Source organism: Equus caballus, chromosome 7 (genome assembly GCF_041296265.1).
Source record: "Equus caballus isolate H_3958 breed thoroughbred chromosome 7, TB-T2T, whole genome shotgun sequence".
Classification (NCBI taxonomy): domain Eukaryota; kingdom Metazoa; phylum Chordata; class Mammalia; order Perissodactyla; family Equidae; genus Equus; species Equus caballus.
In genome coordinates this window covers 47,477,654-47,740,075 of record NC_091690.1, presented here as the reverse complement: position 1 = coordinate 47,740,075, position 262,422 = coordinate 47,477,654, and the positions used below count along the sequence as shown (strand labels likewise).

General features: G+C 56.5%; 27 protein-coding genes, 1 long non-coding RNA gene and 3 other non-coding genes across 78 annotated transcripts; 15 read left to right on the top strand and 16 right to left on the bottom strand.

The window, feature by feature from the left end:
• Positions 1-9,700: 9,700 nt before the first annotated feature.
• LOC100064422 (zinc finger protein 791-like) lies at positions 9,701-27,531 on the top strand. 2 transcript variants are annotated; one of them, XR_011440938.1, is made up of 4 exons: positions 9,701-10,139; positions 26,343-26,523; positions 26,728-26,788; positions 27,408-27,531. XR_011440938.1 is itself a non-coding variant. In XM_070274008.1 (4 exons), exons 1-4 carry the CDS (start codon positions 10,137-10,139, stop codon positions 27,478-27,480), a joined length of 264 nt encoding a protein of 87 aa, XP_070130109.1. In that variant the 5' UTR covers positions 9,712-10,136; the 3' UTR covers positions 27,481-27,531. The 2 variants fall into 2 exon arrangements, 1 of the variants encoding a protein (XP_070130109.1); XM_070274008.1 differs by having other exon boundaries at positions 9,712-10,139; positions 26,397-26,523.
• Positions 27,532-27,621: 90 nt separating this feature from the next.
• On the top strand, positions 27,622-28,548 carry LOC138925238 (zinc finger protein 791-like). Its single transcript, XM_070274997.1, has 2 exons — positions 27,622-27,642; positions 27,678-28,548. The coding sequence occupies exons 1-2, from the start codon at positions 27,622-27,624 to the stop codon at positions 28,407-28,409; spliced, it is 753 nt and encodes a 250-aa protein (XP_070131098.1). The 3' UTR covers positions 28,410-28,548.
• Positions 28,549-45,918: 17,370 nt separating this feature from the next.
• Positions 45,919-59,315, bottom strand: MAN2B1 (mannosidase alpha class 2B member 1). 2 transcript variants are annotated; one of them, XM_023645325.2, is made up of 24 exons: positions 59,112-59,315; positions 58,285-58,387; positions 57,938-58,111; positions 57,425-57,618; positions 56,672-56,804; positions 56,240-56,385; positions 55,798-55,914; positions 53,887-53,972; positions 53,683-53,803; positions 53,528-53,606; positions 53,242-53,351; positions 52,924-53,031; positions 52,247-52,363; positions 51,478-51,651; positions 50,324-50,421; positions 50,101-50,218; positions 48,771-48,889; positions 48,581-48,682; positions 48,333-48,420; positions 48,089-48,169; positions 47,430-47,657; positions 46,834-46,989; positions 46,632-46,734; positions 45,919-46,143 (listed from the first exon to the last, which is right to left on the bottom strand). In XM_023645325.2, the coding sequence occupies exons 1-24, from the start codon at positions 59,271-59,273 to the stop codon at positions 46,022-46,024; spliced, it is 3,039 nt and encodes a 1,012-aa protein (XP_023501093.1). In that variant the 5' UTR covers positions 59,274-59,315; the 3' UTR covers positions 45,919-46,021. The 2 variants fall into 2 exon arrangements, with proteins under 2 accessions (XP_023501093.1, XP_023501094.1); XM_023645326.2 differs by having other exon boundaries at positions 53,887-53,969.
• Positions 59,316-60,161: 846 nt separating this feature from the next.
• On the bottom strand, positions 60,162-61,598 carry WDR83OS (WD repeat domain 83 opposite strand). The gene is made up of 4 exons (XM_023645323.2): positions 61,460-61,598; positions 61,240-61,345; positions 60,651-60,748; positions 60,162-60,557 (listed from the first exon to the last, which is right to left on the bottom strand). The coding sequence occupies exons 1-4, from the start codon at positions 61,507-61,509 to the stop codon at positions 60,491-60,493; spliced, it is 321 nt and encodes a 106-aa protein (XP_023501091.1). The 5' UTR covers positions 61,510-61,598; the 3' UTR covers positions 60,162-60,490.
• Positions 61,599-61,800: 202 nt separating this feature from the next.
• On the top strand, positions 61,801-65,639 carry WDR83 (WD repeat domain 83). Of its 2 annotated transcripts, XM_023645321.2 has the most exons (9): positions 61,801-61,988; positions 62,068-62,188; positions 62,266-62,371; positions 62,627-62,675; positions 62,760-62,886; positions 63,774-63,841; positions 63,938-64,046; positions 64,134-64,248; positions 65,340-65,639. In XM_023645321.2, exons 1-9 carry the CDS (start codon positions 61,886-61,888, stop codon positions 65,487-65,489), a joined length of 948 nt encoding a protein of 315 aa, XP_023501089.1. In that variant the 5' UTR covers positions 61,801-61,885; the 3' UTR covers positions 65,490-65,639. The 2 variants fall into 2 exon arrangements, with proteins under 2 accessions (XP_023501089.1, XP_023501088.1); XM_023645320.2 differs by having other exon boundaries at positions 61,848-61,988; positions 62,627-62,886.
• DHPS (deoxyhypusine synthase) lies at positions 65,536-69,160 on the bottom strand. 4 transcript variants are annotated; one of them, XM_001504890.5, is made up of 9 exons: positions 68,734-69,160; positions 68,049-68,213; positions 67,690-67,811; positions 67,512-67,608; positions 67,344-67,430; positions 66,959-67,064; positions 66,776-66,879; positions 65,821-65,946; positions 65,536-65,739 (listed from the first exon to the last, which is right to left on the bottom strand). In XM_001504890.5, exons 1-9 carry the CDS (start codon positions 68,938-68,940, stop codon positions 65,644-65,646), a joined length of 1,110 nt encoding a protein of 369 aa, XP_001504940.1. In that variant the 5' UTR covers positions 68,941-69,160; the 3' UTR covers positions 65,536-65,643. The 4 variants fall into 4 exon arrangements, with proteins under 4 accessions (XP_001504940.1, XP_023501087.1, XP_070130101.1 ...); XM_023645319.2 differs by having other exon boundaries at positions 65,821-66,045; positions 68,734-68,940; XM_070274000.1 differs by having other exon boundaries at positions 65,821-65,882; positions 68,734-68,940.
• Positions 69,161-69,377: 217 nt separating this feature from the next.
• On the top strand, positions 69,378-73,689 carry GNG14 (G protein subunit gamma 14). 2 transcript variants are annotated; one of them, XM_001504889.4, is made up of 3 exons: positions 69,378-69,511; positions 73,340-73,432; positions 73,513-73,689. In XM_001504889.4, the coding sequence occupies exons 1-3, from the start codon at positions 69,434-69,436 to the stop codon at positions 73,636-73,638; spliced, it is 297 nt and encodes a 98-aa protein (XP_001504939.2). In that variant the 5' UTR covers positions 69,378-69,433; the 3' UTR covers positions 73,639-73,689. The 2 variants fall into 2 exon arrangements, with proteins under 2 accessions (XP_001504939.2, XP_070130103.1); XM_070274002.1 differs by having other exon boundaries at positions 69,463-69,584.
• FBXW9 (F-box and WD repeat domain containing 9) lies at positions 71,619-79,477 on the bottom strand. Of its 2 annotated transcripts, none has more exons than XM_023645317.2 (10): positions 78,976-79,455; positions 77,677-77,816; positions 77,471-77,599; positions 76,485-76,597; positions 76,311-76,402; positions 75,317-75,465; positions 75,123-75,236; positions 74,905-74,994; positions 74,754-74,819; positions 71,619-71,857 (listed from the first exon to the last, which is right to left on the bottom strand). In XM_023645317.2, exons 1-10 carry the CDS (start codon positions 79,382-79,384, stop codon positions 71,753-71,755), a joined length of 1,407 nt encoding a protein of 468 aa, XP_023501085.1. In that variant the 5' UTR covers positions 79,385-79,455; the 3' UTR covers positions 71,619-71,752. The 2 variants fall into 2 exon arrangements, with proteins under 2 accessions (XP_023501085.1, XP_023501086.1); XM_023645318.2 differs by lacking the exon at positions 71,619-71,857 and adding an exon at positions 74,294-74,680 and having other exon boundaries at positions 78,976-79,477.
• Positions 79,478-79,714: 237 nt separating this feature from the next.
• Positions 79,715-80,996, top strand: LOC106783384 (uncharacterized). Its single transcript, XR_001381153.3, has 2 exons — positions 79,715-79,849; positions 80,519-80,996. It is a non-coding gene; the product is annotated as an uncharacterized lncRNA (long non-coding RNA).
• Positions 80,705-97,808, bottom strand: TNPO2 (transportin 2). Of its 11 annotated transcripts, none has more exons than XM_001504888.7 (26): positions 97,652-97,808; positions 95,195-96,008; positions 93,638-93,749; positions 92,881-92,956; positions 92,649-92,798; positions 90,825-90,931; positions 90,603-90,736; positions 90,447-90,528; positions 90,250-90,372; positions 90,034-90,152; positions 89,112-89,172; positions 88,855-89,020; positions 88,499-88,651; positions 86,814-87,039; positions 86,456-86,627; positions 85,910-85,996; positions 85,713-85,820; positions 85,460-85,618; positions 84,896-84,983; positions 84,615-84,713; positions 83,984-84,079; positions 83,584-83,689; positions 83,243-83,342; positions 83,092-83,166; positions 82,893-83,020; positions 80,705-82,802 (listed from the first exon to the last, which is right to left on the bottom strand). In XM_001504888.7, the coding sequence occupies exons 3-25, from the start codon at positions 93,734-93,736 to the stop codon at positions 82,913-82,915; spliced, it is 2,694 nt and encodes an 897-aa protein (XP_001504938.3). In that variant the 5' UTR covers positions 93,737-93,749; positions 95,195-96,008; positions 97,652-97,808; the 3' UTR covers positions 80,705-82,802; positions 82,893-82,912. The 11 variants fall into 11 exon arrangements, 8 of the variants coding, with proteins under 8 accessions (XP_001504938.3, XP_070130096.1, XP_070130098.1 ...); XM_070273995.1 differs by having other exon boundaries at positions 83,584-83,659; XM_070273997.1 differs by having other exon boundaries at positions 83,584-83,659; positions 95,931-96,008; positions 97,652-97,774.
• LOC138925303 (small nucleolar RNA ZL2) lies at positions 84,780-84,854 on the bottom strand. The gene has a single exon (XR_011441237.1). It is a non-coding gene; the product is annotated as a small nucleolar RNA ZL2 (small nucleolar RNA).
• LOC111774475 (small nucleolar RNA SNORD41) lies at positions 86,700-86,769 on the bottom strand. Its single transcript, XR_002809479.1, has one exon. It is a non-coding gene; the product is annotated as a small nucleolar RNA SNORD41 (small nucleolar RNA).
• A 1,967-nt stretch (positions 97,809-99,775) lies between the features above and the next one.
• TRIR (telomerase RNA component interacting RNase) lies at positions 99,776-102,948 on the bottom strand. 2 transcript variants are annotated; one of them, XR_011440937.1, is made up of 3 exons: positions 102,515-102,948; positions 100,509-100,722; positions 99,776-100,210 (listed from the first exon to the last, which is right to left on the bottom strand). XR_011440937.1 is itself a non-coding variant. In XM_023645322.1 (3 exons), the coding sequence occupies exons 1-3, from the start codon at positions 102,857-102,859 to the stop codon at positions 100,103-100,105; spliced, it is 531 nt and encodes a 176-aa protein (XP_023501090.1). In that variant the 5' UTR covers positions 102,860-102,932; the 3' UTR covers positions 99,776-100,102. The 2 variants fall into 2 exon arrangements, 1 of the variants encoding a protein (XP_023501090.1); XM_023645322.1 differs by having other exon boundaries at positions 100,509-100,586; positions 102,515-102,932.
• A 31-nt stretch (positions 102,949-102,979) lies between these two features.
• GET3 (guided entry of tail-anchored proteins factor 3, ATPase) lies at positions 102,980-110,266 on the top strand. The gene is made up of 7 exons (XM_001504887.6): positions 102,980-104,530; positions 105,365-105,512; positions 108,114-108,262; positions 108,347-108,497; positions 109,140-109,247; positions 109,346-109,543; positions 109,922-110,266. Exons 1-7 carry the CDS (start codon positions 104,370-104,372, stop codon positions 110,051-110,053), a joined length of 1,047 nt encoding a protein of 348 aa, XP_001504937.1. The 5' UTR covers positions 102,980-104,369; the 3' UTR covers positions 110,054-110,266.
• Positions 110,267-113,856: 3,590 nt separating this feature from the next.
• Positions 113,857-118,058, top strand: BEST2 (bestrophin 2). The gene is made up of 9 exons (XM_023645310.2): positions 113,857-114,139; positions 114,308-114,402; positions 115,137-115,370; positions 115,451-115,605; positions 115,885-115,962; positions 116,142-116,294; positions 116,376-116,456; positions 116,610-116,764; positions 117,231-118,058. The coding sequence occupies exons 1-9, from the start codon at positions 113,988-113,990 to the stop codon at positions 117,640-117,642; spliced, it is 1,515 nt and encodes a 504-aa protein (XP_023501078.1). The 5' UTR covers positions 113,857-113,987; the 3' UTR covers positions 117,643-118,058.
• A 1,290-nt stretch (positions 118,059-119,348) lies between these two features.
• HOOK2 (hook microtubule tethering protein 2) lies at positions 119,349-129,378 on the bottom strand. 9 transcript variants are annotated; one of them, XM_001504886.5, is made up of 22 exons: positions 129,184-129,378; positions 128,583-128,668; positions 128,441-128,513; positions 127,456-127,506; positions 127,237-127,369; positions 127,067-127,134; positions 126,652-126,714; positions 126,263-126,343; positions 126,006-126,166; positions 125,779-125,919; positions 124,585-124,786; positions 124,160-124,270; positions 123,963-124,050; positions 123,573-123,642; positions 122,854-122,991; positions 122,682-122,769; positions 122,451-122,485; positions 120,671-120,753; positions 120,484-120,587; positions 120,137-120,247; positions 119,998-120,069; positions 119,349-119,918 (listed from the first exon to the last, which is right to left on the bottom strand). In XM_001504886.5, the coding sequence occupies exons 1-22, from the start codon at positions 129,226-129,228 to the stop codon at positions 119,769-119,771; spliced, it is 2,154 nt and encodes a 717-aa protein (XP_001504936.1). In that variant the 5' UTR covers positions 129,229-129,378; the 3' UTR covers positions 119,349-119,768. The 9 variants fall into 9 exon arrangements, 7 of the variants coding, with proteins under 7 accessions (XP_001504936.1, XP_023501076.1, XP_070130090.1 ...); XM_023645308.2 differs by having other exon boundaries at positions 120,484-120,584; XM_070273989.1 differs by having other exon boundaries at positions 128,434-128,513; positions 129,184-129,349.
• Positions 124,205-124,349, top strand: MIR8999 (microRNA mir-8999). Its single transcript, NR_128008.1, has one exon. It is a non-coding gene; the product is annotated as a microRNA mir-8999 (primary transcript).
• Positions 129,379-139,553: 10,175 nt separating the features above from the next.
• JUNB (JunB proto-oncogene, AP-1 transcription factor subunit) lies at positions 139,554-142,078 on the top strand. The gene has a single exon (XM_014741462.3). The coding sequence runs from the start codon at positions 140,526-140,528 to the stop codon at positions 141,567-141,569; it is 1,044 nt and encodes a 347-aa protein (XP_014596948.1). The 5' UTR covers positions 139,554-140,525; the 3' UTR covers positions 141,570-142,078.
• A 2,054-nt stretch (positions 142,079-144,132) lies between these two features.
• On the bottom strand, positions 144,133-147,007 carry PRDX2 (peroxiredoxin 2). 2 transcript variants are annotated; one of them, XM_023645316.2, is made up of 6 exons: positions 146,752-147,007; positions 146,166-146,277; positions 145,927-146,080; positions 145,266-145,388; positions 145,021-145,151; positions 144,133-144,437 (listed from the first exon to the last, which is right to left on the bottom strand). In XM_023645316.2, the coding sequence occupies exons 2-6, from the start codon at positions 146,266-146,268 to the stop codon at positions 144,352-144,354; spliced, it is 597 nt and encodes a 198-aa protein (XP_023501084.1). In that variant the 5' UTR covers positions 146,269-146,277; positions 146,752-147,007; the 3' UTR covers positions 144,133-144,351. The 2 variants fall into 2 exon arrangements, with proteins under 2 accessions (XP_023501084.1, XP_023501083.2); XM_023645315.2 differs by having other exon boundaries at positions 144,133-144,526; positions 146,752-146,889.
• On the top strand, positions 146,939-153,539 carry RNASEH2A (ribonuclease H2 subunit A). Of its 5 annotated transcripts, XR_011440931.1 has the most exons (11): positions 146,939-147,233; positions 147,937-148,066; positions 148,287-148,539; positions 149,333-149,725; positions 149,933-150,004; positions 150,117-150,243; positions 150,345-150,432; positions 151,800-151,937; positions 152,038-152,125; positions 153,102-153,225; positions 153,340-153,539. XR_011440931.1 is itself a non-coding variant. In XM_070273988.1 (9 exons), the coding sequence occupies exons 3-9, from the start codon at positions 149,938-149,940 to the stop codon at positions 153,473-153,475; spliced, it is 768 nt and encodes a 255-aa protein (XP_070130089.1). In that variant the 5' UTR covers positions 148,287-148,539; positions 149,333-149,664; positions 149,933-149,937; the 3' UTR covers positions 153,476-153,539. The 5 variants fall into 5 exon arrangements, 3 of the variants coding, with proteins under 3 accessions (XP_070130089.1, XP_070130088.1, XP_001495257.2); XR_011440930.1 differs by lacking the exons at positions 146,939-147,233; positions 147,937-148,066 and having other exon boundaries at positions 152,934-153,225; XM_070273988.1 differs by lacking the exons at positions 146,939-147,233; positions 147,937-148,066 and having other exon boundaries at positions 149,333-149,664.
• Positions 153,540-158,656: 5,117 nt separating this feature from the next.
• Positions 158,657-169,490, bottom strand: RTBDN (retbindin). Its single transcript, XM_070273065.1, has 9 exons — positions 169,369-169,490; positions 167,649-167,785; positions 167,065-167,187; positions 161,925-163,673; positions 161,153-161,407; positions 160,542-160,701; positions 160,314-160,424; positions 159,670-159,766; positions 158,657-159,117 (listed from the first exon to the last, which is right to left on the bottom strand). Exons 5-9 carry the CDS (start codon positions 161,301-161,303, stop codon positions 158,890-158,892), a joined length of 747 nt encoding a protein of 248 aa, XP_070129166.1. The 5' UTR covers positions 161,304-161,407; positions 161,925-163,673; positions 167,065-167,187; positions 167,649-167,785; positions 169,369-169,490; the 3' UTR covers positions 158,657-158,889.
• MAST1 (microtubule associated serine/threonine kinase 1) lies at positions 164,822-191,853 on the top strand. Of its 4 annotated transcripts, none has more exons than XM_023645305.2 (27): positions 164,822-165,006; positions 169,111-169,142; positions 171,092-171,180; positions 171,675-171,750; positions 173,645-173,723; positions 175,725-175,885; positions 175,992-176,067; positions 176,189-176,398; positions 178,462-178,563; positions 178,644-178,776; positions 178,854-178,921; positions 181,529-181,614; positions 181,704-181,912; positions 184,777-184,915; positions 185,022-185,154; positions 185,289-185,454; positions 185,557-185,658; positions 185,821-185,943; positions 186,414-186,523; positions 187,155-187,333; positions 187,411-187,658; positions 187,994-188,200; positions 188,415-188,644; positions 188,950-189,072; positions 189,180-189,316; positions 190,172-190,359; positions 190,512-191,853. In XM_023645305.2, the coding sequence occupies exons 1-27, from the start codon at positions 164,968-164,970 to the stop codon at positions 191,768-191,770; spliced, it is 4,704 nt and encodes a 1,567-aa protein (XP_023501073.1). In that variant the 5' UTR covers positions 164,822-164,967; the 3' UTR covers positions 191,771-191,853. The 4 variants fall into 4 exon arrangements, with proteins under 4 accessions (XP_023501073.1, XP_023501071.1, XP_023501072.1 ...); XM_023645303.2 differs by having other exon boundaries at positions 164,852-165,006; positions 185,259-185,454; XM_023645304.2 differs by lacking the exons at positions 164,822-165,006; positions 169,111-169,142 and adding an exon at positions 169,344-169,478.
• A 224-nt stretch (positions 191,854-192,077) lies between these two features.
• DNASE2 (deoxyribonuclease 2, lysosomal) lies at positions 192,078-194,618 on the bottom strand. Its single transcript, XM_005611850.4, has 6 exons — positions 194,202-194,618; positions 193,932-194,082; positions 193,763-193,841; positions 193,297-193,461; positions 193,010-193,207; positions 192,078-192,615 (listed from the first exon to the last, which is right to left on the bottom strand). Exons 1-6 carry the CDS (start codon positions 194,294-194,296, stop codon positions 192,275-192,277), a joined length of 1,029 nt encoding a protein of 342 aa, XP_005611907.2. The 5' UTR covers positions 194,297-194,618; the 3' UTR covers positions 192,078-192,274.
• Positions 194,619-195,058: 440 nt separating this feature from the next.
• On the bottom strand, positions 195,059-199,318 carry KLF1 (KLF transcription factor 1). The gene is made up of 3 exons (XM_023645301.2): positions 199,117-199,318; positions 197,662-198,481; positions 195,059-196,335 (listed from the first exon to the last, which is right to left on the bottom strand). Exons 1-3 carry the CDS (start codon positions 199,201-199,203, stop codon positions 196,160-196,162), a joined length of 1,083 nt encoding a protein of 360 aa, XP_023501069.1. The 5' UTR covers positions 199,204-199,318; the 3' UTR covers positions 195,059-196,159.
• Positions 199,319-203,431: 4,113 nt separating this feature from the next.
• On the top strand, positions 203,432-210,096 carry GCDH (glutaryl-CoA dehydrogenase). 6 transcript variants are annotated; one of them, XM_023645295.2, is made up of 13 exons: positions 203,432-203,970; positions 204,069-204,198; positions 204,284-204,319; positions 204,622-204,765; positions 204,903-204,965; positions 205,240-205,410; positions 206,083-206,212; positions 206,292-206,508; positions 207,009-207,112; positions 207,386-207,511; positions 207,827-207,987; positions 209,578-209,647; positions 209,789-210,096. In XM_023645295.2, exons 2-13 carry the CDS (start codon positions 204,108-204,110, stop codon positions 209,892-209,894), a joined length of 1,419 nt encoding a protein of 472 aa, XP_023501063.1. In that variant the 5' UTR covers positions 203,432-203,970; positions 204,069-204,107; the 3' UTR covers positions 209,895-210,096. The 6 variants fall into 6 exon arrangements, with proteins under 6 accessions (XP_023501063.1, XP_014596943.1, XP_070129162.1 ...); XM_014741457.3 differs by having other exon boundaries at positions 203,781-203,994; XM_070273061.1 differs by having other exon boundaries at positions 203,940-203,994; positions 204,284-204,380.
• On the bottom strand, positions 209,224-218,944 carry SYCE2 (synaptonemal complex central element protein 2). 6 transcript variants are annotated; one of them, XM_023645299.2, is made up of 5 exons: positions 218,861-218,944; positions 218,235-218,347; positions 211,643-211,853; positions 210,557-210,745; positions 209,224-209,516 (listed from the first exon to the last, which is right to left on the bottom strand). In XM_023645299.2, the coding sequence occupies exons 1-5, from the start codon at positions 218,873-218,875 to the stop codon at positions 209,469-209,471; spliced, it is 576 nt and encodes a 191-aa protein (XP_023501067.1). In that variant the 5' UTR covers positions 218,876-218,944; the 3' UTR covers positions 209,224-209,468. The 6 variants fall into 6 exon arrangements, with proteins under 6 accessions (XP_023501067.1, XP_070129164.1, XP_023501068.1 ...); XM_070273063.1 differs by having other exon boundaries at positions 211,643-211,850; XM_023645300.2 differs by having other exon boundaries at positions 211,643-211,817.
• A 2,791-nt stretch (positions 218,945-221,735) lies between these two features.
• Positions 221,736-228,883, bottom strand: FARSA (phenylalanyl-tRNA synthetase subunit alpha). 2 transcript variants are annotated; one of them, XM_005611847.4, is made up of 14 exons: positions 228,694-228,879; positions 226,747-226,884; positions 226,563-226,661; positions 226,357-226,475; positions 225,449-225,541; positions 225,233-225,361; positions 225,044-225,159; positions 223,617-223,701; positions 223,431-223,530; positions 223,176-223,344; positions 223,025-223,102; positions 222,787-222,901; positions 222,347-222,408; positions 221,736-222,131 (listed from the first exon to the last, which is right to left on the bottom strand). In XM_005611847.4, exons 1-13 carry the CDS (start codon positions 228,838-228,840, stop codon positions 222,378-222,380), a joined length of 1,419 nt encoding a protein of 472 aa, XP_005611904.1. In that variant the 5' UTR covers positions 228,841-228,879; the 3' UTR covers positions 221,736-222,131; positions 222,347-222,377. The 2 variants fall into 2 exon arrangements, with proteins under 2 accessions (XP_005611904.1, XP_005611903.1); XM_005611846.4 differs by lacking the exon at positions 222,347-222,408 and having other exon boundaries at positions 228,694-228,883.
• Positions 228,884-231,897: 3,014 nt separating this feature from the next.
• Positions 231,898-236,314, top strand: CALR (calreticulin). The gene is made up of 9 exons (XM_001504882.5): positions 231,898-232,662; positions 233,016-233,117; positions 233,307-233,510; positions 233,953-234,047; positions 234,137-234,346; positions 234,429-234,542; positions 234,637-234,780; positions 235,375-235,467; positions 235,553-236,314. The coding sequence occupies exons 1-9, from the start codon at positions 232,572-232,574 to the stop codon at positions 235,736-235,738; spliced, it is 1,239 nt and encodes a 412-aa protein (XP_001504932.1). The 5' UTR covers positions 231,898-232,571; the 3' UTR covers positions 235,739-236,314.
• A 1,457-nt stretch (positions 236,315-237,771) lies between these two features.
• On the top strand, positions 237,772-243,795 carry RAD23A (RAD23 homolog A, nucleotide excision repair protein). Of its 2 annotated transcripts, none has more exons than XM_023645293.2 (9): positions 237,772-238,111; positions 239,500-239,661; positions 239,828-240,009; positions 240,148-240,203; positions 240,336-240,463; positions 240,725-240,803; positions 240,968-241,098; positions 242,795-242,959; positions 243,033-243,795. In XM_023645293.2, exons 1-9 carry the CDS (start codon positions 238,040-238,042, stop codon positions 243,144-243,146), a joined length of 1,089 nt encoding a protein of 362 aa, XP_023501061.1. In that variant the 5' UTR covers positions 237,772-238,039; the 3' UTR covers positions 243,147-243,795. The 2 variants fall into 2 exon arrangements, with proteins under 2 accessions (XP_023501061.1, XP_023501060.1); XM_023645292.2 differs by having other exon boundaries at positions 237,774-238,111; positions 240,965-241,098.
• A 485-nt stretch (positions 243,796-244,280) lies between these two features.
• On the bottom strand, positions 244,281-246,081 carry GADD45GIP1 (GADD45G interacting protein 1). Its single transcript, XM_023645294.2, has 2 exons — positions 245,702-246,081; positions 244,281-244,640 (listed from the first exon to the last, which is right to left on the bottom strand). Exons 1-2 carry the CDS (start codon positions 246,049-246,051, stop codon positions 244,322-244,324), a joined length of 669 nt encoding a protein of 222 aa, XP_023501062.1. The 5' UTR covers positions 246,052-246,081; the 3' UTR covers positions 244,281-244,321.
• Positions 246,082-254,780: 8,699 nt separating this feature from the next.
• DAND5 (DAN domain BMP antagonist family member 5) lies at positions 254,781-257,805 on the top strand. Its single transcript, XM_001914929.3, has 2 exons — positions 254,781-255,092; positions 257,560-257,805. The coding sequence occupies exons 1-2, from the start codon at positions 254,781-254,783 to the stop codon at positions 257,803-257,805; spliced, it is 558 nt and encodes a 185-aa protein (XP_001914964.2).
• Positions 257,806-262,422: the final 4,617 nt, after the last annotated feature.

The window sequence follows — 262,422 nt, the reverse complement described above, 5'->3', positions numbered from 1 at the left end:
AATCAGAAATATTAGACATGAAAGACACAATGAAAGAGATAAAACAAAATACAGATTCCCTGAATGCTCGTGTGAACACCATAGAGGAGCGAATCAGCATAATCGAAGATAGACATGTTGAATTGCTCCACACAGAGGAGGAGATAGAACTGAGACCCAAAAGAAATGAAGAAAATCTCCAAGAAATATCCAACTCAATGAGGAAATGCGACATAAGAATTATAGGTATTTAAGAGGGAGAATGGAGCAGAAAGCATGTTCAAAGAAATAATAGCAGAGTACTTCCCAAATCTAGGGAATGAAAGGGAAATGTGTGTGGAGGAAGCTTCCAGATTGACTAGATTTGTCAATGTAAAAAGACCTACTGCAAGGCATACAGTAGTAAAACTGGCAAAAATGAATGACAAAGAATACTCAGGGCAGCAAGGCAGAAGAAAATAACCTACAAAGGAAGCCCATCAGACTCCCAGCAGATTGCTCTGCAGAAACCTTACAGGCTAGGAGAGAATGGAATGACATATTCAAAACTTTAAAAGATAAAAATCTTCAGCCAAGAATACTCTATCCAGCAAAAATATCCTTCAGATATGAGGGAGAAATTAAATTTTTCCCAAACAGACAAAAGCTAAGGGACTTTGTCGCCATGAGACCCCCCACTACAAGAAATCCTCAAGAAGGCCCTCATGCCTGAAAAAAAGGAAAAAAGGGAGAAAGGGGTCACAAAACACAGAGGAAGGAGACAAATAGGTAGACAGAATCAGAATAAGATAGCAAATATTCAATGATAGCATTAGGCTAAAGGGAAGGAAAACACCAAAAACAAAGACAATCTTGTCACTTTAACCACAAACTCACAACACAAGTTGGAATAAGATATGAAAAAATAACTTAGGAGGGGAAAAGGAAAGGGACTGAATCAGTTTAGACTAAGGAAATAAGAGGCCATCAGAAAATGGACTATGTTATGCACGAGATTCTCAATAGAGACTTCAAGGTAGCCACTAAACTGAAAAGCAGGACAGAGACACAAAAAATAAATAAGGAAAAAACAAAGAAACACATCATTAAAAAACTACATAATTCAATGGGTAGAACAAAACACACAGGATGAGAAACAAAGGAAATGCAGGAAAACCAGAAAATGAGTGATATAATGACAGCATTAAGCCCTCATACATCAATAATCACCCTCAATGTAAAGGAATTGAATTCTTCAATTAAAAGACACAGAGTGGCAAGATGGATTAAAGAACAAGATCCAACAATTTGTTGCCTCCAGGAAACACATCTCAGCTCCAATGACAAACACAGGTTCAGAGTGAAGGGGTGGAAGACAATACTCCAAGCTAATGGCAAACAAAAGAAAGCAGATGTTGCAATACTTATATCAGACAAAGTAGATTTCAAGATAAGGAAGGTAAAGAGAGACAAAGAGGGGCAATATATAATGACCAAAGGGACACTCCATCAAGAAGAAATAATGCTTATAAATATCTATGCACCCAACACAGGAGCACCAAAGTTCATAAAGCAACTATTAACAAACCTAAAAGAAGACACTAAAAATAACACAATAATAGTAGGGGACCTCAACACCCCACTCACATCATTGGACAGATCATCCAGACAGAAAATCAACAAGGAAACAGTGGAATTAAACGAAAAGCTAAACCAGTTGGACTTAATGGACATATACAGAACATTCCATCCAAAAACAGCAGAATACACTTACTTCTCCAGCGCACATGGAACATTCTCAAGGATAGAGGATATGCTGGGAAACAAGGGAAGCCTCTACAAGTTTAAAAAATTGAAATAATAACAAGCATCTTCTCCGATCGTAATGCTATAAAGCTAGAAATTAACTGCAAGAAAAAAGCTGAGAAAGGCACAAGGATGTGGAGACTAAACAATATGCTATTGAACAAGCAATGGATCATTGAAGAAATTAAAGGAAAAATCAAAAAATATCTGGAGACAAATGAAAATGATAACACGCCATACCAACTCATATGGGATGCATCAAAAGCTGTATTAAGAGGAAAATTCATCGTAATACAGGCACACCTTAACAAACAAGAAAAATCCCAAATAAGCAATCTCAAATTACACCTAACTGAATTAGAGAAAGAAGAACAAACAAAGCCCAAAGTCAGCAGAAGGAGAGATGATAAAAATAAGAGCAGAAATAAATGCTATTGAAACCAAAAAGGCAGTAGAAAGGATCAATGAAACAAAGAGCTGGTCCTTTGAGAAGATAAATAAAATTGACAAACCCCTAGCCAGACTTACAAAGAAAAAAGAGAGAAAGCTCAAATAAAATCAGAAATGAAAGAGAAGAAATAACAACAGACTCCACAGAAATACAACAGATTATAAGAGAATACTATGAAAAACTATATGCCAACAAAATGGATAACCAAGAGGAAATGGATAAATTCTTGGACTCTTACAATCTCCCAAAGCTGAGTCAAGAAGAAACAGACAATCTGAACAGACCAATCACAAGGAAAGAGACTGAAACAGCAATCAAAAGCATCCCAAAGAATAAAATCCCAGGACCAGATGGCTTTCCTGGGGAATTCTACCAAACTTTCAGAGAGGATTTAATACCTATCCTTTTCAAGCTATTCCAAAAAATTAGGGAGGATGGAACACTTCCTAACACATTCTACGAGGCCAACATCACGCTGATACCAAAGCCTGACAAGGACAGTGCGAAAAAGGAGAACTATAGGCCAATACCACTGATGAACATAGAGGCAAAAATTCTCAACAAAATTTTGGCAACCCGAATTCACCAATTCATCAAAAGGATCATACAGCATGATCAAGTGCGATTCATACCAGGGACACAGGGATGGTTCAACATCCACAAATCAATCAATGTGATACACCACATCAACAAATTGAGGAATAAAAACCACATGATCATCTCAATAGATGCAGAGAAAGCATTTGACAAGATCCAACAGCCATTTATGATAAAAAATCTTAAGAAATGAGGATATACGGAAATTACCTCAATAAAGGCCATATATGACAAACCCACAGCCAACATCCTACTCAATGGGCAAAAACTGAGCGCCATCCCCCTGAGAACCGGAATGAGACAAGGATGCCCTCTATCACCACACTTATTCTACATAGTACTGGAGGTTTTGGCCAGAGCAATTAGGCAAGAGAAAGGAATAAAAGGAATCCAAGTAGGGAGTGAAGAAGTGACACTCTCGCTGTTTGCAGATGACATGATCTTATATATAGAAAACCCAAAAAAATCCATTGGAAAACTAATAGAAATAATTAACAACTACAGTAAAGTTGCAGGGTACAGAATCAACTTACAAAAATCAGTTGCTTTTCTATACTCCAATAGTGAACTTACAGAAAGAGAACTCAAGAATATAATTCCATTTGCAATCACTACTAAAAAGATAAAGTACCTAGCAATAAATTTAACCAAGGAAGTGAAGGACTTATACAATGAAAACTATAAGACATTACTGAAAGAAATTGATAATGACTTAAAGAGATGGAAAAAGATTCCTTGCTTGTGGTTTGAAAGAATAAACATAGTTAAAATGTCCATACTACCCAAAGCAATCTACAGCTTTAATGCAATCCCTATCAGAATCCCAATGACATTCTTCACAGAAATAGAGCAAAGAATCCTAAAATTCATATGGGGCAACTAAAGACCCCAAATTAATAAGACAATCCTGAGGAAAAAGAACAAAGCTGGAGGTGTCAAAATCCCTGACTTCAAAATGTACTACAAAGCCATAGTGACCAAAACAGCATGGTACTGGTACAGGCACACAGATCAATGGAACACAACTGAAAGCCCAGAAATAAAACCACACATCTACAGACAGCTAATCTTTGACAAAGGTGCCAGGAACATACAATGGAGAAAAGATAGTCTCTTCAATAATGGTGTTGGGAAAACTGGACAGCCACATGCAAAAGAATGAAAGTAGACCGCTATCTCATGCCATACACAAAAATAAACTCAAAATGGATCAAAGACTTGAAGATAAGTCCTTAAACCATAAAATTCCGGGAAGATAATATAGGTGGTACACTTTTTGACATCAAACTTAAAAGGATCTTTTCAAATACCATGTCCTCTCAGACAAGGGAAACAAAAGAAAAAGTAAACAAGTGGGACTTCATCAGACTAAAGAGCTTCTGCAAGGCAAAACAAACTAGAATCAAAACCAAAAGACAACCCATCAACTGGGAGAAAATATTTGCAAATCATATATCTGACAAGGGGTTAATCTCCATAATATATAAGGAACTCACACAACTGAACAACAAAAAAACAAACAGCCCAATCAAAAGATGGGCAGAGGATATGAACAGACATTTTTCCAAAGAAGATATACAGACAGCCAATAAATACATGAAAAGATGTTCAACATCACTAATCATCATGGAAATGCAAATCAAAACTATACTAAGATACCACCTTATGCCTGTTGAAATGATTATAATCACTAAGACTAAAAATAACAAATGTTGGAGAGGGTGTGGAGAGAAGGGAGCCTTCATACACTGCTAGTGGGAATGCAAACTGGTACAGCCACTATGGAAAACAGTATGGAGATTCCTCAAAAAACTAAAAATAGAAATACCATATGACCCAGCTATCCCACTACTGGGTATCTATCCAAAGAACTTGAAATCAACAATCCAAAGTAACATATGCACCCCTATGTTCATTGCAGCACTATTCTCAATAGCCAAGACATGGAAACAACCCAAGTGCCCATCAACTAATGATTTAATAAAGAAGATGTGGTATGTATATATATATATATACAGTGGAATACAATTAAGCCATAAAAAAGACAAAATCATCCCACTTGCAACAACATGGATGGACCTGGAGGATATTATGCTAAGCGAAATAAGGCAGACTGAGAAAGGCAAACACCATATGATTTCACTCATATGTGGAATATAAATAAACACATGGACAAAGAGAACAGTTCAGTGGTTACCAGGGGAATGAGGGTGAGTGGTGGGCACAGGGGGTGAAGGAGAGCACTTATGTGGTGACAGTCAAGAAACAATGTACAACTGAAATTTCACATTGATGTAAACTATTATGAACTCAGTAAGAAAAAATCAACTGTATTTCAATCGAAAAAGGAAATTAAGAAAAATCCATTTACAATAGCATGAAAAAGAATATAATACTTAGAAATAAATTTTTTAAAGTAGTACAAAAAATACTTTGAAAACTACAAACCATTGTTGAAAGAATTTAATAAAGATCTAAATAAATAGGAAAACATCCCATGTTCATAGATCAGAAGACATGACATTGTTCATGGAATACCACCCAAAATGATCTACAGATTCAATACATTTCCTACCAAAATCCCCCTGCCTCCTTTATAGAAATTGGCAAGCTCTTTTATGCATTCATATGAAATTGTAAGGGAGCCAGGGTAGCTAAACTAATCTTGATAAAGAAAAAGGAGGAGACTTCACATTTCCTTTTTTTAAAACTTACTACTAATCAATAGTAGTCAAGACAGCATGGTACTGACACAAAGACAGACATACATCTCAATGGAATAGAATTGAGATTTCAGAAATAAACCCATACATCTATGGTCAACTGATTTTGAAACAGTGCCAATAATGGGAGAAGAATATCATTTTTATGAATTGTTGCTGGGACAACTGCATATAGGCATATGCAAAAGAATGAATACACTATATATAAAAATTTACCAGAATGGATCAAAGACCTAAATATAAGAGGTAAAATTATGAAATTCTTAGAAAAAAACATAGGGAAAAATATTCATGCCCTTGGATTTGGCAAAGAATCCTTAGATATGAAACCAAAATAAAAAATAGCAAAAGAAAAAATAGATAACTTGGACTTCAACAAAATTAATAACTTTTGTGCTTCAAAGGACAGCGTAAAAAAACTGAAAACATCAATTGGAACTCTTGTGCACTTTTTTTTTTTTGAGGAAGATTAGCCCTGAGCTAACATCTGCTGCCAATCCTCCTCTTTTTTCTGAGGAAGACTTGCCCTGAGCTAACATCCGTGCCCACCTTCCTCTACTGTATATGTGGGACACCTACCACAGCATGACTTGCCAAGCAGTGCCATGTCCGCACCCAGGATCCGAACCGGTGAACCCCAGACTGCCGAAGTGGAATGTGCGAACCTAACCGCTGCACCACCAGGCCAGCCCCTCTTGTGCATTCTTGATGGAAATGTAAAATGTTGCAGCTGGAATGGAAAACAGTATGATTGTTCCTCAAAAAAATTATAAACAGACTAACTATATGATCCAGCAATTCCATTTCTGGATGTATATGCAAAAGAATTAATGCAGTGACTTGAACAGATTTTCATACACCCATATTCTTAGGAGCATTATTCTCAATAGCCAAAAGGTGGAAGCAATCTTAGTGACCCTAAATGGAGGAATGGATCAATAAAATGTGATATATACATACAATTAAATATTATCCAGCTTTACACAATGCTCTTAAAGATACTCAACAAAATGAAGACATGGCAAAAGTCAAGAAAATGATGTATGAACGAAATGGAAATATGAAAAAAGAGATAGAAAACATAGAAATCAAAAAGAAATTCTGGAGGTGAAAAGTACATTAACTGAAATGAAAAAATTCACTAGAGGGATTCAAAGGCAGATTTGAGCAGACAGAAGAAAGAATTAGTGAACTTGAAGATAGGACCATGGAAATTACTGAGTCTCAGGAACAGAAAGAAAAAAGATTGAAGAAAAGTGAACAAAGCATAAGGAACCTGTGGGAGACCATCAAGGGGACCAACATACACATTTTGGAAGTCCCAGAGAAGGAAAAGAGAGAGACAAAGGGAGAGAAAATATTTGAAGAAATAATGGTTGAAAACTTACCAAGTTTGATGAAACACATGAATATAAACATCCAAGAAGCTCAACAAACATCAAGTAGGGTAAACTCAAAGAGACCCACACCAAAACACATTACAATCCAACTGTCAACAGCCAACAAGAAAGAGAGAATCTTGAAAGCAGCAAGAGAAAAACAACTCATCACACACAAAGGATCATCAATAAGCTAGTGAGCAAATTGCTCATCAGAAACGATGGGAGCCAGAAGTCAGTGGGCTGATATAGTCAAAGTGCTAAAAGAAAAAAAAACCTAAAAAATTGTCAACCAAGAATCCTATATTGGGCAAAACTGTCCTTCAAAAGTGAGGGAGAGGGGCCAGCTGGTGGCATAGTGGTTAAGTTTGCACACTCCACTTCAGTAGCCCCGGGTTCACAGGTTTGGATCCTGGGTGTGGACCTACACAGTGCTCAGAAAACCATGCTGTGGTGGTGTCCCACATACAAAATAGAGGAAGATTGGCACAGATGTTAGTTCAGCCACAATCTCTCTCAAGCAAAAAGAGGAAGATTGGCAACAGATATTAGCTTAGGGGCAATCTTCCTCACCAAAAAAAAAAAAAAAAAGTGAGGGAGAAATTAAGACATTCTCAGGCAAATAAAAGCTGAGGGGTTTGTTGCCACTAGACCTACCCTGCAAGAAATGCTAAAAAGAACCCTACAGGTTTCGGGCTGGCCCTGTGGCCCAGTCGTTAAGTTTGCGCACTCTGCTGCAGCAGCCCTGGGTTTCACCAGTTCAGATCCTGGGCGTGGACATGGCACCGCTCTTCAGGCCATGTTGAGGCGGCATCCCACATGCCACAACTAGAAGGACCCACAACTAAAAATATACAACTATGTACTAGGGGGCTTTGGGGAGAAAAAGGAAAAATTAAAAAATCTTAAAAAAGAATCCTACAGGTTGAAATGAAAGGACACTAGAACATAAAGCGACACAAAGAAATAAAGGTCTCAGTAAATGTAAATGCACAATTATAAAAGCTAGTATTATAACAATCTGTAACTAGACTTTTTATTTTCTACATGACTTATGAGACTAATTTTTTTTAATTATTAGTGTAAAAGCTAGTAGTGTAACTTTTGTTTTTAACTCCACATGTTGTTTTCTACATAATTTAAGGGACTGATGCATTTTTTTAAATTATTAGTTTATATTTTGGGACACAAAATGTATAAGGCTGTAATTTGGGGACAGCAACAACTGAAAGGAGTGAGGATGGAGATTTTGAGGAAAGGAGTTTTTGTATATTATTAAACTGGTATAAATTCAAATTAGAGTATTATAACTTTAGGATTTTAAATGTCATCTCCGTGGTAATCACAGTGAAAATAGCTATAGAATATACACAAAAGGCAATGAGATAGGGACTTCAACTTTACTACCAAAAATAACAACACAAAGGAAGACAGTAATGCAGTAAATGCAGGACAAAAAAGCTGTAAGGCATATAGAAGTCAAATAGCAAAATGACAGAAGTAAGTCCCTCTTCATCAGTAAACCTTACAAAGTAAGGAAATTCTGACGTATCTACAGTGGATGAACCTTGAGGATATTGGCTAAGTGAAATAAGCCAGTCACAAAAGGACAAAGACTGTATGATTCCGCTTATAGGCGGTATCTAGAGTAGTCAGAACCGGAGAGACAGAAAGTAGAATAGGGCTCACGAGGGTGGAGGAAGAGGGAGATGGGGTTTACTGTTTGATGGATGCGGAGTTCCAGACTTGCGAGATGAAGAGCTCTGTGGATGGACAGGTAGTGGTGGCTGCACAGCAATGTAAATGGACACAATACTGTACACTTAAAAATGGTTAAGACTGTAAATTTTATACACATATTTTGCCACAATACAGTTTTAAAAAGAACAAGTCAGTTATTGAGATTTGCTACAACATGGCTATCCCTTAAAATATTTATAAGTGACTTACGTTAATCACAAAGACCACGTATTATATAACCCATTCACATGAAAGTCCGGAATAGGGAAATCTGTAGAAACAAAGTAGATTAGTGATTGCCTGGGCGGGAGCTGGGAGGAGGAGGATGGAAGCTAGCAGAGTGATAGCTAAATGGGAGAGAAGTTTCTTTTGAGGTGATGGAAATGTTCTAGAATTGCCTGTGGTGATGATTGCATGTATCTGTAAATGTACTGCAACCATTGAATTGTAAACTTTAAAGGGGTCCATCGTGTAACGTGCATTGTATCTCAGTAAAGCTGTTCAAATAAATAAATAAATGCAATAGGAGTTTTGATACATCTGTTAAGCATATTAAGAGTTTCCAGGTACATCCCAAATTTACATAGCCTTTTATTATTTTTTTATATCAGTAAAAATAAGAATCCAGTTGCCTTGGGGCTATCATAGCTTTTTGTTTTTAATTGAGGTTATGATAGTTTCCATCATAGCTGTTTTTGCATTTCACAGTTCTCTTAGGGAAACATTCAAAAACTGATGTAAAATAAATTTCCATCCAGTGTAAAATGTACACCTAAGAGTTTTACTGAACACATCTGGTCGCTTGTGGTTGGCTTGAGAAGAGTCCTGCTCTCGAGGGCTGTGTGTTCAAATTTCTCACCAGAGCCAAGCTCTCTCAAGACCGTGGGATCTTTCTGGAAAGTACCAAGTGTGTGGGAGTGGGGAAGGGACGGGTGGAAGGCTCAAGCTGTCGAGAGTCAAGGATGAAAACGGAGCCAGGCTCTTTATTACGTATGGTGAGGTCATTGATCAGTGTCATTGTAAACAAGGGTCACGGTTCCATGAGCGGCCTCGCAGCGTGATCCCAAGACCCTGACCCCGGTCCGGCCTGACCTGGACGCTCCTCTTGCTCTGGACAAGGGCTTAGTTCTATCTGGAAACTGACTCCGGAATTCCCTGTACACACTTGTCCCCCGAGTTCAGAAAGAGCTGCAGGGTCCAACCAGGTGTCGAGACCCAGTTCCGTTTACATGCGACTGCCGCTGGCGGGGACAGATTCACGACGGGGGCGGGGCCTTGCGAACTGTCCAATCAGGGGCGCTGCTGAGGTAGGTGGGTGGAGCGACGCATGAGCTGCCTGCACGTCTCTGCTCGCTCCGGGCTGCTTCGGCCTCCCGACTGCCAGGTGACGGTCTGGCGGCTCTCCCTCTGCCCCGCTCGCGCTGCCACCGGCGCCGCCGCGGGAGCCAAAGAGACGACGCCGGGGACGCCGGAAGCCGGGAAATGGTGAGCGTGCGGCCCCGGGGTGAGGACGCGGGAGGAGCGGCTGGTGGAAAGCGGCGGGGCGGGCCCGGCCTCCCGCGGTCCCCTCCGGGGTCTGCAGCCCCGAGTCCGCGGTGGCGCCGCTCGGCCCTCAGGCCCCTCCGGCCGTAGCGTGGGGGCGGGGCTGGCAGCCGGGCCCCGGGCGTCCTGTGGTCCCTGCGCGCGGCGACTTGGGCCGGAGCGTCTCTGGGCCGCTGTGCGCCCGCAGCCCCGCGTGTCCCAGACGGTGCGGGGCCCGCGGGAGGGCCCGCAGGACAGTCGGGCCTCGGTCTCCGGGGTCCGTGCCCGGAGGGGCTGCGGTCTGTGGGTCCCCAGGGCCTCCTTTTTCCTCGGAGGGGACCTGTTTTCTCCTGAGTTTTACAAATGTCTGGGGAGCAGGATCTCAAATCCACTACCCTGTCCCCCCAGGTCTTCCAGGACCGACAGTAAATCCCTGAATTTCCAGATCCCTCCCGCACTCCCCTCCCCGATTCACAGCATCGTTATCAACTATTCGTTCTCTGTGGTGCGTTTCAAGCAGACGCAGTATTTTGTTCATCATTTTTCCACAGAGCCATGAATGGCTCTTTTTAAATATTTGTTTTGTGTGTGTGGATATTTTACACGAGAGAAAAGCAGCCTATAACTGCCTGGAACCACGTTGTATGAAATCCTCGTGCGTCTCCCCCAGGATCTTCCTGGGCACAGACATCCTGTGGGAAATCCTCTGGGTGCAGGTTCCTCTTGAGAAATTTTCCTGGGTGATCTGTCCTGTCAGCACTGTCCCCACCTGGTTTGTCAGCCTGAAAAGATTTGTTCACTTCTTTGAGCCTGTTTTTCAATAAATGTAAAATTTGGTCCATCAATAGAGTTTGAAAGACAGTATAAAATATTTTCAAAGACGCAGAAAGAGGTGAATTTCAGAGAAAGTAAAATATTCCAGTATTACTTTGCATTTGTTAAAAATCTTTTCCTTTTTTTCCATCCCTGAGCTTGTGTAGTTCTTTTCTGAGGTTTGTTCTTTCCTGAGCTTGTGTAGTTCGTTTCTGAGGTCTGTTCTTTGCTTTTGGATGTTTTCAAGTGAAACTCTGGGGCTTGGACTTACAACACCTAGAATTGTTCAAATATGATAAATTGTTTGCAAAACAACTTCTTGCCATGGAAATAGTAATTAACTGACATCTTCATTTTGTGAAAGAACAGATGTTTGTGAGTTTTCTGGTTGAACTAGAAAAGGTGCCTTACGATTTTCTTCCATGCTTTCCACATAAAAACTGGGTTTGAGTGAATTTGCTGGTTCTTCAAACACTGGGTTTGTGTATTTAAAATATCAGATCGTGGGGTGGGCCGGGTGGTGCACCTGTTAAGTTCACACGTTCTACTTCGGCGGCCGGGGGTTCGCTGGTTCGGATCCTGGTGCGGACATGGCACCGCTTGGCAAGCCATACTGTGGTAGGCGTCCCACGTATAAAGTAGAGGAAGGTGGGCACGGATGTTAGCTCAGGGCCAATCAGCAGAAGGAGGATTGGCAGCAGTTAGCTCAGGGCTAATATTCCTAAAAAAGTAAATAAATAAATAAAAATTAAAAAAAATTAAATATCAGATCACCTCCAGTGAGGAGCAGAGCCTGAGGGCAGTGAGTCTAAGCTAAGGCCCCCTTGAGCCTGCAGAGGGAAGGCCTTGAAGGCCCAGTTGTCCTTCCTGGGGAGCCTCCCCTGCAGGTGTCCTACTGCTCACACCCCCATGGAAGGAGCCTTTATCCTGAGAGGAGCTGCAGAGCCCTGGACAGCTGGGGGTGCACGTGCTCATGGGGTGGGGAGTCACGCCCTTTCTGAGCTTGTCGCTGTGGTTCCCTTGGGCTTGTTTCTAGACATAACTGGAGTTTTGCATGCACAGTGTAGGTGCACTCAGAGAGTAATACGTTTACACTGAGAAAGTCTGTGAGAGTCAGGAGCTCTGTGTCCTGGATTAGGGCCCATTAATCTGGGGGTCCATTTGGGTCAGAACCTTAAACTGGATCCAGCCAAGTTTCCTCACCGTGAGAATGGAGCCTGAGAGAGGGAGCATGTACACTGTTCCCTGGGGAGAGGAGGGTGTGTGGGGCTCCCAGAGCTCCTTCCTGTGGCTACTCAGGTGCCCTCCCCTCACTTCTTGGGGAGAGTCTGGACCCTGAGCTTAGGAAGGTGTTTAGCTTTCTAAATGTGGTTTTTCCTTCCTAACTCTGGGGAAACAGGCTGCTTGTCTGATCTGATTCGAATATTCATGTTTTTTTCCTTTGGATTCCTTGACCAATTGAATACAGGGGCCCTGTCACTGTAGTTTCCCTTAGCATTTTGTAATTTTATTCCCCATGTGAGGATGTAACATTTTTAGTTTCTTCTGCTTTCAAAATGTTACGTTGATTGAGGGATATGATGTGAGTAAGGCAAGAAAATTGTGGAACCAAATAGAATTTTGGTTACATTGAGGCACGAGAACCTCACGATGTGAGATGGGTGTTTTTAAGTTCTCAGGTGAATTTTCTTTTTTGGTGAGGAAGACTGGCCCTGAGCTAATATCTGTTGCCATTCTTCCTCTTTTTGGTGAGGAAGATTGGCCCTGAGCTAACATCTTTGCCCATCTTCCTCTATTTTGTATGTGGGATGCTGCCACGTCATGGCTTGATGAGCGGTGTGCAGGTCCACACCTGGGATCCTGCGAACCCTGGGCCACCAAAGCGGAGTGCACAAACTTAACTAGTACGCCACTAGGCGGCCCCACGTTTTCCAGTTTTTGATCATTTTGTGTGTGTCCATGTCCCTAGGGAACTTTGACATTTAAAAGGCTGTACTATTCCTAAGGCAAATGAATTCCTATTTTAATGGATGTGAGGAATGTAGTTGAATTTTTATCTTAATTAATATGAGGAAAATTACTCATATTATGTAAATCTTTGAGAATTCTACTACATTTAAGTGGTCCTTAGTTTTTAGGGAGAGATGCTTTTCCTTAGGGGAATGCCGATGGGGGAAGATACACCTTCTCTTTAAGGGCATCGTTCTTGTCTTTGAGGCATTGTGAATGTTTAAAGCAGATGTACAGTGCATGCTCAACAGGCCACGTCAGGCCCTCTTGGAAAAACAAGGTCAGGCCGAATTAGTTTTTAACCAAATGGCTTCCTCAGATACCCCAATATATGCTATTGCTTGTCATTTATTTATCACTTTGGGGGACAAAAAGGATCTATCAGGGGATTACTTCATTGGTGCTGACCAGAAAATTCCAGACTGACCAGTTAAGACTGCGTTCCTGGGGGAGGTTGAAGCCGAAGCTAGGTGAGGTGTTAAGTCTTGGTGGGCTTAGGTCAGGTGACTCCATGTGCAGCCTGTCATTTCTTTTTAACAGTGGCAGGCCCAAGGAGAAGAGAGCGAGAGCATGAGCAGACCAGGGGCCTCTGCCTTTATTGGGGTCCAAGGGTGGGGTGGCTAGGGTTTCACGGGTTCACTCTTTAATGGCAAACTTATAGGAACAGGAATAAAAGCGCAGGATGGGAAAAGCAGGGTCACTCAAGTCGTTGGTTATCTAGGTCACCCAGGGCTTTCTAAATAGGGAGCTTCTTGGGTGGGGCAGCATGGCTCTTTATCTGGCAGTGTAGCTGCCAGCGGATGTCTTTGAAACAGGTGCCTCCACAGTCAAAAGCTTAATGTCAGGCACTTACATTACAATCAAAAAGTGCCGTATTGTCAGGCACTTACGCTGCACACCGTGCCATGCAGGGCCACCTGGGAAAGACACCAGGGTTGTCAGGAGGCAGAAGACCCCGTTGGATAGTGTTTAGGCTACAGACTTTATTGGGGTTTCTCCAGGACAGGCAAAGCACAGCTGAGCGAGCAGTTTAGGACTGGCTGTTTGAATAATTTTGGTGGGCTTTGGGCTATAGGGGTGATCCCTAGTTGCCTGGCTCCTGGCCCTGAGACTATTAAGGAGGGAGGTTATTGCTCCCCGGGGGTGCACAGCCAGAGAAAGGAGGGTGAGGTCCGCTCTGGGCTCTGGATTGGTTTGTTTGCATGTTAAAGACGTGTGCCCAGCTGGGCCCTTTGCTGTCTCTAAAAATCAGCTCCCCCAGGGAAGGGCAGTCTCTCCCCAGCCAGAAAGGTTTTTTAAGATGTCATAACATTACAATATACAGAAAATTAAAAATATTTACAGTACAATCAGTCCTCTGATGTTTTGTCATCATATTAAGGAAAGATTTGGGTGATTATAGTGGAGATTTCTAGAGAGTTAGGCGTAAGTTTCCCTGAACAGCATAGAAAATATTTTATTATGAGAATAAAGGAGGAAGACAAGTAGAAATACAAGGAGTCTGCAGGCCAGCCCGTAGCTAAGCTCCCCATTATATGGCATTAGCCAAAATCAATCTGAAATTCTGGGCGTCTCTAACATTATCTTGGTGGAGTTGTGAAGTGTGTTGGGATGTACTCAGGTCAAGGTGGCGGTTCTGTTGTGGGAGGGTATGAAATGATAAGTTAGTAAAGTATGTGTGATACCAGCTCAACACAAGGTTGACATAAGGGAAGCCATATTGTAGAAAAGAAACCATATTGTAACTTTGAATGACCTGTGACTGACTAACCCAGCTGGAGTTGCACCCTCCAGGAGATCCACCTGCTCTGTAGATTTTATGACCCCAACTTGTGTATGTACCTCCCAGCTGCAATAAGACAGGAACTTTGTTCTTTGAGTTCCTTAGGAATGTGCTGACCCCAAACAGAGAGTCTATGCTGACAGCCATCATCAATGGAGACTGGAAGACTCCATAACATCAGAGGGTCAACATTCCTAACCCCTCCCCTATAACCCACTGGCCTATATAACTGCTTCAAGATTCTGTGTCCCCTTAACATGGTTCTTTAGGATGCTAGTCCACCATCTTCTGATTTGCCAGCTTCTCTCTTAATAAATGCCCTTTCTCTGCCACCATCTTGCCTCTTGAAGATTGGCTTTTGTCTTGCAGCAAGCAGATCATGCCCCTTTGCTCGGTAACATCTGTAAAGATGAGTGGTGTTTGAGTGTAATTAAAGGGAAGGAGTGGTCATGGCAGTCATGGTGGAAAGCAGGAAGAGATGGGAGAAGGCACTGGGGAGTGAGTGGTCCTCTTACCAGGAGTCAAGGAGTTGACTGATAAGAGGCAGGTGCCTCCTGGGGCTTATGAGTTGTTAGAATGGTGCAGACAGTAGTAAGCTCTGCCAGATTTCCCTTTAGGCCTGGGATTGTAGGGGTGTCCATTTTAGCAGAGAGCCAGGAATATACCAAGATCATGGGCTAAGCAGACAACGAGCTCAGAAACATAGAATCCCTATATTAAAGGAAGAGAAGCAATAGTCCTGTGTCCACTTCATGCCGTAGGAGAGGCAGTCCATAAGGTCACTGGGGAGGAGGTTTTAGTATTAAGATGAAGTTGTCTCCAGCACAGGTGGTGAAGACATCTCCAAAGGTGAACCTTGGGCTGAGGTGATGTCGTCTGAGGCGACGTCCTCTCCAGCAGTTACTTCCTGGGCTGGGGTGATGTCATCTGGGATGTGGGACTGGAGTATCCCTTCCAAGTGGGTACCTACCCCAGTAGATTTGGGTCTTGGTGTTTGCCATGTTTGGTTGAAACCATGGCTTACTTGCAGGCTTTTTGGCCTTCAGACTGTAAACCAGTGAAAGCACCCAGACCAGGAGTAGTTAGTCAGCAGAATGGTATGCAGCTGCACCTGACGGGGCTTCTTGTTTTGTTGTGAAGTCTAGGCTCAGATGGTTCCTGTATCAAAGGAATAACTGTCTGACCCGTGGACAGTTTATGGTGGATGGGTCCCAGGAGAGAGTGAGCCCTGGATCTGACCTCTAGCCTTATGGGATGGGGGCAAGACTGAAAACTTGGAAAGATGGGTTAAGGCCAGGTAGAGAAGGTCTAGCTCTGGGTTATTTAGTTTGCTTATCAAAGGCTTGCTTCAAGTTGGACCCTTTGCTATCTCAAGAACTGGCGAGCCCAGGCAGGGGCAGTCTCCCCAGCCAAAAAGATTTTCTAAGCTGTCAAACATCATAATATACAGAAATTCAAAAATATTTACAAAAACAAAACCATTATACAAAACCTCTTTAGTGAAGGGGTAATTCTCCTCAGTGCTTCTCCTTTGAACAGCTGGATTTGGCCTCTTCTTAAGTCTGGAAGAATGAACGACACCTCACAGTGGATTGCCACAACCTGGAGGCTGTGGTCACACCAAATAAGCCCCGTACCCAGTCCCCAACATCATGGAAATTACTGACTCCACCCAATCAGCAACTGGTAAACACTCTGCCTCTGCTCTCACAGATTCGGCTAAGTCTGTTCTGTCCAGTCCTGTGTCCACAGCCTCTCAGCTGCATTGGGCATTCCCCTCTGAAGGGACGTGGTGCCCCTTTACTGGGTTACCCTCAGGGAACCTCACCACCATTGCCAGTGCACACAGCCTCTGCAGGCAGGGTCTGAACTGCATTGCCCTTGCTCCAGGAGCACAGGGATGACATTACATTAACGACATCCTCTTCTGAGGAAGTTCATTTCATATTCAGGACATACAAGTATTGAACAGAGGAGCTCACAAAAAGCAGATGGGCCATAACCCACACATAAAGGGAGATGCCTGACACCTTGGTTAATTTCCTCAAACTTATTTGATAAACAAGGGGCCACTCTGTCCCTGACACCATGAAGAAATAGCTATTGTCCCTCTCAGCACCCACAAGGTTGGCTAGATTATTTTGGTCTTCTGGAGATAACATATTCCTTGCTTTTACTTAAGCCCATTTATGCTGTTACTTGCAAATTGGCCCACCTTGAAGGCACTCCTATCACAGAAGGCTCTAGACTGTGTTTAAATTGCATCCAACAGGGACTCTGGCTAGCGCCCTCGGTGTCTCCTTCAGTATAGAGGCCTCAGACCTTCCAGCGTGCCTCCTGGAGTTCCCATGATGGCCTTAAGTTGTCCGTGGGCTTCTGATGCAAGACCCTGCCCTCCTCAGCCCACACTATATGTCATTAGAGCTGCAATTACCACCAAGTACTGGGCTCTCCTGTAAATAGGGGTTCTCCTGGGCCCTGAGCATGTCACCCTCCCCCCAGCTGCCCATTATGACTCAGGACCTGGAAACAGCACCCCAGGAGCTCAGCACGGCTACCAAGACCTTGCAGTCATTGCTAGATTCTGTGGTAAGACTTGGAGCCAAACCTGCACCCTCCAGCATATCCCACCTGCAGGAGGAGGTGGCCTCTCCTCCCCCCAGTCCCCTGCCAAATGCCATGGTGCTAAAGGAGGTCACTCCTCTCCCAGACCCCTTGGCTCCCTGAGGAGTCCCTTGGGTTTAACTGAGTGAGCAGCAATGGAGAGTTCATGGACTTCAGGTGACATCGTCACAATCTTACATGATGGAGCTCAGGACAAGTCATTGCTTTTCATCCCTTAATCGGGGACATCCTTGATGAAGGATGGGACCCAGGTTGGACAACTGACCAAACATCAGGCAGTCATCTGAGCTATGACCAACAGTTAGCTCCATCTGTACATGGAAAACTGGACATCCACATGCAAAAAAAAAAAAAAAAAAAAAAAGAATCTAGACATAGACCTTACACATTTCACAAAAATCAACTCATCTGTACATATCTTAGAGAAAGACTCTTAGGTCTGTCTCTGAGAGTTCCCCTTTGTGGTAAAAGGACTCTGAGAATCTCTTGCCTGACAGGTACCCAAGATAGAAATAAAAGGAACACTTATCTCCACATATGCTAAATCCACAGTACAAGGCCTCACCAGGACACTCCTTATCCAAGTCAAACTTGCAGCCACTACTGTTAGGAACCAAGGCACTCTTTCCCTTCTCAGTTATATGGTGCTGGGCTCGTGTCATCAAATGGATGTACCATGGATTGCTTATCCATTCGCCTATTGGAGGATATCTTGGTTAACTAGGTTTTGGCAATTATTGATAAAACCCCTGTAAACATGCAGCTTTTTGTGTGAATATAAGCTTTCAACTTATTTGGGTAAAGAGTGTGATTGCTAGATTTTGTGGTAAGAGTACGTTTAGTTTTTTTAAAAAACTACCTGGCTTCCAAAGAAGGCACAGCATTCTCCATTCCCACCAGCAGTTATTGAGGATTCCTCTTGCTCCAGATCATTGCCATCGTTTGATGTTCTTAGTGTTTTGAAATTTTAGCTATTCCACTAAGAGTGTAGTGGTTACCTCCTTGTTTTATTTGCAATTCCCTGATGACCTATTATGATGAGCATCTTTTCATGTGCTTATTTCCCATCTGTATATTTCCTTTGGCAAGTTGCGTGTTCACATCTTTAGCTCATTTTTACTTAGGTTCTTCTTATTGTTGAGTTTTAAGAGTTTTCTCCCAGGCTACAGTTTGTCTTTTCAATCTCTCTACACTGTCTTCTGCAGAGCAGCAATTTTTTGTTTCAGTGAAGTCAAACTTACCATTCTTTTCTTTCATGAATCTTGCTTTTCGTATTGTATCTAGATTTCCTCCTATGTTATTTCCTAGAAGTTTGATAGTTTTGTATTACATTTTAGATCTATGTTCCATTTTGAGTTAATTTTTGTGAAATGTGTAAGGTCTATGTCTAGATTGTTTTTGTTTTTTGGCATGTGGATGTCCAGTTTTCCAGCACTATTTGTTGAAAAGACTCTTTTTCTCCATTGAATTGCCTTTGGTCCTTTGTCAGAGATCAGTTGACTAAATTTCTGTGGCTCTATGGGAAATCATTGACTTCTGTATATTACCATTGTATCTTTCAACCTGTCTATACTTTTATTAGTTCTAGGAATTTTCTTTGTGTGGGTTCTTTGAAATTTTCTTCATAGACAATCATCATATGCAGTAAAGACAGTTTTATTTCTTACTTTCCATTATGTATACTGTTTCTTTCTTTTTCTTGTCTTATTTAATTAACTATGACTTTTTGTACTAGGAATTGATCTCACAGGAAAATATCTAGTTTTTCATCACTAAGTATGATTTTAGCTGCAGATTTCTTGTAGATGTTCTTTCCCAAGAAGAGGAGGTTCCCTTCTTTTCTTAGTATCATAAATGGATGTTGGGTTTGGTCAAATGCTTTTTCATTTTCATTTACGGGCATACCTTGGAGATATTGTGCGTTCAGTTCCAGACCACTGCAATAAAGCAAGTGACATGAATTTTTTGGTCTCCCAGTGCATATAAAAGTTGTGTTTATACTATGTTGCAGTCTTTTAAGTGTGCAGTAGCATTATGTCTAAAAAATAACGTATATACCTTAATTAAAAAATTTTTTGTTGCTAAAACGTGCCGACCATCATCTGAGCCTTCACTGAGTCATAATCTTTGATGGAGGGTCTTGTAAAAAGTGCAAAATATGTGAAGCAGATTAAAGTGAGGTACGCCTGTACCCTCCTTTGATTTCTGGGATTAATAATTTCTGTCTTCCCTCTTTTTTTCTTGCTTTTCTTGGTTATCTTGATGTTTATCAATTTTATTAATCTTTTCAAAGAACCAGCTTTTGGTTTTGTTAATTTTCTCTATTGATTTCCCACAATTGCATTGATTTCTAATTTTTATTATTTCTTTTCTTGTACTTTGGGTTTAATTCACTTTTCCTTTTGTAATTTCCTAAGGTAGATATTTACATATTGATTATCAGTCTTTCTTCTTTTCTTTTGTATGCATTCAGTAGTATAAATTTCCCTCTGGACGCTGTTCTTGCTGTATCCCACAAACTCTGATAAATTGTATTTTCACTTCAAAATAATTTTTTATTGCTCTTAAGACTTCTTTTATTCATGTATTATTTAGAAGTGTGGTGTTTAATCTCCAATATTTGGAGGTTTCCCAACTTCTGTTATTGATTTCTAGATTAATACCATTTTGCTCTGAGAGTATATTTTTTATGATTTCTATACTTTCAAATCTGTTAAGGTGTGTTTTAGGTACCAGAATGTTTCCTGTGACCTGGAGAAGAATGTGTGTTCTGCTGCTGTTACATGAAGTATTTCAAATGGATTTCAGTTAAATCTAGTTGTTTGGTGATGCTATTCAATTCAAATATGTCCTTCCTGATTTTCTGCCTGCTGGAACTCTTATTAATTCCTAACAGGGAGGTGTCGAAGTCACCAATTATGATAGTGGGTTCATATATTTCTCCCTTAGTCATATCAATTTTGCCTCATGGATTTTGCCACACTGTTGTTATGTACATACACATGAAGAATTGCTGTGTCTTCTTGGACTCTTCACCCCTCATCATTATTGTAATGTCGCTCTTTATCCCTGCAAGTTTTCCTTGCTCTGAAGTCTGCTTTGTCTGAAGTTAATATAGCGATGCCAGCTTTCCTTTGTTTAGTGTTAGCATGGTATGTCTTTCTCCATCCTTTTGTCTGTGTGTTTATATTTAAAGTGTGTTTCTTGTGAATAACATATAATTAGATATCTTTTTATCTGCTGTGACAGTTTCTTTCACTTGTATTTAGAGCATTGACTTTTAAAGTGATTATTGATATAGTTGGATTAATAGCTCCCATAATTTTTTGTTTTTTCTATTTGTTGCCCTTGTTCTTTGTTTCTTTTTTGTCTTCTACCTTTTGTCTGCCTTTTCTGGCTTTAATTGAGCATTTTGCCTGATTCCATTTTTCTCCTTTCTTAGTATATCAGTTACACATTTTTAAAACTTTTTGAGTGGTTGCCCTTGATTTTTCAGTAGATGTTTACTACTAACCTGAGTCCTCTCTCAGGTAGCACTGTACCACTTCACTGGATGTGCAGGTACCTCATAACAAAGCGTTGCAATTTCTCCTTTCCTGTCCCTTGTAACATTGCCGTCGTTCATTTCACTTATCCAAAAGTTATAATTACTGAATTATGTTGTTACTATTATTATTTTGAACAAACTGTTACATGTCAGGTTAATTAAGAAGAAGAAGAACAAGTGATTTTATTTTACCATCATGCATTCCTTCTGTAGTGCTGTACCTTTTCTTACCATTTTCTTCCTTTCTCATGAATTTCTTTAAACATTTCTTGCAGAGCAGGGTACCATGACAGATTCTCTCCATTTTTGTTTGTCTCAGAAAATCTTTATTTCTCCATCAGTTTTGAAGGCTAATTTTTGCTCAATACAGGATTTTAGTTGGGTGGCTTTTTTTCTTTCAACACTTTATTTCACAAAGCTCCCTTCTTGCATGCGTGGTTTATGAAAAGAGGCCCAATTTAATTCTTATCCTTGTTGCTCTATAAATAAGATGTTTTTCTTCTCTGGCTTCTTTCACTATATTTTTTGTCTTAGATTTTTCTCCATTTTGAATATGATAAACATGGTTGTGCATTTCTTGGTATTTATCCTTCTTAGTGTTCTCTCAGCTTCTTGAATCTGTGCTTTTGGTGTATTTCATTAATTTTAGGAAAATCTCAGTCACTATTGCTTGACTCATTTTTTTTTCCTGTTCCTTCCTTTTTTACTTATTCTTTAGGTATTCCCATTATGTATATGTTATGCTTTTTGTAATTGTCCCACAGTTCTTAGATATTCTGTTTTGTCATTTTTGTTCTTTTTTTTAGTCTGTGCATTTCAGATTGGAAGGTTCTGTTGATACTTCTTTAAGCTCCCTGATTCTTTTCTCAGGCGTTTCCAGTGCATTGTTGCGCCCCTCAAAGTCATTCTTCATTTCTGTTACAATGTTTTTCTTTCATTCCTTTATGATTTTTTTCTTAGTGTTCCATCTCTGCTTACATTACCCATCTCTTCCTGCGTGTTGTCCACTCTTTCCATTAGAGCCCTTAGCATATCAATCATGGTTACTTTCAGTGTCTGGTCTGGTAATTCTTAGCATGTGTTGGTGTCATCCATCTCTACATCTTGCCTGGGGTTCATCTGCCTCTGCTAAGTGACCATAATGGTTATAGAAAAGATAACATGGTATATACATTGCAGTACTTTGTTTAATTGTTTGGTTGGTAGGACTTGCAGGTCTCTACATAGCAATATATGCCACCCTTGGTTATTTCTAAAGGTGCTTGTGATGATGTAACCAATTCTTTCCAAATGGACACTTGGCTTGTTACCAATTTTTGCTGCCAAAACTGTGAATTAAAACTCAGACTGCCATGTTATGGGGCAAACAAAGATATACAAATCATGTTCTTCTCCAAATTTAGTTAATTCTTTAAATTTTTATCACCAAGTATATTCAGAAAAGAATGTAGAAAATAGTTTTTGACAGTATTTAATAATAACTGTAGGGGCCGGCTCCATGGCTGAGTGGTTAAGTTCACGTGCTCTGCTTCAGCAGCCCAGGGTTTCACCGATTCGGATCCTGGGCGCGAACATGGCACTGCTCATCAGGCCACGGTGAGGTGGCATCCAACATGCCACAACAAGAAGGACCCACAACTAAAATATACAGCTATATACTGGGGGTATCTGGGGAGAAAAAAAGCAGGAAAAAAAAAAAGATTGGCAATGGTTGTTAGTTCAGGTGCCAATCTTTAAAAAAGAAAAAATAATAATAATAACTATAAATATCCTTGGAATAGTTATCAAAATTCATAAGCGAGAGGCTGGCCCCCTGGCAGAGTGGTTAAAGTTACACGCTCTCCACTTTGACAGCACAGGGTTTGCAGGTTCAGAACCCAGGTGCAGACCTACTGCACTCATCAGCCGTGCTGTGGAAGCATCCCACATACAAAGCAGAGGAAAATTGGCATGGATGTTAGCTCAAGGTGAATCTTCCTCACACACACACATACACACACACACACACTCACACTAAGTTCATAAATGGGCCTTGGGTAGTTGTTAGAATCTCCTTATGTTCCCTTCTCTGACTCATCTCCATCTTGCCCTTTTGATGATCAGTGTCCTGGTTCTGTGGTTATTCTTCATACCTTTAGCATCTTTTATTTTTCACTAAGTAATATTTTTTTAGTTTTGCCTCCTTTGAACTTTGCATAAAAGAGTATTAATGAAATTACATTGAAAAGATTTTTCAGTGGTTTCTTTGCCTTGGTATGTTTCACACATGCTAGTACCTGAGACTGTGGGGCATCCAGTTTACTCCCCATTTCAGTGCTTTTGGTGTTTGTGCTTTTTCAAGTTTATTTTTTACTCTAGTGAAAAATACTGCTCCTGTCATGCTTATATCAGTCTCCAAGTGCAGGTCCACAATAACTTTTCTGACATTGGAGAAAAATTGCTGCGCTGTAGATTGTGGTCAAGTTCAAATTTACAGAAAATGGCAATGCACTGTATCAGCTGACCCTTCCTACGTTTGAGCATAACTGTTTATTTGTTTACTATGATCAGCACTTGAGAGTATCAGATAGACTGATTTTTGTCCTAATCAGCATGTGGTGGAATCTACTTAATGTTTTATTTGGATATTTCCTCATTACTGAGGAAATGGACCTGTTTTCATATATGGTGTTTCATCTTCTGTTAAATATATTTTGGTTATTTTCCCATTTTTTCCATCATATGTGCATTCATTTTTCCTCTGTACACTAATCCTTTTATATTGCCTGTGTTGCAGATATTTTTCTCCCACTTTATTGTTTAACTCTCTTAATTTTAATGTATTTGAAGTTGTCAATCTCTTCCTTTATGGCTCTCTCTTTTTCCTGTATGAGAAAATTCTCCCTATAGTTGCATCAAAAATACAATTGCCCTACTTCTGAAAGTGTTCTAGTTTTATCTTTCACATTTAAATCTACAGTAAATTTATTATTGTCCTTGGACTAGAGAGGAATACAATGCATTTTCCGATTAGAAAACAGTTTGTCCCTGCCCCACATGTATATTCAAGTGTTTATGATGTCTGCCACTGGTCTGCACTGCCCACTCTGTCCCTGACCAGCTTTCCATATACTTGCTGGCCTGTGGAAGACTCTTGCTTTCCCTCGGTCTGTTTGTTAGCTTTCTGCTAATCCTATGCTGACTGGAATAGTATACTTAGAAAGTCTTTGATGCATGTTAGGCAAGTCTTTATTACCTTGTTCTTCAGAAGACTGACCATTGTTCTGCCACTTTGGAGAAGTGCTTTCTGTTGACTCCTAAAAAGTCTGTTTGGGGATTTATGAAATTTTATAAAGATATAATTTGGGATCAATGACATTGAGTTCTTTTTAAGAACATGTGCCCTTTTTCCACTTATTTCATTCTGCTTTGACATTACCAAATTTTTTTTTCAATTTTTGTATTAGGATAGTTAATCATCCTTCATTAGTCTATTTAGTACCTAGTTTGATTGGGCTGAAACTAGATGAAAGCTTCTAAATGTTCTCTCTTAGTGTAATCACGTAAGGTGAGCTCAGTTTCCCAAGCAAAAGTTGTGACAACACTTGTGTCATATTTTCTACCATGGAAGTTCATTAGAGATTCAGTGTGCAGAGTGTTTTCTGAGGTCTGATTATGTAGGCACTCTCTCCTGTAACAAAAGTCCAGACTCAGAAGGAGAACAAGAGTTCAGGATGTACCATATTGTTTCCATAAACAGTTTAAGCACACGGAACCACTCCTACCCGTTAGGTTGGTGGGATCTTTCCCAAATTCGGATACCTTTGAAGGATGAACTTAGTGAGCAAGCATTTCTAAGGATCAGCAGTCTCAGGCCTGCTAATGTTCGTTCTCTTCTGCACACAAGGTAGTAGGACTTGGTTATGAGCAAGCGCTACAGAGCCACTCTACAAAGAGTAATTAGGGCTGGCCCCAGCAGTTCGTTTTACACCCTGGGCCCACAAGAGAGGTGTTCCACTTCTGCTGTTGCTTTACTGAATGGGTAAATTCTAGCACCAAAGTTGCTGTCTGGGAGCCTTTTCTGTCCCTTGCACATGGACATCAGTCGGTTAATGATCTTTTTTCAGAGACCAGTGGCTAGAGGGATTATTCAGCTTAAGATTTCCTAGTTAGGGGTTGGGTGTCATGTTCCTGTGCCCCACATGAGGGCACAGAAATGAGAGAAGCGCAAAGGCAGCCTCTAGAGTGGCTTATTGGAAATCACTTCCTCTGAAATTGGAAAAAGGAGATTTTACTTTTTTTGGAGGAGAGCACTGCTGAACCCTTCGTGTATTTTATAATGATGGGCATATTCACCAGTAAACCATTGTGGACTTCGGTGAACTCACTTGCAAACTGCAACTCTTATCTGGTTCCTTAAGATCAGCAAGGCCCAGGGTCCACTGTTACAGTTCTGTTGGAAAGAGCTTTTCTGTTATCCTGTCGTCTCAGTATGTGTGTGTATGTGTGTTAACAATTGATAGGAAGCAGCCCTAAGGCCTGTGAGTGTATGCCTTCTTCCTCATGCCTGAGCTCTAACTTCTGATTAAATTGCCAGGTCCATGAAATGGGACAGTTGGGACGAATGTTGTGGTAAATATTAAACAAACAAGTTAAAGTTAATAATTCTTCACAAGAATATGTTTATTCATCTTGCTGGAACTGAATCTTTATAGTGACCTGAAGTATTTCAGGAAGGTATGGCCAGCTGGACCTTGTTGAAGTTGGATTTCCATAAGCCTCCTGGCTTCTCATGTTTGGTGATGGGAATAAAAGAAAAAGCTTGCAGTTTGTCGGTGTGTTTTATTCATTAAAACTTTATCCAGATTTGACCATGTGTCTTGTGGCATGCCGAGTGATATGCTGGATGAGAAGGAAGGAGATAAAAGTGTTTTTCTCACAAGGAATCGACGGTCTTAAAATGGAAACTCTTTTTATTTTTATAGCATTATGGTCATGTGCCACATAATGGCACTTTGGTCAACAACAGACCTCATATATGACTGTGGTCTCATGAGATAAGTACTGTATCTTATCTTACCTAGGTGTGTAGTAGGCTACACCATCTAGCTTTGTGTAAGTACACTCTATGAAGTTCACACAATGATGAAATGGCCTAACGCGTTTCTCAGAATGTATCCCTGTTGTTAAGTGACATATGACTTTCATTTCTTCAAGGTGTTCTCAACTGCCATTAGAAAGCAATAAGACTCGAAGCGATCAGAGTTAAACTGTGGGAATAATTTCTATGTGCTCCTGAGAGTTACGTTTATGAGGAATTGAGTGTGTACAGAGAGTAAGAGTTTTGACAACCAAGTCATAGAATAAGTGTTTTGAGGTCATATATGAACTTCTTATGATTTACATATAGATCCCCAGTGCTGTCAGTCTCATCCATTCTCTACACATATGTGGGATGGTGTAGGACCCAGTGGCCTTTGAAGATGTGGCTGTGAAGTTCACTCTGGAGGAGTGGACTCTGCTGAATCCTTTGCAGAAGAAACTCTGCAGAGATGTGATGCAGGAAACCTTCAGGAACCTGGCCTCAGTGGGTAAGAATAAAGACATTCCTTCACTTAGTCAATTAGAAAACAGGTATTTCTTGCTTATCAACACTGTCATAAGATGTGGAAGGTGGAAAGGGACTAGTTTCATAAATAAAGCAGGCATGGTCACAGCTCATCATGGACCTAGAATCTATTAATTTTTCTGTAATTTCTAATAATCATAGTGATTTTTCTGGGTCTGCATTTTAGGAAAAAAATGGGAATATCGTGACATTGAAGATCAATCCAAAAACCAGGGGAGAAATTTAAGGTGAGTTGGCCTCACAAGAGGAAGCAGCGTCCCACAGGGAGTGTGAGTATATCATGAAATTTTTTTTAAGATTTTATTTTTCCTTTTTCCCCGAAGCCCCTGGCACATAGTTGCATATTTTTAGTTATGGGTCCTTCTAGTTGTGGCATGTGGGACTCCGCCTCAGCATGGCTTGACGAGCGGTGCCATGTCCAAGCCCAGGATCTGAACCAGTGAAACCCTGGGCCGCCGAAGCGGATCACGCAAACTTAACCACTCAGCCACGGGGCCGGCCCCGAAATTTTTTTAAAAAGCAAAATAAATGAGCCCAGCTTCTAATAAATTTATTTCTAGAAAATTTTCACCAAAAATGTTTTCTTAAATATGACAGATGTTCAGTGTTTACAAAATAGCTTACTTGGAAACAGTATTTTAAAGCCCACAGATGACTGTTGGTGTTTTGAAAATAACTGTGGTCAAGCCTTCTTGCAGCACGTTCAGTCTGTTCACTTTCAAACAATTCAGACAAGGCAGAAAACATAAACTTCCCCTGAAAATGATAAAGGTGTAATTCTAATACCTATTAATAAATGTAAACTCATTAACAGACCATTCATAATGTGCTTCTCATTTTTTATAGAAGTTCTATGGGAGAGAGATTCTGTGAAAGTAAAGAAGGTAGTCAGTGTGGAGAACCATCAGCCAGATTCTAAATCTTAATCTGAACAAGAAACCTCCTGTTGCAGTAAAATCATGTGAATGCAGTGTGTGTGGAAAAGTCTTCGTGTGTCATTCGTCCCTTAATAGGCACCTCAGATTTCACACCCAACACAAACCATGTGAGTATCAGGGATATGGAGAGAAGCCATATAAATGTAAAGAATGTGGAACAGCCTTCTGTTATCTCTAGTCTTTTCAAAAACATGAAAGAAATCACAATGGAGAGAAACCCTTTACATGTAATAAATGTGGGAAAGCTTTCAGTTATCGCCAGTCTCTTCAAAGACATGAAAGGACTCACCCTGAGAATCCTTATGAATGTAAAAGATGCAGGAAAATCTTTAGTTCATTTCTAGATTTGCAGAAACATGAAAGAACTCACACTGGTGAGAAACCCTATGCATGCAAGGTATGTGGGAAAACTTTCATTTACATCACAAGTATTCGAACACACATGATATTGCACATAGGAGATGGACCTTATAAATGTAAAGAATGTGGGAAAGCCTTCAATAATCCCAATACATTTCGAATACATGAAAGAACTCACACTGGAGAGAAACCCTATGAACGTGAGGAATGTGGGAAAGGCTTCAATTATCTCCAATCCTTTCAGGTACATGAAAGAACTCATACTGGAGAGAAACCATATGAATGTAAGGAATGTGGGAAAGCCTTTGTTTATCACACAGTCTTTCAAGGACACATGCGAGTGCACACTGGAGAGCAACCCTATAAATGTAAACAATGTGGGATAGCCTTCAGTCGTCCCAGTACATTTCAAATCCCTGGAAGAACTCACACTGGAGAGAGACCTCTTAAATGTAAGCATTGTGGGAAAGCTTTTAATTGGCCCTCATCCTTAAAAAGCCATGTGATGAGAAAGCACACTGGACAGAAACCCTATAAATGTGAAAAATAGGGGAAAGTTTTCCGTTTTAACAAATACTTTCAAAGTCATGTGAAAACTCCCAATGGAGGGAAATCCTCTAAATGTAAGTCACATGGGAAAGCCTGATGCAAGTTAATTCATATATAATAAGGCATAAGTTTCAGAACAAGAAAGAAATGCAAGATTATGTTAACCTTAAGCAAATAGCCATTTATTTCTCCAGCAAAAATAGGTTTATTCGGGATAGCAAAGCATTGCAAATCAGGGTCCACAACCATGGTGAACCACGTGCAAGTAATGAACAATAAGGGGAAGAGAAACTCATGTATAGAGGGGAAGAGGACGTTGGGAGGGCTGTTATAAACAGAGTCTGTTGGAGGAGACGAGGAGTTCAAAGTGTGGTGGCATTTCGTTGGCTGATTGTGGCCGTCTCTCATCAGCTGAGCTGTCGCTGGACTAGAAGAGGAAGCTTTTCTTCCTGTTGGGTCTGCAGTCATTCTAGGACATAAGAGCTCCCCCTTCTGGCCTCCTGACCACATTTTAGATGAGTTTTCTGTTTACTAATTTTCACAATTATAAATATATTGTCTTTATCACTGCCTCATTCTTAAAGTGGACCTGTGGATTATGGATTTATACTTCATAGTTTTGCAAATAAACATTGAGGTGAGATAATTCTGTAGGTATGTACTCTTTAAGCATTTATACATAAATCTAATACATAGTGTTTTTTTCTCTTAAATCAGTTAATAAAATTTTTGTCTTTCCATTTTTAAGTCTGTTGAATCCATGGGTGAACTAGAGTGTATATCTAATATGCCAGTGGATTTAATTTTCTATAATTTTATGTTATTTTATTTTATTTTATTTTAAAGATTGGCACCTGGGCTAACAACTGTTGCCAATCTTTTTTTTTTTTTCTTTTTTCTGCTGTATCTCCCCAACCCCCCCCCCCCCACCCGTACACAGTTGTATATCTTAGTTGCAGGTCCTTCTGGTTGCGGGATGTGGGATGCCGCCTCAACGTGGCCTGACGAGCGGTGCCATGTCCGTGCCCAGGATCCGAACCCTGGGCCACCGCAACAGAGCACGCGAACTTAACCACTTGGCCACGGAGCCGGCCCCTATGTTATTTTAATATATTTTAACTTTTCTGTCAGGGGCCATTGAAAAATGACGTCTTTATATTTGTTGGGATTTTCTTCTTGACCTCGTGTGCCAGGTACTGGATATTCCGTACCCTTTCTTATGAGAAAAACTTTCTTTTTCTTTCATCAGAAGAGCTTTATTCCTTTTTCCTTGCTAATAAATAGTTGGCATAAATTTGTAAGTATGCAAAGTTTATTATTGAGTATAATGTCACTTGAATTACTGTTTACATCTTTTCACTTTACTCTTTGTCATTCCTTATGACTATGCTTTGAATAATAGACTTTACATTAAGAAAAGAGACCTGTGATAGGACAATAAAATGCAGAATTGGAGATAGCTCTCCTGGAATGTATTATGTCAACATGGGGAATGTGTCCTACATTTTCTAGAAATTGTTCTTTTTATGGTTCCATGTTAGAATTCACTAGTAGCCTCACTTGCGTGAGGTTTGAAAGGCCAAAGTGAAGAAGGCCTTAGTCTTGGGAAGCATGGTACAGAGACAGACAGATGCCTGGGAGTTTCACATACACCATCTTCCAGCCCATTCTCCTGATTCTTTGCCCTGCCAGCTAAGAGTATTCTCAAAACCAACAGTAACTACCTGGTTTCCATTTTCTCAGAGCTGTGGGTTTCAACAGATACCTCCACAAGTCCCACAGTTTGAGAATGCTCTCTGAAGTACTGACTCCACTCTTTAGATTGTATTTGTATAACTTCTGATTTGTGTAGTAAACACCTTGTTCTGCTAACAGTGTAGTGACTGTGTGTTCCTGATTCCACCAAGGCAGCTACAGTGATGCAGTCAAAAGGAACCACATGGGCATCTGTTCCTCCACTGCCCTGTGCAGCGACTGCTCTGACCCAGGCCCTCCATGTGAGAATTAGCACCTTTCTCTTATCAGGCAGATTGTGGGTGTTTCCAATTACTCAGAGCCAAACAAGATTCCTCAGCACATTTTCAGTTATATTTGTATGTGATTTTATTAAAACAATGTGTATTTTTTGGTCAAGCAAATGCTTCTGTAGATGTTTCTTAGAAATATTTTATTAACTGTTCCAGACAACTTGTATACTAACAAGTATTTTTCCATTTCCTGATAGGATATATTAAAACATCCCATTGAAACTGTGGATTTTCAGACCAACTTGTAATTTTGTCAAATTAATCATTATACATTCTGAGTCACTACCACCATGTACATACAAGTTATTTTTTTCCTCAGATTTTATTTTTTATTCTATAGTTACAATTTTTGTCATGAAACTAATTTCTCATTTATTCATAATACCAAAAACTTATAACGTATTTTTGTCAGTGCCTTTTTGTGAAAGACTGCCAGGATGACATCTGTAGTCAAAGAGAAGGGTGTAATGAATGGTAGTAATAAGGATGACCATAAACCATAAATGACAATGGGCTGTATCAGTAAGAGAGTGCTCAAAAGATCTCCTTACACAATTTGGGCTTGTGAGACTCTTAGGGAAATTAATACATTTAGAAGCAGCCATGTATACAGGGGAATTGGGGGAAAAACACACACCTACACACCCAGGGAAGACTCACACCCAGAAAAGACCTGAGAAGACCCTAAACCTTCATGCCAGGCTGATAGTAGAGGTCTTCCCCTGCATGGAGTCAGTCTGTAAAAAGTAGGAGATGTGGTTCTTTTTTCAAATAGCTAATTTTCAACAAAAGATCACGAGACACAGAAGGAAACTGGGAAACATAGCCCACTCAGAGGAACAAATTAAAGCATAAATCTCCAGAAACCAACCCTAAAAAAACACAGGCTTCAGACTTAGTAGACAGTGACTTGAAAACAACAGTCTTAAATATCCTCAGAGCTTAAGGAAAAGCATATATAAACAAAATGGGAATATAAAAGAGAGAAATTATTTTTATAACCAGAGATATTCTGGAGCTGAAAACATGCAAGAACTGAATTGAAAAATTCACTAGAGGGTCAACAGCAGACTTGAACAGGCAGAAGAAAGAATCAGTGAACTTGAAAACAGGTCATTTGAAATTGTCAAGTCTGAGGAGCAAAGGAAAATAAAGGAAAGAGAACATAGCCAAGGGACTTAGGGGTCACCGTTAAACCAACGCATCATGGAAGTCCCAGAAAAAGAAGAGAGGCAGAGTTTATTTGAAGAAATAATGGCGGAATATTTTTTCTGATCCTTTCTCTGTTGTCTCCTGGTACTCCTGTCATGCATACGTTGGAGTACTTAGTGTTCCATATTTTATAAAAAGCTCTTTACATTTTTCTTCATTGTTTCTTCTCTATTTTCTTTAGGTTGCATAATCTCATCCACCTATATCCTCTCTGTCTTTATTGATATTCTTTCATGTGACACTGTTACCATACCTTTCCTCTTTAACATAGTCTCCCTTAGTTCTTTAAACATATTTATAATGGCTGCTCTGAAGTCTTTGTTAAATCCGTCATCTAGACCCTCTCACGGACAGTTTCTCTTGCCTACCTTTTTCCTGTTTGTGGGTCACTCCTTTGCTTCCTTTCATGTATCATAAACTTTCTGTTAAAAATTGACATTCTAGATCATGTTCTTGCCAGGGCTGCTGCTTGTTTGCTTCTTCATTTGCTTAGTGACCGGCTGACATTTCAGTGACGTCTATTTTCCCCACTTTAGCACACTCTTGGGCATGCTTACAGTCACATTGGGACGACAGTGGTTTTGACAGGACCCTCACTGACTCTCTCTTTCACTGACTTACACTGTTATTGTAGGCCGATTGTGCTATTGTTCTTCACAGTGCCCTGAGACAGTGCCCTTTGACAGTGCCCTGATAATTCCCACCCCTTTGTAGAGGTAGTTTTTGAGGCCAAGGTTTGTTCTGATCCCAAGAGGGCTTTCCTTATCTTTTTCCCTCGTTCTCTTTGAAACTAGTGGGCCTGCTTGTTGGGTTTGTTGCGCTCATGGAGATACTAGTCTTCTCTTCATTGCTGACCATCAGATCTTCCATTGTTTTTGAGGTACCTTTAGTCTCGAACTTGCACACATTTGTTTTGAATGAAGTCAGCTTCTTTGGAGAGAGCTTTGGAGCTGTGTGTTCTTAGAGACTGCCTCTGCCTATGAGCAAAACCTTTGAGTCACAACTTTAAGTGTGGATGGCAGCCTCAGGTGTTCTCGGCTTGCCTCTCCTGGCTTAGAACTTCCACACTATGAATGGGCTGGGGCAAGGGCAGTTGGGGGCTCCAGTATTCTCAATGTGCCATGCCTCAGGTAGAGTCTCTGCCCTGTCAGTGACAACCAGGTGGGAAAAATGACTCCCTGACCTACTTGCTTCACTCACTTGGAATGAGCCTCTGCAATGTGTAGCTAGGAGAGGTTGAGAAATGCTGGTGACTGCCCTTCCCAGAAAGACACCATAGCCCTTGACTGAGAGCAGGGGATAGAGGAAATCTTGTGTTCTTGGCTGCCCCTGTCTGGAGTGGAATTTCTATCACATTGAACTGGGAGGGGCAGAAAGCAAGTTGTGGTTCAGGTGTCACAGACTGTCGCTGTTCTTAGTCTCACGTAGCAAATTTCATTGACTAAATGTTTGTCCATTTGCTGTATGCCCTTATGACACATTCCAGAGCCTTTAGATGATTGGATTTTTAAAATAATTGTTATCATTTATACTCATTTTGCTGGGGAGAGGGTCGGGAGATTTCCTCGTGCAGCCAATCCAGTATTTTGCTTTTGATGCATGGCGAATGGAATTTTCTTCGTTTCAGTTTTGGAGTTTTCATTGGTGGTATATAGCAGTTCAGTTGGTTCTTACATATTGAATCAGTGACCTTGAGCCTAGGACCTTGCTGTTAGTTCTAGTGGTGTTTCCCCCCCTTAGATTCAATAAGAATTTCTACAAACAAGATCGTACCATCTGCAAATAAACAGAGTTTTACTTCTTTCTCATCTTTGTTCCTTTAAGTTTTCTTTCTTGCCGTGCACTGGCTAGGTGTTCCAGGACAATTTTGACTAGAAGTACTAGAAAAGAACACTTGCTTTGTTTCCAGTCTGAGGGACAATGCGTTCAGTCTCACACCACAAAGTAGGATGTTCCCTCTAGGTTCTTCATATGCATCATCAGATTGGGGTGGTTTCCTTCCAGATATAATTGGATGAGAATTTTTATCATGAATGCATGCTGGATTTTTCTCACATGTTTTTTCTGTGTTTGTGGAGATTATCATATGCTTTTTCTTGAGTCTTTTTAAGATAGTATCTTACATTGATTTTCAGATGTTAAATCCACCTTTGCATTCCTTGACAAACTCCATCACCATATACAAACCTTTTTATGTATTACTGTATTTTGTTTGCCAATATCTTGTTAAAAGTTTTTGTTTATGAGGATCATTCATCTGGTTCTTGGTGGGGTTTTTTTTCTTTTTACTTTTTTCTCACAGTCAACCCAAACACACTTCTTTTCTAATGTTTTTTTTGTAGCTTTCTTTTTTTTTCCTAAAGATTGGTGCCTGAGCTAACATCTGTTGCCAATCTTCTTTTTTTTCTTCTTCTTCTTCTCCCCAAAGCCCCCCAGTACATCGTTGTGTATTCTAGTTGTGAGTGCCTCTGGTTCTGCTGTGTGGGACGCTGCCTCAGCGTGGCCTGATGAGTGGTGCCATGTCCGTGCCCAGGATCCGAACCAGCAAAACCCTGGGCTGCCAAAGTGGAGTGCGCGAACTTAACCACTCAGCCACGGGGCTGGCCCCCTTTTGTAGCTTTATTGAGGTATAATTGACAAAATTGTAAAGCATTTTAAGAATACATCGTGGTGATTTGACACAAGTATACAGTGCAGGAGGACTCCATCTTTTTTTTCCTTGTGATGTCTTTGTCTAGCTTTGGTTAGATGACTTATAATGTAGTTCCTCCTCTCTTATTGGTATTGTATTGGCATTATTTCTTCTTTAAATGTATGTTAGAATTCCAACAGTGAAGCTGTCTGGGCCATGGCTTTTCTTTGTGGGAAGATTTTTAACTACTACTTAAATTTCTTTACTTGATAGAGGCCTATTCAGGTCTTTTGGGTTTTGTGTGTGTGTGTGTGTGAGGATGTTGGCCCTGAGCTAATATCTGTGACAGTCTTCCTCTGTTTTATGTGGGATGCCACCACAGCGTGATTTGACAAGCGGGGCTAGGTCTGCGCCCGGGATCCGGGCCTGTGAACCCCAGGCCACTGATGTGGAATGTGCAAACTTAACCACTACACCACCAGGCCAGCCCCTATTCAGAATTTTTATCTCTATTTCCTCTTGAGTCTAGTTTGATAAGAATTGTCCATTTCAAATAAATTATCTAGTCTATTGGCATAAAGTAGTTCATATGATTCCCTTATAGCTTTTAAGATCTCAGGTATATTTGCAGTGATGCCTTCCTCCTTTTTTTTTCCTATTTTGGTAATTTGTGTTTTCTTTTCTTTCCCCTTGGTTATTGGTTAGTCCTGCTTTGATTTTATCAATTTTTTTTTGGTCTTGTCAGAGAACCAACTTTTGGTTTTATTGATTTTCTGGTTTTCTGTTTCATTGACTTGTGCTTCTATTTTTAGTATTTACCTTTTTCTAAGCTTTGAATTGATATGCTTTTCTTTTTCTAGTTTCTTTCACTTGAAACTTAAACTATTGATTTCAGATCTTTTTCCTTTCTACTGTATTTGAAACTATATATTTGACCCTGAAACCTCTTTGTGTGTATTCCATAAATTTTGATTTTCTGTTTTCATACTCATTTATTTCACGGTATTTTTCCAGTTTTTCTTTCGATTACTTCTTTGATTTCTTTTAATTCCTTTTTTGAGATTTGAATTATGATTTCTTCTATGACTCAAGGCAATTTTCTGAGGTTAAATTCTTTTCTTCCTATATAGTTAACATGTCTTCCCATTAAAATGACTTATTATTCATTCATATTAGTAAACACTGATATCTTGCTTTCATCAGTGCCCCGCAGCCAAAGGTCACCAGGAACACAGTCGTAGTAGAACCAAGTTGAGTTATTGACTCATTGTGATAGCGAAGACCATACACCGTGAGGAACCATGATGCATCTCCACAGAGGGTTATAGGGTGGGCTCTACACAAGTGGGGCTTGCATTAGGTGTTTGGGGTTCAAGGTATCAGGGCTTTGATTAATGATCTCAGAAAGTAAATGTAATTCTATGATTTGGTATCCCAATCATTCTTATCTAGAAAGCAGAAGAATGGAATGGGGCTATAACTAATAGATCAAGAAGCAACAGTCACCTGTGCCAGAGTAGTGAGATGTTTGGTAATTTCTGTAGTTTTGACAATTTTCTTGTATAATCCAGGTACAGACGTGGTAGTGGTCTCATGTTGGTCTTATTCCATCACAACAAATAAACCCATGTGATGTTGGTTGTCTGTAAGATAATTTACATTCGACGGCAAAACAACATAGCCTTTGATGTGATGGCCATGCCAGTACTGTCTGTCCAGCTCCTACCTTGCAGAGTGTGCTTTCTCTCTCCGGCACCATTTCTAGTCTTTTATGGAAATTAGCTTGGTACACAAAGATTAATTCAGTAAAACCCCAGCAAATTCTATAAAGTAGATATATTTCCTATCTTATTAAAAAAGCAAGTGAGGGCAGTAATTTCAGTAAACTTCCGGTGGTCACAAAAACTAGTAAATGACAAATAAGAGATTGAATTAAAACCCATTGGCTCAGAGATCATGCTCTTGATGCAATTCCACTTTTGGAGCATCTCATCTCTGCCCAGTGTTTTAAGCCAGAAGTTGGCAAAGCTTTTCTACAAAAGAGCCAGATAGTAAATTTGCTCATTTTGGCAGTCTGTATGATCTCTGTCACAGCTACTCAGTTCTGCCATTGTCCCACTAATAAGCAGCCATGAATGTGTAAACATACAGGCATGGATGTGTTGCAATTCAACTTAATTTACAAATACTGGATGTGTTGCAATTCAACTTAATTTACAAATACTGGTGGAGGACCAGATTTGGCATGTGGGTCATGGGATACTGACCCTGGCTCTAGTCTGTAAACTAATTCATTACACACAAAAGTAACCAAGGCACTCTAGGCTTTTGCTGTAGATGCTTGAAAAAGCAAGACCAAGGGGAGTTCTCCTGTCTCATCCTCTGCTTGAGATCTGATTTCTCGGTGCGTTGTATGTCTCCATGAATGGGACACAGGCCGGAGATAGAGTAGCAAGATGTTCCACATAGAATGATGTCAGCACAGTGGTGGGCTAGGAAGCTCCAAGGTCCTGTTCACCCACAGAAACACTGAGGGCAAGAAAACAGCAGAAACTTCTTTTTTTCTTTTAAAGATTGGCACCTGGGCTAACAAGTGTTGCCAATCTTCCTTTTTTTTTTTTTTTCCTGCTTTATTTCCCAAACCCCCCCGGTACATAGTTGTATATCTTAGTTGCAGGTCCTCCTAGTTATGGGATGTGGGATGCCGCCTCAACGTGGCCTGACGAGCAGTGCCATGTCGGGGCCCAGGATCTGAACCCTGGGCCGCCACAGCAGAGCGCGCAAACTTAACCACTTGGCCACGGAGCCAGCCCCAGCAGAAACTTCTGAAGCAACTTTGCAGAGTCTGGAAAACAGTCAGAGGTTTACAGCAGCCAGGTGAATGCCTAATCAAGAAAAAGCCATCTTCGGGGGCAGCCCATGGCCGAGTGGTTGAGTTTGCGCACTCCGCTTCAGCAGCCAAGGGTTTTACCGGTTCGGCTCCTAGGCACAGACATGGCACCGCTCATCAGGCCATGCTGAGGTGCGTCCCATGTAGCACAACCAGAGGCACTCACAACTGGAATATACAAGTATGTACTGGGGGTCTTTGGGGAGAAGAAGGAAAAAAAATTAAATCTTTAAAAAAAAGTCATCTTCAAATGGTAGGAAAGCTTAGTGGTTTTTTGTGGGTTTTTTTAAAGATTTTTTTTCCTTTTTCTCCCCAAAGCCCCTCGGTACATAGTTGTATATTCTTCATTGTGGGTCCTTCTAGTTGTGGTATGTGGGACGCTGCCTCAGCGTGGCTTGATGAGTAGTGCCATGTCTGCACCCAGGATTCGAACTGACGAAACACCGGGCTGCTTGCAGCGGAGCGCATGAGCTTAACCACTCGGCCACGGGGCCAGCCCCAAGCTTAGTGGTTTTTACTCATCCCACCTGACCCTCTCCCCAGCACAGCAGTGGCCTTGGTCTGGAAGCAGTGGCAGCCTGGTTCCCACTTTTCCTCCCCTGAACCCAAGGGAGAAGAGCAGACCTTATTTGTAAATTAGTCTGTATGTTTCTTCCGACACGAGGCACTTGGCTCTGTTTCACCTGGCTAGGAACTCAGGTGGGAAGAGCAGCCTGAACGGCTTGTAAAAGCTGTGCGAGGACTGAGATGCCTGGGGCAGGGGTTTGTGGGTGGAGACCTGCAGTATAGCAGCTGAGGGGAAGCTAGAGTGGCGCTCCTTGGGAAGTTAGGACATTTCACAGCAGCTGTGTGCAGGGGAATTCAGAAGGCCGCTGCGTGCCCAAGCAAGACGCGTGTTCAAAAAGCTAAGGAGAGGGCCGGCCCGGTGGCGCCCCGGTTAAGTTCGCACGTTCCGCTTCTCGGCGGCCCAGGGTTCGCCAGCCCGGATCCCGGGTGCGGACATGGCACCGCTTGGCACACCATGCTGTGGTAGGCGTCCCACAGGTAAAGTAGAGAAAGATGGGCACGATGAGGAAGACTCAGGGCCAGTCTTCCTCAGCAAAAAAGAGGACTGGCGTTAGCTCAGGGCTAATCTTCCTCAAAAAAAAAAAAGCTAAGGAGAGCTTAAGCTTTCACTTCAGGCTCAGAACAAGCCTAGCTAAGTGTTGAAGGAGTGGCCCAGAGCAGAGGTAACCGGCAAAGACTGGGAGAGCTCCTGACATTCAGGAGGCTCTCAAAACATTAGCTAAACACCAGCTAGAGGAGCAGAGGCTTTGCTGATCGCACACAAGGAATGGTGCCTGCAAAAATAATTTGGAAAAGGCTACTGCAGCTTTCAACAATTTATAGGATTGCGGGGCCGGCCCCATGGCCGAGTGATTAAATTCGCTGGCTCCGCTTCAGCGGCACAGGGTTTCATCGGTTCAGATCCTGGGCGCGGACATGGCACTGCTCATCAGGCCATGTTGAGCCAGTGTCCCACATGCCACAACTAGAAGGACCCACAACTAAAAATACACAACTATGTACCAGGGGGCTTTGGGGAGAAAAAGGAAAATTTTTTTTAAAAAAATCTTAAAAAAAATAAAGGATTGCAAACCCTGGGGAAGGGAAAGAATCTGATTTTCAGAGTTACCACATTAAAATAGTCAAATGCCCAATTTTTAACAAAAATATCACAGGACATACAAAGAAACAGAAAAACACAGCCCATTCGAAAAAACAAAATAAATTGACAGACACTGAAGAAGCCAGACTTCAGACTTACTAGACAAGGAGATTTTTTTTAAAAAAAGCATAGAAAACAATAAAGAAGATCAACAAAATTGACAAACCTTTAGCTAAATTGACTAAGAAAAAATGAGAGGAGGTGCAAATTATTAAAATAAGAAACAAAAGTGGTGACGTCATTACCAATTTTACAGATAGACAGGAGTATAGGAGAATACCATGAACAATTAAACACAAATAAATTGGATAATCTAGGTGAAATGGACAAATTCCTAGAAGCACACAACACACAAAAACTGAATCATGAAGACAGAGAAAATCTGAATAGACTTACAACCAGTAAGAAGCTTAATCAAAAACCTCACAAGGGACCAGATGGCTTCAGTGGTGAATTGCACGACACATTTAAAAAAGAATGAACACCAATCCTCAAATTCTCCAAAAAATAATTAAGAGGAGGAACAATTCCTAACTCAAGAGGCCAGTGTTGCCCTGATAACCAAAGTCAGACAAAAGCACTGCAAGAAAAGAAAACTACAGACGAATATCCCTGATGGATACCAATGCAAAAATCCTGAAAAAGAAAAGAAAATAGCAAACCAATTCAGCAACATATTAAAAGCATTATACGCCATGACAAGTGGGGTTTATCCACAAATGCAGGGATGGTTCACCATGAAATCGGTGTAATACACAACAGAGTGAAGGGGGGGATTATATGATCATCTCAATTGCTGCAGAAAAGGCATTGACAAAATTCACCACCCTTTCATGATTAAAAAAACATTAACTAGGAATAGAAGTAAACTACCTCAACATAATAAGGGGCACATAAGAAAAGACCACAGCTAGCATCATACTTGATGCAACACTGAAAGCTTTTCCTCTAAGATCAAGAACAAGACAAGGAAGCCCACTTTCATAACTTCTATTCAGCATAGTCTAGCCAGAGCTATTAGACAGAAGAAAGAAAGAAAAGTCACCCAAATTAGAATGGAAAAAGTAAAATTATCTGTGTTCACAGACAGCATGATCTTATATGTAGAAAACTCTAAAGATTCCACAAAAAACTGTTAGAACTAGTAAATTCAAATTTGCAGGATACAAAATCAACATGCAAAAATCATTTGTGTTTCTGTACACTAACAACAAACAATTCAAAAGGGAAATTAAGAAAACAATTCCATTTACAATAGCATCAAGAAGAAGAAAATATTTAGGAATAAACTTAACCAAGGAGGCAAAAGACTTGTGCGCGGGAAACTACAAATGTTGCTGAAAGAAATTGAAGACACCAATAAGTGGAAAAATATCCTGTGTTCCTGGATTGAGAGACTTAAAATTAAGCTGTCAGTACTACCCTAAGTTATCTACAGCTTCTGCAGTCCAACAGTGTTTTTAGCAGAAATAGAAAAAAATCTATTCTAAAATTCATATGGAATCTCTAGGTACCCCAAATAGCCAAAACAGTCTTAAAAAAGAAAAAGTTGGAGACCTCGCACTTCCTGATCCCAAAACTCACTCAAAGCTTCAGTGATCAAAACAGTGTGACACTGGCATAAGGATAGACAAACAGAGCAATGGAATAGAATTAAGGGTCCAGAAATTAAACCATACGTCTATGGTTAATTGATTTTCAGTAAGGGTGCCAAGACCATTCAATGGAGAAAGGACAGTCTTTTCAACAAGTAGTCTTGGCACAACTGGATATCTACATGCAAAAGAATGAAGTTAGACCTTTATCTTGTGCCATATACAAAAATTAACTCAAAATGGATCAAAGACCTAAATGTAAGAGCTAAAATATGAAACAGAAGAAAACATGGGAAATCATAACATTGGACTTGGCAGTGATTTCTTGGATATGACACCAAAAACACAGGCAGCAAAAGCGAAAATAGACAATTGAAACTATATCACTGAAGGAGAGTGATGGGAACCCTCGTTGATAGCCGGTCAATCAGAAGTACCAGTGGCAACCTAAGACTTGCGACCAGCATCTGAAGTGAGGGCAGGCTTGTGGGGCTGAGCCCACAAACCTGTGGGGTCTGATGCTAAGTCCAGGTAGTATCTGAATTAGAGAGAATTGGTGGTTAGTGTCAAACTTGGGTGGTGGAGGGGAAAAAACAGGTCAGCTGGGCAGGGAGGTCCATCGTGGTCTCAGGTAGTAGGGACCAGTCTGGGTTGGCCAGGCCAATCTAGGACACAACGAAGTCTCATATAGGGGTGATCACACATGACCAGCCAGAAGGGTTCTGGACAGACAGGATACTCTGGATAGGCCGTGGTCTGAAGTAGGAGGGACCAGCCCAGGCCAGCTACAGAGGGCCAGTACAGGCGCCACAACTCCAGGTAGCAGGGACAAGACCAGGCAGGCCAGGCCATGGCCTCATAGGGGGAGGACTACTCTGGGCCATCTGAGGAGGTCCAAGGCTGACACCATTGTGAAGTCATGTTCTCATAAAGAGGACACCAGGCCATGCTGGCTGCGAATGTCCAAGACAGGTACCCCAGGCCAAGTACCAGTCTCATGTAGACAGAACCAAGGCAGGCCAGCCCAGAGTTCTAAGATAGACACCCTGGCCAAGCCGAGCTCCCATATTTGGAGGGACCAGGTCAGGCCAGCCAGGGTGGTGAATACGGGCACTGCGGCCAAACCAAGGTCTCATGTAGGAGCCACCAGTCCCAGGTGGCCAACTAGATCCAGGGCAGACACCCTATCTGGCCCTGATCACATAGGGGGCCTCAGGCTGGGCCACCCGTGGAGGTCCAGATGGACATTGGTGGAGCCATGGGCTCATGAAAGAGAGACTGATAACAAAATACCATAGCCTGGCTGGCTTAAACCACCTTCCTCATAGTTGTGGCTGGGAGTCCGAGATCAGGGGGCCAACATGGTTGGGTTCAGGTGGGAGCTCTCTGCCTGGCTTGCGTTCGGCCCTGTTTTCAGAGTCCTCGCATGGCAGGCGCGGAGGGAGCAAGGGAGTCCTGGAGAGAGAGCTCTCTTGTCTCTTCCCCTTCTCATCTGGGTGTTAGTCCCAACATGAGGGTGGCACCCCAGGCCTTCATCTCACCGAATCACCTCCCAAGGGCCCCGCCTCCAAATACTATCACTTAAGGACTGGGGGTACTCACATGAGGGTTCACATCACATGTGAATCTGGGGGACACAAATATTCAGTCCGTAGCAGAGACCCTGCTGGTCTGCCAGGGAGGTCCAGGATGGACACCACTGCAGAGCCACTGTCTCCTGTGGGAGAGACCAGTCCAGGCTGGCCAGGGGGGAGCAGTTGGGTCTCTTGTAGGAGCCACCAAGCCAGTCCCCTGCTCAGGAGGAAGACTTAGGAAAATCCTCTGCAGGCATATCCGGTAACCAGGGAGTTTTGGGGGGAGGGTGCTGTGAGCTCAGCCATGGCCGCAAGAAGGGCCTGGTAGTTGGGGGCACCCCCACACCACCAAGGGGGAGTTAGAAATATTTGGGGGGCTGCTTTCTACAACCAAGCACCAGTCAGTACTGCGTCTGCTGCTCAGACGCCCTCCCTGGGCCTCTTGCATGGCCTGGATGGGCCTCCCCTTCAGAGGGGAACTCAAAACATTTGGGGAAGGCCCATCCTAAAAGCAGGATCCCCAAGACATGGGGTGGCCAGAGGGCTCCACACAGCCTCCCCGGCCCCCGCCAGGCCCAGTTTCTCGTAGGGGACTAAGAAAGCTTTAAGGGGTACTTCCACTGCTTGGGATCTGTTATGGATTGAACTGTGTCCCCCAAAACTCGCATCTTGAAGTCCTACCCCCAGCACCTCAGAATGTGATACTTGGAAATAGGGTCACTGCAGATCTAATTAGCTAAGATGAGGTCATCGGGGTCGGTCCTCGTGCATCATAACTGGGGTCCTTATGAAAAGGGGACGTTTGGACACACACATACACACAAGGAGAATGCCATGTGAGGGTGAAGGCCACCTGCGACGGCCGGAGGGGACCTCCGTGTGCCTGCCAGCCCGCCGCTGCAATGTCCAGATGCCGCTCTCCCCTGGACTGCAGTGACAAGTTCAGGGAGCCCTCCCGGAGGCGGCGTGGGTCGCAGCCGCGACGACATCCCTACGGGCCTCCTGGAACTCGGCCCTGGGCCCCGCGGGGTCCGGACCCCAGCCCGCGCCCGCGGCAGCCGAGCTACGGGGCCGATGCGAAAGCGGCCGCCAGGTGGCGCCGACAGCCTGCGCGTCCCGCACGGACCTGGACACCCCCCCCCCCCCGCCGCCCCCAACCCCGGCGCCACCTGTCTGGGTGTCATTCTAACCGTGCTTCTGGGCCCGCAGCGGCCAGGGGGTGGCCTGGGGGGTCCGGGGCACCGTCCACGGCACTCCCTGGGTGGCCGGGGCTGACCTCAGCCTCAAGAGAGGGACTTGGACATTTTTCAGGGGGCGCCCCCAGGACGGGGCCCCCCGCAGGACTGTGGCCCGCTGTGGGCGCCCTCTCCGGGCCTCCCTGCCATCCTGGCTCAGTGTCCCTCCCGCAAGAGGATTTGAGAATACTTTGGGGAAGCCTGTCCGGTGACTCAGCCCCACACGGGAGGGACTTCGGCTGGGCCCAGGACACCTTCCAAGGTGGTCCCTAGCCCACCCGGCGGATGCCTTCCTCTAAAAGGGCGGTTGGAAACCTTTTCCAGAGGCCTATGTGATGAATAGGCCCCACGGTGACGATGGCTGTGCCCAGAACACCCCCCGGGCCTCCCTGGATGGCTAGAGCCAGTTAGCCTCCTCCAGAGGGAGACTTAGAAAAATGGGAAGGGGGAGGCATCCAGCAACTAGACCCCCTGTGGGTCTGTGGGTAGGACTGGGGGGCACCCTAAGCCGGGCTGATGGCCCTCATCCCTGGGGCAACTTGGAAACCTTTTTGAGAGTCACAACACCAACACAGGACTGTGGCCATGTCCACACGCCTGCCCTTGGCTGACTCCCTGGCCCAGGCTGGTTCCCACCCACAAAGGGGGCGCCTCGGAAAACAAGGCCGTAAACAGGACCACAGCCCGCCTCTGGCTGCCCACCTTGGCCTCCGTAGCTGGCCAGACTGATCCAGCCTTCTCAAGGGGACCTAGAAATGTGTTGTTGGAGAGCCTCCAGTGACCAGGCCTTAAGTGGACATTGGGCGGACCTGGGGCACCCTCACTGGGCCTTCCCGGTTCGCCCACACACATCCTCAATCCTGGCCCCACACAGGCCGTGGGCAGGCCCAGGCCCTCCCTCTGTGGGTATTCCTACCCAAGGCCCTGTGCTGGGCAGTGGCCAGGCTGAGGTGCCATTGGGCCTCCCAATTGCTGGGACGCAAGGGTGACAGCACCTGAGCCCATGGCACCGGGTCAACTTTTCCAGCCCAGGGCAGTGCCTCCCCTTCGGTTGGGGACGTGGGTGTGTTTTCAGGAGGCACCACCAGGTGCCATGGGCTAATACCAGGCCCTGGCGCCCACCCTGCATGTCTCTGGCTAGCCTGTGGCTGTCCCCACTTCCAAGGACACCTTAGGTTTGCGGGGATGCATCCAGTGATTGGGCCCCATGTGGGACTGAGGGAGGATGCAGGGTGACCTCCATGGGTCTCCTTGGACAGCCCAGGACAATGCCCTGGGTTTGGATACATTTTCAGGAGGCGCGTGGATGACTGGACCCAAGATGCCATCCCTGGGCTGCACTGCGTGGCCCAGCCCCATCCCTGCCCCAGAAGAAGGCTTATATGCAATTGTGGTGGGCGCCTCCTAAGACTGGGCCGATGCAGGACACAGACGGCCCTGGGGCACATGCCCCATAGCACCCTGGCCGGCTCCCCTGACTTCCCCTCCTGGAGGGAAACTGTAAAGTTTTCAAGAGGGGCATCCAGCAAACGGAGCCCATGTGCGATGGCAGATAGATTGGGGGGCCCTCCTTGGGCCTCTCGGGTCCATCTCTTTATAGGGAGAGACTTAGAAGACTTTTCAGGAGGCACATCTGGAGCGCCTGCCCTGATGGCCTAGTGGTTAAAGTTCGGTGCACTCCACTTTGGTGGCCTGGGTTCAGTTCCCTGGTGCAGAACCACACCTCTCATCTGTCAGTAGCCACGCTGTGGTGGCGGCTCACATCGAAGAACTAAAAGAACTTAGAACTATGTACTGGGGCTTTGGGGGTGGAGGGGTGGAGAAAAGGAGGAAGATTGGCCACAGATGTTAGCATAGGGCAAATCTTCCACAGGAAAAAAAAAAAAAAAAAGGGCTCATCCAGCCCTAAGCCCCATTTGTGACCTCATCCAGGGCCAGGGTGTCCTCCCCCGGGGTCGTCACCAGCCCAGGCTCATGTCTGTCTTTCCCTAAGAGGGACTTAGGAATATTTTCCAGAGGCTCATTGACAGTCAGGGGTCCACACATCCGAACACTGGTCTCCACCTGGGCCTCCCCAGCCTCCATGGGCCTCAAGGGACCTGCACAGGGCTCTGCTGACTGGAGGCAAGCCACTTCCTTGACTTTAACCTCATCCCAAGGTCTCCTTCCTCTATCACAGAGCCCAGGGCACAGCAGCACCAGAGGGTGCCGGCTGTCCGCCTGGCTCCTGGGAGGCCCACAGCTATAGCCCCCCTGTCCAAGGCCTGGTGCTGGAACCTGCCTGTGGATCCACTTCGTCCCCCAGGCCATCCCAGATTCCTTGCCCTCAGGGTCCCAAGGCTGGGTGTGGGAGGCCGGGGCGACAGTCTGGTTCTCTGGGCCCAGCTCCAGCGCAGGCCTGCCCTCAGTGGCTGCTCAGGACAGCTGTGCCGTGGCCTGAGTGGACGGAGGAGCGAAGCAGGAGTGGAGGGCAGAGTGTGGTGTGAGGCGAGGTGTGAACCATCTAGGGTCTGGTGTGAGGGTTCACCTCCCTGCAAGGCCTCAGGTCAAGGGTCAGCTAGAGTTTACTGACCTTTCTGGGTCATAAGTTCTATCACCCTCCAAAGAAAACCCCACTCAGTCACACCTTGACCCAAGTCTTGGTAGTGGCATTTTAATGGCTTTTGGTGGCAGCAGCAGCACCAAGAGGAGGCGGAGGCTCAGGCTCAGAAGGGGGCACCCTGCCCCCAGGGTGTCTGGTCTAGCTGTCCTCTTCCCATTGGACTTCGGCCAGGAAGGTGCGGATTTCCATGGGCTGCAGCTCGATGGTAGAAGAGTCCAGCCGGGAGGGAGAGAGATGAGGTGTGGGGCCGGGGCGGGGGCCTGGGGAGGTGCAGGGAAGGAGGAGTGAGGGGCGCAGACTTCCTCTGCCTCGTCCCACCTGGTGCTCCCTCCCCTGGCCCTGGACGTGGCTATCTGTCCTCAAGTCTGAACCCGGGGCCTCACTCCTAGACCCCTCAACTGCTTCTCAGGGCCTGGACACCACCCCTAGATCCCCGAATTCCCTCCCCAGTGCCTGGCCACTGCCCGCACACCCTCCAGCCCCACCGCAAGGACCGTCAAGCCAACCCCAGGGGTAATGGACACCCCCCCCAGAACTAGGCACTGACGGAATTCTCAAATCGTGTTCCCGGCCCTGAACTCCATCCTCAAACCGTCAAGACCCACCGCTAGTTTGCTGGACTCACTTCAGACCCTTAAACCCCTAACCCCCTAACCTGGATCTGAACACCATTCCAGAGCCTCAAGCTATACCTGGGTCCCGTTCCCACGCCTCCCACACCCTCCCCAGCTCCCGGGCAGGCCCCCACCCGTGTTCGGTGTCCACTGGAGCCTGGAGGCGCGGGCCGAGAGCTGGTTGGCCGCCAGCGTGGTCTCCTGCAGGTGGGTGATGGTGAAGGCGGAGAACAGGTCCTGCGGGCAGTGGATGGGCCAGGCTGAGTGGGGACAAAGCGGGGTTTTCCCCCTCCCCTCTTGCCTCTCCTGTCTGCTTCCCCGCTCTGCCCTCCTCACCCTCAAGTCCAAGGTCACTGGGGAGCTCAGGTTGCCGCCCGGGTCCTCCCCTACGGCGAACTGGTGCTCGAAGCGCAGCAGCAGCGTTGTCGGGCCCCAGCGGGCCAGCGTGAGCAGGTGCACGACGGGCGGCAGCTCCCTGCGCAGCCCTGAGAACTGCAGGACGGGGACGGGGTGGGGCTGAGCAGAGGGGCGGGGCTCTGGCGCAGGGGGCGGGGTTTAGGGAGGGACTCAGCCAGGAAGGGGAGAGCCGAGCCAATGAGGGGATGGGGCGGACCCAGAGAAGGGGCGGTGCCAGTTGGGGGGGTGCTGTAGCGCCGAGGGGCGGGGCCGAGGCGGGGAGGGGCGGGCCGAGCCTGGGGAGGGGCGGGGCAGAGCGGAGTCCGCGTGGGACCAAGTCCAGGCGGGATGGGGCTGGGCCAGGCCTGCCCAGGTGATTCAGCCGAGCTGAGGGCGCGGGCCTAGTTCGTGGCCTCCCCGGCACAAGTTGGGGCGGGTGAGTTGGGTCCTGGCTATTCCTGGGAAAATCCGCCGCCAACCCTGCCCCCGCAGGCTTCATCCAAGTCCTCTCTTTCTGCCGGCCCGCCGCCCCTCACCTGCGTGCGCGGGGCCACCCCGAGGTGGTAGGGGGCGCCGCCACCCCGCGCCAGCACCACCTGCGGGGCCAGGAGCTCTTTCTCTGCCTGCAACCGGTGCCCGGCGGCCGCGGTGCGGGCCTTGTCCAGCAGCACGAGGTGGCGCCCTCGCACCCACACCCCCAAGCCGTTCTCCAGCAGCGGCTCCCCTACTCCGCGCGCATCATCCTTTAGCAGCCGTCGGTGCACCTGCGGGGTGTGGCCAGGACAGCATGAGGGTCCCTCTGGCCAATTTCTGTGGCAGAACTGGATAAGCGCTTGCGGGAATTTCAAGAGTTATCGAAGAGTGGGGGGAATGGATGAGGAGGAATGTCTGGTAAGGGGGGGGACCCCAATAGAAAGGGGGATCCGACGTAGCAAGGGACTAGGACAGAGGGAGGTAAGGATCTAAGCAGGGCGCGAATGGGGCAAGCCAGGGCCTGGAGTGGGGACTGGGTAGTGACTGGGTAAGAGCGTGGAGTAAAAGTCTCACATAGGAATGGAGGTCTCAGCTTAGTGGGGACCACAAAGGAGGGGTGCACCTCGAGAGAAGGGGGCCAGAAACCGGTTTCAGGGTCCAGCAGGGCCAGGTCAGGACTCAGCAGGAGGCCCCTGGCTTAGATGGGGCTGGGGCCACTCACCATGAGCTCCAGGGAGCCATCGCTCAGGCTGCTGCCGCCCTGGGAGCGGTCAGTGAGCACGGTCAGCTGCACGTTCCCATCCTGGGGGGCCGGGGTGAGAGTGAGGGGCCGCAGTGCCGGCCAGCCCCGGCCCCAGGCATGCCCCACAAGGGATGGTGGCGAGGACAGCGGGAGAGGCTAGGAAGGAAAGGTGACCCCCATGCTGTGGAGGGAAGAGGTGGGGAGCAGGATGGGGGAGGGGTACCGTGATGTAGATGCGGCTGTTGACTGGATAGTAGTTTCCGGCCACTGGCTCGGTCTGGTTCAGCTTCCAGGTGGGTCGATAATCCCGCCTGGGGAGGGGGGGGTTGTTCAGGCCCCCTTTCCCTGGCTCCCCCACTCCTCACTCCCCCTCCATCCTCTCCCTCCCACACTCATATGGTCAGCAGATGCCCCCCCCCCACCCCTGGGCCCCAACACACCACGGACCAGCCCTGGGGCCCATCACCCCACCTCCTCTCCAGGATCTCCCGGCCATTGCTGTCTGTATAGAAGAGTCCGTTTGTCTTCAGCGCAGTGTCAAAGCGACTGATGATCTCCTTCCCCCAGTCATCACTACACCCAATGGGACAGCAGGCTGTGAGCCTCGCCTGCCTCCGCTCTGCCCCACCCTCACCACCCAGGCCCAGCCTGTGCCACTCACCCCACAGGTATGGGGCCCACTGTCCACTCCAGCTCCAGGTGCCGCCGTCCCGGGTACAGGCGCACCACCTGGGAACACCAGGCTGAGAAGTTCTGGTGCACCTCCTGCACCAAGGCCGTCTGTGGGCACACAGGAGTGGAGGCAGGTGTGAGCCCACACCTGAGCAGAGGTGAGCCTGGAAACACCCACCCCTGCTGTGAACCGTGCAAAGGCTGACAGCAGGGTCAGCCCCGCGGATAGACAGTGTGGGAACCCACCTCCCCACCTGCCTGGGGGAAGCCTACACTCCCACCTTGGTCATTGCCACACTTCTTGAGTGTGGCATACAGGCTTGCTCCCCACCACTACCCCATCTCCCCTCCTTAGAATTGGATTCCAGTTCGGCACGTGGCTACCTGGAATAAAGACTATAGGGTCCAGTGTTCCCTGAGGCTATGAGTAGCTGTGTGACTATGGTCTGCCCAATGGAAAGTGGTCAAAGGGGTGTGAACAACGTTCCTTGCCCCTTTCTCTCTCCCACTGGCTCAAAAGCAAATATGATGGCTGGAGCGTCAGCAGCCATTTTGGCCCATGAGGTAGAAAGTGAATGTTGAGGAAGGCAGAGCAATGAGATAGAAGGGGCCTGGATGAATGTGGAACAACTCCACCTGCCCTGAATGGCCCAGCCAGACTTTCTGCTAGATGGAAAGAAGCTTCTTTCTTGTTTCAGGCACAGTTAATTTTGGTAACTATTACTACAGACAAAACTAAATTCTGATACAGTGACCCAGCTGTGCAGAAGTTCCCGTCAAACGAATCATTGTCAAATGTGAATCTTGCCATTACCTGCCCCATTCCCACCCTAAGAGGAACGTCACTGAGAGGCCCTGGGAAACCCCACAAGCATGAGCCCCTGTTCCCAGCCAGATGCACCCGCAGGTCCTCAGATATCCACCGCCAGTGAGATTCACGCAAGCCCCATCCAAGCATGAACTCTCACCTGCCCACCCTCCTACCACAGGTCCTGAGAGAACTCTTCAAGCAGCGACGCCTGGCCTTCCCTATCATGGGCCAAGTGGGAACACCCACCCCCAATTTCAAAAGCTGAGTGTAACCCTGACACACGCAGCAGACATGAATGCCTTTGTCTGCGCTTCCTGGGCGTGACTGCTGCACAGCCAGCCGTGAGGGTCAGCCCTGTGGGCGCATCTTCAAGTGGTCCCCTCAGGCCCTAGCCCTCTCATCTGAGGGAGACCTAAGTCCTTCCCTGACCCCCACCCCGAATGGGGCGCCCCACCCTCCCGGCCCCCACATCCCCCCCAACACACCCACTCCTGATTCCCGGCCGGACCTTCACCAGGTGGGTCTGAGCCCAGCGTCCCACGGGCAGCGGCTCCTGTCGGCTGGGTCTGAAGATGTAGGCGCCTGAGACCTGAGTGCTCAGGTTGTCGCCCTCGCTCGCATTGTACCTGGGCCAGGGCAGGTGAGAGTCAGGTAAGGCACCCAGCTCCCTCGGTCCCCTCCCCCTCCCACCTCCCCCCACTCCCCACTCCCCGCCCATGGTCCTCTCTCACCAGTAGAAGCCTTGGCGGACAGGCAGCAGGAGCTTCTCGTCCAGGTTCTCCAGCTCCACCAGGAGCCCCGTGTAAGGGTCAAACCTAGCCCGGAGGTACTGGGCAGAAAAGGGGGCAAACATTAATGGCCATCCCTTCAGCCTTCCTGGGGCTCAGGCGAAAACCCTGGAGTCACCCTTCCCTCTTCTCCCTCTCTGTCCCTCCTCACACCTGACGCTATCAGCAAATCCTCACAGCTCCACCTTCTACCTTATCCTCCATCTGAGCACTTGTCCCCACCTCCACCGCCTCCCCGACCTGGGGCAGCCCACCCCTTCCTGGGCTCCTGTTCCGCACCCCCGGGCCTGTTCCTCCCGCAGTCGCCACAGGGCGGCGGTGACACCCTAAGTCCCATCCTAGTCCGCCCACTAGGCCCAGGGCTGGCTCGTGCATTTGACACGGGAACCACAGTGCCATCAGCCAGGAGATGTTTAGGGGCCCACAGAAATGTATAAACCTACATTTCTTTTAGAATCAGAAGAAAACTCGAAGGTAATAATAATGAATATATTATGATGAGGACTGCCTGGTTGATATTCATCTTTACACCCACGCCATCATAAAATTTATTTTTTAACATTTTTTTATGGGAGAAGGGACCCCCAAAGGCAAAAGTGCTAAGCCCCACGACAGTCTTAATGCAGCCCTGCGGCTCCCAGTCCTCCCCTGGGGCCTCAAGGCGGCATGGCCTGACCTGTCCCCTCCCCATCACACCCGACTTCAGACACACAGAGTTCCCTGAACACCCAACACCCTCCTGCCTGAGGGCTTCTGTGTCGCCTGCTGCTCCCTGCCTGCTTGGATCCCTCTTCCCCAAACGGCAGCACGGCCCCCTCCCCCAAGCCTCTGACACGCCTCATTTAATTTGCAAACGCCAACACCATCAGCTCTGACATAGCTGCCGAGTGTCACCCATGATCACAGTGGGTCCTCCCAACAGCCCCGAGAGGACACTGAGACTCAAAGGGAGGCAGTCACTCACTCGAGGACACACAAGGGGGACTGGTGATGCTAGAGCAGGAACCCAAGACCCGCTGACCCAGAGTCCATGCAGCTCACCGTGACGCCTCAAACTTGTCACCGGGGCAGGGAAGGGCGTCTGAATGGGGTCTCACCTCATTTTGGATGGCCAAGACACGGGACGCGGGCTTCTGGATTCTGACCCGGAGGGTGTGGGCCTGCGGCCTCCGGACACTCTGACCGCTCACTGAGTAGATGCTGAAGCCCAGGGCAGGCACTGAGGCTGAGAAAAGCAGCTCCTGGCTGTCTGAGTCGGGAAGTGTCACCACCTCGGGGAAGGAAGGAAGGAAACCGAGTCAAGGGGCTGTGAGAACACATACAGAGCCGAACATACAGGGAGGGTCAAACTCCGGGAGGGGAAGGAGGCGGGGGGGGGGGGGGGGGGGGGCGGGTGTCAGGAGTGCCAAATGAATTAAAGATGGCAGAGAAGACTCATGAGGCAGAAGCCAACCTACTGGGAGGGGAGGAGCGAGGGAGTAAGTGGGGAGATTCTTGAGGCAGGGGAGTGAGGGAAAGACAGATTTTGGGGGGAGGAAGAAGTTCGTGGGAACAGGCCTTCTAGGATGAGGAGACTATTCACACACAGGACAAATTTCACAGAGAGAGATCAAAAAAGGGGAGATACTCACTGGACGGGCTATTCCCAAGGGGGTGCGATGTTAAGGGGCGGAGGGGGAGGTATTCAGAGGAGGAAGAGTGATGGACAGGAGGCATTCATAGAGGGAGAGGGGGCCATGGAGGAGGTAATAATGGGGGAGGCGTCCACGCGGGGAAGGGAGAAATGCCCACAGGGGAAAGTGTCCAAGGGGAGAGGTGATCATAACGGGTCGTATTCATGGGGGAATATTCGTCGAGTGGGCTCACATTGCTGGGCACAACGGTGCCACTGGGGTCCCTCACGAGGAAAACGTGTTTGCTGACCGGCAGCCGCACCATCCAATCCACTTTCCGCCCCAGGGGGTTATAAATGGTCACCTGGAACTGGGGTGGGAGGGTCTGAGTGGGCACGGATCACAGCAGGCCTTCTGCGAACCCACCCACCGTGTGCAGCAACGTCCCTAGGTGATCTGAGCCCCCAGGTGGTGCATTGGTCTCCGTCTTGCCCCAGCTTCACTGCGCCCCAAGTGATCTCGCCCCAGCGCCATCCTCCAAAGGAAGTCAGCAACTGCCCTTCAAGAGCCCATCAGGCCCATCTGGTGGCGCAGAGGTTAAGTTCGCCTGCTCGGCTTCAGCAGCCTGGGTTCGCCGGTTTGGATCTGGGCGCAGATCTATGTACAGCTTATCAAGCCATGCTGTGGCAGGTGTCCCCCATATCAAGTAGAGGAAGATGGGCACAGATGTTAGCTCAGGGCCAATCTTCCTCAGCAAAAAGAAGAGGATTGGCAGCGGATGTTAGCTCAGAGCTAATCTGCCTCAAAAAAAAAAGGACCTCATTGCCCGGCCCGCCTCCTCTTTGCCCCTGTGTTGGCGGGGTTCCGCCCGCTCTCGTCCCACTGAAGGGACCTGCCTCCCGGCCCCCACCCTCGGGCCGGCCAGCTCACGCTCTCCGCCGTCTGGCTGAGTGGACAAACACTGATGTTGAGGTCGCGGCAGAACTCGAAGTCCTCCTTGGAGCCGCTGAGCCGCGCCAACGCATTGCTCAGGAGAACCTGGGGAGGAGCAGGGATGGGTTCGCTCAGGACGTGCACCCTGAGGTCGCCTCCTTGCCCCCTTTAGGCCCCGCCTCATTCCTGTCTCCGCCCCTTTCCCAGGCCCCGCCCCTCCCTTACGGTCCCCGCCCCTTCTCTCCAGGCCCCTCCCCTCCCTCCAGGCCCCGCCCCTTCGCCCAGGCCCCGCCCCTCCGGCCCCGCCCCGCGCACCTCGCAGGGCCCCCAGCCGGCGGCGAGCTGGCGTGCGTAGTCGTCGGCCACGTGCTGCCGGGAGGTGCCGCTGACGGCGTCGTGGTGCTGGAGCACTGCCATCGCCTCATCTGCCAGCAGACAGTGAGCCCTGTGGGGTCCCCGCAGGACTCTCGTCCCAACCCCGAGGAGATGCGAAAGGTCACATCGAGCGGGCGGGCAGGGTTTTTTAAGAAAGGACTGGAGGGGCGGTCGAGGGCTAGTGTCCAGCTTCAGCCCCGCCCCCATCCCCTCTCCGGACACCTACTGAGGGGTGCACTGTCTCCGGAGCCATAGGGTCCCACGTTGGCCGCTGGACCCGCCAGCGCCTCCAGCTGGTTGCACACCTGGGGGCGGGGGGTATGTTGGGGACGGGGCCTGTCGGGACCCCGGGCCGCCCCCTCAATCCCGGCGCCCACTCACCTGCAGGAAGTTGTAGCTGAGGCGCTCGTAGCGTTTGAGGGCTGGCCGGCTGGAAAAGTAGCCGGTCCAGAACATGTGGGGGCCGTCGGCGTAGGGAAAGAAGTCATCCTGCTTCACTGACCTGCAGGGGCAGAGCCATCGAGGGCAGGGTCAGCACCCACAGGGCACGCCCACCCCCCCAGGCTCCCCAGTCCCCCCAAATACCAGCTGAGGTTGGCCTTGTTCAGCTCCCAGAGGTAACAGGCGGGAGTGGAGTAGAGAACATTGACGCGGCTGCCGTTGGCCTGCTGCTGCGGGGAGATGTGCATGTGAGCCCTTGGGAGTCCGCGCCTTCCCGGGGGCCCACAGCTGTGCAGCACACTCACACGCGTGCACACGTTCATGCATCTGGCAGGTTCAGATTCTCTGAATACGCAGTTTGAACACAAACCAATGGCCAAGTGTGAAAGGGAATTTTGGCCAAAGCTTAATATTACCATCCTGGAAAGAATTTCAGGGATGCAAAAATAAACCTGAAATTTTACTAAACTTTTTAAATAATTTCAATTTTATTTTTAAAGATTTTATTTTCCTTTTTCTCCCCAAAGCCCCCCGGATACATAGTTGTATATTTTTTGTTGTGGGTCCTTCCAATTGTGGCATGTGGGATGCTGCCTCAACGTGGCCTGATGAGTGCTTTGAACATTTTGCAATTAAAAAGAAAATAGAGAGATAGAGACTTTTCTCAAATCAAGGAGGAACACTGTCTGCTACCCGTCGTTCCAAAATGCGTGTCTGTGCCCAGGATGGGAACCAGCGAAACCCTGGGCCACCAAAGCGGAGCGTGCAAACCCAACCACTCGGCCACGGGGCCAGCCCTCAATTTTATTATTAAAAACTTTCGTGGAAAATCTGTGTGACATTATAAGGCAGGAATAATCATTTCTCAGCACTGTCAGGTTATTGCCAAATGACACAATTGTTTTAAGGAGTGGAGGCTCATTTTCACCTGCCGAAGGTGGAGGAACAAGAAGGTGACCTCCTCTGTGAGGAAAAGGGTGTCTTCTCTGCTCATGTTGTGTCCCCAGTGCCCAATGCAGTCAATGCTCAATAAACACTTGAGCAAATGAGTGGAAGCGTGTGGGACTGTATGCCTTTATGTGCATGCACACGTCTGCAGCCCTGCACACACAGTCACACAGACAGTTGCAGACACACACACGGTGTTCACTCAGCCAAAAGATCGCTCAGTGTAAAAAGCTCGGGATTGCAGACACAGTCTAGAAGCAGAAGCCAGCCCTGCCCTCACAGAATTCACAGCCCAGCGGAGGAGAGATTCTGAACAGAGGGTCGGCTGGTCAGCTGGTCACAGTCAGCCTGGATGTGGCATCCCAGGTATTTGTGGGGACAGGTGTGAGCACAGAGGACAGAACAAGCACTCTGCCTGGGGTTTGCTGAAGGCTTCCTGGAAGAGGAGGTGTTGCAGCTGGTGCCTTAAAGGAGAAGCAGCAGGTTTGCAGCCCCAGATACCATAATACTTATTATTTGCCTGGCACCGTCCTACTGGGTCTATGCAGAGAAACTCGTTAAACTCATTAACAGCCCTATCGGGTGAGAACCACCTTTGTGCCCATTTTCTAGATAAAAAAACTAAAGCATTGAGTGCTTAAGAACATTTCTCAAGGGGCCGGCCCTGTGGCCGAGTGGTTTGCGCACTCCACTTTGGTGGCCCAGGGTTTCACCGGTTCGGATCCTGGGCGCAGACCTAGCACCGCTCATCAGGCCATGGAAGCAGGGTCAGAGAGCTGCTATGTTGCTGGCTTTGAAGATGGAGGAAGGGGGCCAGGAGCCATGGAATGCGGGCGGCCTCTAGAAGCTGACAAGGCAAGGCAACTTTCCCCTGGAGCTTCCAGAAGGAACACAGCCCTGCCAACATCCTGATTTTAGCCATGAGACCCGTGTCGGACTTCTCACCTCCAGAACTGTCAGACAATATATTTCTGTTGTTTTAAGCCACTAAGTTTGTGGTAATTTGTTACAGTAGCCAGAGAAAACTAAGCCAGCACCCACAGCTATGCCCGTGACCCAGGCCCAGCCATCCAACCACACACGTGCACCCGGGGCGGGCATGCTCACCTGGGCGTTGACTAGCTTGATGAGCTTGTCAAGGTTCTTGAACCACATGTTTGCATTCTCGTACTGGAAGTCCGAGCCCATGGTCATCACGGTGTGGTTGGCGCGGTAGTGCCCGCCCTGCAAGCAGGAGTCGGGTCTTCAGGCCAGGGTGTCCTGGGCCACCCCCGTGTACGGCTGAGTCTTGGTAAATATGTGGTGAAGAGTGTGCACACAGAGGTGGGGGGGCGGAAGTGTGTCCCGTGGGAGCATAAGGACACACATAAAAATAGCCGCAAGTTGTTGAGTAATTCTCCTGGGCCGCGCGTGCTCCCAGTCAGGAATGCACACGAATCCAGGAGGAGGGCAGGTGATGGGGAATGGAGTATTACCCTGCCCCAGGGTTATGAGGTGGTGACAGGGAATGCTGGCCATAGGAAGGGCACGTTCCGGACCCCGGGGTTACCTGGGCAGTGGCCACCTGCAGGAAGTAATCAACCAGCTTCTGAGCGTTGTACTCGGGGCTGCGCGGGTCGTCCACGACTGGCTTGTCGGCGCACAGCGTGTCCCAGCACAGATACTCCGGCGGGTTGTACATGTTAGGGAGGACGCCTGCGGGCCGTACCAGGCTCAGGGGGCGGCCCGGCGCCCCAGGCCCGCCCTGGGGTCAAAACCTGCCAGGCCCCACCCCAGAGGGACTTCAGAATTTGGGGGGGCCCCTTGCAAAGTGCAAATGCTGGGCACTTGTTCCTAAGTTATTGAGTTTCAAGGCGATGACAGCAGAGTATGAAACCAAGCCCAGGACGCTTCTGAGCATGGGGCCCCGTGTGACTGCACATGTCACTGCGCAAGTCACATGCCCCTTCGGGCCAGCCCTGCCCCCACTCCATCCCCTTACTGGTGAAGAGGTCGGCGGCGGGGGGCTTCAGGCTGGCGCTGGCCCGCCACACCTGCTCCATCTCCAGCTTCTCCATCCGCACCTTCTTGTCTTGATAATCCAGGCGCCCGAAGAAGAAGCCGTCGAAACCCATCTGGGGACCAGGATGAGGAGGGGTCGGAGGACAGGACAAATCAGTGCCCGGCTCTCAACACCAAGGGGAGCCCCTCAGAGCACGGGGGGAAAGCAGGTCTCAAACCAGGGGGCCTCCAGCTCATTGCGGAGCTTGGGGAAGGGTCAGATGGCCCCCTCGGAGAGCCGGCAGGGGAGGGTCCCACGCAAGGCCTCCCCTCCACCTCCCCCAGCTCGGACAGGGGCCCGTCTCAAGGAGAGCTTCCCCCTTCCGCAGCCCGCAGGTAGAAGGGGTCGGAGCGTGGAAAGGGGGCGCGGTCACGGCGCAGGCCGGGAAGCCGGGTGAAAAGCAGGGCAGGCCCCCTGCCCCCCCCCCCCCCCCCCCCCCCCCCCCCGCCTCGGGAGCAGCCCGAACCCTAGCGAAAGGGGCGGGGCCAGGGGAGGGGGCGGAGCCAGCCGGAGCGCACCAGCCGGGGCAGAGGCAGGGGGGGGCCAAGGCCAGAGCGGAAGAGGAATGGGATCCGCAGCTCCCCAGAGGGGACAGGGCCTCGTTCCCGGGAGCTTGCATGGGGCGGGGCTTGAGTGGCCCAGGGAGGAGTCAGAGCGGGTAAAGGGGCGGGTCCAAGAGGGTCAGGAGAGCACCTGAGCGAACAGCGAGGCCTGCTCCCGGGAATGCCCAAAGGGGTCAATGTGCCAGGCGACACGGGGGCGCCCGTCGCTGCCAAACGTGTCCTCCAGGAAGCGCAGCCCAAGGGTCATCTGGTCTATGATGGCTCCGTAGTGGGTGGCTGCCTCATCGTTCATCACCCAGCCACCGTTGGCAAACTCCAGACGCCCTGCGTGGGGAGGGGCAAAGGCTGGGTGAGTTGTCAAGGCCAGGAATGGGGTCTGGGTTGGTGATGCAGGGGATGAGAAGACCTGCAGCCAGACATGGGACAGAGGGCTCCCTGAACGGCAGGCTTCCCAGAGGAGCCACTGGAGATGGAGGCCTTGCAGGATGCATAAGAGTTCTCCAAATAAAAGGAAATTCCAGGCAGGCGGAGCCACGGACACGTAACAGGCTGCACATGGCATGATAACATCTAAGAGGGGAGAGTGGCAGAAACAGAAGTTGGGCTGGGCTTCCTGTTTTCACTTCCTCGGGGTTAGGCTCACCCTGGCGCACCAAGTCGCGCACTATTTCCTGGGTTCTGTTTGTCTGCTGATGCCACCAGCGGGAGAAGAAGGCGATCTCCACGTAGATGAAGCGGCGGGTGGGCTCCTCCAGCAGGGAAGAGATGACCGAGTCTAGGATGTACTGCACGCCTGCGTGCTGGATGTCATTCTGGACTGTGGGCACAGGGGTCAGGCAGTCTGGGACCAGCGAGCCAAGGGGGACACTCCCAGACACACGAGCCCAAGCTTGGCATTGCCCCCACCCTGATGTCCAGGGCCCAGGAAGGATCTGAAGGGCTCAGACGGGCCCTGGGAGTCCCAGGGGTCAGTCCCCACCCTCTACTCACTGCCGTAGAAGTACTGGTCCACCGTCTTGAGCCAGCCCACGTCATCATGTGTGTGGGCCAGAAGGTGCACGTTGAGCATATCCGGCTGCACCTTGGGGCATGTCTGTACAGAGACCCCAAACACACACTCACCCACCCTGTCAGTAACCCCTAGGATAAGAGGCAGGCTGGGGTGGGAGGTGAGGGGGCACAAGATAAGTCTTCATCTAGAGGGAAGTGACTCAGAGAGGTGGGACCAGGCCCTCCCAGGGAGGAGACACATAGTTGTGCTCACAGATACAACTGCCACTTGGCACAACCCCTCAGAACAGCTCTCATTCACTCCCCCGGGGAAATAATAATAGTAGTAGCTAATATTTATTAAGCATCTGCAGACACAAGCAGCCACCCTGGGGTGGGAGCAGTATTATGTCCAGTTTTCAGATGAGAGCACTGAGGATCAGAGAGGTGAAGTGACTTGCCCACGGTCGCACAGCCAGGAAGTGGAGGAGCCAGGCTGGAACTCCAGGCAGGCTGACTCCAGGGTCCCAGCTCTCAACCAGTGTCCCCCCGACCCCGACACACACACACACAGCTGCTCACACACAAATCCGGGCGCCCAATCACACGGTTAAGTGCATGGAGTCCAGGCAGGGCGACCCACAGGGAGGCGGGTAGAGACAGCCCCATTCTCCGACGCGCGCAAGCAGACCTGCGCGCGCTCAGACCGCTCAGTCACGGCAGCCACCATTCACCAGGCGCCCAGGGAACAGGCCCACCCGCACCGCGGGACCCCCCGGGGGCTGCGCGCCGGCTCGTGGACATTTCCGCTCGCGGGCCCCGCTCACCTCGTATCCCGCGGCCCGAGCGCCGGGAGCCGCCTGCAACGACAGAACAAGGAGGGAGAGAGGCAGGAGCGGTGGCCGCAGCGCGCGGGAGCTCATCCAGGGCCCCGCCGCGCCCCGCCCGCCGCCGGCGCGGACCCCCGAAGGCCTCGCCCCAGCGCCCATGGCTCCGCCGCCGCCGCCGCCTCCGCCGCCTCGGGCGGGCTCCCGGCTCCGCTAGGGTGGGCCAGCGCCCCGCCCCCAGAACCCGGCCTGGCCAATGGGCGCCGGCGGGGGCGGGGCCTGGGCGGGGCCCGGCGCGTCACGCGACCCAGGCCGCAGCTCCGGCTGCCCCCCGGCGCTGGGAGCGCGGGGAGCTGCCGGGCGCGTCCCACCCTCGGGGGGCTGGTTTGGCCGGACGAGTCTTTAGCGTCTTGCCGCCTTCGTGTGGCCTCGGAGTGACCTTTGGTCCCCGTGGGCGAAGAGATCTCAAACTTCCCTGCGGGTACTCAGTTTGCCTAGGAGGTGGAGTGTGTCCTAGGGTATCCCGTTGACCCGCAGGGCTGGGGGCCCGGAGGGACCTAGCGTGGCTAGGAGCGGGGCTCGATGGCAAGCCTGTTCTGTCCTGTGCAGATTGAGACGTTGGGTAAAGGAACTGCCCTTGGAGTGCTGGGGATGGCAGGCACCCAGCCCGGCTGGAGGAGACACCTGGAGGAGACACCAGGGTCCTTCGGGGAGGAGGGAGCCTGACAGGTGGGGGAAGATTCCATCTTTCGTGCCTTTCCCAGTCTCTACCAGTCCATCCAGTTCGCTAACATGACCCCATTTCTCTGAAAAGAAAACCAAAGCCCAGATTCCTCAGGTCAGCAGGGCCACGCGCTGAGTTGCCAGAGGGCGGGGGTCACTGTCCTGTACCTGGCAGCTGACTTAAGCACGAGGCTTGTGAAATAAGCAAGTTAACCACGAGAAAGCTCCAGCCTGGGGCCCCACCCCAGGCCTGACCGAGTGGAGGAACTGGAGCCCTGCCCCCCTAGGAGGACCACCCGCAACACACAGAAGGAAAGAGGTCACAGAGAACAGCCAAAATGCAAAACTTTATTATTAACTGGTTTCAACAAGAAAATGAGTGGATACGTCTAGAAACATGGACAGCATCGCCTCCAGCAGCAGGCAGGGTGGGAGAGGAAGGCAGGAGGGGTGGGCCTAGGGTATCCCCTCTCTGCCCCAGTGGAAGTGGGGTCCCAGGGAAAGGGCCAGGCTCCCTCCAGCCAGCTGCGGGCCTGAGGCTGCCTTCCCCAGGGAAGCCCAGGACAGCAGCCGAGGGCAGGAGGCTGAGCAGCCAAGGGCCAGGCCTGGGGGAAGTTGGATGGAGGGGTCCAGGATGTAACCCCTCAAGGCTGACATCACCAGGGGGGCGTCATGGGCTGAGGGTTCTGCAGATACGACATCACCACGGCAGAGATGGACAGCCTGAGACGAGAGAGAGGTGTCAGTCCAGGATGGGCAGGCTTGGGTCCCCCTCCCCTCACTCAGGAGCCCCTCCTCCTCTAGGCCCAGCCTCACATGAAGCTACTCATCATCTGCTTAGTGTCCTCAGAGCTCCGCGAGTTGGCAAAGCTGATGAAGGAGCAGTAGACGGCGACCCAAGCGCACCACTTCAGCTGGGGAAAGGCAGGCGGATGGGTGAGTTAGCTCAGTGAGGGCAGGCCAATGAGCCTCCCCAGGCGGCATTCCACTGATTCCACCGGGTGCAGCTCGGACCCGGCCCCCCCTCCCCGGAGGCTCTCAATCCCATCCCCCCAGAGCTTACTCCAGGTACCCAGTTTCTGGATCTACTCCCCGGCCTGTGTCTCTGACTACCCCACGTCCCCTCGTCTAAGACGAGTGGCCTCTTACATACCCCAACATGCTAAGGTCCCCACCCTTTCTCCACAAGTCCCTTCCAAGCAGCTTTAAAGCCTGGCCCCACCCTTAGGCCGACCTCCCTCGTACCCACCCTGACCCGGACCCCTGGCTGCCCCCAGGCTCGGTCCTTCTCCATCCCGCATCACTCGGCCCCGCCCCCTCGGCGCCGGCCCCGCCCCCTTCCGAGCCCGTCCCTCGGCCCGGCGGTCAGACCGCGCTACGCCGGGGGACACTCAAGCCCGCCCACCTTGAGCATGAGGCCGCACATGCTGAAGATCATGCCCAGCAGGTTCATGTAGTCGGGCGTCGGGTCGTCCAAGGCCGGGTTACACTCGCTCGGCGGCGGCTTGTACCTGCAGCGAGCGCAAGGGTCAAGGGGTGCAAGTCCCGCCCCTGGGGTTGACAGGCGCGTCCCTGGGCCCCGACCCACAACCCGAGGCCCGTTCCCATGACGCCGAGGTCCTCACCTCAGCACTTTGTTCGGTCTCCGTGGGTCCGACATACTGTTCGTGGACATAGCGAGTCCGAGGTCGCGCCTCTTCCGTTGCGAGAGGGCAACTTCCGGCGTGGAGCCGGAGGGTGGCTTTTAGAGTAACACCCGCAGCCCTCGCACTTCCGTTCCTAGCGGCGGGGGCCAGGACTCCCCGGAACCAAAAAACAGAAAATTAAAAGAGGCAAAAATGTTCCCTAAAAACAGGAAGTGGAGAAAAGAAGCTGGAAGCAGGTTTCAATACTCCCAACACTCGAAAAAGCGGAAAATTTGAACCCGGAAGTGGGAAGCCGGAAGTAGACCGCGGAGTACAATAATAAGGTTACACCCAAGCGTGGGTTCCGAGGGCTCGGCAACCTCCAGACAGACGGATTGAAGGCGGCGAGGACGGGGTCCTGGAGCAATGGCTTTCCCTGAGCCGAAGCCGCGGGGCCCGGAGCTGCCGCAGAAGCGGCTGAAGACGCTGGACTGCGGGCAGGGGGCGGTGCGAGCCGTGCGGTTCAATGGTGAGCGCCCTCCTCCGCGTTCCGGGGCCGCCCGCACCCTGGGGTCGGCGGCGCGCTAACCCCGGCCGGTGTTCCCCAGTGGATGGCAACTACTGCCTGACGTGCGGCAGCGACAAGACGCTGAAGCTGTGGAACCCGCTGCGGGGCACGCTGCTGCGGACCTACAGCGGCCACGGCTACGAGGTGCTGGACGCGGCCGGGTGAGCGGAGGCCGGGCTGCGGCGGGCGCCGGGCCGGGGCGGCGGGCGGCGCTGACCCTCCTGCCGCCGCCCTCCAGCTCCTTTGACAACAGCAGTCTCTGCTCCGGCGGCGGGGACAAGGCGGTGGTGCTGTGGGATGTGGCGTCGGGGCAGGTCGTGCGCAAGTTCCGGGGCCACGCGGGGGTGAGTGCAAGAGAGCGTGGGTGGCGGAAGGGCTCGGCTTTATGTGTGGGAGGTGACAGGGACCCCCCCTTTACAGTGCACGGATCTTTCCCCCATGGCCCGGCATTCACGAAGCCCCGTCCTTGCAGTTCGCCCCCAAACCTTGCATTCCGAACCCCTAGCCTCTGCCCTTGCCTTAACCGGCACTGGGACCCCTGCCCTTGTCCCCATCCTCCAAAGACCAGCCTCCTCTGAGTGGCAGTTCCTGTTTCTCAGAAGGTGAACACGGTGCAGTTTAATGAAGAGGCCACGGTGATCCTGTCCGGTGAGTCTGAGGCCAAGGCAGGGGGTCCCGAGGTGCCGCCCCTGCCCCCCAAATCCGACCTCCCCTTCCTGCCGGCCCCCCCAGGCTCTATCGATTCCAGCATCCGCTGCTGGGACTGCCGCTCTCGGAGGCCTGAGCCAGTGCAGACGCTGGACGAAGCCAGGGACGGCGTCTCCAGCGTGAAGGTGTCGGACCACGAGGTCCTGGCGGGGTGAGTGGAGCCAGGACCCGCCCTCCCCAGGCGCCACTGGGGACCATGGCTGCCTCTGTGCTTAGATTAAAATCTTTCCTCACCGCCGCTCCCAAGGCCCCACATGGTCGGTCCTTGCTGACCTCTCAGCTTTGATCTATTCTGGGTGTCGCTTCTGTTAAATATGCTCCCTCTGCCGGGACTGCCCTTCTGCTACTCACTCAGGCTATCCCAGCATCTCCCACAAGCCACTTTTTAGCCAACGAGCATACAGCAGTGAACAAGACAGAGAAATAAGGAAAATTCTCTGCCCACACAGGGTTGGTATTCCAGCTGCAGGACACAAACAAACAAAAATTGCCATGCAGGGCCGCCTGAGTGTTGCCACAACTGGAGGGACTGCCATTCCCACCACGGAGGGAGTTCGGGCTGCTCAGCCTGGTGGCTGGCCCTGTTCCCACACATCTCCCCTGGGGCAGCACATGGTTGGCTCCTTCGCCTCCTTCAAGTCCCAGTGCAGATGTCACCTCCTCGGGGAGGCCTTCCTAGATTGCCCTCAGTCATTGAGGCTCCATGTTGGCAGAACGTGCTCCTGGCTGGGTTGAGGCTGTGTTCCCAGCGCCCGCACAGGGTCCGGCCTGGAGAGGGTGTTCAGTACATGTCAGAAGCCGATGGAGTGGGATCCGCCCTGGGTCTGAGTCTCGAACCCAGTGGCTTGGAACTCCCCTCGTGAATTCACTTCCGTGCATTTTCCCTGGCCGGCCCTGAGCCGGAGCATGACAGTAAGGGGGCACAGGAAGGGCAGGCCCAGCTGTGCCCTCGGGGCCCTGGCAGGGTCAGAGGGTACCTGGAGCCATGGACCTACTGGCCCCAGTCCCCACTCCAGCCGCATCCACCCTCTCCTGCAGCTCAGTGGATGGCCGGGTGAGGCGCTATGACCTGAGGAAGGGGCAGCTCTTCTCAGACTACGTGGGCAGTGAGTGTGGCCGGGGCTGTGGGGCAGGCAGGGAAGGTGGGGACAGGAAAGGGGGCCCCAGCCTCACCCGTCTGCCCACCCCTCCCCTCCCCCCAGGCCCCATCACCTGCACCTGCTTCAGCCGGGACGGCCAGTGCACCCTGGTGTCCAGCCTGGACTCCACATTGCGGCTTCTAGACAAAGACACGGGGGAGCTGCTGGGCGAGTGAGTCCTCGGGGTCATGGGGTCCCTCCCCGCGCCCCAACTCCTGGTGAGACCCAAGACCCCCTGGTCCCACTCACTCCCCCCCAGGTACACGGGCCATAAGAACCGGGAATACAAGCTGGACTGCTGCCTGAGTGAGCGCGACACGCATGTGGTCAGCTGCTCAGAGGACGGGAAGGTGTTCTTCTGGGACCTGGTGGAGGTGAGCTTCCCCACCCCTACTCTGCACTGAGCGCCTGCCGTGTCCCCGCCCTGTCCTTACCTCCGTCACTCGCAGGCCGAAGAAGGGAGTGCTGTTAGAGCCAGGGGCTTAAAGGAGGGGTGGATGAGAGGACGAGGCAGGAAGGGCTTTCCTGGCAAAGGAACAGCGTACGTGGAGGCTCGGAGCTGTGGCAGGCACGCGTTGGTGAGGAAATAGATGCGCTTTGGGATGGCAGCAGTGGCAGCAGGATCCAGAGCAGGCAGGGCCATGAAGGCCAGGCTGAGCCCTTGGGACTGACCCTGGCGGGGAGGGGGGGGGGCGCCCAGCCTCTGACCCCAGGTCTCACCCGCAGGAAACCTCACTTACCTCAGACCATCCCCATGCTTTTCCAGCCCCCAGTCCTGTCCTGATGTGTCCCAGCCTGGGCGGCGTCAGGCTGGAAACATACTGGCCAGGCCTAGTGGAGGCAGGGCGGGGGAGCCTCAGGGCAGGAGACCTGGGCGCTGGGGCTGGGCCAGGGGAAGTAGGCCCCTTAAGAAGATGGAGGGAACTGGGGGGCCCTGGAGACTCGAGGGGCCGGCTCTCGCTCGCTCTGGGAACAAAGAAGGGGTGCATGTTCTCCTCCTTCTGGAGGGTCCAGGAGATGGGAAGTCACCCTGGAAGGGAGGGCACGTGAAGGGACGTTTCGAGGTGGAAAGAGGAACCGCGGCTGCTTGAGGAACCGTATGTGTTGAGTTGTGACTGCGAGGTGATGAGGGAAGTGAGAGCGTTGAGTGGGCCGGTGGAGGTACCATGCGCCAAGGGAGAGGGAAGCTGGGAGCAAGACGTGACGGATTGGAGCAGGGGGGCAGCCTGAGGGGCAGAGAACCGGGGTCTCTGGACCCAGTCGAAAGGCAGAATGGAGAGGACCTGCTGATAAAGGGATGTGAGGTGAGAGAGAGGGACTCCTGAGATGCTGGCCTGAGCCCCTGGACGGATGGAGCGACTGAGGGGTACAGGGAGGCAGATGAGGTTCGCAGTGTCTGGGAGGTGGCTGAAGGTCAGGGAGAGGGGACGCATTGATAACTGCTCCCCACTCTGTTGCCCCACAGGGTGCCCTGGCGCTGGCCCTGCCTGTGGGCCCAGGCGTGGTCCAGTCACTGGCCTACCACCCCACGGAGCCCTGCCTGCTGACCGCCATGGGGGGCAGCGTCCAGTGCTGGCGGGAAGAGGCCTATGAGGCCGAGGATGGCCCAGGCTGAAGCCAGGGACCCGCCCTGACCGCGGAGATAGACACAGACTCAGGAGAACCGCTGAGCCCATTTATTCTAGACACTTCAGACCAAGGAGTGGGGGAGGGGCTGGGGCTGCAAACTAATAAATAGACTGGGGGGGCCTCCCTGGCACAGCAACCATTCAGTCCTCGTTCTTCTCAGGCATGAAGGCATCTGCCTTCTGGGCAAAGGTCTCAGCCACGAGCAGGGGAAAGACCAGGGAGGCATCGGCATAGACCTGCAGAGGGGACAGGGGTGAGCCGTGGGACACCGGACTACAGGCCGGGAGGCCCTGCGCCCCAGCCCCCGTGGCTCTCACCTTGACGGGCTGTGCGTCCACCCGGATCTTGCCCCAGGAGACCGCTTCGTCCGGCCGGGCACCTGAGTCAGAGCCATCAAACTCCTGGGCCGTGTTGATGTAGACAGCGTAGTCGGCCCCATTCCGCTGTGGGGAGGGCCGGGGCCCCAGACAGACACAAACAGGCCATGTAGCCGGATGCTGCGGGCTGTGTCCTGGATGCAGGAAGCCCTTGGCAGCCCCTCGCTCCAAGGGAGAGGCCCCATGTCAACACTGGGCAGTTGCTGGGCAGACAGTGGCCAGTGCTGCCCCAGACCCACCTCCTGCATAGCAACAAGCATCCCCCATCTGCTCAGCAGGAGCTGCCACCAACTCTATCTTCAGACCTCCAAACTTAGCCTCCTCTCCCCACCATGGGCTCACCATTTATTCCCCCCACAGCCACCAGGGAGGGCCTGTGAGCAACTGAGTAGCCCTCAAGGCCCCACATTCTGCCTGTCACCTCCTGCCTGTCACCTCCTGCCTGACCTCCTCCCACTCTCCACTGGTCCCTTGGCTGTTGTTCCTTGACTGACTTTGGGCACCTCAAAGCTTTTGCACTGGCTGTTCCCTCTGCTGGGAACTTGTCCCCGAGATAACCACAGGGCTTGTGAGAGGCACCTGTCAAAAACCTCCACTCCTAGGTCACATTTCCCAGAAAGGCCTCCCTTTTTTCAAAAGCACCCCTTTCTCTTGCCAGCTCATCGTCCCTCATTTTTTCCATAGCAGTTCCCGCCACCTGACATGCATGTCACTTGTTTACTGTCTGTCTCCCCGAGTGGAACCTCAGTCCCAGGAGGGCAGGGATCCTGGCCGGTCTGGCCCATGGCTGTCTCCCCGTGGAGACCTGGCATGGACCTAACACACAGGCACGTCTGCAGGCCGGCCCAAGCGCTGCACCCACTGGGGACCAGGCGCACGCTGTGTCCCCGCTCACCATGAGGTTGGCGTTGGCGATGTGGTGCTTGACCACGCCCCCACCCAGGATGATCATGCCAGAGCGCTTGGCAAAGATGGCCTGTGTGTTGATGAGCCGCAGGTCTGGGGGAAGAAGGCTGTGGTCAGTCTCTGGGCCCAGCCAGCCCTCCTCCCCTGCTCCTCTGTGGCCCCAGCGCCTCACCCTCAACGATGTCCAGGACCAAGCCCGGGTTCTTGTAGGAATGGAAGAAGATCATGTCGCCCAGCGAGCCATCTGTGAGCGCCGGGCTCAACACGGGGATGTGGTTCTGGCGGAGGGAGGACAAGACAGGGACTGGAGTTCAGAGCCTTGTGGTGGCAGCCTGGTCCCCACCCCAGCTGCTCCCAGGTGGTCTAGGAGTAGAGCCAGGATACCAGGACCACACTCAAGAGCTGTGTGACCCAGACAAAGTGCCTAACCTCTCTGTGTCTGAGGTTCCTCATCTAAGAGTGAGGATGATGAGACTAGTACTGACTCCCCATGTGGCTGTGAAGACGAAACAACACGTGCCAAGGCCTGGCATCTTTACCCCCACCCAGCCCCTCACCTTTTGGGCCCAGTAATACACTGATTCTGGGTTGTTGATCTCCTTGCCGAGCCGGGCAATCATCTTGGAAGGCGTCCACTTCACGCCCTAGAAGGGGACATCAGCTTCAGCCAGCTGTGCCTCCCCTGACTCCCACCACACCGGCCCCCCAGGTTGCTCCCGCCCCACCTCTGTGTTCTGCTCCAGCACCATCTGGTCCAGAATGGGCATCAGCCAGTCCTCAAACTTGCAGTAATTGTCATTGGGCACCAGCAGGTTTCCGATCCTGGGGACAGGAGCATGTGGGCATCAGGTCCCGGGACCCTCTGCCCAGCTCCCCTGCCCAGCACCACTCAGGGCCCCCTACCTGTTGATCCCGTTCTCACGTAGCTCCTTCCCCCTGAGGCTGAACTCGCCCAGGTACGTGGGCGCCAGACACTTGATGAGATCCTCCTCGATGCCCCCGGCCGTGGTCACTAAGACGTCCACCTGCGGCCACAAGGCAGCGAGGTTGGCCCAGGTGGGGGAGCCCTGCCCTCATCTGGGGCAGGACTCCTAACTCCCAACCCTCCAGTGACCTTTGGGGGGCGGTCTGCTGCAAAGCAAAACTCCATCCTGTCCCTCTGCTTAAAACTGACCCATATCTCTCTATTTCACTTAAATGACCAATCTTATTGCCCATTAAGACCCAGAAGAGGCCAAGGCCAGAGCCCCACCGGTCCCTACCATGTTGTGCTGCACGAGGTAACGGATGGTCTCACGGATGCCAGAACTGATGAGGTTAGACGTGTAGCCCAGGAAAATGGTGCAGCCGGTGAGTGGGCGGCGGCTCTGGGTCAGGTCTGCATGCTGGTCCTCATCCTGTGACAGCGGCTCCAGCTTCTTCTCTATCTAGGTGTAAGAGCAGGTCGAGTGAACGCCAAAATCCCCAGGCGAGTTTCAGAATCAGATTCTGCTCCCAAGCGCTGCCCACTCGGGGATACGGGACCACTTCTGCCCGGAACCAGGGAACGAACACCCCTGTGCAGGTTCCGCCTCGATCACAGCCCGAATCTCAGGGCACAAGCTCAGGCTTTGCCCAAGTCAGGCTCCTCCCCCAACTCCTCCCTCAACTGCACAGTCCTGCCCCAGGCTCCGTCCACTCCAGAACCCTTTCACACTTTGCCTGAAATCTGCCCGATGCTAGAATCAAGCCCCAGCCCACCCCCGCATACTAGGATATCGCTACTTGGGGGGACTGCCCTTCCCAGCACAGAAACTCCCGCCCAGGATAGGCCCCGCCCCTCTCCAGCTATTGGACCGCCCAACGACGGGCACGCATCCTTTCGGGAAGCTCCGCCCCCTCCAAGCACTGCATTGGTGCTACTGGAGGCCACGCCCCCAAGCCAGGCAGTCCCGCCCCGGGTCTCACCATGGCGTTGACTTGCTGCACTGCGCGCCCGAAGTTGGTGGCCTGGAAGCCAGTGGTGCCGAAGGCCTGCAGCAGCGCGCGGTAGTCCACGCCGCGGTTGAAGTCGTAGCCCCGGACCTGGGCGCTCTCGGACGGCAACGCCGAGCTGTGCTTCAGCACAGCGGCCAGCGCCGCCGCGGGCGCCTTCCCCTCCGGGGGACCCTCCATGCTACTGCGGTCGCACTCTCAGATCAGAGCCGCCCCAGGCCAGGCCTCCGGCGGCCTTGAAAGGCACTAAGCCCCGGCACGCCCTTCTCTACGAGAGAGCAGGAAGTCGTGCTCGGGAAAACCGGAGGGGAAAGATCGGAAGTTGCCCAGTCACATGACCCTCTTGACACCCGCGGCCCGGGGCGCGGCCATCTTTGCGCGCGCGGTCCGTACTACGGAGGCCGCGAGGAGCCGTTGTTCCCTGTTTCGCGTGTCCTCAGCCTCAGATGCATGACGATTCCTACTCTTACTGCCGCCTGCTGGAGACCCACCGTGTTGCGCGGCGCTTGCCCGTTGGTTTCTGTCACCTCCGGGAGAGAGGATGGCTTCTTAGACATCGCCCTTGGACAGGATTGGAGTCGTCAGGCAGTGTCAGACAGCTGCTGCCTCTGAGCGCCTCTTGTCAAATGAGATAGTGACCCCTGTTCGTGCCTCGCGTCTCCAGAGCCTCCACATGCTGCAGAGCCCTCTGGTCTTCCTTCTTCCGGCAGCTGTCACCTCCTCTGGGAAGCCTTCCCTGACCTTCCTCTGGGTAAGGGACCTCCTCTGGGATCCAGGGCTGACATCTCTTTCCCTCCAGCAAGACTGAGATCCTGGAGGGTGAGGTCTGTATCCCATGGATCCTCCCCATGGTGCCCGGGGTCTGCTCCACAGGGGACCCCTTTAATCACTCAGTCTACATTTATGGCGTCCGTCCTGTACGTTGGGCTCTGTGCTGGGTGCTGCAGGTTTAGTGGTGAACAAGCTGCGGACCCTGCCTTGCTGGAGCCCCCATTTGGGGAAGTAGAAAGTTAACAACCGTGGTAAGTGATAGTCAGGATTTAAACAGGATGATGCAAGAGCCTTTAGGGTGGGGGTGAATGGAGGGACAGGTGGTTGGGGAAGGACACCAAGGAGGTGACATTTGAGCCAAGGCTGGAAGTCCAAGAAAGGCCCCATATGTGAAGATCTGGGGGAGGCCATTCCCCCGCCATCTCCCACTGGGAGAGATAGGGCCAGCAGCCAGTGCAAAGGCCCTGAGGCTGGAAATGAGCCGACTTAGTTAGAGGAGCAGAACATCCTCCTTGACAGTCGGCCCTTGGATTTGAAACTCACCACCTCAGTTCCCTCTCCACCTAACCCTGCTCTCCCCGGAGCCTTCACGTCTCAGCAGATCGCCCTTCCCTCCACTCATCTACTGGGCTAAAAACTGGGGCTTGAGCTTGGTGTCTCCCCTTCTACACCCCACACCCCTCCCTCAGCACGTCCGCCAAGTTCTACCTACAAAATAGGTCCCGAATCTAAATGTTTTTTAAATCTCTTTTTAAAATTGAGATAGAATTGACATAACATTAGTTTCCAGCGTACAACATACTGAGTCTGTATTTGTGTCCAGGTGCTTGTCTTCATCCTCATGGCCTCCGCGCTGGCCAGAGAGCTCGTGGAACAGAAATCAGATGCATGGCTCCTTGTCAAAACCCTCTAAGGGAGGCTGCCCCCTGGGAGTAGAATCCGGGCTCTTCACTGTGGCTTGCGAGGGCGCTGACCTTCCTGCCCTCATCTCCTGCCATTTGCCCTCGCTCACAGGCCCCCTCACTGTCCTAGAACCCACCAGGCTGCTTCCTGACCAAGGGACCAGGCACCTGCTGCTCTCTGTGCCTGGAACACCCGCTCCCCGCTCCCCAGCTCCTTCTCCTCCTCCTCTGCGCCTCAGTCCAAATGTCACCGCCTCCAGGAGGCCTGCCCTGAGCACTCACGCTCGCCCTTACCTTGCTTTTCTTGTCTCACGGCACTTCTGGAGCTGTGTTGCTGTTGTCTGTCCACCCTGACGGACGGCTGCCCCACAAGGGCAGGACCACGTCCAGCTTCACTGCTGTTCCTTTCACTCCGCAGTGCCCTGCATGTGTGGAATCTTGGCAAACATGCTGAATGAATGAATGAATGCACACTAGGGCCTCAGGGTGATCCAGGAGGCACGAAGGAGGGACAGGTTGATTAGAAATGAATTGAGAGGGGCCAGCCCAGTGCCACAGCGGTTCAGTTTGCACGTTCCGCTTCGGCAGCCTGGGGTTCACTGGTTCAGATACTGGGTGTGGACCTATGCACTGCTTGGTAAGCCATGCTGTGGCAGGCATCACATGTATAAAGTAGAGGAAGATGGGCATGGATGCTAGCTCAGGACCAGTCTTCCTCAGCAAAAAGAGGAGGATTGGCAGCAGATGTTAGCTCAGGGCTAATCTTCCTCAAAAAAAAAAAAGAAAAGAAAAGAAAAAGAAATGAAATGAGAGCAGGCAGAAGGTGCCAGACCACGCAGGACCCCGCAGCTGTAGAAAGGAGGGTGGGCTTTATTCTTTTTTTTTTTATTTTGAGGAAGATCAGCCCTGAGCTAACTACTGCCAATCCTCCTCTTTTTGCTGAGGAAGGCTGGCCCTGAGCTAACATCCGTGCCCATCTTCCTCTACTTTATATGTGGGACGCCTGCCACAGCATGGTGTGCCAAGCGGTGCCATGCCCGCACCCAGGATCTCAACCTGCAAACCCTGGGCCACCAGGAAGCGGAACGTGGGAACTTAACCGCTGTGCCACCGGGCCAGGTCGGCTTTATTCTAAGTGGCTGGGAGACCACTGGAGAGTTTTAAAAAGGGACTGAGAGACTCTCCTTTATTTTTCTTCCTATTTTTTTTATTGTGGCAAAATGGACATAACATAAAATTCACCACCAGAACCATTTTGAAGTGTGCAGTTCAGTGGTATGAAGAACATTCACAATGAGCCCAGCCCAGTGGCGCAGCAGTTATGTTCGCACATTCCGCTTCGACGGCCCGGGTTTCGCCGGTTCAGATCCTGGGTGTGGACATGGCATCGCTTGGCACGCCTTGCTGTGGTGGGCGTCCCACCTCTAAAGTAGAGGAAGATGGGCACGGATGTTAGCTCAGGGCCAGGCTTCCTCAGCAAGAAGAGGAGGATTGGCAGCAGTTAGCTCAGGCCTAATCTTCCTCAAAAAAAAAAAAAAGTTCACAATGTTGTGCACCTGTCACCGTCATCCATCTGCAGAACTTCTTCATCACCCCAGACAGAAACTGTGTCGCCAACAACGTTAATGTCTCATTCCCCTACCCCGGCGCCTGCCATTCTACTGTCACTGTGAACTTGACTCCTCGAGGGCCCTCATATAAGTGGACTGGAACATTATCTGTCATTTTGTGTCTGGCTTATTTCACTGCACAGTGTCCGCAAGGTGCATCCATGTCGTAATGTGATTTATTTTCTAACAGACCCCGCTGGCTGCGTGGAGGAGAACGGGGAGGGGCGGGCAGGGCAGGGGAGGCCAGGGCGGAGGCGACTGCACTGGTCCAGCAAGCGGAGGTGGGCGCGGCCCGGGGGGCCCTAGCAGGTGGGGAGAAGTGGTCAGCTTGAGAGCCTGATTTGAATGTTGATCTGACGGCCCCTTTTTTTTTTTTTTTACTGAGGTCACAGTGGTTTAGAACATTATGGAAATTTCAGGTATATGTTATTACATTTCAGCTTCTGTATAGACTGCATCGTGTTCACCACCAACAGTCTGGTTTCCCTTGATGGCTCTTGAGAAAAGATTAGATGTGGGGATAGCGGAGAGAGGAAGGAGGGAGCAGAGAGTCACTCCAGGGCAGTTGGGTGGATGGTGGCGTATTTGGGGCAGAACATCATCTGGAGTCCAGCTTTAGTGGCCCAAGAGAGGAGTGTGATGGACCAAGGAGGGAGGAGGGTTCTCGACTGGGTCTGAGGTCAGGGACGGGGCTGGGAGGGGCAGAGGCCATGAGCATAAGCGAGTGGATGGGCCATCTGCAGATGAGATCCCAGGGTGGCGAGGGGAGAGGCAGGGCTGCGCCCAAGGCGGGATACACTCTGCATGCTGGGGCGGGGGGGACAGAGGCTGGCAAAGGAGGAATGGTGGGGCTGGTTAGCAGGGGACCAAGCAGGTCAGTGAGAGGCCAGGCGCCGCACTGCCCTGGCCAGGGTGGCATGTGACACCAGGACAGCCGCCAGGCCTCCTGGGGTGGAGACCCCCTTGGCTGAGGCAGCTGCTGCTGCTGCCACTGGTGACATTTCACTCCACGAGCGTCCCGGCTTCAAAGTCTCTGCGGGGGGGGGGGGGGGTGCGGTTGGAGAGGCCAGGCCAGTAGGGGAGGGAGCTAGAGCAGGGCGCTGGAGGAGGACTGAGCACCCAGCAGTCAGCCAGAGTCCTCAGCTGAGGTACGTGGTCCTGACTGGGGTTGGGGAGCAGCCACCCTCATCCCGTCCCCAGGGGACACAGGAGGAGGTGCGGGGACTCTCAGGCGGCCCTAGGGCTCTGGGTCTGGAGGTGAGCCCGCCACCTACAGCCCTGCTCACCCTCCCCTAGATGTCCAGCAAGGTGGCCATTGGCAGCGACATTGGGCAGGCCCGCCAGGCTGTGGAACAGCTGCGGATGGAGGCCGGCATCGACCGCGTCAAGGTGAGGGCCGGGAGACGGGGGGCATGTCGGGCAGAGGGGCAGGCGACAGCTCGGGTCTGGCTGACCAGGCTGACCTGCAGGTGTCCAAGGCAGCCACCGACCTGCTACAGTTCTGCATGGAGCAAGCCAAGAGTGACCCCTTCCTCGTGGGCATCCCGGCTGCCACCAACCCCTTCAAGGAGAAGAAGCCCTGCGCCATCCTATGACCCAGTGGCCCAACAACCCAGGGGGCGTCAATAAACATGAAGTGAATGACCCTCAGGGCGTGGCTTGGCGGGCTGAGATGGGGGCAAAAGGGGGCTTCGGGCTGGCAGGGGTCACGCTGGCCCAGCCTCCCTCCCCCGCCCACTCCAGGGTCCCAGCCACTGTGGCGTGCACGTGCACACACGAGCACCCTGGATGGAAGAGCATGCGCCTTCCTGGCCCCTCCCTGGCACAGCACCTGCAGGGTGGCCTGAGCAGACCCCTCTCCCACCTCACACGCACATCCAGGGTTAGAGTCCCCATCTCCACACCAGCACATGACACACACATATACACACACACACACACACACACACACACACACACACACAGAGGGGCCACCACACAGACAGGCGCCCACACCCTCCAGAGTCTCCCTCTTCCTCAAGAGCGCATGTGGATGTAGACAGACAGGGTGACCGGAACATCACACACGCCAGGCCCGCCCTCCCAGGGCCACACAAACACACACGATCCTGGAAAGGCCTTGGGGCAGGTGTGTGTGCACCCGGGCACACTCGGCAGCGGCCATCGCTGAGGCTTCATGCACCTTCTTGCAGACACGCACACCCGGTCCCAGCCCCGGGAGACACAGACAGAGCCCTGGGGGAGCCAGGCTCAGCCTCCAGGCTGGAGCACCAGGACGTCAGGTTTATTTCTCCTTCACTCTCAAGGGAGAGCAAGCATCCAAATCACAACGATAACGGGGCCCGAGGGTGGGGAGCAGCCCCCTGGGGGGACCGAAACACCAACCTCACCTCCCCCGACCCGAGGCCCAGCCCAGGGACCCTGCCAACCATGGCCCGGGGCTCCTCGTGCCCTCGGCCTGCAGGGCAGGGCAGAGACAGCACCAGCATGGGGGAAGGTCCCCAAGAAGAGGGGCCGCGGCCCAGCCTGCCGGCCAGCACATCCACATCCACGTCAGCCTGCTCAGGCCTGCAGCCTCCAGACCTCCAGCGACAGGCCCCCGGAGGCGGCCACCACCAGGTTGCCCTCGGCACAGATCTGGGCGGGCAGGGACAAGAGGTGTCAGCAGTGCTCGCGGCAGCTGGGCAGGGTGCAAGGGGCCGGGTCTTACCCCATTCAGCACATTGTGGTGGTTTCGGATGCAGATGGTCCTGGGTGGGTCTGTGGGCACGTGCACCTGGTGAGGGGCAACAGGCAAAGGTTAAGAGCTGTGGGCCTGGCTGGTGGCAATGGCAGAGGGAGGGAGAGTGTCTGGGCCTCACCCGGATGGTCTTGTCGGTGGACGTGGTGTACAAGGACCCCAGCGAGTGCTTGATCCCTGTGATCTGGGACCTGTGGCCCACGTCAAAGGACTGCAGGAGGGAAGACAGGTTACACTCAGGCGTGGCTCTCCCAGGGCCAGTCCCCCACCGCCCCCCAGGGGTCAAGCCATGTGGAGGAGGCCCGGGAGGGCTGGGCAGGGGCAAGGGCCTTGGCAGACCCGGACGAGCTGGAAGCAGCCGTTGCGGTTGGCGAAGACATGCAGCAGGCCCTGGTTGTCGCCTGCCCAGAGCTGGGGCTCCTGGTAGGACATGCAGAGCAGGTAGGAGTCCAGCTGTGGGAGGGACAGAGCAGCTCAGGCCAGGTCAGGCTGCGCCCAGCCCTGGTCCCTCCAGGCCCCTGGGGAGGGCCCACCTGCAGCCGCTGCAGGACACTGTTGGCCCGGCGGTCGAACACCACAAGCGTGTGGTCCTCGCTGCCAGAGATGATATGCCGGTCGTCGGCCAGCACGGCCAGCACTGCGCTCGAATGCAGCCGCCGGCTCTTCAGCAGGGCCGGGCCGACTTCGTGGGTGACAGGCCGGGGAGGAGAGGGACATCAGAGCCCCTCGGAGGCCCCCGGGCCACCTGAGGATCCTGGGCCTCCGTCCTCCCCACCAAAACCCTCGGTCTGCTCCCACGCCCCTCCCGCAGGTGACCCTGTCCCTCCTCTCCCGCCTCAGCTGGATCCAGGGCCCCCAGGCCCCTGCCCACATCTCCCTCCTCCAGGCCCGTCTGCTCTCAGTACAGAGCGGACAGCAAGTCCCAGCGTGAGCCGCCCCTCCTGCAGGCCGACCCCAGCCTGCCCCGACCCCCGCTCCGGCTGTGCCTGGAAAAGGCACGCTGGCCCTTCAGTTAAAATAAGAACGAATAAACAAATAACGGAACAGGCTCCTGTGCCGGGCAGTGCTCATTCTAGGCATTTTATGTAAAGGGACTTCTTTAATCCACAATGTTCTTATTAACAGCTCCTCCCATTAACCCTCTGGGGCTGGGGTGGTTATTATCCGGATTTTACACATGGAGAAACTGAGGTTCAAGCTTGACTGGGGTCACACAGCTAGGAAGTTGGGGAGCCAGGATTCTTGGGAGCTGTCCTGCCTCCCACAGGACTCAGGCTCAGAAGCCCCTCTTGGGGAGCCCTCCAGTCCTTTGCCCCACCCCAGGTGGAGGCAGGGCTTCCTCTGGAACCCCCTCCCCCACCAGGTGCCTTTGTGTCCCCCGGCACAGCACAGGCCACTCAGAGTGGTGAGCATCTGCCTATGTGATGTCATGCCAGCCAGGCTGTGATGCCCAAGTGTGTCCTTCCCCAGCAAGACCCTGGACACCCCAGGCAGCCCTGCTCTCCCCAGTTAGGGCCCCCGGCCCACCTCTGGGGTCGTAGACTGTCACCTTCTTGTCATAGGTGCCAGTCACCAGGATGTCAGGCCGGTAGGACAGGCACAGCACAGCTGCCTTGCCCCTGGAGACACATGGACATGGGGCTGCAGGTGGGGCCAGGCAGGGCCCTGACCCCCAGGCCCCCTCCCCAGGACCCCTCACACTTTATCTCGCCGAACTGCTGCCCATCGGCTGCCATGTCCCAGAGCTTCACCGTGCTGTCCCAGGAACCGGAGCACACGCGGTGGTCCAGCGCTGCCAGCGACCACACCCAGCCCTGCAGGAGCGGACCCGTGTGATTGTCCCCACCTCACAGACAAAACTGCGGATCAGAGCAGGGAGACAACTGGCCCAAGAACCCAGAGCGGTCGGTGCGAGCGGAGACTGGAGCTGAGGTCTGCGGGTCTGTCTGACTGCGGAGCCCGCCCAGGAGCATCCCGAGGTCAGGCTGTGGAGGGAGACTCAGCAGCAGCGGCGCTGCGAGGCCACAGGGCACGGTGGTGCGGAAGGGGCCTCCACCCTGTGGCCGGGCCCACCGAGAACCGTCCTTCAGTCTCTTCACTGGGAAAATGGGCACAGACACAGTCCCTATCTCCGGAGCTACCGTGCACAGAGCACTGGCTGGTGGCTGACTTACTCCTCACCAGACCCTCTGAGGAGGATACTGTAACGTGTCCCGTTCTACAAAGGAGGAAACTGGGGCACAGAGAGATTGAGCCCCTTGCCCAAGGTCACACAGCCAAGAAGTAGCAGAGTGGGGATTTGAACCCAGTGGCCCGGTGCCAAGACCCAGCTCTTGGCCCCCAGCCTAGACCACCTCGATGACTGGTGGAGGTGCCCCTCCACAGCCACTTCTCACGAGATGACATCACACTCAGAGCTGTCTGATCCCCAGGGGCAGCCTCATAACTGCCCTGCCCTGGGCCTCTCAAGGTATAGCTAACAACTATTGAGCACGGACTGTGTACCCGAGCCTGAGCAAAGCTCATAAGGCATATTCATCTTCTTCATCCTCATCCTAACTGACTTCTGACCCATGGACAGAAGTAGACACTGAGGCCCAGAGAAGTCATACAGCTCACCCAGAGTCACACTAACAATAGCAGAGCCAGAGTTCAGTTGAGGAAGCCTCACGCCTCCTCCCCCTCACCTTGTGGGTGCTGTTCCTCTGGGTGCCCAGGGCCTTGACCAGAACCCGGCTGGGCTCCACCCCCAGCTGCCGCAGGTCCCACAGGTTGACATTGCGATCTCGGGAGCCTGACAGACAGAGCGTCCCACCCTGAGAGGGGAGTGAGGTGATGTGGTCAGGGTCACCCTGGCCCACCCCTACCTGACCCCCACCGACTCCTGCCTCACCTGAAGCAGCAGCACCGAGTCGATGGAAGCAAAGTGCCCATCGGCCAGGCAGAAGTACTCAGCCCAGCGTCCGTCCTCCGCCCAGCGTGACAGGTGCTGCTCCAGCTCAATGCAGGCTGCCGGCCAGTCAAAGTCCTCCTCTGTGGGCACCAGGAGCAGGGTCCCCAGTGGGCAGGAACCCTGCTGCCCACACTAGCTGTCCAAGCCCACCCCTGGCTTCCAGGAAGCCCAACCAGCATCAGACTGAGAGAGAACCCCACCTGGATCCCTCACCCCACCCCAAGGAGGCCCAGGCTCTGGCGTTGGGACCACCAGTCCACTCACCTTCCAGGCAGGTCTAGAACTCCTCACCTCACTTTCCACAAATTAGGGAACTCGGGCTGAGAACCACCTTCCAGGCCTCACCCCCTAACCCAGGCCTGGAGGATAGCAGCCTCAGGACATTCAGGTTTTGCCTCACCCCTCACTGAGGTCCGACTTCAGCCCCTCAACTCTCAGGCTGGGCACAACAGCCAGGACTTCCTGCCATAACCGTCTGAACCAGGCCCAGGGAAGCATTTCTCAAACTACTATCTGTAAATGGGGAGCCTTGTCAAGACGCAAACGCCAAGCCCTGGTGCAGAGACTCAGTGGACTGGATGGGGCCCAAGTATCCGTTTATCAAGCTGTTTGGGAGAGTCTGATCAATTCAAGGTCACTGAGCTGTCTCATCCCCCAGGGACCAATGCCCCAGGGGCAGGGGAAATGACCACCAGCCCCTGCACTGAATCCCAGGATAGACTGGGCTTGAGGTTCTGTGACTGCTGGTATAAGGGGATCCCAACCTCGAAATCCTAGCTTGGGTTCAAGGGTTGCAGGCTCTGGCTCGAGTCCTTGCCTCATCCCCACCTAGGTCAAGACTCTAGGGCTGAGGGGCTTTGGCATCAGTAGCTGCTGCTTCAACATCTAGACTCAGAACCTGAAGATTCTTGGGCTTACCCCGAGCCCAAGCAGATTTTGATAACCTGAAACCTCACGGCCCTGTGTCAACCCCCAGCCAGGAGTCAGGGCCATGGTACCATGGGACCCATGGGGCTCCTTAGCTCCTCACTTCAGGGACCTTAGCTCCCCAGGTAGATTTCCACAGCCTCAGGACCCCCGTGTCTGCCTCATGGTCCACCCAGAGGTCAGGGGCTTTGACATCACCAGTAACCACCTTAGCTTCCACCCGAGCCAGGAAGCCTGCTCCAGGGGCTGTGCTCACAACACCCCAAGTGCCCTCTCCCTCGCCCCAAGCCTGACCTCCCCGGGCGTGCGCACCTTCCACCACTGGGTAGGCCGCGCGTACGCGGCGCTGCGCGCGTAGCCTCCAGGTGACCTGGTCACGCACGAGGTCGCGCAGCGCGTGGCACACGCGCGGCAGGACGTGGAGCACGAGGCGCGCGTCCAGGTAGGCGCAGATCTCGAGCAGCAGCTCCGGGGGCAGGCTCAGCAGGCCCGGGGCGCCCACGGTCGGGCCCTTGGACGCAGCCCGCGGCTCCAGGGCGCCAGGGGACGTGGCGGGCGCGGGCAGCGGAGGGGCGCGCCGGGGCGCCAGCCCGAGTTTCGGCGGGCTGAGTACGCGGGCCACATAAGCCTCGGCCTGCGCGTCGGGATCGGGCTCCGGCTCCGGGTCCGAGTCATCGTCCCAGGCGCGGGGATCGTCGCGCGGCCCCGGGGGCAGCTCCATGGCGACCGAGTGGGCGCGGCCGGCCCGGCCCCGTCAGCTGCGGGCCGCGCGTCCTGTCTCCTAGGCAGCGCGGGGGCACTTCCGGCGCCTCCTGATGACGTTACGGCGCCGGCCGGAACACTGGCGCGTGAGTGGAAGCTTGCTCGCTCGTGGGGTCTCGTTGTGCAGCTGCGTGGGCCTTGGGCTGGAAAACGCAGATTCCTGGTTCCTGCGTTTTTCAAACAAGCATCTCTGGTGGTGCTGGTGCAGACGGCCAGCGAACTCTGGTTTGAAAAACGGGGCCCTGCCGAAGACACCCTTCACAGGTGACACCGAGCTTAAAAGTGCAAAGTCCCTTTTCCGGGTTCGCATCTGGGACATACTAGCGATTCTCGAACTCAAGTGTCTCCTTCTGGAGCCAGAAACATGCAGTTACACTGCGTAGGCCTCGGCTAAAGTTACTCTGAATTACCTAAAGCCACACTGGTAAGGAACAGCATCTTAGTTACCGAAAGCCTCTTTTGAGCCACAGTGTTCACATGATTACCTCTAAGCAGCATTTGCTATTCCGCCCGACTCTTCTGACATCCACGCGCCTCTCTGCTCAAACGTCACCTCCCCGCAGTAGCCTACTGTGATAGCGACCTCTGTCCCCAGCGTTCTCTCCCCCGTCCCCGCTGTTATTTTTCTCTGTGGGGCACATCACTGTTTCGCTTCTGTTCCCTCTCACTGAAATGCACATCTTGGTTGAAGGAATGCTGGACGCGTGTCTGCATTTTTAGTGTTCCCAGCTTGACACAGGTGATCCTTGGAATGCAGAGGTTGCAACAAGATTTAATCCTGAGGCTTGTGTCCCCAGGGCTGAGCAACTTCTCATTTGCTTCCGTAAACATATTTACATATTTCCCACAGGCCTGGTGCTGGGCTGAGCCTTCTAGGAAAAATCTAAACTGCCCAGCGATCCGGAGTTGTAAAGTCAGCCAAAGATGAGAGGCCGTAAGGCCTTACCACTCAGTTTAGTCTGTGGCAGACAGGGACCTGGGCCACAACGCTAATGATTCCTTTACTGAACTCTAATCATGTCCCAGAAAACGCACTGCACGTGTGTTATCACATTTAATCTTCATCTTTCACACTCACTTTCCCACTTTACAGGGAAGAAAACAGACGCTTGGGATCCCAAGAAGTGTACCTGGTTAGTGCTTACTGCATACCTTCCCAGTCCCCCTATTATTTCCTGAGTTCTGTGCATCCCCATTTCAAAAGCTTCCCAGGCTCCCCTCCATATCGCTTCTCTGCTGCCAAAGCCAAGGACAAGGGAGACCAGATGGAGACCAAGGGTTTCACAAGAAACTGATCTTTACTCAACAAAGTTCTACACAAGTGGAATCTCACGCCACCTCGGCGCCAATCCCCAGCACAGCACAGTAACAAATGGACAGACCCTGGAGCCCGCAGGAGGAAGAGGAGGAGGGGGAAGGAGGGACATCGGCATGAGGGGGGCTGCAGATCGAGGCCAGTCAGGGTCCGCAGCCCTGGGCAGAGGAGAAGGTTGAGAAGCTGAAACTTCGTTGTGCAAAAATCAACCAAAAATAAATTAAAAAATTAAATAGTTTTCTTAAAAAAAAAAAAAGGAAAGAAAGAAAACTAGAACCAGGCTCCCCTTCCCTGAAGGTGATTGGAGCCCCCATCCTGGGTGGAGAAGGGGTTACCAATCCCATCAGCCAATCCATCCACACACCCCAAGACCCAGCAGAGAGAGGGTGCTCCAAGGAACTGGAATTACCAGAAAATTAAATGTTTTTTTTTTAAAAAAAAACTTTTTTTCCTTTTTCTTTTTTTTTCCTTTTTTTTTTTTTTTTACAAATGGCTTCCAGAGACCTGCTGGAGTTTCATATGGGGGAGAGGGGACACGACCAGCTGAGTTTATGGAATGTGCACCAAGTGCCCCTCGGAATAGAGGCAGGGCCTGACCCTGTCAGAAAGAAGACACAGGGATGTGATGGGGGTGGGGTCCAGGGCCCCGGACGGATGGATGGAGCAGGCCCCAGGATGCAGGAATCTAGTCAAAGCCCCCCAAAACCCCAACAGGCACCCCCAAAGAAGTAGAAAGTGGGAGAAGAGAAAAAGGAAAACAACATTAAGGGGGCTGCAGGGCCCGGTTTCAGTTTCAAGGCCAACTTGCAAATAACCACGCTCCCTCCCTCTCCAGGGGAACCCTCCCACGGTGACCACATCCCCAGCCAATCTCAGAAGGTACCCTAGAATCATGCCCCAATCTGGTGGGTTTCGGGGCCCACTGGGTGCTGGGATGAGCGGGAAGCCCGAGGGCCACAGACTGGGGTCAGGGGGTCCGTCACCTTTCCCCTCTTCCAGGCCCGGAGCTTCCTTCTTGCTGGCAAAACGTAAACCTTCATCCTCTGTCACCATCGATTAAATGCCCCGGCCGCAGCCCTTGTCTTAAAACTCAGGCCTAGAACTTGGGAAGAGGGCTCTTGCGAGCACGGAGAAATGGACTGTCCTTGACACGGGCTTGTTTATGGAGAGATGCGGGGGGCAGGCGGCAGCAGCTGTGGCCGCCCCCAGCTCTCTTTGGGGGAAAAAAATCCCAGCCCAGCATCTTCAAGTCGCTGGGGCCCAGGGCAAGGAGAAAGGACAACTTCTGGCCAGCCCCAGCTGCTCTGGTGGTCCCCAGTCTTCTGGCTGGGACAAGACAAGGAGGGGGACACACTGGCCGAGGCTGCCTCAGAGCCGGCAGGAAGTGTGCGGAGCAGGTCCGAAGTGTGCGCGTGCTGACGGGGTGGCCCCAAGGTGGCCATCCTCTTCCCCCCGCCCAGGGTCCCCGCGGAGGCCCCCAACCCCCCCAGCCCTCCCCGATCACCGCCAATTCCGGCAAAACAGCAGAAGCTTCTTAAACTCTAGATGCAGGTTACACGGAAGGCCTTACGGGTTAACTCAGGGGTTCACTAATTCTACTGTCTCCATGCAGTCGGGGAAATGGTGGGCGGCTGGCCCAGCCTGGCTGGCTGCAGCACCGCACATGCGCGTGGCCACGTGTGTACGTGTGAGTGTACGTGTCTCTACAAGGACCCCCCTCCCTGCCTGCTTTCCCCTCGCCTCATCCTAAGCCGGATCCCGTCGGCCGTGTTGATTCTTCCCTCCCACGTGGCCGGCCCAAGTGGGCCACCGGAGGTGACCCCGATTGAGCAAAGGGGCCCTTGCCGCCAAGAAGTCCCACCCCACCCCCCCGTTTGTAGGATGAGCGTGGAGGCCCCACCCACCTGCCCGCCCGCCGCCGGCCCCACAGGTAGATGGACGGGGAAGGCATCTGGATTTGGGTCCCACTCACTCCTCCCTAACCCCCCTCGACCAGGGCACGGCGACTTCTGGACGCAGCGCGCTCCCCAGCAACCCCTGCGATGATGACGCAGACAGAGACCTGCGGGAGAGGGGGCGGTCAGGGCCCGTGCCCCTGTGGCCCCCATGACAGTGCCACCCCCCCCACCCCCTCCGCAAGCCGCCTCCTTACCTGGCTGTCACGATGCTCGTCTAGACCCCGTAGAAGGCAGCCAGCCTCTCCTTGAGCAGCGGCGGGAACTGCTCCGAGAACTGCTGCCAGTTCTCCTCCCCGACTTGGTCTTTGAAGCCATGGAGGATCTGCGGGGAGGCAGGGGGTGAGGGGCGCCCCACCGCCTCCCAGGACCCTGGCAGGGCCAGGGGAGCCTCACCTTATAAAACATGTCCCGGAGGTCGTCCTTCGGGCTCACCCAGGAGGCTACAGCGTCGCAGAAGAAAATAAAGTCCTGAAACAGACAGGACAGGGCGTGTGAGGGGCCGCCCAGCCCAGCCCAGGGCCCACCCTCTGCGCCCAGCGCCCACCTGCACGACACCCCCGGGGTTGACGCCTATCATCATGCAGATGCCGCGGAAGGCCGAGTCCTTCTCCTCGTTGTCCCGGATGTTCCTGAGCGACGTGCACCTGTGTGGAAGGTGAGCGGCGGGGAGTCAGCAGGCGGGATGGGGCAGGCTGGGCATCTGTGTTGTGGGCAGGGGGCTGGATGGGCCACGTATCGAGGGGACAGGGGCAGCAGGGATCAGCGGGCAGTGGGGCTGGGACATGCAGCCATGGGCTGGCACAGGCGAGGGACGGATCGGGCCTGCCCCAGACACCCCACCAGCCCGCCCACCGTCAGGCAGGCCTCACACGGGGGGGCACACACCAGGGCCGGATGAACTGCTGCAGCATGGGCGCCACCTCCTGCGGGCACACGTAGCCCAGGCGGCCGATGGTGATGGCTGGAATGGCAGAGGGACTCGTCAGGCGACCTGCAACCCCGAGCGGCCCCCGGTACGTGGCGGGGCCTCTGGCAGGAGGCACCAGCCCCACTCCGCCCCACAGGCCCCAAGGGAATAGCTCCTGCTGGCTGCCTGGGCAAGCCTAGTCCAGCCAGAGTCTCCTCCCCACCGTACTTGGGTCTCTCCCAGGACCACCTTCCCAGTCCCTCCAGATACCCTCCCCGGTTCTTTCCCAAGGCCTCTTCTAACTAACCCTCCCAGACGGAAACCCCAACTCCAGGAGGCAGGCAAGGGGGGCGGCAGTGGCCCAGGCCTAGCGCACACCTGTGTTTTCCAGCAGCGTCTTGGGTGTGTTAGGCCGGTTAATGATCTCCACCAGGTTGTTGAGGACCATCTGCACGTAGGGCTGCATCTCTGCCCCTGGGGGACCAGCCAGTCAGAGCCCATATGACCCACGCCAGCCATGCTGACCGCAGCTGCATCCAGACACTAGCTAACGACAGCCAGTGAAGGAACGATACCCCTCCCCCTGCCCCCACCCGGGGCCTGTGCCGCCACACAGGCTCCCCCCACACCCAACACTTCCCCAGGCACCCTGGGCACCAGGATAAGACCACACCACCAAGGGGGGTGGAGCAGCGCCAGTCTCCCCACCAGTCCCAGTGGGCCTTTCAGCCAATGGCCTTGGGCACGGGGAGGTGGCAGACAGTCCAGTCAGAACAGGCCTCCTGTCCTGCCTCTTTGCAGAAGCCAACCACAGACGGTCTTTCAGGCTCAGGCCCCATCTCTGATGACACCACTCAGAGGTGTCCTTTTGCCCCTGACCAATGGCTACCTTCTTCAAGGAGAGCCAGGGCCCGCTTGAGGGGACCTGTCAGTCAAGCTGGGCTCCCGCCCCCAGGCCAGGATCAGGCCAATAGGGAGAGGCAGGGCTGGCCCACTTGCAGGCACTCACCCATCTGCATGCAGATCTCGCCGATGGCCCAGGTGGCATTGTTGCAGACAGAGATGAACTCGGGGTTCAGGTTGGTGCCCAGGATGGGCATGAACTCAGCTGATGGGGAGAAAGGGGTGCTGAGCAGGGGGCCGGCCAGGGTGAGCTCCCAGACCTGGCCATGCGGGCCCCATCAGCCAGTACGAATACATCCCACTTCGGTCACAGTCTTCCCCGGTCACTTCTCCATCACCTGAGGCCCAGGGTGGGGTGGTGGGGTGGGGAAAAAACAGGTGTCATACCGATACAGGGCTTGACATGGATGAAGCAGGCTTTGGTGAGGTCTCCCAGGAGGGCGAAGGAGCTCTGCCGGACCTCGGGCATTGAGTCCTGGGGGTCACAGCAGGGTCAGCGGGGCAAGGCTCCCCTCCCCACACCAGCCACAGGCAGCTAGCCAACAGTCCCCAGGGCCCGGCCTGACCCTGCCACTTGCCAGCGCCCAGGATGCAGGCCGCACTGTGCATCCTGCACTCAGGACGTGTGAATGAGAGCCTGGCTCAGGGTTCCCCTGCTGGGGGGACAGCGGCCAGTCCACATACACTGGGGGGGGACGCTGCGGGAGCTTGTACATTCACATTTCCTGTTTCTACTTCCTCATTTTCTACAGTTTGCTTTTTCAATGAGGTTTCACTTGTGTCTCATTGAAATAGCTTTTTAAACAATTACACTCTTTTCTGTTTTTACGGACCCCTTTTCCCTGATGTCCTTTGGGCACAACCAAGGCCCCAAGTGCCCCCAGCGCGGCCCACACAGGCTGCTGGGTGTCTCGCTGTCCAGTGAGAGGCCTGGGAGGGGCGTGCACCCACCTGCATGCACTGGAAGAGCAGGGTCATGATGTTGCTGCGGGCCACCAGCTGTTCCACGTGGCCACCCAGGCCCTCGGCCAGGCCACTGAGCAGGTCCAGCGCCACAATCATGAAGTCCTTGTCGGGTGCCTCGTACTGCTCGGGGTGCTGGGTGTACATCTGGGCACAGTTGGGGCAGGCTGGCGGGTGAGGGGACAGGGCCGCGCTGGGGCAACAACAGAAGAGCAGGCGGGGGCATTGGGGGGGCGCTCACCATGGCCTGGGCCAACGTCTTCTGCACCAGGGTGACACAGCGCTGGTAGACAGGCTCGCAGTAGGGCAGGAAGCCGCTCTGCAGGGCGGTGGCCACTGAGGACAGGCACTGGCAGGGAGAAGGCAGGGGGTGAGCTCAGGTGGGCGGGGCCGTGGGGGAGGGCCTGTGGCCGCGGGGGAGGGCCTGGAGCCGCTCACCTCCAGCAGAGGGAAGAGGTCCTTGTCTTCGTCCTTGAGCTCATTCCACTTCTGGATCAGTGGAGGCATCAGCTTCTGGATGTACTCCTGGAGGGGGAGGGGAAGTTGGGGCTCCCTGGCTTGGGGTGGCAACCTGGGAATCAGCAGGGCTCCCTGGGATTCAGAGGCGCCCATCACCTGAGCCATGAGGTCTGGGTTCCTCGTTGTGGCTCATGGGGCCCCTGCAAGGCCTCGCCATCCAGCCAGACATCCAGGCCCTTCTCAGCCGTCCTGGGGCCTGCCCTCCCTCCCACCTCGGAGCCCGGGTCGGCACCCCCTGGTTCCCCGCAGGCCCCTGAGCTGCCCCGGCACAGCACTTACCACGCTGTCTCATAACTGTCTGTCTCCCCCACTAGACTGGGAGCAGGGCGAGGGCAGGGGCTGGGTCTGTCTGTCTGCCTGTTGAGGTCACGGCCACGTCCCTGGCATGTGACACGGGGTCGCCGCCAGGTCACCGGATGCCGAGGGGCCCGGGATCGGGAAGAAGGAGCCGCTGTGGGGTCTCACCGGCTGGTTGAGGTGGTGGCCCACAGAGTCGGCCAGAGTGCCGATGGCATCGTAGAGGATCAGCAGGTTCTTGTGCTGGTACTTGCCGAAGGCGAAGACGAGGGTATCGAGGATGTAGCTAAGGTATGGCACCAGCTCCGTGCAGGCCTCCTCCTCCAGGGTGGCGAAGGCGCTGGAGGAGAGGAGGGCTCAGGGGGTGGCTGCAAGCGGGGCAGAACCACGGGCGGGATGGGGAGGGCGTGCTTGGGATCAGCCAGTACGAATACGCGAGAAATCAGCTTGATGTCAGGGGTCATGCATATCATCACTTCCCGGAGGGGCAGGGGTAGGGGCTGTGGGACCAGGGGCAGAAGGTCACCTGCAGGCCGCCTCCTGCACCCTCTTGTTGCCATCCAGGATGCGCTTGAGCAGCTCCGTCATCAGGGGCTTAAGGTGCATATCAGGCGGCTGGCTGACCACCCAGTGGGCATAGCGGCTCAGCGTCCAGCAGGCGATGGAGCGGACCAGGGCCTTCTTGTCCGACAGGCACTGGATGAGGTGCGGGATCAGCTCAGGCAGGTAGGGCACCATGCCCTGCATGCAGCCTGCAAGGACAGGGACAGGGGTGAGGCTGAGCCCAGCTGGGCCGGGCCACACCCACCCTTCTGGGGAGAGGCGGAGAAACTGAGGCTCGGAGGTTAAATAAGTGGCCCAGCGTCACAGAGCAGGTAAAGGCAGGGTCAGGACGGAAGACAGCTCAGAGCGAGCCTGTCCCCTCCAGTGGCCCCAGCCCGTCCTGGTGACCCGTGAATGCACCGACAGCTGGGCTGCACAGTGACTCAGGCTTTGTGGGCAGCAGTGACCCAGATGGACGGAGTTTCTTCCTTTGAAAACTTTCTTGATGTTTGTGATTTTTCTTTTTCTATTTTTCTTCTTTTTTTAAAAAACCATGAACGCATCTCTCTGTTAATCAGAGATCTCAGCTAATAGCACACCCCTAATAATCCACGACACGAGACCTATTTTTACTGGTTTCGGGTCAGTTCTTCTAGATCTGTTCCCATTAACACACAGAAGACAAAATGTAGTCTGTTAATACATATACACATATTAACATAAGCTACGTTACACTTAGCATACAAGGAAACCTTTATGACAAGCTTTAAAAGCTCCCAGGCTGGGGCTGGCCCCGTGGCGTAGTGGTTAAGTTCACACGTTCTGTTTCTCGGCGGCCCGGGGTTCGCCAGTTCGGATCCTGGGTGCGGACATGGCACTGCGTGGCAAAAGCCATGCTGCGGTAGGCATCCCAGGTATAAAGGAGAGGAAGATGGGCATGGATGTGAGCTCAGGGCCAGTCTTCCTCAGCAAAAAAGAGGAGGATTGGCAGTAGTTAGCTCAGGGCTAATCTTCCTCAAAAAAAAAAAAAAAAAGCTCTCGGGGAAAGGTGTCCCCGCCGAGTTGTGGCCTGTTTCTGACAGGCCTGGAGGCCAAGGCAGTCACCAGGGATGCCTGCAACAGATGCACAGAGCAGTCTGGGAATTCAGCTGTTCACCCTGTTGGGACAAAGGGAGCCGGAGGAACACGCCACTAAGAGCACTCTGAGCAGAAGTGGAGGAAACAGCACCGCTGCACCCTTGTCGTTCTGCAGGCAGCCTGGCGGCCAGCTGCACCCAGACCGCCCAGGGAAGTGGCATCAATCTCTCTGCTCCTCTGTATCCCCATCTAGAACACCCAGCTCACTGGGGTGGTGAGCCGGTGGCCCCCGGCTGCCTGCCGCAGGGCAAACCCTGCAGAAGTCCCTTGATGTCGGGTTGCTGTAATGATGCTCCCAACCTCACGAAACTGCCGGCCCGTGAGGATTGGGGAGAGCCTGCATTTGTGGGGCTGGGGTTCCTTTCAGGCCCACAGGCTGAGGGGAAGATTCAAATCCCGGAGCTGTCTGGAGGGGGGTGAGCAGGCCTCTGGAGAGCTCACCCCAGACACAGCCCTGCGTGGGCCAGCCCCAGACAGTCTGAGCCAGCACGGGGCTCAGAGGTCAGGCGAAGCCGGGCGGGCAGGACTCACCCTCAGCGATGGCACCCAGCACCAGGATGCCTGACTCCTTGACCACCCACTCAGGGTGGAAGAGGAGGCCCTTGAGGAGGGGGAGGAGGTGGGGCAGCAGCTCCTCCCGGAAGACGTTGGCCAGGACGTCCAGCGCAGCCGCCGAGCACTTCCCTGGGGTGGGAGGAGAAACTGTGGGGTAGGCTCAGGGAGGCCCATCGGGCACGCCGCAGGCCCTCGCCGCCTGTACCCCCAGGGTCAGAGATCATGATCAGAATCTGCACGATCTGCTCTGCGGAGGCTTCCAATCACCTCTCGAGAGACAGCCCAGGGCTTGCCCCCCACGATCCCCCCTTGCCCCAGGCCAGGCCACGCACTCAGATTCCAGTCGGACAAAGCATCGTCATCATCATCATCCTCTGCGTCCTCGGAGCCGTCAGGCCGCTCGGCCTCATGGGGCAGCGTGACCGTGCGTGACTTGTGGAAGCGTGGCTTGATGTCCTGCTCGCTGTCGGGGACCGCCTCATCCTCCTCCACGTCCCCCTGTGGGGCCAGGCACAGCACTAAGTACCCCCAGGGCCCCCAGGCCTACGCCTCGCCCGCTGGCCCACACCCAGCAGTTGGCCTGACCGACCTTGAGCAGGATGATGTCAATTTCCGAGTACTTCATCCCGTTCACCAGGATGGGGATCAACCTGCCGGGAGAGAAGCTGTTCATCGGGCTGCAGGGCCCCAGGGAGGCTGACAGCCCCGGGAAGAGGAAAGCAGAAGGGCCAAGGGGCCGCCTGTCCCAAGCCTGCTGATTCTGCTTCTCCGTGTCCATTCACTTCCCGCAGGGGGTGCCAAGCCAGCCTAGTCTCAGCCCGTGACTGGGACAGAGGTGACACGACTCCTGGCTCCACAGGAGGGCTCCTGACCCACACTTGGCCCCTCAGTGAATTCCAGATCCCTGAATACACTGAAAAGCTGAGAACAATGCCAGACCCCTAGCACCCCACAAGGCAGGGAGATGGGACCCTACCATCAGGCACTTCCATGGGATGGGGCCAGGTTAGGGGAGCAAACAGGAGGCAGGGCAGCCAGCCCCCTCAGCCGGAGCCCATGCACCTCGGGACTGGAAACTGTGATTACACCTCCACTGACTTGGGGACAGGTGAGTGATCCCTGTTGGTCAAGGAAGGTCAGCCCTAGGACTTTTGCTGGAAAAACTGGTCAAGAGAGAAACTCTTTACTCTGAGGTTCCTAAGCTGGAAGGTTGCACAAGGCCACAACACTACCACGAGGGAAGGTCATGCCTGAGAACGAAGCTGGCACAGATGAAGTAGATGTGAGACTAGATAGATATCTTTCACATCCTTTGAGCACCTGGATCCAGCTATACCTGAAGCTTTTGTTGACATTTCATTTTTTCTACCTATAATTTACCTAATTTTTAAGTCATTAAAAGCTACATTCTTATCACTTTCAATACTAATGTCTGCAGGGATAGAAGGTAAACTGAGACAGAAGACATGAACTGAGGCTCGGGTGGGACGGAGGGCAGGAGCAGCACTCACTGGACCAGGTGGGAGGCCAGGACTTCCTTGCAGATGGGCTGCTCGGCCAGTGTCAGCCAGAACTCGCAGGCCTCAAGGGCCACGTTCTCATCGTGGTCCTGGGTCCTCTGCAGCATATACTGGGGCAGGTGGGAGAAGGTGTGAGGCCCGGCCGGCTGGTGGTGGGGGCTCCCCCACTGCCTCCCACCCCATGGCACTGGCCTAGGCCATGCACACCTGGATGATGCTGTGCATGTGGGGGATAAGCCTGTCGATTCGCACTTCCAGCAGCATCACCAGAGCGCGGCACACATTCTTCCGCACCTCGGGGTCGTCGTCCACGGCCAGGGCGAACAGGTGCTGCGGGGCAGGCGGGGTCAGCTGTGGCGGGGCCCTCAGCCCTCGGCCTGCTCACCCCCAGCCCGGCAGCCCACCTCGATGAAGGTGTCGATGTTGTCCATCAGCGCCTGGGCCCGGTCCATGATGAACTGGTTCACGCAGGCGATGGCGTGGGACCTGCCAGGGGGCGAGCACACGGTCAGCCTCGAGCCTGCCTGCCCAGGACCCGCAGACCCCGGGGCTACACCCACCGGATCTTGGGGCTGCAGTGCTTGAAGAACTGGAGGAACTTGGGGATCATGACGTTGAGGGGCCTGTTGAGGGCGTCGCTGTCCAGAAGCTCAGAAGAGTCTTCGCAGATCTTCTGCAGGGCTCCGAAGGCTCCCTGAGTGGAGGGGGGCGGCCAGACGGGCGTGGGTCCCGGTCAGGCTCCCGCGCCCATGCCCGCTCGGGGGCCACGGCTTGTTGCCTACCTCGCAAGTGTTGTAATCCTCTGAGTTGAGCAGGTTGCACAGCTGGGGCAGCAGCTCGGGCCACATCTGCAGCTCGCCCTTGGAAGCGATGGTGGTGATGAGAATGCCTGGGGCGGCCGGGAAAGGACGCTGCCTCAGGCGGGGTGCGGGCCCGCTCGGCAGCCCGGCCCTCACCGCCCCCAGAAGCACCACACGCCCCTTTGAGATGCTCCGAGCCTCACTGTGAGCCAGCTCCGCTCCCGGCTCTGAGGCAGCCCAGCACTAAACACCAAATCCCCGCCCCTGGGATCTGACCGTCTGGTGAGGTAAAGAGAAAGCAGCAAAGACCTGGGAAGTGAGACACCAAGAGCTAAGTGGGGAAACAAAGCAGAGAAGGTGGCCGGCAAGGGCTGAGGGTGAAGGCAGCCATTTTAAACTGGGTGTCCAGAGCAGGCTTCAGCCAGGTGCCATCTTGATATCTGAGCAAAGACCTGCAGGTGAGGGAGAAGCCGTCCAGGTCCCTGGGCAAGGAGCAGCCAAGACAGAAGGAAGGGCAGGTGCAAAGGGCTGGCAGCAGGAGGCCTGGTGTGCTCACAGATGGGTGAGGAGTAAGTGGGGCTGACGGAGAGAGCGAGAGGAGGTGACGGCTGGGTCGGGAGCGGGGCAGGTCGTGCAGGGCCACGTGGCCTTGGGGAAGCCCTGTACTGCGTATTAGAAACCCAAGTGCGACCTGCAGGAGGCTTCTAAAGTGAGAGGGCAGTGGAGCGGTCTGGCGGCTGACTGAACTCATGATGTCAGTGCAGATGGTAACTAAAGCCAGGAGATGGCAGTGTTTCCCAGAGGGGAAGCTGCCACTGCCCACACTCCAGATGACCCCAGCTCCCTGATCAGGTAGACTGAGTGCAGCCTTAGGCCCGTCCTTGTATGACCTGGGCCACATCACCCAACCTCTCTGTGCCTCAACGGAGATAAAGAACACAACGTCCTAGGACTACCAGGAAGCGTCAACGACTTAAGTACTTGGAGCAGAACCTGGCCCTAGAATAAGCTTTACATCCAGGTCCTTCTGCTAGCCTCAAAGTGGGGGCTGTCCAGGCTAAGGGTCACTTTTAACAGAGGCGGCAGGCCCCAAGACCAGCCCTTCTGGCAGGCCCCCCATCTACTTCAAATTTAAGACTATTTTTTCTGTCTTTACTGCATTTGTTTTTAAGGTTACCTGCCCTTTAGGACAAGCAAATATCTCTTCATTTACAAGTTATGTACCACACTCTTTCAACAGCACCTTTTAAAAGTTGACATAAATTTAAATTAAAAGAGTATAAGTCAGTTACGTGTCCGTTATATCTCAAGACAGCTGGGAATAAAATCAAGCTGGTAATACAGAGTAGCATCGGTATTTATCAGTAGTGAAAAGCTTAAGGGAAAATTGCTAGAAAATTCTTGGTCCTTCCCCAGGCAGCCTCCCAGGAGTCAGGACGCTCCAATGCCACCTGGCTCACGCTTCACCTAAATAGTCATGGGTGAGAGCTGGCTAATGACACTGAGCTCCACGAGGGCAGGGAGCCCCGACCTAACACCAAATTCTGCACGTTGAGTGACTGCCTCAGAAGGAAGCGCGGCTGTTTCAGGAGGGAGCGGTCCAGAGCGTGGGCCTGCGCTGCTCGCTTCCGAGTTCCTCCTCACCAGGCAAGCCCCCTAACATCCCTGTGCCTCAGTTTCCTCATCTGTGAAACGGCCACAGTAATAGTACCACCGTCCACAGTGCTGGAGCATTCAGTGAGTCAACCCCCTTAACGTGCTCAGAAGCTTCTGGTCATCACAGGCTGACCCCTACTGCCCCCTCACCTATGGTGGCTCGGATGAGCGAGGAGGCGTCCCCGATGTTGTTGAGACACTCTTGCTTGATGAAGTCAGCCACAGGCGGTGGAAAGCTCTGGTAATGCGCCTTCACGTTGTTCTTGAGGATGAGGCCACTGAGAGAGCGAGTTGGCTCATCTGGGGAAAGAGGACTGAGGCTCAAGGGACCACGGGGGAGAAGGCAGGGTCCAGCCTGCGTGGAGGGGCCCCGAAGGCGTACCTTCCGACTTGAGTCTGGTCAGAACGAAGATCAGGTAGTTGTTGAAGTCGGGAAACTGGTTCAGTTGTTTGAGTTTCTGCCGGTTGTTAAGGGACTTGGGAGAGAGGGGCCTTCCCCAGGCAGGGCCCCCTTACTGTCACATAGCTGATGGTACCTCTGACCACTGGGACCATGCAGCCAGCTCCTGACCCCACCTGTCAACCCCCGTGCCCCAAACACAGCACTTCAGCCCCATCAAATCCATGCAGGGGGCTGCGGGAGCACGCCTGAGCTTTCGGCCCAGTCCTGCAGCCCTGGCCAGAGCAGGAGAGGGCTGGCAGCCCCCCCGCTCCGTCTGAAGGCAGCTGTTGCCACTCAGGCGCTCACCAGCAGTTCAATGTTGCCTGCTTTTCTCAAAAAGAAGGAAATCCACATTTTCAAGCAAAACTTACTAATGGTTAAACATTTTAAAAGTCTAACATAGTATTTTAAACCAATTAAAAAAGAAATTTTAACCATGAACCTAAACAAAAACTGAGAGCCAGCAAAAGGTGTCCTCCTCCAGCCCTGCACCTCCCCCCACCCCGGCCCCCAGGACCACATTTCCTCTGGGAATGGGACCCAAGAATTCTAATCCTTCATTCTCAGCCAAGGCTAGCTCCTCCCCACAGGAGAAAGAGTCTGGGGATCCGGGAGGCGGCCCCTTCCTCTCTGGCCTTTAGGGGCTGCAGATGTCTGCCAGGTTCCCCCAGGCCCGGAAGGAAGGAAGGAAGGATACATCCTGCACGATGCGCTGCGTGGCTGTGTTGGGCGACTGAGAGTCTTTGAGCAGCTGCAGGACCTGCTGCAGGCCCTGCTCATCTGGCTGCCAGTCCATGGCGCAAGGCGAGCTGTGGGGGCAGGGGCCAGGGTCAGCCCTGGGTCCCCGGGGCTCCGTGTGAGACAGAGGCTGAGGCCCCTCGGAGGCAGCACGACTGGAGTACACCCGGCAGACAAGTCCGCCCATCCACAGTAGCCCAAGCGCGGGGTCGCAGCCAGCCGCGCCCACCATCCACGGCCGCGCAGGCGGGGGATGTGGAAGCGGGCTATGGGAGGAGGTGGCAGGGCCGGCGGATCCTCATCCGGCCCAGCGCGGAGCCTTCGTCCCACGGCAGCCCGTGCTGCTACCCGGGCTGTGGGCCCTAACGCTTCTGTCTCCCTCGCAGCAGCCACCTCCCCGTCTAGGGACCCTGCCCCAGACTGTGATAGCGCCCCGGCCCCATGCAGGCGTGGTCCCCAAAGACCCCCGCTTCTCCTCCCAAAATCCAGCCCTCGAGCTCCGCCAGATCCCAGCCACCTCCTCTGCCCCTGAGCAGTCCCTGAGCCTCCCCAGGTGCACCGTCCCAAGGTGCTCCGATTGTCCTGATCCCTGCCGCGTCCCATAATCCGGCCCTCCGAGTTCAACCGGATGCCAGACGCCCCGCTTTCTGGCCTAGCAGGACCCCGTCCAGAGAGTCCTCCTAATCGGGCGCGAAGCAATCCCCAAACAGGTCCCCAGTGCCTCTCAGAGAATGAAAGCGAGCCAAGCCCGCCCACACCGTGACAGAAGCCCCTTGGGCCGTCCCTGTCACTTTCCCCAATCAGATGCGGCCAAGCCCTCCCCCCGACCCACCCACCCCCCGGCCCCGTCCCCCAAGGCAGCAGTAACTGCTGCTGATGGATCTCAGCTGCTTCCCCCAACCAAGTTCGGCCAAGCCCTCCACCGCCTAGAGCCGGAAACCCCCTTGGTCCATCCCTGCAGCTTCCCCCGATTAGGCCTGGCCGAACACCCCTCGGAGCATTCCCCCCAACGGATCCCAGCGACGCCTCGCAGCCAGACCCAGCAAAGCCCTCTAGGCCGAAGTATGACGCCCCTCCCTATCAGGGCCCAAGAAGCCCCCCCAACTTTTCCGTGCGGCCTCCCCCAATCAGACCCAACCAAGCCCCGCCGAAACAGCCCCACACACACACACCCGATCCTCGCGACGTGCCCCAATCAGGCCCTAAGCAGTCCCCAAACGCTTCCCCCAATCAGATCTCCTCCAACCCGACCCCAGCCGCCCCACTGGCCCGATTCTCCCGGCACTGGGACCTGGCCCGGCTCCGAGGCCCCACCCCCTAGGCCTGGCTCGGTTCCCCCCTCCCCCGCCCCGGCCCGTTCTCGCTGCCTAGCGAATCGGGCCCAACTGGGTTCCCGGCCTTTCCCGGTCAGGCGCGGCCCCGATGCCCGGGCCGCGCGCAGCGCAAGCCCGGAGCCCGACAGGGCTCGACGCAAGCCGGAGCAGAGCCGGTCGGCCTCGGGGTGAGGCCCACTTACCGGGCCCCGGGCGGAAGCAGCGGCGCCTTGCGCTGCGGCTTCTCCTGAGACTCGCGCGGAAGGAGGGAGGCAAAGAGAGGGAATAAAAAAAACGCGGCCGTAGATGAGCCGCCGCGGCTTCCGTACGTCGTTCAAACTGGCCCAGACGAGCCAATCACAAGGAGCAGACGTCGCACGTGGCCTGGCTCCGGGGAAACCCAGGCCCCGCCGAGGCCGGGTCACGTGACCGAAGAGGTGGAGGTTCTTTTGGCCTTTCTGGCCGGCCGGTCCTCCCACCGTCTCGTTTTCTCAGCGTCTCTCGAGCCCGCCTGACGGCAGCTCTGCGCTGGGAGCTGAGTTTGGTGGCGAGTGGGGACTTTCGGTGTGGTGGACTTGCGAATGCCTCGGCCAGAGCCACCTGCGCCTTTGTCACCCCCCTCCTGTAAGAACTGAACTGTGCTTCTTTCCCCCATCCAGAAGGTATTGGGAGGAGTACAGTCTGCGCGCGCAAGGAAAGAGCGGAGGGACTGAGCCTGGCGTGGACTTTATATCCCAGAGAGAAAGAAAGAAAAGCCAGACAAAGGGAGTGCCTGAGACAGACTGGGTTCCTACAGAAACATTTGCTACACTTTGCGTTATTTTCCAGTACTCTTTGACAATTTTTACGAGGATGGGAGGGGGCCAAGAATATAACATTTTAAACGAAATGAACTAATAAAATAAATGCTGGAGCAGAAGTCCTAATTTCTTTCCCTACCTGAACCTGAATGAGGTGGAACAATCCAGGAAATTTAGGCAAGGGCAGGGAAAAACATCTTCGTGATCCTTGCGCCACCTGAGGACAAAGTAGGACACCTCTTGTCTTCTTGCTTGTAAGAACAGAGCAGAGTAGACAGAAGCTGGAGACCCTGGAGCGTCCCGGTTTCCCCTCCTCACCCTACTGATAACAAGGTGGGCGATCTCTTGCCACTGGGAGTCTTAGTTTCCCCCATTTGTCAAATGGGCCTAAGAATAGGTTGTTGGGTTAGAGATAATCCAAGTTAAGCATTACCAGGCATGCCGTAAATTGTTCTTCAAAAATGTGGCTTTTACCCCACTAGGCTCAAAGCTGTCCTTTCACTGCATTCAGCCCTACCCTAAACCAATTTACTGAATCAACTACGGCTCTAATCCTAAAGGACTACCTAGCCGTGCCGTAAGGGACATTTTGGCTTCGGGAGAGGCACAAGGTCAATATTTGCCCCAGCTGGAGGAGGGCGACAGGTTCCTCGGCCCACTTCCCCTTGGCAGTCAGTCCCCGTTCCGTTCATTCATGAAATGTAGGTACCCAAGATCACTCTTGCCAAGCGCTGGGGCCTCCCAGGCTTGGGAAGGGTCGGCTGCCACCTCATTCCACTCGAAGACTCCCTAAACGAGCAGCTAGATCTCCACGTCGGTCGGCTCTGACGGACACAAACCCGGGTTGAGACACACGTGCTAAGAGTCGCCGCCTACACATGCGCAATAGCCTTCCCTCGCTCACTCTGAGGTCCTGGAACTACAAATCCCGTCTTGCTGCGCGCCGCCTGGCGGCGCTTACCGGCCCTGGCTGAGACTCAAAAGCTGGGGGTCTGGGAGCTCCCGCTCCCACCGCGGAGGTGGGCGTTGTGCCGAAGGTAGGAGATTTAGGGGCTGGGACTGGGCTTGGAGGTTTCGGGAGGGGCTGCGAAAGGTAGGAGTTTTCTGTTCAGGGTTGGGGATTGCCCCAGGTATGGGTCAGGTGGGGAGCGAGTAGACGCAGGAAAGTTATTTGTTAATGCTCACCCCCTTCTTTTAATGTGTCAAGTTTCCAGCGGCCCTGCGCAACCCTCTGTGGAGAGGGAGTCAGGCAGAATACAGTGGCCCGTGCTGCCTGAATGGTCCACTGGATGGGCCCTCGCGTGATGGCGGAAGTCTTTCTTCCTCTCCCCAACTGGTGGATTTGAGTCCCGAATCCAGACTTTCCCCTCGTATTTCGTAAGCACCTACTGCCTGTCAGGATGTTTCCAAATGTAATTCTCACAACAGCCCTGTGTAGGGCAAGCTTACTTCAATGCAACCAGAAGCGCTCAGTGCAAAAAAGAAACTCAAGCAGCTGATGCCCAACTGTGAATCTGAGATGGGAGACAAACACCTCTCAGTTTACAACAGCCTCCCTGCCTGAGCATCTCCTCCCGCTGTGCCCGCGTTTAAAGGTCAGCCTGTCTCAAACACAGCCCCCAAATACAGGCCAACTGCTTCACCCGGAAAAGCAATGACAGCTGTTTTAAATAATGTCAGGGTTAACGTTCACTGTATGAACATTGCCCTTGCTTTAGAACTTGACTCTAGAGATGCTTCTGTAATTCACCCCTATTTTATAGATGAGGAACCTGAACCACAGAAAGGCTAAGTGACTTACCCAAGATCACACAGCTAACAGGCACCAGAATAGTTTGAAGCCAGGGCTGTGTGACTCACCAAAACCTGAATTTGATTCTCCTCCAGCTTCAGACTTTCCCCAGGTCAGGGCTGGTGAGCGCCATGAAGTGGGGCACCTGGACTCCATCGGCTCCTCCTGCCTAACAGTCGCAAATAGAGGCTGAGCTGCAGCAGGGGTGACCTACTTCTCCCACTTGTGTTTCTTTTTAAAGATCCAGCGGCTGCCGGAGGCTTTGAGAGGGAGGAGGTGGCTCCATTGGCTTGTCTGTGCCCTCCCCCACACTACATCCCAAGGCTAGTCGCACCTAGGCCAGCTCAGCATCCCCAAAATAGGAGGGAGAGATCTTTGAACTGATGTGGAAAATAAACCAGCCCAGCCTTACTGTGTGTTGGCAGGAAGTGAGAGGGGCAGGTCTCCTGTTCTGAAGCCTGCTTGCTCGCTCTCCGATGAGCCAGGCACGGTTTTGGTGTGGGGGCTTTGTACCTGCTGTTCCTTCGGCCTGGAACACTTCCAAGGACCATCTTCACTGCCTGTCCCACCTCCTTCAGGACTTGGCATAAATGTCCCCTTCTCAGGGAGGCCATCCCTGACCAATTTAAAATCACCATCTCTCCAATGTCATCTTGGTCCCCCTTTCATGTTTTATTTCCTCCCCATAGAATGTATAACCATCTGATGTGTTCTGTTCTATTTCCTTTCCTGTCTGTCTCCCCCGACTAGAACGTTAGCTCCCCCAGGACAGGGAGTTTTGTGCCTTTGGGTGCTTGGTATTGGGAACACCCCACCCCAACCCACAGACTGGAGCCAGCAGTCTGAGGCCCAGTGGGTGCTACTTCAGCCCTCCACACGTCCCAGGTGCCCTGGGGTGACCGCTGTGATCCTCCGCATCGTGGTCCTCCCCTGATTGAAGGGGACACGGGAGCCTGGCTCTGGGATGGCCAGGAGTGCTGAGCTGCTTGGCATTCACGCCTGACAAGTCCTGGGAGGTGGGCCCAGATGTTGCTCCAGGTGGAGCAGGTTTGAGAAGGGGTCAGGAGGCAGGGACATCTTAAAATATTTGTGGGCTCGGTGGAGAGCAGCAGGTTCCGGCTCCACCGGGATGAGCAGTGGGGCCAGGAGGGCACAGAAATGCAAGGCGCATGAGAAAGGACATTAGGGGAGTCACTTTCCTTAGGACACCCTATCCCTTGACACATCAACCATCACGTTTGCAAGGTGAGACAAACAGGCCCCTTTGTGCTCCTTCTCCTGATCACATATACAACCCCAGACTCCCTGGAAGGGCTGAACGTAGCTGGCAGGACAGACAGCCCTTCCCCGGTGTGGAGCAGCCCACCAGAAGCCAGATCCCAGACCTGCTCACCTCCTCTGCTGCCAACAGCCCATAACCTCCCCTCCCCTGATGATGCTGGGGCCTCCTCTGTCCTTCAGGTTCCACCCCAGCCTCCCTTCAGCCAGGAGATCCTGTTAAGATATCAAGCACACTATGTTGCTCCTTAGCTCAAAACCCCTCAAAGGCTTCTTCTCGCTAAGAATGGAGTCCCACATTCTCACCCAGCACACAAGGCTCTGTAGGTAATCCACACACCTCCTCCCTCACTCGGCTCCATTGGATGGGTCTCCTCGAAGCTCGCCCCCAGGCCAGGCACTCTCCAGCCTGTCGTTACACTGGCTGGCCCCTCACCCTGGGACATACTCCTTCGCCTTCCTCAGGTCTCTGATCAGATGTCAACAAAAACAGACACCCTCCCAGCAGCCTCTACCCTGTACTTCTTTGCAGTCACCTCCCAAAATGGCTTCCCCTTTTTGTGTTTCTGTTTCCTTCGCAGAAGGGGGCACAGGGGGCATGCGTGGTCTGTTCTGTTCGCTGCCATGGCCCCAGGGCCCAGAGAGCACAGCAGGGGCTCAGTAAGGGTCTGCTCAACGAACAGACGAACAGCTCTCTGTGAAGACACCGCACACGAGGAGCAACAGTGGGGGTGCAGTCCGGGGATATGGGTCCTGAGGAGAGGCTAGGCCTACAGAAGGGGACGCGCCCCTGTCCTCCCCATGCCCCCACAGCCCCGTCGCTGGGGCAGACCCAGGCTTTGGTGGGTGCAGTGGCAGCCAACGGGGGAGGGCTTACGTTGGAGAGAGCAAAGAAGGCAGACCCAGCACACAGCTCCAGCACTAAGTCAAGTTCTTTACTTCCCAGAAGTGATGGCTAAGGGGAGGAAGGGGAGGGAGGGGAGGGCGAGAAGAGGAAGACAGAAGGAGCCAGAGAGAGCGAGGAGGTGGGGAGAGAGGGGAGAGTAAACCACTGGTCTATGAAGTCTCAGGAGGCAAGTGCTCAAGGTAAAAAAGAGTCCTGGAGAACGGTGCGCGGCTGCGGGAAGCATCTCGGTTTCCTTCTGTGTATAAGTCCTTGGGGGAGGCTGCCGCCGCTGCCGCCGCATTAAATAGTTATGTACATCGCAGAGAGTCCCAGGCCGTGGGCAGGCGGGGAGGGGTCATTTCACCAGGGGCCGAGTTTTATCATCATCGCCGCACTGGTGGGCTTTGTACTTTTTCACCTCTGCCATGTACTTGGCCCACGCGTCCCCTTTACTTGTTAATACCTGTGGGGGTTGGGGGGACACAGAGGGGGTTGGGAAGGGGATGCCAGGGAGGCCCAGAACCACAGGCAGGACTGTCCTGAGACAGCTGATCCACCCCCAGTGTCACCCCGGAGGTCCTGGGTTTGAGGTAAAGATCTGCCGAGTCGAATCATCTGGGAGTGTGTTGAAAGCCCTCCTCCCCGACCCAGGACGCCCATCCAAGGCCCAGAGGCCGGCCAGGGAAGGACAGGGCTCCTCAGCCAGGTGCGAGGCTGGAAGGGCAAGGCAATGTGGGCGGCCCCCACCCCAGCCTGCTCACCTCGTCCTCCGTCTTCTGCTTCTTGGCTACTATTCCCGTCTTGAGGGCTAGTTTGTTCCCGCCTCTGCGCTTGCCCACCTGGGTGAAGGGACAGAAGACTGCTACGGTTACAGGAGCCGGGCCCGCGCTTGGCGGCGCTGAGGCCCACTACACCTTCCTAGCCCGGCCCGGTGGCCCGTCCCGACGCCGCGCCCAGCTCCGCCAGCCGGCCGACCTGCGCAGCAATCAGAGAGGAGCACACGCGACTCTTAGCGCCTGCCCTGGGCCCGTGATGCCCAGGCAGTCCTGGACCCCAGGCTGCCCTCCCGGGGAGCGAGAAGAACCCCCACATTGGCAGGGATGGGCTCTGTCCTCACTCTCCAGGCTGAAGCCTCCCCCTCCCTTAGCAGGGACCACACAGACAGTAACAGCTCCCTTTATTGAGCACTTACTGTATGCCAAGCCCTGTGCCAACTGCTTTGGATGGATTATCACCTTTCACTTTTACAGTTACCCTAAGATGAAACTTACAACCATTCCCATTTTACAGGGGAGGAAAGTCTTTGAGAGGGAGAGGCCTGTACCCTCGTCATGCTGGCATCAAACAATGAAGCTGGATTCAGGTCAGGCTGGTCTACGCCACAGAGCAGCATCCTTACCCATCAAGCGACACTGTCCCTCCTCTGCATCTAACCTGGCCTTGCCTCGCCTCCTGGAGGGTACTCCCACAACGGCCCCTCCATGGACAAATGAAAGGGGCAGTGACAACGAATGCCACTCCCACTCGCGAAAGGGCACTCGGCCTCCACCTAGTTCTCACACCATCCCAGGTCCTGACACTTCCCCTTCCTTCGACACAAGTCCTAACTCTGGACTTTAATCCTGGTCCTCCATATTCTCCCACCCACCGAGGGCGTCCGCGCCCCCAGGGCTGCAACAGGTTTCCAGGTGTCATACCATCTCTGCCCTCAACCAGGCATCAAGGGACTGCTTCATTCTTGGCAGATGAAGACACTTGACCCCCCCAGTCCGTAATTCTCAAGTCAACACTTTTGCCCCCACACCACAGGGACTTGATCTGAACATTAGAGACAAAACAAGTTCAGAGCTGACAGTCAATACGGGTGCCATTTATTTAGCCTAGAGTTTCTCAACCTCCAATCAATGACATTTCGAGTGGCATCATTTTTGTTCGAGGGGCAGGGTGGTTCTGTGCATCGTCGGATGCAGAGCAGCATCCCTGGCCTCTACTCATAGATGTCAGTAGCACCCCCTCCCCCAGTTCTGACAACCAAAAATGTCTCCAGACTTTGCCAAAGGTGGGGGGAGGGGGATCATCCCCAACTGAGAACCACTGGTTTAGCCCTTCCTATGACAGCCCCGTACTAACCACTTTTCCAGGATGGCCTCACTGAACCCTCATCACATCAGAAAATGCGATGGGGTCCATTTTTGCAAACAGGGAAAAGGCGCGTGAGCCAGCCTAGACGCTCTACGAAGGCAGCGACCTTGTCTGTCACGTTCACCACGGCATAGCCAGTACCTAGCACAATGCCCAGCACAAGCTAAGGTGCTCAATAAATGGACACTGGACGAATGAGACTCAGGGAGATCATGCAAATTTCCTAAGGTCACACAGTAAGCGGTCTGAGTCTCTAATCACAAAGCTCGGACTCCAGATTTGAATTTCCCCCCCCTTCCCCAGAATGGGAGATGGTCCCCAAATCCAAAGTTTGGGTACCATTCAAAGAGGAATCCTGGTATCCTGGTTTCCCCATTCCCGGAGCGCTGTTTCCAATGCAATTCCCCCCAGCTCCTGGTTCTTGCGGGGAGGCTCCGGGGGTCCCCACCTCCGCCCCCAGACCTCTCTCGTTGGGAATCCAGGTTCCGCATCCTCAGCGGGTGACCCAGAAGGGCCCCTCATCGGGGCCGGAGGGTGGAGCTGGGTCCTGATCCCCTTTCTCGGGCCCCGACTCCCCCTGCCAAGGCAGGCCCCGGCGCCCGCCCCCACCCCCGCGGCTCCTTACGAAGCTGAGCGTGGGGCCCGGGCCGCCCTTCCTCTTCGGATCCCCGGGGCCCGCGGCGGCGCCCGGCTGGTCGGGTCGCGGCGGGCCCGGGGGCGGCTCCTCCTGCCGCTGCCGCTGCTCCTCCTCCATCTTCCGCTTGAACAGTTCCAGGAAGCTGCCGTCGTTGGCGAACAAGTTCACGCCGCCCGACACCGGGCTCGAACCCGCGCCCGACACGTCATCGTCCCCGCTCTCGGGCGACGTCCCGGGCCCGGACTCAGCCCATCGGCTCCCGCCGCCGCCGCCGCTCGCAGGGCCCGGCGCCTCCCGGCCCGGAGGCTCCGCCCGTCTCCCTCGGGCAGCCATTTTGTCGCCAGGTGCCGCGCAAAGGACTCCGGGAAGACCGCTTGGGCCCCGCGCTTGGCGCCCGACTTGTCTCATCCCAGGCAATGCATGCCGGGAAGAGTAGCCTGGCCGCCCCTCCCCAGCGTCTGCAGTGGGGGCGGGGCGAACGAGGGATAGGAGGACCCCAAGGTGCTGGCTGGCTCCGGGATGCTCCGCCCCGCGGATGTTAATAATCCAGCTAGGTTTGGCAGGGCGTTACGCAGACGAGGTCTCCCCGGGAATGGGACCATCGAGAGGGACTGGGGCTGTAGCTGGCTCTCGGAGTGAGATTCCTGCTTGGGATTGGGGGCGCATTAGCTTTCCGGGGCTAGAATCCCCTTCTGGCACCAGGGATAATCTCGGTGAGGGAAGGGACCCCGTCTGAGGTTGTGTGTTCAGCTGACATCTCGGAACCTATGTCTGTTAACTAGAGGGCATATCTAGCCTGAGCCCCACAAATAGAAATGGGAGTATCTCTGGAATAGGTACCTGACTTTGGGATGGAGCTCTCATTTGGGAGTAGGGACACAGCTGGCTCCGTGAAGCTGGGGTCCTCATCTGAGAATCAGGGTATTAGTTTATGGGCTGGAGTACTCAAAGGAAGCCGGCGAAATTTCTAGGCTGGAATCCCCATCTAAGGTTGAGTGTCCGCCAAGGGCCTGGGACTCAGCTTGTATTCCTGCCCAGGGCAGAGGTTCAAACAGGGAATTCGCTGAACGGGAGTCTCCCCTCGAACAGGGAGCCCAGTGCAAGGAGGTTTTCGGGAACAGTGTTCCTCCGACGACAAGGAGCGCAGTTGCAGGTGTGGTCCCTGCCCTGGCTGCCCAGCATGGGGGTTCAGGGAGCACTGGACGAGGATGCCCACAACTGGAGTCCTTCTCCCTCTAACCTCCTCGCGGCCCCGGGACCTGTCTCCAACCAGCTAATCAGTTCGTCTAGGATTGGTTTGCGGCAGGAACCAGGTGGCAGCCAGCCAATTGGGTAACAGAGGAGACGGACCTGAGGCGATGTCGGGACCCAATTTGGAGACTAGGGAGGAAATGATGGACAGGAAGTGAAGCCTACGGAGTTAGGCCACGGCGGACCTCGGCTCTAACTTCACGGAAAGGGCTTGGACCGGGTGTTTGGCTGGTTGCTAAGGAGAGGTTGGCGGCTACCGAGACGTGAGAGTGATTGGTGAAAGTAAGAAAAGATGTAGCCAATAAAAGGAGGGCTGCGAGACTTAGTGGCCAATCAGGGGAGGGGTGTAGCCTGGAATGTACCAATATGTTAACTCGGCAGGGGGAGTCTTTGAAAAAATATAGACAGGAAGTCGACAAGGCGGACCCTGGAAGCGGAGAACATAGGAACCATACCTTCTATTAGCTCCTAAAAGCCAGGCCATGAGGAAATTAATTCAGATTCCTAGCCTCGATGGGCATGTGATAAGGAGTTTCCCTTGTAGGGGGCTCTTCATGGTGCGCTCCGTTTGATCACGTGAGCCGGTTCCAAGATGGCGGCAGGGGTGGCCGGGTGGGGGGTTGAGGCAGAGGAGTTCGAGGATGCGCCTGATGTGGAGCCGCTGGAGCCCACGCTTAGCAACATCATCGAGCAGCGCAGCCTTAAGTGGATCTTCGTCGGGGGCAAGGGTGGCGTTGGCAAGACCACCTGCAGGTAGAGAAGCTGCGGCGGGGGCCGGGAAGACGGGTAGGATGTACCACCGGGCGAAGGGGAGGCCAGGGACCGGCTCTTCCACCCCGAGCCGGGCAAGGTGGCTGGGCCGGGGTCTTCCGGGTTGTACTCTCCGGAAGTTCCGTGGAGCAAATGGAAGATACCTCCTGAGTGCAGGCCTGGCACCCTCTGAGTTGGACCATCCCCGTTGGGGCTCAAGGGCTGAACCACAGTGAACCCAACACACGTGGGCGGGAGAGCCATCATCTGGACCGTACCAGAGTGAGCTCAGAGTAGGGGGAGGGGCACCGGGGCCAACTATCCTAGTCTGGTAAACCATGCTGTTCTGTGCCCACGTGGGGGTGGGGGCGGAAGGCGGGGATTAGCGCACGCGTTAAGACTATCCCAGTCTGCTGGGAGTAGGGGGAGGGGTCCTTGGGGCAAATTATGCTGGATAAGTGGACTCAATCATCCTGAGTTTAGCAGGGGGTTCAAGGGACCCCTTAGATTAGCGTTGAGGGAGAAGGCACAGGGTCAAACTATGCTGGCTGGACCCCTGGACCATGCCACTCCGTGCCAGCAAAGAAGCAACAGGCATCAGGCCAGAGCGATTCAGCTGAACCTTATAGCGCTCTAGGCAGCTGGTGGGGACAGTGCTGAGGTCTGAGAGGGTCCCTCTGCGGGGACTGAGGCTTGACCCCACAATTACCATACTCTCCTCCCAAGGCCGCTTCTGTTCCGGGTTCTCTGCTCCTGGGAACCTCCATCTCCGCTTGTGAATCTAGGGAGCAGAGCCTGACCTCTTGCTCCTTGCCTTTTGACCTTTCCCCTGTCCAGCTGTAGCCTAGCGGTCCAGCTCTCCAAGGGGCGGGAGAGTGTTCTTATCATCTCCACCGACCCAGCCCACAACATCTCCGATGCGTTTGACCAGAAGTTCTCCAAGGTGCCAACGAAGGTCAAAGGCTACGACAACCTCTTTGCCATGGTGAGTGGAGCAGGGCTCGGCTCCCCACTCTGGCAGAGGCCCCTTCAGGGCTTTCCTGTGAATGCCCACTGTCAGCCGCCTTGTCCTGCCCGTGCCACAGCCTCTGTCTCTCCAGTTTCACCCCTTCCTGGACATACCCGCGGGGGAACGAGCGGGGAGCAGAAAGGAGGCCAGAGTGGCCTGAGCTGAGTGAGCGAGGGGAGGGAAGGAGATGAAGGAGAGGTCAGTCAGAGCCACATGGTATGGGACCTCGCAGGCCACTGGGAGCAGTTCAGCTCAGACTCTAAGTTTAATAAGAAGCTGTTCGTTTCAAGCAGGGCAATGTCACGGCCAAATTCATTTTTTGAAAAGTTCCCTGTGGTGCCATGCAGAGATTGGATTGTAAGTCAAGGATGGAAACAAGGGGACTGGGGCAGTGACCAGGCGGGAGAGGATGGCAGCCCGAACTCAGGTGGGGTCCGAACATTGAGGGAGAAGTGGTCACGTTTGAGATGTATTTTGGAAGCAAAGCAGTGTGCCTGCTTGGTTGTAAAGTGTGAGGGAAAGAAAGGAATTAAGTACATCTCTCAGTTGGCCCCCAGAGCGGCTGGGATGGGGAAGACTAGGCGAGGAGGAAGTTTAGAAGGGGCACATCAGGAATTGCGTTTGGGCCACAGTGGATCCGAGGTGCCCACTGGACATCCAAGTGGAGATGTCAGGACAGTAATTTAGTCATATGAGCCTGGAGCTTGGAGGCGGTTGGCATTAATTTGGGGCTCATTGTCCCAAGGGTGATATTTAAAGCTGTGTCAGTGGAGGAGAGCATGAGAGAACAGAGAGGCCCAGGAACAATGGGGCCCGGGGGCACATCAGCATTAGGGTCCCGCAGAGGAGAAGGGGGAGCCGCGGGTGATATGGGAGCAGAGGCAGAGGGTGTGAGCTCCTGCGCTCCAGCGGGCAGAGGGGCTCAGGCAGAAGAGGCTGGCGCAGGCACGGCAGTCTTAGAGAGCTCACCCCGCGAGTGGGGCAAGAGCCTGCCTGGAGGGGATGAGCTGAGGAGGTGAGACAGACTGCCATGATGGGAGCTGGGAAGTGAATGGGCCATCAGGGAGGGAGATGGGAGTAGAGGGTTAGGGAGGCGTTTTTGAGAAAGAAGATGCTCTAGAGTGTTTTGATGCCTTTGATGCCCATGCAAATACTCCCTCAGGGAGGGACAAGTGATGTTGCAGGAGGGAGCTGGCAGACTGCGGGCCTCAGGTGGGCGGGAGCTCCATCCAGCACACAGACTCAGGACTTGGGCTCCGCCAGGGCTAGAGGCACCAAGGCAGGGCAGAGGGCCTGGGGCACGTGCAGGGGGAGATGAGGCTGTTGGCAGCCTGTGGCTTCTGTTTCTCACTGAGGCCCAGGCAAGGCACAGGACTCAGCGGAGAGCGAGGGGTGAGTGGGACAGAAGGGGTTTGAGGAGGGAGAAGAGGCGACACCAACTCTGCGGGACGGATTGTCTGGATCACTGAGTGCCCGTTGCACATTTGGTAACGGGAAGAGGGAGCAGGGTGCAAGTTCCTCATTAGGTGTGTTCTCCTGGTGGTCACCTCGGTGCAGTGACATCAAAGAGCTGGGAGTCACCAGGTGGGGACTTTGTCAACCGCAGAGGGAAAAAGGGAGTGTTCACAGACGCAGCGTATGGAGCTGGGCCGGGTAAGGGTGCCAGCTGACAGGGACACTGACACTGAACAAGGGGCAGGGGTGAGGCGATAAGGAGGCCCAGAGAGGCTTAAATAACTGAGGCGGGAGGCGAGGAGACCCGGGTCAGAGAATGGCGTGTGGGAGCTCCAAGGTGGCCCAGTGACCAGGAACAACCCATCCAGAGTGTGACTGGGGGGGTGGTGGATGGGCAGTTTTCCTGCGCAGGAAGTGATCTCTGACTCCAGCAAGTTGGGGGCTTCACCACAGGACCTGTGCAGTCACCACAAAGAGGTGACGTGGGAGGAGACAAGAGAGGGAGACCCCAGGGACAGGACGGGCCTGGCACCGCAGGGATGGTCCTCCTTTCGTGGATTCCACATACATGTTGAGGACCTACTATGTGCCAGACACTTCCAGGGACTGGGGCCACAGGAGTGAACGGAACAGAAAAACCCTGCCTTCGTGGGGCTGACATTCAGGTTGGGGAGGCAGACGGTAAACATGGAAAATGAACCATGTGGGCTGTGAAGCGGGGCTGAGTGTTAAGGAGAAAGGAAGCGGGGCGGGGGGCCGGGACTGTGCTGTCAGATGGAGTGGTCAGGGAAGGCTCAAGTTAGAGGACCGATCTGGAGGCAGCCAGGGGCCCATGTGGGGGAACCGCCTGTGCAAAGGCCCTACAGCAGGCTTCAGCTTCCCTCTGGGGACCCTCAGCACAGTTTGCAGTTTTCCTCTGCTTGTGAAATGGTTTGACAATTTGTGCAACCACATGAGATCTTAAGTTCCTGAGGGAGGGCCGTGGCACCTCGGGGTGTCCCCAGCCATGACCTGATGTAGGGCCTGAGGTCAGGGCCCTCCATGGGCTCCCCATGGCCTGGCGCCCGGCAGGGAAGGCCCTGGCAGTAGCAGCAGCCTGAGTCTCGATCCCTCGGCCCCCAGGAGATTGACCCCAGCCTGGGCGTGGCCGAGCTGCCTGATGAATTCTTCGAGGAGGACAACATGCTGAGCATGGGCAAGAAGATGATGCAGGAGGCCATGAGCGCCTTCCCGGGCATCGACGAGGCCATGAGCTATGCAGAGGTCATGAGGTCAGGCCCGTCCTGTGGGGCTGGGAGCTGCCCGGGCTGGGGCGGGAGAGGGGCGGAGCGGGCCTGACCCCCCTCTCCCCGCAGGCTGGTGAAGGGCATGAATTTCTCGGTGGTGGTGTTTGACACGGCACCCACAGGCCACACGCTGAGGCTGCTGAACTTCCCCACCATCGTGGAGCGGGGCCTAGGCCGCCTCATGCAGATCAAGAACCAGATCAGCCCCTTCATCTCTCAGGCAGGCAGCGCCCCAGGGCATCCAGCAGTCCCCGAGTCCAAGGGGGCCCCCAGACGCTCGGATGCGCAGTAACAAAGGCCTTTCCCACCCACCCCTCTCTGTCGGCGCTTCCCACTGGGTGGGATGGATCTTCCCCGTGGGAGGACTGTTCCCCCTGCTCCATAGCACTCGGTGTCCCCATGCCTGCCCGCGGAGTGCCCCAGACAGAGCTTGAAAGCATGTATTCCAGAGCCCGGTGGCCCAGGTCTCAATGCTCTGCACTCTGGTGACACAGCCGTGTGACCCCAAGCAAGTCACTTCACCCCTCTGGGCCTCACCTTCCTTGTCTGTCAAATGGAGATCACGCGAGTGCCACTGTGGGTTGTTCACAGCATGACAACCCCGATGCTCCCACACTTCTGCACAGCACCCCAACACCCACGGTCCACACATGGGGAAACTGAGGCTCCAGGAGGTGAAGCCCTCTGGCCACAGTCCCCCAGAAATGGCAGAGCTGGGATTTGACTACTGTGGTGTGCTCGAGGGCCCACGCCCTTAACTGCTGGGAGGTGTCAGGAGTCATCCCGCGAGTGGTTAGAGACCCTAATCCGGGGATGTGAGGGGCCCCAGGTGAGCCATGAGTCCCACATGCCTTCCCCACAGATGTGCAACATGCTGGGCCTGGGGGACATGAATGCAGACCAGCTGGCCTCCAAGCTGGAGGAGACACTGCCCGTCATCCGCTCCGTCAGCGAGCAGTTCAAGGACCCTGTGAGTTGAGGTCCAGGCGGGCGGTGAGGGGCTCAGCAGACAGGGACAGGGGACAGGGCCGGAAAGTGCCCCTCACTGCCCCCTCTCACGCCCTGCAGGAGCAGACGACCTTCATCTGCGTGTGCATCGCCGAGTTCCTGTCCCTGTACGAGACGGAGCGGCTGATCCAGGAGCTGGCCAAGTGCAAGATCGACACGCACAACATCATCGTCAACCAGCTCGTCTTCCCCGACCCCGAGAAGCCCTGTAGGATGTGCGAGGCCCGCCACAAGATCCAGGCCAAGTACCTGGACCAGGTGTGCATGCCCGCCCCTCCGACCCAGGAGCCGGGCCTGGCCGCCCAGCCCATCTCCTCTCTGACCTTTCGCTCCACCCTACCCTCTGGTCCTCTTCCCAGCCTCCTACCGTCTCCCCTACTTCATCTCTTTCACCCTAATTCTGGCTCAAGGACTGTGGCTGGCCTGGGTCCCTGTGACCCTGGGGAGTGGGAGATCCAGCCCAGTGCTCTCCATCCTCACTGGTGCCACCCCCACCTGTGACCCTGGGAAGCCTCTGCCCCTTATTCTCTCCCTGACCCCGGGAGGTCCCCAGCCTGACCTCTTCTGTTGTCCCACACTCTGTCCCTGTCCTGTGGCCCCCTGACCGCTGCCTTCTGCCCTCTGCCCTGGCTGTAGATGGAGGACCTGTATGAAGACTTCCACATTGTGAAGCTGCCGCTGCTGCCCCATGAGGTTCGGGGGGCGGACAAGGTCAACACCTTCTCTGCCCTCCTCCTGGAGCCCTACAAGCCCCCCTGCGCCCAGTAGCACTGCTGCCAGCCCTAGCTGCTGCCGTTTTACACCCACCCTCCACCCCCACCGGGGCAGAGTTTGCACAAAGTCCCCCCATAGTACAGGGGGAGCAACTTGGGGGGCAGGAGGCGGGGAGGGGGTCTGTTCCCCCTGGTGGGGTCAGGGGGGCTGTAGCTGCCCCCCACCTCTCCCTGCCTCTTGCCCCTCAATAAAATGATCTTAAACCACTGTGGATGTTGATCTAGGGGTGAGCACCTCCATGTACAGTTGCACAGGTTGTTCACTACACAAAGATGTCACATCCAGAGGGGTGCAGTCACAACTGAGACCTAATAGAGATGTATATTTATTATGGCAGTTTTGGAAGGAGGGCATTCTTCAGTAAGGAGGTACTTTTTCTAGCTCTGTATGGGTAGGGGTGTTCTGCTGGGGCTGTAAAGCCTGGAGTGGAAGAGAGGAGCATCTGCCCACTTCCTTCGAGGCTCAGAGCATGGGAACCAGGAGGCCCCTTGGACAGCCCCAGGCTGGTGGGGAGCGGATTAGGCCGGCAGCGGGCCCAGCACTGCCTGCTGTTTGGTTTGGGAATTAGTGGGCGCCCTGGGCAGAGGCTGGTCCTGCCAGACTGGGGATTAACAGTCTCCGCCCCCCCAGTTCCTGTCTCCGTGGGATGGCATCAGCTCCTCCCAGCACCCGGCTGCCACAGGGGGACTGGTTAGGGGGCAGGGTGGCAGAGGACTCAGGCCCGAGCGACCCCCGGAGCCCTGGCCGGGAGTGAGTGGCCGTCAGTGTGAGCTTCCGTGCCCTGTCCCTAAGCCGGAGACGTAGTGTGGCCATTCACAGAGCCGTGGCACAAGTTCACCTGACCTGGGAAGGTCAGCACAGCCTGGAGGGCACCTAGCGGGTCCCCATCTCCCGCCCACTCTCCCGGCACTGCCTAGACAGCCACTGTCATTCCCGCTGGAGAGACCAGGACTGGACGTGACCTCGGGCCTTTGCCAGGGCCAAGTCAGAGCTGGGGGGTGGACCGAAAGGGGGTGCCTGAGGAACCCTCAGGAGTCAGGAAGTGTGAGTCAGGAAGGGATGTTCACACTGCGCACACCCAGGGTCTGGGCGTGCCAGGATGTGTGTGTAAGGGGGACCCAGCCACGAGCCTAGACGTGTCTCCCCACTTGACCGCTGGGTGTGCATAAGCGGGTGTGGGCTCGTGGGAGTGGCGCTTGTAAACAAACAGTGGTACAGCCATGGCAAAGACCCCAGGCTCCGAGGCAAATGGCCTGGGGTTCACATCCCAGCCGTGCCGCCAGCAGGCTGTGTGACATCTGAGCCTCAGTTTCCCTATCTGGATAGTGGGAATAAGGAGCACCAATTTCACAGTCCTGCGTGTAAGGACTCAATGAGATGCGACGAGTAACGCCTTTACGGCGGCTCGAGGCATTGCACCTGCCAAGCAGCGTTTATTCTCACTAGCTGCTACAATTATTAAGCATGTGAACTAACCTGGGCAACCTGCCCCAGCCCAGCGGGGGTCCAGCAGCCAGAAACGAGTGGGGACACTGAGCTGGGGGAGGGAGCATGCCCACGGTGCGGGGGCAGGGGCAGGGGCGGGCGGGGTGGTGGCGGGAAGGGAGGGAGAGGGGGCCGGCTGCGGTGGGTGTGAGGATATGTCCTAGGGAGTGGGGCCTCTTTCTGGTCGGGAACACGGAGCCCATCAACTCGAAGCCTGTCCCCTCCCCACGTCCCGCAGCCAGCAGCGCCACCGCTCGCCCCCTTTTATGGGCTGTCCGGCAGCTGGACAGCGGAGGTGCAGGTCCGAGGGTGGCCAGCCCGGGCTGGTTCCTAATTACCCCGGGTGGGGCGGACATCTGCCAAGCTGGGAACACGGCGTCCTTGCTGGCAGGGCTTCGGGTGGGGCCTTCCAGAGCCATCCGCACTCCTAGCGCAAGGGGCAGACTCGGGGGCTCAGGGCAGCCCCAGGCGCCCCTCTTGGGGCTGGAACTCTGAGCCTCCGCTCCTCCCACACTGGGCTACGCATTCGAGCATTCGAGGTGGGGGCTGGGAGGCCCATTTGTGCCCGGTTGGGAACGCCCCCTTTGTAGGTTTCTGTGAGGGGGAAACATCTGTCCCACATCAGTGCCAAATGTGGAGACAAGGTTGTCTGTCCCGAAGCTTGCGTGTTCATGGCGATGCAGAGAGTGTGAGACCTGAGGTGTGTGTCTGGGTGTGTGCGCCTGCACACCTCAGTGAGGGAGGAGGGAGCGCTTTATGTATTGATGAGCAAAGGCAGGTGCATTTCATGAGGGGTAATGGGGAGGACCGTACTGGGCGTGACCCTCAGGGTCTGTTGGAGAGGGGTCGCTGTTGCATGAGTGTGTATTTGCAACATTGGTGAACCTAAGGGACCGCTGGGACCCCGCTCTGACCCCCAGGACCTCGTGCTACTGTGTTGAGAACAGGAGTTCCTCCATCTGGTGTGTGACCATGGGTGTGTCCTTGCCAGGGAGGTCAGGAATGCGTGTGGGCTACCTCCCTGTGTGGGGCTTGTGGCTGTGTGTGAAGGCATTTTGGGGTCTGCGCTTAGCTGGTTGTGCGACCTTGCATATGTCTTTGTTACGTGGAGTGCTCATGAAGGCACACAGGGCCTCTGGTCCCTGCCCATGTGCTTCTGAGCGGCTGTTTGGAGCACCGCGTAGGTGCCCGAGAGCTAAGCTGAATTTGTCTCTGGGTCTGTGGTGGGTGTTTCCATGTGTGTCTTTGTGATAGTGTGATTACAGGTGGCTGCAGGGTGACCCAGCCTCACTGAGCACTGTGTGTGTCTCTGGGACTGGAAGGGAGACGGTCCCTGCCCCCTCCCCCAGCTCTAGGTCCAAGATTCCTTGGATCTGCCAGTGACTAACAGAGAGAGAGACAGGGAGGAGCAAAGGAGGACAGGGCCATTTCAACCCCCCGCCCCCCCCCACACACACACCAGGTAACAAACTGGCGGGACTTCTCCAAACAAAGTTCCCAGGCTGCAGCTGAGGGGGGCGGGCCGGGGAGGGGCCGCCCACACTCACTCCCCAGCCCCCTCCCGCCCAGGGTCTGGCTTCAGCCTCACCCACCGCTGAAGCCACCCGCCCATCCTGTCCCTGTCCCCGTGTGTCCCTGCACCCGCCACCAGGTGAGAAGGGCCCAGGCTTGGGGGAATAGAGGACCCTGAGGACACATGGTCTGTGGGCAAGAATCCATGGAGTCCTCAGGGTGGGGCGTGGAGGCCTGGGAAGGCTGGAGGGGCACGCACAGAGGAAAGGTCAAGGTGGGTCCCGGAGGAGGGAAGGAGCAGAGCCAGGGCAGTGAAGTGCGGGGCGGATAGGCAGGGGCAGCCGCACAGGAGACGGGGCAGCCTGAGACAGGGGGCTGCGGATGGGACCAGGGGGCTGGAGGCTTGGGGACAGGGCTTCAAAAGAGAGTGCAGGGGCACAGAATGGGCCGAGACTGGTAGCTGGGGGCTGGGGGGGCAGAGGAGGGACCTGAGGGAGGGGAATCGGGGTGGGGAGGTGGGGGGGTCAGAGCCCTGAGAATCTAGAAACTGAGGCGCTGGGGACTCTAGGAGTGAGGGAGGCTGTAGATGGCGTCCACGTAAGGGGGATGGGATCGGATGAAGGGCACTTGGGGGCAACTCGGTGGACCCAAGGCTCTTGGGGCTGAGGGATGGAGGAAGGCCTGGTAGGCGCAAGGCGCTGGGACCAGGAGTCCAGGGAACGGGTGACCTGTGAGAGGGGCCTTGGGGAGGAGGACCGGGGACCAGGGCAGGACTGAGCAGGGCTGGGCAGAGACAGGAACCTGGGACCGAGGAGGTGGCCCTGGCGCGGAGGGGTCGCGCTGAGTCGGCCGCGCACCTCTCCACCCCCGACTCCCTAGCCCGGGGTCCGCTGCAGCCCCCTCTCCTCCGGCCCGACCACCCGGCGGCGCGATGACCGTCACGTACACCGCCCGCGTGGCCAACGCGCGCTTCGGCGGCTTCTCGCAGCTGCTGCTACTGTGGCGCGGGAGCATCTACAAACTGCTGTGGCGCGAGCTGGTCTGTTTCCTCGGGCTCTACATGGCGCTGAGCGCCACCTATCGGTGAGGCGGCCCCGGGGCGGCGGCCGGCCCGCGCCCGCGCTCCGCTGGGACCCGCGCGCCCTGGGGAAGGGGGCCCGCCCGAGGGGGCTGGGGAGGGGCCGCGGGAAAAGGGATCCGCGGCTGGGGAGGGGGGGCTCGCCCGTGACCCCGCGGCCCCCTACTTCACAGCTTCGTGCTGACCGACGAGCAAAAGCGCTACTTTGAGAAGCTCGTCATTTACTGCGACCAGTACGCCAGTCTCATCCCCGTCTCTTTCGTGCTCGGTGCGTTCGCGCTCCTGAGTCCCCAGACCCCCCGATCCTGAGAAACCCATTTCCATTCATGCCTTTTGGAGACCTCCGTTCCTGCCCCTCTGAGACCCCCCCAAATCCAACCTCACAGACCCCCATTTCTGCGTCCTTCACGCCAGATGTGGCCCCAATTCCCAAGACCTTGGATGTCACCTGGTCACAGGGCCCCCATGAGAACTCCGTGTCACCCATAGGCTTATCCTTGGTCACCGCGGGGATTCCCACCTGGGTCTGCATGAGATTACTAGTGCCCCTCCGCATGTCCTGGGCCCAGGGATCCCATATGACTCCATCCTCTCAGGCGCAGCCTGAGGGGCATTTCTTTATCAAGTCCTGCCCCCCAGTGCTCGGTGACTTCCCACGACCCCAGCCTCCTGTTTCCGGTCCCCATGCCCCCAGCTGAGTGGCTCCCCATGGCATAAACAACCCGCCCATGTGCCCCTAACATGGGCCCTGTGTCTCCACCTCCATGCGGGGTCCCAATCCCACATCCCAGACGACATTCAAGTAGCCCAGGGTGACCCAGCTTGCTCCCGCCTCTCTGAGCTTAGGGCTTGACCCCCTAGTTCCCAGCCCAGGTGGTCCCGTGTGGTCAGGGTGCCCAGCCTGCCCGGTGTCCCTGCGGCAGGCCCTATGTTAACCCTCTTACCACCACCCCCTTGGCTCTAGTGTCCCCACTGAACCGCCCATTTCTGGCTCCCCTGCAGGCTTCTACGTGACGCTGGTGTTGCACCGCTGGTGGGACCAGTACCTATGCATGCCGCTGCCGGACGCGCTCATGTGCGTGGTGGCGGGCACCGTGCACGGGCGCGACGAGCGCGGCCGCCTCTACCGGCGCACGCTCATGCGCTATGCAGGGCTCTCGGCCGTGCTGATCCTGCGCTCCGTCAGCACCGCGGTCTTCAAACGCTTCCCCACCATAGACCACGTGGTGGAGGCGGGTGAGGCTCCGGCTAGAAGCGGGGCGGGGGCGGGACGAGCACCCGGGCGGGGCGAGTAACCCCCAACCTCGCCCCTCCAGGATTTATGACCCGCGAAGAGCGCAAGAAGTTCGAGAACTTGAACTCGCCCTACAACAAGTATTGGGTCCCCTTCGTCTGGTTTTCCAACCTGGCTGCACAGGCCAGGCGTGAGGGCAGAATCCGCGACAACAGCGCCCTTAAGCTGCTGCTGGAGGTGAGCTCTCCAGGTGGTCGTTCACATAACATTGCAGGGAAATTGTACCCCACCCCGAGTTGTGCCACACAGCAGCCTGCCACGCACCTCCCAGGAGGCAGACACCAAACACCATTACTTAGCAGCCCCCAGATGCACATTTATCTTTATGGGGCCGACTCCTAGGTGCACGGTTCCCCCGACCCCAGGTGACCACTCAACTCCATCCCAGGTACCCACACTTAATCCCCACGTGTGAGCTCACAATTCAGGCCCCCTCATGACCTGTATCGCCCCCAGGAGCTGACTGCGTTTCGGGGCAAGTGTGGGATGCTCTTTCACTACGACTGGATCAGCGTACCCCTCGTCTACACCCAGGTAACCCTGCTGCGTCTCAGTTTACATCTCGTGTCAGAGGCCCTGACGCACTCGTCTCCAGGGGAAACTGAGAGCCAGCTAAGACCCCATCACGGTGACGCCCGATCCTAGCCCTGGTCTCTCCGTGACCCCCCAGAGGCCGGGGAGAACCCTGACCTAGGGGCCCGCCCCGCCCCCAGGTGGTGACTATCGCAGTGTACAGCTACTTCCTGGCCTGCCTCATCGGGCGCCAGTTCCTGGACCCTGCGCAGGGCTACAAAGACCACAACCTGGACCTGTGCGTGCCCATCTTCACCCTGCTGCAGTTCTTCTTCTACGCTGGCTGGCTCAAGGTGAGTGGGGCCTCGAGGCCGGCGCTCCGGGGGTGGGTTGAGCAAGCGGTTCTCAGGGCTCTGCCTCCCCTTCCCCTTCAGGTAGCCGAACAGCTCATCAACCCCTTCGGAGAGGATGATGACGACTTTGAGACCAACTTTCTGATCGACCGCAACTTCCAGGTGAGGCTCTCTCCGTGGTGCCAAGCCTCCCACAGCCGCCCCCCGCCCCCTCCCCTCGCCAAGACTGGCCCGGGACTCGCCCCGAGCCCCCCTTCTCTATTTGATGCCCGCGCTTTGCCACGCCCCACACCGCCCCGCGTGTCCGGCCCGCAGGTGTCGATGCTGGCCGTGGATGAGATGTACGACGACCTGGCCATGCTAGAGAAAGACCTGTACTGGGATGCGGCCGAGGCTCGCGCCCCCTACACAGCGGCCACCGCCTTCCTGCTGCAGCAGCCCTCCTTCCAGGGCTCCACCTTCGACATCACGTGAGCCGGCGGGGGGGGGGGGGGGGGGCGGGGCCTCGGGGGCGGGGCTTATGGCTCTAGCGGGTGTAACTGATCGAAGGGGCTATGGCGGGGGCCAGGACAGGGCTAAGAGCTAAACTCCGGAGATTCGGGGCTAAGACTGGGATGGGGCAGGGGGCAGAGGTGGGGTCAAGGTCTGGCACCCGGCCATTAATCGGGGGCCGAGCTAAGGGCTAAGGTCTATGAGGATTGGACGGGCCAGAGGCGGTCCCAAAGGAGACGCCGCAGAGCCACAGCTGCGGCTTTGAGGCCTAAGTCTGAGGGCAGTTAAGGCCAGGCTCCCGGGCGAGGGCCAAGGTCTTTGGGGATAAGCGGGACAAGGGAGGGGGTGGAGCCGGGAGGAGCAGCAGCAGCCTGCCTCGGCCGCAGCTCTGTTAATGAAGAAGAGGGGCGAGGCCGCAGCGCTGACCCACCGTCCGTCCCGCAGGCTGGCCAAGGAGGACATGCAGTTCCAGCGGCTGGATGGCGTGGACGGGCCGCTGGGCGAGGCGCACGGCGACTTCCTGCAGCGCCTCCTGCCGGTGGGTGCGGGCATGGCCTCAGGGGGCCTGCTGGGCCGGCGCCTGTCCCTGCTGCGCCGCAAGAACAGCTGCGTGTCCGAGGCATCCACCGCCCCCAGCTGCGCGTGCGCCGGCGCCCCCGAGGGCGCGGCCCCGGAGTGCGGCTGCGGGGACCCGCTGCTCGACTCCGGCCTGCGGGAGCCCGAGGCCGAACCCCCCGCCGGCCCCGAGCCGCCCGCCGCCGAGCCCTTCACCACGGTGCCCATGCCCGCGCCCCGGGGGCCGGCTCCGCCCTGGCTGCCCAGCCCCATTGGCGAGGAGGAAGAGAGTCTAGCGTGAGACCCTCGAGCCCGGGATCCCCAAGGACAGGGACCCAAGCCCCCACACCGCCCGCAGGCAGCGCTCCGCGTCTACGTGAGCCGCGTGGACCCCACCGGCCTGCTTTTGACCCGTTCCGGCTCCCTGCGCGCCGCCCTCCTGTTTGGCGCAGGGGCGTGGAGCGCCCCCTCTGGCCCGGGCACTGTGCTAGGGGCGGGGGATTTTCCCAGTAGCCTCCAACAGCCGGTCCTCACCGCCAGCTCCACTCCTCATCGCCCGCTGCCTGAGAGGCTTTTATCAGTGTGCTCTGCCTTCATTCTTTCCTTGACGTGGAGCTGTGAGCGCCTACCTCATTGAGTTGTGAGATGAAATGAAATGACGGCTTTACAGTGTTTGGGACATAAAGGTGCTCAATAAAACGTTAGTGGTTATTCTGACTTTTCTTGCCAGGCATTATGCTAAGAAGACTGGAGAGTTCTCCTGGATTATTTGATGATGCCCTGCCCACTTCTTTCCAAACTCTGCTCTCTGAAATGCCCCCAGCGGTGCCCATGGCTTTACTCACTCGTCAGTGTGCCAGCCGCGTCCTGGGACCACAGCTTCCTCCCGCCAGCTTTGCTTTATGATTCTGCAAATGACACCTCCGCCCCCAGTCCCTGCATTCTCCCATGTCTCCTTCAGCACTCCAGGTCTTAATGCCACCATACTCGGACCACTCCTGAGTTAAGTCCAGCCAGGATCTCTCTCCTGGCTCTAGACCTGAGAGCCAACTGCCTTTTTGATGTCTCCATGTGGGGATCTCACGGGCACCTCGAACATCACATGCTCCCAAACCAGCTCCCTGTGGGCTCCCCTGCCTGCCCCCACCTCTGCCTGTCAGCTCTGTCCTTCCAGATGATATAGCCAAACCCTTGGAGTCATCTCAGCTTCTCTCTTTCCCTCACCCCCTCCACATCAACCCAGCAGCAAACCCTATCCACTGGGTATTCACACTGTATCCAGAATCCAGCCACTTCCCATTCTACCAGGGCCGCCACCCTGGCCAGAGCCCCTAGCGTCACCCATCCGCCAGGAAGTGACCTCTGCCCCGGGCTCCCAGCCCCAGTCCTAACGCCCTACAGTCTGCTCCTGCCAGGGCAGCTAATGAGAGCCTAGGAACACTTGAATCAGGTTCCAGCCCTCTTTTGCTTAGAACCCTCCATGGCTCCCACCTCGTTTAGAATAAAAGCTAAGTACTGCATGCAGCCCATGAGGCCCTGAACCATCTCCCTGCCCTCGTCTCCTCTTATTCTTCCCCTCACTCACTCTGCTGCAGCCACACTGGCTTCATTATCCCTCTAACCCACCAAGCAAGGTCCCACCTCACGTTTGCAGAACAGAGGCCTGTTCCCTCTGACTGGGTCGCTCTCCCCCAGATACCTACACAGCCCCTCCCTCACTTCCTTTAGGTCTCTGCTTAAATTATATCACTTCCTTGGTGAGGCCTTTCTTGGCCTTTTGTTAAAAATTACCATCTCCCAAATCCACCCCCTGCATCCTCATTACTTTTGTCTGCTTCACTTTTCTCTGTAGCATTTCTTGTATCAAACTTTGATTTTTTTTCTATTTTGCTTATTGTCTGCCTCCCTTCATTGGAATTGACTGCCTCATAAGGTAGGGATGTCTGTCTTCAAAAACCACCACACACACACACAGTTACACAGACAAACACGATTCTCACCTCCTACTGGGTGCTATCAGTCACTCACACTTTAGTAAGAATACAAATCAGGCCCTTCTTAAAAGCTATCATCTGAGTCCCTGGCCCATTTTCTCTCCCTCCCCTCAGTGCCCAGAGTCCAGCCAGGACAGATTGAAAGTCTCTATTATTTTTCTTCTCAAATATAAAATCACTCTCTCCCCTGGCAGTTCATTGACCCCAGGGAGAAAATCAAAAATAAGAATCACATTGCTAAAAGAACAGGCCCATCTCTGCCTCCCACCCTGTCCTGAACTTTTGTCCTATCTGGGAGAGCAAAGAGCAGAGGTCATGACCTCGAGGCTCTCAAGCAGCTGGCCCAGGCATGATGCCAGGCCCCATGTGAGTCGGGAAATCCAGGGTGGAGTATGCCATGACTGGCCGTACAGCCGGCAGCATCCGAGGTCTCTCAGTGTTTGTCAGAGGGGCGCATGTTTAGGGATGCTAGGCGTCCCAGGGGTCCACGGCGAGCATTGGTGGCCAGTCGCTGCTGTGCCAGGAAGGACTGGGCATGCACGGGCGACCGTTCTTCACCAGTGCGCTGCTGCAGGGCCATGCCCTGGAAGGAGGGGGCATGACAGGGTCAGGCGAGCCCACCGGCACCCCGGATACTCCAGCCATGGTGACGGGGCACTCACCATGTTATACCAGGCGCTGATGAGCAGCTTTTCCTCCTGTTCCCGCTGACTTCGGCTCTTCTCAAAGTCCATCTGCCAAGAAGGCGACAGTCAGGGCCTGCACATGCTCAGGGCAGCAGGGAGGGAGGGGGACACCCACCTCCAGGTGCCGGATGCGGACGTCCCGCTCCCGGAGCTGTGTCCTCAGGGAGTAGAGTTCTGGGGGCGCACCCCCTGGTGGCCGCTGCTTGGGTTCCAGGGTCTGTATGACCTAGGGGTCGGGGAAGACACAGCCAAGGTGACCTTGACCTCGCAGGCCCCTTGACTCATGGGGTGTGGAGAGTGTGACGGCTCGTGGCAGTGGTGCAGAAGCCTGTGACAGGATGGGGTATTACAACTGCAGGGGTGGGGGCAGAGACGTGCAAACTGGTGGCAGGCGTGAACCGAGGGGAGGCACAGGCAGGTGGCCGCCTGGGCTGGAGGCCTGGGGGGCGCCAGCGTCCTCACCGTGCGCGCCTTGTCCACGTAGCGGCGGTACCGCTCCTCCATGGCCCGCAAGTCGGCCTCCTTCTTCCGCAGGCTGTGCTGCAGCTCCTCGATGCGCTGGGCTGCTGGGGGAACGAGGTGGCCCCTCAGCTCCCTGCCCGACTCGAGGCTCCCCCACCCGTCTGGCCACGCACGGAGTCCCGCTCACTGCTGCCGTCCACGGGGGGCTCCAGCTCCTCGATATACTCGCGCTTCCGCTGCAGCTCCAGGTCCGCCTCGTGCAGCTTCTGCCTGCAGCCAGGAGACAGGCGGCGGCAGGCTGACCTCCTGGCCCACTTTCTCTCCCTCCCAGCAGTGGCCACCGCCTTCCCGGCTGGCCAGAAGTGTCCCTGCACAGCTGCAGAGGCCTCTCGCCTGCCCCTCAAGCCCAGGGACTATGTGCCCTGGCCTCACCATCTCCTCAGCCATCAGAGCCACAACCCTCCACACCACTAGTCAGGTGGCTGTCCCCTGTCCCCTCTGTCCACCTCCTCCATTCCACAGCCCACTCGCTGGTCCAGCCACCACCATCCCTCACCAGCCTCTCCTACTCCCAACCCCTCAGTTCCATTCTCTACCCAGCAGCCAGGGATCTTTCTAGAATGCAAATCTCTTACAACAAAAGGACATGCCAGCTAAAACTTTACAGTTCTGCCACCTGTGGGAAAATGCCAAAGATGTGATAACACTCCCTGGAGGTGAGACTACTATTGTGCATTGATGCAGAACGTGGTAGAACACGTAAGAGCAAACCTTTAGCTCTGTCTACTAAAATTACAAAGGCACGTGCCCTCTGAGCTGCCAATTCCACTTTTTCGATATATTTTCACACAAGTGAAATGATGCAGACAAGGTTTTACTTTGTTGCATTGTTTGAAATTGCAAATACCTAAAAAGAATGAGTTATATACATTATGATATTCACAAAAAATGCTACAGGCCAGCCCTTCCGGACCAGAATTTTACAGGAGAATTTAGCCCTAATCCTCCGGGTAGCCATCTTCTGTGAGGAAATAACTTTTTCTGGGCTCTGGGGCGGCACAAGCTACATTCCATCCTTGGTAGAACTCAGAAAACAGTCTCACGAATCCTTTTCTGTAAGGGCCAGTTTCCCCATGGAAGCCTGGTTGATAAATGCTGCTATGTTTATAAAAAATAATGACTTTTTTTCCTTATATGGAGAAATTTCCGGTCCGCTTGTTAAGTGGGAAAAGCAAAGTGCAGACGAGCACAGAGTACACTACCTTTACTGTAAGTAAGCAATGAGAATAAAAATCTATATTCATACTCACTTAGATTTGCTTAAAATATTCCAGAAGGATTTGCATAATAAACTAATAGGAACGGGGATGGGGTGGGGTAGAAACTGAGTCGATGGGGGCACTGGGTGGTATACTCCTCTCTCTATACATTTTCCTTTTTTTTTTTTTAAGGATTGGCACCTGGGCTAACAACTGTTGCCAATCTTTTTTTTTTTCTTTCTGCTTTTTCTCCCCAACCCCCCCCTGTACACAGTTGTATATCTTAGTTGCCGGTCCTTCTAGTTGTGCGATGCGGGACGCCGCCTCAACGTGGCCTGACAAGCGGTGCCATGTCCGCACCCAGGATCCGAACCCTGGGCCCCCACAGCAGAGCGCGCGAACTTAACCACTCGGCCACGGAGCCGGACCCTACATTTTGCTTTTTAAACCATAAATGGGGTAACTATTTACAATAGTTTCTTTGTTTAACAGGAAAAAAAGTAAAAGGTGACTGTCACCTTGTCACACTACCTAGCTAGAATTTCCCTCCGTGGCTCCCCATTGTTCCCCCCGAACAGCCCATACTCCTCTTCTTGGTCTATAAGACCCCACTTGCTCCGAGCCTTCAGCCTGTGTTCGGGGGCCTGGCTCTCCCCATCGACACCAAATCCACCCCACCCCCGGGAGTGCCCTCCCTCTGGGACTCACAGATGTTCCTCCAGCTTCCTCTTCAGCAGGGTGGACTGGGGGAGAAAAGAGGCACCGGGTGACTGGGGGTCCAGAGGTCCCAACCCCCTTCCAGGTGAGGGTAGGGGGTGCCACCCTGGGCCCACGGTACTTACAATGGGCTGCACGGGGCGTCGGGCAGCAGGGGGAGAGAGAGAAGGGTTAGCGGCGGGGCACGAGAGAGGGCCGGGCAGCGGGGAGGTGGGCACTCACGTCCTCAGTCTTGGCCCCCTGCTCCTGCAGGGCCTTCTGCAGGTCCTCCACCTGGGCCCGCAGCTCCGACAGCTGCTGCTGGTTGAGCCTGCGGGGGCGGGGGCCGCTCAGTGCCCGCGCCAGCCCTCGGCCCCCCTGCACGCGCCGCCGCGGCCGCCTCGCCGGCCCTCACCGGTGCTGCGTCTCCAGCCGGTGGCGCGCGCGGTTGGCGTCCTCCAGGTGGCGCTGCAGCTCCTCCTGCCGCTCCCTGTCGGCCGCCTCCCGCTGGCACAGCCGCTTGTTCTCCAGCTGAAGCCGCAGGAGCGTCTCCCTGCGACCGGGAAGGAAGGAGCAGGGCTGGGGACTGGTCACCGCGCAGGCCGGCCCGGGCTCCGGCAGGGAGACCCGGCGCACGGGGCCAGGAGAGGGACGGAGCCCTGGAGTGGGATTAGAGGGCTGGAGACCCGGGCCTGGGCGGGGGTGGGCGGAGCTATGAGCTAGGCTTAGGGGTGGAGCCAGGCAAGGGCGGGGCTACAGGAGCTGGTTAGGACCCTCGGGGTGGGGCTGCAAGAAAACAAGAGGCAGGAATGCGAAGAGCTGCGGTGGGAGAGTTAATCTGAGCAGGGCACAGGGCACTGAACCTAGCAGGGGCCACAATGACGACAGAGCTGTGCCCTGGCGGTGCAAGGCCCGATGTGGGCGGGGCTGGGCGCAGAATTTTTGCACCGTCGATGGAGCCAGAGGGTTGGGACCTAATTTGTGCACTGAGGACGGATCCTGGAGAGGCGAGCCACTAATAAGGCTAGTGCCCAGGGCAGGTAAGGGCAGAATTAGGAGTGCCTGGGCCTAGGAGCCCGGCAACGGAGCTGTGCAGGCAGAGTGGGGCCAGAGCTCCGAGTGACCACAGGATACCTGAGTTCCGCAGGTAGGATCTCCGCTGCTAAATTTTCCACAGCTGGTGAGGTGGGATCCAGTGAGGGGTCTGGAGAACGGGAGAAAGTCTTCGCTGCATAGCCCCCACCCCCGTCCCTAGGGTCCTCTTTCCAAGAATCATCTTTAGGGCTCAAGTTCCACCAAGAGCCCTGATGCTTGGCCCCCTTGCCCTGGCCCCACCCTGAGCCCAGGAGAACAGCCCCCGCCTTCTGTCGGCCCATGTCACCTGTTCCCACTCTAGCCTCCCTCCAGCCTGGCCTAGCTCTGCCCCTGGCCTAGACAATGCCTGGGACACTTGCCTTTTCTGCCCGCCCTAACAGCACCTGAGGTCACCCTTCCCCCAGGCCCCTGGATGGGCCTCCAACTCACCGGCCTGGGTCAGCCCCCGCGGCTGCAGCTGGGCGCAGCGCAGCTCCTCGTTGGCCTCGCGCAGGGAGTCCCGCTCTGCCAACAGCCGCTGGAAAGAAAGAGTGCGAGAGGCCACTTGAGACAGGAACGGCCTCTTGGGGAATGGGCTATGCCATGATGGACAGGGTGGGGCTTGGGCGGTGGGACCTCTGCCTCACCTCCTTCTCCTTTGTCACCGACTCATATTTTTCCTCCAGATTGCGGCACTCGAATTGCCATTTCTCGGTCTTCAAGGCCTCCTCCTGCCGCTGGCCCTGCAGTTCCTGAACCTGAACAGAGGAGGCGGGTAAAGACTGCAGGGTTGGAAGAAGGGGCAGGGACTGAGTACAAAGTGAAGGGGCGGGGCTAAAGGCCCCCAGCGGCGTAGAACTTGGGGAGGGGCTTACGAAAAGGGGCGTGGCTTGCAAATCCAGACAGGCAGAGCCCGTTGGGGCAAAGCCTAGAGGGCGTGGCCTACATATAAACGAGGGGAAGAACCCTGGTACCACCCTGGGGGTGGGCCAAAGGCAGGGGGCGCGCGGTGAGGTGCCTTGCTGCCCAGAGCACCCGGCTCTCCCGGGCCCAGGCCCTGGCCCTGCCGCACCTGCCGCCGCTGCGCCTCGAGCTGGGCGCGCAGCGAGCCGGCCCGGCGCAGCTCGTCCTCCAGCTGCCGCGTGCGCTCGGCGTGGCCGGCGTTGCGCTCCTCCAGCTGCCGCACCTGCCGCCGCAGCTCCCGCAGCTCGCCCAGGCGGCGCCGGCAGCTGTTCAGCGTGGCCTCCAGCTGCCCCGCGCGCTCCGAGGACTGCCTGGGGGATGAGGCAAGCGAGGAAGATGCCGGGGGCTGCCATCAGGGGGGCTGCCATCAGGGTTCGGCTTGGATGCGAGGCCCTCAGGGCGGGGGAGCATGTCGGCCTGGGGGCTTTTGGGTTCAAGGGGTTGGGTCATAAGGGTCAGGGAACACCGCCTGGTGCTGTTGGGGGTCATTAGAGGGCATAAAGGGAGCTAATCGATGATTAGCCCAGCGTTACAAACAGCAATTCTCAGGGGTGGGATTGTGGGGTTATGGGAGCTGGGTAATGATGGAGCCCAGAGGGTCAGAGCAGCCCCCAAGGACACTTTGGGGTCATGAAGTGGCTGTGGGATCAATGAGGGCATTGTGGGCACAGGGGCCATGGTGGGGTCATGGGGGAGCTTTGGGGCCAGAGCACTATGGGGTCCTTGAAGGTGCAGTCAGGGGTCACTAGGCAATACAACACTACAGGGGTGCCATGGGGTCTCAGGGGAGCTCTTTGAGGTTACAGAAAACACAGTAAGGTGAGTGGGCGGGTGCTGTGGGGGTCCTCCAAGCTCTTTGCGGTTGCAGGGGTGTTGTAGAGTCATCAGAAAGTACAGCTGTGTCATGGGGGGTGGGTCACAAGGGGCTGCAAGGTGACTGCACTGTGCCACCCTCAGGGCACCATAGGGTCCTGGGGCATGAGGGGACCCAGAATGGTGCAGTGGTGTCTGGGGAGCACTGGGGCTGGAGGCTGGGCTTGCTGGGGTCATAGGGATGCAGTAAGTTCTAGCGGATACAATATGAGATAAGAGTGACACAGTGGGGTCCTGGAAGACGACATGAGTCCAGGGGGCTTGATCATGTCCAGAGGACATGGTAGAGTTCAAGATAGCGCACTGGGGTTCAGGATAGCAAAGGGGCACTGTGAGGGTCCACTGGGCATTTTGGGGTGACAGAGATACTGTAGCATCAGAGGGGCACTCTGGCAATGAGTGCAGTGGGGACCCAGGGACCACCACTCACCGCAGCTCATCTATCTCATCCTTCAGGGCCTGAGCCTCCTGAGCCAGGCTGGTCAGCGCCTGATTTCGCTGTTGCAGCTCGGTGACCTCCCGCTCGAGCTCAGCACAACGCAGGCGCTCGTCCTCCCTGCCGCTCTCCAGCCTGGGGGGCAGCGGGGATGCGCACATGAGAGGGCTGCACCCGCCCCAACCCCCCGGCCTGCCTGGCCCGTTCCCCGCTGCCCACACCTGAAGTTCTCCTCTTGCAACTGCTCCAGCTGGGATTGCAGCAGCAGCAGCTTCTTGGCAGTGAGGCCGGTGGCGCCTTCACCCTCGGGCCGGCCCACCCGCTCGCGCAGCACCGCGTTCTCCTGCGCCAGGTTCTGCTTCTCCTCTGACAGGAGCACTAGCTGCGGGCAGAGGGTGCTGATGAGCTGGAGCCTGGAGGGGGGCTATGAAGGCAACCCTGCCCCAGGAGCACCTGTGGTCCCCCCATCTCAGCCCACCTGCCGCTCCAGGTCCAGACAGCGCTGCCGCAGCTCATCCCCCTCATCAGCCTCCTCACTCAGGAAGTAGTACCTTCGGGACTGAGGAGAGGGGTGGGGGAGGGGCAAGGAACTCAGGGATCCAGGGGAGGAGACTAGGGGATGGGAGACTGAGATCTCCAGGGGCAGAGAGGAGGGGGCCAAGAAACCCTCAGAATTCAGGAAGAGAGGTCTGGGACCCCAGGGGATTAGAGAAAGAGATGTGAGAACCCTGGGGACCTGACAAGAGAAGAAGCTAGGACCCTAAGGGATGGGGGTGGCTTAAAGGCTTAAGGACAGACCCTTCCTCCTTAGGCAGCCCTGAGAATCAGTAATAGGGTTAAATTTAACCAAGATCTCCCACCCCTTACCTGGCTATCAAAGTTCCCATAGGTCTCCGATGACAGGGAGTCAGGGGTGTCTTTGGTCATGAGCTGGAGGGGGTGGGGGACATTGAGATGAGCTGGGCCCCCTGAGGGCGGCCTTCAAGGCTGAGAACCTCTCCATGATCCCGTCCCCAAAGCCAGTTCTCCCCGATAACCCCTGCCATGGGTTATCGCAGCCACCCTCCTGCCATGTGTCCAGCACACAGGGAGGCCAGGTCCTTAGAGCATGCCAGACTGTGACTTAGAACTGGGAGAAGCTGGCAGACACATGAGACAGGAAATCTGGCCAACTGCGTTCCAGGCAGAGCCCAGACCTTACCAGAGCCTGTGCCCAGTTGCCTCTGCCCTGGAGATGTCCCCTCCCCTGAAGCTGCTTGCCACAGTGGGCACCCCCACCCACCTCCTGGATGGCTTCCATCACCACTTGCTGAACTGACTCCTCCAGGGTCATGATTCTCTGGATGTGCTCTAGGGATCAAGGTGCGGGAGACTGAGACGGAGATGTCGGAGATGTTGGGGTGGGGGAGGATTTCCTCGGATCTTCCCCCGGGGACCCCTAAGCCCCCATACCCTGCTTCTTCTCGCAACTGATGGCACAGCCCAGCACCAGCTGAAGCAGCTTGCCAAGCTCCTCTGGGTCTGAGAACTCGCCAATGAGGCTCACGTCTGGGAGGTGTTGCTCCGAAATGGGATGCCCCAGGACCTGAGGAGGGCACGGAGGTATCAGGGGCTCACAGACACCCCCCCTCCTCCCAACTCAACCCCCTAAAGCCTTTTACAGTTACTCACATCCTGGGAGTACTCCACCAAGCTCTGTAAGATTGTCTTCAGATTGCTGACCTGGGGAGGGCCAAGGAGTTGTGTCCAGGGTCCCAGAGCCCCCTCAAAAGGGGCCAGGCAGCCCCCACCCTGAATCTGCCTACCTCGTCCTTTTTTCTCTGCTTCCTCTCCCAATCCCTGGTCATCTCATCCTGTTTGGCCCCATTCTCTGTCAGAAACTCCCCTCTCCTAGGGGTGATCTGTCTGGCTGCCTGCTCTTCTTGTCCACCTGCCCATCTTGTTCATGTGTCCCCAGAACCCAGTCACTTCCTACCACCCGCCCTGCCACCCTTTGGCCCTAGCCACCATCATCCCTCACCTGGATTATTGCACCAACACCGTCTCAGCTTCTGCTCTTACTGCCTACCGTCCACTCCTCTCCGAGCAGCCTGGGGGAGCCTTTGAAAGCCCAAGCCAGGTTGCTTCCTTTGCTATAACCCTCCCTTGACTTTGCACAGAACTTAAAACAGAATCCACCTCCCTGCCCCGGCCTGCCAGTCCTCTAGTGACCTACCATTCCTGCTCCTTTGCTTTCTGCTCTGAGCTCCCTGACATTTCTCCATCACACCAAGTTTATTCTCAACTCAGGGCCTTTGCATTGGCTGTTCTGGTCCTGGAATACTGTTCCTCCAAATCTCCCATGGAGATCAGCCCATCTCGAGTAACCACCCACCAACCCCCAGTGGCTCTCGCTTATGGACCAGTTTTATTGTCCTCAAAGAAATTATCCCCATTGGAATTCAATGTCGACATTTGTGTATGCAGGTTTTTGTCTGTGTTATTCCTTGCTGCATGCCCAGGCCTGCTCCAATAGATGAAAGATAGTTGGCTCATCACCAGACATCTATCCCTCTTCCTGACTAGGTCTGTCTGTCCATCACCCAGGACATATCTAGCTGACCCTTCCTTGATCATCTCTTCACCAGTCTGTCCCCCAGTGGAGTCCACCTGTCACCTTCAGCCTCCAGTTGGGACCTGGGTCGTCTGAGATGCCCTGGAGCCAGGCTTCGTTGAACCATGAAGGGTCTCTGTGGGCGAGAAGGTGGGATGAGCTGCTGGGGGACTCTTTTGGGACCCTCTCCCTCAGCCTCACTCACATCTGGTTCAGCACAGAGGCTATGGCGAGGCCACTGCTCAGGTCCTGGGGGCTGGTACAGGGGGGCAGGACGTGGAACGTCTGCAACTGGGGGAGAGGAAAGCACACGGGCATAGTCAGGGCCTGGGACCACCGAACCACGCCCCTTTTGCAGACTTTTCCGGTCAGCAGGAGCCTCAAGAGGTGGGGCCCCGGCTGGCCTGTTGTTCCAGCAAACCAGCTCTGTGGGGGAGTGGCCTGCGCTCACCTGGGACCGGAGGGGGCGTGGCTTCACTTCACCTCTGCCCAACCAACCCGGCGCGACCCGGCCAGGGCAAAATCACGAGTCACCTGGTACCCACAGGCACCACGTGATCAGATCAGCTCACCTGTGCCCTTGCCCCACGTGACCCAGCCACGAAAGGGGGGGCCTCACCTGTTCTTTCCACGCAGACCTGCCACATGACGGAGGCGGGTGCTCAGGCCAGAATCCAACGGCCCCGCAGGCCGACGACCCCCACCTCCTCCCGGCCCCAGGGTGGTGGGGTGGACTAAGCTAAGGTTGGGGCTCCCGGGCGAGAAGAGCGGGCGCACACCTGTCCCTGGCCCCGCCCCCGACCTACCCAGGTGAGCAGAGACCCGCATAGCTCGGCCTTGTCCACGCTCATGGCTCCTGATCACATTCGACCCCGGCCGCGGAGCCCCGCCACCGCAGACGCCTCCAGATCCGCCACCAGCGAGCGCCCGCAGCCCCGACCTCCCGCTCGGCCTAGAGCGCCGCCCCGCCCCGCCCCCTCGGCGCAGGCCCCGCCCTGGGCACGTGACCTCCCCTCGGTGCCCGCTCAGGCCTCCGGTCCCGCCATCTTGGACCCGGGCAGCGTTCGGGCGCCGCCCTGCCGCTAGGCGTCAGCCTGGGCAGGCCTGGCGCATCCCAAGGGTGGCAGCGCCGCCCGTCCTCCCCAGCTCCTTTCTGGGTAGCGGAGACCTCACGATCACTCCTCAGCATCTGAGGCGGAGCTGCCCCACCCTGTTACACGGCCGCCTTCACGTCCCTTCCCTTCAGCTCAGGGAAATCCTGCTGTCTAACCACCTGATGATGCCCGGGGGAGGGGCGGGCCAGAACACGTTCTCTGGACTTGGAGGGGGGATCCCAAAGGGGTCTTCCCGGTGGAGGTGACTTGGGAGTCTTGCCCAAGGGGTAGACAAGGGGACACGAGTGAGGTCCCAGGTAGATGGAGGGCAGGATGGGTCAGCCAGACACATGTCCTGGGTGATGGGCAGATACACTTGCCCAGCTGGGATCCGTCCTACACTGAGCTTCCCCTGCGCCTTCCCTTCTCCAGACCCCGCGCCGGGGTCCTCTTCCCTCGGAACCCAGGACCGCGCCGCCTCGTCCCCGCGGCCCACCAGGGGGCGCGCAGACCGCAGGAACGCGGCCTACGGGGATGGGGATGTGCCCGCTCTGAGACCCCGCCCAGGCGGTGGAGGGGGCTCAAAGGAAAGTGATGATAGTAGTTAACAATAAAATCACAGTCGCCATATAGTGTGCCTACAGTATGCAGTCCCTGCACTAAGCGATTTAAATATATAGGCGGTTGAATCCTCCCACGACTCTAGGTGGAAGTGCGGCTTTAATTCCCAGTATACAGACGAGGAAACAGAGGTCCTGGGTAGACCCGGCTCTAGGTGGAGGGAGTAAAGCCCCGGCCCGCCCCCTTTGACGCCTGAGTCCCCTGGCAACCCCTCCCCGCGGGGCGGGCGAGGTAATAAGCAGTAATTAGAGGTTATTAGCTGTACCCGGAGGGAGGGGCGGGCTCTGCTTTGGGGGTGGGTCCAGATCCTAAGGGAGGGGCGCTGCTTTTCCAACCCGGAGCCTGGCTCCAGCGACCCTGCCCCGGAGCAGGTTGGGCAAGATGACAACAGCCCCCACGCCGCAACGCAGAAACAGTCACTCCACACCAGACACTCGGTGACTGCCCACTCAGACGCGCAGCCGCACGCACGCACGCCGGGGCCCGGAGGCTCGTCTACACCCCCACATCCCCTTCCCGCTTTGTTTTCATCCTCCAGCCCCTGGGAGCGGGCTGGAGAGGGAGTAGGGGGAAGGGGACAAGGGCCGGCAGCTCCGGTTTCCGGACCGGGCTGCCTTCCGGCGGGCGGGCGTGGGAACAACTGCCGCTGGCTGGGAAGTCAGTGTCCCATCCCGCACCCACCGGAGGAGAGGGGGCCGCCAATAGGGGGAAACGGGGCCACCTGCCGCCAGGTAGAAGTGGAGGTGAGCCAGGAACTAAGGCTGTTACAAGGATGGGGGGCTGGGAATATTTGTGAGAGGGCCTGGTTGCCCAATGTTCGGGGACATGTTAGGACTGCCAAATATTTGGGGTGGGGCCCCCAATATTTGCAAAAACTTCAGGGATCTTGATGTTTAGGAGGAATCTGGGAATCCAACTATGTGGAGCGTGGACTTGAATTGCTCTAACGTTGATGTGCTGTCACGGGCGTTCTAGATGTTCAGTGGCCAGAGTCCCCGGGTTAAGGAAAGGTCCGGGTGCCCTCAATGTGGGGGCGGCGCCACAATCCACCATATGGGGCGGGAGGGAATCTCATGTTTGCAGGGAAAGGAAGCTCGAATGCTGGCAGGGAAGAGCAGCAATCCCAATTATGGAATGCAGGGAGCCCCGCTGTTGGGGGGATCCCAGTACCTTCAATTCAATGAAAGAGGTCACAAACCCTCATTTGGGGCAGAGACCCTATATTTTGGGCGAAGGATGCAAACCCCCCTTTTCAGTGGAGGGGCATGGTCTGGAGGCCCCCATTTGCTGAGACAGAGACTGCAGGTCTGGGCCAGCAGCCCCCAGCTGGTTCGGGGACCCCACCCCCTCCTGCCTGTTTCCAGGAACAGCTGGGCCCAGCCTGGGTTGTACTGCTGGGAAGCGGGTGACTCAACCCCTCCCTGTGGCCACAGCTGGACCCCCGCCCGCCCCCTCCGGCCTTCACATCTGGGCAAAGACCCAGTCGTGAGGGCTGGGATGGGGATCCTGCGTTCACACAACTAAGGACGGTGCCCCTCCCCCGGGGCTGGTCAAGCCACAGGGTGGACACCATGCCCCACACCACAAGGGACCCTGGCAGGCTCTCTGCACTCCAGACACTGACATCCCGCCAGGAACTCCCAGCCTGTCCCCCTCTCCGTGTTTGTGGGTGTCTCTGAGTTCATGTGAAGTGTGCTTACATCTGTGTAGGTGTGAGATGGTGGATCTGTGCTCGTATGCACGGGTGTGAGTGTCTGCATCCACCTGGGGGATGGGGAGCCCTGGGTCTTGGGGCCCTGGGAATCTATGGACAGACTGTGTGTGATTTGATGGGGGGGGGGCTGTCAGGGACTGGGGCACATCCTTCTCTATATGAGACCTTGCTTTGTGTCCATATCCATGTGTCATTCTTTGTGTGAGCCGTGTGACAATCAGTACTTCAACGTGGCTTTAGGTTGTGTTTCTGTGTCCTACTTTCTCTCCATCATGTGTCTTTTTGTGATAGTGTGACTCTGTCATCTGTGTCCTTGATTTGTCCATGTCCCCACAACAATCTGGTGTCCCTGTGTGTGGCCTTGTGGGTTTGCCTCTGTGACCCTACTTTACTTCGTGTGCCCTATTTGTGATGACCACGTGACAGCATGACTGTGTGTGTCTGTCCTCACCATGTGTCTCTGTGCTTCTGTAATCTCCATGTGAGAGGCCCAGCTGTGCGACAACTGGAGTCCTGGTATCCAAGACTTCGTATCCGTTTGTGTCTTACTTTGTCTTGATGGTGGTGTGGCCTTATCGGAGTGTTTACATATGCCACCCGTGTGTGCGTGGGGATGGCCCTGTCTGTGTCTCTACCGCAAACGGTGTGTGACAGGTGTGCCTGTGTGCTTATCTGGGTCTTCGTGTGTGTCTATATGTGACAGCTTGACCATGTCCGTGTTGGCTGCGGGGAGGGCTGGACTAGTGAAGGTTTGTGCCAAGGTATGGTAGGTGTACCCTGTGTCCCTGTGACACTGTGGGTGGGAGAGTTTGTGACCTTGTGGGGGGGGTCAAAGTCACGCGGGACAGCGCGCTCAGCGGAGGCGGCGACGTGCGCAGGGGGCCATCAGGCGCCCCGCATTCCGCTGGTCTCCGCGGAGATAACCACCCACCCCCCCGCGCGGCGGGGGCGCGTGCGTCGTGCGTGACGTGAGACACGACGGGGGTCGCTGCGTGCGCGGAGCCCGACGCGGTCGTGCGTGCGAGCGCGGAGGGGGCAGGGCTAGCTGCGTGCGCGCGTGCGTGGGCGGCCGCGGGGGCTGGGCGCGCGGGGGCGCGCGGGGCACAGCCCCGCCCCTCCCCGGCACTTGAGCGCGGGTGAAACCCGAGAGGGGGCCGCCGTTAACCCCTTCCTGCCGGACCTGAAACCTGTGGCCCCTCGACCGAGCGCGCGGGGGCTTCCCCGGCGCGCGGGGACCGTCCCTGCCCAGGGAGGAACCCCCCCCATGGAGCAGAGAGACCCTCCGTTACCATGGGAACCGGAGCTTCCCGCGCGGCCAGGCGCGTGCTTCCTTCCCCCTCCCGCTCGTCCTCCGGCTCAGGAGTCCACCGACAATACGCTTCCCGCTCCTGGTCTCGGGGAAGGGGGCTGGGGTCAGCCTGGTGTGCGTGACTCAGGCCAGCCCGGGGGTCCCCTGGCCGCAGCCGACCTCGCTCCCCTTCTCCGCCCCCGTGACTCACCCCTGTTGGCTTTCCCCGTGTGTGACTCAGGTCCCTGGGGAGGGGGCTGCAGACTCTGAGACCCCTTCCAGGCGTTGGGGGCTGAGAACCAAGTTTTGGGGACCCCCGAGCTCCGCGGGAGGGGTTCCACCTCCAGCGGGGGGCGGTGTCTTCCCTTAGCCGGCCCTCGCCCGCCCGTGGTCACTAGAGGCATTCCCCCCACCCCCCATCCCTGAATTGGCAAGGCCTCCGGGAACCCAGCCCCCAGCCCCTCCCCCCCAGCCCACAGGAAGTTTTGGCAGAGCCCGTCGTGGCAATGAAACGGTTAAAGCCGTTTTCTTATTCATTTCATCCAGGGGCCCCTTTTGACTCAGAGCGAACCAGGCGCCCCCTTGAGCCGGGCCTCAAGGGGGCCTGGGTTCATACTCCACCCAACATGGACCATTTTTAGAGAGGGGAGGGAAGGCATTGGTGAGCTGACAGGGGTCTTGGGAAGTATACAGAGCTGGGTTCGAATCCTGCCTCTACCCTCATTGGTGTCTGGATCTCAGTTTCCCCAACTGAAAATAGGGGATAATTACGTCCCACTCGTTGTGGTGTCGTGGGGTTTAGGTGAATGATAGATGGGGTGCTTTGAATGCAGAGCGGGCACAGTAACAGGCAGCGGCCTTGGCTCGCAGAAGGACCTAGGCTCCTCCTGTCTCTCAGGCCCGGGGGTCAGGGTGCCCAGCAGAAGCGAGTCCTCACCGGGCAGGCTGTGCCCCACCCAGGCGCTCTGAGGCCATGGGGTTCATCCCGTCCACCCCCTGCCCGGGGCGGTCACCCAGGAAGTGAGAGGTGGGGCAGGAATGAGGCGGAACCTGTTGGGCCCGTCGCCTCCCCGCCCCTCACCCTCATTCCGGGGCCCTGACAGGGTCCCCCCCACGCTGCCGCCCCACCCCCGCCACCGTGGACGCCTGGGTCCTGACCCGAGGGTGGCCAGAGGGAGGGGATGTCGGCGGAGACAGCGTCTCGGGAACATCCTGTGGACGGCTGGCTGGACAGACGGGAGGGTCAGCCCCTCCCAGGCAGGGCAGAAATTGGCTGGGGGCAGAGTAAACAGGGGCCAGGGTGGCCAGACTTGGGGGGGCAGCAAGGAGTGTACACAGAGACAGTCACCCCAAGAGAGACAGTCCAGACACACAAACCCTGTCACCCTGGCCACAAAGATACTGCGGACCAGGAACACACACTGCCAGGGTCAGATACACATCTGGGCAAGACCCAGCAACGGCTGTCACATACAGACACAGTGACAGGGCAGACTCAGGAGCTGCCCTGAATCGCTGCCAAACATGAAGCCATCAACAGGCCAGAAGCATGCAGGCAGGGCACGTGTGGCAGGGATAAATCAACTCAGCGCACAGGCAGGATGGACACAGACAAACACAGAAAGACACTGACATCCAGGTGAGAAGCTCACAGCCAGCAGACAGCGGTGGCAGGCTCACACTCACACCGAGACAAACGTGACAGGCCAGAAACACACAGGGAGGACAGACACAGAGAACTGTGCATCAGACCCCAGCGTGCGTGTTGACAGACTCAGGGAGAAGGGCCAGTAACTCTCAGTGCAAGCACGTTGAGAGCTGCACCAGAGATATTCAGACCCACACACATGCACAGGCTGTCAGATCCTGATACCCAAGGGAACACAACACACACACACACACACACACACACACACACGCAAGACTGTCAAGAGAAACAGATACTCAGAGGCATAGGATACATAAACCTACAAAGAGATGGACACCCAGCTCCCCACACAGTTGTACACACACTCAGAGATGTTCCAAGGGACACCAAGACACATCCTTACAGATACACACTGCCTCACTGATAACACACCCACGTCAGCCCGGCCAGCAGATGGGGCAGACGCAAGCAGACAGGCTGCCATATTCACAGACATGGTCTGGTCTGACAGTCACACCCAGCACAGAGAAGCACAGACACACAGGCCACAGTCGGACAGTCATAAAAACACTGGCACAGACACCCTGACAGAACCTGTTAGTACGTGCACGCGCACATGCCAGCCACAGAGATCACATACATACACACACACACAGACCAGCCACAGACCTCACACACACACAGAGACCTCACACAGGCAAGCCATGGACCTCACACACACACACACGCATAAACACACATACACACCAGACAGCCATAGCTTGGCCATATGCACTCCAAAACAACACATGCACATAGGCCAGCTACAGGCCACTTATTCCATAGACCATACACACACACTCACACACACATTCACCACCTTCCCCTACAGCCCACCCCCCAAAGCAGACAGGCCCTACACACCCCTGCAGGGTTGGGCCAACACACAGACACGCACTGAGGAGACAGGCCTCACACAGACTGGCACACGCCCTGACAGGCCAGCCACACACAAACCCACAGCCGCACAGACACGCGCGCTCTGGGCCCATGCTGAGCTCTGTGGGGCTCTGGGCTGCCCGGCCAGGCTCTGCACCCCCCAGAGATCCTGGTGCTTCCTCTCTCCAAACATCGCCCCCCACTTCCCTCCCTCCCTGCTGTTTGTCACTTCCCCTGAGAGGCCTCACTCGGCAGCCTCGGTCCCTGGAGGGGTGTAGGCCTGTTTTCTCAGCACATCCCCTGTTAAGGGGGCACCCAGGAGTTCAGCCATGCTCAGGTCCCCCGAGACCTCTCCAGCAGTGGGGGGACTGAGGCAGCTTTGTGGGAAACTCCCCTCGTGCCCAGCTGAGTCAGCTAGAGGACACAGACTCCTTCCTGCTTCCAAGAAAACCCAGCAGCTTCCTCTCCAGCACAGGGGGTGAGGGACCCCCCCCAAACCACAGAGGTGGGGCAGGGAGGTGGCTGGCAGGCCAGGGGTTCCTAGGGGAGGCCCTCCGTGATTTTCAGCCTCTTCCTGCCCAGCTGCCTGTCCACACCCAGGGGCAGGGACGCGGGAGGCCGGGTGCTATGACTTGTGGGTTCTCGCCCTGGCCTGCCCACTGGCTGACTCACGGGCAGCCCCCGGCCCAGTTTCCTGGTGAGGGCCGCACCGGTCAGTGGGGCCAGGGGGGAGGGGGTCACTAGGCTATTTATAAGAAGGAGAAGTCCCTCATGCCAGGGCCAAAAGCCCCAGAGCCACCCGTGGGTGGGGGTGGGTGAACTTCCTCCTTATCCCGCCTGCCCCCCGCCCAGCCCTGGGCCCCTGGGTGTGGGGGAAGCCTGGGCACAGACTTCCCAGCCAGATGCTGGTCTGGAGCCCAGGGCCTGGGCAGTACCCTGCTGCCAGTCTGGGCACCCCGGCCAGGTGGGGGAGGGGCTATCCTCACACCCTCTTCTCTTCGGCCTTGGCGCCACAGGGACGGCGTGAGGGGGTGGTGCACAGGCCACAAAGGTGAGACTGGCAGGGCCTGGAACCGGCTGTACCAGCTCGGCTAGGCCACCGCCCTCCCTCCCTGGCCCGATCCCCACCCCCTGCTCCAGCACCCATTGGGAGTACTCAGGGCCACCGACCCCACTCCAACATGCTGGCCACCCCCCATACCAGCCCCTCCCCCTGGGCCCGGCTCTGTCTCTCTTCCCATGAAAGGAGACCCTTTGTGAAAGAGCCTGCAGAGCTTGGTATACAGTTGGCACTGCATAAACGCTTCTCTGGTTGGGAATATCCACAGGATAGTGGCTAACCCTCTGGAGCCAGACAGCTGGGGTTATACTCTGACTCCAACTCTTAGAGCTCTGGGACATCAGGCAATTCCTCACCTTCCTGTACCTCAGTGCTCTTGTCTGTGAAATGGGGATACAAATAGCCTGCATTTCACTGGGTTGTCAAAGGCAGGCAATGAGTGACTCAGATCACCTAGCAGAGTGCCAGGCCCATGGTAAGAGCCACATAAGTGCCAGCTATTAAAATAATAATTATTATTTCTCAGTCTGTCTGCCTATCTTAAGTGTCTCCGAGTCTCGCTGTCTGTCTGCATGACGCGAACCCTGCCCCCTGTTTGTCTCTCTGGGCATCTCTCCTGGCCCTGCCCCCTGCCCCCATACACCCACATTTCCTTGCCTGGCCCTTGCCCTCCATCTCTGTCCTCTCTGGGCCTGCCTCGCCTCTCTGCAGCACAGGCCTGGCATGGCCGGCGTCTGCACTGGCCAGGGCTGACTCACACCGGCCTCCTGGCCCGTGGGACCTGCAGGTTGGCTTCCCGAGATGCTGCCCTCCGGCCAGACCTGCCCAGCCCCCACCACTGCCCGCTGCGCCCCCGCAGGGCCCAGCCAGATGTCAGCTGCAGCTATTAGCATGGGCGGGAGACACAGACCTGGCAGCGTGCCCGCCAGACTCAGCGGCCACTGGAATCTCCCTTGAGCCTTGGGCGGGGGAGGGGAGCAGTTCAAGCAAGGGGAGGAGGGGAGGGGGCACCCAGGGGTCACGAGGACCCTCTAAAGACGGGAGGCCCCCTGCTTCTCCTGGGATCTTCCTCTGCAACGCCGCTGCTCTGCTGGACTTCCCCCTGCCCCCACATAGCTGTTTCTCTTTCGCCTCTTTCATTTTCCTTCTCTCTCCCACACTTGAACTCTGTGCCTGCCCTGCAGAGGCTGGCTAGCCCCTGTCCCTCAGCCCCTCACTACCCTAAAGAAACTTTCATCCTCCCAGAAGACAGAGGCCTCTCTCTCAGAGAGAAAGAGAGAGAGAGAGACTGAGATTCTCACCTCTCCTTCTGGTGGCTCACATCCCAACTGCTTGGAAGTCCCACCTTAAGTCTAACTAGAAGCTTCACTATCTAAACCTCCACTCAGTCCTGGGGAAGGAGCTCTGGAGGGGTTCCCTCAGATCTCCCCTGGATTCTTAGGTTCTGTCTGGAGGGGAGCGGATCCCCCCCAGGTATTCTGGATGGTTGACAAGATCCCCTGACTAAAACAGGAGTAGGGCCCGTCACCCACATCAGAGAGGGGGCACGCCAGCTCCTAGGGGTGTTTGTGGGGAGGGGCCCCAGACCTCCTGGCAGAAAGGAACCGCACCCCGCCCGAGGGAGGAGGCAGCCGTGCCAGCCCGCCCAGGCGCCGGGGGCGCCTAGAGGCCTTGCCCCGCCCCCTCCGCGCCCCATCGGGCCAGGGGCGAAGTCCGACCCAGGCCCGCGGGCAGGTGGGGACCTGCTGGGCTGGGTCGGGCCGGGCCGAGCCTGGCAGGACGCGGCCCGAGCGGCTGGGTGGGGCCGGGCCAGGCGGCCGTGGGGGCCCCGGGGGCGGCGGCCGGGGCCGGTCGAGACTAGCCGTCCGGGGGCCCGGGCGCGCCCGGGGAGCTGGCAGATACCCGGGCTCCCAGCTCCTGGCTCCGGGCCCCGGGACAGCGCTGGCCCCACCCCTTCCTGTGCCCTTATATGGGCGTCGGGAGACTCCGGGGGCCGCTCCGCCCCCAGTCCTGCCCGCGGACTCCGGCCCGTTGCCATGGCGACCAGGCCCCGCTCCCCGGAGCGTCCTCCTCCGTCGGGCCAATGAAATCGTCCCGGGCCCGCCTGCCTTCGGGTGGCTTGCGAGCCCCGCGGGCTGAACCATTGCTGGGGGGAGGGGGGGCAAGGTGACTGGAGGCCTCTGCGGCAGGGCGAGTTGCGCGCACCCGGGCCTCCGCGCTGGTCGCAGGCCCAGGTTCCTCTTCCGAGGCGCAGAGCCCCGCCGGACCCAGGGCGGGGCGCACGGTCCCGTAGGATCCGAGTGACGGAGGCAGGGCCGGGCTCCTTCCCCGGGGGCTGTTGCCACACTTCCTGCCGCGGCGCTCTTTCCCCAGCCTGTTTCTAAGGAAGGAATGGGGTTGGGCGACCGCACCCCGGCGGTCAGGCTTGGTCCAGGCACCAGGAGCCGAGACGCTGGCGGTCAAGCCCAGGGTCACTGGAGGAGGTCTTTGGGATGGGGACAGAGTATTCAGGCGCCTAGGGGGTCACCCACGCGAGGGGGCGCCAGTCATGAAAGATCCAACCGTTCTGGTCCCCAGGACCCTCAAAGACCCCTCCTTCTCTCATGTCTCAACCGGGGACCCTCTGTCGTTATCTCAGCTCTGAAAGCGTCCTCCGACCCTTCTAATTCTCCTTCATCAGGGCTTCTCAGATAACCCCAGTGACCCCCAACCTCTGACAGTGTCCCCATCTCCTACCTCACATATTTCCGTAACTCAGTGTACCCCAGAACCCTCATTCACTTTCTGCATATGTGGATTCCCCCAGTTCCTTCCCCTTCTCACTTATGGGGCACCCTCAATCTCTCCCATGGACTCCAGGACCTCTACTCATTTTTTGCATGATGGGTCCTCCAGCTCCTCCCCGTGTACCCTTTCGGTCTCTCCTCCTCTTCATTTTTCCTGGGTTCAGTCGCTCCCGTGAAAACTCCAGTCCCTCAACCCCTCTGTACTCAGGACCCCCAGTAATTCCTGAGTCAGGCATCTTTTTACCCCTCCCCCATCTACCCTGCTTAACCCTCCCGCCTCTCTGGGGTCCCTTGTATTCTCAGTCCTCCAACCCCTTTCGGATACTCTGGTTCCCTCAGGCCTTTCCGTGGACATGCTGGGACCACCACTCCCCTCGCCCCCCCAACCAGCGCCACTTGCTCTGTATCAGTTCCTCTATCCTTTATCGTGTACTCCAGGGGAATCATGCCCTCCGTGGAGCCCCTCCCCATGTGCCTCGGACCGACCCAGCATCCCCTTCCTCGCGCACCCTGGGGTCCCCTGAGCCCCTCCCCTTGCAGCCGCGCCGAGCCACCCAGCCCGTGGCCGCTGTTTACAAGGACACGCGCTTCCTGACAGTGACGCGAGCCGCCTCCTCCCCTTCCCCACGCTCAAGGAGGGGGGCGCGGGGGCCTGGCTCCGGCGACGGCCAATCGGGGCGCACTTCCGTAGCTGACTATCGCCGTATAAAGGCGTGTGACTCCGACTGAGCGGCTGGGACCTTGAGCGCGGCCGGGCCAGCATCGGAGCCAGCAGGGAGCGGGGAGCAGGGGGAAGCGACACCAAGAAAGCAAGCGCGCCCGAGAGGGGCAGAGAGGCTCGAGAAGCCGCACAGAGCTTCCGCGCACAGCCGCCGGCTGGCCTCTCCCGGCCTGTTCCAGCCCCCAGGAACGTGCGTCCAGACACCCAGTCCAGCCGCCGCCGCGGACAGCGCGCCACTCGCTGTAGCGAGGCCCGGGGCGGCCCCGCAGGGACCCCCCAGACCGCCAGGGCCGCCCGGATGTGCACTAAAATGGAACAGCCCTTCTACCACGACGACTCATACGCAGCGGCGGGATACGGCCGGGCCCCGGGCGGCCTCTCTCTACACGACTACAAACTCCTGAAGCCCAGCCTGGCGCTCAACCTGGCCGACCCCTACCGAGGTCTGAAAGCACCCGGGGCGCGGGGCCCCGGCCCGGAGGGCAGCGGTGGCAGCAGCTACTTTTCCAGCCAGGGCTCGGACACAGGCGCGTCGCTCAAGCTCGCCTCATCGGAGCTGGAGCGCCTGATCGTCCCCAACAGCAACGGCGTGATCACGACGACGCCCACGCCCCCGGGACAGTACTTTTACCCCCGCGGGGGTGGCAGCGGTGGAGGTGCGGGGGGCGCGGGAGGCGGCGTCACTGAGGAGCAGGAGGGCTTCGCCGACGGCTTTGTCAAAGCCCTGGACGACCTGCACAAGATGAACCACGTGACGCCCCCCAACGTGTCCCTGGGCGCCAGCGGGGGGCCCCCGGCCGGGCCCGGGGGTGTATACCCCGGTTCTGAGCCGCCTCCGGTCTACACCAACCTCAGCAGCTATTCCCCAGCTTCTGCGCCCTCCGGAGGCGCCGCGGCCGCCGTCGGGACCGGGAGCTCGTACCCGACGGCCACCATCAGCTACCTCCCACACGCGCCGCCCTTCGCCGGCGGCCACCCAGCGCAGCTGGGCCTGGGCCGCGGCGCTTCCACCTTCAAGGAGGAACCGCAGACCGTGCCTGAGGCGCGCAGCCGCGACGCCACGCCGCCCGTGTCCCCCATCAACATGGAAGACCAGGAGCGCATCAAAGTGGAGCGCAAGCGGCTGCGGAACCGGCTGGCGGCCACCAAGTGCCGGAAGCGGAAGCTGGAGCGCATCGCGCGCCTGGAGGACAAGGTGAAGACACTCAAGGCCGAGAACGCGGGGCTGTCGAGCACTGCCGGCCTCCTCCGGGAGCAGGTGGCCCAGCTCAAACAGAAGGTCATGACCCATGTCAGCAACGGCTGCCAGCTGCTTCTTGGGGTCAAGGGACACGCCTTCTGAGCGCCCCCCGCGTCCCGCATACGGACATTCCCGGAACCTGGACGGCTGGGCGCACGCCTCCCACGGGGCGAGGGGGCAGGCGGTGGGCACTGGCCCCGGGGCCTGGGGACGCCGCAAACCACACTGGACCCCTGCCCGCCCGCTCTGCGCTCAGTCCTTCCACACCGACGTTTACAAGCCCCCCTTCCAAGTTTTTTTGTATGTTTTTTTCTGCTGGAAAGACTCAATTCATATTGAATATAATATATTTGTGTATTTAACAGGGAGGGGAGGAGGGGGCGATCGCGGCGGAGCTGGCCCCGCCGCCCGGTACTCGAGCCCGCGGGGACACTGGGGAGGGGACCCCTCGCCTCCTGCCCTCCCCCCTCTGCACCGTACTGTGGAAAAGAAACACTCACCTGATGTTTAAGGAGTGTATTTTAAGATGTGTTTGTGTGTGTGTGTGAGTTTGTTGTTCTGACTTTTTATTGAATCTATTTAAGTAAAAAAAAAAAATGGTTCTTTATTAATTTCTGTTGTCTTTTTTTCCAAGCCGGGCGGGCGGAGGGAGGAGAGTCCTGGGCTGCCCCCACCCCACTGCTGTTTGTGGCTCGCTCCTGTATCCGGGTCCCCCTCGCCAGCTCTGTCCAGGCATCTTGCAGCTCCAGCCCTGACGTCCAACCCTCCTCGCGTCCCCTGATCCCCGGGCTTGGAATGTCCAGGGCGGTGACTAGCCGCCCAGCGCCAGGGGGCAGAGGGCCTGGGGCGAGGTGCGCAGTGCGCAGGCGCGGCCCCGCCCCGCCGCGCGCGCCGGGGCTTTCCCCGCTGACGCAGCGGAAGCGCTGCCCATATTTGGGCGGCCGCTGCCCAGTGACGCGCCGGCGGTCTCCGGGCAGATTCCGGGAATCCCCTCCCCCGCTCTGCCCGGCAGGGCCGCGGCGCCGGGAAGGGGGCCGGGATTTTCCCAGGCAGGCGGCTGCCGGGGCCCGGAAAGCCCCAGGCCTGGGTCCAGAGCGTCCGCGGTGGGCGGGCCGCGCTCCTGCTCCCCGGGAGCCACCCCGGAGCCTCCCCATCGGCCTGGCGCCCGGGCCCCGCCGCGCCCACGCCCGCCCCGTCTGCCACGAGCCGGGCGGGGGGTTGCTGCTGCCTGCGCGTCGTTGCCGCCGCGGTCCCCCCACCCCCGCCAGGAAGGGCGGCGCCCGCCTGCCAGTTTCCCCTCCCGGGTGCCAGGCCGGGAGCGGGGCGACTGCCAGGTCTGGTCCTGCCGGGGCGGCTGCTGGGCCGCCGGGCGCCGCCGCCGCCCTCGCGCGGGGCTCCCTCCCCCGCCGCTGGCCCGGGTGGGAGGTGGCTGGTGCGCCCCGAGGGGTCTGGCGGTCTTCAGAGCTGGAAGCCCCTAGAGCAGCGGAGGAAAATACCGGCAGAGTAACCAGGCCACAGGGGCGGGGTGGGCGGCACAGACACTTCATTAATTCGTTTATAAAATACATCCTCAACAGCCCGGCCCTGGAGACCTGGCCTGGACCATGGCAGACAGACGATAAACAAACAAACACGATGGGGAGGTGCTGGTAAGTGTTAGGAAGAGAAAAAACAGGTCAAAGTGGCAGTGATGGGGCAGAGGAGGTGAGCTGCTTTGGAGGATAGATTGGGGCTGCTGGACCTTTAATGAGGCGATTTTCCGGCAGATTTGAAGAAGCCGGGCCCTAAGAAAATCCTGGGTAACAGCGTTCTGGGCAGAGGGAACGGCACATGCAAAATTCCTGTGGCCACAACAAGATCAGCCAGTTAAAGAACAGCAAGAGGCCAGTGTGCCTGGCAGGGAGTGAACCAGGAGGGAGGAGATGAGGTCAGGAAGACCACATCGGGCCTTGGGGAGGAATGTAGATAAAATTCAAAGGTCAAAACGAGTGACCTCGCAGGGTATTAGCCTGGATAACAATATTAATAATGGGTCTATGGGTTAAATGAGCCTGTCAGTCTTGTTCTGTGGAAGGTAATGGAGGCTCCGAGTGGCAGAGCCACCTTGCCTAAACACTCACAGCATCCAACTGCACTTCTAGAGCTCTTCCAGCCTGGCGTGGGGCAGAGCTGGCAGCATGTAGCACAAGCTCCCACTCTTGGTTCTGCTCTCAGGACTGGGTCCCCACGCTCTCCTTCCAGTCCCAGGGACCAGTCCTAAGAACCATTACCTGGGCGCTGAGCTTTGCATACTTTCTCTTTTCATGTGGATGGTGGTGTGGCTCGGTTGTCTTTATTCCTATTTTACTGTTGCAGAAACCCGGGGGAGATCGCGGCTCTTAATTGGCATTTGAACCCAGGCTGGCTGATAGCAAGGGGTAGGCGCTGCCCAGTATGGCTAGGTTTCAGGATGTTGGGCATCCTGGGACTTGCTCCCTGCAAGGGGCAAACAGCAGCCCCAAGCCGCCCTCAGGGCCAAGGAGAAAGCAGAGTAAACAGTGAGCATGCGGTCAGGCTGCCACCTTGTGGTGGAGATAAGTAACTACACCGTCCGTTTCCCAGGCCAGTGCCCAGAGAACGGGGAGGACACGGAGACGCCAGGACAGACCACACCAACAGACGCACATCTGTCCCTAATACTTTATTGGTCACCTCTAGGCCTGTGCCCGGCTATGGGGGCTCCAGGGAGGAGTCACTATTCAGCAGCTCTCAGCTGGGAGCATGAGAAGGCCTCGGCCTAGCCCTCCAGGGTGGACAACTATGGAGTTTGAGGGTGCAGGTCTGGCCTTTCCCGGGTCAGCACAGGGAGGGGCCGAGAGCCCAAGCTTGCCACCCGACTGCCAGCCTAGTTATGTTTGGAGAAATATTCCTTGCTGTCGTCCACGTTGGGCTTGATCGTGTCACTGCCTGGCTTCCAGCCAGCGGGACAGACTGTGGGAAGACACAGGGATGCACTTGTGAGGCTGGAGCCCCATAGTCAAGGCGGGGCAGTAATGAGGGCCAAACAGGCAAAGGAGAGCCTAGGTTGCAGAAGAAAAAACCCAGAGCCAAGGGGTCAAGGCCCAAGACCACACAGAATGCTAAAAGAAGCCCTCCGAGCCCGGCTGCAGGCTTTTCTGGCTGACATTTTTATTTCTTCTTGCCCTTTTAATCCCATCCTTCTCCCTCAGCCCCAGATCCACTGGACTTCAAGGACCCATGGTCAGGCTGTGTACACATGAGAAGGGACTCTGGTCCAATTAACATGATTCAAGCCTGCTTGGTATACACCTTCTCAAATACCTTCTACAGACCTCTTACCTTCCACCCCCCCTCCCCCCCACTCCTTGTATTAGGGAGCTACCCCACCAGACTAGATACTTCCTGCAGACAAGACCCTGTGCTGACTCTTCTTTGGGGCCCCCACATCCATCCCACACAGGTGCTAGAGCAGGCAGTGAATGTCTGGATAACAATATGACAGAGGGGCTGAGTGTGTCCCCATGTGTGAACACGTGACTGCATGTCTGCTCACCTTCCCCGTGTTCGTCCGTGTACTGGAAGGCCTGGACCAGCCGCAGAGCCTCGTCCACAGAGCGCCCCACAGGCAGGTCATTGACAGTGATCTGGCGAAGGACACCCTTGCCGTCGATGATGAAGAGGCCCCTGAAGAGATTGGGGTTCACGGTGAGGAGCTGGGAGCTCCTGCCGCCAGCCAGAGTTGGGGGCAGGGAGGGCATCCTCCAAGAGTAGTCCCCTCCCCCTGAGGGCCCACAGTACCTGTAGGCGATGCCTTCATCTTCTTTCAGCACGCCATAATCGTGGGACAAGCTTCTGGTTACATCGGCCAGCAGGGGGATGTTCAGGGGGCCCAAGCCTCCCTCCTTCCGGGGGGTGTTGATCCTGGGGGTGGGGGAGACAGGGCTAGGACCTCAAGATGCCCGGCACAGCAGGGTCCTCGCCTTGTGGGCCTGGGGGTGATAAGGGCTGGAGAGGGGGTGCTGGAGGCGAGCGATAAAGGGGCTTTAGAGGGAGGCCCTGGGAGCCCCACCCACCCCACCCTGAAGTGGCTGTTTCCTGCAGCTGCAACGACTAAGCTAACGCTCCAGCCAAGTGGCTTCACGTGTGCTGGTGGCCTCCAGCATCTTGGGGCAGAGAGCGTGCCTCAGAGTCCCCATCTCCTTCTCTGGCTCTGCGTCCTGGGGCCCAGCCCTTCGCACTCTTGAACTGGAGTTTCCACCTTCTTGAAATAGTTTTTGGGAGGGAGGCTGGGTTGCCTAAAGTGAGATAAGCACCTGCAACTCTCTACATAGCAACTAGTTTCCAAATGCTAATTACTGTCATCATAATTTCCAAGATGGGAGAGGCACCACACAGCTCGCCCTGTACCCCACAGAGGTGGAGGCTCAACCCGCGCCCCCCAGCTGGTCCCCGCTCATACCAAGCCAGGTGGGTGAACTGAGAGTCGACAGAGACCCCCAGCACCTCGCAGCCCAGCTTGCGGAAGTCCTCAGCATGCTCGCTGAAAGCGATGATCTCCGTGGGGCACACGAAGGTGAAGTCCAGCGGGTAGAAAAACAGGACCACATATTTCCCTGGGGGCGGGGGGACCATAGACGAGGAGTTAGACCTCCAAAGCCTGCCTTCCCCCAATCCGGGCCCCCTCCAGGCCGCCCTCACCTCTGTAGTCGGAAAGCTTCACCTCCCTGAAGGCGCCCTCCACTACCGCGGTGGCATGGAAGTCTGGTGCGGGCTTTCCAATGTGCGCGTTGCCGCAGGCCATGGCTGAAAGCTGAGACCCCCGCCCGGTCAGTGCGCCCGGGAAGACCCTTTGTCCTCCCTCCCCAAGGTCACGCAGCGCGCTGGGCCCGGTGACCGAGGCCGCGCGGCGTAGGCAGCAGCACTGCCCCGCACCCTCCCCAGGACCGGCTCTGCGCGGCCTCGAGGCTGCAGGAGACCCGCCCCCCCCCCCCCCCCCCCCCCGGCCGGAGCGCGAGCTGTCCGGCAGTGGCCGCAGGGCCCCCTGAGCGTGTGGGCCCAAGCGCGGTGGCGCAAGCCCCCTTCGACCCCGGGGAGGGGACCCCGGGAGCAGGGGGCGGAGACCCCGGCGATGCGGCCTGCACTCCAAGGCTGCGGCCTCGGTCTCCCCCGCAAGGACAAAGGCGGCCACTGTGGCGGGCAGAAAACAAAGGCGGCCAGCGCCGAGGTCTGCAGAGGGCCGGAGCGCTCCGAGGCCCCCGGGCCCGTGCAGCCCGGGCGTGCATACCTGCGTGGGCAAGGGCGGGACGCACGGACTCGCTCACGCCTGGACTCGCGTTCTCAGCGCCAAGTGCGCCCCAGGCCTCCGAGCCTTTTATGCGCCGCCCGAACCGTGACGCGCAGGGCGGGGGGTGGGCGGGCGAGCCGAGCGGTTGGGTCCACTGCCGCCGCAGGGGAGGGGGAGCGGGGCCGGCCCGGCCCACGCGTCCGCGGGCGGCGGGGGAGCGCGCAGCCGCGGCCCCAGCCCCGCGCCCCCCATCCGCGGGGAGCGCGGGCGCGGCAGCCCCGACCCCGCGCGGGCTGCTCCCCGAGCGCGCCGGCGTCGGTTGGAGGCCGGCATGGCCCGGAGCCCGGCAGCGCTGCTGTTGCCGCTTCTGATGCTCCTGCTGCTGGCCACCCCTGCCCAGGTCTCCCCCGACTACCATTACTTTGGCGAGCAGGGCGAAGGCGACACCTGGGAGCAGCTGCGGTTGCAGCATCAGGAGAAAGGTAACCGCAGGCCGCGGGTGTGATGGTGCAGAAAGGTGCCCGTTGCCCCACTCTGCCAGCTGGCTGCAAACAGACCCTCCTCTGGGGACTTGGACTCTCCGCGCAGCTGTGCCCTGGCGGCACCCCTTGAGCTGGTTTCTTTTCTCTGAGGCTCAGTTTCCTCACCGGTAAACTGAAGTCGAGACTGCCTGAAAACAGCTTACCCGTGGAGAGGGGATATGGGCAAAGGCAAGAAACACGGGAGCAGACACACCCATAAACGCATGCGTAGGTAAATTTCTGAAGTCAGAGAAGGTTTGGCTGAAAAAGACAGATGACCAGTGCAGCCCGAATGACAAGCAAAAGCCAAAAATGCAAAGATTTACCGGGAAAAGTGTGGCAAGGAGTGGGAACAGCAGGTACCAAGGCGAGAAGGCCTGAAAGAGGGTTGGAGAGCGGCTAGTGTTGTCTAGGCGAGGCTTGGCCAGGGCACGAGGCGTCAGGCTTGGGAGCCGCAGAGCTGGGTTGAGACCTGTGTCATAGGAGTGTTGGGGGGAGTCAGCGAAAGAACGTTGTAAAGGGCATTGGATAAGCGCTCCAGATAAGTTGTAGCTGCTTGAAATGTGATCGTAGTAATTGTTTCTGTTCTCTGTGCTAGCCCATCGCTAGGGGCTGTAAGTATCCTCATTATGCCAATTATGTCATCTGATTTACCACCTGGCAGCCCTGCTGGTCAGCTGGCACTCTGCCCGCTGGTTGGACAGGCACATGATCACGGCCCCAAACAGGAGTCAGCTTCAGATGGTGTGGACCAAGGGTGTGGTACCACACTCCCACTGGGCAGGCTGGCACAGGTGCGTGCGATGTGTCAGTTTGCAGTCCCTCGGGTCGCTCGCCAGATGTGTGAGCTCAGAAGGGTGGTTTTCTCTTTCTAGGTGTCCGTTTCCCCACGCAGGAATGATGGGAAGGTTAAATGAGATAATCCATGGTGGGGTGCCTGAAACAGAAGCAGAGCTCAGCATACAGGCACTGTTGTTATTTGTCAGTGTCTTTATTATCTTCCTCCCTCCCTAGAGGAGGACACAGGGGTCGACCCCCCCCACCTGGCCCTCCATCCCTAGAGGTGGAGAACTCCATCTTTGGCCCGTGGGGAAAGTGGCGCTGTTTGTGTGACGTGGGCAAGCAGGAGCGCAGCCGCGAGGTGCTGGGGGCAGCGCTGGGCCTGGTGTTCATGGACCGCGAGAACCTGGTGCAGGTGCGGCCCTGCGGGCAACGAGATTGTTCATCCTGCAAGCCGACAGACTGCGACTGGAGGCCCTGAGCCTGGGTGAGAGACGGGCGCAGAGGAGGCCCCGCCCGGGCGGGCTGGCAAGCCTGGGGCCGCGAGTCCCCAGGGTGGGAGGGAGGAGAGGAAGGGAGACCTGGGGCCCTGAGTCTGGGGCTTGAGGGTGGTGGGGGAGGGGAGAGCTGGGTCAGGAGATGTGAGCCCCACTGATATCCGGGAGGAAGGAAGAAAGGTGATGGGGGCGGGAAGGGGGAGACGGAGATGGAGGAGCTGTGACCCTGAGGAAGGCAGGGGCATGAGCCTGGTGTGGGCCTGGGACCCACAGCCGGAGGACACGAGCCCCCTGAGACTAGAGAGTTAGAAGGAGAGGTGAGATCGGAGGGGTGAACAGATCCGGGAGGCGTGATGGGGGAGGGGGACATGAACCCTGAGTTGGGGGAAATGAGCCTGTCTGGGGCAGCAGGATCTGTTAAGTCTGGGGTCTCGAATCAGGGGTAGGGGAGGCTTAGCCCCAATGAGAGAGGGTAGGAAGCAGAGTGAGGGGATAGGGTGGGGGGGGGCGGTCCGGGGGGGATCTGGGTGAGGTACCGAGAGAGAGGGGGTTTGTGGACCTCAAGTCCGAAGGCCTGAGTCCAGTGGGGGCGGGGATACCTAGTCCAGGGGGCTTAGACTGTGTGCAGTGGCGGGGCCTGAATGCACGTGGGGGACGGGGACCCCGTGATGCGGAGACCCGTATTCTGGGAGGAGAGTGGTATTTGACCTTCTAGGCCCTGAGTAGGCCGGGTCCTGCAATGCCCGCCTCAGCCTCCTCTTTATTTTCCTCTCCTCCCACCAGCCCCAGCGTGCGGGGCTGCAGAGGCCCTGCGGCGGAGCTCGGAAAGCGACCCCGCCCACCCGGTTCCCCAACAGCGGAGCTTGGCCGTCCGCCTCGGGAACTACAATTTCCAGCGAGCTGCGCGGCAGCGGCGTCTGCTGCGCGCCGACGTCTGCGGCGGGGCGTGTCCTGCGCCGATTGGTCGGGAGCGAGCGCCGCTGCGGGGCCCGCGGAAAACGCGCGCCGAGACCAGCACCTGCAGACCTGGTTTCTGCGGCCGAGGCGACATGGATCTCAGCGAGCTGGAGAGGGACAATACGGGCCGCTGCCGCCTGAACTCGCCTGTGCCCGCGGTGTGCCGCAAACAGCCCTGCGCCCTGGGTGTCGATGAGGCGGGCCGGGGCCCGGTGCTGGGTGCGCCCCCGGGGCCGGCGTGGGGGAGGGGCGGGCTCAGGGGGATGCAAGTTGCCCTCAAACCGGAGCCGGGATTGCACCGGACCCGGGGACGGGGGTGCTACTGGGAATGGCCGTGCCATGGGTGATGGCACCGAAAAAAGCGGTGATGACGGAACAGGGATGGCGGCTTTCACGGGCTCACTGGTTGCACCTCCGCTTTCCCAGGCCCCATGGTCTATGCCATCTGTTATTGCCCCCTGTCCCGCCTGGCAGATCTGGAGGCCCTGAAAGTGGCAGGTGAGCCCGAGGTGGACGCCTGGGGAGCGTATGCCTGGGCATGTGCAGGGACGAGGGGAAGCAGGAACTGGGAGAACCAGCAGCTCCCCTTCTCTCCCAACCCTCTTCCCAGACTCAAAGACCCTGTCGGAGAGCGAGCGGGACAGGCTCTTTGCGAGAATGAAGGAGGATGGGGACTTTGTGGGCTGGGCACTGGACGTGCTGTCTCCAAACCTCATCTCTACCAGCATGCTTGGGCGGTGAGGGGTCCCGCGAGGGGTCGGGGCGGAGGGGCAGCCAGCGTCTGCTGGAAGGGCTGGGTAGCTGGAACGGGGTTCACTGGGCTCTGTCCCCACCGCAGGGTCAAGTACAATCTGAACTCTCTGTCCCATGATACGGCCGCTGGGCTGGTGCAGTATGCTTTGGACCAGGGCGTGAAAGTCGCCCAGGTGAGCTGTTGGGTTGCCCTCATTTGATCAGCTGGGGATAAAATGGTATAAAAGTGCAGTAGGCGGTTCAGCGCCAGACATATCTGGAGTACCTGGGGAACCTTTGTCGCTGCTGTTGCCTTCCTACTGCTTTCCCACCCTGAATGTGTGCCCCACTGAGGACCGTGGTAGAGCCCCCTAGCTCCACCCCCATCTGATCTGTCTCTATATCCTAAAGGTTCAACGTCCAGAATATATCCCTCATCTGTCCACCTTCCCCCAGCCTGTGTTCTCGGCCAGGGCACCCTCCCTCCTGGATGGCTGCCCCATCCTCCTCCCTGGTCCCCCCCCCTCCCGCCCCTCCCTTCTGGTCTGCTCCCTATGCAGCAGCAGACAGTCGTCCTTTGGAAATGTAAATCTCGACATTTAATTTTCTGATCACAGTGGAAATTAAATCAGGAAAATTCACAGGCAAGTGGAGGAGAATGAGATTAAATTACCAGAAATATAAGTTGGCATTACATCGAGGGCTCTGAAGCAAAGAATGGGCTGTTCTGAGAGAACAGCGAGGACAAATACGCTTGAGATGGGGAATGGAACAAGGGAGGCCTTGCTGAGGAGGTGGCTGAAGTCCAGGACTAGAATGTGGAGCTGCCCATGCAGTACTGGAGCAGACAGACAAGGGCCCTGTTCTCAGGGTCATGGCCCAGTCAGGGGAGATGATGGTCAGCTGGTAAGCAAATAAAGGTGATTTCTGAGAACAATAAGTGCTTACGGAGATCACCCTTCCTGGCGCCTCCCTGACCTCATCTCTCTGCTCCAGCCATTGGGCCTCTGTACTGCTGTCCAGCATCCTTGACATGGTCCTACCTCAGGGCCTTTGCACTTGCTGTTCCCTCTGCCTAGAACACTCTTTTGCAGATCTCTGCGTTGCTCCTTCCTTTATCTCCTTTAGGCCTTTATTCAAATGTCACCACCTGAGAGTGACCTTCCGGAAACCTCTCCCACTTCTGTTTAAAATTGTATTTTTTCTGACTCTCCCGTATTCTTTATTATGTACTGTGTTTCCTGTCTGTGGGCCCTCCCCAGGTGTCCCCTCTAGGAGGAGAGAAATTTTCGTCTGGTGTGTTTACTGCCATGTCCCTTGCACCTGGAGCAGCCCATGGTACACAGTCGGTGCTCAATAAATGTAGAATGGCTGCAGCATGACCAGAGAAGGCTCTTTGGGAAGTGATGCTTGAGCTGAGACCCCCGTGGAAGCATGCAGCCTGAAACTTGCTGAGAAGAATATTCTAGGCAGCAGGAACAGCAAGGGCGGAGACTGTGAAGCTGTGTTTGCAGTTTTTCTGGATGTTCATTGAGTGAATACATTTCTGTCACTGCGGCAGGTGTTTGTGGACACCGTGGGGATGCCAGAGACATACCAGCAGCGGCTGCAGCAGCGCTTTCCCGGCATTGAGGTGACAGTCAAGGCCAAGGCAGACTCGCTCTACCCCGTGGTCAGCGCCGCCAGCATCTGTGCTAAGGTCAGCCCCCCACCGGCCGTGGCCAGCTCCCAGCATCCCTCCGGGCAGGGGGCAGGTGTGGCTGCCTGGAGGCAATCCCCAGTGCTGATCTCACTCGCAGGTGGCCCGAGACCAGGCTGTGAAGAACTGGAAGTTTGTGGAAAAGCTACAGGACTCGGACACTGATTATGGCTCCGGCTACCCCAACGGTGAGCAGATGGCTGCCGGCTGCCTCAAGCGGCCCTGCAACAGCAACTGTGGCGATAACACTGCCGAGGCAGCCTGAGCACACTTCCACGGTTTTCTGAGTTCTGCTTCCTGCGCTCCCCGGCGGAAGAGGCCGAGGCTGAGACCCAGGCAGGGCCCTTGGTTCCCACCGGTGGGCTGGGCGGCGGAGCTGGATCCCAGCTCAGGCTCCCTCCTCCTGTCTCCCTCCCCCGACCCTGCTGGCTCTGGAGCGCCCAGGGAAGGTGGGCGGCTGTCCCTTTGCGGAGGGGAAAGGAGCCGGCTCATGTCCAGTGGCGCTAGCTTCAATCTTGTTTTCTCCCCATTATGAGGCTCAGGCTCCTTGTCTGTGCAGTGGGGATGATCATGTCCCCCCAGCCCCCCCCACACACACATGGCAGATGCAATGATTCGGTGGCTGGGTTCAGGGAACCCTCTGGTCCTTCTGAGGCGCAGGGAGGGACTGGCCCTTGAGTGAGGTGACACAGGTCTGTGATTGGAACAGAGATGAGGCCAAAGTGAGGACACCAGGTCCAGGCCAAAGGTGGTCTGGGCAACGTTCAGTGCTTGCTGAGCACCCAGTGCGTGCCATGCAGGGCTGAGCCCTGGGGACATAGCCGGGAGTGAGAAAAACAAGGACTTCCTCTGCCCACTGAGTTCGTGGTTATGTGGGGGAGACGGGCATTAACCTGATGGTCCTCACATGCTGCTTTAGTAGCTGTGGGCCTGGGGGGTGGGGAGATGTCTCAGAGGCAGTCTCCCTAAACTGTAACTTGAGCATCTCTTGGCCAGGTGAAGAGTCTGGGGGAGCTGCCTATGCAAAGGTCCTGAGGCAGGATGATGTCTCAGACACTGGGAAGAGGCCCGAGATGAAGGGGCAGGACCTCAGGCCAGGCTGAGGAGCTGGGGCCTCATGGCAGGGTTCAGGGACTGTCTCCAAAGCCGCCCCACCCCACCCAGATCCCAAGACGAAAGCGTGGTTGAGGAGGCACGTGGAGCCCGTGTTCGGCTTCCCCCAGTTTGTCCGGTTCAGCTGGCGCACGGCCCAGAGCATCCTGGAGAAGGAGGCGGAAGACGTTGTCTGGTGGGTGTCCCAGAGGTGCTGTGGGGAAGGAGAGAGGGAGGCCGGGACTCAGCCCTGCCTGAGGGCCTCCCCGGCCCCCCAGAAGTGGCCAGTGTCACCCCCTCTCTCCCACAGGGACGACTCGGTGGCAGAGGATCAGGAGGGAGTTGGGAGGATCACGGCCTATTTCGATGAAGGCCTCCGATCGCGCACCCGGCTGCCCCACCGGTACTTCCAGGAGCGCGGCCTGGCGCCGGCCGCCACTCTCTAGGAGCCGGCCTGTCTGCCCCCTTGCCCGCCCCCTCCCGAGTTTGTGATTAAAATTGTTGAAGGAAGGCCCAGCGTGGGGCTGTGCTTTGGTGCGGAGACGGGGCGGGTGTGCTCTGGGGCTGGGCCCAGCTCCTGGCTTTTGGGACCCGAATAGGATGGGCCCTGTCGATTGATTTGTTGCTGCTGCAACCCAGTACTGCAGACTGGGCGGCTCCCAGGCAGCAGATGTTTACAGCCATGTGTTGGGTAGTGACAGGGGCACGTTCTGAGGATTGCGTCTTAGGCGATGTCGCTGTGCGAGCTTCGCAGAGTGTGCTCACGCAAGCCGGGACGGCATAGCCCGCTACACACCTGGGCAGCGTGCTGCGAGTCCTGCGGGACTGCTGTCCTGCCTGCGGTCCGGTGTCGACGGAAACATCATTATGTGGGGCACGACTCTATTGCAGTTCTGGAGGCTGAAAGTCCAAGATCAGGGTGCCAGCGAGGTGGGGTTCTGGTGAGGACCCTCTTGCAGGTCGTAGACTGTCTTCTCGCTGTGTCCTCACATTGTGGAAGGGACAAGGGATCTCTGTGCGGTCCCTTTTATAAGGGCACTGATTCCACTCACAAGGGTCCCACGCTCATGACCTTGCCACCTCACAAAGGCCCCACCTCCTAACCCGGGCATCTTTGAAGGTTAGGATTTCGACATGGATTTTGGGGGGACAAAAGACCAGAGTGGATGCCTTCTAGGTCCTTCTGGAGACAGCCTGGTGTGTTACAAATACACACACACATACTTTGTTTCCTGAGGTTTTCTTTTTACACAAATGGAAACAAACTATCACTCTAGATGGTGCACGTTACTCTTTTCACCACAGCCATCTGGGAGGTAACTCCCAGTGGGTGTCCAGAGACCTTCCTCACTCCCCTACAGCTGCCGAGTCCACTATGGTGTGACTGTCCTGCCGTCTATTTAATGCCTCTTTATAGACATTGACTTGTCGCCCAGCTTGCCATTAAATGTCTACAGCAGGGAATGACCAGGGTGTGCCATCATTTGTCGTGCACAGTTTTTTTGTCTGTAGGGGAAATTTCCAGAGGTGGGCTTGCTGGGTTAGCGGGTTTCTGTGGTTTTTCATTTGGAGGGAGATTTCCAAATTCCCCTCCCTGGAGGCTTGTCTTGAGTGGCACTCCCACCAGCAACGTAAGTAAGCATTTGTTTCCCCCACCGTCTCGCCAGCAGTAGGTCATGTTTATCTCCCTCCACAAGAAGTTTGGAAGTCAGATGGCTCAACAACATCAAAGACACCGTTGTTTTAATCCATCTGCTTTGCCAGCTTTTGTGTTTTTGCTTCTCATGGTCCCAAGATAGCTGCCATAGCTCCAGGCATCACATCCTAACCTCCAAAGGCCTAATTTCCAAGCAGCTGCCCTGTCACTTCCTGGCTGAAAGTAAGATGTGTCTATACCCAAAGCAATCCCTGGCACGGGGAGCGGAATATCAGGGATAAAAAGTCAAAAATTGCTACCTGGGGGTAGGGAGAGATCCTTGTGTTCCCCGGTCCCCCACCCTTGACCCTACCTTGACTTGAACAGTGGGATTTTTAATGGAAAGGAAGAAAGGGAGTGGCTTTTTGCTTTTTAATAGATGTTCTAATGACAGAAGCCCAGGGCATTGTGGGAGCATTATTTTTAGAGCATGTTACTAGTCTGCTAGGGCTTTCATAGGAGAGTACCCCGGTCTGGGGGGTGTAAGCAACAAAGGTGTTTTCTCGCAGCTCTGGAATCTAGGAGTCCGAGATCAGGGTGTCTGCAGACCTAATTTCTTCTGAGGCCTCTCTCCTGGGCATGTAGACGCCGTCTTCTCGCTGTGTCCTCACGTGGTCGTCCCTGTGCGTCTGTGTCCTCGCTTCCTCTTCTTATAAGGACCCCAGTCACTGAATCGGGGCCCACGCCGAGGACCTCGTTTTGACTTGATCACCTCTTTAAAGGTTCTGTCTCCAAATGCAGTCACATTCTGAGGTCCTGGGGTTAGGGCTTCATGACTTTGGGGAAGGGGAATGCACTTCAGCCCATCACAGCACCTTTCTGCTCCGTGCGGGCCCCGTGCCGGACACCGGCCTGACCCAGCTGGAAAGGGTCCCCAACCTCCCGTCGAGGTCAGAGGGCCCCGGGATTGGGTGGTGGGGAGGCCAGCTGCAGTCTGGGGCTCGCCGAGCCTGAGGGGCCAACCAGCCAAGACCTGAAGGGGGAGGGGTGGAACCAGGAGGGCCAAGGGGGTTCCAGGCAGTGGGAACAGCAAGTGTGGAGACCCGGAGGTGAGAGGACCTGGCTGCAAGAAGGCCCCTGTGTGGGCGGGCCTCCAGGAGGAGCCGCAGCCTCCACATGTCCCCACCCAAGGGGCGCCTGCTCTTCCAGCCTGGCCGGGGGTTATCATCACAGTTGCCAAACCTTACGGGGCCTGATTCTGTTTATAACTCCACTTTGTCTTTTTCTCTTGTGTGCTGTGAATTTGGATATCTCAGACCTGCCTGTTTCTCCTCAGAATTATTAGAATCACAGTTCATCTCAAAATTAGGGGCCCTTCTGACGACTGCTGATGGGACTCGCCTTGCAAGATGAGGAGAAACGGCCCCTTCTCTTGCAGCTCGTGACGAGCAGACGCGGGCACCCGAAAGCTGTCACTCACAAGTGTTACTTCTGACAAAAGTCTCTGGGTCCCCAGCTATTTGAAGTGGGGTCCCCGGTCTGGCAGCATTGAGCTCAGCTGGGAGTTAGGGGTGTGGAGGCCTGCCACAGGACCCCGGGTCCCGGTGAACGTGAGGTTGACAGCCACCCGTGCTGCCGAAGGCCCCTGGTCCTGGTGAACGTGAGGTTGACAGCCACCCGTGCTGCTGAAGCTTTCAAATGATCACTCCTGCTCTTCTCAGGACAGCCCTGGGGGTTATTCCTCTGAATCCCTCTCCTGCATCCCCATGCCCATCTTCTGGCTCCTGTCCCATGGTCCTCACTGGCGCCCCTCACCGCTGTCTCCCCCTCCCCTGTCCTGCCTGCACGTGGTGGCCAAGAATGTTGGTCTGATGGAGCTTCCCCTGCACAGACCTTCCATGGCTCTCACATCCCTTTTCATGAGGTCCAAGTGCCTTCACCTGGTGTTCAGGGCCCTCTGTGATCTGACCCCAGTTCCGCTCCAGGCTCGCTGAGCAGCTGGAGTTTGCAGAACCTGAGGTCCCCTGCCCTCCCACTTGGAGCCCTTCCCTGTGGCTTGGCCATCTGCCTGGAGCTCCTTCACAGGTTTATGTCACTTTGCTTCCTTGACTGCCTGCTCACCCTCTTTGTCACAGTGACACAGTATATGACATCATCAACAACAATGGTGACGGATGCTGTCTGTATTTGCTGAGTGTTACTTAAGGGCCAGGCCCTTTCTAAGCACTTCATTTGACATTCCTCCCATTAGGAGGTGAGCCTGGGACACCTCCCCTTGAATATGAGCTGACTTAGTGACTCTTCTAGTGAATAAAGAGCAGAGGTGACACTGTGTGACTTCCAAGGCTAGGCTGTCAAAGGTGAGACAACATCCACCTGGCTCTTTCTTGGGACACTTGCCTTGGGAACCCTGTCACCATGCTGTGAGGAGGCCCAAGCCACAGGGAGAGGCCACGGGTAGAGTTTCTGGCCGACGGCCCCCGCTGAGGTTCAAGGCAAGAGGATGTATGAGTGACGAAGCCTTCCAGGTGAGTCCAGCCCCAGCCACTGTCTGCAGCCAAGCAAGAGACCTTGAGAAAGACCCACCCCAACGAGCCCAGGGAAGGCCCAGACCCAGGAAAGATAATAATGATGTCATTTAATACCAAGTTGAGTTTGTTACACAGCGATGCATAAGCAGAACAGCTTGCCTTAATTCCTTTAATCCGGCACCCCTATGAGAGGAACAATTAATATTCCCCTTTTACAGACGAAGATGCTGAGGCTCAGTGCGCTGAGCTACATGCGCAAAGTTGCAGCATGAATCGCTGTGGAACTGGGATGTGAGCCCAGGCAGACAGACCACCGAGTCGGGGTTCTAACCGGCAGTCTCTACTGGATGTATCTTGATCCCTGCCCAGTGCCCCTCCGCTTCTCCTAGTTCTGGCCCCTGATTTTCCTTTGGGGGGGCCACCCCTCCCCATCCTCAGTCCATGTTGTTCAGATGGAACTGACCCCACGATGGGCCTTCAGGCCCCAGCGCACAACCCAGATCAGGCCGGTGAGCGCAGAGCACCCCTGGCACGTGATTGGTTCGCTGATGGGCTCCTGATGAGGCCGGATCAACAAGAGCCGGCCTGGGAGCTTTGCTGGTTCTCCAAGAAATGGGCCCATCTTAGCCTCTGGCATCACAGAGTTCTGGTCCATCTTTATACTGTGAAGAGATGTCCCAGAGTATAGCCAAGAAAGAGATACAGAGATTCCTAATATCATTTAAGAACCTAGCTACAGCCATTTCCAAAGCTCATCTTGCCTAAAGATTCTGTGAACTGAGTTTGTCTCTTGCAGCCAAAAGAGGCCCCTCAGCTCCCCTCCGGGTGGGGCACCTATATTACTCCGTCTTCCCTGAGGGCCGGGAGTGGGCCTCATCTGTCTAGCTCAGCGCAGTGCCTGTACACAAGAGCAGCCGTCAATGTTCCTCTGCTCAACAGAACTACAAGGGACATTGCCCATTTTCCAGGAGAGGAAACTGAGGCTCTCCTAGGGCCTGTGGACAAGGAGAAGAATTAAAAGGAGAGCTTACAACCCGAATCCTGAATCTGAGTCCAGTCCACACTGCCTTCGGGCCCGCATTGGGATGAGGGAGAATGGGAGGAAGGAAGGGAGCCTTGTGCCAGACACCGCTGGGCCTGCTTACTCAGAGGGGAAGGCCGTAAAGGGTGTCTTGAGGTCTAGACAAGTCAGAGGGCTTCTTGGCGGCCCCGGTGGCACACAGCGGGAGAACACATCTGCCGGTCAGCCCTTCTTCTGACCCTGCAGAACCCCCCTATTTGTGACACCGGAATATTCCAAGTTATGGCTAGTGCTCCAGAGTGTAGGCCATCTATCATTTACATGCTCGTATGAATCAGTCGCTAACTCTAAGACCTGAGGATTAGAAGTGAGACACCTATCACTTTCTGGCAACTACCCTTCCCCACGTGTTTCCCCGAGAAGCAGCCACATCACGTGCTCTAGTTGGCGACTTTATTCAGTGGGGAGAGGGGGAAAATGAGTAGAGTTGGGTGGGTTATTTCCCTCATAATCTGGAGAGGGGCGAGTCTCTGGGGCCCCAGGGAAGAGGGGCAGGACTCTGGGAACTAGAGGGCCGAGAGGGGAGGAGAGGCGCTCTGGCTGTCCTAAAGGGCCGCCGGGGTGGGCGGGTGGGGGGGGAGGGACCAGCTCCCAGCCGAGGCCAGGCGCCCTCTAGGCGCCGCCGCCGCTGCCGCTGCCGCTCCCGCTGCCCGCAGCGTCCGGGATCCAGGTGCGAGGGCGGCGGGGGCGCGGGAAGGCGGTGTCCCGGGCCCTCCGTCCGTGTCCGGGACGCGGAAGCCCCGAGATGGAGATGCTGAGACAGTGAGCGGTGCCCGGAGCTGCCACCGGCAGCGCGGAGCCCAGAACCGAGCGGCAAAGGTCGGCTCCGTCAGTGAATGTCTGGAGAAGGGGGCGGAGTCAGCATCCTGGGGGCGGGGCCGTGTGGGGCGGGCAGAGGGCGGGCTCGCGGGCGTGGCCTTGGGGAGGAAAGTCTGGGAGTTCCACCGCCGGTGGAGACCGGGGCCGGGGCGCGGTCTTGCGGCGGGCGATTCCCGCCTCTGAGTCCCCCGGGGAGCCTGGGGGCGGGGCCAGGGTGGGGACGGGGCCTTGGGGAGAGCGAGTGGTTCTTACTGGGTTCCCAGGGCCGGGGTGGCAGAAAGCCAGATTAAGGCTGGGCCAGAAGCGGGAAGGTGACTCAGGCCTCTGGGTCTTCCAGGGGAACCTGTGGATGGGCCTAGAGCACGCTTCCCTTGGGGAAAGCAAATCGAGACTCAGTGGACCTTAGGGAGGCTACAGGCCTGTCCCATTAGGGAGGTTGGACTGCGGAAGGGGAAAGGGTGGGAGCGGGGGCCTTGGGGTGCCAGTCCGGACTCTGGGACTTAGGCGGGTTAAGACGGGACATAGTAAGGGGAGGTCTCAGTCTCTTCCCCGTGCCCTCTGTCCCATGCTCACCTGCCCATAGATAGTGCAGTCCGGCTCGCAGCCCTTCTTTTCCGGGAATGGGAGCCAAGTGCGGCCGCAGGCGATAGCACTTTCGCAGGTGGCAAACCTGGAGGTGGTGTGTGGAGAGAGGAAGGTGGCTAAGGGCCCCACAGCCGCGTTGTAGTGGGATTCCTGCTCTCCAAGTCTTCGCCCAGTGTGTGTCCTTTCCCAGATCCAGGCCCCGCCTATTAGGACCACACCTCTACAAACGCCATCCTTCAGATTTTACCCCGCCCCATGCTCTTCACACGTACGCAGGGACCTTTCACAACTGGACTCATCCCCGCTGACCTCAGACCATCTGCATTCCAGGCCAGCCCCTTACATTCCATCCACACTTTTAACTTCTCTTTTCAATGAAGAGGCCCCGCCCCTTACAAAAAAACCCAGGTCCATGGAAGGCCACGCCTACGTACTGTCAATCTTAAAAGCCAGGGCCTCCACAGCCCCCGTCCCTTACCGCCTAGCCTCTAAACCCTAGGCCTCATCCTGTAGACCTTGGCCCTATTGGAGGCAGGCCACGCCCCTTCAAACACAAGGACGAGCCAGCTGCAGATCCCGCCTTCGGCCCCGCCCAAAACATAGGCCACGCCCTCGCGCCCCGCCTCTCCTACCAGGCATCGCAGAGCTCTGCGCAGAGCGGCTGCCCCCGGCGGACCCCCAACTGCAGCAGGCGCAAGCGACTGCGGAGGGCAATTTGGAGGTGTCCCAGGAAGGATTTGCACCTGGACATCGGGAGAGAGACCCAGATGGGTCAGGATGCGTGGGGGCTCTGGACCCTGGCAGGGGCAACTGGAGCAAAAAACAAGAGGAAAAGCTGGGGTGGGAGGTGCTGTACTCACTCGGGGTTCGGCTCCCCACAGCGCCTTGGGATGATCCCAGGGCCCAATGCCTTTGGTGTGTCCATCTCTGAGGGACAACAAGGCCGTGGAGAAGGGGACTCCTGTGAGCTGGGGTCTTGGATCCTCAGGTAGGGTTGGGGAACCAAGGCCTGGGGGTCGCCTGGACAGGAAAGATCCCAGTTATGTCAGTCCTCCAAAACATAAAATTTAAGTAAAGACACTTTTCTTGGAATGCAAATGCAGCTTCAAGTAATAGTACTCGCTCGTCATAATCAGCTTATCACTTATGTCCCTGGTAGTGGTAGAGGGCTCATACACTTACATACACCTTTTTACAGCATGGCTATGAGGTAGGTCTAGTCTTTCTCCTCCTTTTTAATGGCCCACATGAGGCCCAGAGAGGTTAAGTGACTTGCTCAGGGTCACACTGCCACGAAGTGGCAGAGTTGGAATTTGAACACAGGCAGTCTCACTCCAGGGTCTGTGCTCTTTTACTGTCCCCCTAAACCCCTCTCATAAGGAAATTCTAGCACTGACGTGGTGGAGTGGGGGTTCCTGGGTGTTGGGGATTAGGCAGGGTCTGGACTGCTCACCTGCCAGGTGCAACTGACCTGTGCCCAGATCGGCCACCAGCCCATGATGTCTCCGGGACGTAGCTGGGAATGGGTGGCTCCTTCCACAGGCTCCCAGCAGGATCCATGCCAGGGTCAGTCGCAGGGCCCAGGCCAGGCCCCTAGGTCGAGTGCGGCCCCTGCAGGCCATGTCCAACTGAGATAAGAGTGAGCTAGGGTATGGGGTGAGGTACGGCAGCCCCTTTTTGGGAGCTCTGGGTGGCACCCTCCTGATGCACACCCAGGAGACTTTGCCTAGGGAGACCAGAGAACGGGCAGTTGATAAGGAAGGAATGCCCAGGGATCTTCAAATACCAGGAGACCACCAAAGCCTACCTTTGACCCAGAAGCCCCCCATCAGACTCTTGTGCCCTCCTCCCCAAGTGCCCAGGACCAAGTGCCCCCTCCCCCCTCACACCCAGCAAGATCTCTCACCCTGTCGGCTCTCAGGTGACCCCCTCTGTCCCCAGAACTCAGGGGACCTACCCAGCTCTTCCAATCTCCCTCTTCAGTCCAGTAATTCCTCCCTCTCTTCTGCCCAGTCTCCTCCCTCCCTCTCGATCCCCGCTGGCCCTTATCATGGTCACCTTCTCTTGACCCACAATCGGCTTAGGGGCTGCCACCTAGGGCTGGGCCTTCGGAGCCAAGCTCAGCCGTGGCAGGACTTGGGTTCTCTCACCGGGGTCCAAAACCCCCAGGGCAGGGGAAACTGGGGGTTTGGGGAGACAAGACAATTCCCCCCCCAACTCTGCCCCCTCGGGCCACCCCTCACCTGTTAGCTGGACTGGGGTCTAGGGTGCTGCTCAGGACACCTCAGGGTCAAGTCCAGGACACAGCAGCAGCCAAAAGGGGCGTGGCCTGACGCAGGGGCGGGGTTTCCCACTGCCCTGCCCCTGCTCCAGCAGACCAAAGGCCGTGGACCAGGGGTTGGTGTGTATATATCCTTGTGTTTGCCTTGATGTTGAGCTTGTGGCTTAAGCTCTGTATGTATGTGTGTGGTGAGTGTGTGTGTGTGTGTGTTGGATGACAGTGTGTTTGTGTAGCTGCATGTGTGTGTTGAGCATGTATGTGTGTGTTTGTTGTGTGAGGGCATGTTTATGTGTGTCTCTTGGTTGTGTGGATGTGTGTTCAAAATCTGGGTAAGGAGGCCTGAATGTGTCCCAAGGCAAGTGTGTCCAGTTGAGTAAGAATCAGATAATAAATGTGGGCACGGGGGATGTAGGATCAGGATGGGTGTTCTGGGAAAATGCTGTGGATAAGTCAATGGATAAAGGTGGTTGACCATGAATGTTGACCATGAGTGAACAAAGAGGTGTTGTCATGTATGGAGAGGGTATGTATCTGCATCTGAAATGTGTGTGTGTGTGTGTGTCCCTCTGCAGCATCTGTGAATGTGTGTCCCTTGTGAACATTTCCTCAATTCATTCATTCAACAAAGATTTATTGAATACCTACTGTGTGCCAGGTTCTGGGCACGCAGTAGAGACCAAGACATGAAAATCTCAACGTTCACAGAGCTGACATTCTAGTGGGAGAGTCTGATGAGAAAAGCAGCCCTGCAGCGGGTATGTGAAGTGTGTGTGTGTGTCCATGTGTCCATGTGTTGTGTTGGGAGGATAACGTGTCTGTATGTTGGATGAGAGTTCGTGTGTAACTGAGCTTCTCTGTGAAACTATGCATGTGTGCTTGTGTTTATTGAGTGTTTTATGTGTTATTTGTGTATGCATTTGCTGACTGTGTGTTATATGTCTGTCTTCTAAGTATGTGTTTGCATGTGTGTGTGTTTGCAGAGTGTGAGCTTATGTGTACATGTGTTTGTGTGTGTCTGCGTTTGCTGAGTCTATGTTTGTAAGTGTGTGTATTTGCAGAGTGGGTGTTTTGCCGAGTATGTGTTTGCAGAGTGACTAGGAGACGATGAGCCTGTGTTTGCTGAGCGTGTGTGCGGATGTTCGTGTTTGTACGTATATTTGCAGAGTGCGTGTGTGTGCTTGTGCTTGTAGAGTGTGCATATGTGTTTTTGTGAGCAACGATCACCACTGCAAATCTCTCTCCCTCCCTTCCCAGGCCAGTGCAGAGTTTTTGTCTGTCTCTTCAGTGCTGTACTTCCAGGTCCCAAAACACGACTTTACACACAGTAGGTGCTCAATACGAGTCGAGTAAATGAACGAATAAGGAGGCACTGTCGCCGGGCCCCTCTGTGGGTACCCATTAACGTCCTGGAGGCTTCAGCAACCAAGACCAAGTGCGCCTAGCCTTCCCCCGGTCCATCTTGGGGTAGTCCATGGTGGTCATGGGTCAGATCCGTCCAGCCTCTGGGCTGTGCCACCCGCCGGCCTTTCCCGTCCCGTGACCTCAGCCGCTGACCCCGCGCTCGGATTTCAGCACCGCGGACAGGAGCACGCGAGATCAGCACCACGGAGAGCTCCCGCGGCCGCCGGCGTGCGAAGCGGCGAGAGGAGCGGAGTCTGGGCCTTGAACAGACAAGTGCGAAGAACGGACGCAGCGAGGTGGCAGCACGACCCTGCAAAAAAGGCCGAGAGAGGCCGGCAGAGAGAACTCAGGCAAAGGCGCAGAGATGAGGAGACAAGCGCCCGGAAACACCGGACCTAGACCTCGCCGTCGCCCCCGGTGGCCGGCAGGGGTCGCTCCCGTCCAGTGACCGCGCCCTCCAAGGCCTTCCGGCCAGTTAGGAACCGGGACCCTTGGGAAGTCCCCTCTCCACCCTACCCCCCAGTGCCTAGCTTTGAAGTGGGGACGTCTCCGACGCTTTCCACTCCAACTCTGGGAAGCATGGGCGGTTTGGCCTCAGCTGTAGGAACACGGCGGGGGGGGGGGTTGTAAAAATCTCTTCTGCTGCCCCCCTCCCCAACTACCAGCTAATCGCTCCTATAAATACAGCCCAGCCTGGCCTGGCTCCTTAATCCTGACGCTGAGGGAGGGGGGGTCGCCAGAGGGGCTGCCCCGTTCCCTGAGGGGGCTCTGCTGGGGAAGGGGTCGGTACACTACGCGTGTCGATGTTTTTCTGAAGGGGCCTCTGGAGTGGGGACGGGTCTCCTCCGTGAAAACGTCACTCTGTAAGAGTGTATCTCTTTGGGATGTGGGGGGGTCTCATGGGTGGGGACAATTTCCCACAGACAATACAGCTTTTAGGGGGCCTTTCATTAGGGGTACCTTCAACAGGCTCCCCACGTAACATGTCACCCTTGGGCATCTTTCTCTGCAGAAATGTCTCTTCTTTTGGAGGAGGGGGCTTTTGAGAGGAATTATCACCTCCCAGAGGCCATCAGTCTTAGGAATGATTTTCAGGGTGAGGGGAGAGTTCCCGACTGGAGAAGGCCTCCCCGTGGAGACTATCGCCCCGCGGGAATGTGTCTCACTAAAGGGGTAGCTGGGGTGGGGGTGGGGTCCGCAGAGGGAATATATCTCAGTGAGGATGTCTCCCTTGGGGTGTTTCTTGGGTGTGGGGGGGGTCTACCCATGAGCATGTCGCTCCCCTAGGTTCTCTCTCCCGACAGGGGTCTCTTGGTAGCTTGACTCCATCGGGGGCATCTGGAGGCTCCTCCCCGCACCTGCCCCCTCCCCCCCAGCGCGGGCAGTCTTGGCCGAGGCCGGGCTTGGGCGCCCAGACGCAGTGACGGCGCCGGGCCCGCCCAACTTCGCTCCGCCCCCTCCAGCGCCCCCCCTGCCGCCGCCGCCGCCGCCGCCGTGGTCCCCGCGGCTTCTCCCTCCCTCCCTCCTCCCTCCTCCCGCCGCCGCTGCCGCCGCCGCCGCCGCCTCCCTCCTCCCTCCCCGGGGCCGAAGCCGCCGCCGCCGCCATGGACGATTCGGGCCTGATCCGCCGCCGGAGGCTGCAGGTACACGGCGGCCCCGGCCCCGGGTGGAGAAGAGGGGTCGGCGCCCTGGGGCGGAGCCCGGCAGGGGGCGGGAGAACTTGCGCCAGGGTCGGTCCAGCTCCCCCTCCCTCGGCCTCGGGACACTCCCCGCGGGGAACGCGGTGGCCGCGCGTCCCGCCGCGCTGGGGACCCCGCCCCTCAGGCGCTGCCTGGGGATCCAGGGAGCTGGCGGAGGGGGTGCAGCCCAGCCTAGCCCTCCCCCTCGAGGATAGCCTGAGGGGCGCCTGGACCACTGGAAGGGGAGGGTGCTGGGGCCGAAGCCATCGCCCTGGCGCCCCGCCAGGCTGAGGGTGAGGGGACGCAGAGCAAAGTTATTGCCCCAGGGCTCGCGCCCCTCGGGGCTGCCGGCCCCGGAGCAGCTGTAAACATGTTTGTGCTGCAGCCTCGCCCCTCACCACCCCAGGAGCCCCTTTTTGAGGCATAGGGACTCCCTGCAACCTCCATGCACCTGCCTGGCCACCAGGATTCTTCCTACTGCTCTAATTGGACCGGCGCCTAGGCGGCCTCCTTCCTCACTCTGCATTCCGCCCCCCTCCACTACAACCCCCCCTCCCCGCAAGCCCGCGCGCGATCCTCAAGTCCAGCCCAGCTTGTGGGTGGGCGGGAGCGATTTTTAGCTCCTTGCAGCCTTAGAAGATGCTGGTTTCCAGGCTGCGCAGGCGCGGGAGGCGTGGGTCCACTGCATGGAGCGGGATACTGAGGACTCTTGTGAAGTGTGGGGAAGGAGGGACAAATCCGGGCGTCGGGAACTCCCACCTGCGAGATGGGTGGGGATTCTGAAGCTGAGAAGGGCCCTCTTCTGTCCTCGGCGTGTGCTTCTAAGGGTTAATACCGGGGTTCAGTGTTGCCCCCAAACTGACCCCAGAGGGGAAACCGATCAAAACTCCACCCCAAGACCTGCCTGGGGTCTCCTCCTTCTGAGCCTCCTTGGAGCCCAGCCCCGAGCTAGGGAATCTGAAGGAGTTTAGATAAAGCCTAACGTGGCCCAGACTCAGGCTACATTCCTAGCCTGAAGCTTGGGAAAAGAAGGGTAGGATTGAAACCCTCACCCAGGACCCCGTCCAATTCTGGACTCTAATTCACCGTCTTTGAAGATGGAGACTAAGGGGCTGATCTGACCGTGCAGCAGGAAAAATCAGTGTCAGACGGCAGGAAGGACTTCCAGGCGTCTGGATGATGCTAGAACGAGACCTGAGTTGGAAAGCTCATTTGCCTTCAAACACAGCCCATATGGCCCCATCTAGGAGCCTTGGGCTCTTCAAGTCTTCCTTGGCTTCCCTCTCTATCCCAGGGCTGGGTTAGGAGAAGGGTTTCTGAGAAAACGGAAGGCGCTGCGGCAAAGCCAGAGCAAGAGGCCAAGCTGCCAGACTGGGTCCGCGCCGTCGGGTCCCCTGGAAGAGGGCGGGGAGGGGCGTGGCCTGCATGGGGTGTGTCCCCGCCCTCCGGGCCAGCGCCGACTCCCATTGGCTCAGCGCCACGCGGGACTTCTGTCTCCTGCGCAAGACCCCGCCCCTAGCCCAGGATCCTCCCACTCATCCCCCCGCCCCCCATCCTTCCTTCCCCAGGCGTCCTGCTGGCCGGGCTACCCCCGCCTGAGTCCTGCCTCTACCTTCGTCCCTTCTGGCAGGGTTAACCACTTCGCTGCCTGGATACACCCTTACACACAGGTGCAACCCCTTAGAAACTGTCCCACAGCCGCGGAGCGCCCGAGGGTTCCCCGTGTGCAGCTGAGATCGTATATATGGGACAGCATCCTGAGTTCGAGTGTCCTGTCCGCAGCGCCGTCCGTTAATCCCCGGGACAAGCAGAATTCCCCGGGCAGAGCGGCTCTGCAGCTGGGGATGGAGGTGGCGTCTGTCTACACTGACGCCAAGGATCCAAATCCTCCACCGCTCCAATATTGCCCCTTTTTTCGCTCCTAGAATGTTTAGGGGCTCTAGCAGATGGGACTAGGTTCGAGGCCTTCTTCCGGTGGCGCTTAAAGGTCCCCCAGGGGCTCACCCTCGAGGCCGAGCGTACCTGGGTCTGGAGTCCCTGGCTCCGTGGCCGCAAACTCCAGGTTCCGATTTCCATTTCGTTTGGGCCAGTGCGGGTCGCGCAGCCCCGCCGGCTGGTCCAAGCTGTGGCTCATTCAAGCAGCTCCTGCAAAGACAGGGGGAAAACCTGGTATGGATTTCCGGTCACCGTTGACTCGGGAGGGCAGGGCTGCCTATCTGGACAGTGTGCCCTTTGATCCCGACCATACGTCTAAGCTCTGGACATGGGAGTAAGAGGTCCCTCTGGCCCATCCTCTGTCATGCAGCATGTCCATCCATAATCATAATAACTCTTGTTCCTATGACTTAGTATTTACTGAGCGCTCACTATGTACTAGGCACATGCTAGCTTACTAGGCATCTGCATCATCTCTCAGAATCCTCTAGGAGGCTGCACGATGGGAAGGTTATTTACCAAAAGGGAAAGCTGGGATTTGAACCCAGGGCTTTCTGCTTTCAGCGATCATAGAACGGATCTAGAACATTCCTCATTTTCCCGTGGCTGGACTCCCCACAAAAGGGCTTTTAAAACCCTCACTTGAATCTTTCCCCTGCAGCCCTACTCACCTCAGCCTGTGGACACACAACCGGCTGGAAGGTGGCGTCCCTTGCCCTGTTGCCATTGGAAAACGGCTCAGACCTCCGTAATTTCTGGTCCCTGTAGTGACTTCCTGTGTGCTTGACAAATAGAACACCACCTTGTTCTGATGTGGACACAAAGTTAATACCTATCAATTATCATCATTGACATTATTGGAAAAGACCACCCAGCCGCCGCCTGATTCCCGTTTCAAATCTCAGTCTTGAGCCACCCTCAGTACCCCGCCCCCCCAACTCTGTGACCCTGGCTGGGAGTGAGGTAGAGCTGTCGGGGTGTGGAGGAGTCATTCATTCATTCATTCAACCTTTCATGCCTGAGCATGCCAAGTTCACTCCTGCCTCCAGCCCTTTGCAGTTCTCTACCTGAAATGCTCTCCCCGCAGATCCTCCCATGGCTGGCTCTTATTTTTCAGCAATCATCTTAAAAGTCACCTCCCCAAGGGCTGGCCTGGCGGCATACTGGTTAAGTTCACGCATTCCACTTTGGAGGCCCAGGGTTCGCGGGCATGGACCTAGCACTGCTTGTCACTGTGGTGGCATCCCACTTAAACTAGAGGAAGATTGGCACAAGCTGTTAGCTTAGCAACAATCTTCCTCACACACACAGACATGAAAGTCACCTTCTCAGAGCAGTCCTTTCTGACCGTTGTGTCCCCCTATTAGCCACCTTCCATCACATCACCTTGTTTAATTTTATTCATGATGTTTATTGTGGTCTAAAATTATCTCATTCACTTCTACATTCATCTTGTTTATTATCTGCTTCCCTCTTCTTCTTCTTTTTCTTTTTGAGGAAGATTAGCCCTGAGCCAACATCCGCCACCAATCCTCCTCTTCTTGCTGAGGAAGACTGGCCCTGAGCTAGCATCCGTGCCCATCTTCCTCTACTTTATATGTGGGATGCCTACCACAGCATGGCTTGCCAAGTGGTGCCGTGTCCGCACCCGGGATCCGAACCCATGAACCCCGGGCCGCCAAAGCGGAACGTGTGCATTTAACCGCTGAGCCGCCAGGCCGGCCCCTGCTTCCCTCTTCTAAATGCTAGTCCACCAAAGGCAGGAGTTTTTATTTGTCTCATTCACTGCTGTGCCCCTAGTGCCTAGCACAGGGCCTGGCATACAGTAGGCGCTCAAGAAATATCTTTGAAATAAAGAGTCCTGTTTCTTTTGCACAGACACACACTGAGATGCCAGCTCAGGAGTCCAATAGGGGGCTTTGTGCTGATCTCTGGGGGTCGGGAGAGGAATCACCCTGGTACCCCCTCCCCCAAGGAGCCTGGTCCTCAGCGCCTGGCCAAGGGTGCAGGTGGCCATGGTGAAGAGGAACTGGTCCCACTCCACTTCCGCTCCTCCAGGGGGCTGACAGGGGCTCGCGGGTGGCGGCTGATGGTCCACGCTGACCTCCATCCTTTTGCCCTTTTGCCTTCCAGAAGGATCTGCCCTTGCCCCGGAAAAGCAGCAGGTGAGCCCTGGGGAGAGCCGCGGGGCTGGCAGCCGCTTCCCGGCCGGCCGGGGCGGGGGCGCAGGGCGCGCGGGGGCGGGGCCAGGCGCGCGGTGTCCAGCAGCGCCCCCTCCCGGCGGGCGGCGGCCGCCCGGCCCCCCGCTCCCCCGCCCTCCCTGCCCGCTGCGGCTGCAGCCTCCGCCCCGCGCGCTCGCTCCCCGCGCCGCCGCCGCCGCCGCTGCCGCACCTGCCACCATGTCGCCGCCGCCGGGTCATGTCTGACTCTCTCTGGACCGCGCTTTCCAATTTCTCGATGCCCTCCTTCCCTGGCGGCAGTATGTTCCGCCGCACCAAGAGGTAGACCCCCGATCCTCAGACCCTGACCCGGCCCTCCCCCCAAAAAAGCGACCCCCCTGGCCGCTGCGGCAGGGCGGGGCCCGGGATGCTGCACCCGGTCCAGATGCGCCAGAGGTGCCCGCGCTGCGCCTTCCTGCCAGGGGTGGGGCTGAACTGGGGGCAGCGCAGGCCGGGGCTGGGAGACTGCACGCTGGAGAGGACCGCCGCGGGGGGAGGGGGCTGCGCCGGGTGGGGGGTTGCGGCGCCTTTGTCTGCTGGTGCAGCGGGCTCGGCAGCCCGGTGGGGGTAGGGGAAGAAGGGGAGGGTGGGGGGCTTGGCACCCTCAGAACAATAGCCGCAGCCTGGCCTCCCCCCACCCCCACGCCGCGTGCTCCGGCCGCGCCGATGTGCTCAGTCACTGCGGCGGGGGGTGAGGGCAATGGAGGGGCTGGGGGCTCCCTCTTCGGAAGCTGGGATGCTGAAGGGGAGAAAGGGGGGGCTTTATTATAGCACAAACTCCTCCCCCCCCAGGAACACAGCCTCATACGGAAAATAGTGACACACAGCGTCACACAGGACATGATGTCACACACACATACACACACGACAGCCCTAGTGGCCCAGATACACCGGAGGCGCCACGCACACCCAGACATACAGCAGCCATAGGTGAGAGACATACACAGACACAGGGGCACCCCAGCGTCGCACACAGACAAGCAAACCCACAGCTACAGTGTTGTGTACACCCAGTGAAATGTCATACCCATGGTGATCCACACACACGATTATGCCATCGAGATGCACACAGACACATGTGTGGCAGTGACATCCATGTACGCAACGTCACAACACATCATATCATCTAAACATGTCACATGCTTTGTCACACAGATGCCAGAATAAACGGACACAGGGAATCTTGCAGAGACGGAGAAACACACAATGTCACACGTTATCACACACAAGACTCATCCAGGAAATGTCACACGTGGTGGCATGCTCAGACATGCCTGGTGTCACCAGCTGTTAAAGTCCCATACAGTAGATGCCACTCATGGACACACATGGTGTGTCACATATAGACACAGGACAGCATCTCGCACAGATTCAGAACGCCACACTAAGATACCGACACGGGTAGCAGAAATCATGCATCGTGCCCATGTTACAGCACACAGGGGCACATCTAGTCATGGGCAAGGGGCGCCACACACTGTGTCACATAGACACACAAAGGCACAGGTTGTATCACACAAGACAAACCCAGGGACTGTCACACATGATGTCACACTAGGATATGCTCAGTGTTGAACTCACTGCGTATCACACTCAGTTACCCCCAATGGTGTCACACAGACAACATGTCTATCACTTCATGACTGACACTGTGCCCTACGAGGTCACATGCTCCACAGCGGTAGTCTCGCACACACATGTCATACGCGCATCCACTCCCATACACAGTTCTAGGAGGTCTCCACCGTCTCCTCCTCTGGGCAGTCCTCTGGGGGCACGTCCAGGCACACACGGATTGGGGATAGGCGGGGATCTGAGATGGGAGGGAGGCTGGTTGGGCCACAAACTCACTGGGCCGCGGCCCAGCTCGGCCCCCTGCCTCACCTTCCCCGCAGCTGCCGTACCAGTAACCGGAAAAGCCTCATCCTGACCAGCACTTCGCCCACGCTGCCGCGACCCCACTCCCCACTGCCGGGACACCTGGGTGAGACAGGGGTGGGTGTGGACCAGACTAGAGGGGCGTGGCCACAGGCGAGGGGTGTGGCCACAGGCGAGGGATGTGCCCATGCCGCAGGAGGGGGGCCGAGTCTGGACAGAGGAGGGCCCAGATTGGACAAGGGGCGGGACCATCCTTGTGAGGGCGTGGTCAACCCTTAGCCTGCTGGGCATTGGTGGGAGGAGGCCCACGGGGAGCAAGATTGGAAAGGGGATGGGGCAAAAAGGAGGAGCCATACCTGGGGGCGGGGCCACCGCAGATGAAGGCCCGGAGTGGGTGTGGGCTGGCTCGATAACCCAAACACCTTAGGGAGGCGGGGTGGGGGGGCTGCGGAGCACAGTTAAGGAGCTTGGCCAACTAATTTGGGTGGGCCTAGACTAAAGAGGAGTGGGATTGCTGTTTGCAACCTGCTTTGGGGATCAGGAGGCCTGATGGGTTTGCCTCCCACCCCAGGCCTAAAGATCTCCCTCTTTCTGCCACAGGTAGCAGTCCCCTGGACAGCCCCCGCAACTTTTCCCCCAACACCCCCGCCCACTTCTCGTTTGCCTCCTCCCGAAGGTGAGACCCTCTCCCCTGGGCCCCAGAACCCTGGCCGGACCCTCCCCACCCATCGTCTGGGACGCCATCTGTTCCTCTCCTAATTGCACCCGCGCCAGGGCCTGAGGGACCCGCCGAGTGCCCCAACATTCCGGCGGGCACAAGCCCCCAGCCTTAGGGGCGGGGCCTATAAGAAGGCGGGGCCAACCACCTATCCGGAATCAGGGAAGGGGCGGGGCTTCCTTTGCCGCGGTGCGGAAAGCGCGTGCGCGCTGGGCCCAGGGTCTCAGTCTCCCCAGCCCGGCTCTCCCGGCCAGGCGTTTCCATAGCAACAGGACAGGGGAGCGGAGATGAGGTGCGCAAGCGCAGACTGCACAGTGCCCATGGAGGGACTTTTGGTCCCCGACGTGGGGGAGGGCGCCTAAGGCTATCTCTCGAGGGCCAAGAGGGAGGAATCTCGGGTTTCCCTCCGGGGAACCCTGCGGGTTTCTGGAGTGTCCCTAAACGAATTTTCTGGGGCCCTTGGCGGAATTGGAGGAGGCACAGAGATTCCTCGAAGGTTTTTTGGAGAAACTTCTGGGAGTCACCAGCGGCTCGGGGCGGACCTCTTTTTCTTTGAACTTTATTCATCCTGAAAACGTCTGAATACCTACTGTGTGCTGGGAGCTGAGCACACAGGGCGAATGACCCTCCGTGTCCAACCTTGGAGTTGAGCTGGGGCGGGAGGCCAGAGAGCCGAATCACTCCCCAGGGTGGTGCAGACTGTGATGTGGGTGTCAAGGGGACAGTGGGGACAGAGGACTGCTCCCTAGGGAGAGTGGGGGAAGGCCTCCTTGTCCGTGGAATTCAGCTGAGGGCAGTGGGGAGCCAGAAGAGGGCTCCAAGATCGCGCCTGCTGGAGTGGCAGGCATGGCGACTGGGCTGAGGAGGGCCGGCCCGAGGAGAGGGACGAGGGAGGAGTCCCGTGCAGGGGAGCGTGTGTCCACGCAAGTGTGCACTCTGTGCGCTGGTGTGGATGCGTGTGCGTCTGAGTTGGTGAGATTGTGAATACATGAGCAGCCCGAGCCTACACAGGTGCCCGTGGGGGTGTGCATCAGCATTGGGGTGCGAACATGTGTGAGTGTGTGCCTGTAGGGTTGTCAGTGTGTGTGAATATGTGAGGGAGCATGCAGCTCCATGTGTGTCTCCACGTGAGTGTGTCGTCTGCGTGGGAGTGTGAAGGAGTGTGAATGAGCGTGTGGCTGTGTGAGAGTTTCAATGGGTGACTGAGGGCATGAGGGCGCCTTCAATGTGTGTCTGTGGGAATGTGAAAGTGTAGAGTGTGTGTGAGGGAGTGTGTGTGTGTCAGAGGGTGAGTCCTGGCTGTCTGGATTGTCAGGTGTGATTGTGTTAGGCAGGAAAGCATGATATTTGGGTTCATGAATGGGACAGTGAATGTGTGTGACTGGCAGTGTGTGAACCCCACCACACTGCTCACACTAGCGTGAGTGGGTATGGCCATGAGAGTGGCTGTGTCTGTGTGAACGTGAGTGTACTGGCGTGGAGCGTGTGTCAGTGTGTCTGTGTGTTTGAGAAGACCCAAGGGGTCTCGACCTCTGAGAGCTTTCTTGGGGCATCCTCTGGGGGTAGGCTTTTAGGGTCCCCTGGGGTGACCTCCTTGAGTGGGTTTTTCTGGTCCTCCTCGGGGTCCACCCTGGGGGCTCGTTTGGCATGAGGCTGACAGGAGAGGAGGATCCTGGGGGGGGTGGGGAAGACTGAAGCCCTCCTCACCTCCATGACCCTGAGGGCCTCCAGGAGTCTCAGAGCACAGACATTGCTCAGCCGTGTCCCGGCCGTGGGCAGTGGCTTCCCCACACCACGAGGAGTGGGGGGCGGGGGGGCCTGGCGGCCTCTGAGCACCTCGGCTGGGTTCCAGGGCGGACGGACGCCGCTGGTCTCTGGCCTCGCTCCCTTCGTCTGGCTATGGCACCAACACACCCAGCTCCACCGTCTCGGTGAGTGGGGCAGGTGGGCGGCTGGGCGGGCAGGAGTGGCAGGGGGCCCTCCAACCCAAAGGCCCACACCCAGGCCCGCAGCTCAGCTCTGGGCTCCTCCTGTCTTCCGAGAGTGTCACCTGTCCATCTATTAGTGATCACAGGTCCCTCCAAAGCCCGTTCTCCACCCTCCACGTGTCTTCTTGGGGGTCCCACTCATCGCCAACTTGTTTTACAGATAATGACGTTCAGGCTCGTGTGTTAAGCTACTTTCCCAAGTGTTGCATCTGGCCAGTGCCAGGCCACCCCTTTCACCCGGAGCCCGGTCCCCTGACCCGTGATACCAAAAGTCCCCCACCAGCTGCCCCTTTGCTCCCTGCGCCTCTGGTTCCCTCACCCGTCCATTGGGGTGATGTTCAGCAGGCATTTATTGGGGGACAGTCATGCTGTGGGTGGGCTCCACAAGCTGGGCCAGGCCCAGGCATTCACAGAGTCCTCCTGAGGGGAGACGGACCAGAAAGAAGGCATTTACAACCCAGGGCGGTCGGCTGTGATAAGGCGAGGTGAGCGCAGAGGGAAGGCATCCGAATAAGCAGGGGGTAGGGTCAAAGAAGGCTTCCCACAAGAGGTCCTTGAAGCCAAGAGAAAAGACCAGCAGGAGTTTGGCAGGTGGTAGAAGAAGGGAGGGAAGAGTGTTCTAGGAAGGGGGAACAGCATGTGCAAACTCCCAGAGGCAACAGAGAACTTGTTGCATTTGGAAAGTTGAAAATAGCCATGTGTGGCTGGAGCTTGTTGGCCAGATGGGAGGTGGACTTGATTCTAAATACAGTGGGAGGCCATAGAAAGATTTTTTTGCTCTATATTAAATTGTATTAAAATTTCAGTCAGAACTGTTTGAAACTGTGATTCTGTAGGTCATCAATTCTGTGCCTTGAAAAAAAATTATTGTAATAGATACTGATGGGATGGGGGTTTTAAACAGGGAATGTGTGATGTGCTGTTTAAAGAGATCATTCTGGCGCCGGTCCCGTGGCGCAGCGGTGAAGTGCGCACGTTCCGCTTGGGCGGCCGGGGGTTCGCTGGTTCGGATCCTGGGTGCGGACATGGCACCGCTTGGCAGGCCATGCTGTGGTAGGCGTCCCACATATAAAGTAGAAGAAGATGGGCATGGATGTTAGATCAGGGCCAGTCTTCCTCAGCAAAAAGAGGAGGATTGGCAGCAGATGTTAGCTCAGGGCTAATCTTCCTCAAAAAAAAAAAAAGAAAGAAAGATCATTCTGCCTGCAGAATCAAGTGGACATCCTTGTGTTTCTCCACTGACATCTGTGGGCCTGTGTTTGTTCCGACTGTGTGCCAGGCCCCGGGCAGGCACCAAGCAGAGCCACATCCCTCAAAGAACGGATAGAAAGAACAAATAAGGGATAAAGATGCAGTAATTCGGGAAAGAAATACAGCCAGAATGAGACGGGGCAGGGATGGCAAGTGATGGCTCTGTGTTCAGAGGAGACCTCCCTGATGGGTGATATTTAAGCAGAGATGTGAAGGAGGAGTGATCCATAGTAGATGGGCTCCAGGCAGAGGGAACAGTCAGTGCAAAGACCCTGAGGCAGGAGCGTGCCTGGCTTGTTCAAGGACCATCAAGGAGGCCTGTGCAGCTGGAGCAGAGCAAGTGGGGGGTGGGGTGGTAAGTGGGAGGAGGTGCTGGCGGGGAGACAGGACCAGATCATGCCGGACTTCGCCGGTCACCCTGAGCGCGGGAGCCAAGGGGGCTTCTGAACAGAGGAGGGTTTTAGCAGGCTCCCTCTGGCCACCTCCGTGTCTGTGTCATTGTCATCTGTGTCCCTGTCCCCCTGTCTGTCGCCAGGAGTCCCCAACCCGAGTCCAGGGATCCAAGGAACCTAAGTCCAGACCCGCTCCCGGCCCTGCCCAGTGGCCCGCCCGCCCCGGGAGTCCCAGCCCGGGGTCCCGCCCGAGCCGTGGGGGGCCGCGGCGGTCTGACCCCGGCCCCGCCCCTCCCCGCAGTCTTCCTGCTCCTCCCAGGAGCGCCTGCACCAGCTGCCCTACCAGCCCACCGTGGACGAGCTGCACTTCCTCTCCAAGCACTTTGGCAGCACCGAGAGCATCACCGACGAGGATGGCGGCCGCCGCTCCCCGGCCGTGCGCCCGCGCTCGCGGAGCCTCAGGTGGGCGGCGCGGACTCTCCCCGCCGGCGGCCCCGCGGGTCCCCCGGTCCCGGCCCAAGCCGTGTCGCAGGCGGCGCGCTGGACCGGTGGGCTCCTCTCCCCGCAGCCCCGGGCGCTCCCCCTCCTCCTACGACAACGAGATCGTGATGATGAACCACGTCTACAAGGAGCGCTTCCCCAAGGTGAGCGCCGGGTGGGGGGGCTCGCGGGGGGCGCGCCCGCTAGCCTCCGCCCCGCGCGCCCCCTGGTGGCCGGCGAGCCGCCCCGCGCCCGCACCGCCGCCCTGTCCGGTCGCCCACGCAGGCCACTGCGCAAATGGAGGAGAAGCTGCGCGACTTCGCCCGCGCCTACGAGCCCGACAGCGTGCTGCCGCTGGCCGACGGCGTGCTCAGCTTCATCCACCACCAGATCATCGAGCTGGCGCGCGACTGCCTCGCCAAGTCCCGCGACGGCCTCATCACCACCGTCTACTTCTACGAGCTGCAGGAGAACCTGGAGAAGCTGCTGCAGGACGTGAGTGCGCCCGGATCTTGGCGGGCGGCCTCCGAGTTAGTTCACACCTCAGACCCGGGCCCAGCTCGCCTCCCACCCTCTCCTTAGCTTTCTCCTTGGCACTTGGCACCCAGCCGTCATAAGGCGTAGTTTTGCTGATCTTATTTCTTGTCCCGCCTACTCAAGTGTCAGCCCCGCAGGTGGGGAGTGAAGTTGGCCGTTTCTTCGGTGTCCAGTACACAGTAGGTGCTCAGTAAATGCTGGCTCAATGGATGGATAACTAAATTAATAAATGAAAGTAAACAGGATAATGCCCTCCCCCCCTCATTCAAGTCGATGATCATGGAGAGCATTTATTGAACACCAACTGTGTGCTGGGGCGCTGGGAACACAGCAGTGAAGAAACCAGAGCAATATTCCTGCCCCCCCTGGGGTTGAGAGTCTAGTGTGGGAGATGGAAGGGCAACGTGGAAACCAACAAATCAAGGAATTTGATGATTTCAGCTGATGTTCAGGGCTATGAAGCAAAAGAACAGGACAACTGGATGGAGTGTCAGGGCCTCCCTTGCAAGGTCCAGGAGGCCTCCCTGGAGGAGGTGACGTTGAAATGGGACAAGAATAATGAGGAGGCGACAGCTATGAGAAAAGCCAGGGGGAATGTGTCCTGAGCAGGGTTAACAGCACATGCAAAGGCCCTGAGGTGACAAGGCAGCCTGGGAAATTCCAGGAGCACAGAGGCCAAGTAATTGTACTGTCTTGAGGAGATGAGATTGGAAAAGCACACAAGGACCAGAATATGGGGTTCTGGGCTCCAGGCCCTCTGTCCAGACCCAGAGGGTAGTACTTTGGGGTCAGTATGGGCTTTGGCATCAGATCTGGTTTGAGTCTGGACCCTGCCACTAGGTGTGTAGGAGTTAAGAGCACAGATTCCAGATGGCCTGGATTCACATCCAGCTCATCACTTACTTGCTGTGCAGCCTTTGCCAAGTCACTTAACCTCTCTGTGCCTCAGTCCTTTTGCTATAAAAATGGGATTCACTCATTCATTAATTCCACAAATATTTATTAAGCACCTACTATGGGCCCAGCACTGGGCTAGAAGCTGGAGAGTCAGCTGGAAATCAAATGAACAAATAAAATTCCAAAATTTTTACCTGGAAATAAAATAAAACACAGCCGGGACTAGGATAAGGCAAGTGATTCATTTTTTCCCCTCAGAACATTAAAGTACTTATTGAGAAAATTGAAAAGCAGATGTATTAAAACAACATTATTTTAACTTTAAAATTTTGTTTATAATTAAACCAGAATTTGTTATACTTATGCTTTCCTGGTTTTAATGGAAACAAACTCATCAATAATAATATTTTCATTAAAGCCACTAGGCATTTGAAAAACACAGATAGGTTACTGCTCACTTTTCCTTTTGCTTCAAGCTCCAGTCTGACGTGGCACAGCCGGCTGGGATCCTGGTTCTATTTAAAGTTTACTATTTTGTTTATCATGGAGTTTTTGCATGAATTCTGATTTTTTTCAAATATTGCATTAAAATATTAGTTGTCTTGAGGCCTGAGGGTTTTGATGCCCAAGGCGAGCACCTCGTCGCCTCTTCTTCCTCTTGGCCTGAGAGATGTGATGGAGAAATTAATACACGGCGTGTTCCGAGGGGACTCATGTGATAGAAGAAAGGGGCCGTGGAGGGCTGGCATTTGAGGGGGCTGCCAGGAGGCGGGCTGCAGTTTTAGATTGAGGTGGGGGGTCAGAGCAGGCCTCCGTGAGGAAGTGACAACCGAGCTGAGCTCTGAAGGAGGGGAAGTAGGGAACCACTCAGGGATGGGAGGGGAGAGCATGCCAGGCAGAGGGATTCTGCGTCGGCCTGTTTTGAAGAGAAATTGAGTGAGGGTTTTAGGACGGTGTTTGCTAGGATCATATCGTCATCATTGTTTTTCCTGGGTTGCCCGGGCCTCAGTTTCCTCTCCTACAAAATGGGACAGCAGCAGCAGTGTGTGCCCAGAGGGGTTGGGAGAGGGGCCTGGTGGAGGGGCGGCACTGGTGAGCCCCCCCCGCCGCCGCTGTGCCCCCAGGCCTATGAACGCTCCGAGAGCCTGGAGGTGGCCTTCGTCACTCAGCTGGTGAAGAAGCTGCTCATCATCATCTCGCGCCCCGCGAGGCTGCTCGAGTGCCTGGTGAGGGGCCTGGGCGCGGGCGGGGCTGGGCGGGTGGGCGCCCCCCGAACGTCCGTGAGCCCCTCTCTGACCTGCCTCAGGAGTTCAACCCCGAGGAATTCTACCACCTGCTGGAGGCAGCCGAGGGCCACGCCAAGGAGGGCCACCTGGTCAAGACCGACATCCCCCGATACATCATCCGCCAGCTGGGTCTCGCCCGTGACCCCTTTCCAGGTGCCAGCCGGGGGACACGGGGGGGCTGTGGGCGAACCCCAGACCTCAGGCCCCGCTCACCCTTGGTCCCTCCCTAGACGTGGTGCACCGGGAGGAGCAGGACAGCGGGGGCTCCAACACGCCGGAGCAGGACGACCTCTCCGAGGTAAGGCCAGGTGGCCCAGCGGTCGGCACTCTGTTTGGCCCGACAGGCTGGGCTCGCCTCCTGGCTCTGTGGAGGCTGGGTGGATCTCTCGGTCACCCCGAGCCTCAGTTTCCCCATCTGTAAAATGGGTTTCTAATGGCTTTTCCTCCGTGACCTTTTTTCTCTTCCTAGTAAACTACACATAACATAAGATATGTCATTTTGACCGTTTTAAAATGAACGATTCAGTGGTATTCAGTCCACTTACGATGTACGGCTGTCACCTCCATCTGGTTCCAGAATGTCGCATCACCCCGACAGGAATCCCTGTACCCATTTAAGCAGCTATTCCCCATCCCCCCTCCTGTCAGCCCCTGGCGACCGCAGATCTGCTTTCTGTCTGTGCATTTGCCTATTCTGGATATTTCATATACATTTCACATGAATTTGTATTTCATATAAGTTTCTAGATATTTTGTATAAATTCACATTCACCCTGTGGCCTCTCGTGTCTGGCGTGATGTTCTCAGAGCTCATTAGTGTGTGGCCTGAATTACAGCTTCCTTCCTCCTTCTGGCTGGACACCATTCCGCCGGCGGGGTGGGCCGGGTTCATCTGTCCACCGTCCACTGGCGGGCACTGGGGTCGTGTCCATCTTCTGGCGACTGTGTGAATAGTGCTGCTGTGAACGTTTGTGTACGAGTATTGGTTGGAACAACTGTTTTAGTTCTTTGGGGTATAGACCCAGGAGCAGAACTGCTGGGTCGTGTGGTAGTTCTGTCTAATTGATCGAGGAGCCCTGTGTGGGGTTTCGAGTGGGTTGAGTGTCTCTGCGTTGACAGCTCAGCATAGTGAATATTGCCACAATCCTGCCCCAGGCCGACCACACTTTGGCAGGTGTTCTGCTTGTCCAGTGGAGGCCACTTGCCATGACAGCCACACACATGTTTGCTCTGAACTGCCTGGTGTTTCAAAAATTTGAAGCAAAATATAGAAATCAGAATATTTTCCCTCAAAATCTAGGTTTGAGCCTTCTTTTGAAAAATCAGAAATTCTGACACCACTGTAGTGGAACCAGCTGGCATTGAGTGGGGGTTTCCCTAAGATATGGGGCACCTGCCCCCTAGTCACCCGGGGCCTCCACCTGGCCTGCCTGGCCCCTGAAGGCGCTTGAGCTTGTGACCTTTGTTTCAGATTGTGTCTGTGAGTTCACACACACACACACACACATCTTTCCTTTATATATGCTGTATATATTGAAAAGAATCTCACTACACATGCCGTTTGTTTAATTTCTTGAATAGGTAATGGAATGACATCACTCAAAAGTCTAAAACACTAAAAAGGTATTTATCTTTAATTGTCATTTGTAGGATTCTACATAATTCCATTCAAGCAAACTTGTTAATTGAGTGATTCAAATCTTCCATCTCCCTATTCATTTTTGGGGGGAGGGGCCTGATCGAGCTAATAGCTTCTGAGAGAGATGTGTTAAATCTTTGTTTTGAGCAATTTCTCCCAGTAATTCTGTCAATTTTTGCATCAGGCTACGTTCTTAGGAGCATACAAGTTCAATATTTTTATATCTCATAGGTCTTTTTGTATAGAATTTATGAAATAAATCTCTTTGTCCCTGAGAAAAAGAAAAATACTTTTCAAAAAAGGTATACAGCAAAAAACTTATGCCCACTCTTGGCCCCCATCTCCCTACATCCCCCAGATATTATTAGTGTATGTGCTGCTGAGCACCCCCCAAATATGATCAGATAGCTCTGTTTTGCCACTTTTTTTTACACAAAAGCGTGCAGTACATATTGTTCCTTGCTTTTTTCCTGCTTAATATAATCCTTTTCAGAACTGTCTGAATCACTGTACTGAGAGAGTCCTCATTCCTTTTTGACAGTGGCACAATATTCCTCATTACAGATACCCCTCATGTTTATTTAACCAATTTCCTATAGATTAACATATGGATTGTTTCCAATGTTGCAATGAGCAAGATACTACATATGTCATTTTTCACCTGTGCAAGCATATCTGTAGCATCAATGCAGAGGTGAAATTGCTGCGTCAAAGGGAACATGCATTTGTAGTTATGATACACAGCAAAGTACCTTCCATGGGGGTTGAACCAATTTACACTCCCAACAGCAAGGCATGAAAGTACCTGTTTCCCCACAGCTTTGCCCACAGAGTGTGCCAGCCTTTTGGATTTCTTTTTACCAATCTGCTAGGTAAAAAGTGGTATCTTGAGAATAGTTTCAATTTGTCCTTCTGTCATTATATGTGAAGTTCATCTTTTCAATGGTGAAGAGCTCTAATTCTAGTTCACATAGCTTGCCTATTTTTTCTCTTCAATTGCTAGGGTTGTTGTTATTTATTTCTGGGAACTCTTTATATATTAGAGAGATTCTCCATTTTGTGGGCTTCTTTCGTAATGGAAAGAAGTTAGGAATACAGCTTCAGAGTCAGACGGTTTTGGGTTCAAGTCCCGACTTTGTTACTCCCTCACTGTGGCACTTGGATGAAGGACCTCCCCGTGCCTCAGTTTTCCCATGTGTAAAATGGAGTAGCAAGACTCTCAATCTTATGATGATGATGGTGGTGGTCTCCATCTTTCTCCTGCAGGGCCGCAGCACCACCACGAAGGCTAAGAAACCACCTGGAGAGAATGACTTTGAGACCATCAAGCTCATAAGCAATGGTGCCTACGGGTGAGCCACCCGGGGCTCTGGCGGGGGGAGGGTGGCGGAGGCCGGGTGTCTCGGAGGTGACGGCCGGTCCTCGCTCTCTCCCCCTGCAGGGCCGTCTACCTGGTGCGGCACCGGGACACACGGCAGCGCTTCGCCATGAAGAAGATCAACAAGCAGAACCTGATCCTCCGCAACCAGATCCAGCAGGCCTTCGTGGAGCGCGACATCCTCACCTTCGCGGAGAACCCCTTCGTGGTCGGCATGTTCTGCTCCTTCGAGACCCGGCGCCACCTCTGCATGGTCATGGAGTATGTGGAAGGTGTGGCTGCCTGCGGGGCTGCGGGGAAGAGGGGCGGATGCACGCTGGTCTGGGGTGCTGAGTGGCCTGCCTGAGGCCCAGTCACCATACTGACTGCCCACCTGTGTGTGTATCCACCTGTTTATCTATCCAGTCAGTGATCATCCATTGCATCTGTTTATCTATATCCAGCCACCGATTGGCTTCTCTATCTGTCTTCCTTTCATTCCATATAGATATAGCTGTCCAATTATCCATCCATTCATCCCTCCTTCCATCTATTCATTTGCTGATCCATCTGTCTTTGCATCTTTCCATGTACGTCCACGCGCCATCTCTCCACCCAGTCATCCATCCAGTTGATTTTCCATCTGTTTGTCTATCCATGTATCTGTTTATCCATTTTACATCTATTTTTTATTATTATTTTTTTTTGAAGAAGATTAGCCCTGAGCTAACTGCTGTCAATCCTCCTCTTTTTGCTGAGGAAGACGCCCTGAGCTCACATCCGTGCCCATCTTCCTCTAGTTTATATGTGGGACGCCTGCCACAGCATGGTTTGCCAAGCGGTGTCATGTCTGCACCCGGGATCCGAACCGGCGAACCCCGGGCCGCCGAAGTGGAACGTGCGCATTTAACCGCTACGCCACCGGGCCGGCCCCACATCTATTTTTTTTAATTAATAGACTTCATTTTTTAGAGCAGTTTTAGGTTTATAGAAAAATTGACTGGAAATTACATTGAGTCCCCCCACACACTTTCCCCTGTTACTTACATCTTGTGTTAGTTGGTCCATTTGTTATGACTGATAAACCAATATTGGCTGATGAACCATTGTTATTAACTAAAGACCATAGTTTACACTGGGGTTCATTCCTTGTGTTGTACATCTATTGTTCACCAACCGTCTTTTCTTATATCTAGTCATTCATTCATCCATTTATTTATTCAACCACCTACTAGCCATCCACCAACCCATCAATGTCTACTTATCTATTTACTAATCCATCATCCATCCGTCCACTATCCATATTTTTATTCATTCATCCAAACCTCCATTCCAGCATCCATCCATCTTCTCTTGCCAGCTGGCTATCTCCATCCATTCATCCACAATTCATCCGTCAGTTTATCAGTTTATTATCCATCCATCCAATCACTGATGTATATCTTTTTCATTTGTTTCTCCATCCCTTCATGCTTACGTTCACCCAAATATGAATCCATCCATTGCCCCTCCCCCATGTCCTGTGGTTTTTAGGACACACACGGTCTCATGGCTACAGCTATGCTGCCCCCAAGCCTTAGGCAACCATCCAGTCACCCAACAGATGTCCCCTCATCATCTCCCTCATGCCTCATGCAGTGCCAGGCACCAGTGGCACAATGGGGTCCCAGATGGACACACCTCTCCCTCGTGAAGGTTATATTCTGGTCTGTGTGGACAGTCAGTAAACAAGAAACACAAGCCAAAGGAGACAAGGTCATTTCCTACAGTAAGGGTAGCCACAGGACCATTAGGCTCCAGGAGGCCCTGGGGACATGGGTGGGCAGGGGCCGCTCTGAGGCCTGCACTATACCGGGAAGAGGGAGCCCCAAGCACAAAGTTTCTTAGACAAGAAGGTGTCTGGATTTGGAGGAGCAGCGAGGAAACCACTGGAGCTGGAGCGAGTGAAGGAGCAAGAGGGAGGGCGGGGGAGATGAGGGCAGAGAGTGCTGGGGGAGCACGCAGGGCCTCGCAGAGCCTGGGGCCCCGGATCTCATTCTGTGTGCAACAGGAAGCTGCCGGCGGGCTTTAAGCAGGGTTGACATGGTCTGCCTCATGTGGTAAGAATGTCTATTTAGCTGCTATGCAGAGCACAGAAGCAGGAAGGCCAAGATGGAGGGACTGCACAAGTCCAAGGTCATGTGGAGGAGGAGAGAAGTGGGCAGAATTGAGATCTCTTTCGTGGATCTCAGTAGATGTGTATGCTCAGGACCTCCTGAGTATGGCCAAGCCCCCAAGTCTTATTTGAAAGTCAGTTCAGCTTGGTTCTTACCATAAGTGTGTGTCAGGATTACCTGGGGTTGTAGCCAAATGCAGAGTCCTGGGCCCCACCCTCAGAGAGTCTGATTTGTCAGTTTCTGACACCCACCTAAATCTGGCTCAAGGAAAACAAAAAAGGAAAGAAGAAACTTATTGACGTGATCAAAAAATCAATGTCACCTTCAGGAATGGCTGTATCTAGGTGCTCAAACTATGTCATCATGAATCTCTCCAACTCTTGGCTCTGCTCTCCCACGTGTGGAATTCCCTCTAGACAGGCAAGGTTGCCATTCAGCAGATCCCAGTTCACATCCTACGAGTTTAGCAATTTTTGTGAAAATAGAGGGAAATGTCTGAGGGCTGACTCACTGGAGCAATTTGAGTTACAAGCTGACCCAGCTGCTGCACCAGGAAGGAAATCTGGGCCTTGGGAGAAAAAGGAGGAATGGATATTGAGGGAGATGCTGCTTGCAGTAAACCTGGTGGGGGCCAGGAATCTACATTTCAAGGCCCCCCAAACCCTCACAACTTAACCCCAGGAGATCGAGGGCCGTGCTCCCAGACTCAGTCGATAAGCAGGCAGGCTGGGTCCTGACCGAATCTCACCTCCACCCTCATCTCCCTGCCTGACCCAGCCTCTCTCTGAGTGTCAGCTCATACCAGCCCTGGAGGATGGCTAAGAGGCAGAGAGGAGCCTGGTAGAGGGCACTCCCCGTGTGACCCGCGGAGACGGAGGCCCCTCTCTGAGCTTCACTTGTCCTTCCCTGTAAAATGGGGGCAGCGTGAGGCGAGGACCTGGTGCCACGGCGCACCTAGCCAGGTGCCTCCCTCTTCAACGGGCCTGCTCCTTCGCCGGCAGGGGGCGACTGCGCCACCTTGCTGAAGAACATCGGGGCGCTGCCGGTGGAGATGGCCCGCATGTACTTCGCAGAGACGGTGCTGGCGCTCGAGTACCTGCACAACTACGGCATCGTGCACCGCGACCTCAAGCCCGACAAGTGAGCTTCCCCGTCCCTCCGCCCTGCCCCGCGGGAGGCCCCAGCAGGGAAGGGCCGGGAGTGTCCCGGATGGGCCTCGCTTCTGAGCCCCCGGCCTTGTCTGCAGCCTCCTCATCACCTCCATGGGGCATATCAAGCTCACGGATTTCGGCCTCTCCAAGATGGGGCTCATGAGCCTCACCACCAACCTGTACGAAGGCCACATCGAGAAGGACGCCCGGGAGTTCCTGGACAAACAGGTGTGTGTGCGGGCGCGGGGGTCACCGCGGGTGGAGTGACCCGGCCGGACCGCGGGCCCAGGGCCTGATGGGGGGCGCGGCTCCCCCTCGAGGCCCTCCTGCAGCCAGGGCGCGGGCTGACGGCCTGCCCCCAGGTGTGTGGGACCCCAGAGTACATCGCACCCGAGGTCATCCTGCGCCAGGGCTACGGCAAGCCGGTGGACTGGTGGGCCATGGGCATCATTCTCTATGAGTTCCTGGTGGGCTGCGTGCCCTTCTTCGGAGACACGCCCGAAGAGCTGTTTGGACAGGTCATCAGTGGTGCGTGCCTCCGCAGTGGGCAGGCTGGGGGCCTGGGGACACGGGCAGGCCCAGGGCCCCGTGGACTCCAAAAGCGACCCCCAGCCCCCCCTCTCTCTGCAGACGACATCCTGTGGCCCGAGGGGGAGGAGGCCCTGCCCACGGACGCGCAGCTCCTGATATCCAGCCTCCTGCAGACCAACCCCCTAGTCCGGCTCGGGGCAGGTAAGGGGGCTGCTGCGCAGAGAAGCTGAGGGCTGGCGACCCGTCGTCAGGGAGCGGGGGGTGGCCCTGGGGTGGAAGACAGGGGTGGGGCTCTGGGCTGCGGGGCTGGCCATCAGCTGTGGCTGCAATTCCCTGCCCGCGCCCCGGTCCCTTCCTCCCCAGGCGGTGCCTTTGAGGTGAAGCAGCACAGTTTCTTTCGAGATCTGGACTGGACGGGGCTGCTGAGGCAGAAGGCCGAGTTCATCCCCCACCTGGAGTCCGAGGACGACACCAGCTACTTCGACAGTGAGCGAGGCAGGGGGCGGGATCCGGGGAGAAGGGACTCAGCTGCAGAGGAGACCAGCGTCCCAGACTTCGGGGTTGGGGGGCGGCGGGGCAGGGGTGCTGAGAGTGGGGGGCGTGGCCTGTGTAGGGGCGGGGCTCGGTCCGAGAACGCTGTAAGAAGCGAGGCGGGGTAGGGGCGGGGCCTGGACAGGGCTGACTCCTAAAGCTGGGCGGGGCCTGGGCTAGGGGCCAGTGCTGGGACCTGGAGCGAGGTGAGGGGGCGGGCTGGCTGAGACGAGCCAGGTGGAGGGCGGCCCGGGCGGGGTTGGGGGTGAGGCCTCCTTGGAGGCGTGGGGGGGGGCGGGGGGGATTGGTCCCAGCCAGGGGGCGGGGCCTGAATCAGATCCCACACAGGGGCTGGGGCGTGGCTCCCGCAGGGCGTGATCCGAGGTGCGGACCCTGCTCGCGGTCACGGCCCCCGCCCTCCGCAGCCCGTTCAGACAGGTATCACCACGTGAACTCCTACGATGAAGATGACACGACGGAGGAGGAGCCTGTGGAGATCCGCCAGTTCTCCTCCTGCTCCCCGCGCTTCAGCAAGGTGGGCCGAGGCCGGGCCAGGGGCGAGGCGAGGCCGGGGGCGGGACCTGGGCGGGGCCGGGCTGAGGAGGCTGCGGGAGCAGGGTACCCCTCCCAAGGTCTCAGTCTGAGGGATCGGGGATCTGGGAGTGATGGGGCCTGGGGGCAGGCAGCATGGGGGTCTTGGGACAGGCCTTTGGCATTATGTGGAATCTAACCAGAACCTGGTCAGTTGTGGAAACGAGGGGCCACAGTGGGGCGGGGCTAGGTCAGACGGGGCGGGGTCAGGACCTGGGGATGGAGAGGATGACCGGCTGGGGCGGGACAAGGTCTTGCTTTGAGGAGCAGCATTTAGGGGTGCAGGGCCCAGCCTGGGCGAGGGTGCGCATAACTAGGTGAGGCCTGGGAAGATGGGGCGGAAGGAGAGCAGATTCTTCAGGGCATGGGCGGGGCAGGGCCTAACTGTGGGGTAGGGCCTGAGCTGAAGAATTGTAGTTGGTGGGGGGACAGTCCCGAATTGGGCGGGGTCAGGCCTTGGGAGGGCGGAGCGTGGCTTGGGCTAGTCCAGTAGCGGGAAGCTGATTGGCGCGGGAGCGAAGGCGGGACCTGGGGGCCTGACTTGTCTCCCACCATCCCCCGACCCGCGCTTGCAGGTGTATAGCAGTATGGAGCAGCTGTCGCAGCACGAGCCCAAGACCCCCGTGGCGGCAGCGGGGGCCAGCAAGCGGGAGCCGAGTGCCAAGGGCCCAGAGGAGAAGGTGGCCGGCAAGCGGGAGGGCCTGGGTGGCCTGACCCTCCGCGAGAAGACCTGGAGAGGGGGTTCCCCCGAGATGTGAGCAGGGGCAGGTCTGGGTTCGGGGGCGGGGCCCAAAGGGGCGTGTCTCCTATGACCACGGCCCCTTCGCTCAGTAAGCGCTTCTCGGCGTCGGAGGCCACCTTCCTGGAGGGGGAGGCCAGTCCACCATTGGGCGCGCGCCGCCGATTCTCTGCGCTGCTGGAGCCCAGCCGGTTCAGCGCCCCCCAAGAGGACGAGGATGAGGCCCGGCTGCGCAGGCCTCCCCGGCCCACCTCTGACCCCCCAGGCTCGCTGGATGCACGGGCCCCCAAAGAGACAGCTCAAGAGGATGGCACCCCCAGCGCCGGGGACCCTGAGGCCAGTGAGTGCCCCCTGCTGCCGCCTTCCCCAATTCCCTTGCGGCCATATATTAAGCATTCAATGACCCTGGTACTGTTTATGCAAGATCTCATGTACACACCCCAACCTGGGATTCTCATCAACATGAGGAACACCCCGTATTCCACGCTCAGTCAGTCAAATATATTTGAACACTTATCTGTATCAGGAGCTGTGGTGGATGCATATGTCACCTGCTGTCATGAAATTCACGTTCCAGGAAGGGAGAGAAGTGGGAAAAGCATTCCAGGCAAAGGGAACAGCATGCAGGAAGTCCGTGGCCTTGGACTGACCCCTAACTCCTCTGCTCTGTTGCAGCTGATCGCTCACGCCCAGGCGACATCTGCCCACCGTCGAAGGATGGAGACACCTCAGGCCCTCGGGCCACCAATGACCTGGTTCTGCGCCGAGCACGGCATCAACAGCTGTCAGGGGAGCCTGCGGTAGAGAAGAGACCTTCTCGAACCGGGGGCAAAGTCATCAAGTCAGCCTCTGCCACTGCCTTGTCTGTCATGATTCCTGCAGGTGATCAGGGCCCCACCTGGCGGGGGGAAGAGCTGCCCTCATTTGTGCCAGAATTTGGCCAATGAAAACACTGTATTTTGGCCATGGGCTGTGATTGGCTCTGGGACGAACCAATGAGAGCCCTGGGACTTTGTTTGACTTGAGAGGAGGGAGGAACAGAGGCTGGAGAGCTGTCCCGCGGGCCCTGACTCTGACCGTGGTTCTGTGTCTGCAGTGGAGCCCCATGGAAGCTCACCCCTGGCTAGCCCCATGTCCCCACGATCTCTCTCCTCCAACCCGTCCTCACGGGACTCCTCACCCAGCCGAGACTACTCGCCGGCTGTCAGTGGGCTCCGCTCCCCCATTACCATCCAACGCTCTGGCAAGAAGTATGGCTTCACACTGCGTGCCATCCGCGTCTACATGGGTGACTCAGACGTCTACAGTGTCCAACACATTGTCTGGGTGAGCACTCACGGGTGGGGTCTGGGTCCCAGGGTGGGGTAGGAGGGAGAGAAGTCCCCCCCAGGGATGAGGGACAGCTCAACCTCTGGAGCCAGGAAGCCTGGAGGAATCTCCTCTGTGACCCGCGCTGTCACTGCCCTCTCTGAGCCTGTTTCTTCATTTGTAAAATGGGGAGAATAATTGCTGTTTCATAAGGTGTTAGGATTACCGTGCGTGCAGACCTAGGTGTCTGGCACATAAGCGTAGGGAGCTTTCCTTGTCACCAATCCTGTTAACCGTACCCCGGTGGTGTGCCTTGTACCCAGCACGTGGAGGAGGGGGGCCCAGCCCAGGAGGCGGGGCTCTGTGCCGGGGACCTCATCACCCACGTGAACGGGGAGCCCGTGCATGGCATGGTGCATCCTGAGGTGGTTGAACTGATCCTTAAGGTGAGTGCAGAGGAGGGAGCATACTGGAGGGTTGGTAGGGAGATCCTGGGGAGCTGGGCCTGCCTGAGCAGCCTCCAGCAGAGTGTTTCCCCTCCTTCTTCCCCCAGAGTGGCAACAAGGTAGCAGTGACCACAACTCCCTTCGAAAATACCTCCATCCGCATCGGCCCCGCAAGGCGCAGCAGCTATAAGGGCAAAATGGCTCGGAGGAACAAGCGGCCCTCTGCCAAGGAGGGCCAGGAGAGGTGGGTGGGGCCAAATGCGGCGGGCGGGGCTATAAACAGCAGGCCCTGGGAACACGCGTGGTTTTTCTGAAAAGTGGGCGGGGCTACGGTGGGAGGGTCACAGGTGAGGACAGGAGAAGGGAAGTGCTCCGAATGAAGAGCAAACTCAAGAGGACAGAAGGAGAAGCGGGAGCTGGGAAAGGAAGCTGCGCCAGGCTCCCAGGTCGGGAGAAAAGCATTGTGGGAGTGTCCTGGGCAGGTGGTCAGGGCCAGCAGATGTGGACTGGAGAGGGCGCCGTCCAGAGATGGACCTACCTTGGGATGCCCGTATGTAGAAGACTGAGAGGGGCAAGGAGAAGGGATTTCTATGTGGAATGAGCTTTCCAGGCGAGACTGGGCTGCCTGAAATAATTTCTTCGCGCATAGGTAGGAGGAGCTAGGAGAGGTGGGTGGGGCCAAGAGAGTGTTCTGTTTTGATCACTGATTTTGTCGTGGACAAGGAAGGGGGATTTGAGTGAGAGGACCCAAAGAGCTGAGTTAAGTGAATTTCTTCCCGCCCTGAGAGGTGGGTTTAGCTGGAGGGGGTGGGGCTATGCAGGTGGGCGGGGCCAGAAAAGGTCGGTTCTGTTTTGCAGGGTGTTTCTAGCTTGGACGGGGAGTGGCCAGAAAGGAATGGGTGGGGCCTGAGGTGGGAGGAGCCAAGCGGACGGAGCTAAGGGAAGTTCTTTCCGCTTTGATAGGTGGGTTGGCGCTGCAGAGGGAGGGGCCAGGCGGGGTGGGCGGTCCCAGGGGCTGGGGTGCGGCCGTGATTTGGGACGACCCGGGAGTTCTGGAGTCGGTCGGGTCAACGGTAGGGGGCCCCTCCTTGTTCCCTAGCAAGAAGCGCAGCTCCCTCTTCCGCAAGATCACGAAGCAGTCGAACCTGCTGCACACTAGCCGCTCGCTGTCGTCGCTCAACCGCTCGCTGTCGTCCAGCGACAGCCTCCCGGGCTCGCCCACGCACGGGCTGCCCGCACGCTCGCCCACCCACAGCTACCGCTCCACGCCTGACTCCGCCTACCTAGGTAGGCTCAGCGCCTGCGCGGGGCTAGGCGGGGCTTGGCCTGGGCGGGGGCGTGGCCCTGGTGGGGTGTGGGCGGGGCCTGGGCTGGGGGCGGGGCCTGGACCGGGGCTGTGCCTGCCACGCGCTACAGCCTCCCTCGCCCACTTCTGGCAGGCGCCTCGTCCCAGAGCAGCTCGCCGGCCTCGAGTACGCCCAACTCGCCGGCGTCGTCGGCGTCGCACCACATCCGGCCCAGCACGCTGCACGGCCTGTCTCCCAAGCTGCACCGCCAGTACCGCTCTGCGCGCTGCAAGTCGGCGGGAAACATCCCGCTGTCGCCGTTGGCTCACACGCCGTCCCCGACGCAGGCCTCGCCGCCGCCGCTGCCGGGCCACACGGTGGGCAGCTCGCACACCACGCAGAGCTTCCCGGCCAAGCTGCACTCGTCGCCGCCGGTGGTGCGCCCGCGCCCCAAGAGCGCTGAGCCCCCGCGCTCGCCGCTCCTCAAACGCGTGCAGTCGGCCGAGAAGCTGGGGGCCTCTCTGGGCGCTGACAAGAAGGGCGCGCTGCGCAAACACAGCCTCGAGGTGGGCCACCCGGATTTCCGCAAGGACTTCCACGGCGAGCTGGCGCTGCACAGCCTCGCCGAGTCGGACGGCGAGACCCCCGCCGTTGAGGCTCCTGGCGTGCCCCGGCAGGTCGCGGTCCGCCGCCTGGGCCGCCAGGAGTCGCCCCTGAGCCTGGGCGCGGACCCGCTGCTGCCCGAGGGCGCCCCCAGGCCGCCGGCGTCGAGTAAAGAGAAGGAGTCCCCCGGCGGCGCCGAAGCCTGCACCCTGCCCCGCGCCACGACCCCCGGAGGCCGGACCCTGGAGAGGGACGCCAGCGGCACCCGACACCAGAGCGTGCAGACGGAGGACGGCGTGAGCGGGGCGGCCAGGGCCGTGGCCAAGGCGGCGCTGAGCCCGGTGCAGGAACACGAGACGGGCCGGCGCAGCAGCTCGGGCGAGGCAGGCACACCCCCGGTGCCTATTGTCGTAGAGCCCGTGCGGCCCGGGGCCAAGGCCCAGGCCCCCCAGCCTCCAGGTTCGGACTCCAAGGGGCTGCAGGAATCCATGCCCTCGGTGCCTCTGGCGCCTGAAGCCCCCCGGGGCCGGGAGCGCTGGGTGCTGGAGGTGGTGGAGGAGCGGACCACGCTGAGCGGACCTCGCTCCAAGCCAGCCTCCCCCAAGCTCTCCCCGGACCCCCAGCCCCCCTCCCCAGCCCCGACGAAGGGTGCACCCAGCAGCGCAGCGCCCCCAGCGCCACCTGCTTCCCTCCTGGTCCCGGCCACCAAGCCTGAGGCGGGGCTCACCTCCCGGTGCCCTGCTGAAGCTGTGCCCCCAGCAGGCCTGACCAAAAAAGGGGCGCCCTGCTCCACATCCCCGGGCCCATAGCCTAGGGGGCCACGGGCCCTGCGCTGTACAGCCGCCTGTATACATATGTACACATATAAATAAAGTGCGTCCGTGCTGCGTGAGCTTTCTGGGGCTGCCCCTCCTCCCCTGGCAGGCCAGACATCATGTTCGAGGGCCCTGCCTGGGTGCTTGCTGACGGGCAGAACTCCAGGACTGTGACCACAGAGAGGGGAAGTGAGACCGGGGCGGACCTTCTTTGTGGTCCCACTTTGGGTCCCATCTATGCACCAGTTGTCCCCAGACCCTCAGCCACTGCAGTGCCGTTCTGAAAGAAGAGTTAGCAGCCTCACCCACCAATTTCCTTTTATTTCTCAGCAGTCCTGAGCCAGGTGTTATGACGCCCATTTTGCAGATGAAGAGACTGAGGCACAGAGAGGTTAAGGCACTTAATTAAAGCCACACAATTAGGAAGGGACTAAACTGGCTCCTGAGCCTTACCTCTCAGATGCCCTGCGGGGCCTCTCTGGAGAGAAGGCCCTGCTCTCATGGCCCACAGGGCTCCCAGGCCTTCACCAGAGGCTGGAAGGCCTTCCAGAGGGCCGGCAGCTGGGAACACAGTGTGCCCCCGCCTCGGTGCTCCTCTGCGGAGTTCCGATTCATGTCTCCGACACAGGCCCAGGGCCTTTCTGGGGCTACACACCACTTGGAGTGGTCGTCTTGGTTACTGAAGGCTGGCCCACTTGGCCCGGGGAAGGCTATCTCAGTCACATCCAGCACATGCCGGAGCCCAGTGCAGTTGGAGCGGAGCACGCCAGCAGAATGTGGCCAGAACTGGACCTGCAGGTTGCTGCCGAGGGCTTCTGCCAACCAGCCAGAGTAGAGGTCTGTGGAGGATGGAAAGAGCACATGGGCAGGGACAGGGGCACTGCTGGGGCCCCAGGCCACATCCCCTCTCTGAGCTCAGTTTCCTCAGCTGTCAATTCCTGGGAACCGGGGGCTGACAACATGAAGACCAGCAGCCCTTACTAAACACTCTACGTGCACTGCTTCATTCACAGCCACTTTTTTGAGTAGAGGTCAGTATCCTCATTCTTCAGATGGGGATGCACCACACAGCCAGGAACCAACATCTGAATCCTGGTCTGTTGGTTGTCTTCCTCTCATTTGATTAGGGCTCTGAACGGGCCCCAGTGTCTCTCCCTGACCTGCCCTCAGCCATGGACACAGCGGACACCCCCTCTGCAGAGAAGTTCACCAACCCTCAACCGCAGGGCTCACCATCTCCAAAGTTTCTGGATTTGACAAAGCTCTGGAAGGTGGCCCCTGCCTTTGATGTGAGTGTTACACTGCTGTTCCAGGGTTTGCTGCGAACATGGAGGCCCTTGGCTACCTTCACCAGGTCGGGGAGCCTCTGGGCGATGTCCCCTTCCAGCTTGTAGTCGTACACCAGGGGAAAAGTGTAGTTCAGCTGTCTGCCTGGAGGGCAAGGAGAGGAAAAATGAGGAACCATTCCACTCCCCGGCCTGGGAATCAAGAACTCGCCCTGCCTCCCTGTCCCCACTCACTGATATCCTTGAACTGGTCGAAGGGAAAAGACACGCAGAGCAGGGTCTGCCCGTAGGGGCGGGCAGTAGGTGGCCAGCTGTATGCAGCAGAGGCGGCAGGTGGAGGGAAGCGCGGAACGCTGTGGACCAGCCAGAAACCTCCATCTCGGTCGAGGAGCAGCACCCCTGAGCCAGAAGATGGGGATCAGAGGGACTGCTCAAGGCCTCCCAACAAACCGTGCAACCAGGAACACCTCAGTTTGCAGGGGGCTGGAGAGGGCGTGGGCAGTGTCGAGACCACTGCTGAGCCATTTCCACAGCCATCAGTTCTCACAGTCCAGGGGAAGGAATGTCAGTGTCAGAGGGGGAAACAGATGCCCAGGGTCTGACACAGCATCCCACATCCCCGGCCCCGCAGGTCAGGGACTAGCTGGGGAAAAGGCAGAGGGAAGCCAGAGCCCTTCCCAGCCCCAAGTCTGGGCCTCACCCTTCGTGTGCCCCCGACTGGAGGAGTCCCGAGCCCGGCTGGATTGAGGGGGCTGGTCATTGTAGAGTAGGAAGGCGAGCTGGGGGAGACGGACGGGACAAGGTGAAGATCCCCCCAGGCCGGGCCCTCCCTAGAGTGCCACCCCGGGTTGGGCCTGGCGCCCCTTCACCTGGCTGGCGTTGCTCCGGTACAGCGGCAGCAGGCTGCGGCCCACGGCCCCCGCCGAGCTGTTGATGAAGTCCGCGCCTTCGCGCCAGCCCCTTGAGTCCCCATCCATGTATTTGTACCGCAGCCCCCGCGGCAGCTTGTAGACGACGAACCTGGAGGTTGCGGAATGGACAGAATGGAGGAAGGGCAAGATAAGGGATTCCAGGCTTCGCCGGGAGCGCAGCAATCTCCAGTCCGGCCCCGGGGGGATGGTCGGCGCCCGCGCACTCACCAGTCCACCGGCTGCCCCGAGTCCCCATAGCAGGTCAGTGTCCCCACAGGGACCCACAGCAGCGCGGCCAGAACCAGCGGGCTCAGCGCGGCCATGGGGCTAGGCTACAGGAATCTGCGCGGGACCACGGGTCGCCGGGTCACGAGCTGGGCCGGCCCGGCCCCAGTGACTTTCACTTCCCCAAACCCTCCAGGGAACCGGGCCGGGACTTCACGAGGATGGAAACTCCGCCCTCGAGAGAAGCAGAAATTTGAGAAGGCGGCCTCGGGTCTCCGGGGGCGGGGCTTCCTCTCGGGCTCGGACCCGCCAGCGCCGGGTCGCCTCCTGCATCCCCCGGCCTCCACCCTAGACAGACCCCACTCTCTGGCCCCGCCTCCTTTCGGTGGGGCGTCTTGGGGAGGGCGTCCCGACTCCGCCTCCGCCCCTGGCCAATCACAGCTCACGTCCCTGCGCTAGGCCCCGCCTCCGCCTCGTTCCGTTCTGGCTGAATGCCAGCCCTCGCTCCGCCTCCGGACTCCGGTCCTCCACCTGCTTCTGGGTCACAGCAAATTCGGGTTATTTCCCTTCCTGCCTTACAGCCAGCTCTGGTGACACCAGCTCTCTCAAGGGTCGCTTGTGATTCTGACTCTCTCCCTTTTCATTCTGCATGTTTTCCCAGGGTCCTCCTGAGCTAGCCAAGAGATTGCTTGGGATCATGACAAGACAAAGGGTGTAGGACTCTGGGGCCAGGCTGAGGGCTCTAAAATGGAGAGAAATGGTCCCTATGAGTGTCCCTGGGGTTGTAGGCGAGGAAGACAATTCCTCTACCTTCTAGGGCCTTCTGGTTGGTCTAAGAATTAAATTGACATGAGACAGAATAACAGGAGAAAATCTAACAAAGCTTTATAACGTGTATACATGGGAGAGACCCAGGAAAACAGAGCAACTCGCCAGAATGGCCAAAGATGCCACCTTAAATACCATCTTCAGCTAAAGACAAAAGGAGGGTGTGTGTGGCGGGGGTTGGGGCTTCAAAGGGGAGGAAGGCAGTTCACATGGAGATGGAAAAGCAAATGTTTGGTAAACAGAACTTTGATCAGAGTGGGCTCAGCGAGGATGCTCACAGTCTAGGGTACCCAGTTATCTGTGGTGACGGGCTGTCCCGGGGACAGGCCTCCCATCTTAAATCCTTTTAGGCAGTTATAGGGGGGAGGTCAAAGTTTCTTTCAGAGTCTTTTGTCTGTAACCAGAAAGAGACATTTTGGGCTGGCCAATTCTTATCCCCCACAGGTTCAAGGCAGGAAACAAGGACGATGCAGCCTGATCTTGGGGGGGGGGGGGGGAGAGGGTGGCAAGGTTTGCAATGCCCAAGGGGGGTCACTGAGGTTTAGGAGATGAGGGTGTGAGGGTGTGTATGGCTCCCCAATATCACTTCTGGGGGTACACCTTCCTCCCAATTTCCAGCACCCAAAACCCACAAAGTCAGGCCAACGCTGAAATTTCATCTGGGAGGAGCATTTTTACAGGACCCTTATAACCATTCGCAGCAGATGCCAGCCACTGTGCCAAGCTTCAGAAGTCACGGTGCGAAGCCCCCTCCTAGACCCAGAGTCTCTGGGAAGCCTCACCCCACACGCCCTCCCGCTGTCCCAGGCCGCCTGTGAGCTGGTTTAAGGGTCCAGCTCTCTGAGGGTCTCTCTGTCCAACATGTCAGAGTGTCCATCCGAGTCCGTTTACTTGGAGGTCTGTCTCCCTGGGTCTGCGTGACCATCGGACGTCTCCGTGTGGCTCCCTGTGGCTGAGGAAATGTGTGGGAACTTCTGTTGGAGGCTCCCCTAGGTCTGTCTGGGGGCCAGCCTTGATTTCAGTGGATCTGTGGGGCTGCGAGTCTGGGCGAGGGTCCAGCACAGGGAAAAACCCCCCTGCGTGGATCCACTCTTGTTCCATCCTCAGTCCCCGGGAAAGTCCAAGTGCCAGGCTCAAAGGTGACGCTTCATGTGCAAGGCCAGATGATCGGAGCGCGAAAAAGCTCGGGGGCAGAGCTGGCAGCGGAAGGGGCGCTGTCCGGTGTGCTTCCGGTAGTGGCGGGTCAGCTCGTCAGAGCGCGCGAACCTCCACCCGCAGCCGTCCCACGTGCAGGCGTATGGCTTCTCCCCTGGGGACCGAGGAAGCCGTGAGCGCCCCTGTCCGCCCCACTCCTCCCCTCGGCTCCATCCCCCTATCTGGCTGCACTCCTTTGCTCCGCCTTGGCTGGGACCAGGGTGGGGCAAGTGAGGCGGCTAGGACACAAAATTTAAGGAGGCGCTCACTCCCAGGGGAGGGTCCTGAATCTGCACCCAGGTCCTGCTCTGCGACCCCCCATCCTTCTCCTGTACCTGCATCTGGAGCCACGATCGTTCTCATTTCCTGGGCCCAAGTGGCCTCCCCTACCCCACTCGCCCCACTTCCTGTGCCCTGGTACCCTGCCCCTGCGTCCTAAAGACGTCCCACCCTCGTCCTTTGACCCTGCCCTGTGTCCCAGCCCCTCCCTTGAACCAGGGGACCCTCCAGCTGCTGCCCAATCCTGGCCCTGGCCTTGAGCCTCGAAATACATCTGGCGTCCTAGGCCCCGTCCCCGGTGATTACGCTCTCCCTCGGCTACGCCTGGCTCCTTCCCCTGCGGCCCCGCACCGGTCTGTACACAGCGCCCCACCCTCTGGGCGGACCCCGAAGAGTAAGCCTCACCCCTCCTCCTCCCCGCCTCTATCCCACGGCCCCGCTCCTGTCTCTTTGGGCTCTTTGCGACCCGGCTTCTCCTCCTATGCCCACCCTCCTCCTCTGTTCCCCAGCTATTCCCCCTGCCCTCCAGGACCTGCCTCTACCTTTGGGCCCGGTCCTCTCCAACTGGGCCTGGGAAACTGACTCTGTCCCTGCCTGGCCTCCTGAGCCTCAGCCACGCCCCCTACAGCCTGGCCCCACCTCCAAGCCAAGCCGTCCACGCTTTATACTCCCAGCTACCGCACCTGAGCCCCTGAGCCCCTAACTCCGCCCTCCGCTTGTCCCAAACCCGAACCCAGTGTCTTTGGCTCAGATCCTGGCATTCTAAGCTTGTCCTCTCCACAGTCTCTCCTCCAGCCCCGCCCTCCTACGCCACCTGCCAGGCTTGCTGGTCCTCAGCCTGTCCCTGGCCCAGGACTTACCCGTCAGTTCCCCGAAACGCTCCCCAGGTTCTTCAGGTCCTTTCTCTGCACCCACCCCGTCCCGCACCGCAGCCTGTCCGGTGGCCCCGCTCCTGAGGTTCCAGGGCTGCTGCCGGCTCCCTCTGCCCGCCCCTTGCCCCGGGACTCTGCTGCAGCCCCACCCCTGGCTTCACGGGCACGCCCCTGTGCCGCGTCTCCGCCTCTCGCCCCTCCTCTCGCTCCTGGTTTCCGCCTCCCGGGCCGCTCGCCGTGCTCAGATCCCGCCCCGCCCCGCCCCGCCCCGCCCCGCCCCGCGCCCTCACCGGTGTGCGTGCGCAGATGCGCCTTCAGGTGCGAGCTCTTGGTGTAGCTCTTGCCGCAGCCCGGGTACGTGCACGTGTGCGCCGCCTGCCTCTTGCGCGCCCACGAGCGCCGGCTGCGCTTGGATGGCGCCGCCTCCGGGGTGCCTCTCGGGTCTCCAGCGGTCCCCCCGAGTCCCGCACCCGCCGTCCCGGGTCCCAGACAACTCAGGAAGGAGGGGGGCGCGGCGGGGCCGGGCGCGGGAGCCGGGAGCCCGCGGAAGAGCTGGAAGTGCCCTTGGTACTGGGGCGCCGGGTACAGCGCGGGGTACCCGGGCAGCAGCCCGTACGGGGCCCCCGGCGCGGTCGGCACTGGAAGCTCGGTCCGCGGGAAGTAGCTGCCGGAGGAACCCACCCCCGGCCCCGGGTACACCGGCTGCAGCGGCAGCCCCTTGGGTTCGGGGGCCGGGACCAGGGCTGGGCCCATGAAGGCGTCGGGGGCCGGGGCTCTCGGGGCCGGGCGTGCCCAGCCCGGGTGCTCCTCGGGACCCAAGAGCCCAGCCACCAGCCCCAGGCCACTTGCGTACGCCCCCAGAGTCTCCGGCGGCGGCGGCGGCGGGAATTGCGCCCCGAGGGTTTCCCCCGGTGCTGGAGCGCACGTTTGGGGCTCTGCGCACGGGAAGTTGTTGAGGAGGAGATCCAGGTCCCAGGCGGTGGCCGCGTCCCTCTCGTCGTCTTCGTCCTCTCCGCGCATGTCCTCCGACTCCGGCCTCACGTGGAGGGGCGGCCCGGTGGGGTCGGGGGGCCCTGGGCCCAAGTCCTGCACCTCCTCAGAGCGCCACCACTGCGGGAGGGAGCCGGTAGCGTGAGGCTTCAGTGAACAGCGGGGTACCTGCCTAGAGACGAGGGGGCCGGATGCCCTGCGGGGGGCAGGCTGGCCAGAGGCTCCGCAAAGGGGTCTTGTTTGCTTGTCTGTCGCGTCAGTCTGTCCCACTCCCTCACACTGCCTCCCGCTCCAACCCCCCAGGACAGAGGGCGACTGGGTCTAGCTGGAGACAGGAGATAAGACTGACATTATCTGGAGCCACAGTCAAGCATGGGGGAAGGGGTGGCAGAGGCAAGAATGGAAGGCTGAAGGGACCCAGCCTTGCCTCAGTTTCCCCCCACAATCCCCCTCACCCCCAACAAGAGGATTCCCAAGATTAATTCTCGGATGTCCCTGAGACACATTTGCTGTTTCCCTCCGATATCCAGCGTTGTCTCACTGAGCTTAGCCCCCCAAGGTGTTCGGCTCCCGGCCTCAGTTTTCTACTACACAGCAATAAGGTTTAGAGCAAGCTCAGACCCCTGGCCTGGCCTGAGGAGCGCCAGCCCTGGCCAGGTGTCTGGATTCCAGGGAAGGATGGAGCCCTGACCCCCAAGCTCTGTGACCACAGCCCAGGACCCCCGGCGGCCCACTCAGACCCTGCCGGGCCCCACCTTGAGGAAGTCCTCCTGTGTGTCCGGGAAGGGACCCAGGGCGGTCAGCGTGCTGATGGAAGGCAGGGCGGTCTCAGCTGCAGCCATGGCTGGCTGGTGCCCACCACGGGCTTCAGGCCTCCTCTCCCTTGGCGGCCTCGTGGGCTCTGAGGCTCCAGTGGCCCCTTGGAGGGCTCCTCTCTGCCCTCAGCTGATTGGCTGCGGCCCCTGATAAGGGGCAGGCAAGGGGGGGGTCAGTGTTTCTGGGGAACAGACCTCGCCTCAGCCTGTTTGGGGCTGGGCCTTACAGACTGACCCGTGTGCAAGGCCAAGTCAGATGTTCAGGGGCTGGGGGCTCAGGTGTTGGGTAAAGTGAGGCACTGGGTCCCCCAAGAGGGAGAGTCCTGGGGTCCTGTTCTCAGTTACCTTCCTGGAGAAGGGGTGACAGGCAGAATGGGATTCTGGGAAGGGGCTTTGAGACCCCCTCTCCCCCTGACGGGGGCCCTGCAGCCCTCCCCCTCCCCAATAAACAGCAGCAACCGTGCCGATGGCGGGACTTGGCATGAACTCCCTGCCAGGCCAAGCGTTATCAGACACCCCAGATGTCAGAGGCTGCTATCAGGTGGGGGCCCAGAACAGCCAAAGCTCTGTCTCCAGAGGGTGGGGGGCTGGGGCTTCACGTCAGCTGGGCTTGAAATTGCCTGGGTTTTGAGCTCCCAAGGTCTGAACCTGGAGTGGTGGGAGGGAGCCCTGCCAGTCAGCTGCCACTGTCTGCCCTGGGTCCTCCCCGGGGCACCACAGGGAGTGGGGCTGTGTGGAGGCTGAGGCTGGCACCCCTACAGCTGCTCCAGTACGATGGGGCTGGGGAGGGGAGTGACACCCTCAGCTGGGTGGGATGGGCCCGTTGGATCAGGCCACAGGAAGTGCCTGACCTGCAGGAGACCCGCACCGACCCCTGCGCTGGGCCTGGCTGCTGCCTGAGTTCTGCCCCACATTGGGGAGGGATCTGAGATTCTGCACCAGGGGTCTTCACTGTGGTGCCCTGGGAGCCCAGGATGAGGGACAGCATGGACACACATCACAGACACATAGTCCATAGTCACACACACAGTATGCAACTACAGAGCGACACCAATTCCTGGTCCCTCAGTCACACAGACCGTGTAGTGTCTGTACACATAATTGCATGTCTGCATCATATAGAATGTGCACAGACACACGATCATACACTACGTTGGTTCCACAGTGTTATAGGCACAGTCCCTCAGACACTGAATTCATCATCACACAGACAGTCACTGACACAATCACACACAGTCACCCACTCACACCCAGTCACACAACCACACAGACACACAGAGACTCCTGGATGTGTTGTCACAGGACTAGAGAAGATGCAGCCACCCAACCCCATCAAACACGGATGTAGCCTCAGACACAAAAGCGTAAAACATGGCTGCACACAACCGTTCATGAACACACAATGATGTGGTAATGTACACAGCTATACATCAGGCACAACCGCACACAGCACCCTATAAACTTACAGCCTTACATAGTCACGCCCCCTGTCACTGCCACAGTGTGTAATTATCTAGTTACACAGTTGCACAGCTACCAAGGCCCAACCGTAGGGGGTGCACCCAGTCAAATGCAGACAACCACGCCCCCATGGAGTGAAGCACCCTGACAGTGTAAGGCACACAACCTCGCCCAGACACAGACACACAAAGCTCGTGTGCCACAAATGCCTTACTCAAAAAGACAAACAATGATCATGTGCCACAAAGCGGGAGGGAGCAAAAACTGATGTAAAACTCAGCTCAATACACCCACTAGGATGGCTATAGTAAGAAAACAGGAAACAAGAAGGGTTGGCAAGGACGTGGAGAAATTGGAACCTTGTACACTGCTGATGCGAATGTAAAATTGGGCAGCTACTATGAAAAAGTCTGACGATTTTACAAAAAGTTAAGCATTCACAAACTTGAACAAGAGTTACCATATGCCCCAGTGATTTCACTCCTAGGTTTATACCCAGAAGAATTGAAAGCAGGGACTCGAACAAATGCTTGTACACCAATGTTCATAGCAGCATTAGTTACAATCATCGCCAAAAGGAGGAAACAACCCAGACGTCTATTAACAGATGAGCAGATAAATACAATGTGGTCCATCCATGCAGTGGAATATTGTCCAGCTATTAAAAGGAATGATGTTCTAATACATATTACAATGTGGATGAACCTTAAAAACATGCTGAGTGAGAAGAAGCCAGTAGGGAAGATCACATATTATATGATTCCATCTATGTGAAATGCCCAGAACAGGCGAATCCACACAGACACAAAGGTTGATGGTGGCCAGGGGCCGGGGAGGAGGGAATGGTGTGTGACTGCTCGTGGGGACAAGGTCCCCTTTTAGGGTAATGGAAATGTTCTGGAACTAGAGGGAGGTTGTGATTGCACAGCATTGTGAATGTCAATGCCATGAATTGTTTATTTATTTATTTACTTTTTGCTGAGGAAGACTGTTGCTGAGCTAACATCTGTGCCAATCTTCCTCTATTTTGTATGTGGGATGCGGCCGCAGCATGGCTTGATGAGCAGTACATAGATCCATGCCTGGGATCCGAACCCACGAACCCTCAGGCTGCTGAAGCAGAGTGCGCAAACTTAACCACTACACCACTGGGCTGGCCCCTGAATTGTTCACTTTGTTTCTTTATTTATTTAAAAATTGGCACCTGAGCTAACATCTGTTGCCAATCTTCCTCTTTCTTTTCTTCTTCTTCTTTTTCTCCCTAAAGCCACCCAGTACATAATTGTATATTCTAGCTGTAGGTCCTTCTGGTTGTGGCATGTGAGATGCCGCCTCAGCGTGGCCTGATGAGCGGTGCCACGTCTGTGCCCAGGATCCAAACTGGCAAAACCCTGGGCCACCAAAGCAGAGCACATGAACTTAACCACTCAGCCACAGGGCCAGCCCCTGAATGGTTCACTTTAAATGGTTCACTTTATGTTATGTGAATTTCCCTTCAACAAAACAAAATGGTGGGAGTTAGAGAGGTTTCCTAGAGAGGAGAGCAGAGTCTGTCTTAGGGAGAGATCTTCTGGTTAAGGATGAGGCATGAAACAGGCATGTCTGGCTCTGAAAGGTGAGGCAAGAGGATTAGGGTCTAGAGAGAGAGGGCATTTGGCTGGGAGATAAGGCCCCTGGGAGCCTGTAGCCAGGAGGATGATGGACTTCCCAGGGCATCAAGGCCCGAGCCTCCATTTGGGTTTCCTAGTGTGTATGCTGTCCTCACCCTGCGACACTCCCTGAGCATCAGAGAACTCCAACCAGCTCCAGGGCAGGGGAGAGAGCTTTGGGGAAAGGAAGGGGCAAAAGAGAGGGGCCAGTGGCTCCAGGAGGGGAGGTGTCCAGAAGAACAAGAGCTATGCAGACTCCCAGACATTGCAGGGCGGTGACAGACTCCCTGCTGTGTGAGGAGGAGGGTTCACACCATTTTATTTGGATAATAAGGTCAAGAGAGGCTCAGAAAGTGGAAGCATCTAGGGACACCCAGGTCCCAGGTATTTGGGGATGTGTAGGCTAGTGATCACATTCAGACACAACCCCACAGTGACTCCCATCACACTCAGAGACGATGTGTGAGGCAGAGCACGCTACACACACAGCCACCCAGAGTGGGGAGAGGTGTTCCCGGGTGGGCAGGCAAGGGCCTGTCCTGGGAATCAAGAGGTCCGGATCTCGTTCTGGTCCCTGCTCTACACCTGGCCTGCTGTGACCTAAAGCAAAACCGGCCTTCTTTCTCGGCCTTACTTTCTCCAACTGGGAAATGGGCGGGTCATGGTAGATGTGTGATTTCCAGATACAGAGATGGTCAAGCGTGATGCACCCAGATTCAAATGCACACCACACGAACGCTCATAAAAGCAACATAGGTGAGCACAGCCACTCACTCAGGCATATACGCATGTCACACTCAGGCACACAATCACACACAATTGCACACAGACCAAATCACAGACATATATAGATACGCACAATCACACAGACGTGCACAGAAATATCCAGTCATATTATCACAAAGATAACAGCTACATCTAGAGGGAAAACCATCAAGCACAGAGTCAAACACACAGACGCACGATCACACAGAATACCATTACACGCTGCAATTACACAGACAAGAAACCACAAAGACACAGCCACACTTACACGGTCGCAGACAGTTACGCAGGCACGCAACCACCCACAGTCAACAGCCCACAACGTCACAGGCACAGTCAGTCCCACCCACATACAGATACACAGTCAGGCACGATCACACACAGAGATGCACAGAATCACGTAGCACGCGGGATCACACCAAGTCACACACCCGATCACACGTGGCTACAGGCGCTTCCTGGGACAGACTAGCAGACAGGTTGGACAGAGATCGCCCACCAGAGGCCACCTCCTCCCCTCACACGCAGCACCCCGTCAAAGGAGACCTGGAGGTCTGGCCTCCTGGGTTCCGGGACTCATTTTTCTCGAGGCTCAGTTTCTTTCTTTAACTCAAAATCCCTCTGGACTCGCCCCTCGAAACTGACCAACCAAGAGTGGGCCGAGCCCCCTCCTAGGGCCAATCAGGGCAGGACTACAGCTGGCCAATCGGATTGGCGCTCGCGCCTTCCGCCCTTTCCTGTTCTGCTCCTTAAACTGGCTAACCCAGCCTCGGCCGGGGCGCGCCCGTCCCCGCGGGCCCGGATGCCGTGGCCCTTTTAAACAGGCAGAGCCGTGAGGGGGCCGGTCCTAGGACGAGCCAATGAGAAGCCCCATCCGGCCTCCGCTCCGCCCACCCCAGCTCCAGGTCAAAGGCCTACGGTCAGCGGCGCCGCGGGCTGCGCGGTGAGCGGGGGTGGGGGCGCCGTGGCCGGGTTGCGGGTGGGAGCCGCTCCGCTCTGACGCCCCCACCCCTCCAGGTCGGCGGTAGTTGCTCCGCGCGCCCGGCCGCTGCCCACATGGCTCTGAGAGGCGTCTCCGTGCGACTGCTGAGCCGCAGACCCGGCCTGCGCGCCCTGCGCGCCTGGGGCTCGGCGGCGGCGCAGACCGGTCAGTGCCGGGCCAGGCGGGTGGGGCGGGAGCAGGTGGAGGCGCTGAAACGTTCTCGGGTGACCTTCCCGTCCTGTGTTTGCAGAGAAGGGCGGGAAGACACAGAGCCGACCGGCCAAATGTAAGGCCCCCTCGTCGCGCTGTGCGTCCGCAGTCCTTGTCCAGCTGTCTGTCTGCCCCGGGTGGGTTCTGTCCCGGAGTCCGAGGGCTGCGCGGGCGGGTAGGCAGGGCCGTGGCCAGGTTCAGAGGCGGTGAAGCAGTGAGTTTCCCGGAGGAAGTCGCCTCGTCAGTCCTGTTTGCAGCCCACATTTGTTGGGAGCGAGATGGGGGTGGAGGGGTGGGGCTGAGGATTCCGGGAGAGGAGGGCAAGATGGTCGAGTGGGCAGCGCTGAGTCGAGCCCCGACCCCCGCCCCCTGCCCCAGCCTCGCGTCCGGAGTTTGACTGGAGGGACCCGCTGGTGCTGGAGGAGCAGCTGACAGCGGATGAGATCGCCATCAGGGACACCTTCCGCACCTACTGCCAGGAGCGCCTCATGCCCCGCATCCTGCTGGCCAATCGCAACGAAGGTGCCCAGGCGGGCCGCACCCTCCACCCTGCACTCCAGCCCTGCCTGCATTAGCCGGCCTTTGGGCTCCTCTGTCCCTGGGGTGGGGATCCAGTGGGCTAGAGCTGGGCCTGAACTTGGGCATCTGTCCCTTTGCAGTTTTTCACCGGGAGATCATCTTGGAGATGGGGGAGCTCGGTGTGCTGGGCCCCACCATTAAAGGTAGGGACAAGTCTCTGCATACTCTGCAGCCCCCACTGTGTCCTGGAAAGCCCCTACCTTTCCCTGAGCCTCGGTTTCCCAGTCTGTAAAGTGAGGCTGTTACCCCTCCATCTGAAAGCGGCTGTGGGGATGAAATGAATAAACCCTCAAGCTAGGGCCAGCTTGGTGCCTCGTTGGGCGCCCCTATGTAGCACTCTCTCCGGCCTGAGGACTCACTGGTCCCAGCAGGACAGAGCTTTGGCCCCCATTGCCCCATCTCCCCTCCCCCCACCAGGGCATGGCTGTGCTGGAGTCTCCTCGGTCGCCTATGGGCTGCTGGCCCGAGAGCTGGAGCGGGTGGATAGTGGCTACAGGTCGGCGATGAGTGTCCAGTCCTCCCTCGTCATGTACCCTATCTACGCCTACGGCAGCGAGGAGCAGCAGCAGAAGTACCTGCCCCGGCTGGGTGAGCGGCTGCCTGTGGGGCCTGCTCGAAGGAAGACAGTCCCAGCAGTCTAGGGTGGGGCTCTCCCGAGCCTGTCTTCTGTCCCCATCTCAAGGATAGCACCAGTGGCCCTTCAGACCTCCTGCCAGACCCTGAGCTTCACCCCACATCTGACCCTGCCCGTCCCCTCCTAGGTCTCTCTTGACTCTGCCCCTGTCTGAGCACCACCGTCTCCCTCTTGATTTGCTCTCTGTGCTCCCTCAGCCCCACCCAAAGTTCAAAGTCTTCGCTTCCTGCCTGGGTCCATGAGGCCGCGCATGAGCAGGCTCTGCTGACCTTCCCACCTCATCTCTGGCCACTCTCTTGACTGCTCCTCTCCAGCCAGACTCAGCTACTTGGAATTCTCCAAATGTACTGCTGGGCCTTTGCACATCCACTGCTCTTCTCTAAACCTCCTTCTGCCCTTTCACTGCCCTTAAAGACAGCTTGGTTGACTCCTTCCTGCCTCTTGCGGGGCCCCTCCTCATCAGGGCATTGTGACTATGGCCTGGGGAAGACCTGTCCCCTCACCACCTGAGAGTGCGGTGAAGGCAGGGCCGGATCTGCTTGGCCTGGCTCGGTGGAGAGGCTGACAGTGTTCAGTTGGGGGAGGAATGGGGGACAAACAGCCATGACCCTGTCTCGTGCTTGCAGCCAAGGGGGAGCTCCTGGGCTGCTTCGGGCTCACAGAACCCAACCACGGCAGCGACCCTGGCAGCCTGGAGACCAGAGCCCGCCACAACCCCTCAGGCAGGAGCTACACCCTCAATGGAACCAAGACCTGGTGAGGGCCTGACACCTCAGGCGGGTGGCCAGGGGCGGGGGGCGGGGGCCAGACCCCTCACTGCCTGTCCCACCTCCAGGATCACCAACTCACCTGTGGCCGACCTGTTTGTGGTGTGGGCTCGGTGCGAAGACGGCCGCATTCGGGGCTTCCTGCTGGAGAAGGGGATGCGGGGCCTGTCGGCCCCCAAGATCGAGGGCAAGTTCTCCCTCCGGGCCTCGGCCACGGGCCTGATCGTCATGGACGACGTGGAGGTGCCGGAGGAGAACGTGTTGCCCAACGCGTCCGGGCTGGCGGTGAGCAGCGGCCACCTTGGGAACTGGTATCAGGTCACCCGCTGCTTCGCCTTTCTTGGGCAGGCCTCGTGCCGGGAACCAGGCAGACGTGGTCCCTGTGCTTGTGGAGCCCACACAGCGGTGATTCGGAGGCTCTGCCTGGCTCACGGATGTGCAGAAACTGCCCCATTTGGTGACCACCTCACTCGTGCTGGCTCTGCCCAGGACACAGCTGGGCGTCACCCAGCTTAGTCCTTTGGGCAGGTGCATCTTCCTGTCTCCCTACATCGGCCCCTACATGCCGGCCCCCAGCCCGGGTAGCGCTGTGTGCAAACCAAGAGGGAGCAGGCACTGAGTGAGACCTGCTGTGCAGGAGCCTTGGTGCCAGGGCCGCCCTGAGCCCTGTTTAGGCTGACTTGTGTCTGGGTGCCTGGGGAGGGGGCTTGCCCCTACTTTAGAGCTGGTTCTGCATGGGGCCTCTCAGCTCCTCCTGGGGGCCGAGGCCCCTGTCAACTCCACAGGGTCCCTTCGGCTGCCTCAACAACGCCCGCTACGGTATCACCTGGGGCGTGCTTGGAGCCGCCGAGTTCTGTCTGCACACGGCCCGGCAGTACACCCTGGACAGGTGTGTGGGGGCTGCCCTGAGGTCTCCTGGGGGTGGGGCCTCAGGTTGCATTCATTATCCCACAGGGACTCCCCACCCCCGCCTGCCAGACTGAAATTCCCCTCTGTGAAATGGCTGAGGAAGTGCTTCTAAGCAGGGAGGGGGCCAAGCCCAGGCCAGGCCAGGCCATTTTGGGGGGCCAGGGGCGCTGAGGCAGCTTGGAAGCCTTCCTGGGCCAGGACTGGGGCCTGCTTTCCCCACACTCCCGCACTTACCCTGACCTTGCCTGCCCAGAATCCAGTTTGGCGTCCCATTGGCCAGGAACCAGCTGATTCAGAAGAAGCTGGCGGACATGCTCACTGAGATCACGCTGGGCCTTCACGCCTGCCTGCAGCTCGGCCGCTTGAAGGATCAGGACAAGTAGGGGCTGTGTGTGGGGGCGGGGCAGCTGCGTGTGGCAGGAGGACCCTGTGCCCCTCCTGGGCATGGTGGCAGCTGGCCCTGGGGAGAGAGGTCCTTCCTGCCTGGTGGCCCCCAGGGAGCCATCCCTTCTGGCGTTGATGGGCCCGGGCCCATCCCTTGTCCCGCACTGGAAGCACAGTGTCTGCTGCTGTGACTGTGATGCGGGGAACCCTCCCCCTGGCTGGCTTTGCCAGGGCGCAGGGATGCTGGGAGCCTAGAGTGGGGTCAGTTCTTTGTAACCTAACACTTGTTACACGTCTGTGCCGCTCCCAGGGCCACGCCAGAAATGATCTCCCTGCTGAAGAGGAATAACTGTGGGAAGGCCCTGGACATCGCGCGGCAGGCCCGAGACATGCTAGGGGGGAATGGCATTTCTGACGAGTATCACGTGATCCGGCACGCCATGAACCTGGAGGCTGTGAACACCTATGAAGGTGGGGCCGAATCTCTGGGGTGGGGGTCACAGCAGCCTCACTGTCTGGGGAAGAGGGGCAGTGAGGGGGGTGGGGAACAGGCCAAGTTCTACTCCCAGCTGTCACCAACTGGCCGTGCGACATGGGGTAAGTCCCCCCATGTCCCTCATCTGGAGCGGTTCCCACTGGGATGAGGAAGTGAAATGCTCTTGGCCCTCTTCCCCATGATGCTCGGGAGGAGGGGTGTCCCCCAGCCTGCTTATGGCCTCCTTGGGCATGCCCAGAGTGGGGCATGGCGCCCAGCAAGCTGGCAGATGCAGCTCACACAGCAGTCACCACTCCAGCTTACATTAGGAGAAAAAAGTGAATCATTTGCAGGCTGTGGTGTCTATACCTGGCACCTAGTTATGATTTGATGGGGCCCAGAACCCCTTGCCTCATGGGCGGACAGACGTGGAAAAAGATAACTAAAAAGAAAAAATGTACAATTCAGTGGGAGCCAGGCAGAAATAGAGGGGGATGCAAGAGGAGGCAGGCGCTCCATCTCTTAGGAAGGAAATGGGACCACATTAGGGCTTGAGGGAGATGTAGGAGCTCCCTGGGTAGAGACAGTGAAATAACTTCTGTGTGCTATTCTGGATGGAACATTCCAGAAACAGCAAGAGAAAGGGGTGAGGGTGGGGGTTCCTACAGGTGTGGGAATGACCCTGAGGACAAGCAGAGGGGGCCTTCAGATAGTTTTACACAGGGGAGTGATGGGGTCAGATTTGCATTTTAGGAAGTAGACAGGTTTTTGTTTTTTGTTTTGTGAGGAAGATTGGTGCTGGGCTAACATCTGTGCCAATCTCCCTCTATTTTGTATGTGGGGTGCTGCCACGGCATGGCTGACAAGTGGTGTGTAGGTCCACGCCTGGGATTAGAACCTGCGAAACCTGGGCTGTTGAAGCAGAGTGTGTGACCTTAGCCACCGGGCCAGCCCCCCAGTTACTTTGCTCCGTAAAAGGGAGGCTGTAATCTCTGCCTTCCAGCCCTGAAGCTGAGGAGGAGCAAACAAGAGCACTGAGGACTGTAAAGTGTTCCCCAGATGCACAGGCAGGGGATGTGGGGTGTGCTGGCAGCTTCGGGCCCGGGCCATCAGCTGGGCGGAGCGATTGTCACTGTTTGCTTTCCCGCCCCCCGCCCCCCGCGGGTGAGCAAGGGCCTGACGTGTTTCCTGCTCATCAGCTCTCCGCCTCCCTGGGAAGGAAGCATGGCTGGTTGAAAGTCAAACGTTTAATGAACTGTGCGGGGTTGGGGTGGGGGAATCTGTGGGAGGCCTGAAACTGGGCTCATGGTGGAGGCTGGACTCGCCGTAGTTTTGGGTCTGGCACAAGGAGCATTGGGTTTTTTTGGGCCAAGATGCATTACAGAACTCTGAAAAACAATATTCTCAGCCTGGCCCGAACAGTGGCCTCAGAGCTTTCTCTTGGTGGCTGTCACTCAGAGGTGACTGCCAGCCACTGTCAGCATTCGCCATCTTTGTGGGTCTGTTCTTCCTCCGAAGCAGCGGCCTGCAGGGAACATGAGACGGAACTTAGAACTCCACGCCGACTCTGCCTTTCTTCCGTGCAGGCACTCATGACATTCATGCTCTCATCCTCGGAAGGGCCATCACAGGCATCCAGGCGTTCACCGCCAGCAAGTGAGCCCACGGCGCCCGGCCTTCCTGGGAGATACCATGCTCTGTGCCTTAAGGGAGGCGGCAGGGGGAGCCAGTGTGTATGGTGGGAAGCGAGAGACGCTGATTCTCAAATATCCAAACTCCCCTTTTGAATCATTCAAGTGTGCTCCTTAGAAAGAAGATGGGACTCTGTACCGAGCTTCTCAATCCGCTTTTACCCGTGGATGGGAACGGACTCCACTCACCTTGGCGCAGGAGCTTCTCGTGATGAGGGGGCAGGGAGAGGGAAGGCAGGACACGGACCAACTGTGAGACCCACCTGGTGTCTGACCCAGCAAACTCCCCCCACCCACCAGGAGTTCCCTGTGCGCCCCCTTGACCCCCCATCTGGGGGTGAGTGCCTTATGCCGGATGTTGGAGCACAACGAGGGGGAGAGAGAGTAATAAAGGGTCTGTGTGTCTGCCCCGCAGCGCTGGCCTCATTTACTTGTAACCACCGAGAAGTTGTTCCAGTCACAGGAAAAATGAACGCGTGTGGGGGCTGCGAGGCGCTGGGATGTGGCCGGGATCTCCCCCCGCTCCCAGAGACTGGCCCACATCTGAGTCCTGGGCTCTGCTGTAATAACTATACCCAGGTGAGGCACAGCCCGGGGCTCAGGGCTGTGGGCAGAGGGAACTTTGTCCTTTCTGTCACCACAGAGCTGACCACACAGCTGTGGGAAATAGCAAGCTGGCTTTTCAGCTCAGACACACCATGTTACAGGGGCCACAAGCGAGATGGCGAGCACGCCGAGGCCTCTGCGGTGATTGTGGCGGTGTGGGGTTCAGGGCGGGGCGCCGGTGCCAGCGTCCTTGGTTTCTGTCGCCTTCCTTCCCTCTTAGCCGGTCCAACCCTCCCTCCTCCGGTGCGCCCCGCGAGTGTGGTCATACCTCCGGCTGCACGCACAGGTCTTTATACACAGTCTCCACGCTGTGGCACACTTGTTTGAGCTCTGTTTCCAAATGGCTGATCTTTGCCATTTTCTGGGTGAACTCTTGGAGCTTGTCCTGAATGAGCTTGTTGTGGTGATTATAAATCTGATACATCCTCTCCTCCAGCTTCTCGGTCAGGTCCGAAACCTTTTCAAGAATAAGACATGTTCTTGGGAAATCAAACAAGAGACCTCACAACACCTTTGTTCTAAGTGGCTCTCTAAGATTTCTGTAATTTGTCTTATAAAACTGGTAAAAACAGCTCTAGTGACTAGAGGTGTAATTGCCTCTATGTTAATTTTTTTTTAAAGCAAGATGCAAAATTATGTATATAGTATAAGCTTAACCAGATTAGGAAGAAGGTACACACCAGAGACTAGAAGAAAACATGCAACAAAGTGGCCTCTGGTGGTGGGATGGTAGGAATGTTTTTATATATTTTCTGCTAATGTTACGCTTTTCTCTATTTCTATGCTGTACCAGGGTGTGTACTGGTAGGGCTGGGGAGGGGGAGAAGTCAGTCTGTCATTGAAATGACGTGTGGAATCCAGCTGTCCCACTCACAGGGTCCATTATGCCTTCTGAAGCATCGGGGACAATCGTTAATGTGGGGCCTGAACATGACATCAGACTTTGTTAGACAGAAGCCCCAGCCATGTCGAGGAGCCTACTTTCCCATCACAGACCATTCGACATCCAGGGGAGAAGTGGGTGTGATAACACTGGCTTTGCCTCCACCCCTGCTCCACAGCCATTGGCCCTGGCGTGAAATAAGAGGGCTGGGCTGCGGTGCAGATGGACCTTGGCTCCTCATCCTGGCTCTCAGTCGGGCAATTACTTCCGAACCTTACTTTTCCCATCTATAAAATGGGTCCAGTCTCTGCAGGATCGTTGTAGGGGAAAATGAGGTCCTGTACGCAAGTCGCTTAGCATCGGGGAACCTAACAGATACTCAGCAGGGGTTCATTCCCTCCCCTTTCACCTTTTACATAAGGACACCCCCTCCCCTGCTGGGGCTTCACAGTGTTGGGGGGGATCTGTCACCTTGATCTTGAGGCTGTCCCTGAAGTTGGTCATGAGTGCATGGTCCTTCTGCCTGCTCTCGTTGATGTTTTCGATCAGCTCCTGGGCCCTCTTCTTCAGGATGTCAATGCTCGAGTCCAGAGAGGAAAAGTAGGGTCCTGACTTCCCTTCCAGCATCAGCAGCGGGCGGTTGGCACTGGAGGTGGCGACAGAGGGGCTAGAGACCTGACTTCTGAAAGTACAGGAAAGTGAGGTCAGCGCCAGACACCCCGAGAGCGCTGCCCTGAACCAGCTGTCTGCTGGGGGCACAACCGAGGAGATACTCAGTTAGTTCATTCACACCCCACCCTGAGGGGCAGTGCTGGCACCCCCATTTTATAACTGAGAAAACAGACCCAGAGGCACACACAAAATGTGCCCACAGTTCCACAAGGAGACCTGCCCAACTCCAGAACCCACAGCCGTTTTATTACACCAATGTGCTGCTTTGAGACAGTGTCAATGACACCATTTATAAACATATAGATGCTTCTGAGGTGGACCTTCCTGTCACCAGCCTGCTGCATCCCTTTCCTTCGCTCTCTGTCCCTGCTGGGTGGTGCCCGCAGCGCGCAGACCACCTAGGGCCAGTGTAGCTGCATGCCTCTGCTCCACCAGGTGAGGTGGCCTGTCAAGAGTTAGTTATGTTAAAAAAAAAATTTTAAACACACAAGAGTTACATTTGTCCTACACTATATGTGTGACTATAATCATGTAATTGAATTAAATATCAGGTTAGCCAGTGAAATGGCAAAGAAATGACAGCTGGCTAATAAAGCAAAATTGAATGAATAAAGGTAAGTCTAATAAGACATAACTATTAAATCTGGTATGGGGGAGACAACTATAGATTTAGGCAAAGATGGTGAAAATCTAGGATTCTGCACACAGATCGCCTTGTCAGGCTATAAGTTTTTGCTCTGCTCTAAAAACACAAAACTGGAAATTGTGGGTAATGCATTATGAATGAGGTTTATGCCAAAAAGAAGTTGCAATCTGATCAGCAGACCCACTTGTGTTTTATTTTAAGATGGAATGTTTAAGGTAAGCTTCATTTTATTTTATTTTTTGGCTGTTTCTCTGTGCTGTCTGATCTGTAAGCACTTCCCAGCTGCCAGACACTGTGCTAGGATCCCCGGCCAGTCTGTAGCAGAGCTGGGGGTGGCACCCAGCTGGCCTGACTCCCAGCCCGTGTCCTGTTTCCCCCTGCGTCCTCAGTTTCATCCTCATCCTCTGAGGTCCTTCCAGCTCTGAACGGCTGAGACTCAGAGGTGTCAACGCAGTGGTTCCTGAGCACACCAGCGCACACACAACAGTAAAGTCTGCCGTGACTGCAAGCCAGGCACTGATTACTTAGAAAATTCTATCTTGCTTTTGGATGCTTTGTCCATAAAATTATTTTTCTTGGCTTTCTCCCGACTGCCTGAGCTCTTCCTCCAGCTTGGGATGCAAGCACAGAACCTCCGCGCTCCAGGGCCTGGGGGCTGGAGCTTTCATCTGCACAGAGTTCTCGGGAGCCCTCAGTGTATTCCTGACCAGCTCTTCCCTCGGGGCCTTTCTGCTTGCTCTCTCACTTGACCTGTGAGAGCCAGCCCAGGCCACTGCCTCCTCTGAGAAGCCACCGATGTGCTTGTCACTGTTCACATCCCTATCTCCCCAGGGGGCTGTGTCCCATTTATCTCCACATTCCTAGCACCTAGCACATAGCAAGCCCTCCACTGTTTGTTGAATGAATGAAGGACACCTTCTCTCCCATCTATTCCTCATTCCTCTGGCTTCACACAAAGCACGAAAATTCATCTGCCTCCAAGGCAGGATGCTGTGTCCAATGCCTCTGACTGACACAGGTGTTATAGCAAAGACTCCTATCAGCCAGCAAACGACAGACCAGCCAAAGACTCCCTGAGCATTCTCGTAAAAAGATGTTTTGCTGTCTCCAGTACCTGCCCCTCATGGGAAGAGTAAAAGAGGTGCGTGGAATATATGAATGAGTGGCTAGCCAGGCCTTTCATTACCAGCCACACTTCCACGACCCCCAAACTTATCATCCCCAGCCCACGCCTCTCTCCTGAGCTCCCAAAGGCATACCCAACGGTATCTGGGCCCTCTGCACATAGCTGTCCCAGAGGCATCTCAACTCTGCATCTGCACACCAACATGGTCATCTTCCCCCACCCAACCTCATCCTCCCTCTCTGCTCAGTGAATGACACCAAAAGCCATGCGGTTCCCAAGCCAGATACTTAGCAGTCAGCTTGGAGCCCGGCTTCTCCCTGTCCCTCCATATCCTCTCACGAAATCTTAACCTCTCTCAAATCGATCTTGACCTCCCCACCAAACCCTTTGCGACCTCAGGCCTCTCATTTCTTACCTGGGCCCTAGTGACCTGAGAACTACAATGTGACATCCCACTCCTGCTCCACAGCCCACGAGAGCCCGCGCCAGCCGCAGGATCAAGTGAATTTCCCAGCAGCACACAAGGCCTTCCAGGGCCCTGGCCTCCACCTTCTCTTTCCACCCTCCACTCCCAGCAATTTGGAACCTTCCAGGATTTCACCAAGCCCATCAGCCTTTGGCTGAAATGACTTTCCCTTTCTGCCCACTTCACGAGGCCACCTTCAGAGCTTTGGCCAGGGCACCCCCACCACACCTTCGCTTACTAATTGCAGTGCTGCAAGGGTTTACACCCGTTGGCTCCCAGCAGGGCATGCACACTCAGGGTGGGGACTGCCTTCTACCCATCCCACAGGCGGCACAGATGCTCTCCCAACACCTAAGTCAGCGAACTGCTGCCGCAGCCCACTGTAACCTTCCTGCTCACCAGCCTCCTTGTACCCACCGCTGCCTCGTTGACAGTGGAAGCAGCATGAAATTAAAGTCAGTGCTATAACCAGGTGCTTCTTTTGTGTACTTGCTCACAACCTGCTTGAGCTGCTACGGGTTCAAAGCCGCTCCTCTCCCAGGCTCGAGGGATGAGGCTGGAACGGGGCTTCATGGCAGCTATGCAAATGGTGAAAAATCACTTGAACTCAGCTCATTCAAATTTCGTCATGGGACAAAGGGCCCGCCTCAGATGTCTGCAGAGAGCCTCTTGAATTTTTCCAACCTCTCCTTTGGGGATTTATTCCTTTCCATTTCATTTTTCTTAATACTCAGCAGCTGCATATTAATCAGGATGCTAATGAATCACAGGCTTCCCTGGGCCTGCATTCACCAATTAACTTTAACAAACAAAACACACAGTGTCCTCTCCGCTGGCTTCCCGGTTCCGGGCCTGCTTCTGTTGCCGAACCCTGGATGTAGGCCAGGGAATGGAAGTCGGCCCAACACAGCAGGCCGGTGTGCGTGGCCTGCTCAGGGGTCAGGCAGTGGGGGCCGGGGTAGGGGCTGTGAACACATCACTGCACTCATCTATTACGGTCTGTGCTTCTGAGGAGTCCCTAATTTGGCTGCGAGGATTAGGACAGTGTTCCCGAGCAGGGCCCAGGCTGGCAGGGGGCCCAGGAGCGGCAGAGGAAATGGGTCTAAGCGAAGAGACCATCTGTTCGCTCCAGGTAAAGCTGTGATTGGCAGGCATGCGAGCCAGAGCCGCCCGCCGGTGGGGCCCTCCCTCCACAGCCTCTAACGGATATACAAGTAAACAATCCGCCAGCCACTTATGACCACCGCAGGCGGCAGTCCCGGGAGGGGAGGCAAGCTAATCAAATATTCGAGGAGGAACACAACAGAATCCCTGGCGCTTGGGCAAAACGATGTCTGGCTGAAGTACAGGCAGGAAGGGGGAAGGCTGGAACCGGAGCTGCCGAGCCCCTTCCTCACCCTCTGCTTCTCTCTCCCGAAATGTGTTCACATTTTAATCATGTCGCTGAGTGTCTGCCACTGGATCTATTAACTGGCCCTTGCACTGGTTCTGATCCATCTGTTTTTCGGCCCAAAGCTCTTGTGGAACTCCTTAAAGTCTCTAAATGATTTGCGATTGTCTGTATCTCTTCACCACTTAGATCTGGGTCTAAAGATGCTATTTGCAGGAAGATGTTATCCAGCAAACGTATTCAGTCATTTCCTTCTTTTTTCTGGTCTCCAACTGAGGGCACACACCTGGAAACCATCCCTCCTGGTGGCTTGCTTTACAACCGAGGAATGTGGGAGGTCGGGGAAGCTGGCTTTATGCCCGGAGTCCTCAGGGCCCTGTCCCGAGGTGAGCTCATTCACCCCACAGCTGCCACTCAAACAGTGACTCCCACAATGCCATCTCCAGCCCCTCGCTCCACCCTGACTCCTGGGTCAGAAAGTCCTACTGTACCCTGGACACGTTCATGTGCATGTCCCCGGCCACTTCAAATTCAACAAGGGCAAAATGAACCTTGTGCCCTCACCTCCGCCAGCGAAACCACCACCTACTGGAAACCACCCCAAGCCAGAAAGCAGGGAGCAGTGGTGTGCTGGTGAGCATTTAGCAACTGGCTCTCTGTGAGGGAGAAAAAAAGCCCTCATTTGCAGTGTTTGCCAATTTCCATGATCCAAAGACTCCCACAAAAGCCAATTTCAAGCTTCCAACATGAAGCCGCTAACTGGCCGGCTGGGAAGAGAGGTATACGACTGGCTCTCGTGCGCTGGCAGGAGCCAGCTGCAGCACACCACAGCAGACCAGCAGCCAGGGTAGCCCCGCTCTCCATCACAGTGCCTGCCCCGCCGGCCCTCTCACTGTCTTGTGAGCACACCGGCCAGGAGTCGTCCTCGGCTTGCCTGCGTCCTCATGCCACACTAACTGGCCCCTACCCCACAGAGCGGCTCTCCACCTGCCCTGATGGATGCCACGCCCCCAGGAGCCCCCACCTGATCTCCGCACGTCCACTCATGCCCCCTCCCACCGACACAAAGCAGCAACCTGAACATGTCACTGTCTGACTCGGCAATTCCCCTCCTAGGTATCCACAAGAGGAATGAAAACGTACGTCCACACCTAAACTCGCACGTGGATGTTCACAGCAGTATTACTCACAATGTCCAAAAAGCGGAAACAAGTCACATGGCCATCGACAGATGAAAAGATGAATAACATGTGGTGGGGCTATACTGCGGAATATTACTCAGCCACACAGGGGAACGAAGTCGAGACATGTGACAACGTGGTGAACCCTGAAGACTGAGGCTCAGGGCAAGAAGCATGGCGTGCCAAGTGGTGCCATGTCCGCACCCGGGATCCGAACCGGCGAACCCCCGGCTACCAAAGTAGAACGTGCACACTTAACCACTGTGCCACCGGGCTGGCCCCCAGCTGTGGTTTCTTACAAGACTACACTCACTCTTAGACACCATCCAGCAGTCGTGCCCCTTGGTATCTGCCTATAGGAGCTGAAAACGGACACCCACATGGAAAGCTGCCATGAATGTTTATGCAGCTTTATTCATGACTGCCAAAACGGGGAAGCAACCAAGACAAGCCTCAGCAGGTGGGTCGATGAATAAACTGTGGTCCATCCCGACAAAGGAGTATTACTCAGCGCTAAAAAGAAATGAGCGATCTGCCATGGAAAGACGTGGAGGGACCCTAAGTGCAGATCACGGGTGAAAGTCAGCTCCGAGGGGGCAGGACTTCTGCTCTGCTCCCGGCAGTGTCCCCAGCGTCTGAAACAGAGCCTGGCCAGACCCTCAATAAGCTGTTGGTGAAGAAGCAAATGTGCACGACAGAAACTTTTGGGGGGTCACTCCAAACGCTGCTCTTTCTCTGCAACATCTGATCCACGAGCAGTTTCTGTCAGTTGTGGCTCCGCACATCCATGCAGACTCTCACCGGCTCCACAGACCCACCCAGCGTCAGAGCCGCTCCGCACGCAGGGGGTCCAGGCCAGCTGCTGCCCCAGCCCTCTGCTCCTCCCACTCCTACCTGCTGCTCCCACTCCTCCCTGTTGCCCCAGCCCTCTGCTCCTCCCACTCCTACCCGCTGCTCCCACTCCTCCCTGCTTTCCCAGCCCTCTGCTGCTCCCACTTCTCCTTGCTGCTCAGACTTCTCCCTGCTTCCCCAGCCCGCTGCTGCTCCCACTCCTCCCCGCCGCTGCGACTCCTCCCTGCTGCCCCGGCCCCCTGCTCATCCGACTCCTCCCTGCAGCTCTGACTCCTCCCTGCTGCCCCAGCCCCCTGCTGCCCCGACTCCCGCACGCAGCCAGAGGCGCTCTCAGCGCTGCAGTCCGGCCCGCGCTCCGTGAGGGGCTCTGCAGGGGCAGGCAGACAGCGCGGCGGCGGCCCAGGGGAGCCTTCTCGCCCGCTCCACCCTCCCGGGGCACCGCTCACCCGGAGCCCCGGCGCCCGTCCGTCCCACCGGCTCCTTCCCGCTCGAGCTGCTCCGGCACGGTGCTCCCTGTCCTCGCGGCTCCCCTGACCTCCGCCCCCAGGGGCCACCTGCCGCTCTCGCCGTTTTTCCGGCGCACGTCGCGCCCCCGACGCCCGCGGGGCCGCCGTTCAGGTTGTCTCTCCCCCAGGAGCATCGGCTCCAGCCGTGTCCCCGCGCTCCGAGCCGCCCGGCCACGCGAGATGCCCCGGGACGCGGAGCCGGCGGGCTCCGGGGAGACGCTCACCTGGGCTCGCGGCCGGCCTCCTCCTCGCGGCCCTCCTCGGCCTGCGGCGGCTCCCGGCTCTCCACGCTCGGCCGCGGCTCCCGCTCCGGGCCCTCGGCGGGCGGCGCGTCCACCTGCGGCACAGCCAGCGCCTCAGAGGCCGCGGAGGCTGGGCCGCCCCGGGGGCTAGGGCCGGGGGCCGGGGTGGGGGCCGGGGCGCCGGGGACCGGGATGGGGACCGGGGCGCCGGGGACCGGGATGGGGGCAGGGGCGCCGGGGACCGGGATGGGGGCAGGGGCGCCAGGGACCCGGGCCGTGCTGCTAACGGCTCGAGGCCCTGGAGCAAGAAGGGGCAGGAGACCAGGAAGGAACGGCACGGGGCGGCGCAGGCTCTGAGCCGCGCTTTCCGCGGCCCGCCACGCGCCAGGCGCGGGGGTCTGTCCCTTGGGCCCCGCCATCAGCGCGTCCTTCACGCCGCCGGCTGTCAGTCAGGGCCCGACGGTCAGTCAGGAAATCGGAGCCCAACGGGGCGAGGGGAGGCCCCGGGGGCAGGGGACAAGCGGGTGAGCCGGGAAGCCCGAGATCCCGGCCGTTCCCCGCCCGTCCGCCCGACCGCCGCCCGCGCGAAGAAAACCAGCGCCGCCTACTCCCTGTCGCTCCATCTCGTCTTTTCCCGCCTTCTCATTCGCGCCCTCTGCGCACGCGCCGCCCCGCCCCGCCCGCGGCGCGCCCCGCCCCCGCGCACGTGCTGCGGCGCGCCCCCCGGCCCCGCCTCTCTCTGGAAACGTGCGCGCGCGGCGGGGCGGGGCCGGCCGTTAAGCGGCGGTTGGCCGCCGCAGGGGCTGCGCGCGCAGTCGGCGCCGTCCCGGAAGAGGGGCGGTCTCTGTTCGCGGGTGGGCGCGTGCGTGCGTCTCCCCCGTCCCACGTGGGTGGGGGCGGCTAGCTGTCGCTGCGCTCATTCTCTGCGTTTCGGTTCGTCTGCTCTGCCCCCAGAAGTCGTTGTGATAAAAGTCTCTGTTCCCTGACTACGACCTGTTGCCCTCAGTGAGGTCTATGCAGTCACCACCTTCAGTCTGAGTACCCTGTGCGCTCCAAAGCTGGAAGGTCCTTGAAAGCACGGCGGGGTCTGGCCCTTAGAGAGTTGGGTCCATATCCCTTAATTATAGTAATAACGATAATGCCTGAAGAGTAACAATAATAATTGCCACACGAGGAGCAATAGAGTTGTAAAAATATTTGCAAAATATATATCTAACAACTTGTATCCGACGTCTACTAAGAACTCTTGCAACTCAGTAACAGCCAACCAAACCCAGTTTAAAAATGGGCAAAAGATTTGGGGTGTACAAAGGCCCTGAGGTAGCGAGCAAGCGCAGTGTGTCTGAGGAGCAACCAGGCCAGGTTGGGAGGTAGAGGAGGGATTGGGGGAGGCCGTGGGTGAAGATGAAGAATGGGCAGGGGCTGGGCTGGAGACCAAGGCCAGGGGGTGGGACTTTGTTCCAACTGACTGCGAAGGAAGAGGAGCTCCCCTCTGGGACACCCATCACAGTGTCTGTGAGGGAGGCAGCAGGAAGCCGTTCACTTTGTCAGCCCTTCTGTGCAGGACTGTGTCCCTAGCCACACATACACCAGGACACACACTGCAACACCTACATACCAGAGGACATGGGTTTGAATCTGGCTCTGTCTCCTACCAGTGGGGGTGATCATAAAACTGCCACTCACTCTCAAAACCCATCTTTGTGTATTACTGAGGCGATAAAATCGAAAACATCAGATGATTCTAAGAGTGTCAGGGGATAAACATCTGTAACACTTTAAGAATTTAATAAATGGTAGTTAACATTAGTATCTTGTGGCAAAGCCACAAGATAAACAAAATGCATCTTCCCACAGCATCACATTTGAAGATCTCAGATCACCCACGGACAGGAATCGCGAAGACTCACTGGCGTGCACACATAAAGACACACGCCCACAACCAAAACGAAAGCAACACCCAAGATGCAGGGTGATTTTTCTGGTGCACGGTTTGTATGGCTTCTGCAAACATGCAAAATGAAGCCATGTCTTGCTAAAGTAACATGTAAGTAGCAAACGTTTAGAAACACATGAAAATGATCAACACTAATTCAGTAGGAGGCAACTTTAGTGGGGTGGGGACAAAAGGAACTAGGACAAGCCCATAGGGTCGTCAAACCATTTGTCACACAAATCTAAAGTGACAGATCCAAAACATATACAGTCAACGCTCAGATTCGATTGAACTGGGGGTGGATTCCTGGGTGTTTACTGTATTACGCTTTATGTATTGGATACACTTCACCTGCCTGTACTTTCCTGTGTGGCCGTCACCGCCCCCCGCCCCACTCCATTTGTTTCTCTGCTGTCATGTCTCCTGGGCCCCATCCACCCCCGTGGCAGCTCCCGAGGGGAGGGACCTGCATCAGCTTCATTGCCAAGTCTTCGGCTCATGAACACCGCTGGCACTTAGGAAGTGCACAGTTACTGCATGAATATCCTTCTGTATGACTGAATTATTTTGTTTGAAACAAAGAAAAAAGATGGGACTGAGGAGCCCTCGGGAGATCGGTCCCCACAGGCGCTGGGAGCAGCAGAGCCTACGGACCGTGCTGCGCGCCACCGCTGAGTGAGAAGCTGTCCACAGTCCCAAAACACCCCTGGAGACATGCGGTGAGTGATATGGCGGCCAGGCTGCTTCAAAATATTCCCGCAGAAACAGGTGCGAGACCCCGCTCACTGTTCAATGTGGATAGCGGGTTCCCGGAGCTTTGTCCACCTCAGCCCTGCGTTCTGGGCTCACGTGAAATCCTTACGGGAATTTTTTTTACAGGAGCAGCTTTTTAGGGGGAGGAAGGAGGGATGAATAGACAGGGCACAGAGGACTTTGAGGGCATGAAATACTCCAGATGGTATTATAACGGTGGACACGTGTCATTACACATTTGTCCAAACCCACAGAACAGACACCACCAAGAGGGAGCCCTCACGTCAGCTCCGGCCTCTGTGGGATCATGACATGTCCAGGAGGGTTAATCCTTGGTAACAAACATCCTACTCTGGTGGGGATGTTGATGGTAGGAGAGGCTATGCATGGAGGAGCAGGGGATATATGGGCAATCTCTGTACCTTCTGCTCAATTTTGCTGTGAACCTAAATCTGCTCTTTTGGGGGGAAAAAAGGCAGCTTTTAAAAGCTTAGCTTGCCCCCCACCCACACCTGGCTGCCACCAGTTAGGGGGAATCCTGGTTCACGGGGCCCTGACACCCGCCCTGGCCTCCCCCTCCCAAATGCCCCTTCCACAGGGGTAGGGAGTTCTGTTCTGGTCACCTGGAAGAGGGCCTGGCACCAGCAGGGGACCAGGAAATGCACGATGGAGCTAGTCTTCCCCAGGGGATCTGGCTCAGGCTGGCCAGGAGCTCCTGAGGATCCAAGACCCCAAGCCAGCACCCCTCGTACCCGGGCCCCAGCACCCCTCCACCCCTAAAGGAGGGCACCAGATGAGGGCAAGTGCCCACTTTATTAGGCAGCGGCCGGCCCGCAGGGCTCCCAGGGCCCGTCCTCCTAGGTGGACGACCACACACACCTGCTACCCGCTCCCCTGCCCCTGGGACCCTGGGGCGGGTGGGGAAGAGGAGATGCCAGGGGTGGGGGATGGCCTCACAGAGGCCTCATAAATACATGGGGTCACTGGCAGGGATGCAGACGAGCTGGGCAGCACGGGCTTTGGGAGGGTGGCCTGTCCAGGGTGGCCCATGTCACGCAGCCTCCTGTGTCTGCGGGGGCCCCGGTTCGGCGTCCAGGCGGCACAGGGGGCTGTCGTACACCATCTGCAGGTTCACCTTGTGGCCCACCAGCTCCCGGATGTTGTTGATGCCATATTTGATCATCGTGGGGCTTGGAGGATAAGATGCATGGTTTAGCACCAGGTCAGGTCATGGTCGCCTCTGATGAGAACCTCTGAGAGCTCCCACCTTCCTCAGAGTGAAGGCCCAAGTCCTCCCCAGGCCCACAAGGCCCTGCACAACCTGCTCCGTCACCTCTCCACCCTCATCTCCTCCTGCTCTCCCCCTTTGCTCCCTCCCTCCCTCCAGCCACACTGGCCTCCTTACTGTTCTCCACAGCAGCAGGCACGCTCCAGCCTCAGGGCCTTGGCACTGGCGGTTCTCTCTGCCTGGAAGGCCGTTCCCAGATATCCTCACGGCTCACCCCTTCGCCCACTCCCAGTCTTTGCCCAGACGCCACCTCTTCCAACAGGCCTTCCCTGACAAGCGCCTCTCCTTGGTGCTCCCTGTTTTCTCTGGAGCCCCAGCTGCCTTCAGATTCCCTCGAGGCTTTCTTGATTGAATCCACCTATTTCCCTGCTCCTGATCCTCCTCCTCACTCCCCTAGGGCCTGGCTTCACGGAGGTGGGGCGGGGCTGCTGCGCTCACCGCACAGGAAGAGCGCATGGCAGTGCTCACGAGGGGTCTGCCTGTCAGCTGAGTGGCCGACTGACATCCGCAGGCCCCACGCCTGGCAGGTGGCCCCCCTAGGTGGCTCGAGCACTCACCGCTCCAGGGAGAGGCCCCAGGCGATGACGGACACGTTCTCGGGGAGCCCCATGGGCAGCAGCATCTCTGGGCGGAAGAGCCCGGAGTTCCCAACCTCCACCCACTTCTTCAGGCCTGCGGGCGGGAGGGGCGACGGCTGAGCGCCAGCCTTGCAGCGGACTTGGGGGCGCTGCGGGGGCACGAGGCAGCCCGAGGCCTCCCTCCCCCCACCCCAGGACCGGGACGGGCCGCCCTGACCTTGGTGGTAGCTGAACACCTCCATGCTGGGCTCCGTGTAGGGGTTGTAGGCAGGCTTGAAGCGCAGCTGCGTGATACCTGGCGAGGATGGGGCTGGTGACCAAGGCATTTCCCCCGGCCGCCCCAGCCCTGGCCCTGGCAGCCCACTCACCCAGCTTGGTGAAGAACTCCCGCAGGACGCCCATGAGGTGGCCCAGGGTGAGGCCGTGGTCAGCCACCACGCCCTCGATCTGGTGGAACTCCGCCAAGTGCGTGGCGTCCAGGGTCTCGTTGCGGAACACGCGGTCGATGGAGAAGTACTTGATGGGCGTGAAGGGCTTCTGGGGGTGAGAGGCCGGCCAGGCAGGGTGTGGGTAAGAGGGCAGTGGGCACCCCCGCACCCCCCACCCCCCGGGCCATGCCGCACCTTCCGGGCCAGGCGGTAGAGGGCACGGGCACTGGCCGCCGTGGTGTGCGTGCGCAGGAGGTTTTTCCGGGCCTCGTCCAGCTTCCAGGTGTACTTGTACCTGCAGGGGCAGTTGGGGAGGTCCATGCCAGGGCCTTCAGAGCCCTACTCCTTCCCCCGACCCCCCGAGCCCTGGCCCTGCCTCACCCCTGCGAGCCATAGCCGCCCTGAGAGTGGGTCCGCTTGACGCGGTGGACGTAGTCCATTGGGAGCTGCAGGGCCTCGGCTGGATCTGGGCAGGAAAGAGCATTGTCTGGTCAGTCGAGCGTTTCCCAGACAGCCACTGCAGAGGACAGACAGCGCCAGCGCAGCTCCTGCCCCTGCGCTCACTGCAGCCGCCAGAGGGCGCCTGGGAACACCAGAGTCAGTCACATCCCCCCTCTGCCCAAAACCTTCCATGGCTCCCATCTCACTCGGAGAAAAAGCCACCATCCTCCCTGTGGCGCACAAGGCCCTGTATGCTGTCCCGTCTCCTTCCACTCCTCCTTGACCACTCCCTCCTGTCACAGGCCTCCAGCTAATCTGTGAGCACGCCAGGCACATTCCAGCCTCAGGGCCTTTGCACTGGCCACTCTCGCTACCTGGAACTTTCCTTCCCAGATACAGCTCCCTCCCTCACCTCCTTTGGTCTCTGCTTAAGCAAAGACTTGATTTTAAGTTCCCCTCCCCCACGCCAGTTTTCCCCACTGCATTTACTGCCACCTGCCCCAGTGCACAGCTTGCTCAGGACATAACACCCATCTGTCTCACCAGGACAAAGACTTCTGTCTCATTCTGGCTGTGACCCTCAGGGGTTTAACAGAGACCTTGGCACACAGAAGGGGTTCAGTGACCATTTGTTTTACGAGTGTGCAAATTCTTAAGCTCCCTTTCCAGAAACACAACTTTAGTACGCCTGAAAAGGCTGGCATCGAATCCCACCTCCACCATTTATAAGCTGTGTGACCGTGGGGAAGCAATGTTCCCTCTCTGCGCCCCAGTTCCTCATTTGTTTAAGGGGCTAACAGTGCTGCTTCGTATAGTCAGCAGGAAGACTGGAACAGCGACTGGCACACAGTGGGTGCTCAGTGTTTCGGGTGCCATGACGATGGTGATGGCAGTGATGCTGCTCCCAGCGGGCTAAGGGGCAGCCAATGGCCTCGCCTGCCCTCCTGGTGGGGAGATGACCAGTGTGGACACTCACGCAATTTCAGGCAGTATTAAGGACTGTGAAAGAAAAAAAGAAACAGGAACCAAGACCGAAGACTAAGGGCGAGGGGCTTTTAGAACTCAGGGGACAAAGGCATGTCATGGTGGCCTCTCTAAGGTGACACGTCGGGGGGGGGGGGTTTGCTCCGAGAGCCTGCCATGAAGATCCAGAGAAGACGGTTCTTGGCAGAAGGCACAGCATGGGCAAAGGCCCTGAGGTGGGCAGGAGGGGAGGCGGGAGGAGACCCCAGAGCTTGACAGGAGTGGCTCGCACAGGCCTTGCTGGCCACGCTGAGGAGGATGGGGTTTATTCTGTAAAACGGCACGCCACCCCAAAACGCTCTGGCCAGGCCTCGCCCCTCTGTGGCATGGCGAGGCTCACCCACCCTGCAGGAAGAAGGTGTCGTGCTGGTCACGCGCCGGGTGCTGCTGCGGCTGGAAGAGCGCGTCGAAGTTCCAGAAGGAGCTCTCGATGAAGTTGTCGGTCGGCATCTCGGTGAACCTGGCGGGAGAGCGGCCTGACTGCCCTGCTGTGCCCCGGAGCTGGGCCAGCACCCCCCGGGGCTCTCGCTCACCCCATCTCCAGGAAGATCTGCCGGAACTGGGTGCGGACCTTGAGCAGCGGGTGCAGGTGGCCGCTGTCAGGGAGGACGCCGCGCGCCGAGAAGTTGTAGGGCTTGAAGGGCCGGTCCCGCCAGGAGCCGCTGTGGGGGAGGCAGGTCCATGGCCTGCTAGGGCTGACCCCTCCCCACCCCGGCCCACTGACCCCTGCCCCCCGAGCACCCTCATACCTGGAGATCATCTCGGGGCTCAGCTCCGCCTCCTGCTTGGAGACGCTGGTGCTGAAGGCACTGCCTTTGCTCACCCAGTAGGTCTTCAGGGTCCTGTGGCCAGAGGAGGGGAAGGGACACCACTGTCGCCTCCTCCATGAGGTTTCCCTCAATCGCTCATCTGCTGCTGACTCCAACCCCACCCACCAAGTCACTCTGCTTTATTTTCCTGCTGACACGTGTCATCATGTAAAACCCTCTTATTTGGCTCCCCGTGTTCATTCACTTATTCGTTCAACAAACAGTTATTGAGGACATGAGGGCCGGTGCAAGGCACTAAGTGTGCAACTGGGAATAATAAGTAAAGTTTAGAGGATTTATTCTGTGCCAGGTTCTGTTCCACGGAAGTCACCCCACAATTTTGTGAAAAGGGGCCATTTTACAGATGTGGAAACCGAGGCCTGGTGACTTGGCCAAGGTCACACAGCTCTAAGTGACAGAGCTGGGACTTGATTCGGGCAGCCTGGCTCCAGTCTGTGTTCTCATAACTGCTACACTACTGGGTGTCTGCTCAAGGGGGGCGTCAGCCCTGTGAGAGCAGGACTGTGGGCTGTCCAGGTCCCGGCACCGTGAAGGACATAAACAGGAGGGAGGGCTTCTGTGGAACGTGAAGAGAGAAGAGGGCATCAGGGTGGGCTCTTTAAGGTGACCTATGAGCAAAGGTTCAACGCCAGAGCCCGCCTTGAAGACCAACCAGAAGACCGTTCTCAGCAGAAGGCACAGCACGGGCAAAGGCCCTGAGGTGGCAGGAGCCCAGCACACGTGCCTGATAACCACAGAAGTGGGGGGGGGGCGCCTGGCAGCACCGTGGCCCAATGAGGGTGGAAGGGCTCCCATCCGCTCCCCTGCCCAGGGCCGCGCCCGCTCACACTTCAGTCAGCAGCTTCCTCTTCCTGAGCTCGCTCCTCTCCTTCTCAGCCAGCTTCTCGGCCTGCCCACCCCGGACCAGCTGGAGCCGCCGCTGCACGTCATCCTCCATGCTGTCCACCTGTCGCCACGATGGGTGGGAGGGGCCGTGAGGGCCGGGACTCCCCCTGCCCACCCCCTGCCAGCCCTGCCGCCTGCAGGGACTCACCACTCGGAACACCCGGGGCCCGTCGGCCGCGCTCTTGTCCACGCGGATCCACTTGTTGGACATGGCCTTGCTGAAGCCCACCTTGCCGCTGGGCAGTCGCTGGGGGAGCAAGCCTGCAGTGAGCGGGGCACGAGCGTTGCCCTCACTCGGTCACCTCCCTCGGCCCTAGCCCCCAGGTCCCTACCATGAGCTCGCTCTGGGCCAGGCCCTCCGGGGGGACGCTGCGAAACACCCGGGCCTCATGGCTGCCCTCCCGGGCAATCTCCTCGCCCTCGGCAGTGAGCTCCCAGCGCTTGGTGGAGCGCAGCTCAGCCTCGATGATCTGCAGGGAAATGGGGGGACAGGCTTCAGAGCCAGGCACCCCGTCACCACAGCACTGGGGCTGCACAGCCCCTGAAGCCAGCTTCACATCGCGGTGACACCACTTCTCAGCCAAGTGATCTCGCCTGGCTGAGCCTCAGTTTCCCTTCTGTGACGTGGAGACAATGCGAAAGATGGCTTACGCGTCCCAGGATGAGGCAAAGTACTAAGGGGGTTACCTGGCGGAGGACAAATTCTTTCTATCACTTTTGGACCTGGGAAAGATTAAGGTCTCAGGTCAAGTGATCTGCCTCCGCGTTTCCGTGTCTGCATCTCAGTGTCACAGAAGGGCCCGGGAGCTCCACCTTACACACAGGAACCTGAGGCGCCATGATGAGGATGGATTCAGGTCACACAGAGAGGGGTAAGGCTGGGTGGGGCCCACAGGTCCTAGCTCCCCCCTCATCTGAAATCCCATCTCTGCTCCTCACTTGCTGTGTGACCTTCAGAGAGCTGCTTAACCTCCCTGAGCAAATTTCTCATGCATGAGAAGGGTGTGGTGGGTTCTACCATACAGGACTGTTCTGAGGAACAACTGAATCACGACATAAAAAAAATGTGGAGTGGTTAGCATGTAGCAAATGCCACACAAATTCCAACTCCCGCTATTATTATTATTTTTATTCTTATCACTGTCCTCATCATTAGCCTGAACCACATTAAACTGCCACCATTTAACCCTCAGAACCTGTCCAAACGTCCACGTCACATCTATCAAGGCTCTGTCACCCCACACGCTGTAGCTTCACTCCTTTCTCTACACTGCTAGCTTGGGCTCTGCAGCCTGAGCGCCTAATTTCAAATTCAGCTTTGCCTGTCCCTTCCAGCACACCGATCAAGTTACTGACCAGTGCTTGGAAGGTGCCACCTCTGCAGAACGGGGATAATGACAGCACCATCATCTAGAGCTATGGCAAGGATTGGGTGACAAATCAAGCTGAGGCCAGAGTGGCACACACAATGTGAGCCTGACGAATACATAGCCCAGATCTGTTTTCTGAGTCCTGGCCTCATGGACCCAGCCTCCTGGGAAGCCCACGGGCCTCTCAGCATCCCCATTACCCTTCACTTGTCCGAGTCAGAAGGCTGGGCTTCTTCTGTGCTGGCCCTGCCTTGCCAAGAATCTCATTTCACTGCCTCTTTGGAATCCCTTCTGCATTCCAACCGCCTCCCTAAAGTGAGACACCATGCTCTCTAGTTTGGGGTTGTGCCAGCCTCTGCCCTCCTCTCCTCCACTCCAGCCCTGCCCCTGCCAATCCTTCCAAAGAGGGATGTAGGCAGCACACACATCTCACTGGCTCCAGCTTCCGCCATGGCTCCCAACTACCCCTTAGAGATCAAGACCTACAAGCCTTCCAAGTTCTGACTCTGCTGGTCTCACCACGTGTCCTCCCCACCTCCACTGATCCCTAAAGTGCCATGGCTTTCCTCCTCAATGCAGAGACCCGACTCAGCCGTCATCTCTTCTGGGACGCTCTCCCTTATCCCCAAGGCTGGGTCGGCTGTCACCTCTGGGTTCCCTGTGCCTTCTCCACCGCTCTGGTCACTTGAGTGTCTCCTCCATCAGACCGCAACCCCCGTGAGGGCTGCGACTACGTCTTCCTTGCTCACCATCGTATCCCCGCCCCCAGAGCCGATCGTGCCTCCGTGGACGTTTACTGCAGGAGGAAGGTCCGTGCACCCGAGCCCTCACCCGTTCCCGACTCCTCGCCCGCGCACCCTGGGCTGGACGCACATACAACCCCCCAGGTACAAACGCGGGCCGGCTCACCTCGCCCAGCGCCTGCAGGCTCTTCACGGCGCCCACCACGGCCTGGTGCTCCACGCCCAGCTCGGCCGCCAGCTCCGCGCTGTCCAGGCCGCCATCGGCCGCCTCCAGCCGCCGCAGCAGCACGTCCGCCACCGGACCGTCCGCCATGGCTGCCCCCGGCGCACTCGGTGTGTCGCGGCCGGCGCCGGAACAGCCGGAACCGGAACCGGCGCCGGGAGCGTGTGCCGCCATCTTGAGTGCGGCACGCTGTGGTTCAGGGCGTCGCCATCTTGAGTGCGGCGATTGAACCTCAAAGGATGGAAGGGACTCAGTCCTCACCTTACAGCCTAGCTGGACTATTGGGGTCTGGTTGACCACAGAGGTCAAATTGATGACCTCAGGCAGGGAATCGCAGCGTTGTTTTAAGCTTCATCCAGTCCCACCTGCAGTGGCTGTGTGACTTTGCAATTCTCCCTCTCCCTCGGGAGCCCTCCACTCTGTGGGATGCTCTCTTGCCCTCTGAGAGGGCTGTGGGTGGTGGGCTCCAGAGATAAGTCATTCTGCTGATGTCAAGAACTTTTTTTTTTAATTTTATTTTTTTCCTTTTTCTCCCCAAAGCCCCTCAGTACACAGTTGTATATTCTTCGTTGTGGGTCCTTCTAGTTATGGCATGTGGGACACTGCCTCAGCATGGTTTGATGAGCAGTGCCATGTCCGTGCCCAGGATTCTAACCAATGAAACACTGGGCCGCCTGCAGTGGAGCGCCCGAACTTAACCACTTGGCCACGGGGCCAGCCCCTGGTGTCAACAACTTTTACATTTTCAAGGGGAGGCTGGATAGGGCCATCCCCATTTACAGAGGGGAGAAGGACTCACCTCATCATTATAGTGAGGGTCACAGCCAGGCTGTGTGGACACCCACCTGTGTGCCCAGCCCAGGGCTGAGTGCTTCAGGTGTGTTACTCAGTTTCCCCTAAACTTTATGATGTAGATACTCATATAATTCCCATTTCCAGATGTGAAAACTGAGGCTTGGAGGGGGATATGACTTCCCCAATGTTCTACAAGGAGTTGGTGTCAAAAATTATAAACACCTCAGGGGCCAGCCCAGTGGTACGGTGGTTAAGTTCCCACGTTCTGGGTGGCCCGTGGTTCGCCAGTTTGGATCCCGGGTGCGGACATGGCACCGCTTGGCACGCCATGCTGTGGTAGGCGTCCCGCATATAAAGTAGAGGAAGATGGGCATGGATATGAGCTCAGGGCCAGTCTTCCTCAGCAAAAAGAGGAGGACTGGCAGTAGTTAGCTCAGGGTTAATCTTCCTCAAAAAAAAAAAAAATTACAAACACCTCAGATCCTGCCCTGTCACCTGCCCCATGCTCTGAAAAGATCAACACCAGACAATAATGCATAGTCTAGATCAGTGCTGTCCTACAGAATACAATGCAAGACACAAATGCAATTTTACAGTTTCTAGTAGCAAGCTTAAAAACAAAATGGGTGAAATTAATTTGAACAATTTACTGATACTAATATGTCCAAATTATCATTTCAACACTGAATATAAAATTACAAATGAGGGGCCTGCTGGTGGCATAGCAGTTATGTTCGCGCACCCCACTTGGGCAGCCTGGGGTTCACTGGTTCGGATTCTGGGCGCAGACCTACGCACCCCTTATCAAGCCATGCTGTGGCAGGCATCCGATATATAAAGTAGAGGAAGATGGGCACGGATGTGAGCTCAAGGCCAGCCTTCCTCAGCAAAAAGAGGAGGATTGGCAGTGAATGTTAGCTCAAGGCTGATCTTCCTCAAAAAAAATTATGAATGAAATATTTTGCACTCTTTTTTCATACTTAGTCTTCAAAGCCTGATGTGTATTTTACACTGACAGCACATCTCAATTCAGACCAGCCCCATTTCAGAAGGTCAATGGTCACATGTGCCAAATCACTTAATCTTTCTGTGTCTCAGCTTCCTCACCTGGATGGAGATGATAGGAGCCCGAGTTATTGGGAGAATTAAGTGAAATAGTGTCCATACATGTAGGCAGTATTTGCTAATACTAAATTGAGTGTGGACTGCGTGTCAGGCAGTATTCTGAGCAGTAGTATGGTTAGAACAACGTCTAAGCATCTAACCGTTACAGCTGCCACCTGAACCTGGAAAATGGGCTTACTAACATTCCCCCTCCGGATCCTACAGTGAGAACCCAGTAGAAATTCAAGAGTCATCCCTCAAAGTCCCTTCTTGGTCTCAGAGCACTGTCCCCATGTTCGTTTATTTAATTCCTGCAGAATCCTCCCTTCTCTCTTCCCGTCACATGCCAAGGAAGTTTTAAGTCTGTTCTTTGCCAAATACTGCAAGAGACACTGGGGTCCACCGAGGGGAACAGGGCAGGTGCGGGGCTTCTGCAGGCAGGAAGCGCCAAACCCATTTGTCCATGACACAAGGGAGGGCAGGTGGGAGGGTCACTGGCGGGTCTGGAGTGGCCACCCCAGACTTGGGGCTCCTCCTGAGGGGGGACAGGTTGGCCTGGGGGAAGAGGCAGAACCCCAACTTCTCCAAGACTCCTCATTCCTCCCTTTTCGGAGTCAGTCCCCACTGCTAACAGGGAAGCACCCCTCCCCAGCCTTTTGCCAGGCTTCACCCACCTTCCTCCTGCCCGCAGTCTACTCCCACGTTTCCAGGTCCAGGGCCTGTTTGCTCAGAGTTTGGGAAACCCAGCCCTCCTTCCTCCTTCCTGCAGCCCGGGGGCAGGGAGCTGGTGTCAGTCACTGTCGGTCAGAATAAGACTCCACCTGCAGGGGTCCTGCCTAACGCCCTTGGACCTTATCTTCCTCACCATCTGTCTCTTTTTTTCCTTCCCAGCGGAACTCCCTGACCTCTCATCTTTAGCCGTTTAGTTGCAAAAGCCAGGCCGTTTGTGGGAGACCACAACGCAGCGACCCCTTCATTTACCGCCTGAGGGAGGTGGGGGGTCAAGGAGAGGCTGCAACCAGAGGAATAACCCTACCCCCACCCTAAGAGCCACAGTCTATAGTCACATCTTCGAGCCTTCTGGGCTTCCTTCCCTCTGTCCCAGGACATCCCTAAAAACTTTGAAAGCATTTCTGCCGGGCATCAGCTGGCCACGGTCGCTCCTGCTGGCCTCCCAGGAGCTCCTATGACTTCAGAGAGGCTAAGCGACCTGCCCCAGGTCACACAGCAACAGTCTGACAGGGCATCAGGGGCCGCACGGGCTGCACCGAGGAGAGAGCTTGGCCTGCAAGGCTGCGCCGCCTGAGCTCTGGTGCCCTCTGCCCCATCCTGGGGCGAGGAGAGAGAAAGAAGAGCGACAGAGCCGGATGGGGGGTTTCCCCAAATCCAGGGTAGAAGAAGGCTAGGAAGATCTTGCCCACCCCTCCCCTTAGAGGGGACGGGAACGAACGAGGCCGGGGCAGGGTCCTGGTCCTGCACGGCGGCACCTGCGCTCGCGCGGGTTCTTTAAACGCCCAGAAACCCCGCGCTCGCGGCAGAGGGCGGGGTTGGGCCGAGGTCTGGTCACATGACCTAGCCTGGGGGGGCTCGAGGCTCCCCACCCCACCGGGGGGCGTCCCCCACAACGCGTGGTCGACCCTCATTGGCCAGTGGTGCGGCCAATAGAAATCGGCCATCTGGGAACCCAGCGTTCCGAGGCACAGCCTAACCTGCTGAGCTGACAAGGGCCCAATGGGAAGGCAGGGCCAGGTCAATAGACCAATGATAAGGCTGGGGGCGGGCCAAGGGGGTCGGGCCAGGTTGCTCTGAGGGGCGGTCGGGTATAAAACCGCGCGGCCGGCGGCGGCGTACGCCCCTACTGCAGAGCTGCCACCAGGGAAGCGACTTAAAGGGCCCGCGCGCCGCCGCCCCCTCGGCCCGCCATGCTGCTACCCGCGCCGCTCCTGCTCGGCCTTCTGGGCCTGGTCGCCGCCGAACCCGCCATCTACTTTAAGGAGCAGTTTCTGGATGGAGGTAAACGTCTAGTCTCGCCTCGAGGCCGCGCCGGTGACTCTTCAGCCCCCCTGCCCAGATCTGCGTTATCGCCTGTAATTATTGCTCAGAGGGCCAACATGGTGGCCCCCGGGGACTAGAGCCGCAGGCTGTCCTTCCTTGTGCGTCCCTGGGGAGCGTGGAGGGTGCAGCAGCCTCCCGCGGCGGGACTTAAGGGTTCGCCCGAGGATCTCTTAAGCCACTGCAGGTGTGAGACTAGAGGTTGGGGCGGGGGCCGTCGGAGGGGGGACTCGCCTGCCCCCGGCAGTTGTGGCTCCTGGGAGATGTTTGGTGGGAGGGATCAGCCGTACTGACGTGCCCTTCTGATCCCCTAGACGGGTGGGCCGAGCGCTGGATCGAATCCAAACACAAGTCAGATTTCGGCAAATTCATCCTCAGTTCCGGCAAGTTTTACGGTGACCAGGAGAAAGATAAAGGTAAGAGCCTGGGGCTGGGTGCTCAGATCCAGCAGGACTTCCTGGAGGAAGCCGTAATCACCCACCACACAGCTTGGGTATCCCAAGGAGCAGGGGAGGCGGAAGAACGGGGGAGTCCTGGGTATCTCCGATCCTTAGGGTTCTGGGGGGTTGGGGCCGAGCCCTGAGCTCCCTGCCGTCTTCTGCTAGGGCTGCAGACCAGCCAGGATGCCCGCTTTTACGCCCTGTCGGCCAGATTTGAGCCTTTCAGCAACAAGGGCCAGACGCTGGTGGTGCAGTTCACAGTGAAACACGAGCAGAACATCGACTGTGGGGGCGGCTATGTGAAGCTCTTTCCAGATAGTTTGGACCAGACCGACATGCATGGAGACTCAGAATACAACATCATGTTTGGTGAGGGGCCCTGCCCTGGCGCTGACCTCTGATTAGTTAGAGAGACACTGAGACCCTATGAGTTCCTTGTAGCTGTGAAAGGTGGTCTTGAGAGCACGGAAAATACATAAATAGTCAAGCTTTTCTTTGGAGGGGAAGTCGAGGGGGTGGTCACTGTTAGCAGCCATTTATTGCATTGTTAAAGTTGGTGTAAGACTGTCTGCTAGGGAGATCTTGTGTAGGTATTTCCCGGTTATACAACTGAGGATATTGAGTTCCGGAGCACTGGTTTGTTTTTTCAGGCTCCACTAACAGCCCCTTAGAGACACTCAAGGTGTGAATCCTGTTTTTGAAGCCCCTACAGACCTGAGTTTAAGAACCAAGTCTTCCTCTTGTAAAGAGGGTGGGGGCGCTCACAGTGGGGGGCAACCTCCAGCTTTAACTGGACCTTCCTCTCCCCTAGGCCCGGACATCTGTGGTCCTGGCACCAAGAAGGTTCATGTCATCTTCAACTACAAGGGCAAGAACGTGCTGATCAACAAGGACATCCGTTGCAAGGTGAGCCTGGGGGTGGTGACAAAGGGCTGCCAGGGGAGGCTCAGAGGCCAGCCTGGTGGGCGGGGCCACTCACCTCCTGCCCTCTTCAGGACGATGAGTTCACACACCTGTACACGCTGATTGTGCGTCCGGATAACACCTACGAGGTGAAGATTGACAACAGCCAGGTGGAGTCGGGCTCCTTGGAGGATGATTGGGACTTCCTGCCTCCCAAGAAGATCAAGGATCCCAATGCTGCAAAGCCCGAAGACTGGGACGAGCGGGCCAAGATCGACGACCCCACAGACTCCAAGCCTGAGGTTGGTGCTTAGGCAGGGGCCCCTCACCCTGGAGGGTGTGGAGGAGAGCTGGGCTGACTCGGACCTTCTCGTGTACCCTCAGGATTGGGACAAGCCTGAGCACATCCCCGACCCCGATGCTAAGAAGCCCGAGGACTGGGACGAAGAGATGGACGGAGAGTGGGAACCACCGGTGATTCAGAACCCAGAGTACAAGGTGAGCCTGGGGCTCTGAGCAGGGCGGGGTCGCCCGGGGGTGGGGGGAGCGTGCTGATCTCCACTCACCCTCTGGTTCCCATCTCCCTCTGCAGGGTGAGTGGAAGCCCCGGCAGATCGACAACCCCGATTACAAGGGCACGTGGATCCACCCAGAGATCGACAACCCCGAGTACTCCCCAGATGGCAACATCTACGCCTATGAAAACTTCGCCGTGCTGGGCCTGGATCTCTGGCAGGTGAGGCCCAAAGGGAAGAGCAGGATTCAGGAGACCTCAAGTGTTCAGGGTCACCCAGGAGGAAAGGGACAGGGATAGCATTGAACCCCAGGCAGGTCTGACCCCAAAGTGGTGCTTTTTTTTGAAGAATTTCTTGCTCTGTCTCTGTGGAGTTCTTATGGCACCCACTTTGAGTTTCTATTTATACGCCAGGTACTTCCCCTAGTACCTTTATGCAAACCAACTCATTAACTGCCCCCAGCAACCTAGAAAGTGGTTAGATAATTAGCTTCCCAGGAACTACAGGTTGGTTTCTTATTTACGGATACACTTTCTGTGCCTAGAAGGGTGCTGGCACATAGTAGGAACTGGAGCAATACCTGAATAAGGCTGAGGCCCCATCTCACAGAGGCAGAAACTGAGGTGCAGAGAAGTCATCAGCCCCAGGTCGTATAGGCAGGAGATGGCAGACCAGGGGTTTGAACCCAGGCAATCTGTTTCTTAGCCGCAAAGTTAGATGGCAGCATTGTGGAGTGGTTATGGGAACGTGGCCAAGGCCAGGGCCATCGAGTGCCCCCTCTGACCACCCATCCCTCCATCCCCCTTTTCCCACAGGTCAAGTCTGGCACCATCTTTGACAACTTCCTCATCACCAACGACGAGGCGTACGCCGAGGAGTTCGGCAACGAGACGTGGGGTGTCACAAAGGTGGGACCAGCGTCTGGGCCTAGGCCTAGGGGTGGGCAGGGCTGGCAGGCGGGGGCCAGGCCCTGAGTGTGTGGTCTGCATGCAGGCGGCGGAAAAGCAGATGAAGGACAAGCAGGACGAGGAGCAGAGGCTAAAGGAGGAGGAGGAAGACAAGAAGCGCAAGGAGGAGGAGGAGGCCGACAAGGACGACGAGGACGACAAGGAGGAGGACGAGGAGGATGAGGAGGACGAGGAGGAAGATGCCGCTGGCCAGGCCAAGGATGAGCTGTAGGGGCCGCGCTGCCGCCGCTGCCAGGGCTGGACTGAGGCCTGAGCGCTCCTGCCACAGAGCCGGCCGCGCCAAATAATGTCTCTATGAGACTGGAGAACTTTGATTTTTTTTTCCAGGCGGGTTCCGATTTGGGGTGGATTTTGGTTTTGTTCCTTCCCCTCCCTTTTTTTTTTTTTCTTTTGTACTGGTGTTGTGTATCTGATTCTCCTTCAGGCCTCACCTGGGGGCTTGCATCTTTCTTGATTAACACCTTTATCTTCCTCTGTCTTCTTCCATCCCCAGATCCCTTAGTTCCCCTCGAATTTGGGGGCAGAGGGGTGTGGAGGAGAAGCCCCAGGCGTGAGATTCCATCTCTCTCTGTCCTGGATCCCAGAGGGGGCAGGAGAAGAGGTGGCATCGCCAGCCCCCCAGCACTGAGCAAGAATGGGGCTCCTAGGGCCTGAGCTCTGACCCCCCCCTTCCTCCCCTGCCCCCAGGACTGGGCCACTTCTGGGTGGGGCAGCGGGTTCCAGCTCCACTCACTGAGAATGTAAGAACTGCAAACAAAATTTCTATTAAATTAAGTTTTGTGTCTTCCTCCTGTGTCTCCTTCTGGGGGAGGTGACTCTTGAGTAAGACTCACTTTGCAGCCACTAAAGTTGGCTCAAAGTCCCATAAGGTTAGAGGGGCCCTTGTTTACCCCTAAAACCCCAAACCAGTGGGAGAAGTCACTTTATAAGTGCCATTTACAGATATTCCGCGTATTAACTCATTGAGTCCTTGCACCAAACTGATGAGTTGTGGTTCTCCTGCCAGCTCAGTTTCATGAGGAAACTGAGGTCCAGACTCTGAACCACAAGTACTTCTTAGCTGTTAGCAAGACTGTGTAGAGCAACTGTGCAATTTTAAATATTTTCTTAATACAATTGGTAAAAACTACTAATTACTTTTATAATCAAGGAAATGGGCTCAGAGATGGTATATAGCTTGCCCACGATCTTCAGTGGCCAAGTTGGGATCTGACCCTCTGGAAGGGAAAGGTGGCCCGGAGGTAGGGTGCAGAGATGGCTGAGGGGGTGTCTGGTCCCCTGAGGCTGGCCTAGGGTCCACAAAGCTGCGCCTGAAGTCCCCTGGCTGGGTGGGTGGGAGCTGATGTCCCTGTTGCAGGAGAGGTGAGAAGCCCTCCACTGAGCCTGGCCTGTTGGCAGCTTCTGTGCCCAGGGCTTGCAGCGAAGGGAGCAGCAGGACCTGGTTACAGTTGGGCAATGGGGGAGGTGTCAGGTGACGGTCTGGTGCCCAGCTTGGATGGAAACTGAGAGGTTTGGAGGCAGGTAATGGTCAGTGTGGGATATAGGGGAGGAGGGGGGTTTCCACCCACTAACTGGGAAGCAAGCCCGTGCTCGCTGCCACCCCATCCCCCCAGAGCACCATCTTCAGCTTTGGCTACCAACCTTCAGTACCTTCCTCCCGCGCTGGGCCTGCTCCAAGCTCCTCTCCTGGCCTGGGACCCAGCCCCCGGTCCGGGAACCTCTGGGGCTGGTGTGCCCAGGGCAAGTTGCAGAGAGCTCTGTGTGCAACGCCGGGAGGCCTTGAAAATTAACGTCTTCCTTAAGTACTTCGGGGGTCATAGTGAGGATAGCGGGGTGAACAAGGTGGACAGGGAAGGAGCAGCAGAGAGGTGGGAGACCCAGGAACTAGAACGGTAGGTTCATCCCCCGAATCCGGCTTTCCCTCAGCAATGCGTGAGGCCACCAAATGGCCCCATGTCCCCGCTTCCACGGCCAAACGTGTTTTTTAGAATTTCCACTGAGTGCTTGACACGGGTCCCGTAGGGGTGGCCACACCCGAATAAAACTCACTTGGAAGCAGAAAAACATGAACAAATGTTTTATGGAAGAAGTGCAAATATCTAGAGCGAGCATGTGAAGAATTTTGTTCAACGTCATCCACAAAGAACTGAAACTCATAAGAGCGTGAAAGCGGGGACATCGGAGCCATTTTGTAGATGCATGACGTCACCGCTAACGGGCATGGCGTCACTCGCAGGAAGCCACATGATGAGTGTGCGCACTGAGCGAAAAGCCCCCGCCCGTCCCGCGGAGCTGAGTTTAGTCTGCGCATGCCTGGCCCGAGGGCACTCTCGTGCGCATGCCCACGAAGGCCAAGGGGGGCGCGCGCAGGTCACGTGCTCTGGTGGTCGGCGCGCGCACCGCCTGCCCCGGAAGCGGTCGGCGCGCGGCGCGGCTGGGCGCTAAGATGGCGGCGGCGTGAGTTGCATGTTGTGTGAGGATCCCGGGGCCGCCGCGTCGCTCGGGCCCCGCCATGGCCGTCACCATCACGCTCAAAACGTTGCAGCAGCAGACCTTCAAGATCCGCATGGAGCCTGACGAGACGGTGCGAGCCGGGCCGGAGCCCCGGGGCGGGAGCGACGGGTGCCGGGGGTGGGGGGGGGGGGGGAGGCTGGGATCCCGACGGGAGGGGCGAGGAGGTCGGCGCGGGCTGGGCCGGGCCCTGCCCAGCCTCCCACCCTGCCCGAGTCTCCTGGAGCCCCCAGTGGTGCCCAGCCCGGCCCCTGGCGCCTCCACTTGGGCGGTGCTCGGGGCCCGCTCTCCGGGCGAGGCCCCACCCCCGGGGCGTCCGCCAGGACCCGGCTCCAATGTCAGCGTCCTCGCGGGCCGCAGGAGCCGCCGGCTCGGGTTCCCGGCCGGGCTGCGCTCTCCAGACGGGGGCTCTGCGCTCCCAGCTTTGCAGGCGTCTCCTCTGGACGCTGGTGGCCGGATCTGGGAGGAGTGGCCAGGGGGTGTTGGGCGGTGACAGCAGCGACGACGATGATGACAGTAAACCGTCTGAGTTTCAGTGGTCCGTGTTTGCTGGCCGTTTGTTCTTTTTCCAGTCGCAGATCGTTGTGGTGTTGTAATCTTAGTAAATCCATGAAACAGGCTTGTCGTTTGGGGCCTTTGCCTGCCCTTGTCTTACAGACGTGGAAATCTAGGATTTCAGGAACGTGTTGCCCCAGGCGCAGACAGCGAGTAATGGCAGAGCTGGGATTCAGATCGCGTTCTGCCCGTGGTCAGAACATGACGCTGCCTTCTTAGCTGGAAAGAGACTTAGGATCTCACAAGCATAGCGAGTGTCTAGCTGTGTCCTTGCCACTTTCTGCGCAACTATCTCCTGAGGGAGACATTGAAGTCCGCTTTTGGTAGAAAAGGAAACAGACTCAGATTTTTTTGACCAGCCCAAGCGTTTGATTTTCAGCGAGGTAGCTAACCTCTCTATGCTTCCGTTTTCTCATATTGTAAAATAAAGCTGGTGACATTTATTTCGTACAGTTGTTATGAGGCTTTGAAACTGTGACATGTGTACACTTACAACAGCACCATCACCTTAGGATGCTCTTGGTAAACACTGACCACTGTCAGCAGCGTGGAATGAGGAAACCCAGCTCCCCTTTGTTTTGTTTTACTTTGACTCCTACTTTACACTATCTGAAATGTGTGTTTGTTTTCTTCTTCCCACATTAGTGGCACCTCTGTGAGAGCGGGGACTTGTGTGAAGTTCTGTTCCCAGCTGTGTCCCTCAGTGCCCGAAACAGCCCCTGGCACATGACGGGTGTTCAGTACACACCCTGCTGAGTGGTGGGATGAATGAACAAACTCGCCTCTGGCTTGCTTGACTGAAGTTTAGCCTCTCTGCCCTCAGGGCCTGCAGCCTCTCCCCTCCACACTAGAACGGAAGAGAGTCTCTTGGGGTTTGCAGTGGCTGATTGTACCCATCCCCCCCAGGTGAAAGTGCTAAAGGAAAAGATAGAAGCTGAGAAGGGGCGCGATGCCTTCCCCGTGGCTGGACAGAAGCTCATCTATGCTGGCAAGATCTTGAGTGACGACGTCCCCATCAGGGACTATCGTATCGATGAGAAGAACTTTGTGGTCGTCATGGTGACCAAGGTGGGTGCAGTGTGCTGGTTGGAGGGGTGGGTGGATTAGCTGAGGAGCTGGCAGAGAGCCGTGTGTGCCCGGCAGAGATTAGCCGTGAGCAGGCGGGGCCGGGACGGGGCGGGCTGTGGGGACTAGATAGGGGTACTGATGTCTGCTCTTTTTCTGGGTGTCACAGGCGAAAACGAGTCCAAGCAGCGCAGTGCCCCCAGAGACCTCACCCACTGCTGCCCCGGAGTCCTCCACCACCTTTCCTCCGGCCCCTGCCTCAGGCATGTCCCATCCTCCGCCTGCCCCCAGAGAGGACAAGAGTCCGTCGGAGGAATCAATCCCCGCGACGTCCCCAGAATCCGTGTCAGGGTAAGGCAAGGAACAGCAGTCCCAGCTTGGGCCTGTCCTCCCAGCACATTCCAGCGCCCACATACGTGACCCCACGCACCTGGGGGGAGGGCAGGCCGCCAGGAGCCAGGGTCCGATTTCTCTTTCTTGAATTTGCAGCTCTGTTCCCTCTTCAGGTAGCAGCGGGCGAGAGGAAGACGCGGCCTCCACGCTAGGTGGGTGGGGGGTCCCCCGGGCAGAGCGACTGGGTGCCCCAGCCATTAGCTGGGCCTTGTGTGAGTGCGGGAGGGCCTGGGAGCTGTAATTGCCTCTCCTTGGTAACCCAGGCCTTGCTGCTCCTTCCATAGTGACTGGATCTGAGTATGAGACGATGCTGACGGAGATCATGTCCATGGGCTATGAGCGAGAGCGGGTTGTGGCCGCCCTGAGAGCCAGCTACAACAACCCACACCGAGCCGTGGAGTATCTGCTCACGGTGAGGGGGCTGCTACCTCCCGGGGAGGCCTCCATGGAGTTCATGGGCTCCAGTGCCCTGACACGTGGTCAGGGTGCCCCCAAAAGCCTTTGGGTCGTGGTTCCAGCCAGGAAAGTCTTCCTGCGGGAGCCTGCATGTAAGCAGTGGGGTGGGCCTGGGGAGGCCGGGGCCCAGGCCTCACCTGTCTTGTGCCAGGGCTGAGCATGTAGGAGGGAGGCAGTGGACAGTCTGTGCATTGGAACTAAATAGGATCCCCAACAGGGAATTCCTGGGAGTCCCGAGCCAGAACATGGTTCTGTCCAGGAGAGCCAGGTGTCCGAGCAGCCGACTACAGAAGCAGGTGAGTGGACTAGGGGGTGCGTGTGGGGGAGTGTCTGCTGTCAAGACATCTGACTCCTCCTGCCCCTCGATGCCACGCTCATCGTTGGCTCACCCCTGGGTCTTTGCGTTTGCTTCTGGGTGTCCACTGTGGTGTCTGACCACGCACCTTCCTCTTGCCAGCAGGAGAGAACCCTCTAGAGTTCCTGCGGGACCAGCCCCAGTTCCAGAACATGCGGCAGGTGATTCAGCAGAACCCAGCACTGCTGCCGGCCCTGCTCCAGCAGCTGGGCCAGGAGAACCCTCAGCTTTTGCAGGTGCGGCCCTGGGGGCGGAGCCAGTGCAGGCGCCGTCTCCCCTCCCCTCTGGGTACCACAGCCCCAGAGAGCAAACCTGGCCTGTCATGGGATGTAGGAGTTTCCCTATATTTGGAAATAGCTCCTGCTGCTCCCTGTGGCCTGATGGCCTGCCCAGTCTCGTAACCCTGCCAACCACCCAGGGAGGTGTGAGGGCTGTCATCATTGCCCCCACGGAGGAAGACGCCAGAGGCTTGGAGCAGCCTGGCAGCTGGTGGAGCGTGTGTGTCTCCAGTTTCTTGGCTCGGTGCTCTTCCTTTTGGGTCTTGTGGCTCTGGCTTGGCTTCACATGCAGCTGGGGCTTCATAAATGTCTATGGGGTTGCAGGGTAGCCCCCAGGACCGCTGGGCCCCTGTTGACTCTGGGACCACCGTGCTCAGCAAGGCTCCATCCTGCCCCTGAAGGGTCCTAGGCAGAGGGACGGTATCCCCACTTGTGCCAGGGTCCTCTGGGTCCTCCATGAAGGCCTGCCTCTCCTGGCCTGGTACCTGTTGTCCACTGCTTCTCCTCCCACTTCCCTGGCTCTGGTGCTGGCTCCTCCTGCTCACCCCTCCGGATGTTGGAGGGCCTAGGCTGCGTACCTCTCTGTTCACCATCTGTACTCGGTCCTTCCTGCACGTTGTCTTGGGCCTTCAGTCTGTGGTGCTCCTCAAGTCTGTGTAACCAGCCTGGACCTCTGGATGCCACACTCACCTGTGGCTGACTTTATGCCTTTGTCAAAGTGCTTTCTAGATGTCAAAGACTTCAGAACAGACCCTTCTCCCAGCCTTCCCCATCCCCACGTGGACCGGCCTGGGGTTGGTTGAGCCCCAGGCCCTGGGGGCCGGCTAGGGTTGTCCATCACCTGTCCTGTCTGATCTGCTTCCAGCCCATCTCACTCAGCCCAGCCTTGCAGTCCACCTCCTCTCCCACCCGGTTCCCTGGCAGCTACCACCCAGGCCTCTGCTTCTGCTCAGCCCCAGGGTCCATTCCGCACATGGAGCCAGATTCCTGAAAAAGCACTTTTTTTCCTTGATGTGAAAATTGTGAGACGTACATAAAATTAGAGTTGTATCAGCACCCTTACATATGCGATACCCAGATGAGTTAACCTTTTTGAAAGGTATATGTCTTTCTGTATTTACATTACTATTGTGATGTTCCATTGCACTAGAAAGCACTAGAAGAAAGCGAGTCTGGTCCCTGCCTCCTCTCTGATCTCATCTTCTGCTTCTTCCTTCTTCCCTTCCTTTTTTACTGTGTTTTGCCACAAGGGTCTTGTGTTTCTGGGATTTGCCAAATGCATCCCCACCCCGGGCCTTTGCACTTGCTGTTTGTGCTTCCTGGAGGAAATTCCCTCCCCATCTGGCAGGTCACAGACTGCTCCCTCCTGGCCTGCAGTGTTTTTCCTAGCCCAAGGTCTGCCGTACTGTATGCCAGGCGCAGTATTTATGTTGTAAATAATTGTCCATTTATTTGCATGGGGCCCATCTCCCCACTCTGGAACATCAGCTCCAGCAGGACAGGGCCCATGTCCACTGCTGTGTTGCTGTTTGGCTAGAACAAGCACTCTAAATATGTGCTGGGTGAATTTTGAAAAAGCAAGGGCTGTGATAGGGGCCTGGGAAGGGAGGACAAGGCATGTGGGTCACCATCCCTTCCCGTCTGTCTCCCACAGCAAATCAGCCGGCATCAGGAGCAGTTCATCCAGATGCTAAATGAGCCTCCTGGAGAGCTGGCAGACATCTCCGATGTGGAGGGCGAGGTGGGCGCCATAGGCGAGGAGGCCCCCCAGATGAACTACATCCAGGTGACGCCGCAGGAGAAGGAAGCTATAGAGAGGGTAAGAGGCTTGGCTGTGGGTGGTCCCGCTGGGGGCAGGCCTGGCCCGCTCACGCCTGCCCCTCTCCCTGCAGTTGAAGGCCCTGGGCTTCCCCGAGGGCCTGGTGATCCAGGCCTACTTCGCCTGTGAGAAAAACGAGAACTTGGCTGCTAACTTCCTCCTGAGTCAGAACTTTGATGACGAGTGATGCCGGGAGGCCGGGCTGCCCACTGCCCCCCCACCCCTCAACTCCACGGAAGTTTTATAACAGAAAAAAATATATATATATTCATGTTTATTTAAGAAGTGGAAGAAAAATCAAAAACTTTAAAAAAAACCACCCCAACTTCCCACCCTCCTAAAGTGGCCCCCATTCGCATCTTGGCCTGAGAAGACCCGGGCCAGACAGCTGTCCCCATCCCCCGCCGCAGCCCTGCCTACTTGAAGGAGCTGGCAGGACTGCAGGCGACAGATGGGCCCCTCTTGGCCTCTGTCCCAGCTCCCTGCAGCCAGATGGAGAGGCGGCTGCTTGCTTCCCATCCCCCGAAGAGCCCCCGAGACCTCCCCCGCCCTCTTCCAGGGTGAGGGGAAGCTGGAGCCCCGGACTTGGGTCCTCCATTGGAGTGGCCCAGCCTTCCATCTGGGCGAGCACCCCAAGGCCCCTCCCCACTCTGGCCTTGGCCTCCAGCCGGCATCTCCTCATCTCCTTGGCTGGGAAGGGGGAAGCCTGGGCTGTCCTGCTTGGGGAGGGGGTAACATCAGAGCTGCTCTGGAGGTCCAGCCCCCCCCCCCCCCCCCAGCCCCAAACAGAACCGTGTCTGATAAAGGTTTTGAAGTGAATAAAGTTTTAAAAGCTAGTCCTGTGGTCTGTGCCTGCTGGGGCTTCCCACTCCTGCTGGTCTGGGTCTGGGGGCTAGTTGGGCCCGGGCAGTGTAGGAATGCTGAGGGGGGCAGAGGGCGCCGTCAGCCTCTGCAGGTTGGGGCTCCCAGTGTCTCCCCCCTCAAAGCTGTCTCGTGTCCAGGCGGTGGGCCCCCGCTCAGACTTGGAAGGGCTGCCTCCCCCCCCCAATCACCGCAGTCTGTTTTGGCTACACTTCTCCCCTGGTAATTGGCTAATTACTGGAGATTAATGTTGGTAAACAGAAGCCTTCTTCTCCTCTGCCAGCTGCTCCTCCATTATTTCCCCCTTTGCATCCCCCTTTCTCTCCCCCTGAAGTCCCAGTCAGTCGGCACAGCCGCCAGTCCCTGAGTGAGAGCCGGCGCAGGAGTCCCCAGCCCCAGGTGTTGGGGAAGGAACTGGGGCCCGGGAGGGGCGCAGCGGGAGGACGCAGAGGCTCAGGGCTGGCGCGGGCAGGCAGCAGCTTTATTGGGAAGGGACACAGCTCAGGAGCTGGGGGCCGCAGAGGCGGCTGGGTCCTGGGCAGCGGCGGCAGCCATCGCGGCTGCTCGGGCCTCCTTCTTCTGTCTTTGTCTTTCCTCCTTGAGGCGCTTGCGCTGCTGCTTCTCCATGTCCTGCAGCAGCTCCTGGAAGCGGGCGCTCCGCGGGTCCACATGGTAGCCCAGGCGCTCCTGGGCCTCCGCCTGCAACCGGGCCCGCCGCTCCTTGTCCGCCCGCTCTTTCTCCCTGCGCTCCTGTTGCTGCCGCCGCCAGCTCTCAATCATCTGTGGCATCTGGGCCATGCGCTCTGCGATGAGCTGCTCCCTGCAGGGGACGTGGGTGGACGGTGAGGGCAGGACCCCCAGCCACAGCAGAGCCCATCTGCCCTCAGCCTGCCTCTCCCCGCTCCCTCCCCAGTGAGTGTCAGGAAGAGTCCTGACAAGTGAAGACACAGGCAGGAGAGAGGAACTCACCTGTGCGTGACTTTGCGCCCAAGACAGCGCCGCCGGGCCCCAGGACCCCGGGAGCAACCCCCAGTCCACCCAGCATCTCACAGCGGCCAGTGAGCCATCCACGTGCCACCCACCATGCTGGGCCGCGCCCACAGCTCGCTTCTCCAGCCCAGACATCGCTGAGCAGCTGCTGTATGCCAGGCCCAGTGCTAGGCACAAGAGCGAAGGCAGGAAGTGGGTGGGACCTGTCCCGCCCATCCTCCGAGTGAGCAGGTGCAGTCCCGGCTGCATCTGAAGGATTAGAGCAGTGACGCTGGAAGACCTAAAGCCCCAGGACAGGGCTTCCCAGCAGCGACCCGGCAGAGCCAGGCAAGACCCGGGTCACAGCGCAGCTCAGCGGTTCACTGCCTCGGTGACTCTGGCCGAGTGACTCCACCTTGGGCCTCAGTTTCCTCATCTCTACTGTGGGATGAACTCTCCTCCTCACTTTAAACAGGAGACACACTTGGCCTGCTCCTCCCTCCAGGAAGTGCCACCATTCAGATGCCCCTGGTCTTGCCAGTCTTCCTTCAAGTCTAATCCTTCAGCCTGGCCTCCTGGTCTGCTTTCGACCCTTGATTCCAGGCTGCATCCCCTCCCACTCTGACGTCCTGGCTGTTCCTTAAGGCATGTTCCTATCTCAGGGCCTTCGCACCAGCTGTTCCCTCTGCCGAGAACACTCTTTCTGAGATCCCCCCAGGACTATGTCTGGTCATTCAGGTCTCTGCTTAAACATCAAGCCCTCAGAGAGGCCCGAGGCCTCCCAAACGAAAGCCGCGCTCCAGCACGCTCTCGTACCCCAGTTTTACTTTCCTAACGGGTCTGTTTCGTCCCCCGCCTTGCGCGCTGCGGGGCTCCGCGGGGACAGGGCGGGGAGGGCCGCCGCGCACGCACCTGGCCTGCCGCTGCCGCTCCTCGGCCTGCTGCCGCGCCCGCAGCGCCTCCTGCATGGCCTCCAGGCTCGGGCACCACTCGCGCTCCTCCGCCTCCAGCTCGCGCAGCCGCTCCCGGGACGGCCACAGCGCCCCGGCCGCCACCCCGGAGGCGGCGCCGTGCCGCGCGAACTGCTTGGCCGCGTAGCGCGGGCTCAGCTGCCAGCGCGGGGTCAGCGGGTCGTCCGGGTCCGGCCACCAGGGCCCCGGCGAGCGGCGCGGGGGCGGCGGCGCCCGGTAGCCCCGCGGGCCGGGGCCCAGGGTCGCCGCCCGCCCGAGCAGGCAGCGCGCCTGCCGCATGGGCGCCGCCATCTTTGCCGTGCGGGGTCCTCGCGGGCCGGCGGGGTGGCCACGGCGCTGCCTGCGCGCGGTCGCGGGCTTCTACGCATCGTGGGGCGTAAATCAATGTTATCTGTGAAAGGCGTCTTTAAAATGAACATTTGTATATTTAAAACAGCATTTAATTTTTATTTTAAAATTTAGATGTTTAAAATTTATTTTAAACAATCATTTAAATATTTATTTAAAATATTTAAATATTCTTTCAATTTGAAGTCCAGTCTACATATTACTTTATTTTTTACTTTAAATATTTAAAATCGATTTAAAATGTTCGGTGAAATACTTACATGTTATTTTAAACACATTTAAATTTGCTCATAACGTGAACTCTATTTTATGCTTTTTAATTTGATTTTTAATATCTTTGTTAACATTTTTATTTTAAATAATTATATAAAACCTGACCTGGATATTTATTTTAAATATTAAAATTTCTACTTAAGGGGGCCGGCCCCGTGGCCGAGTGGTTAAGTTCTCGCGCTCCGCTGCAGGAGGCCCAGTGTTTCGTTGGTTTGAATCCTGGGCACAGACATGGCACTGCTCATCAAACCACGCTGAGGCAGCATCCCACATGCCACAACTAGAAGGACCCACAAGGAAGAACATACAACTATGTACCAGGGGGCTTTGGGGAGAAAAAGGAAAAAAAAAATAAAATCTTTAAAAAAAAAATTTCTACTTAAAACATTTACTTAAAGTTGTATGTAAGTATTTAAGATATTTATGTAGATTTTATTTTAAGTTTCATTGTAAATATTTAGTTACTTTATACCTTTGAACTTAATTTTTTTCTGTTTTAAGATGTTTGGTCTTGGTGCAGAAATTAAACACTATTTTAGAAAAAAGATTTCAGCCTTAAAAGGGAAGGAAATTCCAACACAGGCTACAACGTGGGTGAATCTGGAAGACATTATGCTGAATAAAATCAGCCAGTCACAAAAGGACATACATTGTTTGATTCCACTTATATGAAACCCCTGGAGGAGTCAAACTCTTAGCAACAGAAAGCAGAATGGTGGCTGGCAGGGGCTCAGGACACGCAGAATGGGAGTTGTGGCCTAATGGGGACAGAGTTTCTGGGGTGATGACAAAGTTCTGGAGGTGGACGGTGGTGATGGTTGCACAACATTGTGAACGTGCTTAATGCCACCGAACTGGACACTTAAAAATAGTTAAAGTGGGAAACTTTGTTATGCATATTTTGTCACACACACATAGAGTTGCAGTTTGCGCAGTGAGCCTGGAAGCCTGGACGAGCATGTTCGTGTCCCGCAGCACCGTGTATATTCTATAGGTCAGTCCCAAGCGGGCAACAGCCCCACCCGGGCCCTTCCGCAGGAGAATGGAGGCCTAAATTTTGATGTTTTGGTCAACAGGATGCTGCACAGGAGCGTGAGAGCAGAAATGACAGTAACGTGGGTGGCTCTCACAGACGTCACAGGCAACAAAGGAAGCAGGGCCGAGTGACTCATTTCATAAAGAGTGTTTCTGTTGTGTGAAGTTTACACAGTGGTCCTTTTATGTCACGTGGAAAAGCCCTGGTGTCATGGATGTACACCTTATGGGGTAAATGATGAAACAAAAAAACAAGGCAGTGATCATTCTGGAAGTCAGCATGGGACGCCTCTAGTGGCTGAGGGGCCACATGGCGGGGAGGGGGGTTCCCTTGTAACAGGTCATTGGGTGGGGCATTCCTGTCTGTTTCCTTTTCTCCAAGTGGACAGTATTCAATGTTATTTTTTTTTATTTTACTTTATTTATTTTTATTTATTTCTTATTTATTGCTGAGGAAGATTGTTGCTGAGCTAACGTCTGTGCCCCACTTCCTCCATTTCTCCATTTTGTACATGGGACGCCACCACAGCATGGCTGGACAAGCGGTGCGTAGGTCTGCTCCTGGGATCTGAACCCGAAAACCCTTGGCTGCTGAAGCGGAGCCCGTGAACTTAACCGCTACGCCACTGGGCTGGCAATATTGTTTCTTGATATAGGCTACAGTGATGCTGAGGTTGTAATTATTATTTAAGCGATATATAACTGTATATGTGTGTTGCACACTTTTCTGTAGAGTTTTGACATTTCACAATTTAAAACATGAAAATGCAAACAATAGGGGCCGGCCTGGTGGCAGAGTGATTAAGTTCACACATTCCGCTTCAGTGGCCCGGGGTTCACAGGTGGATCCTGGGTGCGGACCTAGCACCCTTGTCAAGCCACACCATGGCGGCATCCCACATAAAATAGAGGAAGGCTGGCACAGATGTTAGCTCAGGGCCAGTCTTCCTCACACACACACAAAATACAAACAATGAAAAGGATTACGGTGAGCAGTCTTACTCCCACCTGTCTCCCATGCTCCCCTTCCCTGTCTGAGCCCCTCTCCCTGCTTGTGTTAGTTTCTTATGTATCCTAGAGTGGCTTTATACAGTCCTTTTTTTTTTTTTTTTTGATGAGAAAGATTTGCCCTGAGCTAACATCTGTGCCAATCCTCCTCTATTTTGTACATGGGATGCCACCACAGCGTGGCTGATGAGTAGCGTAGGTCCACGCCTGGGATCCAAATCTGCAAACCCTGGCCACTAAAGCAGAGCATCTTGAGCTTAACCACTATGCCACTGGGCCAGCCCCCATATGTTCTTTACAGTATTAATGAATTATTTCATAAGAACAGAACAGTACAGTCACTATGTCATCTCCCAGGTTCAACAAATCTTAAGACTTCGGCTCGAGTGCTTCAGATTTTTTTTTTTTTTTTTTTTGGTGAGGAAGATTGGCCCTGAGCTAACATCTGTTCCAGTCTTCCTCTACTTTGTATGTGGGACGCCACCACGGCATGGCTTGATGAGCTATGTGTAGGACCGTGCCTGGGATCTGAACCCCGGGCCACCAAAGCAGAGTGCACGAACTTAACCACTAGGCCGACCCCAGATCTTTTTTTTTTCATTCTGTTTAATAAAATTTGACCCCTTCTATTAAAGCTTCTGATGAGAGTAAAGCCTTCCCAGTTTCAAATGCCACTCCTTTTTCTCCCCACCCTCCTCAGGAATAACAATTATTTTGAAATTAACTTACTCTTCAGGAGCAGTCTTCATGCATTGCTGCTTATCTGGAGTCCGTGGAAACAATATACAATTTTTTAAATAGTTTACATAAATGGTATCCTGAATGTGTCAGTTTGCAACTTACTCTTCTCCCTCAACCTCCTGCTTTGCAGATGTTTCCATGTGGATCCCAGTAGATTTATTGTACATGCTACATAGCTGTGTTTTTCACGTTGCAGGTCACGGGGGCCATTATTGACTCAGGAAATCAATGAGGTGGCTTATGACCAGCGCTGACTTATTTATTTCCAGCTTTAAAATTAAGGGAAGAATGATTTATAGAAAGCTGTTTTTTAGTTTAAAAAATGATTTTTAAAAATTGTGACAAAACCTTAGCCTGGTAACTACTTTTAAGCGTCCAGTTTGGTGGCAGTAAGCACATTCACGTCATTGTGCAGCCGTCCATCTCCAGAACTGTGTCGCCTCGCAAAACTGAAACTCTGTCCCCATTAGACACTAATGCTCCATTCCTCCTCCCCCAGCCCTGGCTACAACCCTTTCCACTTCCCATCCCTATGAATCTGACTCTTTTGGGCCCTCATACAAGTGGGTCATGTGATATTTGCCCTTTGGTGACTGGCTTATTCCATGTAGCATAATGTCTTCAAGGTTCATCCACGTTGTGGCGTGTGTCATAACTCCCTCCCTTTTTAAGGCTGAGTAGCATTCCATCGTATGTATTCGGCACCTTTTGTTTATCCGTTCATCCCCTGATGGACACTTGGGCTGCATCCATCTTCTGGCGATTGTGAATAATGCTCCTCCGAACACGGGTGGACAGCAGTTATTTTTAATGGAAAAAAATAGAATAAAAATGCCAGATTGTATCATGCCTAGTGAGGGTAAGCAGTGTTTGGTAAAACTTTTATTCCCCTCACATACATGAATGTCTGTACAGCGTTCCCGTGGCAAGCGGTGCTGACAGACCCTCCCCCAAACCATTCTGTTGTGCTCGTGGATCGCGTGGAGGAGAATGTGGCCTGACGCACTGGGGATGGCTTGTCTCTGCTCCGTGCCGTCTGCAGCCCCGGCTGGGAGGAGTTTAGTTGAGTCACTTGCTGCCTGGCCTCCAGAATCATCGGAAGGCGTCTTCATTCATTCACGTCTCGTGACTGATGCTGGCCGGAGCCCCAGCCAGGTTGGTGGCTGGAATATTGACACAGCGGTCTCCGAATGGGGCAGTTTGAGCTTCCTCACAAAGTGGCAGCTGGGTCCCAAGGCTGACGTGCACGGCATTTCTGTGACTGAGTCTCGGCAGTCATGTGATGTCATTTCTGCTGCATTCTGTTGGCCTCGCCAGTCACAAAGGTTGTCTGGGTTCAAGGGGCGGGGTCAGAGACGTTGTCACTCCATCAAAGGACTGTCACGGTCACACCGTCAAGGTCACAGACAAAGGATTGTACGTAGAGCCTGGAGGACGGGACACACGGTTGAGGCCTCTTTGGAAACTACAACCTTCCCCCCCCCGGTTCACAGTGTGAAACATATTTCTTACTGCACTTTGTGGTAAAAGAAAGTTCGGGAAAAGTCTGTGCTCAATATTGCCCATGCTGTGGGTAAACCATCACTATTCCGTCAGGCTGTTTCGATACACATTTGTGTCCAGTTTTTCTCGGTTGCAGAAATGCTGCTGCCGTGGGCTCTCTGTCCACGTCCCCATGTGTGGCTGAGGTCCAGTGAACAAAGAGGATTGAGGGAGGAGGTGAAGTGAAGAGCGTTAGACAGGGGCCAGCCATGCAGGCTTTAGAGGCCACAATGGGGAGTTCCAGGTTTCTTCCAAGGCAATGGGGAGCCATGGGAAGTCTTTGAGCAGAGGAGTGGTGGATGTGATTGATGATGCTCCTCTGGCTGCTGAATGGGAAAGACATTGAATGGGTCAGCATGGAGAAGCAGGAAGAACCCTTAGGAGGCAGAAGGGGCCATGTGGTCCCTGATATGCCTTGGCCTCAGGGCCTTTGCTGTTACCATGTCTAGAACTTTCTCCCCAGGATCTTTACATGGTGGGCTCTTTCTTGTCATTGTCATGATGTTTAACTCACTGGCCACCTGGTTTGCTCCTTGGACCTTCGAAGAGATAGGAAGTGAAGTAGAGATGGTCCCTGAAGTGGAACAGCACCCAGTCTTGTAGGTGAGACACACCCAGAATTATAACGGAGGAAAGAGGAAGAAAGTGCTGAGAATCAGGCTGATGCACAGTCAGGTGCGAGACTTCTGAGCCGCAGTTTCCTACCAGACCAGGGCGTCTGGGAACCTCCCTAAGAAACATCAGCCTCGAAGTGAGAGTAGGTCCTCTCCTGTCAGACCCACCCGGCTGAGCTTCAGCCGCTGGCCAGGGCTGTGCAAATTTCTGTCATATAAACCACCGTCTGTATGACTTTGTTATGGAGGCCCTCACAATTAATACAGCACTTCGTTCCTTTTTACAGTTGAATGATATTCCATCATAGGGATTTTTTTTTTTGTATTAGCAGTGATAGATAAATGACAAGCAATAGGATATGTTGGAGGATATGAGGAAGCCATTTGGCTTAAAACCAACTCAATCTCACCTTGTTTTTCCAAAAGGGCCTGATGCAGCCTGTTGAGCACGCATTGTACATCTGCTTTAAACACTTACTGGGGGCTGGCCCGGTGGTGCTGCGGTTAAGTGCGCATGTTCTGCTTTGGTGGCCCGGGGTTCACTGGTTCGGATGCCGGGCGTGGACATGGCACCGCTTGGCAAGCCATGCTGTGGTAGGCGTCCCATGTATAAAGTAGAGGAAGACAGGCACGGATGTTAGCTCAGGGCCAGTCTTCCTCAGCAAAAAAACACCAATGCTTGGGTCTCATCCCCAGAGATTTCAGTGTAATTGACCTGGAGCAGGGTCTGGGCATCCATTACCCAATTAGAAGTGACTCTAAGGTGCAGCCAGGAATGAGAACCACTGATACAGAGCAAACTCCCAGAGAGAGGAAGCACAAAAAGCCAAGGGCAAAAGAGTCATGTTGCAGAACGTTCTTTGCAGTACTGTGATAGTTCAAAATTGGATGATGGAGAAATAAATTTGGGGTATACATGTGCAGTGAAATACTCTTCAGGAGTGAAAACGAAGGGACATGAAGGACAGATGAAAGTTAAAAGGATGTATACATTATGATACCATGTATCACTAAGTTTACAATGAAACAATTTTATGTATCTTTTCTGAATGGATACATATGTAGTTTTGCTACATATAGAGGCATGGTTTTTTGTTTGTTTGTTTTGTTTTTTTTCCCCCGAGGAAGAGTGGCTAACTGTTGCTAATCCTCCTCTTTTTGCTGAGGAAGGCTGGCCCTGAGCTAACGTCCATGCCCATCTTCCTCTACTTTCTACGTGGGACGCCCACCACAGCATGGCTTGCCAAGTGGTGCCATGTCCGCACCCTGGATCCGAACCGGCGCACCCCGGGCCACCGAGAAGCAGAACGTGCGTGCTTAACCGCTGTACCACCGGGCCGGCCCAGGCATGGAGATTGTAACTGGCCAATTCAGGGATTAGGGACAAGTACAGAGCCAGTTTCTGACGCATCTGTAATCTTTGATTTCTTCATTGGGGTAATGAGTACAGAGGTGTTTGTCATATTTTTATCTATACTTACTTGAACACCTGAAATCATTCCCTTAAAAAGCAAAGGTAAGAACAAGGATATACAATATTTTCATTGTTTTTCTTTTCTTTTTTCTTGATCAAAGCAATCTTTAAACTCTAAAGTGAAGCCTCCCCCCATTTCGTCTCCTATTTCCATCCTCCCCAACAAGAAAATCCTGCTGCTCGCACACAAAGTAACCTGTAGCTGTGAATGCTTACCCCGCAAAAGGTCAGCTCATAATAGACACCCCGTTCTGAATTTTTTCAAGCCTCATTTTTCTTGGATAACTTTCCATGTGGAAACTGAGGGCGCGTCCCAGCCCTGTGCAGCTGAGTAGCAGGATGGCATTAAGCCTGGTGAGTCTGGAGGGAGAGAGACGGGGGAGACGAGGGTGGGGAGGCGACGGGAGTGGGCAGGGCGAGGCCCCGCGGGCTGCAGTGCGGACTCGGGCTGTCCCCCGGGGAGGTGCAGCCCTGGGGGGCTCTGAGCGCAGGAGGGACGGCCGGACCCAGGGGGTCACAGGCGCCCGCTGGCTGTGCGGGGAACAGACTTTGGGGGGAGGAGGCGGGAGCTGGGGGACCCGGGTGGAGGGCCTGTACTGGGCCAGGTGGGAGATAATGGGGGCCGTGTCCCCAGGTGGGGGACGAGGAGCGAGTGAGGAGTGGGCGCATTCTGGGGAGATTCAGAAGCTGAGGGGACTTGCTGTCATATCAGGGGGTGGGGTCAGAGAAAGGGCGGGGTCAAGGATGCTGCGAAGTTTGGGGCCTCAGGACCTGGCGGGACGGAGCTGCCATCAGCTGGGTGCAGAGGACAGCGGGAGGGAGGGTGAGGGGGCGCTCAGGGGCTTGGATGCGGGAGCCGCCCGCGCCCCTCGGGCGGGGTGGGGGGAGGTCGTGAGGGCGACAGGTGCCCCCGGCACGGCCGCCTGCAGCCCCGAGAGTGGCCGCCAGAGGGCGAGCGCGCCCCATCGCCGCGGCCTCCGGGGGCGCGGGAAGGACCCGCCGGGGCGCTTCTCACGGCCGCGCCCGCCGCTCGGCACCTGCGTGCGAGATGGGCCGCGGGGGGCCCGGCCAAGCGGGGACACCGGGACCGCCCTCTCTGTGCTTCCCGTACTCCGCCCCCACCCCCCACCAGGCTCTTCCCACCGCCCCCCAACCTCCCGGCTCTGCAAAAACGTCACCTCCTCGGGGAGGCCTTCCCTGACCACCCCCGGGGCAGAAGCGCCCGCCCTGACCTCTCTGAGTCACATCCCATTTTAATATCTTCTTGACACTTAAAGACCCTGAAGTCATCTTATTTATCTTGTCCTGTCTGTTTTCTGTAAACAGTGTAAATCTGCTTCCGTTTTGTCCCCTGGTGTCCCCAGGGCTCAGAATCCTGGGCAGCGTCTAATAGGTGCTAAAGAAAAAACAACAGCTCGAACGTTACTCATAGCTTACTCATTCTGCTACTGTGGACCAGCCTCTATTTTGAGCTCCTTACGTCAATTCTCTCCTCCAGTCCTCGGAACAACCCTACCAGGTTGGGACTGGCATTATCCCCGTATTACAGAAGAGGAAGAGGAGGCCCAGAGTGGTTAAGACACTTGACTGAGGTCCCACAGCCAGGAAGCTGTGATGCTGAGATTGAAACCAGAGAGGCCTAAACCGCAAAGTCTGATTTTGCTCAACGGCTGAATGGGCCCTTAGGGCCTCAGGCGCTGTGCCCCAGCCCGTCTCTAGACCTACCTTCCCTGGTCCCACAGCCCCCACGGCCGGCCACAGGCCCAGCCCCGAGGCCCCACCGGCTGGGGCGGGCTGGGAACGCAGCAGCAGGTCTGGGTTTACTCTCCTCCCTGCTGTGGGTTTGCAGACATGCCTCCCAGGCCGCCCAGGTGGGACCAGCCATAAAAGCACGTCTGGGGGCCAGACTCCACTGGCCAGACAGCAGGGTCGACTGCCCAGGATCCTGAGCCCAGTCCCAGACCCAAGGAGAGACGGACAGACAGATGCTCCTCGGCCAGCTGACCGCTCTCCTGAGCCTGCTCGGCGGGGCCCAGCTGCTCACGGGCTCGGGGAGGCCCCCACCCCAGCCCCCCACCACCTCCAATCACACATGGGCTCAGGGCCTCGGGGCCGCGGCCTCCCCGGGGCCGTCATCCGCCCTCGGCAGCTGGAAGGCCTTCCTGGGCCTGCAGAAAGCCGGGCGCCTGGGGCCCCGCGCGCGGCAGCCTGGGCAGCAGGTGGCCACCGCCCTGTCTCTGCCGCTGGACCCGCAGGAAGTGGCCCGGGAGATGTGCAGGGCTGTGCCCTTCACGCAGGTGAGCGAGGGGGTGGAGAGCGTGGGCTGTGGTGCCAGACGGATCCGGGTCAGCCCTGCACCCTCACCCGCGTGTCTCTGATCCGCAGTTTCCTCTCTTATGAGATGGGGCACAAACCTCTACCCGGGGGACCGTGCAGTCGCCTCCATCCTGGTCCCCCAGCTTCTGCTACTGCCACCCTGTCCCCCCCCCCGCCCCCCCCGAGTCTATTTCAACATTCAGAGGCCAGAGGGAGCCTGTGAGCACCTGAGTCAGACCCTGTCCCTACTCTGCTCAGAACCCTCCATGGGTCCCACCTCACTCAGAGCAAAAATCTAAGTTCCTTCCACGGCCCACAGATTCCAGAGGATCTGCCGCTCACCTCCCTGCCCTCGACTCCTTCCACTCTCCTTGCCTACTTCACTCCTGCCACACCAGCCGCCTCACTCTTCCCCAGATGCACCAACGTGATATCCACCTGAGGGCCTTTGCACTGGCTGTGCCCTCTGCCTGTAGTACTCCCCCCTCCCCAGACATTCTATGGCTCCTTCTCTCACCTCCATTAGGTTTCTACTTGGATGTTGTTTAAAAAAAGCAGCACCTCCCACCCCGTTCCCCTTTCTCTACTTTATTTCTCGCTGTAGTACATGTCATCACCTAACATATCGAACTGATTTTGCGATTGCATTTATCGTCTGTCTCCCTCACTGGAACGTCTGCTCCAGGAGGGCAGGGATTTCCATGCCTTGTTCCCTCCTGTAGCCCCGTCCCCAGGCCCCGGAGCAGAGCCAGGCACACAGCAGTTGGTATTCAGTTAGTGTTTGTTGAATGAATGAATGAATGAGAGACAGTAGTGCCTGGCTCCTCAGGGCTCTGGGGCAGTCTGAATGAGACCGCCATGGGGAAGCCCTCTCGAAGCTGCATTCAGTCAGGGCTCCATGCAGGTTTTGGGAATTCATGCCACAGCTTGTTTCCAGCCCAGGCTTTGGAGCCAGGTGTACTGGAATTCAAATTCTGCCTTAACTGCTCATTTCTCTGTGACCCAGGGCAGGTGGCTTATCTTCTCTGAGCCTCAATTCCCACCTTTGCAACACGGAGTCAATAATAGTTGAGAATTCAGGCAAAACGTTTGGGACCATGCCTGGCAAGGGGCCCGTTCCCAAGGCCCCGGGCTTGTTATTCATTCAACAAGCCCTTGCTGAACTCAGGCGACTTCTGGCCACACAGCAGTGATTGCACAGTCCTGGACCAGCCGCCTTGCCCAGAATCCGGCCTCAGTTGCCCCATACAGCCACACACCCTGTGCCCAGCAGAGGGGACCCCTAGCTTGGGATCCAGCTTCGGACCCTCCCCAGAGCTGCAGCTGCGCTGGGGGGGAGCTCACAAAGATGCTCTGAGGGCGAGCAGCCCCTCAGCTGCCATGTGGCCCGAGGCCTCGGCCTCTCTGGGCCTCAGTCTCCTCGTCTGTAAATGGGGATGACAGTGGCCCCAGGCTCGGGCGCTGTGGGAGCAGTGAGTCCATCTAAGTGAGTGTCGGGGCGGCGTGGTCTTAGGGCTCCATGGGCGTCAGCTCGTGTGACAACGACCCCATGGGGCGGCGGCTGACAACAAATGGGAAGAGGGCCCTGTCCTCAGGCAGTTTCTATTCTGGGAGACTGGGGGGCGGGGGGGCAGTGGAAGAACAGCCACCACAGAGACCTACCTGGACACTGCTGTGAGCCCATGAGGAGGGGCGGGGGTGCGGGGGAGACCCCCAGGGCCAACTCTCCCAGGGGCGCCTCTGAGGAAGGCGGGATGGAGGGCATGAGCCCGGGGAAGGGTGGATGGAGGGGGGTCTGGGCGGAGGGCGCTGGGCCGGTGGGCCAGAGGTGGGCGCAAGTGAGTGCCTGGGAGGGACGGCGGGAGGCTGGGCTGGCTGGGGTGGCAGGAGGGGTGGAGGGGCCTGGGGGCACAGGGTTTAAGCAGAGAAGGGCTGTGACCTGGGGACCTGGGGATGAGTTGATAGACCCACTTAGCTGGAGGGGGTCGGGGAGGAACTAACATTTACTGAGCACCAACTGTGTGCCAGACAAGGGGCTAAGGGCTTTCTGTTTGATCCACCCCCCGCTGGGCTCCTGTAATACCACCCCTCCCTCCTGTCCCTCCTTAGAGGTGGCAGCAGCTTCCTGCTTGTAGCAGTCCCCAAGCCACCTCATCATGGTCCCTTGCTTGGGAACAGCAGCTCTTCCCGGTATTACTCCTCTGTTGAAAGGCCTAGAATGGTTTCTTTTTTTTCTGGTCGAACTTCGATGATTTTACAGGTGAGGAAACTGAGGCCCAGAGAGGCTGAGTAATTTGCTCCAAGTTACATAGCTAGCAGGCGGCAGAGTCAAGATTTGAACCTGGGTATCCATGCCTCTCGGGGCCGGGAAAGGGTGGAAGTGGCTGGGCATTCTGGCCATGCTGGCCCCAGACTCCACTGCCTTTGCCCCTCCCTGCCTCTGCTCAGGTGCTCTCCCGGCCGGGCTGCATAGCTGTCCGTCTCCGAAATCACCTCTGCTTTGGTCACTGCTCGTCAGTCTACGTCCCCGGCTCCGGGCCCACCCCTCGCGTCCTCTGCAACAGCTGTGTGCCCGCGCACAGGCGCAGGGTGCCCGTGGCCCTGTGGTGTTCGGCAGGCCGCCCGGCCTCCCAGCGGCGGGTGATGACGTCCACCGTGCTGGTCAAGGGCTGTCAGTGCAGCCCGAGGGTGTGAGCTGAGCATCTCAGACAGACACACAGATGCACGTGCCCTGGAGAGACGAAGAAAGCCACTGAGGAAGACGCCGACCCGGATGGTGCACACCGGGTCAAGAGACCAGACAGGTCCCCAGAGCCCTCGCCTGCTCCTGGGGATGCCCGGCAACCCCCACCCACGGGATGGGCCATTCGTAATCGCCGAGTGCACTTATTGAGCACTCACTGTTTGCCAGGCCCTGCTACAAGCGCTCAGTGTGTGCTAACTCTGTCTTCACAGCAGCCCAATGAGTCAAGGGTTAGGGCCACCCCATTTTACAGAGAAGGAAACTGAGGCCCCAGGATGCAGAGTCACTTGATCAGGGTCGCACCGTCTGTGGCCAAGGTGGCTTTTGAGACCACGGCCATGGGGCGCCTGCCTTCAGCCTCCAGACGGGGCCACTCCCAGCTGCAGGGGACAGATGGCTCCCCCAGACCAGAGACGCAGTGACAACCCCGTCCTAGGAACCCCAGGAAACCAAGGCAGGCAGATGTCTCTTCGGGGGGAACCTGCGTGCCCCTGCCTCCCCTCCTCCCCGCCAGGTGGCATTCCACAGGAACCATAAAGGTTGGCTGGGCCCAGTTGTGTGTGTGTGTGTCTGTCCCTCCATCTGGGGCTCTCTGGGAGTCATGGCCCTGGGCCGGAGCCTGGCAGCGGGCGCCCCCCTCCTCAGCTGGCTGAGGGGCTGCAGTGGACGAGGGCGGCCTGGCTTTGGGCAGCTGGAACCAGGGCCCCAGCAGATGGGCCCGTCTGGCACAGATGCAGGGACATGTGGCGCTGTTGGGGTTGCCTCCAAATGCCCCCCGGAGCGTGGGGCGGGGGCCGGTCGCCCCCCTCAGCCCTCTTCCTGCCTCAGGAAGGAAGGCCCCAGGTGAGGGGAGCAGGAGGAGGGACCCGAGGAAACAGATGGGCCAGCGGGCGTGGGAGCCCATGACCTCTGACCCCAACAGGCCTGCACAGCGGGGTGGGAACAGGCCGGGCAGGCGGCTCCCAAGGCTCTGCTCCAAGGGCCCTGGCGGTGGGGGGGAGGGGGGGTCAGGAGGGGCCCATGGGGGGCGCGCTATCCCTCCCCTCTCCAGGGTTCTGTGCCAAACCCCAGGCAGCGTCCGAATGGGCAGCTCAGCCCTGGCACTGCGGGCACCCTCTCTCTGGCAGGCTTGCAGTGCCTGCTCCCCCCTTCAGCTGTGCCCACCTCCTGCTAGCCGGGGAGCCAGCTGGGAACCTTGGTGCCAGGGGGGCCCCCGGAGTCCCTGCCCCCTCCCGGGCAGTGCCAGCCAGCCCCCCCTGCCCCCAGGCCCAGTAATGGGTGTAATGAGTGCTGGGGGAGCGGGGGAGGGGCGGGGATGCAGGTGCCACAGGCGCTGGCACGGGGGCCGCTAATCAGGTTTGCCAGCGCCATCTGTCACCACGCGAGCATCTGGGGCTCAAGGTGACCCTGTCACCCTCAGTTACAATTATGAGTTTGGCATCTGTATTAAAGCTTGCCAGCCGGCCAGGCGGGGGAGGGCTGGGGTGGGCACGGGGGTGCTCGGCGAGCCCTGTCCCGGGGGTCCCGTTCCCAGGGGCTGCGTGGCTGCCAAGGCATGGGCTTCTCCAGGCTTGGGGGAGTTCGCGTGTGTGAGTGTGTGTGTGTGTGTGTGCGTGCGCCAGCCTCCACAATTCTGCGAGCGTGTCTGGGTGCAGGGCTGGGATTCCGGGGTTTTTGTGTGTCTCTGGGTGTGGTGGCTGTGTGTCTGAGCTTGGTGGGAAGGCGGGGGGGGCCCTCTGAGATCCTGTGGGTACAAAGATGAGCATGTGCCCACGTGCTGGGAGAGGAGCTTATGGCAGTGCCGGGTGTCTCTGGGTGATGGCGTATGTGTGTGTGTGTGTGTGTGATTGCACATGTGTCTCTGAGGGTGTGTGGTGTTCTACACTCATGGTCACAGGCTGTATGTTCGGGCGTGTGTGTGTGTAAACGCACAGGGGCAGCAGCTGGGAGAGGCTGTGTGTGGTCACTGCAGGGCCACTCCTTGGCCTGTGACCACTGATGCCTGGGATCTGACATGGGGCGCTCGAGGAAGGCAGGGGGCTGGCTCTGAGGACGGCTCTGGGCTCAGGGTTCTTGGATCTGGATTCTGGGCCCTTGCTTCTAGATTCTAGGGGACAGAATCTTTGGACTCTGGGCACTTGGGCCTGGATTTTAGATTCCAGGTCCTGAGTTCTTGGATCTAGCTTCTAGATCTTGGTATCTGGGAGTCTCGATTCTGATTCCGGGATTTGGTTCTGGATCCTGGGATATGGAGCCCAGGCTCTGAATTCTGGGTCTGGGTTCTTGCTTCCCAGCCTTGGCTTCTGGTCTCCGGGCTCTGCGTCTGGGCCTGGGCCTGTCCTCTCTGCCCTTCTAGTCAGGCTTGGCCACTGGGCAGCCAGCCAGCCCTCACCTGATGGGTGCAGAGACCACACATGGCCACCAGGGGACACCCTTAGTCCAGATTTGGGCCAAGCTGACCCAGCCATGGAAGATTTAGGGGACCATCCTGGCCTGGTTTGACGCAGCCCTTTGAGCTGGAGGGGGACCCAGCTTCACCTCCCTCCACTCCTCTCCCAACCTGGGCTGGGGATTCATGTCAAACATAGAGAACTGGACCTGGCATCTGCACAGATCCCCAGTCTGGGCCAGGGGCCAGGGTGCCGCATCCTAGGGTCAGACGTGGGGTGGAAAGCGCGTGCATGTCCATGAAGGTGTCAGTGAGTGTAGGGAAATGTGTGCAGGTGTGAGCATGCACCATGTGTCTGGGGTGGCCACATATGACAATGTTCCCATGGAGTGTGAGCCTGTGTGATGGTGTGTGGCCATGTGTGACTGGGACCACGTGCCTGGCAGGGTCCTCCTGTGATGGTGCATCTATGGGGCTGTATCTGTAACTGTGAGTGTCTCTGTCATATGGGTGTGTCTGAGTGTGACCATGACTGAGTGTCACTGACTGTCTGTGGGTGTATCTGTAGGTGTCACCGTGTCTGTGAGGGTGTCTCGGAGTGTCTGGGGCAGTGACCCCAAAGACTGGGTCCTTGTGTCAATGGTGTCTTGTCAGCGGGTGTGTGGGTGTGTAGGACAGAGGTGTGTGTCAAGCCGAGGAGGTGTGTTATCCAAAGGGGAGTGGAAGGGGACAGGGTGGGTGGGACCAGAGACCCTGGGAGCACTCCCTTCCTGGGCGTCTCTGACCCTCCCTCCGGCAAGGTCTCTCTGTGGCTGGGTCTCCTCCCATGTCTCGGCGTCTCTGACTCTGTCTGGGGGTCCTGGTCCACTGCCTCGCCGGCTTTCCAGGCACAGCGCCGGGCACAGCGGGCTCCGTGCCTATTGGCTGGCTGGTCCCGCCCCCGTGTCCCACCCCAGCTCTTCATCTCGCATCTCACTCTCGGCTCTGCCTCTCCTTGGCCCTCTCCCTCTGCCCGTCCTTCCTCCTCTGTGCATTTCTCCCCATCTCTCGGTCTCTCCCATCTCTCCGTCTCTCCCTGTCTCTTGCCTCTCCCTGTCTCTCCGGCTCTCCCCGTCTCTGCCGGCCCGGGTGGATCCGGGCGGGTCCCGGACAGCCCGGCCCGGCCCGGCCCGGCGCGGCAGCGAACAATGCCCCATTCACGCGGCCCGCCGGCGCCATGGCAACGCGCCCGCCCCGCCCTCCCCGCGCGTGCCAAGAGGATGCCATGGTTACGTCAGGCGCGTGCCCGCCCCGCGCGCCGCCGCCCCGCGCGCCAGCGGGGCCCGGGCCAGCAGGGGGCGCCCGGCCGCGCCTCTGCGGGAGTCTGGCGGGGCCGCGCTCCTTCAGGGGCCTTGGGCTGTTCAGTGCCTCAGTTTCCCCTTCTGTAAAACGTCAGGGGCCGGCACAGTGAGATCGTAGTGTGTATGTGTGTGTGCCTGCGTGTGTGTGCGTGCGTGTGAAAGAGAGAGAGGGAAGGGTGGTGGCGAAGGTGCTCCTTGGGGGTGGTTGTGTGTCTGAGTTTGCACTGAGGGTCAGCGGAAATAAATGTGCGGATGTGTGGGTCCATGTTTGTACACTTGTCTGGACGTTTTGTGAGAAGTAGTTGCTGGTAGTTTGGAAGCATGTGTGTGTATTTTCATGCCGGTGTGTGATGGAGAGTGTCCGTGTCGGTTGGGTATAAAGGTGTATCTGTGTGTTTGCGTGTTTGTGGGCCTGGTGCGTGTGTGTACGATGGTGGATGACCATGTTGTTGAGTGTGGTTGTGAGTTTGTGTGACTATTGCTTGTGTGTCTGGGGTTCTTGTTCACGAACTCCTGTGTGCTTATATGTGGAATGGGGTGTGGGTCCCGAGGCCTGCCAGAGCCTGGCAGAGCCCCCCCTAACCTGGGGGGCTTCTGGCACAGAAGGGGGTGCCCAGCTGCCAGGGACCTGTGCTCCCCACAGGTTCAGGAGAGCCCCAGCTGATGAATATGCATGAGGGGGACTGGCACCCAGAGCTGACAGCTGCGCCACCATCAGGCCCCCCCCCTCAACTGCAGCAGGGAGCGGGGAGCCAGCGTGGACCTGTTTGTCTCCACAACCTGGGGACTGGGAGGTGTCCTGGTGACTATTGTGGGGACCATGTCAGCATGCCTGGCTG

Bases quoted from the DNA above. Each gene is read 5' to 3' on its own strand.
- LOC100064422 (XM_070274008.1), top strand. The intron at 26,524-26,727 runs GTAAGAATAAAG...TCTGCATTTTAG, and splicing joins CAGGAACCTGGCCTCAGTGG to GAAAAAAATGGGAATATCGT. The intron at 26,789-27,407 runs GTGAGTTGGCCT...CATTTTTTATAG, and splicing joins AACCAGGGGAGAAATTTAAG to AAGTTCTATGGGAGAGAGAT.
- LOC138925238 (XM_070274997.1), top strand. From the start codon at position 27,622: ATGGAGAGAAGCCATATAAAT. The intron at 27,643-27,677 runs GTAAAGAATGTG...TGTTATCTCTAG, and splicing joins TGGAGAGAAGCCATATAAAT to TCTTTTCAAAAACATGAAAG.
- MAN2B1 (XM_023645325.2), bottom strand. From the start codon at position 59,273: ATGGGCGCTGGGGCGAGGCCTTCGGGGGTCCGCGCCGGCGGCGGGCGG. The intron at 58,388-59,111 runs GTGAGCGGGGCC...GTCTCTGTACAG, and splicing joins CTCGGGCCGCGGGATACGAG to ACATGCCCCAAGGTGCAGCC. The intron at 46,735-46,833 runs GTGAGGAGGGCA...CACTGCCCGCAG, and splicing joins CAGTGACCTTGGACTTGAGG to GACCTGTTCTCCGCCTTCAC.
- WDR83OS (XM_023645323.2), bottom strand. From the start codon at position 61,509: ATGTCCACGAACAGTATGTCGGACCCACGGAGACCGAACAAAGTGCTG. The intron at 61,346-61,459 runs GTGAGGACCTCG...CGCTCGCTGCAG, and splicing joins AGACCGAACAAAGTGCTGAG to GTACAAGCCGCCGCCGAGCG. The intron at 60,558-60,650 runs GTGAGGCTGGGC...CTCTCGTCTCAG, and splicing joins CAGATGATGAGTAGCTTCAT to GCTGTCCATCTCTGCCGTGG.
- WDR83 (XM_023645320.2), top strand. From the start codon at position 61,886: ATGGCTTTCCCTGAGCCGAAGCCGCGGGGCCCGGAGCTGCCGCAGAAG. The intron at 62,189-62,265 runs GTGAGCGGAGGC...GCCGCCCTCCAG, and splicing joins GAGGTGCTGGACGCGGCCGG to CTCCTTTGACAACAGCAGTC. The intron at 63,842-63,937 runs GTGAGTGTGGCC...CCCTCCCCCCAG, and splicing joins CTTCTCAGACTACGTGGGCA to GCCCCATCACCTGCACCTGC.
- DHPS (XM_023645319.2), bottom strand. From the start codon at position 68,940: ATGGAGGGTCCCCCGGAGGGGAAGGCGCCCGCGGCGGCGCTGGCCGCT. The intron at 67,812-68,048 runs GTAGGGACCGGT...TTGTGGCCGCAG, and splicing joins ACCTCGTGCAGCACAACATG to GTGGACGTCTTAGTGACCAC. The intron at 67,431-67,511 runs GTGGGGCGGGAG...GTCCCCTTCTAG, and splicing joins TGCTGGAGCAGAACACAGAG to GGCGTGAAGTGGACGCCTTC.
- GNG14 (XM_001504889.4), top strand. From the start codon at position 69,434: ATGCTGCAGAGCCCTCTGGTCTTCCTTCTTCCGGCAGCTGTCACCTCC. The intron at 69,512-73,339 runs GTAAGGGACCTC...ACCCTCCCCTAG, and splicing joins CTTCCCTGACCTTCCTCTGG to ATGTCCAGCAAGGTGGCCAT. The intron at 73,433-73,512 runs GTGAGGGCCGGG...GCTGACCTGCAG, and splicing joins CCGGCATCGACCGCGTCAAG to GTGTCCAAGGCAGCCACCGA.
- FBXW9 (XM_023645317.2), bottom strand. From the start codon at position 79,384: ATGGAGCTGCCCCCGGGGCCGCGCGACGATCCCCGCGCCTGGGACGAT. The intron at 76,598-77,470 runs GTGAGGGGGAGG...CCGCTCCTGCAG, and splicing joins AGAGGAACAGCACCCACAAG to GGCTGGGTGTGGTCGCTGGC. The intron at 71,858-74,753 runs GTAAGACCCGGC...CCTCTACTTTAG, and splicing joins ACCACAATGTGCTGAATGGG to AGGTGGGACGCCCACCACAG.
- TNPO2 (XM_070273998.1), bottom strand. From the start codon at position 93,736: ATGGACTGGCAGCCAGATGAGCAGGGCCTGCAGCAGGTCCTGCAGCTG. The intron at 86,628-86,813 runs GTGACCTTCTGC...CCTCTCCTCCAG, and splicing joins GTGCAGGAGGCGGCCTGCAG to CGCCTTCGCCACCCTGGAGG. The intron at 84,714-84,895 runs GTATGACACCTG...TCTCCCCATCAG, and splicing joins CCATGTCAAGCCCTGTATCG to CTGAGTTCATGCCCATCCTG.
- TRIR (XM_023645322.1), bottom strand. From the start codon at position 102,859: ATGGCTGCCCGAGGGAGACGGGCGGAGCCTCCGGGCCGGGAGGCGCCG. The intron at 100,587-102,514 runs GTAAGGAGCCGC...CCCTTCACCCAG, and splicing joins CGGGCCCCACGCTCAGCTTC to GTGGGCAAGCGCAGAGGCGG. The intron at 100,211-100,508 runs GTGAGCAGGCTG...CAACCCCCACAG, and splicing joins AGCAGAAGACGGAGGACGAG to GTATTAACAAGTAAAGGGGA.
- GET3 (XM_001504887.6), top strand. From the start codon at position 104,370: ATGGCGGCAGGGGTGGCCGGGTGGGGGGTTGAGGCAGAGGAGTTCGAG. The intron at 108,498-109,139 runs GCAGGCAGCGCC...CCTTCCCCACAG, and splicing joins TCAGCCCCTTCATCTCTCAG to ATGTGCAACATGCTGGGCCT. The intron at 109,544-109,921 runs GTGTGCATGCCC...CCCTGGCTGTAG, and splicing joins AGGCCAAGTACCTGGACCAG to ATGGAGGACCTGTATGAAGA.
- BEST2 (XM_023645310.2), top strand. From the start codon at position 113,988: ATGACCGTCACGTACACCGCCCGCGTGGCCAACGCGCGCTTCGGCGGC. The intron at 115,606-115,884 runs GTGAGCTCTCCA...TATCGCCCCCAG, and splicing joins CCCTTAAGCTGCTGCTGGAG to GAGCTGACTGCGTTTCGGGG. The intron at 116,295-116,375 runs GTGAGTGGGGCC...CTTCCCCTTCAG, and splicing joins TCTACGCTGGCTGGCTCAAG to GTAGCCGAACAGCTCATCAA.
- HOOK2 (XM_001504886.5), bottom strand. From the start codon at position 129,228: ATGAGCGTGGACAAGGCCGAGCTATGCGGGTCTCTGCTCACCTGG. The intron at 128,514-128,582 runs GTGAGTGAGGCT...TCTCGCCCACAG, and splicing joins GCCTCTGTGCTGAACCAGAT to AGACCCTTCATGGTTCAACG. The intron at 119,919-119,997 runs GTGAGTGCCCCG...CCCTCCTTCCAG, and splicing joins TCAGCGCCTGGTATAACATG to GGCATGGCCCTGCAGCAGCG.
- JUNB (XM_014741462.3), top strand. From the start codon at position 140,526: ATGTGCACTAAAATGGAACAGCCCTTCTACCACGACGACTCATACGCA.
- PRDX2 (XM_023645315.2), bottom strand. From the start codon at position 146,268: ATGGCCTGCGGCAACGCGCACATTGGAAAGCCCGCACCAGACTTCCAT. The intron at 146,081-146,165 runs GTGAGGGCGGCC...CCCCGCCCCCAG, and splicing joins GAAGCTTTCCGACTACAGAG to GGAAATATGTGGTCCTGTTT. The intron at 144,527-145,020 runs GTGAGCAGACAT...TCTGCAACCTAG, and splicing joins CACGGACGAACACGGGGAAG to GCTCTCCTTTGCCTGTTTGG.
- RNASEH2A (XM_070273987.1), top strand. From the start codon at position 149,599: ATGGATCTCAGCGAGCTGGAGAGGGACAATACGGGCCGCTGCCGCCTG. The intron at 150,005-150,116 runs GTGAGCCCGAGG...CCCTCTTCCCAG, and splicing joins GGAGGCCCTGAAAGTGGCAG to ACTCAAAGACCCTGTCGGAG. The intron at 150,433-151,799 runs GTGAGCTGTTGG...TCACTGCGGCAG, and splicing joins AGGGCGTGAAAGTCGCCCAG to GTGTTTGTGGACACCGTGGG.
- RTBDN (XM_070273065.1), bottom strand. From the start codon at position 161,303: ATGGCCTGCAGGGGCCGCACTCGACCTAGGGGCCTGGCCTGGGCCCTG. The intron at 160,425-160,541 runs GTGAGTACAGCA...CCCGATGTCCAG, and splicing joins TGTGGGGAGCCGAACCCCGA to GTGCAAATCCTTCCTGGGAC. The intron at 159,767-160,313 runs GTAGGAGAGGCG...CACCACCTCCAG, and splicing joins GCAGAGCTCTGCGATGCCTG to GTTTGCCACCTGCGAAAGTG.
- MAST1 (XM_023645302.2), top strand. From the start codon at position 169,396: ATGTCTGACTCTCTCTGGACCGCGCTTTCCAATTTCTCGATGCCCTCC. The intron at 171,181-171,674 runs GTGAGACAGGGG...TTTCTGCCACAG, and splicing joins CCCACTGCCGGGACACCTGG to GTAGCAGTCCCCTGGACAGC. The intron at 185,155-185,258 runs GTGTGTGTGCGG...GCCCTCCTGCAG, and splicing joins GGGAGTTCCTGGACAAACAG to CCAGGGCGCGGGCTGACGGC.
- DNASE2 (XM_005611850.4), bottom strand. From the start codon at position 194,296: ATGGCCGCGCTGAGCCCGCTGGTTCTGGCCGCGCTGCTGTGGGTCCCT. The intron at 194,083-194,201 runs GTGAGTGCGCGG...CGCAACCTCCAG, and splicing joins TCGGGGCAGCCGGTGGACTG to GTTCGTCGTCTACAAGCTGC. The intron at 193,462-193,762 runs GTGAGGCCCAGA...CTTCTGGCTCAG, and splicing joins CAGTCGGGGGCACACGAAGG to GGGTGCTGCTCCTCGACCGA.
- KLF1 (XM_023645301.2), bottom strand. From the start codon at position 199,203: ATGGCTGCAGCTGAGACCGCCCTGCCTTCCATCAGCACGCTGACCGCC. The intron at 198,482-199,116 runs GTGGGGCCCGGC...TCCCTCCCGCAG, and splicing joins CACAGGAGGACTTCCTCAAG to TGGTGGCGCTCTGAGGAGGT. The intron at 196,336-197,661 runs GTGAGGGCGCGG...CTCGGTCCCCAG, and splicing joins GCATCTGCGCACGCACACCG to GGGAGAAGCCATACGCCTGC.
- GCDH (XM_023645295.2), top strand. From the start codon at position 204,108: ATGGCTCTGAGAGGCGTCTCCGTGCGACTGCTGAGCCGCAGACCCGGC. The intron at 204,766-204,902 runs GTGCCCAGGCGG...GTCCCTTTGCAG, and splicing joins GCTGGCCAATCGCAACGAAG to TTTTTCACCGGGAGATCATC. The intron at 204,966-205,239 runs GTAGGGACAAGT...TCCCCCCACCAG, and splicing joins GCTGGGCCCCACCATTAAAG to GGCATGGCTGTGCTGGAGTC.
- SYCE2 (XM_023645296.2), bottom strand. From the start codon at position 218,671: ATGGCGGGGCCCAAGGGACAGACCCCCGCGCCTGGCGCGTGGCGGGCC. The intron at 210,746-211,642 runs GTGACAGATCCC...ATTCTTGAAAAG, and splicing joins GGGACAGCCTCAAGATCAAG to GTTTCGGACCTGACCGAGAA. The intron at 209,517-210,556 runs GTATGACCACAC...TGTTCCCTGCAG, and splicing joins ACCTGTGCGTGCAGCCGGAG to GCCGCTGCTTCGGAGGAAGA.
- FARSA (XM_005611846.4), bottom strand. From the start codon at position 228,840: ATGGCGGACGGTCCGGTGGCGGACGTGCTGCTGCGGCGGCTGGAGGCG. The intron at 226,476-226,562 runs GTGAGTCCCTGC...TCGTGGCGACAG, and splicing joins GGCCCCGGGTGTTCCGAGTG to GTGGACAGCATGGAGGATGA. The intron at 223,702-225,043 runs GTGGGTGAGCCT...TTTCCTGCCCAG, and splicing joins CGACACCTTCTTCCTGCAGG to ATCCAGCCGAGGCCCTGCAG.
- CALR (XM_001504882.5), top strand. From the start codon at position 232,572: ATGCTGCTACCCGCGCCGCTCCTGCTCGGCCTTCTGGGCCTGGTCGCC. The intron at 233,118-233,306 runs GTAAGAGCCTGG...GTCTTCTGCTAG, and splicing joins TGACCAGGAGAAAGATAAAG to GGCTGCAGACCAGCCAGGAT. The intron at 233,511-233,952 runs GTGAGGGGCCCT...CCTCTCCCCTAG, and splicing joins AGAATACAACATCATGTTTG to GCCCGGACATCTGTGGTCCT.
- RAD23A (XM_023645292.2), top strand. From the start codon at position 238,040: ATGGCCGTCACCATCACGCTCAAAACGTTGCAGCAGCAGACCTTCAAG. The intron at 240,804-240,964 runs GTGAGTGGACTA...TCCTCTTGCCAG, and splicing joins GCAGCCGACTACAGAAGCAG to CAGGAGAGAACCCTCTAGAG. The intron at 242,960-243,032 runs GTAAGAGGCTTG...CTCTCCCTGCAG, and splicing joins AGAAGGAAGCTATAGAGAGG to TTGAAGGCCCTGGGCTTCCC.
- GADD45GIP1 (XM_023645294.2), bottom strand. From the start codon at position 246,051: ATGGCGGCGCCCATGCGGCAGGCGCGCTGCCTGCTCGGGCGGGCGGCG. The intron at 244,641-245,701 runs GTGCGTGCGCGG...CGTCCCCTGCAG, and splicing joins GAGCGGCAGCGGCAGGCCAG to GGAGCAGCTCATCGCAGAGC.
- DAND5 (XM_001914929.3), top strand. From the start codon at position 254,781: ATGCTCCTCGGCCAGCTGACCGCTCTCCTGAGCCTGCTCGGCGGGGCC. The intron at 255,093-257,559 runs GTGAGCGAGGGG...GCCTCTGCTCAG, and splicing joins GGGCTGTGCCCTTCACGCAG to GTGCTCTCCCGGCCGGGCTG.